At 42.6% G+C, this 284,056-nt stretch overlaps 9 protein-coding genes and 1 long non-coding RNA gene across 36 annotated transcripts in view; 5 read left to right on the plus strand and 5 right to left on the minus strand.

Moving 5' to 3' along the window:
- The first annotated feature begins 1,276 nt into the window (after positions 1–1,276).
- On the plus strand, positions 1,277–92,694 carry MAP4K3 (mitogen-activated protein kinase kinase kinase kinase 3). 15 transcript variants are annotated; one of them, XM_071805778.1, is made up of 35 exons: positions 1,706–2,006; positions 10,744–10,801; positions 13,841–13,931; positions 19,312–19,376; positions 21,864–21,919; positions 25,527–25,574; positions 27,408–27,450; positions 28,097–28,169; positions 30,482–30,613; positions 30,877–30,939; positions 31,072–31,153; positions 31,254–31,364; positions 35,943–36,018; positions 37,018–37,076; positions 39,730–39,792; positions 49,853–49,911; positions 51,082–51,120; positions 51,429–51,482; positions 53,303–53,386; positions 55,228–55,270; positions 56,280–56,442; positions 56,850–56,959; positions 59,396–59,437; positions 67,366–67,450; positions 68,856–68,935; positions 71,612–71,672; positions 71,759–71,876; positions 74,490–74,548; positions 76,883–76,986; positions 77,730–77,901; positions 80,514–80,582; positions 80,701–80,793; positions 85,896–85,966; positions 88,457–88,512; positions 91,193–92,694. In XM_071805778.1, the coding sequence occupies exons 1-35, from the start codon at positions 1,893–1,895 to the stop codon at positions 91,278–91,280; spliced, it is 2,784 nt and encodes a 927-aa protein (XP_071661879.1). In that variant the 5' UTR covers positions 1,706–1,892; the 3' UTR covers positions 91,281–92,694. The 15 variants fall into 15 exon arrangements, 14 of the variants coding, with proteins under 14 accessions (XP_065691074.2, XP_065691075.2, XP_065691076.2 ...); XM_065835002.2 differs by lacking the exons at positions 1,706–2,006; positions 53,303–53,386 and adding an exon at positions 1,277–1,393; XM_065835006.2 differs by lacking the exon at positions 53,303–53,386 and having other exon boundaries at positions 1,708–2,006.
- Positions 92,695–97,963: 5,269 nt separating this feature from the next.
- On the plus strand, positions 97,964–148,780 carry SOS1 (SOS Ras/Rac guanine nucleotide exchange factor 1). Of its 5 annotated transcripts, none has more exons than XM_071805781.1 (23): positions 98,487–99,864; positions 101,278–102,364; positions 107,819–107,944; positions 110,243–110,374; positions 110,917–111,081; positions 114,997–115,206; positions 115,679–115,822; positions 119,522–119,632; positions 119,742–119,840; positions 131,313–131,440; positions 132,410–133,065; positions 137,841–137,922; positions 138,466–138,588; positions 139,102–139,256; positions 140,405–140,627; positions 141,291–141,410; positions 141,715–141,877; positions 142,231–142,348; positions 142,990–143,162; positions 144,107–144,223; positions 144,382–144,646; positions 145,718–145,836; positions 147,212–148,780. In XM_071805781.1, exons 3-23 carry the CDS (start codon positions 107,903–107,905, stop codon positions 147,704–147,706), a joined length of 3,840 nt encoding a protein of 1,279 aa, XP_071661882.1. In that variant the 5' UTR covers positions 98,487–99,864; positions 101,278–102,364; positions 107,819–107,902; the 3' UTR covers positions 147,707–148,780. The 5 variants fall into 5 exon arrangements, with proteins under 5 accessions (XP_071661880.1, XP_065689940.1, XP_071661882.1 ...); XM_071805782.1 differs by having other exon boundaries at positions 101,278–101,432; XM_071805779.1 differs by lacking the exons at positions 98,487–99,864; positions 101,278–102,364 and adding an exon at positions 97,964–98,385.
- A 7,805-nt stretch (positions 148,781–156,585) lies between these two features.
- ARHGEF33 (Rho guanine nucleotide exchange factor 33) lies at positions 156,586–172,489 on the minus strand. Its single transcript, XM_065835323.1, has 13 exons — positions 172,355–172,489; positions 170,659–170,780; positions 169,609–169,751; positions 168,251–168,307; positions 166,848–167,063; positions 166,112–166,241; positions 164,718–164,850; positions 163,795–163,878; positions 162,133–162,216; positions 161,196–161,344; positions 160,167–160,325; positions 158,386–159,139; positions 156,586–156,723 (listed from the first exon to the last, which is right to left on the minus strand). The coding sequence occupies exons 1-13, from the start codon at positions 172,472–172,474 to the stop codon at positions 156,586–156,588; spliced, it is 2,289 nt and encodes a 762-aa protein (XP_065691395.1). The 5' UTR covers positions 172,475–172,489.
- Positions 172,490–192,537: 20,048 nt separating this feature from the next.
- DHX57 (DExH-box helicase 57) lies at positions 192,538–220,493 on the plus strand. 3 transcript variants are annotated; one of them, XM_065835508.2, is made up of 24 exons: positions 192,538–192,588; positions 194,780–194,994; positions 195,624–195,776; positions 196,054–196,224; positions 197,524–198,332; positions 199,728–199,915; positions 200,052–200,173; positions 200,421–200,616; positions 201,388–201,512; positions 202,650–202,783; positions 203,452–203,506; positions 204,265–204,467; positions 205,964–206,080; positions 206,438–206,534; positions 207,819–207,992; positions 208,431–208,631; positions 209,446–209,722; positions 210,807–210,902; positions 211,002–211,085; positions 211,234–211,371; positions 212,195–212,269; positions 216,334–216,468; positions 217,444–217,644; positions 217,764–220,493. In XM_065835508.2, the coding sequence occupies exons 2-24, from the start codon at positions 194,789–194,791 to the stop codon at positions 217,905–217,907; spliced, it is 4,101 nt and encodes a 1,366-aa protein (XP_065691580.1). In that variant the 5' UTR covers positions 192,538–192,588; positions 194,780–194,788; the 3' UTR covers positions 217,908–220,493. The 3 variants fall into 3 exon arrangements, with proteins under 3 accessions (XP_065691580.1, XP_065691581.1, XP_071661885.1); XM_065835509.2 differs by having other exon boundaries at positions 192,586–192,615; XM_071805784.1 differs by lacking the exons at positions 192,538–192,588; positions 194,780–194,994 and having other exon boundaries at positions 195,691–195,776; positions 196,059–196,224.
- A 1,294-nt stretch (positions 220,494–221,787) lies between these two features.
- LOC136099511 (serine/arginine-rich splicing factor 7-like) lies at positions 221,788–228,822 on the minus strand. 2 transcript variants are annotated; one of them, XM_065833800.2, is made up of 9 exons: positions 228,679–228,822; positions 228,065–228,245; positions 227,742–227,918; positions 226,679–226,753; positions 226,444–226,545; positions 225,937–225,990; positions 223,687–223,731; positions 222,979–223,014; positions 221,788–222,097 (listed from the first exon to the last, which is right to left on the minus strand). In XM_065833800.2, exons 1-9 carry the CDS (start codon positions 228,698–228,700, stop codon positions 222,073–222,075), a joined length of 717 nt encoding a protein of 238 aa, XP_065689872.1. In that variant the 5' UTR covers positions 228,701–228,822; the 3' UTR covers positions 221,788–222,072. The 2 variants fall into 2 exon arrangements, with proteins under 2 accessions (XP_065689872.1, XP_065689873.1); XM_065833801.2 differs by lacking the exon at positions 223,687–223,731.
- A 1,030-nt stretch (positions 228,823–229,852) lies between these two features.
- On the minus strand, positions 229,853–236,057 carry GEMIN6 (gem nuclear organelle associated protein 6). 4 transcript variants are annotated; one of them, XM_065833803.2, is made up of 3 exons: positions 235,964–236,057; positions 232,768–232,913; positions 229,853–231,118 (listed from the first exon to the last, which is right to left on the minus strand). In XM_065833803.2, the coding sequence occupies exons 2-3, from the start codon at positions 232,893–232,895 to the stop codon at positions 230,743–230,745; spliced, it is 504 nt and encodes a 167-aa protein (XP_065689875.1). In that variant the 5' UTR covers positions 232,896–232,913; positions 235,964–236,057; the 3' UTR covers positions 229,853–230,742. The 4 variants fall into 4 exon arrangements, with proteins under 4 accessions (XP_065689875.1, XP_065689874.1, XP_065689876.1 ...); XM_065833802.2 differs by lacking the exon at positions 235,964–236,057 and adding an exon at positions 235,695–235,904; XM_065833804.2 differs by lacking the exon at positions 235,964–236,057 and adding an exon at positions 235,612–235,676.
- On the plus strand, positions 235,746–242,043 carry LOC136099510 (serine/arginine-rich splicing factor 7). Its single transcript, XM_065833798.2, has 9 exons — positions 235,746–235,883; positions 236,203–236,383; positions 236,526–236,702; positions 237,588–237,662; positions 237,743–237,844; positions 238,172–238,225; positions 240,281–240,325; positions 240,906–240,941; positions 241,730–242,043. Exons 1-9 carry the CDS (start codon positions 235,856–235,858, stop codon positions 241,782–241,784), a joined length of 753 nt encoding a protein of 250 aa, XP_065689870.1. The 5' UTR covers positions 235,746–235,855; the 3' UTR covers positions 241,785–242,043.
- On the minus strand, positions 237,664–256,939 carry GALM (galactose mutarotase). 2 transcript variants are annotated; one of them, XM_065833796.2, is made up of 8 exons: positions 256,593–256,939; positions 256,007–256,161; positions 252,350–252,556; positions 250,839–250,920; positions 246,845–246,986; positions 246,572–246,746; positions 245,980–246,091; positions 237,664–237,829 (listed from the first exon to the last, which is right to left on the minus strand). In XM_065833796.2, the coding sequence occupies exons 1-7, from the start codon at positions 256,786–256,788 to the stop codon at positions 246,014–246,016; spliced, it is 1,035 nt and encodes a 344-aa protein (XP_065689868.1). In that variant the 5' UTR covers positions 256,789–256,939; the 3' UTR covers positions 237,664–237,829; positions 245,980–246,013. The 2 variants fall into 2 exon arrangements, with proteins under 2 accessions (XP_065689868.1, XP_065689869.1); XM_065833797.2 differs by having other exon boundaries at positions 237,664–241,767.
- Positions 256,940–266,303: 9,364 nt separating this feature from the next.
- On the minus strand, positions 266,304–268,112 carry LOC139827693 (uncharacterized). Its single transcript, XR_011738610.1, has 3 exons — positions 267,859–268,112; positions 267,368–267,574; positions 266,304–266,525 (listed from the first exon to the last, which is right to left on the minus strand). It is a non-coding gene; the product is annotated as an uncharacterized lncRNA (long non-coding RNA).
- Positions 268,113–273,420: 5,308 nt separating this feature from the next.
- HNRNPLL (heterogeneous nuclear ribonucleoprotein L like) overlaps positions 273,421–284,056 on the plus strand; it is a 28,871-nt gene continuing 18,235 nt past the window's right edge. The window contains exons 1-2 of one of the 2 annotated variants that reach the window (XM_071805786.1): positions 273,421–273,804; positions 283,433–283,551. In XM_071805786.1, coding sequence (XP_071661887.1) covers positions 273,610–273,804; positions 283,433–283,551 — 314 coding nt within the window. In that variant the 5' untranslated portion in view covers positions 273,421–273,609. The remainder of the gene's footprint in view (positions 273,805–283,432; positions 283,552–284,056) is intronic. The other variant, XM_065833146.2, reaches the window with a different exon arrangement.

Consider the following 284,056-nt stretch of genomic DNA (forward strand, 5'->3'; position numbering starts at 1 on the left):
TTTGAGACTGTTTTACTTGTGAGAGCAAAAATCATAAAAATGAAGGACAGGGATGCATGGCCCAGGGCGGCTGGAGGGACAAATGTACCGACAGACACTATGCAATTTCACAGCCATCGCTGATACACCTGCGAGAGCTCAATTGCCTCAGCTCCTTCTCTGCTCTGACAATCACACATATTGAAATAGGGCCATGCCCAGCTCCCTCTCCCCACACACCTTCTCAGTGGAGAGCCCCCATGCCAACATCCTTGGCAAGGTGGGCAGGGGCAGTGAGCGAATGCTGCATCCTTGTGTCCAAAGCCCCCCTTGTCCCAATCTTTTTATCTCACCTATTAGTCTGGTGGGAAAAGCCTTGCCTGTTCCACTGGCACAGAGCCCAAGAGGTGCCCAAGGACCCACACTCCAGGGGTTGCACATCTGGGAGGAGGGTTCCTACAGACATCTGGTGCTTGCAACCCACAGAGAGAGGGTGGGGAGAACAGCCAAGGATGGAGGGCATGCACAACACTCCAAAAAGTCACAAAATAAGGGGAAACAGTCCCATGGATGAGGGGGAAGAAGTTGCCCAGACAGGGTGCATTGAACGGGCACACACACAGATGCTGCAGGTGCACAGCATGGTGCAGATGTGTGGATACCCATAACGTGTGGTGGGGAAGGACGGACACCCCACAGGAACTGGCAAGGGCTCCAGGAGCTCCTGTGGGAGCTGGCACCAGAGGCTGTGGGTGACTGGGCAAGGCCGGGGTCCCAGCAGGTTCCAGTTTCGAGTGCTGCATTTCCACGCACCAACGTGAGGGGAAGTGCCCTGTCTCAATCTACAGACCAGGGGCTGGGCGCTAGAGGAGCGGAGGGTGGCTCCCAGTGCACGGAGACAGCATGGGGGGGCCCTTGGGCTCCGGGTTCTGCAAGGGCCCCCGGCTGCACGCCCGGAGGGGCTGGCTCTAAGGAGGGGTCCCCAGCTGCATGCATAGGGCTCGTGGATTTGCAGATCCTCGGCTGCATCCGCGGGCACGGGGATGGATCGCGGTTCCCGTGCCAAGGGGCTGTCTCTGCGGGGTCCTGGCTGCATGCTCGGGTGCTGTCTCTCGCGGGGAGGTCCCGGTGACCGCGCATGCGGATAGCTTTTTGGGTCTCCGGCTCCACCCACAGGGGGCAAACCGGGGGGAGTTCTGAGCCGGCAGCACCGCTCACCCCTGCGGACGAGGGTGTCGAAGCAGGAGCCGATGTCCACGGAGCGGCAGGTCCCCCACAGCCTGGCGTGCATGGCGAAGAGTGGTCGGGCGCAGCTCGGAGGTGGCGGCGGTGGAAGCGACGGAGCGGCAGGGGCGGCCGCAGGGTGCCCTCGCAAGCGCTGCCGGTGCCACCGCGGGTCGGTCTCGAACCACAGGTCAGCGAGGGCGCTGCCGCCAGCAGCCCCGGCGCACACAAGGCCAGGCACGCACCGGCTGCTCGCAGCACCGTGCGGGACGCGGGCAGAGGGAGCTGCCCAGGGGGCGGGTCTGGGAGCTCTGGGGGGTGGGGCAGTGAGCCGGGGGGCAGGGAGACCGGGCGGGACTCACCGCCCCGCCCCGCCCCGCCCCGCCCCGCCCCGCCCCGCCCCGCCCCGCCCCGCCCCGCCCCGCCCCGCTCCGCTGTAGCGCGGCGGGCGCATGCGGAGGGAGACTGCCCAGCCGGCGGCGGACTGCGCAGGTCTAAGTCCCGCCGCGGGGGAGATGGGCCGGGCGGCGCCCGTTGCGCCTGCGCGGTACGGCGGTGTGCCGCCATGTTGCGGGAGTGGGTAGGGGGCAGGCGGTGAGCGCTCCGGTGTTGGGTTCCCTCACCCTCTCCTTCATCCTCCCCTCCCCCGGCCCGGGCGGCCGCGGCCGATCGGGACCTCCCCCGGCACTATGAGCGGCGGTGGAGGTGGCGGGCGGGTGTGCGACCTGTCCCGGCGCAACCCCCAGGAGGACTTCGAGCTCATCCAGCGCATCGGCAGCGGCACCTACGGCGACGTCTACAAGGTAGACGCAGCCCCGCCAGCCGGGGAACAGGAGGTGGTGTCGTGTCTTTCCTCCTCCCACGGTGGTGGGTTCCGTTACCAAGCAACGGGCCGCCCCCCCCCCCTCCCCCGCTCCGTCCATCTGAGGGGCCTCCGTTGTCAAGCGACGACCCCGCCCCGGCCATGAACGTCCTCCGCCGCTGCGGGCAGCGAGGTCGTCCTCCGTTCCCCTCTCGAGCGGGGTCTGCCCCGTCGCACCGACCCCGGTCCTGGTGGGGGCGGTGGGCGCCTGGCATGGCCGACCGCGGCTCCCCTCCGGAGGGGCCCGGCCCCTCACGCCTCTCCTGCCGCCGGCCTGGCAGCGTCCCGGCTCGGCTGGCCCATGCAAGGGGGGCGACCCCCGCGGGCAGCTGAGGCGTTCGGGCCCTGCTGCTGGCGCGGGGCTGACGGTGCGAGGCCGCGGCGCTCTCCGGGCTTTCTACGGCCGCAGAGCCGCCCCGGGAGCCGGGTTTGCCGCTGCTGGGGGCCGACTTGGGTGTCTGTGTCACGGGCGGGGCCTCGGGGTCGGTTCCCCTCCAGAGCGGGCCGGGAGCGGTGGGGATGCGCGAAGCGCACGCTTGTTCTCTCGTTTCCAGCCCAAATATCCCTTTAAATTGTGTGCCTGAAGGCGAGCAGGGCTGCGCATCGTGGCTACTGCTCCCATCGCTGTCTTGAGTGGAAATACCAGTGTTTTGTGGTTGGGTCTCTGTCACACGCAAGGCTGACCAGGCAAAGGGCAGGCTGGGGTGTCGTTAGGATCAGACTCTTTCACGATCCTGTCGTAACTTCAGAAACAGGAAAAGCAAAGCAAAAGCAGCCGAATGTAAGTTTGGCTTTTTGGGCTGTATAGCATGCTTTGACATTTTTCTCTGCTCTGCAGCATATGTTGTTATTTGTGTATCCAGCTGAACTCTTGCCTGATGGGACGTGTCAGCCTGTCCCTCAGGTAGGATGACACTGCTCCTGTTTGCTGGGGAGCAGAGGGCAGCGCTTAAGTTTGTCATGTTGCTTCCTGTCGGAAGCATCGCTTTAACTGTGTGCTTTCCAAGTGTCTTCTGGTTTCTTTTTGTCATCGCTGAGTGGGTGCATGTGTTTTAAGAAAACTTGTATTGGTAGGCAGGACTGTAAGGAAACACTTAGAGCCATTCCACAATTTGAGGTGGGCAAAACTGGTGCTGTTGCAGCCTTGGATTCTAAGTGAATGCGCCAAGAATGAAATCTTGTTTGGGTTGGGGTGGTTTTGGTTTAATCTCAGCTTGCTTAAATGTTATGAAAGTTTCAGGATCTAAATCTTCTTGTTACTGTGCTCTTAGTGTGCTAAATCCCTGCTTTATTAATTAAATGAAAGAGGTTTTTTTTGTGGTGTTTTCCTCACCTTGCCAGATTTGAGTATTTGTGTACTATGCCAATGTTTTAATTATCGAAGTATACTTGCCTTATGCTCTAATTTTTTGGTTGTGTTTTTTTTTTTTTTTTTTCCTGCAAACTGTTATCTTGATGTGCTTTGCTCTATTTCTTTTGCGGTTTTTAACTGGCATATTGACTCTGTGATATCAGTTGGATTTTTCTGTGCTTTGTAAATGATTTTGGTGTATGTGAATTAGCAAGTCATCCATGTCTATGGTTTAATTTTAAAGATGTTATCTCCAACCATAGAGTGAATATTTACATTTGCAATACCACTGTGCGTCTGAAACCTGTTAAGTTTCATTGGAATTGTCAAGGTTTTCTCCATGATTATCATGCTTATGTTGCAGTATCCTTCGGTTTGGTGCTCTGTGAGTGGCCAGTGTTTGGCACTGCCTGAGACTTTTTTATTTTTTTGAGGCACAGGAAGTTCCCTTCTTCCTCAGAGTGGATTTGTGATAGAAGACGATACATCAGGAACAGGTTACATTAGGCTGGTATTATAATTCTCTCTTCTAGATGAGAGGTAAGTGCTTTCTGATTAGGTTCTGGACAGTGTAGGGAAAATGAGACCTGCTTTTGTCCTGGGTGGATTATTTTCTGTTTCATTTTGAGGAAAGGTCTTGTCCAAGGTGCCTTTAAAGTGGCATGTTTTAAATTTGTGAGGGGTTTCATGAAGCCTCTTTCATTTGCTTCATCTGTAGGTGAGCTTTGTGCCTGATGAAATAATTGTGTGAAGTTGAGATTCATCATGTGACGATGGTGCTCGTCAGTGGTGGGATTTCAGCAGAGTGGATGCAAGCACTGGATGTACTTGGGCAGCTTCAAACTGTTCTTTGTAAATTGTGGTTTCCCCCCATTAGCAGGGAAAGTCACGTAGGGAGGTATTGCTGCTGTTAGTAGGTAGGGATTATTACCTTAATAAGATGACAATCTTGTTATGTTGACATTCTTGCTAACTGCTGACCTTTCTGTAACGTGCTTTCCTGACAAAGCGTTGAGGATCTGAAAGCAAAGCAGACGGGCATTTACTTCCTTGCTCCATTTCAGTTGAACTGAGGTACAACAGGGCGTGGGTTAAATGTATGATTTATTAAAAAAAAATATATATATATTTAAAAAAAAGCAGAATGTCTACTCAGAAGATTTTTGAATTTGAAGTAGGAGCCCATGGTGTGGACTGAAGTACAGAGGTGCAACAGGAATGAGAATATGGGTCAGATTGATGTGGTCCTGCTGCTATGAGTCCTGCTATTTAGCTGGTACCTGGAAGTGTGCTAGTGCACCATGAATATGGATTTTTTGCTTCAACCAATATTTTAATTATCTGCCCTCCCACACAAGTTCAGCTTTCAAAGAGGGCTTGGAGAAGAGGATATCTGCAGGAAAGGTAACGGTTAGCTAACTTGTTCATGCCCTTAGCTCTCTATCAAGTATTCACAGTCAACAATAAGGTGTCTCTTCTAACTGACACCAGTGCAAGTTCACTATAGGAGATGAAGCTTCATCTGCTCCAAGGCCAAGACCTGCCCAAGCAACCTACAGACCTTCTATGATGGAGTGACTACATCAGTGGACAAGGGAGGAGCTATGGATCTCGTCTATCTGGACTTCTGTAAAGTCTTTGACATGGTGCCTGACAACATCCTTCTCTCTAAATTGGAGAGATATGGATTTGATGGGTAGACTGTTCAGTGGATGAGGAATTGACTGGATGTCCACATCCAGAGGGTAGTGGTCAGTGGCTCAATGTCTGGATGGACACCAGTGACAAGTGGTGTCCCTCAGGGGTCCGTACTGGGACCAGTACTATTTAATATGCTCATCAATGACATAATGGGATCAAGAGCGCCCTTAGTAAGCTTGCAGAAGGCACCCAGCTGAGTGGTGCTGTTGACATGTCTGAGTGATGGGATGCCATCCAGAGGAACCTGTACAAGCTTGAGAAGTGGAGCCATGGAAACCCCGTGAGGTTCAACAAGACCAAGTGCAAGGTCCTGCACCTGGGTCAGGGCAACCCCTGGTATCAGTACAGGCAGGGGGATAAAGGGATTGAGAGCAGCCCTGTGGAAAAGGACTTGGGGGTACTGGTGGATGAAAGATTGGACGTGAGCCAGCGATGTGCACTTGCAGCCCAGAAGGCAAATCTTGTCTTGGGCTGCATCAAAAGGAGCGTGGTCAGCAGGTCGAGGGAGGTGATTCTGCCTCTCTGCTCTGCTCTGGTGAGACCCCACCTGAAGTCCTGTGTCCAGCTCTGGAGCCCTCAGTAGAGGAAAGACATGGACCTGTTGGAGAGGGTACAGAGGAGGCCACCAAGATGATCAGAGGGCTGGAACAGCTCTGCTGTGAGGACAGGCTGAGACAGTTGGGGTTGTTGAGCCTGGAGAAGAGAAGGCTCAAGGGAGACCTTATTGTGGCCTTTCAGTACTTAAAAGGGGCCTATAAGAAAGATGAGGACAGACCTTGTAGCAGAGCCTGTTGTGATAGGACAAGGGTTAGTGGTTTTAAACTGAAAGAGGGGAGATTTAGACTAGATACAAGGAAGACATTTTTTCCCATGAGGATGGTGAAACACTGGCCCAGGTTGCCCAGCGAGGTGGTAGATGCCCCATCCATGGGGACATTCAAGGCCAGGCTGGATGGGGCTCTGAGCAACCTGATCTAGGTGAAGGTGTCCCTGCTCATGGCAGGGGTTTGGACCTTGAAAAGTCCTTTCCAACCATTCTGTGATCTGGATTGCTTAGTTCTTGATGTATCCCAGGGGCATAAACACTGGACTTAAGACTGTTGCCAGTGAGGATCTGAAAGAGAGATGATGTTTGAGGTTTTTGTGGGTTGGGTTGTTTGTTTGTTTTAAAATTTAGTGAAATTATATTGCCACACCAGATGGCTAAAATGTTAATATTACAAAGTTCTCGTTAGAAGTTTAAGTAAAACACAGACTTAAACCTCTGGACAAGGAAACAGATTTTCTCCTTTCAAAACTGCTAAAGTTAATGGTGAAACTGAGTTACTACTTTGTCTGATAGTTGATGTGTCTGTAACAAAATACAGACAGATGATCTGCTAGTAATGCTGTTGTGGAGTTGAGTATTCTTGAGTGTTGCATATTACATTTTCATTTGTGTGGTTTTGTTTTCTCTGTCTCAGTAAACTTGTCAAGTAATTTAGCTTCGTTTAAAGTCTAGTTTAGAGACTGACAGCAAAATTGCTTTTTTGATTGCAGTTACGTGTCAGGAAAATTATTGAAATTTACCTTCTGTTTCTATCAAATATTCTTGTTCAAAATGACACTTGCTAGAGAGGGTAAAAACTATAGTAGTTTCTGTCTTTTGTATTTCAGTGTTTCACTGTTGTGAAAAATAGAATTGTGTAGGGTGGCCAGCAAAATATAAAAGAGGAGTTATGGTTTTTTTTGGTTGTGGAAGAGAGACAGTGTCCTTTCCTGCTTAGTTTCAGGAAATATTCTTAGAGTTAAATGGGGTGGCTGATTAATTTAGTTTGCTTTATGTTTACTTCATGTCTTATTTAGAATGACTTCTCTGTGTCTTGGTATGAAATTGCAATTCTAATCGTCCCTGTTCCCAGGCCCTCTGTAATTTATGCCATTTTGTGGGGCTTTGGGTTACAAGTGCTGCATGTGGTATTCTGACAGAGATAATAATAATAATAATGATAATAATAATAATAATACAGTTGTTTTCCTGCTTGCCCCCATCCTAATACCTTTGGTTTTGGTAGTAACTACACATAGATTTGAAGTGTATGCTGATGCAATTATAGGTCCATTTATTTTGTTCAATTTTGTACAATTAATTTATATCACAGTATATCTTGGAAAAAAATAATTGGTTTAGGTTGGTAAAGGTTGAACTTCATTTGTCATCTGACAGGTCATGCATCTAGTGTGAGTGAAGCCTTCCAAAGATTTTCAGCATCTTACTAAAAGAAAGGCCCTTGTTTTACTTTCCCCTTTACCGAATTTCAGATAGTTGTGATAATTAGTGAGATTATTGTTCTTGCAGAGGTATCTGTTATACCATCTCTGCCTTATTTCAGTTTTTGATGTCATTTATTGCTTCAGCAAGTTCACAAATAAAGATACAGAACTCCGTAGGGTGCGCTTTGCTAGAGTTCTCATTTTAAAAAAGAAAAAGCCTTATTTTCTGCCCCTCAGCCCTTTGGCATAGGTGCTGGTTTTGATGAGGGAAGTTATGTATCTACCAGCTCAGCTGCTTCACGCTGAAACTCTCAGATTCTGTGGGTGTCTCTGGGGAACACTTAATGACCGTTGCTGGTTTCTGCCATCAACTATGTTTCAGAGTCTCTGGTTTCTGGTAGCACTCCTGGAAGAGAATGTGTCCAGAACAGATGAACCTGAGGAGTCTCCCACTTTGCAGTTCTCAGATCTCTCTGCGTGTGTGCCTTTGCTCCTTCCTCCTGGAGTGGTCTAGTAAGGCATCAATTCTTCTACAGCTTTGCTGCTCTTCAAGTAATTGAAACTTGCCCTTTCAGTTGTGTGCTTTTTGATTGACCTTACAGCTGTTGAAGCTCCTTTTGGTGTTGCTAGGAATAAATATCTATGTTTTGAAGGCTCTATTTCAGCTTGAATCGCCTTTTGAAGGTTGTCAGGCAGGCGGAAAAGGAGTGGATGTTCTGCCATCCTGTATTTACTGTACTAAGTACCGCAGGGCTTAGTTTCTGTGACTGTGGTTTCTTTAACTATGAATCCCTGCCTCACGTAGGGATTTTTGCCTTCGTTTCAGATCATTTGTTTAACATCACCTTTATCAGAGCATTGCTGTCTAAAATTGTAGCTGTTGTGTTTTGGTATCACACCTCCTACCAGAATGTGGAACCTAATTATTTTCAGCATAACTCTTAGTAATTCAGTTCCTGTTAATTACAACTGTGACTTCATAGGATGGGCTGAAGTGATAAAGCAGCTAGCTGTTGCTCAAGAGGGGTGATTCCCTACCCTGCTTCTGGCTGTCTTGCTGCTTACATTGAGTTAGCTCTGGTGCTCAGGGCAATGCCTGAGCCAGCACAGTTGCTAGCCTGGCAGTAAATGAACCATAAAAAGAGAGGCAGGTGGGTTTCTGCTGGGTTGGAAACTTAAATCAGCTCCTGGGGCAGTTATGTGGGTTTGGGAGAGTCTGGAGGGCTAGAAGTGAGGGGCCTGGGAAGCTGTTTGGGCGCATTTTCCTGAAGAGAAGAGCTAATCCAGGTCAGGAAACATGTCTGTGTGCTGGGACCAGTTATCCTGTGAAGTAGAGACTTGCTTAGGGATTGCTTGTCTGCATTTTGTTCAACCATTCGCGTAGGAAGAAGTCAAAACCGAAGGTGCCCTGTTGTTACTGTCTTCAGCTTTGCTTTTTGGCTTGGTTTTTGTTGCAGCATGATACAGTTTATATTACCAGCTTCCATTTGAAGGACGAATATAAACTAGGAAAGATGTTTACCTCCTTGGACCCTGGATTTTGTGTTTATACTGGTTCAGCTGCACAGACCTCTCCTGAATCTGCTGGTGTGGCATATCTACACACTAGCCTTCCTTCTTCTTTTCTTTCCCCTCCTTTTCAGACACACACCATGCAGCTGGGATTTCCTACTAGAGCCCATCCGTATACTGACCTACCATTGCTCTTTCCTTTTCTATTTCAGAGTAATTAGATTTTTCCAATCATGAGTTTTTTTGGTTAATAAATTTTTGTATAATGCGATAACAACAAAATCTGAATTTTCCCAGCTCTTGTTTCTGGTGAGTGGCAGTTTTTTATGTAGCATTTTGTTCTGATGTCCTATTGTTGTCACAGAGACACTAGTAATTATTTCCCTTTTGATTAGGTAGTGCTTCTCCAGTTTGATGTAGCAGTTGGTGGTTTTTTTTTTTAAACTCCTTCCGAGATATGTCAATCTGTGTAATTCTTAGCCACTGTTAGAATGGTTTTCCATGGCAAACGTTTTATAAATGCTGTATGTGTTCAGTAAAGCAACTGTGTATGATGCAGGCATTGTAGGCCAATCTTTGCTTCTGGAAAACCTGTGTAATGCTTTCACATTGACACAGTGAAATCTGCACGAGAAGGAGTTAGTTCCTGGCTCCTGCTCATGGAAACAGGGATGGGAGGTAAAACTTTTGGCTTTTGCTGTTAACCTCATCATCTGCAAGGCTGGGAGAAAGAGCACTTACAGGGCAAGTGGAAACAAAAAGAAGAATGTGTGGTTTTTTTATGTGAGCCTCTTTGAAATTTTAGGTTGCATTTGCCAATTTGAAAATAGGGCCAAGAGGCATACAGTGAGATAAACGTCTTGCGGGAGGCTTGGCCACGGTCATGTGCTGCCAGGTACAGCGCCAGGTGCTCCCTGAGCCCTGCTTGTCTGCACTGACATCTGTGTGCCTTACAGCTGCTTGACCGTCAGTTGCAGGGGTTGGCTTGCTTATGGATTTTAATACAGAAGGACGGCATGGTTAAGGACTGGTGTAATTTAGGACTGTTGTATGGCAGTGCAAGGTTTCTTGAGCATAATTAAAGCTAGCTTCTTATCTCACTACAAATTAGTGTTGTGATGCAGTGGTGTTTGGTTGTGTATTTTGGTTTCTGTGTGTGGTGTTGTGTTGGTTTTGGTTTTTTTGGTTGTTTGGTTTTTTGTTTTGTTGTTGTTTGTTGGTTTTGTTTATTTGTTTGTTTGTATTTATAACTTGCTTTGTTAGAAGATGAATCAAGGCAAGAACTTTTGTTGGAAGAGTGCTTCCTACAAATTTGTGCTAGAGAGGAGCATACTAGAGAATTCTTACTGTTTTGTTCACTGTCATTAAGCCCAGACGTGGATTATTTAAAATAAGTGTTTTGGATCTAGCAGTACTCAGTGATGCTTATTTAATGAAAACATATGCTGTAAGCCCCCAAAATAAATGCATGGTGTATTTGGAAAAAAAAATTCTAACCTTGCATGGAACATAAATACAGGCTGCCCAGGGGAGTTGTGGAGTCTCCTTCTCTGGAGACATTCAAGACCCACCTGGACACATTCCTGTGTAACCTCATCTGGGTGTACCTGCTCTGACGGGGGAAGGGAGGGATTGGACTGAATGATCTTTTGAGGTCCCTTCCACTCCTGTGATTCTGTGAAGATGTTTTAATTTATTGGCTCCTCCTGAGGTTGTTTTTGCCTTTTTTTTTAAAGTGGTTTCACTGTTGTAGACCCTTGTATCTCAGTTGCTCATTGTATTGTCAGAGAATGGTGAGTGGAGAATGCAGGGCTAATTGCTGTGTTCTGCTAATACTTTTTTTTTTTTTTTTTCTTCTTAGGCTAGAAACGTCAACACGGGTGAGCTAGCAGCAATTAAAGTAATAAAACTAGAACCAGGTAAGTGTTTCTTCACTGAAACAGGCTGCAGAAACTAAATGTTTTCATGCTTAATATACAATTACACAAAATCAATTGAATCCACTTATTGAAGGAAGGGATAATTGTTGACTTTTAGTGTAGGACAAAATATGCTTTTCGAAAAAAAAATAGCAAGCATGACAAACAAGATGTGAGAGGAAAACATGTAACTGGAGAAGAGTTAAAAGAAAGCTGATTAAAATGTAAGTGAGAGTTGTGTTTTTTTGTCTTAAGTACTGTGTTTTCAACCTGTGTTATACAAAAAACTGTGTAGAAGAAAAGAAATGAGGAAGCCAGCAAGGCAGAAAACAACTCAACCTGGTAGAAGTGTAGAGGGAGAAATAAAAAGAAGCAATGGTGTAATAATAGGTGAGCATTAGTATCCAGGAAATTAGTACATTTCCTGAAATTCTGTTGGAGATTCTGATTAAGACATTGTTGTATGCTAGATTTCTGTTGTGATTTCATGAAGTACATACACCCTACAGATCAGTTATCAGTCTGCAAATGGTGTTCTCTTAATATGGCTAGACTTGTTGGACAAGAGTACAGTAATCTGGGAGGCAAAATTTCCAGACTTTTTGTTTAATTTTTAACTGTTGATGTTTCATTTCTGGATTTAATGTCAGGGGGAATATTTTAAGTACTACCTGGTTTGATCCTTAAGGTCTATGTGGGCAAGAAGAGAAAGAAGTTTCCGGTTTCTTCCATTTTTTTCTCTTAAAATTCTGGAAGTGATTAGAAGTTTTGTGTTTATATAATGCCTGCACATTTAAAATTCAAGACAGGACAGTATGTTACTATGCAGTTCCAGAAGTGTCTGTTCATCACACTTGTTTTATTCACACTGAGAGTTGTGGTCTCAGATTATCTTGTCCGGTTCTGCTGTTTTGGCTTTTTCTGTCAGTTCCCATTGCTGGAGCACTTGGCTGTGCGTGGTGGGGATCACCAGTCCAGCCAAGATGAGCAGCCATGATGTGTCTCCCTATGAAACTGTAAAGATAAAACAGCAAAGGAGACTTGTGCAGTGGGGCAAAAACCATAGGACTCAGCAGACTCAGATGATATCAGCCTTTAAAATAGGTAGTCTTTTAGTAGGACTCGGAGAATTGTTCTATGTGCGTTCTCTGAGCTGTGGACAGAGCCTGGGGGTTTGCTGCCCTCAGGGTGTTCTGATGGGTGAACAACTGGCATCTCGTGGCTGAATCAAGTGTTTCTGGCAGCCTTTGGATACCCGATTGGTGCATGAAGCATACTTTAGCTTTCCTCTGCTCAGCAAGCTCAGTTTCTCTGTGCAATTGTCGCTTCCAGTTGTTGTAGAGGCTTTGCTCAGAGCTTCAGATCGACAATGTCCACATCCCAGGACCACAGCACTGACATTCTTTGCAAGTTTTGCAGATTAGGGGAAAGTGTGCAGACTGAGGGTTAATAATGTTTAGACGCTTACTCTAAAGCTTATGCTGTTATACTTTAACACCTGTCTGTATGTGAAAATAATTTCTTGCTTGCTCTTCAGCGTTTGCATGTTTAAAGGTCTGGCCAGGATATGGAAAGCCATCAGCAACATACGATGGATAGCAGACAGTCTGTTGTGATGTTAACTTGCAGCTTGTGGTTTGAAGTTTGCTTTCAGTTAAATAAAATACATGTGGTTTGAAAAGTACCAAATGATTAGGTCACCAGTATGTCGATGTATTAGGAGAAACTTAAAACGTATTTTTTGTAGGTAATAGCCTGGCCAGTTCTATTGGAATTTGTTGTGTTACATTTGAAATTTATTAACAGCCATATTTGAGAAGTGATTTTGGGTTGCAACAATTGACAAATACAAGCTTAGTGTCTATATTAAACTTTTTAGACAATAGCTTTGGCTTCTGATTTAAAAGCTCTTGAAGAAGTGTGCTATGGCAGTACAGTGAAAGGAGAATTTTGACATACTTTGAATTTTCCTGGTTTTTCAACTTGCTTATACAGTCTCCTAAGAATTCATGAAGTTAACTGGTTATTTTAGGCCTTCAGGCATCTCTTACCTATGAAGTCCTTGAAGTTAGTGAGATTGAGGTTTTTTGTGAACTCTGTATCTCTAGTAAACAAACTTCAGAAGAGTTTCTTTAGAAATAACCTACCACACTACCTATAATTTGCCCTTATGACTTAAGAAATTTCAGAGGAGCCCCAGTGTAAGATACTGAACTGCAAAAGAGCGTTTGACATATATTTCATACAAAAAAAAAAAAAATAAAAAGAAAATTAAAAGGCTGTTGAATATCTGTTACCAACATTCTCTTACATATTTGTGTCTTTCTTGCCTTCCCTCTTTAACTTACCTACAAAATTCCTGCACAACACCCCAAACCAAAAATGTCTCTGTTTGGTTTTCAATTTTTTGTGTGTGGTGTTTTGTTTTGTTTTGTTTTTCAATGTTCCCATCTGGTAAGAACCTTTTCTAGAAAGAGAGGGACAATTCATGTACCAAACAGTAAGACTCGGAGAGATGCCACGTCTATGTCAGTGTTTTATCTGGATGTAAGTTTTGCACAGTCCATAAATTTATGTGCTTACCGAGTTTACTGAAAAGTTGCAGCAGCAGTGTACTAGTGAATGTGTTTTTTTTTTTTTCCCTCAGGAAAATGATCAAATGGGTGTTGTACATGTGGCCAAAAATAGCAAAGTTTTGTCATGGTTTTAAGAACCTGGACTATTGGCAGGGCATATGCAGATGGACACAGCAGGGTATTGGTGAAAATAGACTTTAGAAAGACCTATGACCAATATCATAATAGTTATCAGCAGATGTGAGGTCCATCTGGTCCAGAATGAAACTTCTTAAGGATATAGTTACTTATTGCTAAATCCTGCTAATAGATATTGATTTACAGCTGTTTTATATGTCTTTGAAACTGGCAGATAATTAGCTTAATTACGCAAAATGTTTATTTTATAAACATGTACTGAAAGTCTAGTTGAGATCCAAGTATTAGCCAGGCCAGTGAAAATATTCATTCCTCTGCTTTTCAGGAGAAGATTTTGCTGTTGTGCAGCAGGAAATCATTATGATGAAAGACTGTAAACATCCAAACATTGTTGCTTATTTTGGCAGCTATCTCAGGTACAGTTTGTTTCTTTTACTCACTTCAAAATACCTCTCTATACCCTTGTAAAGAACAGGTATATAAGGTGGCTTAGACAAAACATAATTTATCGAATAAGTGTCATCCACTAATATATTATTTTTTCACATTTACCTTAAAATCTGTTCTGTTTACTACAGTGTCTCTCTCTAAATAATGTTTCTTCTAGCAAAATGTCTCAGTGAACATGTAGTCATGTTTCTTTGGAACTGAGTTGTCCTTTAAAAGCTTTGAATTTAATACATAAATGGAAAATGAAGAAGAATGACAAGTATAACGCAAGAGTGTGTGTATATAGAATCTCTTAAATCTGTTTCAGTAAAATGTCTCTTAAATTTGCAAAACTTTGAGAACTATAAATATTGCATAATACAGATAGAGTTCTCAGAAATGTTCAGATTTAACTGGTGTTGGCATGTAAAATTGTCTGAGAACTCAAAATTTAATGTTATGAGGAAATAAGGAGGAAAAATGTTGTGGTTTTTTTTCTTTCTTAAGAGTAGTAGTGCTATGTTAAACTTTGACAATTTCATACTGAAGTACCTGAGAGTGTAAACCGTGCAGCCTTTAAAAAGCCTGCTGGTGATTTGTGGTTCGGGTTTGCTTTGAAATCTGAAAAATGATCAATATTTTAGTACTTTTAATCTTTGCTTTTTGTTGTTTAGGACACTTAATGAGTATATGTAAATTATTCTGTCTGATTATTTTTTTGTGTAATTCCTTTTGTAAGGTATTATGCTTGCTTGTTACAAGTAAACTCGTACTCCATACAAAGTCTCAGTATTGAGAAAATTGATGGCAAGTTTCTAATAAATTTTGCTATTATTCTTTTTAATACATTGTCACGGAGGCACCCCAAAGTTAGTCTAGGCGAACAACAAGGTCCAAAACAAACTTTTATTCTGGTCAAAAAGGTGCAGCAAATTATCCGGTAAAGAACCATCTTTGAAGCAGGAATATATGACAGAATGTGGTTCTTATATTTGGAGTGCATAGTTTTCTTTTAAAAATTCTTTCAAATTTGACCAAGTTATCTTGTGTAATACTGCATTTCTTTCATTCTAGATCAGCTAGAGCTTTGGAAATCCTAGTTACTGTTTCTTTTCTAGCCAGCAGTGTCTGGTTTGGTGCACATCAGCAGTATTACAGGAGAGCTAACATGCTCCCTGGCTTGCTTGGCCATTGTTGAGCATTCCTTGTCTTGCTCTGGGTGAGCTGGGGCAGGATGTTGAAATGGCAAGTATGGGCTGCTTTCAGGTGCTCCTAGTGACCTTGATGCTGAATGTCTGCGTAGTTGGAGCACACTGAAATTAAATGAGTTGAGTGTGCCAGAACTTGGAGGTAGTGCTGTGGGAGAGAAAAAGTCCTGGCAATAAATGCTAGAGAAGAAGAGGTCTCATGCAGAAGTTCAGCTGGCTAATGCTGTCCTAAGGAGTTTCCTCTCCCTCCCTCTTTTATCCAGTGTCCTGAGTAGCTCTGGATGCTTGATGAAACCATGTTTTATCACTGGTGGGGTTCACTGTATCTTTCTGAGTATGAGTACCTTGTTAGCTTTTGTCTGATGAGTGAAAGTATTGCATGAAAGTCAATAGAATCTGTGCTTTGAATTATGTTTGCTTTATAGTAATTTCAAAGGTCTGGAGTGGAAAAGCTAGTCACAATAGTATTTCACAGACATATTTTAGCATGGAGCATGAAGGAAGAGCAAAGACTCCAAGAGCAAATATATTTTAAGAGTAAGATTAAGTGGAGATGCACTGAGAGTATAAGAACGAAGAGGAAAGGAAGCGGTTGACTATCCCATCAGACAAACACCATCTGCATGCTGCACTGAGCAAAGCAGGAGTGTGTGACTGTGTGCTGCTTGCATTATTGTGGATACATGTCCAGGAAGGTATCAAATCCTGAAGATAAAATCAACAAGCCATGCTGTTCTGGCATCCCATGTCTTGAAGGGCACTTGGTAGCCTGAATGCTTTTTTTAACACCATACTGGTCTGTAAGCTGCATTATGCACAAGAGTGTGTGTGTGTGTACATGTATGGGCTTGGTTCTCCAAACCAAGAGTGTCTACACTTTGGTTTTGAATGTTTAAGGTTAATTTGAAAGTTAACCTAAATTGTGCGTTACTTCTACTCTGTGTAGTACTGGCAAGCTTCTTCTGGTGCATGAACAGTCAATTCTTAACGCTACTGCATACCTCGAAGTCATGTTAAACTTTTTTTGAGAATTTGTGGAATTACTAGTCTGACAGGAGCTTACAGATTTTTCTGGTGGTAAAGTTGGCAAGGGATCTTGTGATCTCCTAAAAGGCAGTATTTGGAGGCTCCATGTTATGGTGACTAAGCTGCTTAAATAGATGTTGCATATTCTGAAAGTTGTGTGTCAGGAACCACATCGTGTCCTACCTTAATCTTCCTCCCAACCTCAAAGCCTGCCTTTGTTTGGGAAGAGAGCACCTTTTTGTATGTTGAGGTGTCCTTGGCTGCATGCAATTACTTCGTTTGTACCTGTCTGCAGTATTGGGAAGGAGGCTGTGATGATGTTTTTCTTGGTGTGTGACATTGTCTGGTGTGCTCCACAAACCTGGAAGTCATTGTTATAAACCTTTTCAGAAGACAGATTTAGAGGAAAGAAGTGCAGAATGGCAGAGGGGACGGCTGGGTCTCTGCTGTGCTGTTGTAGTTATCTCAAGCTGTTTCTCTAGCATATGAACTTGTGACCAGAATGTGATGGTTCCAGTTGTGTTTGTTTCTGGAGGTGAGATGATTTGTGTTGTAGAAGTGCTGATAAATATATGCAGTTGTCTTACCAGCTGCTGCTTTGAACTAGTCATAGTAGGAACAGATTGTTCAGTATAACTAATAAAAAGCTGTTTCTGATGAGTTTTTAAGATTTCATGTGGAAACACTGAACAAATCTAGTGTTGCATTCAACATTCTTGAAATGTTGTAGAGTGAAATGGTGCCTCTTCTCGTGATGCTGTATTAAGGCTGAGGGTGCTTTTTCTTTAAAAAACAAACAGTTTTCCTCTTGTCTCAGGGTATCAATATACACCTTTGTAGACCTAGAATTAAATTTTGGCACGTGTAGTATATAATCTGCCACTCTGTTGTGCTCTTGCTTGGTCCCTCCCCTCTCTTTGGTGTAGGGCTTCTCTTTTATCTGGGCAATTGAATGGCTGTCTTTGAGGCCTCTCATTGTCTGAGCTTTTGTTTTCTATAGTGTCTTTCAGTGCTAAGAACAATAAGAAAAATACCATTAACCTAAATTTGGCACTTATCAGCATATTGTTCCCCATGCTTTTCTTCTGTTTACCTATGGATTTTTCAGAGAGTCACGTTTCTGCCTTGCTGTTACCTTAGGTGTTAAGTTGCAGACAGTAAATGGTTCTGTTGATCCTGGCTGTTTTGTTTGCTGTGCTTGCCATATGCTCTGCAGACTAACACAACTGTGTACCCTGTTCCTGTTGATGACATGGATCTTCACTTAGCTCAGAGCACTTAGGCACAGTAATAAAAGGCTAGATAGTGAATTAGAAATGGAATCTCCTCTTCTGATCCTCTTTTGTTTTGTGTTTTTTGTTTTTTTTTTTTTTCCTTTTTTGTGGGATTTTTCCACACTAGGAAGTTAATACCCAGGAGGGAAAGGTATGAGTTGTTTTTTTTTTTTACAGCACTTATCTACTTCGTGTCTCTTTGCAGGTGCTCTGCTGCTGTCCAAAGGCTGCTGGGGTTGTCCTGGCTTTTTCCCACTTCCACACTGCTGCTGCTGTTGGCATCAAACGGGATGCAGCCACATGGGAAAGAGTAGCTTTCATGAGCCCGGTGCCCCCAAAAGTGTCTCTGAGTCCTGCATCATTGTGGGGAATAAACAAGGCACTTGCAGATGTCTGTCTCCTCAGTGTTTCTTTCTCACTCACATTCCCCTGCTGCCATTGCTAACTCTGGTTTCTGTCACTGGCAGTCATGTTGCTTCTGTGTCTGACTTTCAATGGAAAGCTTTCACATTATTTCAAGCAATGCTTTAATTAACCCCTAGGAATGTATGGAGTTAACAGCCAGGGACTCCTGTTTCTTTAAGCCTCTGTAATGCCTCAGCAATACCTTTCCCACCACTAGAGGAAGCAGCCAGGGCGTAGCTTTGAGAACCATGTGGATTATGGACACTAAAAGGGAGGAGATCCAAGAAAGAAGTTCTTCCTTGGAAGAGTAGCTATTCTAGCTTTTATCTACTGGTGAGAAATACTTGCAATTTTTGGTTTGGGGGATGAGCTCAGCACTTACACTGTTGCCTTGCAAAACATGTCCATGAATGTTGGCATTGCACACAGGAGTGACTCAGCTATTCTTTCTGATAGGGATTTATGAATGCAAGAAACCCAAGACCAGGGCGTCATGGGCGAACTGGAGAACAATCATCCGTCTTTCCTTTGGTTGTTCTGTGTTCCAATCTACCATAAGGTGGTTGTATGTGATTTTTCTTTCCTGCGTGTTTTGATGGCCAGGAATGACCAGGGCAGTCCCAGATTTTGTGCTCTCCACAATGTCTTTCTGTGGCCTCACATGGTACATCTGTCTTACCAGTGAAGATTACTAAGTGAAAACAGAATTTAGTGTCCGTAACAGAAGATACCTTTGAATCCTTCAGTCCACTGTCTATTCTTGGAAAGCACCTTTTATGAAGGTATAGTGAGTCAAACTGAATTGATTCTTGTAGTAAGAGACATCTAAAGAACGTCCCTCGGACCCCTGACACAAAAAATATCCATAGGTATTTTTGAGGAAAAGGGCTTATTTGAGAAGGTGCTTACCCACAGCATGGACTCCACTCTGCCTATCTTTCATTAAAGCACTAGAGTTTCACTGCATTTTTTGTGAAAGAAATTGAGAGATATCCCTAGGGCTTTTGCTTTGAGGGTTTGTGTGTGTGTGTGTGTTAATTCCTCTGCTCTGAAAAAGAAGTGGAGAAGAAGTGAAAATGAGGAAGAAATAAAAACCTACATCTGTTTTCTCTCTACTCTCAGTAAAAGTATACTTCATTTTTTCTACTTTTCTCTATTTTTTCTACTTTCAATAAAAATATATTTTCATAGTAGATCTTGGACAAAAATCAGTGTGCATGTTTCATTAATGCTGTTTCTATTCCTCCAATAAACCCTGGAATAATTTGGGTTTTTCATTAGTTACTATTTTGACAGTGTAGTATCACATAGAGAGTAAATCGTATTCTTTATTTGACTTGTACTTTTCATAATACAGAGCATGTTATATTGTGCTTTATAGTGTTTGAGTCCTGACTTTTCTAGGTGCTCTTTTCGAATCTTACAGCTAATGAACGGTTTTGTTCACTTTTTAGACGAGACAAGCTATGGATTTGTATGGAGTTTTGTGGAGGTGGCTCTCTACAGGATATTTATCATGGTATGTCAAGACTGAAATTCCTTAAAATCTAAGTAAAGCTTATTTTCAAAAATTGAGATTATAGTGTTTTAGAATCAGAAGAGGAACCCTAAATTTAGTATCCATGATAACCCAATGAAAGTAAATTTTAGCTTATGTGTTTACATAATTGGTTGGGATTTGGTTTGGGTTTTTTAAGCAAAATTGTCTATACTGGGTTTTTTTGGGCAGCAGAAGTTATTTCCTTCCTTCAGTAGCTCATACACCCATCACTACTTTTCCAAGGGTATAGCATTATCTGATGTTGCATTGTAAAAAATGAAATATGTATATACTTATGTGCTGTCTTACTTCATTGCCATTTTGTTTCTGAGCTTTTGAACTTTGCTGTAGTGTAATCTATACCACTGCATACAGATACCAAGATAAATGCATTGATTAGTATGGGTGCCCTTGTCCTTTGTGTTCTTTTGTATGTTTGTGTTCTTTTGCATGTTTGTATAGCACCAGTGGTACAAGGGTCTTTTTTTTAATGCTGAATTCATGACATGAAAAGCAAAGGTGGCCTATATATTTGCTTTAGGCTTAGGTACAATGAGTGATCAAAGAAATGAGGGATGTGTGTGAATCTGTTGCATAAAGAGAGGATCAGTCAAGTGACCGCTAGTTTTCAAGAGACAAAATTAGTTTTGAAGGATTTCACTGCTCTGGAATTAAGACTTCCTTAGGAAAAGATAACGCCGTTGGTGAGTAATGGCTCTGTGGTTCTCAAGGGAAGTTTTTCAGACAGGAAATCCATCCATATTCTAAATTCTGAAGATTTTATATGTTAAAATCTTCACATTCTTCTCTTATGTGTAAACAGTGTGTATACCTTTTTACATTTACCTTGGGTGCAGATCAAACATGTCACCAATTCACAAATTTGCACTCTGCTTATGGGGTGATTATTTGAGCATGGCCTGATCCTTTACGCCTTTGCTCATGTTGATAAAAACTTTGTGTCTAGTAGGCTTTGTTATGTGGAACACCTGTAGAGTAGGAAATGAGCTCATGCCACGCAAATACCTGAACAGATGTAGAGAAGTTTCCTGTTGCAGCTGATTTTTGGCTTTTCTGCCAGTAGTTGCAGGGAACGGTTCTGTTGTGATCTTAATTACATTCCAAAGGGTCTTACTGTGGCTGAACTATAGGTCTCTGTAATCTTAAGTCATTTAATTTAATCAGAGTTAAAATTCTCAAAATAAACATACCTGCCTAGAAATATGTACTGTGAGTGGTAAAACATTTAGTTTTATGTGGGTTTGGAGCTTTTCTTTCAGTAGAGGGAAGGTGGATTTAGACCTCTTTCGAAGACATATATTGCATGATACTCATTTATATTATGGTGTGAGTTTTGTAGAAGCTAAGCAGTTAGGTGCTTAAATCTTGTTTCATTTTTAACTCCCTACTCCTTCAGTTTCCTTTGGGAAACATCATCCAACTTTTCTGTTTGTTTTCTCTGCAAAACCTGAGAAGCTTGCAGGGAGGTCTGCATTTCCCGATCTGAAAACCCTTTAATTTTATGGTCAAAGTCCAGTGACTGGGGTACAACTCACAGGCCATTCCTTGCTTGCTCTTCAGTGTTTGATTTATGTATTTATTGAGAATTTAATTGCTTTCCTTTAAGAGATGTGGGTGAAGTGGGACCCTGGAGGGAGAGGAAGACAACTCCTTCCCTTGGGAATCTGCTCAGCCTGCTTAAAGGGAGAGCTTGAGAAGGTGCATGGTGTGGCAGGCCCAGAAACAACAGTGCTGGTAGCTCATGCAGGAAAGAGTTGAGAAGCTGCAGAGAGAGATGGAATGGCTGCAGAAAACGGGACAGTGGGAAGGATGGAAGGAGAGAGCAGGCTGCAAAATGAGGCTCAAAGGGGACAGAGCAGAGGTTGCTGCAGCTTTGAGTCACTGAGTTGGAAGTCCAGCCCTGCATAGGACACAATGCATTGGTGCAGGGAAAAGAGTTGTGCTTAAGTCACTGTTTCTGCTTCTTTTTCTTCTTCCTGTTAATTACTTTGAGATGTATTTATGGAGGGATTTACCCTGTTTCCCTGAAAATAAGCCCTAGCATGATTTTTCAGGATTTTTGAGGATGCTCAAGATAATAAGCCCTACTCCAAAAATAAGCCCTAATTATGGTTCATTAGAAAAGTCAATTTAAATAGTGTCCAGGCAGCTATACATGTAAAAAAGTAATAAGTTTTAGAGAAAAAAAATAGTATAAGACCCTGTCTTATTTTTAGGGAAAGTAAGTAGTAGTAGTAGTTTCCATTCCAATGGCACTAGACATTTTTGAGTTTAAAAAATGTTTGGTGGTCTTTGGGCTGCTGGGGGAAAGTCTAAGCACGTTTACTTTGAGACTTCTAGTGTAAGATCCTGTCAGTGTGAATGGAAGTGATTGAGATATGTGTTAGGAGTGTTAGGTATCTTACCTGATTTTGAGTATTTTATTTTTTTTTCCTTCCATTTCAGTGACTGGACCACTATCAGAACACCAGATTGCCTATGTTAGCAGAGAAACACTACAGGTAGTGTGTTCTCAGGTTCTTGTGGTTGACTTTTACATTAAAAGTATTAAAAGCTAAAAATGAAAGCTACAAATAAATGTGATGCCATGGAAGTACAGTGTTCGGATGGGTTAGCATTTTTTCAGACTTTTGGGGAGGTCCTGTATTATAGCCTTGAACTGATTTGTGTAATTGCATAATTTAAAATCATCTTTAATCATTTTAAGAAAACTTTCATCATCTTTCCGTTGTTAATTTTTTTAAGGGGGGAAGCAACATATTTATTAATCTGTATTTGTGAAACAAATTAGTTATTTCAAGTTTGAAGGAAAATGTAAAGACTTTTGCATATCTGATAGTTGATCTGTGCCAATAAGAAAAAATTGTCTGTGAGCTTGAGATGTTCAAGTTAAGGTCACCAGCCTCTTGTGAGTATAATAGCTTCCATTTTTCTTGCCTAAATGAAAGGTTTAGTTCACCAATAAAACTGCTTTTTTGGTGGATGGCTTGCTTCCATGTGAGAGAGCAGTTCTTGGCTTCTAGTGAATGCATATCTGTTGAATGCCATCAGTTGAGAGCTGCTTCCTCTCACTCTCTCAAGATAGCTTAGTCCCTGAGCCAGCTCCCTTGTGTGCTACTTACCATCTCCCTGTGCTGTGCCAAAGATTGCTGACTTCTGCCTTGGAGAACATGGCTTTTTTTTTCTTTACAGTGAAGTCTTGTGTGACATCTGGGAGTGTTTTGGTTTTTGAACCTTTAAACCCTTTTGTTCTTATAGAATCATAGAATGGTTTGGGTTGGAAGGAACCCTCAAAGCTCATCTAGTCCACCCCCCCCTGCAATGAGCAGGGACATCTTCAACCAGATCAGGTTGCTCAGAGCCCTGTGCAGCCAAGCCTTGAATGTCCTCATGGATGGGGCATCCACCACCTCTCTGGGCAACCTGGGCCAGTGTTTCACCACCGTCATTGGAAAAAATGTCTTCCTTGTATCTAGTCTAAATCTCCCCTCAGTTTAAACCTTCAGTTTAAAACTGTTACCCCTTGTCCTATCACAACAGGCCCTGCTAGAAAGTCTGTCCTCATCTTTCCTATAGGCCCCTTTTAAGTACTGAAAGGCCACAATAAGATCTCCCTGGAGCCTCCTCTTCTCCAGGCTCAACAACCCCAACTCTCTCAGCCTCTTCTCACAGCAGAACTGTTCCAGCCCTCTGATCATCTTGGTGGCCTCCTCTGGCCCCTCTCCAACAGGTCCATGTCTTTCCTCTACTGAGGGCTCCAGAGCTGGACACAGGACTCCAGGTGGGGTCTCACCAGAGTGGAGTATATGGGCAGACCTGCAGGGTTCCCTCAACCTGCTGGCCACGCTCCTTTTTATGCATCCCAAGATACGACTGACCTTCTGACCTGCAAGTGCACATTGCTGGCTCATGTCCAAGTTTTCATCCACCAGTACCCCCAAGTCCTCTTCAGGGCTGCTCTCAATCAATCCTTTTATCCCCCAGCCTGTATTGATACTGGGGGTTGCCCTGAGCCAGGTGCAGGACCTTGCACTTGGCCTCATGAGATTCATGTGGCCCCACTTCTCAAGCCTGTCCAGGTCCCTCTGGATGGCATCCCATCCCTCAGACATGTCAGCTGCCCCACTCACCTGGGTATCATCTGCAAACTTGCTGAGGGTGCACTTGATCCCACTGTCATGGCATTGATGAAGATAATAAATAGTACACAGTATGGACCCCTGAGGGACACCACTTGTCACTGGTGTCCATCCAGGCACTGGGCCATTGACCACTACCCTCTGGATATGAACATCCAGCTACTTTCTTATCCACCAAACAGTCCATCCATTAAATCCATAATCTTGGAGCATGGAGAAGTGTTTCAATAGTCTCGAATGGAATTTATGAAATCCTTGTTTATTGTGTAGGAAGATTTCTTGGTTAATACATATGAATTCCTTGTGAGAAGGAAGCTTACTACTCTGTAGATGTTTTCCAAGTATTATCCATACACTCATTTTCTGTATATTTTAAAGTTGTCTGTAAATACACGCTTATAACACTCTGACCAAATATTATGTATATAGTTTCTGATATCTTGCTGTAGCTTATAATGCAGCAGTTACTCTTCCTAGTAAAAATTCTGTGAATGTAGGCCATCTGTCCATCCATAAAAGTAATTTGGCCAATGTTAATTTTACCATCAATCTGGAGTTTCACTTGAGTACCTAAAGTTAGTGTTTGACCTCCATATTTAGAAGACCATTAAATGATGTGTTTTCAAAAAACATTCTCAGTTCTGATTGGAATCAGTGAGTCTGATCCCAAAAATATAGGTCCTTCAAATATGACCTTCAAAGTACCTGCCTCCAGTCATTCAGTTTCAGAAATAGTGACCTCAGGTTCTTCCAGGACTGTGGTAAAAATTAGTGAGTTGTTGAGCTTTCTGCGCCAGTAACATTCAGAGATTTAAATGTGAAGAGCGTACATAAGACTCTTCCAGCTAATGCCAGTTGTTGCAGCAGTTGGGTAGATGCTTTGGTTAATTACGCTCTGTACCAAAAGCAAATCAAGTCCAGTTTTTGGGTCTGCATGCATGCCTACGGTGAGGACTCTGAAAAGCCATTGGAACAACTGGGTATTATTAATCGTTTCCCCCAGAGAAACAGGTTAAGATGTCTGTGAGTAGGGTTCTTTTTCTTTTTTAGTTTATTTAAAGGAGTTAAATTTTGTATCTGATTAGCACTTCAGCTACATTGCATGCAGGTTTTCATGAACTGGCAAAAAAGTACCCCAAAACTGTATCTTCAGTGGTACTGTTGTCTATCTGTACAATGTTGTTCACTTGAAAATCTCTAGTACCAGGTCATGTAAGTTGTTGCTTCCTTGATTTTCCAGTTGTTATATTTAGGACCATCCATGAAAAAGCAGATAATTGAACACAATACGAATTTATTGTTGTGATAAACTCCATACTGTCTTGCATGAACTCGCAAAAAGAAAAAATTCTGTCCTGACTTGGGTATCTCCCATGCTAATGTCTTTATGGAGGTTCATGACTACAGAGCAGGGAAGATGTTTACGTGGCTTTTTACCCCTGGAAGAGAATTTTAGTCAAAAGCTTTGATACTTTTGTTGAGACCCAGAAAGACAACCTAATGCTTCTGCAGAAAAACATTAATTAAAGTTGAACTGCTGTGTTAGAGCCAAAGTGCTGCCTGCTAGCGTGCTTCTGAACTTAATTGTGTAATGAGCTAGGAGATAACTGCACTAGGTATCCAGTCATCTGACTGCTGAATAAAAGACTGTTAGGCAATTTAAATGTAATTAACTTGGTCTAAAAAGTGACGATTACCATGTCCAGAGGAAAACCTGATCGGGGGATGCTTTTCTTGGAATACATATGGTAACTGATTTTTTTTCCATCAGTCCTGTGTTTTAGGTATTATGATACCACATATATTGAATTTGCAAATGCAGTTTGGATACAGTTAAGTATAAGAATGTTCTTCAGTCAGTGGGTCATGTAGATGATTGGATTGGATGCTAAATATGTCTTGTAATTAAATAAGAAACATATATAATGAAAAAATATTGAACTTAATTATTATCTAAATATTTTTACAGGGACTATATTATCTTCACAGTAAAGGAAAAATGCACAGAGATATAAAGGTAAGCAAAAACTGGAGGCAATTTTTTGTTTTTATAACAGGCTACATCATCTCTGATGGGTCTTTACTGTTTTGTATCAATTTTGGGGATATTTTTAAATATGTAAGCTCTTTATTAGAATAAATTAAAATTTTATGCAAAGGAAAGAGAAAAATCTTTCTTTTAAATGCATGCATGAAAATAGTTTGTCCTTTTAATTGGAGGCAAACATAGTATTTATATAGACCAGTGCTGTAAACTCCAGGCATCAGCTAATGTCCAGAGCAACATGTGTTCAGATGACTGTAAGGATGTGTCTGTGCAAAAGGAGAGGTTTGGTTTTTCACACACTTTTTCAAGGAGCTTGTTGTGCCCTTCTCTTTGAACCAGTTAGTGGGCAGAGGTGTTGCTTTGGCTTCTTTTTTCTTGGTAAACAGGTTGCAGGGCAGTGGCTGTTGTTCTACGTGGTTCTTGGAGACTATTTCTGCCCCCTTCCTCACATGTTAAAATTAGAGAGGATACCGCAAATCAGGCTCTTCACATTGAGTTATTTAAACCATAATCTCAACAAATCTGTATCAAAGGTTGCTTGTTCAGTCTCTTACACTCTCTGTTATAGTTTCCTTCTAGTGCTTCCTGTTGACTTTTTGTCCCTGAAATTTTACTACCTACTTTTTGATTTTTCGAAACTCTTCCTTGTTCAGACTGCAGCTTAAACTTGGCAGGCTTCCTCCTGGAAATTTGACAGTAAATGATCATATTCCTTTGTGTCTTGTAGTGGATTGGTTTTGTTTGGTGGTTTTGTGTTTCCTTTTTCAGACAAGGAATGCGATGTACATAGTAACTTCAACTATAGATGCCTTAACACAGCCTGATTCCAGGCTGTTCGTGTAGACTGCAGAATAATATTTGGGTTTTGAGCAATCGTAAAAGTAATTTCTGAAAGAGAGATTACCTTGGACACAAAAATTAAACGTTTTTCGTTATACTTTGTAGAATGCAAAATGATGCTTGTAAGGACTCTGTGCATAGATACTTGTTTCTGAACAGAACTGTGCTGATAAGAAAAGCTTACAGTGCTTATGGAGATAATTTTATTGTTTTTAAAGTCATTCTCATGAGCATGGAAAAATAGTATGTTAGTCTCCTGGTTGTTGACCTGTGTTTAGCCAGCTCCAACCTTCACTCTACACAACCTTTACCTGGTTTCAGTCTTCAGATCAAGTTCTCTTTTATGCCATGATTTTATGGTACTGACTACCACGTCGGGTTAGTTTTGATTGTTGAACTGGAGTGAGTGGTACATACAGCCACACAACAGGGAACTCTTCAAATTGAGCTCTAACAGAATCTCATTTGCGTAAGGACAGAAATAGTTTTGCTAAACACTTGAATATCAAGGCAGGTCCTTGAGGGTATAATTATTGTGGTTCCCAAACAGGACAAAACCTCCACATGAAAAGAAAATCAAATTACTTCCGCTTTGACCTTTGGAGTTCCTGTTTCCATTCAGTCAGTGGAACTAGAAAAAAGAATTAATCAGCATAGACAAATCATCGTATTCTGCTTTTTGAGATGGTTTTGTATACAGTGGAAACTCAGTAGTACCATAGGCTGAGAAATGCTAAACTAAAAATGAATGAGAAACCTTATATATCCAAGTTTCTTTATATAACAGAATAGTGAGTTTCTAATTTCACACACGTTTCCTTGGTAAAGTTGCAGATTTCTTGATCACACAGTCCTTGGTTTGTCTAAGGCCCCTAGTTTGCCATAAGATCTGACTTTTGTTTTTTTTTAATGTGGTATTGGAGGAATCTGCGTGGATTAATTCGAGTATGCTTACTTTTTAAGGGAGCAAACATTCTTTTAACGGATAATGGACATGTAAAATTAGGTGAGTTAATGCAATTTAGTTTTATTAACAGTTTTTCATGTGCCCTAAAAAGCAATCTTCTGTATCTTGTTTAATGATATAATGGCTCATGTAAGGAATTAGTGAATGTCAGAATTCTTTTTCTTGTACTGGTAATATCTAACTGCACCATCCAATTAGTGTCTGAAGAGTAATTGGCGTAGTTTTGAAACACTAAGGTAAAAGGCTTTCTGATGTGGTAAGGGGGAAGTGAAAGTCAAATCAAACTTTTTTATAAATTTTTAATAAAATTTCCCATCCAGGGTGTTTAAATGTGAAAAGGACCTTTTAAAGTTATCTGAAAGAATCTCTTGGATAATACTAAATGATGTATTTAATCATCTTGGAACACTGTTAGGACTTGTGTGCTGCGTTGTTTTTTCTTGTGTTGATGGAGGCATGTTTGTGTGTAGCCTGTGTATTTGGCAGGCGACTGATAGGAGCTGAACCTATGGTATCTGTGATACACCAAGTTCCCTTTATTTGCTTTTGTTATTTATTTTTTGTTAAATATTTCCAGTATGTTTAAGAAACTCTTACAGTGGGGAGACCAGACTTGTGTTCATTAACAATTAATTCCATCAAATAAGTTATTAACTGCTGTTTTCATTTGTTTGGTTTTTAATAGCTGATTTTGGAGTATCTGCACAGATAACGGCTACAATTGCCAAAAGGAAATCATTCATTGGCACCCCATATTGGTAACAATGTTTTGTTATTAATATAATAATAATAAAAATACTGTTGAAAAACTTTGATAACAGCATGCCATGTTGCTTTCTGGGTAGACTAATCACCAAAGGCTTTGTTACTGATTAGTGATTGTCTGTGTTACTTATACTAAATCCCAAATGAACTGAGTATCAGAGAAAATGCTCTAATGCTCTGTAAAATTGGAAAGCTTTCTGTGCTGCTATCACTGTTGACTAATGTACCTCAATTTAGTCAAACTTAGAAACTATCAACAATTCTACTTGTTATTAAATCTGATCTTAAGTATTTTTTTTCTTCCGGGATTATTCCATTTTGGTATTTCATGTTTATTTCCCTCCACCCTAGATAAGTCTTTTTTGCAACTCCTCAGCTGATAATGAGTTTCATTTGTTTGTCTCCACAGATTCTTTTGCTGCTTCTGAAATGTTTCCTCTAAGCTATTTTTTTTTTTTTTTTGTTCCTTGTTTGCCTAAACTGATGGAATTCAAAGAAACATTTCTATTATATCTGTACTGTTTCTTTATTCTTCCCTCAGTAGACTAGTTTGCATAATTTATCTTTTCTGAAGTTAAGCCATTTTATTTTCTTCTCTTTGTACTGGAAGTGGTTGTTCCCTTTCACTTTGGGGTAAATCACACACGGTCTTCGCTATAAAATAGCACATTTGTTGTATGTTTTCCCAGAAAAATATTCAAAATTCTCTTGTCTGACAGCTTAGTAGCAACACGTTTAAAATGTGTACAATGGAAAAAACCCTCTACTTTCAAGTATTCAGCCTTGAAATAGTCAGGCACAGCATTTGTAGCATTCTTCTGCAGTGTAAATCATGGATTCAGTTCCCTTTCAGAATAACATAAACACCCATCAGTCATGATTGTGTAATTGGTTTGTGTCTCTTTCCTAAGATGTCTGGGTGACTTCAGTCCTGGCCTGTATCACTGTAACTTCCCATTTGTGCCAGGCTTCTCAAATGACATGTCATAACTTTAAACAATAACTTTGAAAGCATTACATAGGTTAAATGCTGATGAAAAGCATCAGTTTTTCTTTGTAAAGCTTCTCAGAGATTTGAGAGGAAAAGCAAGGAAGCAAAATTGTTGAGGTGGTGGAGAAGAAAATTTAGCTGGAGACAGGCGGTGTGAAGATTTTAGTGATTATTAGGAGTATCTGGGCAGGTGATGCTTGGATGGGAAAGAAATGAAGGGCAAAACTGCTGTGCACCATCTTTAGCTCTAGTAACCCTGCTCTTTGCTCTTGTGCTCCTCCCCGTGTCTTTCTGAAATTCATCTGTGTTCCCCTTCTACCTTGATAACTCCCTCCTTTTTAATTTGAAGCAATTGGGCTTTTTTAATTAATTCCTGAAGAAATTTATGTAAATATAATTTAACTATGCAAACATCGAAATAACTTTTACCACCAAACCTGATGATGTTTTCAGATCTACAGATAAGGATGTCTGAATTTAAATTGTGCATCATTAGAGATGCCACCTGCTGCTTTACTGCAGCACTCATGTGGTGACATTCATCTATCTTGCCTATACTGAGTTAAATCTCTAGTTCCACTGCTACTTTCCAAGTTGTTTGGACTGATAAAGTTCAAAGCTAAAACATACTAACTTGTTTGCCATCTGATATGACTATGTAGGACAATCAAATTAATACCTTTGGCCATTCAAAACCTGTGACAGTTCATAGCAAATAATTTTCTTGAGGTATTCCTATTTATGTGTCGGTTATGTCTGTTAATTTTTGTCACCTGAGGATGAGAAACTATTTTGTTAACTTAGATGGGGTCTTCTGACATTAGTGAGGCAGACTGCGAACAAGGAGTGCAGAAGTGACAACATACCTTCAGGTCTCCTGCTTTCAGGATACAAGAAAGCTGACATTTTGTTACCTTTTTTTGTTAGAATTATTCTATTCAAAGTCAGTTGATCACTTTTGAGGGCAATGTGTGAACTTGGATTTTACTGTAGTTGAGTAATGATACCTTTAGGTACTTCGTTGGTTGAGTTGGTAGGTCATTGTGTGCCTGCAGAGAAGTCTAAAACAGATTGATTTCATCCACTGACTGCTGAATAGCTGTTTGGGACACTACCTGTTAGTTACTAGATGATGATTGAGTGAAACTTCTTGTATATATTAGCTTTTTACACACACATATCTATGTGTATATATGTATATGTTGTGATCTTATAGACAGAGAGCTTTCGGGAAAAGAGTAGAAAACTGCTGTATACAGAACAATGTTTGATTTGTGATGAGAATTTTATCTCAAAATGTCTTTTATCCTTTAGGATGGCACCAGAAGTTGCTGCAGTAGAAAGAAAAGGTGGCTATAACCAGCTCTGTGATCTGTGGGCAGTTGGAATAACTGCTATAGAGCTTGCTGAACTTCAGCCTCCAATGTTTGACCTGCATCCAATGAGGTTGGTAAGAGGTTAAAGCTCAGTATGTAAATAATCCACTTGGAGCAGTGGCTACGTGTACTTTTTTGTGGTGTTTGGGGGTACTGCAAAGATATTGGGTTGTAAGTGTTCTGAATGTACACAATAGAAATTCCACCAACTCTTTTTGGTGCATAAATGTGTAATGATGGAATTCTTCCTGCCAACTAAATAATGTATTTAATAATTAATCTAATGCATGCATTGCAATGTAAACCACAGAAATACTGTTGTTTTTTTTGCAGAGCGCTTTTTCTAATGACGAAAAGCAACTTCCAACCTCCTAAATTAAAGGACAAAATGAAATGGTAAGTACTCTTCTGTTTCAGTGGGTAATGCTCACGTATTTCACTGGGCAATTGATTCTAATGTTTAATTTTAATGTTTAATTCTAATTCTAATTCTAATTCTAATTGATTCTAATTCACTTCCTTTTACAGGTCAAATAGTTTCCATCATTTTGTGAAAATGGCACTTACAAAAAATCCTAAAAAAAGACCTACAGCTGAAAAATTACTACAGGTATAAATTTATGTATGGGATTTTTGTAAGTTATAAAATTAAAATATACTTAATATGAGTGGTTGCAATTTTAATATATGTTTTTCCTTCTGTCTTTCAGCATCCTTTTGTTACCCAGCCATTAAATCGAAGTCTTGCTATTGAACTTTTGGATAAAATGAATAATCCTGATCATTCCACTTACCATGATTTTGATGACGACGATCCTGAGGTAGGAATATGTTTTAATTGTAGAATGAGATTAAGTTTTCATTTGCTGACAAAACTAAATTGTTATGATTTATTGATCCATAGAATGTTTTGTGATCTGGGAATAGTTTCAAGGGTTACTTTTACTTCTGGTTGTGCTACTCTGTCACATGTACAATCACTTACCAAAATTCACTGCATTTGAGGGAGAGAAGCTCGAAGAAAAAGAGGTGTAAACACTTTTTTTTTTATTGTCATCGTTCAATAATTTTGCAACAGTAAACGTGAACTGCTCTCCAGTCCTGAGTTTTGTCACGCATTTTGCTTTCTGTTTCTTTGTGGAATTATGTTTCCATTCATCTGCAAAGACAGGATTCATAAAAATGTTTTTATACCTCTGTAGAACTTGTTCTTTTGTTCCTGATTTACTTGCTTATGAGGAGAATGACCCTGTAGTTGTTTTGTCAAACGGTTTGCTGTGTGTTTCTTGCAGATTATGTTTTCTATCTTAGAATTCTTTCTCTGAAACTTGATTTCACTTACAGTTTTGTCAAAGACAAAGTTTCTACTATTCTGCTTTATCAACTGGGAAAAAAATATCATGCTTATGTAAGATGATAAACAGCACAGGACTGAAGTATTTCACAAATAAGAGCAAACAGATGTTCTGTTACTGCATCCTGTTTTTGCACTTAATGTATGCTAGTGAAGACTTACCGAATGTTTACAGTTCCCTAACTGATGATCTCTTTTAGGGGGAAAAAATTAGTCCTTTCAACACACATACCATTGGTTAATTGATTGCATACTTACGTGATGTTTGTGTTTTGTTTTGGTTGGTTTGTTTGTTTGTTTTAATGGATAAACTGCTCTTAAAGTGCCTTCAAAGGAAAATGAGCTTAAAAGAAGCAACTGCTTTAAGATGCTAATTTTCAGATTTTTGCAAGTTAAATGAGTTTTTACCTTCTGGAACAGCAAAGATGGGTTGACATGCACCTAGTTTGTCTTCCATAGAAGTTGAAATAAAGAAATGTGGAATGAAGCCAAAGTGAAACAGATCTTTTTTTGTTTTTTTTTGTATTGTGGAGTGCAGTATTTACATATTTCCTAAATGGGAGGGAAAGAGAAGAAGGCATAAGGATTGAATAGTCAATACTTTTACAAGCAATTGCAAGTAGTGGAGCACACTTAGTAAATTTTTCTGTTTGAAAAAAAAAAAAAATATCCTTTCAGTAAGAATTTTGACCTTCGTTTTGGGCCACTTACGTGGTGAATCTCTCTTCCTCTATGGAGTCACTTCAGTGCGTGGTTTTTTTTGACAGTTACTTGTAGCTTTCAAAATAGTGTTCATTCTCTTCTGTCCCTTCTGATTTAGCATTAAGAAGGCTCTTCTGTTGTCTAGTGTATTACTTAACAGTTATCTCATAATGAAGTGTGTTATCAGGGGAAAAAGCTGTGCCTTGTCTATGGAGAAAATGAAAACATCCTCACAGCGGTGATCAGAGAAAATGCGTATTTTCATCATTTATAAAGGAACTGACTGACTGACAGTATGGAGGACAGTCAAGCAGCTTGCATGTCTTTTGACAGGCATTCTTTCAGATGCTGGTTCATTTGTTGTTTATCTTATATATGCTGCTCCATTTGTGTGCTAGACATAATGATAATTCTTTATTATTGTTCATTGCATGGGCTTGAACTCTCTCCACTGAGCTTCAAACACAGCTGTGGTGCTGGATCATTTTCATTGGATAGGCAACTTAGATGTATCTTCTCATTTCTCCCCTAACCATGTTGACAGCTAACTTTCCATTGAGACATTTAATCCACCTGCAAAATGAGATTGACAGTGACACTTGGGAAAACATTGTGTTTTGTAATAAGCAAACCTGGAACCCACTTCTGTGAATAAAACAGGTGATAATGAATTATCTGATGCATCTTAAGCAAAGGTCTGTGTTTCAGGGGAAGAATCCTGCCACAGGCAAAGCAGTTGTTGGCATTGTGATCTTTCTTACAATTAGTTGAAGAGAATAGTAAGTGTACACGTTCCTTTTATACATGGTTGAACTTGCTCCAATACCTGCCTGCTCACAGAGGTAGCTGGAGATGTTAATCTGAACCTGGGGATTGATCATACCTGTACTTGTGGCAATCACCTGAATGCATCCATCAAAAATTGAAAGAAGCCATATAACATGGTACAAACAACACTGGTGAGAATTTTGGACTTCAGACCTGCTCCATAGTTCCTTTGGAATTTTGGTTGTTGGGGTGGTGGTGGTGTTTGTGTTTTGGGGTTTTTGTAGTGTTTGAAGTCAAGTCTGCCCACCGCAATGACAGCTCTTCACCTGGCCAGTGTGGCTTTTATGGGGATGCTATCTGTTACTGCTTGGGTAGTCTGCAGAGCTGTATGGTGAGGTAGAGATTAAGATGTGAATTTGCCACTTCTTTGAGGAGTTCTGTACTACATGTTCAAATCATTCTAAACCTGGGCAAAGCTGAAATGTTTAATGTGTGAAAACATAGCTAAAACCACACAGGCTTTTTGGATATAAACAGAAAGGTCTCCTCTAGACACAGTTGTTATTTGTTTGGCAACAATATTGTAGCTGACATTTTAAGTGTTTTCTCTACGCTGATTCCTGGAGGACCTCATTTGGTTTTCCAGTCAGTCAAAGATGGGATTTCCATTGGGGAATCTGCTTTCTCTCTTAAGAATAAACCTTTGGAGATGTTAGCACCTACCTGTTCAACAGATTTCTGTGACAGTGATTCTCATGGTGGATGTGATATTAGCTAAAAAGTTTGCAAAGAGGGAAGTGCCTATGGTTTATCCTTAGCACACTGTAAGTTTTGGGCGAGAATGTTGCTCTTGAGGTCTGTACTGTGATTAAAGTTGTACCCAAATAGCATTTGTGCAGGAGAGTTAACCTGTGTTCCTTTGTCCTCTTGCACAGCTCAGATGTCAGCTGTTTTTATTGGTTTGTTGGTCATGGAGAAAGAGCTGTGAGGGCAGGCTCTGGCCTGTTGTGTAGTACAAACATCTGGCAGGATGCAAGGAAGTAGCACAATATCACTGCAATGGCAAAAATACCTCCCAACCCTACTACAGGCCGGTTCCTGGTGCTGCAATTACTTTTAGGGCTCAGATTGTTTGAAATACTGAAGTAGAAAACCAGAATAAACCTTGAAATGTGTCCTGAGCTGTAGCAAACTGTTTTTAAAGCTCAGAAGAATGCACAGTAGACAGATCGGAACTGAGGAAGGGGAAGATTGGCCTGCATTACAAGAAACAAAACACTATCTGTGAGATATGTGGGAGAAAATACACACCCACAATTTGTCTCTCCAATTTCAAAAAAGACCAAAGTCAACATAAATGGGAGATGAAACATTATGTAGGTGTGTGTTGGATCCTAATATAAAGCAAAGAAATAGTGTATGATGAAAAGGGGAGAAGGGAATAATGCTTTTAGATAATATTTCGGGGACAAACAGAGTTGCTGAGCTATTTGTAACTCATGATAGTACAGAGGTTGAAGTTAAGTCTGTAATCACTTCAGAGTCAAAAGTTGCCAAGTGAAGATTATATGTATAAAAGCAAAGCTAACATACCAGCACATCAAATCTCTGACACTATTGTGTCATATTCCTTTAATTAAAAATTGTTTTGCTGCTATATATTCAACACAGAAACTTCGCAAACATACACTTTTCAAGATTACTTGGTGATGATGAATGAACTTTTTTTCTGACGGGTAAGATTTCATTGCAGAGGATGTACTGAGAGCACGCTGGTTAGATTTATGTTGCTAATTTTGGTGCCTAATTGTATACAGCAGTCAACTGGTCTTGTACTCTTGTTAAGAAACCTTCAGTTATAGTTTCTAAGAGAACCTGCAGTAGTGGATGTAGAAAGAAGAGAGTACATCTGACAGGGGCACTGGAAAGAAAGCTGTCTCTTAAAGCTCGTGACACTTCGTTCTGTAGAGAAGTAACTGAAAATCTGAGGAAAAGATAGAAGTGGAACATAACTGTGGAGGTTTATTTGTAGAAATGATGGCATTGCTCTTGCCACAGAGCGCAAGAGTACCAGGAATACTCTCTTCTATTTAGCTTTGAAAACCTTAGGTTAACTTCTCATCTACTCAAAGGAACTAAATGATGACTTCTTAGGAATCAGTTTAAGATAGAAGCTGAGAAAATGATTGGAGTATCTAAACAAAGGAAATGCTACCCATAAGTCAGATGTAGTCTTACTGCTTATTATGGAAACTACCAATACCCTTAAGCTGAAAAGTGGAAAAAGGAAATGTTATCTGAGCAAAAACAAGTGCTGGCCAACCTTGTTTTTATTTCCTAAAACTCAGTGTTTTAGAAATCCTTATCCTGCAGTTGAAGACACTTTACAGATAAAATGTCTCCGAATAATTCTAACTTTAGTGTGCAAAACCGTGCATGCAATCTTTATCTTTATCTTCTGCTTGAGTTATTTCTTTCTTTTTTGATATTATGCTAAAAAAAACTGCTGAAAACTAGGTACACAATACTGGGTGTCAATATTTTGTTGTTGAAGTATTTTGTTTTTCTCTTCTAGCCTCTTGAAGTGCCTCATAGAATTCATTCAACAAGTAGAAATGTGAGAGAAGAAAAGACACGCTCTGAAATAAACTGTAAGCATGTGTATTATGACAACATTAAATTATTAAAATAATTATTGTTATTCACATATTTCAACTGGTATTCTGGGTGTCTGACATATAGAAACATTTTTAGTGATCTATAGAAAAATTAAAACTTATACTGTTTTACTTCTAGATACAAATTCTAGATGACTATGCAAAAGAAATACTAGTGTAACATATTTGAATATGCCCTTTGTCAGCACTTCAACAAATCTCACCATTGCTGCTTCTTAACTGAATAGGCTGCAACCTGAGCTCTTCTGCAAGCTGATTGGTATAGCTCCATATACCAGAGCAGCAAGGATATTCAGAGTGATGCCAGGTTCTGCAGGGTAGCAGAATGACAGAGGAAGATTCTTCTTTCTCAATGTAGTATCTCGTTGTAGTTCTTGCTTTTGAATTGAAACAGTCATGCAGAAATCGGGAAGGGAGGAGTTTTATCACTGGCCACTAAAAGTAGGCTCCATCCCCCAAATTGTAATCACTCTTGCTTTAATAAAGTTAGAGCAATACTTGGAGCCTTACTTGTCTTAAGCTAAAACTGAGAGGAGTTAGAGTATGTGCCAAAGAACCGTCCTAGAAGACATGATTAGCTCTCTCCATACTTCCTTCAAGGCTCCTTAGTGCTAATGAATCTCCCAGAAGAACAGATCCCAGAGTGAATTCACACAATGGATGCATTTTTTTCTATGAATTACAGCTATATTGCTCCTCTAAAGAGGGCACTTCACTGCTAATGCTGAATGGTTTTCTTCATCCTTCTGATGAGTAGGTGGGGCAAATGGTGATTGTACTACCTTTGTGTCACTTTCTGTGCCAATTGGTTTCTGGCAGGCACAAGCTCCGTATGTGCCTGTATCAGAAGTTTCCATCAGTGGGGATATGATACGCTCATTAAACTGAACTTTTTTTTTGCTAGCCTTTAGAGCTAGATTTTGTCTAATTAGAGTCAAACTTAAATTCTTGTTTTCCCTTTCTCTTCTTCAGTTGGTCAAGTAAAATTTGATCCACCCTTGAGGAAAGAGACAGAGCCACATCATGAATTTGTGAGTAAGATGCAGTGTGGGCTATGCTCTGCACGATATTGCCTGTTAATATCTCTGGAGGAGGAGAAATCCAAAATGTGTAGCATACTTCCTTAGTGCTATTAAACTTGGTAGCAAATTTTCTAACAAGTTGTAATGTATTGGTCCTAAATTTTTTGCTAGCATTACACTATACAGCAAGACCCTGTATTTGTGGGCTCTGCCAGGTGTGCTCTATGTGCTAAGCAACAGCCCTTTGTCTTATGGGTTTTGTCTGTCCTTTATACCTCATTGCCTAGTATATCGTTCCCTTAATTATTTTCTTAATTGTGGAATTACTGTGCGTACTGAAATGTTTCTCTCCCCTGTTGCTTGTATTGACAAGAATTGATAATGGAAATAATAAAATTTGGAGCCTGGGAAAGAAGTATGATGCATGTTAAGAAACTGGTTTTTTCTGGAGTTGTTACTTTCCCATGCAGTCCTTCTGTGGCCCTGTATCACACCTGAGCCACACTGGGTCTGGCAGTCCGCATATTCTGTAAAGGTGTATTATCCATGTTTTCTTCTTACGGACCCATCAGTACAAGGGATATGAGAACTCAAGCAATGAGGAAAAAGGTGTCTGTGCTGTCTCACACGCATGATTGTAGTAGCTTCCTCTCTTCTGTGCAGACTGTTGCTTTCCACATTTGTGCACTTGGGCAGTTTGTTCACATTCCTGGATAAAAGACACTCCTTTGCTTCCTTACTGCAGCTTTCTGTGTTCTCTTTGTTTTTCTAAGGGAGGTGTTAATGTGAAAAAGTTGGCTTAGTACATAGATGGGAGGGACATTGGCCTTGCTCTGAGTTGCTTTTGCGCAGGGTGTGTACCTAGGAATGTACTTCCTCTTCTATAGTGTATAAGCCACATGTGAGTGGAAATTCTGACCTGTAGTTGTACTAAAATCTCCTTCCTGGTGCCTTGTCCTTTGGTAGTGGGTCAGCTGGTTCTGGGTGGATGAGGTTGTAATATAACCCTGCTCTTCCTCAGCAACTGGCTGGACAGGTAGTCTGCAGTTTCTGGTGCCTGTTTGAAATGGGGGAGAATAGCTTACGAAATCACACGTAAGACTTAAGTGATTATTTCAGACATGTTATTTAGGCCTTGACTTAACTGCGCAACAACATCATTTAGGAGCCCTGGTTGTAGAATGGTTTATTAAATATGGTAATGAAGTCAGTGTTTCTACCATAAACTCATCAGTTAACTTAAAATTATTTTTAACTGATTCCAAGTTATGCTGACTTTGCTTCTCTGTTGCATTGTCTGGATTATAAAGAAAATTAAATGGATAGCATCATATAGTTCAAGTTATAATGCTTTTGCTCCTTTAGAATTGTTCTGATTTGTACACATGCAGAATCATAATTGCAAAAATACGTTCATGGAGAAGCTGAAGTTTTAAAAATACTTTTCCAGTTTTTCTTGTTTTATCGATCACTGGCTATACATACCAGTTAGTGGACAAATTCATGGGGCAGAGAGGTGTTTTCATTGCAGTTCAGGAACCTGAGTTGCTAAACTGGGGAGGGAAATTTGTGTAGGAATTACAGCACAACTTTTGAGAGCACTTCTTTGGCAGGTGTTGTCAGAAGGGAGGAATCAAGCCTTTTCCTGTCTTGCATTTTAGCAATCAGGACCTTTGCACTTTGGAATCTCAGAAGCTCTTGCTGCACCAAGAAGGGACTTGAATGATCCAGATTGATTCTGCTGATAAGGAAATCTCTTAGTATTGCCTATTCCTGTCAGAGTTTGCGTATTTGAAACCGGTCCAAAGAACTTGCCTCACCTTCCTTTCTATAAGGAAGGTTGTTTGGATCTTCATGAGGAAGGACATGTTCCACTGCTTGTATCAGAATGAAGCATGCAGACCTGAAATGTCCTTCCCAGATAAAACAGAACCTTGGTTTTGAAAATGATGATATTGGGTCTAGAGACCAAAGCAAAACTGTATTTTGTCATTAGATATAGAACCAATGGACAGTTTAAATTGGCATGTCAAATGCAAATAAGGTCTAATCAAAGAACAGATGCTCTAGCAAAGAGCTTTAGCAGCCTGAGCGGGAAGGTTTTAACAATCTGCACACTTCGGGAGAGAGTGTCTTTTAAATGGAAGCGGGAGCAAGCGATGCCTGTCTCTTCCTCCAGTGATGACAGTGTGGATCCCTTTTCATTAAAACAGTTCTGCTTACCCTTTTGCTTCTGCGTCACTAAAGTGTGCTCAGACTTTACTTACTGATGGGTATGAGTGCACAAGCCAAAGACTGGACAATTGCAGCATGCTGAGTTATTGGTGGTGCACGGAGATGTTGCACTGGTGCACACTTGGCTCTCACTGGGGCAGTTTGTTGCCCATTTCCAGGTGGTGAGCTCATTAGTACATGGGTGGGAGCTCATTGCTCAGGTGGTGCACAATAACTCAGTATGTTGATGTGATTCAGTAGTGTTTGGTAATGTGACCATACCCGTAGCTGTGTTTTACCCCCATCCCCAGAACAGTCTTAAGATGGTTTGAGTTTCAACTAACAACATTTTTTTTTTTTTTAAGCAAGAAAATTTCCCCTTATGTATACCTGGCTTTCAGTCTCGATGTAAATAACTTGAGTTTCTTGATCTCTACCTAATGAACAGCCTGACAGTAGCGATTTTTTGGACAATTCAGAAGAAATATACTACACTGCAAGATCTAACCTGGTATTTTTCATCTTATGCCTTTCTTTCCCAGTGTTAGTTTTGTCTTTGTTTTCCCAGTGTTAGTTATGTCTTTGTTTTCCTTTCTCAAAACTTGTGGTTTGTCCTGTTGTTGTACTGGTGTTTTCATCTGTGTAAAAGCTATTCAATGTTAGTATTAGTCTATATGTGTATTTCTGTAATGTTGGAGGGAATTCATAGTATGTGCAATATTGCAAGTATTTAACCTGTATTCATGTTTACTTGAATCACTTTTATAGAAGGGGCTCAGTGTTATGTACTCTTTCTAGTTACTTTATTTAACTGCCTCACAATGCATAACTTTCAATTTCTTGGTGGGTGATTAAAAATAGAAGAGACATTATCTTCATTTTTTGTCTGGTAGTTCCTTTAAATAGTGCTATGAAAGACTGTAAAATTATATAAATAGAAGTCTTTGAATTCTCCAGATGGGAATTATGTTACAGCATGAATATACACTCAATATGATATCACAAAGTGGAGTCAAAAGTGTTCTCAATGGCATTTGGCATCATTTATAGTCTGATACATTTTCCAGATTTTCTCTTACTGCACTGCTAAAAAACTTGGTTGTTAGCATTACAGTGTAGAAATTACCCTAGGAAGTGAGTTTTCTAATTTCTCTGCTCTTTAGGTACTATGTAGTTAGAAAAGTAATGCTTTTAAATCTTGGACATTTTCACATACTGTTAAAAAAATGAAGAAACATTCTGTACTAGATGAAGAGCATTATTCTGCTAACTTTATTTGATTGGTGAGATGTTTAATGTAAGTGCTCTGAGGAGAAAAATGGAGAAGTGCAGTGATTGGGAATGTCTGGTTTTGAGGTTTTTGTGATGCTTTTTGTTTTGGATTTGTTTGTTCTGACATCAGTTGGCTTAGTGTGACTTGAATCTGCCAGTACCATAGTTCCTGAGAGCTTGGACTGTCTTCCCCATTCTGGGAAGGAACTTCCTGTATTACTTGATTATAAACATGTTTCACGAATTATTTTGAGATCAGTAGCTTAGATTTCTTTGTATGTGATGGGAACACCTCCATCCTGTGCAATTGCTGTGTGGTTTGGTTTTCTTTCAGTTTGATTTCCTTTTGGTTTCACGTTTTCAGTTTGACACTTTTTAAAACCCATCTTTTTCAGGTTACTTTCAATAATGTTGCATATCTTGGTAGCCTGGTATCTGTGGGTCTAAGAGATGAATGAGAACATGTCTGAGAGTTGGACTGTCGTTTCCCATCCTTCTTTTGCCCCATGCTGTTCAGTACAGTCTTCAGAAATTATTACTATGATAGAACTTACAAGGTACTACTGTTGAAGGGGTTTTAAAGTCAATTGACATCACTTTCTGTGTTTCAGTGTTTTCTTCACAACCTCCTGTGGTCATTGTGAATCAAAGAGGGGAATTCTAATTTTGTTGTAGTGCTTCACCCATTTGTGAGGTTTTTCCAGTAAGACCTAATCCTTCTGGAACTGGAAAGAAATATTTACTAGTTGGCTCATTCATTAGGGACCGGGAGATACTAATCAGACTTTGTTTCTCTCATTCCCTCAGTCCCTGCTCCTACTTTGGCAGTATTGGCTTCAGATACATTCAGTGAGAAGCAATATGTGGATTTTTAAAATGTCATCAAGAGTAAAAGAGGGCTTTTTCACAAGCATAATAACCTACTACTGTTGGGCTCTTTCCCTTGCTGTTCTGCTGGTTTTATAAAATACCTTAGGAGCAACAACTCTTTTGCAAAGTTATGTGTCTCTAAGGTCCTAGAAAAATTTTTGGAAATTGAGGCATATTTTGGGTAGCCTGAGTCATAAAAGGTATGCAGCCGAGGTGCAAAGCAAATACAGGGAGTGAGAGAGAGTATTTTTACCTGTCACCTAAAATTTTGCACAGCTGGGTGGATTGTATGGCCACTTACGTAGTCACCATGCATATTACCTTTTGACTCCTACAATGTGTTTACCCTTAAAAATCACTTCTCTCCATTTCCCCCTCCCACCACCTCTGTGCTTCTGAAACAGCTACCTGGATCTGCCAGAAGAATGGAAAAATTCACTACAGGTCTTGTTTGCAGGGAAAAATGCTGTGTCCAAACCCCAGTATCCGTTCATGGAAATGGCAAACAGACAAGGACCAGATAGTACTACCCTTTGATCTTTTACAAATTCATTCCTATCTAAATAAATAACACAATATTTTGCTCTAGGTACAATGCTCTTCTCTTTTTCAGGATAGATATTTTTTACTTTTTCTGCAACTAGACAACAGATTCCTCAAGAACTTCCTTGGGTGCTTTCCATCGTTTGAGATTTTCTTGCACATGCTCTTTCTTGTTATTTCGAGTTTCTCATGTTCTTCATCTGGTTATTGTGCTGTGCTTTGGCAGCTGTTTTCTGACAGTCTCCTTTGCCTCAGGAGCAGCAGAGGTATGCTGAAGACTTTAAAAAAAGAACAAAAAAAGTAATTTGTGCACATTAGACTTTACATAGAGTAGACCTCAAACAAATGCTTCTCCCATATTTTTCACTGTCTCTGCACTTTAAAAGCAGTTGTTTGGATACAGACTCAAGTGGGCAAGCTGAGCATTGCATTTGCACTCAGCTCCATAAATGATTTAAATCAAAGTTATAATCTCTAAAAATACATACAGCTTTGTTCTAGAACCATTTTTGAGTTTTATACTATTGATCTGGGAGAAGCACCTGAAAACCCAGTGGCGAACTAAATGTATGACTGTTCATCTTTTATTGCGGCAGCCACCATGGTGACAATCTCAGGAATCTACATGAGTTGACATAGCAGGAACAAATTTTTGTCAGTTGAAATGTTTTTTCTATAATTAGCCATATGTGCAGAAATAGTCTCAAGTATATAAGATCCTGAGGAAAAAATGTGCAACTTCTTTCAGGTTATTTTTTGCAGCAAATGAGTCCCCTGTTTGGGTTCCCTGTGTGGCGTTGTGAATGGCTGTGTCCTTCTAATGAAAGGAGGTGTATGGGGTAGAGAGAAGCTGGGAGTAAGGGCTGTTAAACCCAGTTGCTGCAAAGCTGTTGCTGTATGTTTAACTGCATCCACCTCTCAGAGGTGACGTGTTGTACTTAATGACTGGTGGGATCTGTCAAGGGGACTCTGTAGAAGAATTTGGTAGTTTGTCCCAAAAAGCACTATTTCTGAGAAACAAAGCTTACGGTTGTTCTCATTCAAAATAAAAGGTCATGTTATTCAAATAAAAATATTTTCATTCAGGTTATCCTGATCTGCAATGAAATACTGTGGCTAAAAAATCTTCCTTGCCTTTCATAGCAAGCTTAGAAATAATTCCAGTTCACATATGGTAGACTGAGCTGGATACCTTTTTAGTTATAAATACCATCAGAGAATATCCAAAAAAAGATGAGGTGGGAAGGAACCCCTGGAGATGTCAAGCCTACTCCTGCTTAAAACAGGGACAGCTTCTAAGCTTGATATGGAAATTACTTTGGCCCTGTCCAGCTGAAGTTTGAATGTATCTCAGCATGGAGACAACTGAGTATCTCTAGGGTTGCACTGCTCCCATGAGGAGTTGGGTCCTTGTAGCCTCCATTTGCATTGCTGGCATATTTGCCTGTTGCCTCTTGTCTTTCCACTGCGCATCTGAGAATAGTCTATCTCTGTCTTCTCTATATGCCCTGTAGGATAGCTGGAGGCAGTAGACACTTTCTCCAGGCTACAAAAGCTCTGATCTTTCAGCTTCTTCTATTGTGCCATTTGCTTAATCACTTGAACAATCTTGGTGGCCTTCTGCTGGCTCCCCTCCAGTGTGTCAATGTCTTTGTTCTGTGAAGCCCAAAACTGGACACCACATGCAGATGTGGCCTTCCAAGTGCCGAAATAGAGGGGGTAACATCCTTTTGTTTCACTGTGGTTTGTCACCTATACCACAAGTGTGTGCTGGTAATGCGGCCTCCTCCTCATCTGCTGGGACCTCCAAACCCTTTTCTGCAGCGTTGCCCTTTCTGTCCCCAGTTAGCTTGTCCTCAGCATCTGTATGTGTATGTCGTTGGTCTGTCCTACCTGCAGGACTCTGCAGTTGGCCATGTTAAGCCCCATAGGGTTTTGTTGCCTACGCCTCCAGCTTGTTGAAGTTCCTCTGACTAACAGCTCACGCTTTTTTGTTGTTGTTAGATGTTAAGAGAGTGGCCTCATGATAATGTTGGCCAGCTACCTCAGCACCTTAGATGCATTCTACCTGGTTCTGGTGTACATCATACTAATTTGTAACACTATAGCTAGTGATTTTTTTTTTCTTTGTATTAGGGAAAAAATTTAATGTTTCTGCGATGGACTTTATTTAATTTATCCTGGAGTATTCAACACATAGTGAAAAGTTTTGAATTCTACCATTTAAGAAAGTGACAGAGGAGTTGAACAGAACTTGGATTTGATATCTCAGGTTCCAGCCTATAGTTGTTTTCAGTTGTTATGAACTTAGCATTCATTTTAGATTTCTTTAGCAAAGAATTCAGTAAGAGGGTTGCAGTTACCATGCAGTCTGCACTGTTGTATTTGCCAAATGCATTTATATGTTTGGTCCTGTTTAAGTAATTTAGTCACAGTTGTTTTTAGTTTTGGTTTGTCTTACAAATATATTCTGGGTTTAATAATTTGTAATAGTTGTTGGCAACGCTTAATTTCAGAAATGCGATGTCTCAGCATAGCTATTCTGTGTTAGTTAATTACTTGTGGCAGAAAAACTAAAATATTGGTAGGAAAAGACTGAATGAAAGAGATTGACAAAGATAGTAGAGAACTTTGCCCAGAAGCCCTTTTCTTTAGTTTAAATCATTTTTCTCCTTACTACACATGTATGCATATGCTTTTTCTTTATTACAAGCCGTGAAGACTCATGTCCTTCTTAGTTGCAATACATTTTTAGAGTTATGCTAGCTATCAATTCTGAATTTCAGAGCAAGTCTTCAAACTTTAGTCAGCTTTAGGTAAGGAAATGATGAGTAGTCCTTATGATCAGAAGCAAATAAATGGGAATGGGGGAGAAGTGCCTAAGGGCTTGGGATGTGGTTTTTGCTTCCTTGTATGTTTTGGGTATCTTCTGCCTTAGCAAAAGTAATTGAGAAAATGAGGTGTTCAGTTTTACTGCTAGGAGGCAGTTTAAAAATGCTGTGTACAATTGTCTGTTGCATCTAGGCCTTAACATAGCTAGTCAGGGTAGCGATGTCCCATTATATTGGTATGAAATGGTGGTGTTTGTGCTAAATAGGCATTCACTGACAAAATGCATAGAAAGCTGTAATACAAGGGAGAGTGGAGCAGTGGTTGTGGATCAGTAATGCACAGTAAAACCTCAGTCAGTCACCGGGGAAAAATTATAGTCAGCGTGTTTAAAAAAATATACAAATAACTTGCTGTTTCTGGTGTGTTAAGCTATCCAAAGAAATTCAAGAATGGACTTCTTAATGAAATAAAGGCCTTGAAAATATCGCATATGCATTAGGTAATATTAGGCTCTTTAAAAAAATGATCATACTCTTTTATGAAGCGATGTGATGGGAATTACTTAGTTTACTAAGAAATGGAGATGTATATGTGCCTTCTTGTTTGATATGTTAGTAGTCCAAAGGTATTATTTGAAATTCAGAGTTACTTCCCCAACACTTTGTGTATTTTAAGTCTGAATTTTGTCACTTCAAATGATTTTACTTCTCACTAGATTACAGGAACAGCAAATGTGGGAAGTAACTGTGAATCACTGGTTCACTGTATACATTCAGTTTTGGTTTTTGAAAGAATAAACACCTAAAACCAGATTTCCAGTACAGCTCAGCCCCACAGAACAAATAGCTGTGTTGCTTCAGGAATGGGTTGTTGGTAACCTGAGGCTGAATGCAGAATAATCGGGGATTGCATCTTTGATTTAACATAGAGGTATTTGACCTCTTCTCATTCCTACAGGCTGTAGATATTCTGATTCTCTTAGGAAATATCTGCCTAGCCACTCAGATTTACTCTGTGGGAATGTTGTCTGATCTAGAAAGAAGTTTAATTAACAAATTGGCATTGTATGTATGTTAAATGAAAATATTAATGTAGATTCATAAAGTCATTGGGTTACTTCAGGGATGCAGGAGAGGTACCAGATTTTTGTTTTGTTGAAAAATACCTTTATGTTTGGCTTTTTTAAAAAAAAAAAAAAAAGTCTAGTTATATACTGGTGGCTCACTCACCCACCTCTATACCCCCAAATAGGGGAGAGAATCTAAAGGATGGGAAAAGGCTGAACTAAATGTCTCGAACATAAGTCGGCCAAACAGGTCTCCAAGAGCGAAGAGAACACGAGAGTGATTGGAAGGTCCCGAGTCTCCTTAAATAGTTAGCATGACACTAATGGGATGGAATACTCTTATTGATCAGTCTGGATGTCAGTCAAACTCTGCCCCATCTATGTCCCCCTTCCTCGCTGCCTCACACCTGTGGGCAGAGCTCAGAACATCCTTGGCTCTCAGACCAGGGCAATTAAAAACATCAGCTCTGTCCCAGAGTCTTATCTTCTTGTTCTCAAACTAAGTCCAAATAATGACTGTGCTCGCTATGGAAAAGAAAGGTTTCTAACTGCATGAAGAAGATTAACTGATTTTCAGTCAAACCAGCACAACTGGTTGTTCTGATAAAGTATAACAGCTCACTGATGGCTTTGCAGGATATATGCAGTATTTAGTGTTGTTTTGTATCAAATATGTAGCTAAAAGGTTTATAAAATTATAACTTCTGGATATATTCGGAATAGAGTGTACAAGCAGAAATGTGTTGCACTGTTTTAAAGCTTTCTAGGTCTTGGTATTTATCTGTCAAGAGTGCCAAAGGAGAAATTTCCCTAGCAATGGATTAGTTCTCCCCATGTTTGTAGTGAAAACCAGCCATATTTAAAGGTCTTAGAAGAACGCTAACAACCTAGTTAAGGCAAAAAAACCCAAATATATCCAATTAAGATCATAGCCAAATAAATGCTAATAGGTAGCACAACAGTAAACTGAATCAAAACCAAGCTTTTGTCCTTTAAAAACATTTAATCATAAGTAATTCTGGCAGATGTCATTTTTCATAAAGAAAATTCCGGTAAGGTTTAAAAAGTCTGGTGATAGATGAAGGCTCCTTAGGTTTTATAGGGGTGTGCTTATTTTCTCTTATTAATTTTCCTGTCATTGCTGTACAATATACACAGCCACACACTGCACAGTTTGTAAAGTAAAATGGACAGATTTTTTGTCTCTGCCCACCATAAGATCTTTGTTTCATACTTTTGAGTAGTGTGATTTTGCAACATGTAGACAAAACGCATGTCACTTCAAGATGAAAATCTCAGATTTCATTGTACTGATCTGGGCTTATTTTTTTCAACAGCTCCCCAGTCTTTGTTCTGGTGTCCTCTTACATGGACTCACACTACCTGTTTAACCTTCTTGTTTGTGAGTCTAATGACATCTTATTTTCCACCCTAGAGCCTGAATCCTCAAAATACCTGTGCTTATATATGGAAGTTTTTGAGATTGAGAAGTATATAAGTACTCGCAGTAAAGAAAGTTAAATTTGTGTTTCTTTGTGGTGGATTGGAGTGCATCAAATGGTGATGAGGGCCAGCAGAAGATAATTGCCTAGATGAGGTGACAGATGTTAGGAGTGATGAAGATACTGCAGTTGCAGAAGGCGTAGGGTGGCCTTTCTTGAGGGAAGAATCATAGAGTCATTTCAGTTGGAAGAGACCCTCAGGATCAAGTCCAACCATAACCTAACTCTAGCACTAAACATGTCCCTAACAACCTCGTCTAAACGCCTTTTAAACACCTCCAGGGATGGTGACTCCACCACTTCCCTGGGCAGCCTGTTCCATTGCCTGACAACCCTTTCCATGAAGAATTTTTTCCTAATATCCAATCTAAACCTCCCCTGGCGCAACTTGGTCCTTTCCTCTCATCCTATCACTTGCTGCTTGGGAGAAGAGACCAACACCTTCCATGCTACAACCTCCTTTCAGGTACTTGTAGAGAGTGATAAGGTCCCCCCACAGTCCCAGTTCCCTCAACCGCACTTCATCAGACTTGTGATCCGGTCCCTTCACCAGCTTTGTTGCCTCCTCTACACTCTCTAGTACCTCAATGTCCTTCTTATGATGAGGGGAAGGATACTTGCTGAGCTTCTTTGGGGCAAGGAGCAGGAGGAATTGAGGCTGGGGTGCAGGAGGAGCCGAGATTGGGGCATGGGAGGAGGCTGAAACTGTTAAGAGGGAAGACAAGGATAGTGGGAGGGATCAAAGACACCTGGGACCTCTTCCACCTGCTGCCTCACAGAGCCCAGGACATGTTCCCAAGACCAGCGAGCCTTCCTCCCTGCCGCCACCGCCACTTGTGAGCCCTTGTTTTCTGTCACCTCGCTTTCCAGCTTCACTGAGAGATGCCTAGGGGAAAGTTGAGTGGCCCTTGTCAGTCAGATCCATAGAAGTGGATGGGGTTTGGTGGTTTTGGGGTTTCTTCGTTTAATTCTAGAAAACAGATGTGTAGTAAAGTTGGTACAAAGATTGAAAAGTCAGTCTCTCCATAGTTCAGGAGATGCTATTAATAGCATCAGGCTTGTCTTTGCAGTTTTTATTCAACCCTCAGATGTATGCATTCTTTTATATCAAGTAATCATAAGTTACATACTGTTTTTACCACAATATCTCACTTGTCTTGGGAAAATACAGGGAAGTCACTGAAGCAATGTAATGCTGCTAAGAGCTGTGGTAGAAACACCCATGTGGAAACTACTACTTAACTTTACAGAGCGCAATTGAAGGTGCAGTAAACAACCTGGAACTCCTTGCTGAGCACAGAACAGTATACATAGCTTTGCATTAAAGTGATTACTCTTCAGTCTGGAACTGAAAGCTGCAGTAGCTTCTGCTTTGTCAATTTGGACAACTGGCAAATCTAGTGTGAGAGTTTTCCTCTGGTTTTTAAAAATGCCCTTTTGAGAGATCAGCCCCATGAGTTGTCACCTGATCCAAGTTTGTCACTCTTATAGCTTGGATATCTGGGCATTTTTCTGAAGGATGGCATGCTTTTGATACAGGCTGCAGCTGAAAGAGGCACATTTAACAGAAGATGTTGGGAGACCTTCTTCCTGGAAAGGAGCAATGTTGCTCCACTTATCACTGGCTTCGATGATCAGTAACTCATTTGTCCTGGTGAATACACTCAGTATTTTGGGAGCAAATTTATGCTCAGATTTTACCTGTTATGATCCACCTGAAGAAAAAAATACCTTGTAATTAGAGCAGTATCCTCCTGGCAGATGCTGATTTGATGATGCTTCAATATGGTGCCTGTACTCCCATTAATGCATTAAATTTGTATGCCTCATGGCGTCTAGTGAATAATAGTGCTGGAGGCCTGTTGGCACTTTTTCTAAGTGGCTCATGCTGCATGATTGCTTGAGTGCTTGGCTTTGCTATTAATATTGTATTTTTTTTTAATACAAAAGGTGATCTTAAAGTAAACATGTATTGTTACCCTTAAAATGCATATTTCTATAAGCAGAACTATAAAAATGTGTTTACTGTCCTCTCTGCTTCTTTAATGTTCTCATGTGCTGAAGAACTACCTCTCAATCTGAAATGAATACTGTAATGTACCATTGAGGGATGGCTGGGTTCTCTACAGGGTCCGGTAGAGGACAAGGTCCTTTATTTCTCCCCCCCGGCTTTTAAAAAAAAAATATTATATTTTTGTTGTTGTTTTGTTTCCTTTTCTTCAGCTGACTTTATTTGAGCAAAGGATCCATATGTCCAAGGAAGGTGTTAAGGTCACAATTGTAAAATGAATTAGAGATACAGCAAACTGGCAGAGAGGAGATTTTTGGGTGCAGTGGGCCTGAGAGTGGTGTTAGGGGACAAGGAGACCAGAGGAGTGAGCCTGGTTGGTAGATCAGATGTGGCAGAGGGGATAACAGCAGCATGACAGAAGGTATGTTTGATGCTTACCTGTTCATCTTAAAGATTCATTCTCTTATATTTGTAGGATCTACAGCTGGAATATGGTCATGGTCCTCAGTGTGGCTACTTCTTGGGTGCAAATAAGTGAGTAAGCAGTGACATTTTCTGTTTTGAATTCATTCAGTGCTGCTTTAATATAAAAATCACCAATGCGTGTTAAACACATTAGCTGAAATGGATGTAGTAACATATGTCAGGTTTGTTTTATCACTTACAATTCCCAAATCACTATTTATTTCTAAAATAATAGTAATTCTAATGGTACAGAATTACAGCACTTCTCAGTATTTGAAACTGTGCTGACCATATTGTCTCTATAGTGCTGTAAACTTCCTTTTAAAACCTGTTATCTTGGTCTGCTTGTTAACAAAATGTTCTGCATGGATAGGTCCCACACACCACAATTTTACCCCATCTAGGAGCCAGCAGTGCTGCTCCTTGACATTGCTTTATGCCCTTTTTCATGTTATAAGGTGCTAGAAACATTCAATTATAGATGCTTTAAAAAAATAAAACTTGCCTGTCTCAGCAAAGTCCTTTGACTTCATATATTAAATAATTTTGTTGTATTGTGAAGGAGTGTTCCATGTAATTCTTCCTTTCCAGCCAGTTTCCTAATTTAAATTTATGCATGTCAGAACTAGAGTGCTAGCTTTGCTTTGCTAAATTAAATAATATTTTAAAAATGCAGAAAATCTAGTCATAGAATGTGATCTTTTTACTCAGTCTTTTAGTTGGGGAAACTCGGAATACTGATACCTTCTGAAATCTTGTTGTTTCTCATGCTTATGGTTTGCCTGCTATTTCTCCCTGTCTGTGTTTTCAGACAAAGACACAAAAATGGAGAAAGTTCAGATTGTTACAAAAATTAACTAGGGAAGAATGAATTTATTTCAATAGTAGTTTAGTCCTCTTGGCAGTCTGACTTTTTAAAATGTAACCTTGTTGGATAATATGGATTTGTTTTAAATTGGATGAAACTAAGACAGTCCTTGTTTTACAGTACAAGGAACAAGGACCACTGCACTTAACAGCAATACATTAATAAGCACATAAGAAAGTGTGTTGTGTGGAAACAAAGGCAGCTATGTTAATTTGTTATGTGGATGCTTAATGTATGCTTTTAAGGCCAGCTGAAATAACATGCTCTGGATAATTCACTGATAGAATCATAGGAGCATTTGTCCTGGCTTTTGATAATTAAGTTTGTGTGCCACAATTAAACTGTGTTCTTGTTCTTATTTAATGCTGAAGGAGTCTCTTAAAATCAGTTGAAGAAGAACTGCATCAGCGGTAATTCTATTCTTTTTTTTTTTTTTTTGTCTTGTGTGTTTCAAAGTCATTTGTGTTTTGATTTCTTATGTTTGCCACAGCTAGTTCTTGTTTGTCCCTGTACTTGCTGAGAGGATATGGGAGAGGCTTAGTTGTCTGGATCGCAGCTGTGCTTTCAAGAGTAATAATGATAATAATAGTGATAAAAAGCTAAAAGACAGCAAAATTGTGTAAAAGAGGTAGCAACCCTTGAGCTCAGACTTTTTCTCAGTAGCCAAGGTGATTTTAATACAACTCACTCAGCCATAGTACCTTGTTCATTTTCTTAGGGGACATGTGGCACATTTAGAAGATGATGATGATGCAGATGATGATGCCAAACAGTAAGTTCTTTCTTCTTGTAAAAATAAATATATATATGTATAAGCTAAATTTTGAATGGATGAAATAAAAAAAAAAAGGAATAATGTTCTAGCCTTAATAGCTCAGCATTCTTTTTCTTCTATAGCAGTTTTAAAGGTAGACATTTAATGTTGTTCCTGTATGACATTACTATAAGTTTTCTTATTCTGCTGATAAACTTGTGATAAATTAGGGGGAAAAAAATCTTATTCCTCACTTGATGCAGTTGTCATTTTATCTTCTATTCTTGAACAAAATCTTGGCATAGATACATTGAGCCAGTAATTCGTCTGATCACAGTCCTGCTGTCTTCTTTAGAACCTATGAATATATATTAAAAGAAAACTCATTAAAATACATAAATATATCCATAACTATCTTCTCTAGTTGACTTTGTTCAGCCCACATTGTTAGCTAGGAGGATGCTTGTCTGGGTCCTTGATTTTTTGAAACAGAGCTGGCTCCCTTGCCACAGAGAAAGCAAGAATATGTAACTGCAAAGGCCATATCCGTAGGCATGTGTTTAATTATGCTCATATTAAATTCTACTGGTATAAGTATTCTAGGACTATTTTCGATTGACAGATGAGAGCTGAAACAATTTAAAATGCATAGGCAGCATGTGGAAATTTACATTCCTGAATAAATCTGATGTAAAGACCAGAAAGAAAAATGTGATTGAGACTGAATTCTTGTTTACTTTCTGTTAATGAATAATTTTTAAAGATATTGCTTCATACTAGAAACCTGTAAAATGTGCATTATCTATTACTGGCATCTGTCTCTTATAGAGAACCAAGTATCTCTTTCTTTTTTTTTCACTTGGGTTATTTTACTGCTGCTCTTTTATAAAAGGGCAGTGGTTTTATCACTGTACTGAACAGGATGGTAGAGCTACTGATAGCATCTGACATTAGTTAGATTAGTTAGGTGACAACTACATTGAACTTGCATCGTTTAATGATTAACTTCTCAAAACACAAGTAAGTTTGCTGTTTAGCACAAGTCATGTTTATAGAAGAAAAATGATGGTTAGTCAGTTTTTAGCAGGCTTTATTCCCTTGCTCATTGCTTAAGAAGTTCCTCATATTTCATTATTAGGCAGTTGTTTCAAGGCGTGATTGGTTAAGCAGTTCATCAATAATATCTTTGAGAGGAAGAGGTTGATAATGCTCCTCCTTGATCTGCTCCCCTGCATTTGGCCCAAGCTGAGAACCCACTTTGCTCCCAGCTGGAAAGACCTTGGTAAAGATAACTCAGGTTTCCTGCACTGTAGGATGCAATGGTCCCTGTAGCTCCATACTGCCAGCCCCACTCTGGCCATCAGTGAAGATGCTCTGGACATCTGTGCTGCTACAAGCCAGCTCACCTTGGTTCCTCCATCCATACTGATCTCTGCACGTTTTTTATATATAACTCTGAGTCTGTTCAGTTTTGCTTAATCTTGTTTTTTCTTCCTCTGCTTCTCACTCTGTTTGCAGCCAGTATCATCAACTTTGGTAATGTTCCAGGGCTTGGAACCTCTTGATCTCTGCTGTCTTGAAGTGCTTGTGCTGATCTTTTTTGTCCAATGTTTTGAGATCCTAGTTGCTTGTGCAAACTCCGTGAAGACTTTCAAACAGTGTTGGCTTTAGCTGCTTCTGTCACTGTCGTGTTTCTGTGGATTTTCTTTTTCAGGTTAAGCAAGAAAGAACCTGATAGCTTCCAGGGAGGTTCCAGTTCATTTGACCCTAAGGACAGTCACCAATAGTCTTCTAAAAAAGTCTTGATGTTCTTTGCTTCTTCCTGTATTCCATACTAGGTATTCTTGCCCTACAGAGAGGGCCTGGCGATTTCCTATAAGCACAGGAATTAGCCTTGAATGCCTCAACCTTGGATCAGATAGGTTGTGTATCTGTGCCTTTCCTCTTAGTATCTGCTTGAGCCCAAAGCTCTGCTGCAGTATGTTGGTTCATCAGCTTGGTCTTGGATATCTTTTTCTGGACCCCCCTGAAGATTCAAGGCTTTCATTTGGTTTATATTCTGAGCAGTGAAGCTGCAATTGAAGAGCACATGTGACATCAGTCACTTCTCCCTTCAGATCCAAAACGAAAACAATGAAGCCACTGTGTGCCTTCCAGTCCACATTGATGCTACTGCATGACTCTGAAGCTGGGTGATTAATAGGAGAGAATCCACACACTTCAGGGAACGATATAAAATTATCTCTCTTCATTTAACAATTTTAATTGTTTTGATATTTATTTTTCTTTCCTTTGCAGCAAAGCTGACAATACTTGAACTTTGTAGTTATGGAACCTGGGCAAGCAGAAATTATTGGGGCACTGCCCCATGCAATCAGCGATGACAAACTGCACATAAACCTTGCTCTTAAAACCAGAGCAAACAGTCCTTTGTACAAACATTGTCCGATTTATGCCAAATACTGTGGTGTGGGTTTTTTGTGGTATTTGTTTTGTTTTGCTTTGTGTTTTTTTGTTGGTTTTTTTTGGTTTGGTTTGATTTTTGCTTTTGGCTGCTCAATAACACTGTGATGTCTGAGATACAGGGAAGAATATGAAAGAAAATACCAATGGAGCTTGGACATACGTGACTGAGGACTTAAGCTTGGTCCCATGTTATAAAAAGAATGTTATTTCCACCATCATGATAGCTGAAGTGCATTACATGGAGTAACCTGTTCTCAGAAGTTCCCTTCCAGCTTCTCTGAAGTAAAAGCAACTGAAAAGATGCCAGGACAGTAACTCCTGAAAAGAATGAAGCAGAGCAGATAAGTTGTTGATCTGTAAACAAGCAAGCAAACATCTTAATACTTGGATATTTTCCCAAAACTTTGTAACATAATTTAGAAATAAGGAAAATACTGTGCAAGAATGTCAAATTTTCACAGCTGTATTCCTCATTTATTTAATGGAAATAATTTTCTGTTCCAAAAGATTAGGAAACAGGACACTGTAAGACTTTTAAAAGCATAAAAAATGTAGGAATTTAGGATTTTTTTTTAAAACCAGCAGAGAAGGAATGTTCCTAATGCTTCAGCTTTCTTGTTTCCTGATGATATCTTGCACTATTGGGCCAAGCTGTTGAATTGCTTTTGTGTTAAAACATTGTATTTACCAAGATTTCTGTGAAAAAATGAAACTTATGAAAGAAACAAAAACCGCCAACAACAAGAAAAACAAACAAACACCAACACAAGCCAACCCAGACAGTAGACTAGCTGTCCGTTGCAGGTGGATTTTGCTTTCATGAATAAGGCTGTTCTGAAAAAGTCAGTGGTAAATTTATCAAGGAATGGTTTTCTGCAGTTTTCTTGTAACTCCCCTTTGCCCTGTATAGCTACAGATGGCCCTCCAGAAAAGTTCGCTGATATCCTAAACCTTCCTCCTCTCAACAGAACATATCAGGCCTGCTCTGCATCTCCCTGCTTTTTTTTTTTCCTGCGCAAATATGTGTATCTTCAACAAATCAGTTCTTGTCATTTTGTGCTCTCTAGGGAGGATCTGTGATACTCGAGTTTTCGGGTGATATCTATGTTATGCACAGCAATAACAAAATGTTTGAAAGTATTAGTGATGCAATTATGTGGATATAATAGTGCTGTTGACAAGTTAATGCTGTTTATTTGCATGGCATTTATAAAATCCTATATTCTCATGGATAGCGCAATATGAGTTTCTAAGAACTACACTGAATAACAATCTGTTTTGTCTCTTTCCTTTCTAGTGCTACTATGAAACCTAAAGTGCCACCTCCTTTACCACCAAAGGTAAGTGGGGGGAAATTTTTTGCCCAGAATAAAAGGGCACTTTAAATAAATAAGCAGGTGCAGAAGTGTCTAAATGACTATACTGATGGTTTTCTCTCTTGAGCCGTGACTTGAAGACTTGAGGCAAGTTTTAAGGGGTATAACCAGGGGGTTGATCTTTATGTTTGTAGCCTTTAGTTGCAAATCTGCATAAAATCTTGCACTGTAGGGTATTTGTCAGTGTGAAAGTGCTGTTGCTGACTAATTGCACTTCTGATACTTCAGAAGAAATAAATTGGGTAGTTAAAAAATGTAGTGCCACAGGTAGTTTTTAATAAAAAACTGCCAAATAAAGCACTTGCTGCTTAACTTCTGGTGTCTGAATGGTGATCTTCAGAGGCGTGCCTGGGTCAGATTAGGTTTTGCATGCTGCCACTTGAAAAGTAAATCTTTTCACATTGAAGTTATCTTAATATGAGTAAAAATAAAAATTAAAAAAGCTTGCATCTTTTTGTCCAGCTGTCAGTTCCGCACACAAAAACTGCACGTTTCTTTACTTACCCTCCTGCACTATCTTTACGTAACTGAGAAGAACTTTACAAGCAGCATCAGTGCAGCCAGTGTCTAAACAATGTTGCCCTCTGTGGTTAAATCCCCTATTTGGGATTCTTTACACAAAGTTCTGACTGTATCATCAAATGTTCCCTAGTTCCTACTAAAATGCCTGATTTGGTTATCTGCAGTCATAAACAGTAACACTTCCGCATGCCCAATAATTGTTTAATGCATGAGTTAAATAGAATGATACTGAATTTGTCCTTTGTCAATAACAAGGTTTTCCTTGTTGCTCTGCGTTTCCTTCTAGTTTGTTTTCGAAAGAAATCTGCATGGCAGTACACGTTCCTTTCTCAATTTACATGTGAAATTCCAGGATCCAAATATTACTTGTATTTTTTTTCTCATTGAGAAATAGCATGGATGCTTTGAGTCTTTTTTTATTATGTTTTTATTATTACTATGTCTTTTTCAGCCTAAATCCATCTTTATGCCCCAAGAAACTCCTTCTTCTGAAAATGATAATCAAGGGACAATCAAGAGATGCCCAACATCAGAGAGTCCAGCAAAATCTGCATCTCAGGTTCCACCCAGACCACCACCTCCTCGGTTACCTCCACAGAAATGTAATGCTTTAGGTAATAAGAATTAATCCAAGAAGTATACAAATATTTCTTAAATAATGTAATGTGATTTTATTTCTACATCTTCACCTATGCCTAAAGTCTATTTGAATTTAATCGATAATTGAACTGTAGCAAAGTTTTTTCTTTAGAAATGCGAAGTACATTTTTCCTCATAACTCTGATTGCATCCCTTGCTATGCCCACAATAGATTACCAAAAGCCATGGACTGAGATTGAAAGTGGCTCTATAGATGGTTGTAAGTGCTCGTGTAGGAACATGTATGCTTTAGAAATAAATTAGAGTATCGGAACATGATCTGACATAAGTGGAAATTTTGGCCTTTCAAAACTGTTTTTAGGATAGACTACTTTTTGAGTTGAAGGTAGAAAAACACATTTCTAAATATGAATCTTCTTAGGTAATGGAGTCACTTCTGTACAGTTAAATGGCGAAAGAGAGGGCTCACCACATCAGCAGAATGAAGCTAGAGACACTAATTTTTCAAGGAGAGAAAAGAAGGAAATACTGGTAGGTATTTAAGCTTCTAAGTGTTATTTTAAAGTTGTCTCAGCTGTTCTACACGCGCAATGAAACGGAGCAGGCATGTTCTTTAGTACAGAAATAATGCTGCATGGCATCTTGTTTCCTTTGAATCAAAGCAGTTTTGCTAGATCATCTAGTTGTGATACAGTCTGAAGTTTGAGTCTGTATTTAATTCTCATTAGAAACTACCATAATCACAGATATACAAGATTTACTTACTTGTGTTCGCATATTGAGAAGCACTTAATGAGAGCCAGATCCTTGTGAAATAGATGTATTATAATGTGTTGTGCTGAGCAATTAAGGAGAATGCTGCCATCTGATGGCCTGCTGGAGGATTTGACTGGCCCTGGGAAAGGAGTTGAGTCAGGGCTGCTCCCAAATGAGTCCTTCTTCTATCCCGATGTAGGCATACAGGCTTTTTGGTGTTCTGGGGGGGAAAAAAAGAGAAATATAGATTGAGGGTCCAGATATGCCAGCTGTTTGCCTGCTGGCCTCTGGAGCTCTGGGTTTCAGGGTTTAGCAGCTTGGATTTAGTGTGAGACTTGAGCTACGTGTACTTACATGAAGTTGTACTTATGGAAAGAAGAGTTTTACACTGTGTCGTGGAGGCATCCCAAACTTAGTTTAGGAAGACAACAAGGTCCAAAACCAAGCTTTTACTCTGGTGAAAAAGGTGCAGCAAATTAACTGGTAAAGAATGGGGTTTTAGCACTCCAGTAACATAAATACAGGTTCGAATATCAGTTGAGGAAATTATTGAGGTGCAGCAAATAATAACAATGGAGGTCCATAGTGTGCATACACGTGGCTCACAAAAACAATGTCAGAGCCACCCCTGACTTCAGAAAACAAATACACGTACTCATATTTAGGCACGGAATACCCTCACTTTGTCTAGTGAGGAAAAACACCCGCAGATTTTGCGAGGAAATATTAAGTAGGTTATCACTCACCCGACGATGCGGTGAGGCAGTTGCAGTCGCGGGAGATTAATTTAGGCAGCGATCCTACCTAAGGGGAGGGCTCTCGATGGCAGCATTTGGCCCACTGCTCCAAGAGAACATGCCAAGCGCATGCCTCGGCAGGGGTCCCATTTATATAGCCATGTCAGGTCTGACTGTAGGCATTCCAGAAGCTTCTCTGCACCCCCACTCTGGCTGTGGGGTGCCCTGAAACTTCTCAGCTCCTTGGCACCTCTGCGCCCCCTCCTTCTCTCTTTTACCAACCCTGGCCAACGGGCTCTGGGGTCAAACAAAAAAAGCTGTTACCCCATTGCAGGAGAGGTGGGGGGATGTGTCTGCACCATCCATATCGAAGGAAGGGAGGCGGAGTGGGGGTAGAGAGGGAGACATGCAACTGCCACACACCACGTTCAGTCTGATCTAGCTGTGAGCTGAGGAAAGGGAATGTTCCTGCATCCCTTTCTCCTCTTTAGTGAGTTTTTCTATCAAAGCAGCAAAAGGCTTCCAGAGTGGTTGCTCTGTTATTATGATTCAAAAGCAAAAGTGAGAATGTGAGATAGGAGAGAGAAGGTGGGACATCTGTAGTTAGATCAGATTAAATGTAACATGAAGCTCCACTCTTTGGGGGCTTCTTCTAAGGAAGAGGTTGGAAATGTCACTCTTTTGAGTGAAGTGAAGAGGAAATACAGCAGAAACGTGTGTGTTTTTTGTTTTGTTTTAAGGAAGTGCCAGTAATACTGGCAGTACTTTGGAAAGTATGATTTCCTGAACTGCTTTGAACTTGGCATTTGAAATTGTGTGTTTGAAGTTTCCTATGTTACTTGTAAAATACTCAGAGAAATTGATACTGATACAGGAAAGTGAGTCTAGTAAAGATTGATAGAGTTTAATACTGCTTGTAATATTGAACAACTTAACAATTGCTACAACATTGCTTAAACTTTGCATTGCTGGATATTACATGCTTTCAGGCATCATCGTAATGTGAAAATGTTGTGCAATAGACCACGCAGACATACAAAGAGGAAATATTAGGGAACCATATTAACAGTAGATATTTCAGTGGAAGAAAGATACTGGTAGTCTGTGGTAAGCAAACTTAGAATTATGGAATTGTCAGTTGGAAGGGAAGTCTCTAGCCTAATCTCATGCTTAAAAATAGGGTGGTAGCAAAAGCTCAGCCATGGCTTTCAAATCTAGTACATGTGACATTAGACACAACAGAGTGTCCCAATAGGTACCTAGTGCCTTCCATTTAGCATAGCATAGAAATATTCAAGTATTGGCTCTTTGTCTCCTCATACAATTATGCTCAGTTATTTATTAAGTGCTTTTAACAGCAGTCTAAAAAAATTTTTTAGACTTGTATTTTGGTTATGTTGTAGTATGGGGGAGTGTATATGCATATTTATGCATATATGTGCATGTGAGTATAAACATACTTTTTATTTTCTAGAAACCAATTAGTAATGGCCTTCCTCCCACGCCTAAAGTACACGTGAGTATCACCGAGTCGTACAAGTGAATGTTGGAAGCAGGACATTTCCTTGCTAAAGCTGAAGAGAATACATTTTTTGAATGTTTGTAGTATTTTTTTAAACTATAAAAGCTGGTATCTCTTAAAAATGTTAAGCCACAGATATGGGATTTCAGAAATCACCATTGATTTTGTGCTCTTGAAGTAAATTTTGAAAGGTTACCTGTTTGCTTCCTTCATTAAAAACTGAATGAGAGTTCTGTGACTACTGTGACAGAAGTACTTTCAGTGCTGAAGTCTCTCAGGAACTGCAAGTAGCTCAAACTTCATATTATGCAGCCTTAGGGCTGGAAGTAACTGTTACAGACATCTATATGCCCCTTCATAACATAAAGCAAACTAGAATTTCATTATAATTTCTGTGTGGACTTATCACTATGCTTTTAGCCAGCACTGTGATCAAAAGAAGCAGTTTTCCCTTTTTGACCATTTGTTTCTGCGCTCACCCCTCTCCTTGTTGTGTGGGCGGTGCTGGAATGTGCATTCATGTAGTTATGCTGTGCACCAAATGGGGGATTAATCTGATTTTAAACTAACCTTTTTGCTATGTTACTCCTAAGCCAGATCACTTTCTTGTCTTTCAATAAGAAAATAAAATTGCTACAAGGATATGTAAGTGCAAATGATATTATATTTTGCTTCCTACCGATTTTAGAGAAGCAGGACAGGTTAAGGCAGATGTCATGCTTCTCTTCCTTAGAACTGTAATCTCTTGGTTATATGCACAGGATTGTCCCAGAGCTTTGGATTCTTGATATGTTTAGCATCGTTTATTGAGGCCAATGCTGTTGTAATAAACTAAATATTAAATTAAATGCATTGCCTAGGAGCATGCACTTTCAGCTAGTAAATGACAGAAATTTGGAAGCACTCCTAGCTTTGAAAATAACTGAATCCTCATAGGGAGGGAGAAACATGATAGATTCAGTGACTGGAACAAGAAAAAGGGGTAGAAAATAGAGCAGCTCAAAATGAAGTCATATGTATTGAACCTCGGCCACAAACTTCGGTGACAGGCCATCAGACGATGACGGTGAGTTGCTAATACAATGAAGCTGTTAAAAGAGACGTATTAAAATAGGAAAACTTCTGAAACTGATCAAATGAGTCTCTGGGTGTTGAACAGCTCTATGCATATTCGTGCATTTTTGTAGCGCACCGATTCTCTGGTTCTGCTGGTCTTCAGGTTAGAAACTCTTTCCATAGTCCTCTTCTTCCCTCATCACACCTCACCTTTTATGCATAACAAACTTTGTAACCTTCCTGTTAAGTGTTGAAGACTTGATTTGGCACTTACATGTTCCTCTCTGCTTGCTGTCTCTCCATCAAATGCCAAATAACAAAAATTTGGGTAAGGAAGTGGGGTTTTTTCTCCTAAGACATTGGGGTTACTAGACTTTGTACTTTTCTCTATTGTGGAGCATGGTTTGCATCCTGACATCATCTAGGAGTCTTATAACAAATACCCTGCTACTGCAAGTGAAATTTTGACAATATTTCAATCTCTTCTTTTTCTGTGGTATATCATTGTTCTGATTCTTGTTTGTTTGGGTTTGATTTGTGGTTCTTAAGTATGTTGCTGAGCGTTAAGAACTGTTTTGTGTTCTCGTTGTTCTCTGAAATAGTTAGATGTTCTAGTGTTCTGTTCAAAGTGATATCTATGCGTGGTTGCCTGTGACAGTAGAGATTTTGTTCAACTTTCTTAATAATCCAGTTTGGTAGTGTTTTTCCCTGCTATCTCAGGTAGCTTGCAGCACACAGAGATCTGTTAGATCCTCCCAATGAGGAAATGCCCTGCCTGCTGAAATTCCCCTGAGACTTAAATGCATCCATGGCAGTAGCCATGCTTCAACCATTTGTTCCATGTTTGTGGACTTTTTTCCACACTAGCAACTCAGTTTGATTTCTCTGATTCTCGGCTGGGTCCTTGAGATTCTTTTGGTATTTAGAGATTATACCCTCAAGCTCTGTTTACCCTTCTGAGGCATTTGCAAGCAGCATCTTGACTCTATAGGCTTCCCGGAGATTAGGGCTGAGAATGGCCAGAGGAAAAAAACATTAGTCTCTTCTGATTTCTATCTTGTCCTTCTTTCTTATCCAACTTAGCACTGCAGCTCAACTAGGTTGCAGCAGTGAGCACAGCTTTCCTCCTCATCTCTCTTCAGTGCTTGGAAAGCATCAAGGAGAATTGCGTAACTGGTTACAGGAGCAGCAGAAACACCAGTATTCTAGGAGATAAGTGCTTCCAGTGTCCTCCAGTGTGTTTTCTGTTGAGTGCCTTCCAGTGCCTTGCACACGTGGAAAGAGGCCATGAAAAGCCTGCCTAAAAAACCTTTATTGTTTTTCTTTATGTCATCCCTCCTTCAAACTCCTTGCTGCCAAGGGATTTGACAACATTGAAGCTGTCAGTACCTCGAGGTGACTCTGTGTCAGTGTCTTCTCGTATTCCTGCCTCATGTATATCTTATTTTTCTTATGCTTGGAGACAGTACATCTCATGGTCTAGCAAGCAGCCAGCTCCCTGCCTTGGTACTCAGATACCTGCAGTTCTACTGGCAGTGCTGGAGTCTTTGGAGTTGTTTTTCTTGTCTTATTAAAGTAAACTATGTTCATAAGAAACTGAAATGCGTGCAGACTTTCTCATTCAGCAGCAGGTTAACAAAAAAAAATTGTCCAAATAACCGACATGAGAGCTACTTGGTTAATTCAGCTTATAGATTGATAGTCGTTTACAAAGTATTAATATGAAGTGAAAACATTGCCATTCTGTACCTGTATCACAGGGTGTGTTGCTTTGCGTAAAGGTGATACCTACTTGTATTCCAAATGACAGCTGTTAGCTATAACTGGTTCTTATGTTTGACCGTCATTTGATAAATGATAACGTGTCACTTTACTAACTGTTGTTTACTACTGCATCGTTCCTTTTCATCTACAGTACTATTGATCAGCTCTGTTTCTTAGCAAACAGGATGGGTAATTATTATGTTGGCATTTGACAGGAAAGACGGAAACCCTGGCTTTTGCTTTTCTGTCATCTTGAAGCAAATTTACTAAGTATTCCTATAAATGCCTATAAATGTTGCACTTCACTAGGAGGAAGGTGGAGAGATTGATTATATTACACTACGTCAGACGCTTAATAAGCAATCTAAGTTTATTAAGGTTATGCTGAACAAGGAGTGGCATCTTTTACGAGAGGTTTCGCTTTGGGAAGCAATCAATACTGAAAATAACTTGAAACAACACAGAGAATCTGACACTAAGATTTTTATCGTTGCATGACCTAGAGTTTGATTTTAAATGTGTGAAGTGGGGCAAGGATAAAGTTTCTCTGAGACTTAAAGTCACGTTATTCAGGAACCTTTTTAGGTTTGTCACCTTTGTAGTAAGCATGTGCTTAGACTGTTAATTTAAGAGCTGTTGCTTTATCCATGCGAGCCACGGAACCTGACACACCAATATGATGTTCACAGAGTTCGCTTTATTGTCGGACCGGGCTAGCTTTATAGCAAAGCTGCCCTGTCCACGCGCCTTACAACAACGTGATTGGTTGTAACTCGTGTTATACAATAACATGATAGGCTGCATGTGCTGTCCACGCGCTCTGCACGCATGTGTCCGCCGATTGCTCACTCATTATTACCTTTAATGGTGCTCCTTTAGTCTCTTTTGTCTCTGGCTTCACCTCTCAGCCAGGCTGGCGACAACCCCATCCCCCTGGGGCGGGGGGGGGCTCTGCCACTACATCTCCCCCTCTTTTATTTAATATTAACAATACGCCATATCATGCTTTAAATACAGTGTGAAATACAGGGTAAGAACATTAAGGCTAATACAATTACAATTAACAAGAACAAACCTGTTTTCAATATTCCTTTTAACCAAACAAGGCATTCACCCCAAAAAACCCAGTATCTTCTGTTATTTTCTTGTTCTGCAAATCTTCTATCTTTTTAACTTTTAAGTTCAAACAACACATACAATCAAACTCTTCATAACTGTGAACATGTCCAATAACAAAAAATTAATTGCTGCTCTGTTTTACAAAGTGGTATTCTCAACATTGGCTACATTCGTTGCTTAAAGCGATAACATGTCTGAGGTTAAGGGTTGTCATCACTGCAATCGGTTTCTTCTCTGTTAGCTAGCCAAGGTCTCACCCACTTTGCTGGGATCCATGAATTTTTGTGGTTACCTGTAGAAACACAAGCATATCCCCTTCCCCAGGTTATTAGTGACATAGGACCTTCCCATTGTTGTGTTGTCGGATTAAACACACTAACCTTAGGCACATTTTCGGAAAAATCTTTGACATTTTTGATATGGTGCATATCAACCGGTTCCATTTCAGTTTCACTTTTAGGATTAAGCCAGTTCAGCACATACAATGCCTTCATCAATACCTCTTCTGGGCTCACACCAATTCCCCCTTGTTTTTTCAAAACAGACAAAAGATTTTTTAATGTACGGTGTGCACGCTCAATAATTGCTTGGCCAGTAGAATTATAAGGGATTCCAAACAGGTGCTGTACCTTCCACTGGGTGAGGAAGGCTGCAAGTCTGTCAGAGTGGTATGCAGGACCATTATCTGTTTTGATTTGTGTAGGGACACCCATGACAGCAAAAGCTTGTAGTAAATGACGTTTTACTGCCTTTGCATTTGCTGAGGTCAAGGCTGTAGCCCACAGCAGTCCTGAACAGGTATCTATGGAGACATGAATGTACTTTTGTCTGCCAAATGGTGCAAATTCAGTAATATCAGTTTGCCATAACTGACCTGGCTGCAAGCCCCGAGGATTTACTCCCTTTTGTTGGAGAGGGACTATGCGGGCACAATCAGGACAAGCTGCAATAATGGCTCGAGCTTGTTCCTTTGTAATTGTAAACTGCTTTCGGAGTGCTGCTGAGGATTGATGAAAGAATTCGTGAGCTTGTCTGGCTTGTTCAAAAGGGGATATATCTGCTACTGCCACAAGTTTGTCTATGATGCTGTTTCCCTCTACTAGACCACCTGGTATGTTAGTATGGCTTTTTATATGCATGATAAATACTGGTGCTGTCCTATAATCTAATACGTTCCACAAATCTAACAATGCTTCAAACAACAAGGAATTGGAAACTCGCTGCAAAAGCGCTCTATGTATTCTTTGTACAATTCCCACAACATAAAGAGAATCTGTTACCAGATTAACTGGAGAGTTATGCCATTTTTGCAATGCTGCTAAGCATATTGAGGGCAGTTTCTTTTAATATGTCCTGTCTGTTTGCAAGTAAAACATGCAAGAACAAGAAGAAGGGCTTCCACCTTTCATTGCAGGCTTACGTGCTGCAGCCAAGGCCGCAGCGTGGGCTTGAGCATGTATTTTTGCTTTTTCTACCTCCTGTTGCATAATTGGTACCTGTGTGCAAGCTTCCACCATCTCTGCTAAAGAAGCAGTTTTTCCCAAACCGGCTAATATCTGTTGGCATTGGGTGTTTGCATTCATCATAGCCAAATCTTTCCCCACAGCAGCTTTTGCCTCTGGAGTCAAGTTAGGAGAGGCATCTATCACTTCTTTTAAACGATCCACAAATGTCATATATGATTCCCCAGGATCCCACTCTATTGTAGAATAGGGTGGCACAGGGTTACCTATATTTGGCAATTCTTTCACTGCCGCCAAGGCAAGCCCTTGCGTTTGCTGCAAAATCCTTGGATGAAGTGCTGCCTGAGTAGCACCATCCGCATATTGCCCACGACCCAGTAACTGGTCCATGCTAGCTAACCGCAACGGATCATCAGCTGGTAAACGAACATTTTCTAATACTGCCAATTCCACTTTCCCCTGCCACTTGTCCAAGAACAGCAAATACCCCGTTGGAGGAAGCAATAACTCCATCAATGCCCTAATATCTGTTTGAGTTAGTACTTGCCCCTTGAAAAATGAATTGATTAGCTGCATCACATGCTTATTATCCATACCATATTGCATAACTGCACTTTGCAACTGCTTAACCGTTTTCCAATCAAAAGGCGACCACTGCCTTTGTCCTCTATTATCTATGTGCACTGGCATTGCTGTAATACTACCAGGTAACATGATCCCTTCAATAGTTGCATCTCTGATTACCCCTTGCCAACGTTGCCCTGCATTATAAGAATGATCTCGAGGAATATCTCTACCCTGATGCACAGGGGCAGCACCCAAATTATCATTATTATCACTGCTATACAATTCCCTTGTGTTTCCCTGTGGATCAGTAAGTCGGCGCATATTTGCAAACCGATCTGCTAACCCAGTCTCCAGCCCTTTTCCATATCGCGCTCTCAAATATTCATCTGCTTCTCTTACAGACCACATCCCATCTTCAACACATTGTCTAGCCCATTTTTGTATTCGCTCCCTTTTAATACGGACCTCCTCGGGAGTGAGGTCTAATTCCACCCCCTCCCTTTCCTGTTTTCCCCGTTTTTCACATTCCCTGCCAATTGCCTCCAGCCCGTCCTTAATTGCATCTGACGCCTTTTTATATGCTATTAACCGCAAAGTTTTACTGTTACCGCCATCTAGTCGTTTCATAGCTTCTAGAACTTCTTGCATCTGGCTCTCCTGCCGTCTCAGTAAGTCCTTCAGGCTCTGCACGTGGGTCTCCTCCTGGAAGTCAGGGCGATTCTGCGGTGCTCCGTCGTGGTGTTCCATCGGGTCCTCCGGCAAAGGCACGTCGGCTGCATTAACTTGTCCTGGCTTGTTGAAACTTGCCGGTTGCTGCCATTCGTTGTCGGAGCCAGGCAATGGCTCAACGGGCGCAGAGGGTATAATTTGCTCTCCGCCCCAGAACTCCAGATCTGATACGGGACATACCAGCGGTGTTGATTCTTCGGAGTTCTCGGAGGGTGGGCAGCTTGCGGCGGGCGGCTCCGAGGGGACGGCACACAGCTCCGGCTCCTCTGAGACTTCCTGCATTAGCTGCCTGACCTCCCGCCAGGGTCCAGCGAGATCGCAAGCCTCGCGGCTCCCCCTTGTAACCGCTTCCCATAGTTCGGTCCCTATGTCCTCCCATGTACCGGGAGAAAAAAATTCGTCCGTCGAACGAACACAGCCCTTACGCTGGGCGAATAGTAAAAGGCGCTCCACCGCGTCTTTTTCCAAAATTCTTCCTGTTCTTGCAGCCAGCTGCAGAATACTTCTCACTATTATTTTTTCTTCCACGGATGCCGTGTTTCCCATGCCACCTGCTTCTTCATAGGCCTACTTTTCGCTATGATTGAGAGCTGGGCTGGTGTCGCCCCCAGGTGGCGTCCTCGCGTCTTCACTTCCGGCGATCTTGCTTCGATACGAAGTATCACGTCGGGGTCACCAAAGTGTTGCTTTATCCATGCGAGCCACGGAACCTGACACACCAATATGATGTTCACAGAGTTCGCTTTATTGTCGGACCGGGCTAGCTTTATAGCAAAGCTGCCCTGTCCACGCGCCTTACAACAACGTGATTGGTTGTAACTCGTGTTATACAATAACATGATAGGCTGCATGTGCTGTCCACGCGCTCTGCACGCATGTGTCCGCCGATTGCTCACTCATTATTACCTTTAATGGTGCTCCTTTAGTCTCTTTTGTCTCTGGCTTCACCTCTCAGCCAGGCTGGCGACAACCCCATCCCCCTGGGGCGGGGGGGTGCTCTGCCACTACAAAGAGCCAATTCCAAAATGCTAATTCTTGCGTACAAAGGAAAAATCACTTAAAGAAAAAATCCTGTTGTCAACTTGTCTGGATGAGCTTGTTTTCCACATGGCAAATGAAGCTAATCATAACCTTTTGTTATTACTTTAAGTAAAAAGAATCTTACTGGAAATGTCACATGTTAATTTTTCATAAGTATATTTTAAATTGTTTTTACTTCTACAGATGGGTGCTTGCTTTTCAAAAGTTTTCAATGGCTGCCCATTAAAAATTCATTGTGCAACGTCATGGATAAATCCAGATACAAGAGGTAGTGTATTACCTATATTTTACTCATTTTGTCCTCTCTTCGGATTTCAGGAGTTGTAAAATAGGTTTATTTATGTAAGCTTGAGTTCTTCTTTAATTATACCACTGCTGTCTGAAGTTCGATGTTTTTATTTTTAATTATGTTAAGATATGTGGGGTGCAGTTTTCAGCTTTGATTAAGAAGAATAAATTGCATATCAAAGGTACAAAACAAAACACATTTTTTTTGTTTTATTCAAGATTCTTCTCAAAATGTTAGTGCAAAAGATACCAATCCTAATTTGTTTTTAAAAAGTCTGACTTCTGGATGTCCTAGTTGAGATTTATCTTTATCATTCTTTATCATTTATAATGATTCTCTATCATTCACTTGATTCCTTCCTCCCCACCCCCAATCCCCTAAACCTTTCTGGTCCCACAGGTTTCTGCAGCTTTCTTTATTTTCACATCCATTGTAGTGCTTTATTAAGTAATCTGATGAAAGGGATAATTGGTAACATTGTACTCACATTGCCTGCAATTTCACCTTTTGATTATAGGCTCTGTAGACATGCTGCTGAGCCAGTAAACAAGAAAACACTTAGGGTTTTTTTAGAAACTGAAATTACAGGAGTCAGGCTTTTGCAGTTGACAACTTCTCAATATGAGATGTCTGTTTTGTTCACGTGCCTAGATACAATCCAGGGTATTAATTATGTTCTAGAAGTGAGGCACCTGCAAAGTACTGAGAAAGTGTTCCAGTCAGCACTGCTGTTGAAGTACTCCAAAAGAACAGCACTACTGTTGAAGTACTCCAAAAGAAGGCTATGAATATGACACCAAATATCTGAAAATATTGAAGTAGGAGGCCCTACCTTGAATACTGTGTTCAGTTTTGGGCCCCTTGTTTTAAGAAGGACATTGAAATACTGGAGAGAGTTCAGAGGAGGGTGACAAAGCAGGTGAGGGTCTGGAACACAAGTCTTAAGAGGAGCAGCTGAGGGCGCTGGGGCTGTTCAGCCTGGAGAAAAGGAGGCTGAGGGGAGACCTTATCACTGGCTACAACTACCTGAAAGGAGGTTGTAGCATGGAGGGTGTTGGTCTCTTCTCCCAAATAGCAAGTGACAGGATGAGAGAAAATGGCCTCAAGTTGCACCAGGAGAGGTTTAGATTGGATATTAGGAAAAAATTCTTCCTGCGGAGAGTTGTCAGGCATTGGAACAGGCTGCCCAGGGAAGTGGTGGAGTCACCATCTCTGGAGAGGTTTAAAAGGCATTTAGATGAGTTTCTTAGGGACATGTTCAGTGCTAGAGTTAGGTTAGGTTATGGTTGAACTCGATGATCCCAAGGGTCTCTTCCAACCAAAATTATTCTATAAAACATACCTTCCTTAAATCAAGATTTCAGGATTTTTTTTGTGTTTGCAGATCAGTACTTGATATTTGGTGCAGAGGAAGGTATTTACACACTGAACCTCAATGAACTTCATGAAACATCGATGGAGCAGGTATATTTCTATTTTCATATTTTGGAAAAAACCATATCTTTGGCACTTTTTTTAGCCCTTCAGATTAATGTTGTATAATCCTTGTAAAATTATCTTTACTACAGTTACTTTGGCACTAGCTACACTTTAATGTTTACTACTAAAGATACTTTTCAGTCATGTTTAAGCTTTTTGTAGGCTGACCCAGGTCAGCATATATCAGTGTGTTGAACTTCATCGTAGTGCATTGTCCTGCAGTTAAATGATTTGTTAAATAATATGGAATTTCCCTGATATATTTTGGATAAAGGATTCTATTTCCTTTAAAGCTTTGTTACAAGATAAAATGTTTGCAACAAATGTGTTTCAGCTACAGGGAAGCAAGGAGTTCCTTTATACAATAGATTCCATTCTTTTAGTTTTAAAAGCAGCTTTGGCGTTGAGACTCAGCTTACTGAATCCCAACTAAAACTCTTTCTTCTTACAGAATCTTATAAACAGTGAATTTTTTTTAAAGGATAGTGGGGACAGGGAAAGGCCAGTTCAGGCTTTGCTGTATGGTGTCTTCTCCAGCTCTTTTGTTAATCTCGAAGAGACCTGTTCTTTTCCTGCCTTCTCCCTAACTTAGGGAGCTATGCATCTGCCACCAAGATGGAGAAGTTTGCAAGGACAGCCTTCATACTGTAAGCTGAAGGCACTGGTGTTTGCTCATCATCCGTGATCCAGACATTGTAGATGTATCTGTTTTGTTGAGAAAGCAGACTAGCTTGTACTGAGCTCCACGTAGCCTGTAATCTTACTGGTGCTTGAGTTAATTAGTTTAAACGTAGTTCAGGTAACTCTCTGCTGTTACAATGGAGTTGTAAAATCTCTGAGAAATATCACTAATACAATAATTCCTGTAGGCCAGGTAGACCGAAGAAAGTTTTGTTTGATTTTGTCTCTTGGTTTGTTTTGTGGCTTTTTAAAAAAAAAAATTGGGAAGGAGAGTAAGTGTAATGAAACTCCTGCTCTCATATCCAACCTTGTTTTCTCTGAGCACCGTGTTCTGTACTGCATTGTCCAGTGAGCTTTTAGGGAAATGTAATAAGCACTTAGAGATGAGAAGAGTTGCTTGTAAAAACAGCCAGTCATGTGTGGAACAGAAGGGATCAGTGGCAGCCCAATCAGCCTGCAGATTTGAAGTATTGTTGTTCTTCTCTAATCCTCAGGTACTAAATCACAATATGCGTATGCAGCCACAGAAGATCAATCAAACTTGCACATTACATTTGAATACAGACAGGCTGGTAGATTACGTTAGGTTTTTCTTACAGTGTGCTTAGGTTATAAGGACGCTTCAGGAATAGTAGTGCACCCTCTGTGCCAAACATTTATTACAGTATTATTTATAATAGGCAATTTGGCTTCAATAGCATTTTCAAGTTCAGTGTTTCACTTCATTGTTTGCTCTCCAGGTCTGATACAATTCAGCATAAAAGCAAAGGTAGTATCCTTGGTAATTTTTCACTACATTCCACTTTGCTAATGGACAAAGCAGAAATAACATACCTTTCCAGGGGTTAGTGCGGTGTCAAGATGAATCTCTTGCTCTTTGACAGAAAAATATTTCCATATTTACAGATCTCTTAAAATCTTTCTAATAAATCATCAGTGACATTTTTTTGTTGTTGTAGATTGGTGGGATTTTTTTGTTTGGGATTTTCTTTTTTTAGGGAGGGAGGGGGTGAGGTGGTTCTTTTTTTGTGTGTTTTGTTTTTTTTTTTTAAGAGCCAAAGAAATGTCCTCCTGAGTGGTCCATCTACCCAATAGTCTGTTTTGTAAAGTGGCAGCAGGAAATGCCTGTGAACTTGGCAGCTGTCTGCTATCCGTTCTCCTCAGACTCCACTGCACTCTGAATCCAGGATGTTGGAGGATCCCTGCCTTTTGGCTCCTTGTGTCCATTTACAGACCTGTTGGACATGAGTGTGTCTAATCCCTCAGTTATGCTGTTGATACTTTATACTTCCATGACCTCTTGTGGCAGCAAATTCTAGAAGTTACGTGAGCGGGGAAAAAAGTACCAACTTTTTTAAAATATCTTTTTTTTTTTTTTTTTTTTTTTTAAAGGATGTCTTGTTAGTTTCAGTGTCATCTTTCTACTAATTGTGGGATCTGACGAATAACAATTCAGCTTTGACCATTTGTTGCATTGCTTGGTCACTTACGTGAAATGTGTAATCATACGCAGATGAAGAGTCCCTTCTAGTGCCAGATTTAATAGTTTCAAGAGATATGGACTGTCATAGGCTTTAGAATGGTGATGGTTTAACCATGCCTTGTTTACTGAAGTTTACATTGTTAAGCTTTTTTCCTTTGAAGGAGGGAGTTTGGTTTTCAAAATTTTTGAAAAGGGATGGATTGATTTTTATAATGATGTCTTGTGGGCTCATTATATTACTTGAAGACATGAATATAAAATGTGCTAATTGTCTAAACGTTAATGTGTGTGTTAAATATAGTGTGTTTGTCTCTGAATTAACTCTGGAATCCAGATAAATATTACTTGGCTTAAGCTAATTTCTACTAAAAAAGTAAGTCAGTATTAGTTTTGTCCTGTTGTCTATACAGGTATTAATTGATCAACTTAATGTGCTCACATTTTGTGTATATCAAGTTGAATGCTTTTTGTTCTTTGTTCTTCCTTCCTTTTATCAGCTATTTCCTCGAAGGTGTACGTGGCTATATGTCATGAACAATTGCTTGTTATCAATATCTGGTAAGTTACTGTGCTATCTTTGAGTGGTAGTGCTGGTAAACATTTGGTTTTGTATTCGAAGTGTGGTTTTGTTTTCTAATTTCCAGGTAAAGCTTCTCAGCTTTATTCCCATAATCTACCAGGACTCTTCGATTATGCAAGACAAATGCAAAAGTTACCTGTTGCTATTCCAGCACATAAACTCCCTGACCGAATACTTCCCAGGTAAACACATGTCATCAGATATATCAGAATATCTTAATTCTGGGAGTTCTAGGAATACCAAATAATGTGGAATACCAAATAATATGGAGTTCTGTTCACAGATTGCCATGAATAACACTATGAGTCTACCCTCTGATTAATGCCCATATAATATACACTAATCAAGATGTGAATATCTTCTTCTTATTAAAGAAATGGGTTTTGGTACATCGTACTTTCTTGTCATGAAGCCTTTTGTTTCTGGGTGTGACTCTTTTCAGGTATCATCCAGTGTGGTAAATCCTGGTTGTACTTGACGCTAAAAAAAATCTAGGGTCAGTATTGTACCTGTAGTATTTCAGGCAAGTAGAAACAGTGATCTTGCATCAGTAACTCTGGGCACTCTCTTTCCGTTCTATGAAAAAAAAAAATGGGGGTGTGTAATCTCTTACTGCAGAGGGAATGGGTTGTTTTGGAAGCTGGGAAGAGTAGAACTGGGTTACAGATCTGACATTCATCATTGTATTGCCATTTTTCACGGGCCAGTTTAGAGGGTACTTTTGTCTCCAGATGCCTACAGTATGTTGTGCAGCCCCTCCAGTTTTATTTACTAACAAGCGCATACAAAATCCCAGAGACTGGGTACAGTGCTGGCTGCCAAACAAGCATTAGGAACCCATTCAAATCCAAGAGGAGGAGGTAATAACACTAATCTAGTTTGAAGAGGAACCTTTAATTCTTAAAGTGCATAGTGAATCAGTTTTTTCTCATATAATAGGCTTTCTGTTAGGAAATTGTACTGTGGAAGATCTGATTCTCTGCTACCTTTGGTTCTGCTAACAGCCTATTAACATTTAATTCTGGGGGTTCAGGAAAAGCTTTTTCAGTCACCTGCAAACATAATGGTGCAGTGCTTGTCTGAAAATTGTGTTATTCCTAGAGGCTAAATTCTAATTACCCAAGAGATAATATGTACTTTTCTCTGTGCCTGTACCACTGTTCTGTTCCTCTCTCTTCCAAACTAACTTTGACTGGATGACTTTGGCTTGAGGACTGCATCAGCAGTGGACTAATAGCCATAATTACAAGGATCATGTGAAGAAGGCCTTCTGACTACATTTGTAATGGAATGACAGCTCACCTAAGTTGTAAAGGGCTCAGAAAATTTCTTGTCCAGTCATGTCACTTCCCAAGAAAAATGCAGCACAACCTGAATGTGTGAGCGACAAACCAGACACTCAAAGGCAGGAGAGATTCATTTAGATAATCTGTTTTGCTGTTTTATCCCTTGCTGTTAGGCATCAGGGTAGTAACATTTAGCTAGGCAGAAGTAGTATGTTTGAAGTATGTAGAAGAGCATAATTTTTTTCCTACTGGGCAACAAAGTGTGTTCTTCAGCAAGTTCCTGGATACCATGATGATGAGTGCTTCATGAAAAATGTAGGTATGTTAAAAGCAAAGGTTTTGGTAGGCAACATGCAAAGCAAAATAGAATTTAAAGTAATTTGTGAGGTTCATATATTCGCCTGCAAAATGGTCGAAGCTCAACTTATGATGCTTGGTAGGCAAATATTCAGTAGCAGAAAATATGTCCATGATGAGTCTCCTTTTCCAGCTTCTTTCTTTTGAATGTCCTTGAGCAGTTCTTTTCAAAACTTCCATGACTTCTTCCAACCAAAACTGGTGGCCAGTCCTCAGTTCTCATGCTGCTCAGTTCTGCTGCATTATTGCTCACTTCTGGACAGCTTCATTTGAAAAGCTATACAAGTATCTTCCCAGTTCATAGCTTTGACTGCAGCATCTATCATCCCACTTATTCCCATCTTTTCTATAGCATCAAGTTAGTTATTTTTACTGTCCAGGCTGCTGTGGTCAATCTCAATACTGTCTGTCATTGTCTAGTCTCTACAGAAACACTAATTCCCACTACCAGCAAATAACAACATCTTCTCTGGCTTATCTAATAAATTTTCAAGTAATTGTTTTCATGATTTCTCAAGTTGTGTCCTTTGCACATGAGAACAGATCTTGCAAAGCTGCAGGTCTAAAGTCCTCCTTCAGACCTCTTGAAATACATGTTGTGCTGCCTGTGAAAAGTTTTGTAAAACTTAAGCTGTTAGTTTGCAAGGACTTTGGCCCAGCAAGCTATCCAGTATGGCATCGTTTCCCACACCCCTTGGGTCCCTGTGCCTTTTGTCTCTGAACTATAATGACCTTGGAATAAGAGTGAACTTTGTTGTCTGTGTAGTAACCAGCATAAGATGCAATAAGTTACAGCATTACAGAGAATGATCATGAGAGTACCAGGAGGCAATCCAGGCATGTGCATAAATACATATAATTAAATAGCAACAGATAGTGTTAAATGATGCTTGAAGGTACTGAGGTACCTATTGCTCTCTGTTTCCGACTTTTATAATAACTGCATTGATAATGCTGCATAACTGAGAAGCACTTCCTTGCTAACAAAGAAATGACCATGTATGTTCTAGGGATACCATTTTGCGAATAAATATAAAACCATATTTTTAGTTTTTCTGGGGGGCAAATATAATTTTCCCACCACAACTCTCTAAAAAGCAAATTAAATAAATTGTTTTAGTTGATCAATACTTCTGTATTTATATCTTGCAGAAAGTTTGCAGTGTCTACAAAAATTCCTGACACTAAATGGTGTCAGAAGTGCTGTGTTGGTAAGTAAAGGTCTGCAGAATAAATGCCAAGAAACAGTACAAATGGTAGCAGCATTAAAATTACTGAGTCAGGTTTAGGAGGTAAAAGGAGAAGAGACTTATGTCATTATTGTGAAACTATGCATTTGCAGACAGCAAGCCCGTTCAGGTTGGTCCTTGTGTTTAAGCAGTGAAAACTTTCCCATTTTGCTCTTTAAATATGGAGGCAATTCTCAAACGCAAAGATGCATATCAGATTTAAACCAGCAGAATACATGTCAAATTTAAACCAGCCCTCAGGAAGAACCTGATCTCCGTGGAGGGACTGACTTAAGGAAGTTGCCATCAGGCTAAAGTAGCCTGACTTCTTAGCACAAGTTGCAGTTATCAATATTGGATGATAAAAAGCAAGGAGTATTTTCACTTCTTCGAGGACAGTGTTGCCTCTGAGGCCTTTATAGTGTGAGACTTGGTAAGCAAGCATCTGTCAGTTATTCTGACAAAAATCTCCCTGATATTGCTACAACATCTGATGTTTATGATCACTTATTTGTCCAACTCACCTGTTAAAACTTGACTTTTTCTGGGATACAAGTTCTCTAGGGTGCGGTAGGGTAGCAAATTAAATAAATTGTTTGCTATGTACATCCAGGCCTTGCCCTAATTTAGGCATCTTGTCAAACTGTGAATGTTAATGGATGCTGAAGGGAACACCCAAAGGGGTGGACTGACAGGGATCGGAGTATGAAGGCTGGCTTTGTGACATGAAAGTTAATTTGCAAGTCCGTATGTTTTCAGATCTCCGTTTATGACATGAGGATCCAGATGTTGTGCTCCTCTGTGATCTGTTTCTGCACCAAAAGGCACAGAATTTACTGAGAGTGCCGTGGGACATGGAGGCTGCTGTCCTGGTGTTTGGAGATAGCTTAGCCTGATGAGCCAGGAGTCTTCCTTGCATTATAGGTCTAAGTGATAATTTGTGATAGCAAGAAGGCAGCTGCAAAAGGCAGGTCCAAGGGGAGAGATGATAGATTCCCCCCTCCTGCCCTACTTACTACATGGAGCCTTGGCCTCCATTCATGCTGGCACCATCAGTGTCCCTTCGCCTGCGGGAAGGAGCAGTGCCACAGGAGGCAGGAAAGGACAAGAACTTCTGTTCTTGTTTCTCCGCCTTACAGGTGTTGGTAATCGCACATTTTGTGGTTTCTGCTACTGAGTTCAGCCTTCCTAAGGGTCACGCCAAGCATTATTTGCTGCAGTTTGCAGTTGCTTGGACTGATATTGAGTGAGAATTTGAGATTAATGAAATTGAGCTTTGATGTTTAAGGTGCCAAGGGATTGCTTAGTGGATTTCCTTTGCAGCAAGGTAGTATGAGTGCATTTCAATTGTGTAGATGGTGTTGGATTGTAGAAGCTTGTTATCTGAACTGTGTTTTTAATTACCTGATGGCTCACAGTCACTTCACTGTGCTTTAAAGTTTGGTCTTTAGATGTAGTTATACAAAGTGTAAAGTAACACTTGTTCATCTTAATGGATATGCTGGCACAGTGCTTAAGCAGTGACATTTTGTCAATGCTGTAGAGTTAAAGTTGTGAAACTTCATATTTCACAGTGCCCGATTTTGCAACTTTATTGTTCTCTTCCAATTTTTGAGTTCTGACAAACAATATGAGAAGAGCAGTTGAGTGGAAAAAGATTATGACACTTCAAAGAAAAAAAAACCCACTGGATTTCCTGCTGATCTAGGAGAGTTAATCAAGAATATAGACCTCCCAGATTTCAGACTTGCTGTGACAGTGCTTGACAGGTAGCTAAGCAGTTCTTAAGTGACAGTGAGTGTTCAGTGCCTGCTGGATAACTGTCTGTGTGTCATAGAAAAAGCCATTCTTGAAATAGCTTTCCGTGATGAATTAGGAGATAGCTTAGGCAAACCAATGTGGTGGGGCAAGATACTTCAAAGGTGTATGCAGTCAACTGTTTTGTTTAAGACTACATAAAATAGTAAATCCCACCTACTAGTCTTAAAAAAACAAAATCAAAAACCACTTTATTTTGAGTTGGAGAGGTGAAATGTACCACAGTGCTCTTGTTGGAGTCCTGTTTATTATGGCTTATTTGGCACCAGCTGTTCATGCCCAGTGGAAGGACAGCCCCTGCTCCAGCATGATTACTGTCACCATTTTCATAGTGTGGATGTTGACTTTTCAGCAGCTTTTTTTAAAAAAAAAAAAAAAAAAGATTAGAGTGGTGGTGGGTATATTCCAAAAGTGTATGGACTGTTATTTACTTTGAAATTGTTTATAATTTGTATTTGCTAAGTACACTAATGTATTTTACCTTTCCTTTTTTGGCAGTGAGGAATCCCTACACGGGTCATAAGTACCTTTGTGGAGCACTGCAGTCTAGCATTGTTTTGTTAGAATGGGTTGAACCAATGCAAAAATTTATGTTAATCAAGGTAATGTTATGATAAGGTGAAATACTCTCATGTTCAGTTCTATTTATCTTAAAATTACTTTATTAAGTAGTATTAGCCATTTTTTGATTTACTAGACTTTACTATTTGGTTCTGTTAAACTACTTTGAAAATAGCTGTTTAAATGTGTAATATGTATTAACTGACTCAAAATATTTACAGGAATGTTCTTGTTTTTGCGGTACACTTCAGTACAAAAAACTCTGGCTGACAGACTGAGATGAGACATGGTGGAGTGATAACATGGGTTAACAGCAGGCTTGCTCCCGTACCAGAGAGAAGGTGGCCACTTATGTGTTGTAACACTGGAGGTGCCCAGAAATGCTTGTTATCTTCCCATGTGACACCACCTGAAGAGACGGAGACAGGGCGGACTGATGCTTGTAGAGAGGCAGCTGCTATAACTTGATCAGCCTGGGAAACAAGGTTTAGAGACTCCATAGCCAGGGAGACCAGTGGCAGGTATAGCACTTTTGGCATCTGTGGGTAGCTGCACAGCACACACACATGATGAAAGACATCCTATTGTATTCTGAGTCAGGATGAAGCTTCTCTAAAACTCCTTAACTCACACTTTTTGTATCTATCAATTACTGTTACCTGGAGAAGTAAAGTTAATATTACAAAATGTATGACCTAAAATTTATCATAGAGTTTAAATAGCTAATAACAACTCAGACTAAACTTGTTTCCTTTCTAATATCTGTTTTTGTTTCTTAATCTAGCACATAGATTTTCCTGTACCTTGTCCGCTGAGATTGTTTGAAATGCTGGTAGTCCCTGAGCAGGAATTCCCTTTAGTTTGTGTTGGTGTCAGTAGAGGAAGAGACTTCAACCAGGTGGTGAAGTTTGAGACTGTCAACCCAAATTCTACCTCTTCATGGTTTACAGAAACAGGTTTGTGTGCTGTTGTAATTGCATTCAGAAATGGTCCTTGCTCTTGTAATATAGCTGAAGCACTAGAAAGGTAGTTTCCTCTGAGGAAACTAATGGCTAAACCATTAAGTCTAAGTGATAATTTTAAGTTCTCCATTTAAAGAGGTATCTGGTTGTACCTGCTTGCACATGCACTTTTTTTTATGTTTCTGCTTTTTGAACTGACTGGGTTTCTTGACATGTTGCATATAGCAGAGGATGGAGTTGTGGCTTCTTGCATTTCCATAAATCAGGCTGTACACAGCTGTTACGCGCTGTGCTGTTCTGTGCTCTAGCCTGGCACCATGATTTCTCTTTATTTAATAGATTTTAATCAAATTACACTCTGAGCATTTCAACATTGCTGGAGGTGTGGTTTGACTCTGCGATAAGCCAGTGTGGTTAGAAGTGGTGTTATAAGCCCCCTGCAGAGAGACAGCATATTTCTATTCTTCCGATGTTTATGGAAGGCGGAAGGGATTAGGACCACTGGTAGCAGGAAATGAAGTACCTGTCTGTCACCGGTCCTGGTGCTGTGTGTGAGGAGGCCACTATCTGAGCAACAGTAGAAATTCTCTAACGAAGGAAGCATGCTAAGAATTACTTTTTGAGAGTTGCAAGGTTTCCCCTAAACCTAGATGCAGTAGTGAGCTGACCCCAGTCATAGCTTGCAGATTTAGAAGCATAGAGCCCTTGTTGATCCATGATGAATTTACGCATAGCCCTGTGCTGGCATATATGTGTGTATGAGTCTAGCTGATGGTTATACTGTGGAATTCCCTAAGAGGTACAGTTTCCACTAGGAGGATGCCTGTTGCCTTTCTTGCTGCTGAAAAGTGGATCAAATTTGATCCAGTTTAAAGCATAGCTACAAAAACCAAAGTGATCAGTGGATGGTAAATTAATGCACTTAACTGCTTCAGAGTTAATGCATTTTATATGCAAACTCATACATCTGTTTACGTAACTTTGTGACTTAGTAGAGTCCATAGAAGTAGCAAGCTGAAGAGAAATTCTTTGACCCATGAAGTTTTGTCATTTTTCTCTCAGTATTGTCCTCATTAGTGTGTAAATAAAAGAATAATTATCACTTCCCAGTTCTTTTTTTTGTTTGTTTGTTTTTAATATGGAAGATTTAACATTGCATTGTGCCTTCCAAAAATACTACTTTAGCTTCCTTGAATCATTTTTATGTTCTCTGTGGCTGTGTTGTTGTTTTCTCCTATTTGTTTGACCACTCTAATTTGAACTCTTGTGGTTTGGGGTTTTTTTGTTTGTGTTTTTGTTTTCCTGTCCGCTGCTGACAGGAAAGTGATCATGCAGTGAAACAGATTTTTTCAGTGTTCTTTAAATGAGGGAAGTGTGTACCATATGGTCACAAATAACTTCCATTTCATTGTTTGACATTTGACTTTTTTTGTATGTGTCCGATAAAGATGTTTTACAAAAATTAGCTGGCAGAAACTTACTGCAGGGGGTTTCTCCCCTTGCCATGCTTCTGCTGTCAACTTCAGCCAGCGCCATGCATGTTTCCACATCACATAATGTGGTTGCACAGATGTTTATTTCTCCAGTCCTTTTGTCGCATGCTTTCATCGCGACTGTATCCACCTTTGGTTAAGATGATGCATTAGAAATTGGTTAAGATCATAAATGTATACCTTTGAAGACAAACAGCAAAAAATAAATGGAGGCACCATCTCAAGGAGCACATTTCTGCCATCATCCTTGAGGAGTTTTTTGCTTCTCAGCAGGACCATGGATTTTATTATTTAACTGAAAGCTGCTTTTGTGTTTTAGGTAACATGCTTTAATTTCTTATCTCTAACAGATTTAATGAGTTTCTCTTTTCTGTGTGAAAGAATGCCTACAGAATCACTGGCAGTAATACTGAATTAGTAAGAGCCGCTTTTTGTGAATTTTAATGTTATAACAAACAAATGGACCAAAATTATACATCTCTTGAGTTGATATGTCCACTAATCACTTGTGGGTCAGATTCTGCTGTTTGCTGTGATGGAGAATACTGCAGCTGTAACCCTGAAGAGATGAAGGTAACCCTTCTTTTAAGAGTTTGGACAAGGAAATAATCTCCTACTTCGGAGAAGAAAATAATCCCCTATTTTTGGAAGGTCTGAAAATAGCAGCAAGAATTAAGTACTAATAAAAACATCCATAGCAAGATTTAGAAATAAAGGCAGAATTAAAATTGAATGAAACAGCATTCAGGTTTAGTGTGGACGGTCTCATATGTCCGCCCTTTTCTGGCAACAGCACTATTAAGTGACACCAACAGAGAATAAAAGGAGAACAATGTACACATGAGTTTGCTTTTTGAACCATGGCTCATGGTTCAGGGTCAGGATGCTGGATTAAGTACCTACTTAAATATTACAGCTTCAGTTTTCCTGACACAGTCAACATGTTGGATAAGTGGACAGGCCTCTCTAAGGGAAGAGAAATGTCACTGGTAAGGTGATCATTTTAAGTAGATAAAAACGCACTAACCCATTAAATTGCCTCAATCTCTAGAACTTCCATTTCAAATTTCATGGTAGTTTATGCTACGAACTAACAGTGTCATTTTTTTATAGACACTACAGAGACAAGTGTTGTACATGTAACACAGCTGGAGAGAGATACCATTTTGGTGTGTTTGGATTGTAAGTTTTAGTATCAACTAAATATATACTTATGCATGTACTTGCATACTGTCTGTCTTCAAATTAGATCACATATTGAAGTTTAATTCTTGGTTGACGTATCATATTTATTGTCTAGGCTGCATAAAAATAGTGAATCTGCAAGGCAGGTTAAAATCCAGCCGCAAACTGTCATCGGAGCTCACATTTGACTTTCAGATTGAATCAATAGGTAAGTTGGATTCATTATTAATATTGAATATTGGGATAGTCTAGAGAGCTGGGCAGTCACCAGCCATATGATATTTAACAAGAGCAAGAGCCAGATTCTGCACCTGGGATGAGTTATCCTGTCGGGAGATTATGATCTGGTGGCAATTACAGAAACGTGGTGGGACAGTTCACATGACTGGAATGTGGTCATGGATGGCTATGCCCTTTTCAGGAAAGACAGGCCAGCCAGGCGTGGTGGTGGAGTTGCTCTCTATGTGAGAGAGCAACTGCAATGTACTAAATTCTGTACTAAATTCTGCCCACGAGCGGATGAGGAACGAGTTGAGAGTGTATGGGTCAGGATCAAGGGACAGGCTGGTAGGGGTGATACTGTTGTAGGTGTCTATTACAGGCCACCAGATCAGACTGAGGAAGTTGATGAGGCCTTCTATGCGCAGCTGAGAGTGGCCTCACAGTCACAGGCCCTGGTTGTTGTGGGTGATTTTAACTTCCCTGATGTTTGCTGGAAGGACCATTCAGCCAGCCAGCCACAGTCCAGGAGGTTCCTCCAGTGCATTGATGATAACTTCTTCATGCAGATGGTGGAGGAGCCGACCAGGAGAGGTGCACTGCTGGATCTCATCCTCACTAACAAAGAGGGTCTGGTCAAAGCAGTAAAGGTTGAGGGCTGCCTGGGTTGCAGTGACCACGAGATGGTGGAGTTCAGCATCTCGTGTGGCAGGAACAGAATAGCAAGTAGAATTGCAACCCTGGACTTTGGCAGGGCTAATTTCGGCTTTTTCAAGCAATTGCTGGGGGAAATCCCATGGGCAAGACTGCTTGAAGGAAAAGGGGCCCAAGAGAGCTGGATTGCATTCAGAGATTGCTTCTTCCATGCTCAGGATCAGAGCATCCCCACACGTAGGAAGTCCAGGAAGGGAGCCAGGAGACCTGCGTGGTTGAATAGGGATCTGTTGGGTATGCTCAAGCAGAAGAGGCGAGTTTACAGGTCATGGAAGCAGGGGCTGGCCACTTGGGAGGAATATAAGGCTGCTGTTAGAGGATGCAGGAGGGCAGCTAGGGTAGCCAAGGCCTCCTTAGAATTACAGCTGGCGAGAGGGGTCAAGGACAGCAAGAAGAACTTTTTCAAATACATAGCAGATAAAACTAGTACCAGAGGCAATGTAGGCCCACTGATGAATGAGGTGGGTGCCCTGGTGGCAGAAGACACAGAGAAGGCAGAATTGCTGAATGCCTTCTTTGTCTCTGTCTACTCCGCTGGAGGCTGTCCTGGGGAACCCTGTACCCCTGAGACCCCGGATGAAGCCAGGTTAATGGAGGAGTTTGCTTTAGTCGATGAGGACTGGGTTAGGGAACAATTAAGTAGTCTGGACGTCCATAAATCCATGGGTCCAGATGGGATGCATCCGCGGGTGCTGAGGGAGCTGGCTGAAGTCATTGCTAGACCGCTATCCATCATTTTTGCCAAGTCTTGGGAAACAGGAGAGGTGCCCAAGGATTGGAGGAAAGCAAATGTCACTCCAGTCTTTAAAAAGGGCAAGAAGGAGGACCCGGGTAATTATAGACCGGTCAGCCTCACCTCTGTCCCTGGGAAAGTAATGGAACAGCTTATCCTTGGTGCCATCTCAAGGCACATCAGGGATAAGAGGGTCATTAGGGGCAGTCAGCATGGCTTTACCAAGGGTAAGTCATGCTTGACCAACCTCATAGCCTTTTATGAGAATGTAACAAGGTGGATGGATGATGGCAGAGCGGTGGATGTGGTCTACCTTGACTTCAGTAAAGCCTTTGACACAGTCCCTCACAGCATCCTCACAGCTAAATTGAGGAGGTGTGGTCTCGACAATAGAGTAGTGAGGTGGGTTGCAAACTGGCTTAAAGAGAGAAGCCAGAGAGTGGTGGTCAATGGTGCAGAGTCCAGTTGGAGGCCAGTATCTAGTGGAGTGCCTCAGGGGTCAGTACTGGGGCCAATATTATTCAATATATTCATTAATGATTTAGACGAGAGAATTGAGTGTACCATCAGCAAGTTTGCTGATGACACTAAGCTGGGAGGAGTGGCTGACACGCCAGAAGGCTGTGCCGCCATCCAGCGGGACCTGGACAGGCTGGAGAGTTGGGCGGGGGATAATCTGATGGAATTTAACAAGGGAAAGTGTAGAGTCCTGCATCTGGGCAGGAACAATCCCAAGTTCCAGTATAGGTTGGGGCATGACCTATTAGAGAGCAGTGTAGGGGAAAGGGACCTGGGGGTCCTGGTGGACAACAGGATGACCATGAGCCAGCACTGTGCCCTTGTGGCCAAGAAGGCTAATGGCATCCTTGGGTGTATTACAAGGGGGATGGTCAGTAGATCGAGAGAGGTCCTCCTTCCCCTCTACTCCGCCCTGGTGAGACCCCGTCTGGAATATTGTGTCCAGTTCTGGGCCCCTCAGTTCAAGAAGGACAGTGAACTGCTGGAGAGGGTCCAGCGTAGGGCAACAAAGATGATTAAGGGAGTGGAGCATCTCCCTTATGAAGAAAGGCTGAGGGAGCTGGGGCTCTTTAGTTTGGAGAAGAGACTGAGGGGTGACCTTATTAATGTTTATAAATATATAAAGGGTGAGTGCCACGAGGACGGAGTCAGGCTCTTCTCAGTGGCAAACAATGATAGGACAAGGGGCAATGGGATCAAGCTGGAACACAAGAGGTTCCACTTAAATTTGAGAAAGAACTTCTTCTCAATGAGGGTAACAGAGCACTGGAACAGGCTACCCAGGGAGGTTGTGGAGTCTCCTTCCCTGGAGACATTCAAAGCCCGCCTGGACACATTCCTGTGCGACCTCACCTAGGCGTTCCTGCTCCAGCAGGGGGATTGGACTAGATGATCTTTTGAGGTCCCTTCCAATCCCAAACATACTGTGATACTGTGATACTGTGATACTGTGATACATATAAACTGGGTAACAAGAGACTGAAGAGTAGCCTCACGGAAAGAGATAATGGGGTTGGGGTTGATGGCAAGCTAAAGATGAGTCAGCAGTGTGCCCTGGCAGCCAAGAGGGCCAGTCGTGTCCTGGGGTGCATCAAGCACAGCATTGTCAGCCAGTTGAAGGAGGTGATTGTCCCACTTGACACCACACAGGTGCAGCCCCACCTCAAGTGCTTGTGTGCAGTTTTGGGTGCCTCATTGTAAGAAGGGCATCAAACTATTAGAGTGTGTCCAGAGGAGGGAGTGGGATTAAGATCGTGAAAGGTCTCAAGGACAAGACTTATGAGGAGCGGCTGAGGTCACTTGGTTTGTTCAGCTTGGAGAAGAGAAGGCTGAGGAGTACCCTTATTGTAGTCTACAACCTTCCTCAAGAGGGGCAGCAGGGGAGGAGGTACTGATTTCTCTGTGGTGACCACTGATAGGACATGAGGAAATTGGATGAAGCTGCGTCAGGGGAAGTTCAGATTGGACATTAAGAAAAGGTTCCTTACTCAGAGGGTGCTCAGTCACTGGAACAGGCTACCCATAGAAGTGGTTGTAGCACCAAGCCTGTCAGAGTTCAAGGAGCATCTTGACAATGCTTGGTCATATGATTTAGTTTTAGATAGTCCTGTGAGGAGCCGGGAGCTGGACTCTGATCCTTATGGGTCCCTCCTTCCAACTCTAGATAATTTACGATTCACTCATTTACTGTGACAGTCCAGAATTACACATGCAAACTATCAAGTCTTTGGCATTTGAAACACTATCTCATGCATTTAACTTTGTGTGAGAAGACTCAGTGAAAGGTTTAACCCACTGTGTAATGGGCTTCCCTTTGAGCAGTTGGAATGGAGTAATAACCCTGGAGTCTTCTCTGATAAAGCTGAATGTCTTGAGTATATGACAGCCTCTAAAGGAATATGTTAACCTACATAAACCCTGTGAAACCCTCATGGCTAGCTCAATCTACATGTGTGAACATGCAGTCCATTTTTATAAAGCAGCTTAAAGACTAAATCATGATATGTCACACTTTACATAAATTTTATTTTCTTGTGAAGAGTCTGGATAATTTAGATTTGTGAAACAAAGACAGAATACACTTATTTTAACAGTTCTCCAGTTACATACCTGGATTGCATCACATGCTTTTGAAAGAGGGATGAGGAAGGATGTGTGCACAGATGGAAGGTAGCACCAGAAGAGGAGGAACACTAGGAATAAAAATAAGGGGTTGGAGGGAATTGACTTCTGAGGAGAAGCTTTAAAGTTTCAGGTGCTTCAAACATGGTGTCCCACAGAGAAGGGGACAAAAAGTCATTGTCATGGAAAACATTACTTTTATGGCTGCTCTTGGTAAGGAAGAAGGAGTACATGCACTTGAAGCTGCTCACTGTGGGGCCTCTGCACATGCTGCAGTCTCCTCTCTGCTTGTCACAAACAGACTGCTAGTGTCCTGTTCTGACCTGGTTGTGTCTCCAAAGAACTCTGCTCTCTTTCCTGCATACCTGCCCAGAGTCAGTATGTTGGATGCAGGTGGGACAGATTCTTCCTGGTGACTTACACACTTGCCCTCTCTCTCTGAGGAAGGCCGTGGACCAATTTCCTTTCACAGGGTTCAAATGCAGGTGTCTGTCACCACCTTTGTGACACCGGGAAGGGTTGGGAAATAGACGACTCTGTAAATCTTTGCATTGCTGTTGCAGAAGCAATATTACCCAACAGTTGCTGGGAAAGTGAAGAATGTCACTGCAGTATCCCTGTAACTTTTCAGCTAAAATTCAATGTATACTTTCTGCTAGTATTAGAATGAGGAGGGGGTTCCTGTTTAAAGGAAAAGAGATGTTTAGGACTAGAGAGAAGGACCATTTTAGAACTTTTTTTGGTTGGGTGGGAATATTTTTAAACCCTGTTCATTAAACAAACAAACAAAAATATATAAATGTGGCTACTTTTGAGACAGGTTCAGTGATTCCTGAGACATTTTGCAGTCTGTATCTCATACATACAATAAAACAATACATACATGATATGATACAATAAAACATACATGCTCAGATTTCAAAATTGCAGTCATATACTTTTGACCTTAAAAGCATGAGTGGGCATTATGCCTCAAAACTGATTCCAATGTTCTTTGTTACCAGTCTGTCTACAAGACAGCGTGTTAGCGTTCTGGAAACACGGCATGCAAGGAAGGAGCTTTAGATCGAATGAGGTAAGTACTGTACTGCATTTCGTTTCAAATTCTAGCTTCTATTAGAAACCAAAGCGAGGATAAATCCATAGTTTTGTGGTCTGAAAGAGTAAAACATATCAGTAACTTCCTAGATTAGACCTGGAAGGTGGACTTGCGTTTTAAGTCTGTTTCATAAGCTACAAACTAATTAGTGAAGCTATACAAGAGGCCCTGTCAAGTCCAGCATGAGAAGCAGAAAACAACAAGAGACCAGGACATGATGCCACAGAAAATATCCAAGCCTAATTTTGGTAACGCTAATTTTCTTCACCTGCAGTTGCTTTGAAGAACAGTGTCAGTCCTTTAGCCTCTTGCGTGTGCATACCAAAATTTGGGGGTTGCCAGTGGTTGCACAATGCACTGCAGAGCTTAGGTTTTTTGTCACGGTGTCAAATGAGTTGCCTGTTTTTTAGTTTATTCCATGTTCCCTTGGTTTATGAGTACTTCAACAATTTTAGTGCCCAGCTTTCACAAGAAGTATTTTTCATTTTCAGGAGAAAAATGTCACATGGACCTGAAGGTTTTTTTCTAAAATTTCTATGTAGTCCCTTTTTTTCAGCCAGTTTGATGTGATCTTTAGACATTGTTAAACCATTATAAGTACCTTCCGAGCTCTTTTTTTTTTCTTGCTGCAAATATGCTTTGTGGGATTTTAATGAGTCTTTTAATCTGGTTATTAAAGAATGTTTACAAACTTCACCAGTTGTTTCATCAGCTGAGAAATTGAGGTCATTATGACTGACTGTATTTTAAGGTACATGTACAGTCACACCATACCAAGCTTAGATATTCCACATTGTTATACAACTACATTTATTTGCACAAAGCCACATCTGACCTAATCTGTATTGACAGTAAGGCTGCTCTTTGTGGGAAGCTAGACCAAAGACTAGAGTCAAACTCATTTCCAAGTCTGAATATGGTTCTTGTGGCATCTGTGCACGTTTGATCCCCAGGCACGATTGTCCTTGTCCCAAGAACTCATAATGGTGAACAGCAGCACCCTGCCGTTAGCACAGGCCAAGAGGATGAGATGACACTGCCAGGCACTTCTCCAGCTCCGGACTCCTGCTGGCAGCGTTCTGCAGGGCTCAGACGGTTCCTCCACCCATTGGCACTTGGTAGCTCTGGTCCAGTTGTTAGAGGACAGGACCTAAAGTGCTGCAGCACAAGTGGATGCTGTGATTTATTTATGTAAAGCACAAGAAATGCTGTCTTTGCTGTCTTCTTGCTTTGTTGTTGTCAAGCCAAAGCCAGTGCCTAAAGGAAGAACAAAAGGCAGAACTGAGTTGCTGTCAGGAAACAAGCCAACCCTAAACTTTTTATCTGTAGAACGTATCTAGGGTAAGCTCTTGGGCCTTCTCTCTCTTGGCTGTCCTTACTAGCCACAGCTATGATGAAGAAGAAGAAAAAACAAAAACCAGTCATTTTAATCTGTAATATGAAAAGTTTGCATTATGAGGCTCAAATCTCTACCATATTAATTACTTTTGAGGAATTCTATGCTATGTAATATGTAGGAAGCTGCTACATGGGACAAAAACCTGATCAACCTAACTTTGCAGTCTGTCTGTCTTTGAAGACATTATTAGTTCAGATTCCCTAATCTTGTATCAGTTGGTCTAATTTGGGAGGATTTGAGCTGCTTGCAAAGTTATTTTCTTCCACAACCGTGACCTTCCACAGTGGTTTGATTGAGTGGGAAGAATGAAACAGGGAACTGTGTGAATTCTGAGAAAGGAAGCTTGAAATTTGCACCAAGATTATGCAGACTCAGCCCCACAGCAAGCAGGAAGTCCTTTTCTTAACAAAGTGGGGAACTTTGTTGTGAATTAAAATTCTCTTGCAAGTTCTCTGTGGCATAAGTGAATTCACTAAGTCAGATAATGCTACTAGGATCTGGGAAGGAGTGAAGAATCTCTTCTCAAGAATGTGCTTCAGTTGATTAACATGATGTTTTCTTCAGTGCTTTGGTGTTCATGTGATCATAAAGATGTATCACAGAAGTACAATTCACCTGTGGTAAACAGAGTCTGAAATGTCAAAGTCCTGTTCTTTCTTTCCACAATGTACATGAGCATCACAAATTAGATTGTTTCTCTCTTAAGGTTTTCAGAATATGAAGCTCGTGTATCAATGCTGTGATTCAGAATTTCAACAAAATGTGTTGTATGTGTGATTTACTTGACTCATTTTTGATACCTACTCCAGAGTGAGACAAATTGCACTCTGCAGCTGCCTATTTCAGTCATGGCTGTACAGAGAGTTGCAGTAGTAGCCTGGATGCTGTGCAGTGCTGAGCATGGCTGTTGTGCTTGCAGTTGCTACCAGAGGAATTCACATAATGTGGCAGAAATTACATAAAACTTTGAGATCTCATTTGAAAGTGACAGTTGCATTAAATTCTCTAGCTGACTTAAATGAGAAGTAAATTGGTAACATAATCACTTATTTTCTCTTTTTGTCTAGATCACACAAGAAATTTCTGATAACACAAGGATATTCAGGCTTCTGGGATCTGACAGGTATGAAGAGAAGTGAACATGGCATGCTATGTGTGTTCCTCCTACCTTGTAAAAGTTCTTTTTGCTTGTTTCTTGTGATTACTTTTTTAGCCATATTACTCACTCCTTTGTGCACATCTGCCTTTCAGCCTTTCAAGTTTACTTCTCTTTCTTTAAAAAAAATAAATCTAAAAGTGTTTGTGGGCTTCCAGAAGTACTCAGCCATGCTAGCAAGCTCCTGCTTGGCTGCAATCACAATCTCCAGGAGTGTCTCCCTTTTTGTGCTGTAACTCTTTTGTTTAACTTGGTGAAATCTTTAATGTCAGATGCTGCGGTAGCTCATCAAGATCTACTTATTGAGACAAATGCAAAAAATACTTTAAAATGTAAATATCTCACTTTCACCCCCAGAAGGGAACTCTATCATTGTCCTCTCAACATGACAGCTTAGGATTTAACCTCCTCCAGCCTAGATCTGAAATGGGGTTTCATTTCCTGAAGATCACAGAATCATAAAACAGTCTGGGTTGGAAGGGACCTTCAAAGGTCATCTAGTCCAACCCCCCTGCAATGAGCAGGGACATTTTGGATTAAGAGGTCTATAGCCAAATTTTGTTGATACCAAAGGGATCTTGGTGCACCAAGGGGATCTAGATGCCAGCTGGCGCAGAGCTTTTGTAATGACCAAGTCTGTTGAACCCAATGGGACATGGACACCAAACTAGAAGAGTAAGAGCTCTTGGTAATTCCCAGCATAGCTGGGTTTTGGTGTCTGCTTTGCAGGACGTTAACACCGTGTCTGTCTGACCCGTCAGATACCAGCTTGCTGAATCAGTAACTGCTATTTCAGGAGTGTCATTGACTTCCTCAACTTTCTCTGCCCTGCTGTCGAACTTTGTACTTCTGTAACAGCCACAAAAACATCAGATATTGTATCTTCTGGGGAGTACGTGCTGACAACACAGTTTCATCAGTACTGTATTCCTATGAAGTGCAAGGACAGGCTTTAGTTTTTCTTCTGAGAATTGCCTCTGTCTTATGCCACTTGTAATAAACTCTCTCTCTTGTTGCATCTTAGAACTATCAGAAAAGCCTCTCATCAACCCAAGTTTTTCCACGTTTTCTGCTTCTCCAGGCTTGATACGCAGCCCATAACATCAACAGCAGTGAATGGTGCTGTGGCTATATTGGCTCGTTACCAGCAATTATTGCAGGCTGGGGCCTGAGGGTTCTGCCCTATGTGCAATATGTGGTAGCTTTTTGGTAATGGGTAGTTTTAAGTAATACTCATCTGTGACCTGAGGGTTTTACTTTCTCTGTTCCAATGAGGTATGTGTGGAGCTCAGCTTTATGTCATTTCTCTTAGTTGTTGAGAGACAGCAGCAGAGCTCCATTTAAAAAGGAGTCTGACTTCTCAATGGACATGACATTGCAAATCACTGCCTTGGAAAAATGTCCTCTTCCCCAAATACAGTTAATCTGTTTCTGGCTTGCACTAATAATCTCCCAAGGCTGAGTCAATGTTTAAATACTTTGCACTGCAATAAACTTGCAGCTCTGTCATATTTTGTGCTTGAGCTGTGAAAACTTTTTCCAGTAACATATGTAATTTCCTAGACAGTTCATAGGAACTGGGGTTCTGAGAAGCCGAAAAACTGATATCAGTCTGAGAAGAGCTTGCATGTCACTTTCTCCTGGTGAGCAGGAATTGCCTTGTGGTGTGAGGTGCCATTCCCTTTGTGGAGCACATTGAGCAGAGGGTAGGTTTTCTGAGTGACAGTTTTGAAGGAAACAGCCTCTCCTTGGGTGAATGCACAATATATGGATTTGAATTTCCCACATTCTTCCTTCACTGTGGAGGAGAAATCAATTGTGAACATCCTGGTCCATTTAGCAGTTTTAGCCGTTCTTGCCTGAGGACAAAAACAAACAAACAAAATCACACACATACAAAAAGCCCTCAAATAGTTTGTGAAACAGAATTGTGACTGCCAATTTCTCCACTTTGAGAGAGGTCTGATCTAGGACATGTCTTCTGGTCTTTGCAGTTGTAGTGTAGATCGAGCTAAACCAGTCTCCTGTCTCCAATGCTGGTCAAAAGTGGACACTGAGAAAAGAATAAGAGACAAGATTCTACATATAGCAGTCTTTTCCTTGAGGCCTCTCTAAGCCTGAAAGCCTTTGTCTCCGGGACTTTCGGAACTGGAGGGAAGTTTCTGTGGATTTAGGTTACATGGGCTCAGGGAGAGACTAGAAATGCTCACAGAAGAGTCAGCTTTGGTCATCTCTCAGTGGCAAAGAGCAGACTAACGACTTCCAGAACTGGAGCCTGATGAATGGGTTAGCTTTGCAAAGCTCTGGGAAGCACAAGCTCAGGCAATGGAGGAATGATGGACCCTCTTCAGAAGCCCCCACTGAAAGGGCGAGAGGCAACAGGCTTACATTATGGCATTGAAAATTACAGCTGATAAAAAGGGGGAAAACATCATGGTGAGCATGGTTAAACGCTGCCCAGAGAGGCAATGGGAGATCCTTGGACACCTTGCCTGGACAAGACCCTGAACAAGGGTAGAGGCATCCAGGGGGAAGAGAAGTGACCTCCAGTCAGATGGATCCTGGGAAATAATATTTACAGTTATATCCAGGGATGTTTTTAAACAAAGGCTTACTTGATGTTGTGGCTTTTTTATTTTCATTTTAGGGTCGTGGTGTTGGAGAGCAGGCCGACAGATAACCCAACAGCCAACAGCAACTTATATATCCTGGCAGGGCATGAGAACAGTTACTGAGAAGAGCAGAGGGCAGGCAGCTCACCTGACCAGAGAACACTCCTGCTCCAGCAGCATGCACGGCTGGCTGAAATTGCACAAAAGCTGCAGTAACCCGACTTCAGTTACTTTATAATTTATTGTGGCATGAGAGGAAGATGAGAATTGTTTGTGGTATAGACACATAAGCATTATGATACCACGGAAGTGCTTAATTTACTGTTATGTAATCTTTGTACATATGCAGTATTTTTCAGTGAAACTTCTTGCTGAAGACCTACACTGACTTTCTGTAGATAGCGATCCTCCTGTGAAGTACAAGAGTCTTACCTGTACAGATGTAAAAGTCACTGAGGATGCAAAAAAGAAATCCGGGTACTATTTTAAGGACTTCTCATGTGTTTATTATAAAGTGGGATGCTAGCAACAAATATAGTACATTTAACTATGCTATTGTATTTTATTATATGTAATTTACTAATACAAGTAAATCTTAACTTTTAGAAATTGTAACCAAGGCTGTAATCGGATTACAATCTTGTTTTAATTTTGATGCAACACACTGGTGTTCATGTTTGCACAACGCATTGAGATGTGATGTATTTAGTCACAAAAGTAAGCTGTGACTTCGTGGTTATGACTTGGGCTTCGAAGTTCTCTTTTTTTTTTTTAGTTTACTTGGGTAGTTTTCATTGTGAAACAAACCAGTTAAACACCTGTATTTTTATATTTAATTAAAACTGTCCTTACAATTACTTCTCTATGCTTAAAACAATACCTTCTGGATGGGTGTCAGTCCCAGACTAGTGGTACCTGGCTGTAACACTCAATAGGTGTTTGAATTATTAGTGTATGCAGTAATAAAAATGAGTATTACTGTTCATGTTACTACATAGTTTCACATCACAATGAAAAGGAGCAACATTCCACGTTGTGGAAATGGCTCAGATACGTTGTCATTTGACTTTTTTTGGCCTTATAACCATTTTCACACTTTTATTGATTTTAGGATGTTAACACATGGCCAAAATAATTTAGTTACTACCTCATTCAAACAATACAATGGTTACTACACATCACAGGAGCTTAGTTTTGATCAGAAGTATTTTTGATTGCTGTTTTCCAATGGAGTATGTAAATGCCAAGTTTTAGCAAAATGCACACGTTTGACTCCTTTTTTGTATATGTTCTTTATATTTTATTGTGATAATATACACTAAAACCAAACTAAATTTAAAGTGATTTATGGCCTGCATTATTGTTGTGATTGGTAATGCTTTGAAATATGTTCTCTAATGTATATAATGTAAAATAAACTTTTTTAACATGTTGTTGTACAATTAGATTACCACCTGCACTAATTTTCCACGTAAGACTAAAATGGAACATACCGAGCTTTGACTTCTGCTATTAAATGTTTGTGCCAAACACAGAAGCTGGGCATTTCTGAATGAATGAATGAATGGTCAGACCACTGGAGTTCAACCCAGTTTAGGTGAGCACTTGAGGGCAGATGTTCTTACCCTTTTGGCCTTTAGGCAGTGGATATACGTATCTGAGATCAGCCCAGGTTCCAGCTTGTTTGATTTCTTCCCTCTGTCACCTACTTTTCTACCTCTGACTGCAAAACTGTTGTGTTTGGGGTTTTTTTGTTTGTTTTTGTGGGTGTTTTGGTTTGATGTTTTGTGTGGTTTTTTGTTCTGTTTTGTTCTTTTGGGGTGGGGGGGGGGGTGTTTGGGTTGGGTTTTGGTGGGTTTTTTTCTGCTTATGGGACACAAGCTCACTGCCTCCGCTGGCCCCATCTCTTCTGTTCCCTTACACTGAACCTCAGATCCGCCCTGTGGTGGTAACTCAACCCTGAGAAGTTGAGTTCTCAGAAAAAGGCGAAAACTTGTGTGTGTTTCACAGCATGTTCGTGTTGCCACCCAAGGGGAATTTCCATCCTGCCTCCCATGGACTATGCTTGAGGTGCAAAAGTAGCTAAATTGTAACCAAGTACAGTATAGCTGATGTGCTATAAACACGCTTTCTCCCATGGGGTTTCTGCAATAGCTGTGTCTTGGTGTTTGGGGCTGTTGCTGAATTACAGGCAACAGGAGCTATGGGATTATTGGGTTTTATTGTGGTTGAGCGTTTTTGGTACAAGAATGCATGCTGGGATGCAGCTAGAAGAGCTAAAAATAAAGAGGACAGGGTAACGGCATGTGGAAAAAGAGGGGCATTGTGCTAGGGAAGGCTTGTCTCAAATCTGTCTGTATAACCAGGACAGCTTTGCTTTCCACGTCTTGCTCCCTAGCTTGAAAGATGAGAAGGAAGTGAAGGATTCCTGCTTGTTGAGGAATTGTCCTGTTGCAGGATTTGGGGTCTGTGCTATGAAACGGCCTCTCCCCCACGTGGAGTTGCTGAGCTCCTTGGCTGGTAGCTGCCCTCAGCTGAGCCCAGGAGCTTGGATGTCTGGTAGAGCAAAAAGGTCTCTTTTGCCAGACCTGCAGTCGCCATAAACTGAAAGTTTCCTTGAGCCATGCTTGGTGGGAGCTTCCACCACCCCCATCCTGATGTAAGATGGTGATCGGTGTGTGGCTCACTGACAGGAGTCACAGACACCATGAGGTTAGAGCAAGACGTTTGCCTACAGCTTGTTGATGCAGTTTCTCTAACAACCTGTGTAGTGTCCCTTTTTCTCTCTCCTCCGAGCTAGAGGTCCTTGCTGCTAAGAGGCAGAAGCGTGTCATGATGGGGCATCCACCAACCTGCCAGCAAAGTATGGTTGGTGCAGGGGATGAGCTTGGGTCTCAGTTCACACTGAGGTTTCTTAGAGAAAAAAGAAGCCTGGGTTTTTGGGTCCACTGCAGAAGTGCTTCTGGAAGCTGGGAGGATGGGAATGACCACTGCTCTTATCTTGTTCTTGCACATTTCTCCATACAGTGCTGCCTGCCCCTGTCAGAAACAGGATCTGGTGACCTGAGAAAGGCAGGGTTCAGGTTCAAGTTCTGCAGCCCTTGACTGAAACCAAGAGCTGTGCAAGGTGAAGCACATGTTGCTGGCTGCCCATTCTTGTAGCTTTGTCACTGGGACCTTGCGATGGGGCTGGAGGAACCCAGCAATGCTGTGAGCAGTGATGGGGATGGATGTGTCCCCCAGGTGGGGGGGGTTTCTTATGCTCCATGGGGTTCAGCTTTACCAAGAGCACTACTGGTTTTTGAAGGAATCTACAGGAAAAGGTGGGTAAAAAACCTGGTAAAACTAGTGAACATGGCAAAACCACTCCAGGTAGATCTAAAATATGGGTTACAGGGAGTCATTTTCCAGGCCTGTGTCATCTGTTGATGGGTGCAGAAGGAGGTGGGGGAATGCATCTGGTGACATGAACCTCAGTGGGCTGTCAGATCCTCATTGTGGACAGCAATGCTGGGTTTGCTGTCTGCTCAGTGTCATCCTCCACAACACAGCTGCATCACTGTTGCTGGAGGTCATCTTCTCTCCTTGGGCAGCATCTCATTGGGTGCAGATTTTCCCTTTAGAGCTAATTTAAGTTCAACACATTCAAGTTCCCTTTGCATCACTCTGATAGGCAGCTCCTGCTAGCAGTGTCTTGCAGGCTGAATGGAGGACTACCACACCAGCTCCTGGCAGTCCCTCCTGGTGGTGCCTCCTCACATTCTACATTGCAGCCGCTGGGGGTAAAAGGTTGCTGTCACTTGTTGTAAGCCCCTGTTGCTTGGCCAGCCCTCGGAACAGTATGGCAAAGGGCTGCCGTGACCCTCTACCTCATCCTCCTCTCCCTCCTCCAGCAGCACTCAGGGGTCTCAAGTGTTCCTGTGCCACCCACAGACATTGTACACCCCTGTAAACCCACCACTACACTGGCTGTGGCCTTTGGTTTCTACTCCTTCTGACAGCAATGGCAGCAAGTCTCATCTTCACTTGTTGACATCAAGGCAGGTCATCCTGCTGCCTGCCACCCTGCACCTCCCCATGCCACTGAGCTGCTTCTATCTCCTCATGACTCAACTCGTCTGTCACTCCACCCCTACTAAAGCAGCCCCCAGTTTTCAACTCTGTGCTCTTCCCTGCAAAAGCTTGCACCGTAACAAGCACCCAGGTTGCTGCAGTCCTTCCTCCAGGTCCTCAGACACTCTCAGCTTGGAGATGTGCAGTTGCAGATGTGGTCACCACCGGCACCTGTGTCTGACTACACTTCCCCTGCCTGTGCTCACCATCATGGATGGGGCACAAAGCCTGGGCTGGGAAGTTTTGGGTGGACAGCGTCTCTCAGGTGTGCTCTGCCCTTCAGTGGACTCGGGACTTTTCTCACTGTGCTATACGAGCTGGTTTATTTCCCACAAGCAGTGAAGCAACAGCTCCTCAGACAGCACTGGAGATAGTTCTGTCTTGTTCAGTTGCTTTCCAAGCAAAACCACACCCTCCCATATGGCAAAAGTGAGTGTGATCAGGTAGAGGCCAGTGAGGAGCTCACTGCCCTGTCAGCAGCAGTAAACCCAGGATGACTCCAGGCATGGGGCACTGAAAGAGCACTGAAGGCCAGCAGAGGAAGGCCATCAGCTCAGGCTCAGACTGTCCAGTGGCCTTACCCGAAGTTTGAACTGGCTGAACACAGTGCCTGCAATCTCACATTACCCAACACTGTTTTGTTTGAAGGAAAGAGATGCTGCAGAGCCCCAGCACCTTCACCTCCAAATGGAGGCGCTGCAAAGCAGAGCACAGCACTGGTGCAGTTTTACACCCAGTGTTGAACATGCTTGAGAGCAGCTGAAGATTTAAACTTCAACAGACTGATTTTTCCATCATAAGGCAGCATGTGCAACAGCTCCACAGTCTACGAGAGGCTGTGATGGTGTCCCTGAACACACAGGCAGGCTGCTAGACCAAGCAAATACCTCTGAGACGTGAATATTCCTGCCTTTCATCCTTGTTCCAGTACTCTCAAAGCAGAAATCTGACTTCTTCAGACAGCAGTTCTGTCTGGAAGAAAAATATCTGAGGCAGAGCTGCAGGGTTAAGACAGCTTTTTCTGAGAGGCTCCATCCATTACCTGCTAAAGTATCGCTCAGTGTCTCAAGAACATCTTCTGTCCTCAGAGCACTTCATAAACACTAATTAAGTGAATCTCTCAACATGAATACCATTTCAAACAAGTGTCTGCATGACCAGTCCTTGAGATGGAGAGAGACTCAGCAGTCTCTGGCCAAGTAATCTGCACAGGTACTTCGCTCTCCTCCCAGATGGTAAACTGGTCCTATAACTTCCTTCCAGTGGCCAGTGAAGGCTTTCACACATCTATCTCCCTCCCTGTACTCCTCAACAGCAGCTCAGTATTTCCCTTTCTAGCCCTTGGGCTCTTCCTCACCCCTTGCCTTGCAAAGCAGAGCACAAAGATCGGCTTTTCATCTCCAGCATCGTTCTCCTCCCTCTATCCTGCCAGGCCCTGGAGACCACCATGGACTTCGTCCTGTTCAAAGTTGTGGGCTTTATTTGCATTGTGTTTTTTTTTTTTTTCTGGCCTTTTCCAATAATCAAGCTTCCTTTCACGCTTGAGGCTGCTCTTGTGCTGCTTGAATGGGGTGTTTATTTATAATCTCTGATCTTGGTCCCCATGTGAGATGATGGTGTCTTTCAAACCGGGAGTGACAGCTCTCCAGGAAACAGCAACACCACCCTGTGCCTCCAGCTCCCAGCAGACAGTTGTCACAGGCAGACAACATCTCTGTGCCCCAGGCCACCCTGGCTAGTGCGAAGCTGCCAGCGGGATCAGTCGCTGAGCACAGCCCTGGGGCATCGTCCACAGAGGCACCAGCTGGGAGAGGGGCTGTGGGGCTGCGCCTGCCCCTGAAACGGAGAAATAAACTTAAGAGCAGAGTCAATTACACTGTTAAGTGGCATTCTTTATTTTATCAGTGCTGGGGATTGTCCTCCCTAAGTGCTCCCAAGACTGGACACTCTTGTGTTGCTTATATTCACATAGTTACCACATATGAGTTACAATTTTTGAAAATTTTGACATACATCGATACTGAAAAATAACTGATAATGTTAGTTATAATTATTTAGTTTTTTACTTGCAATGCATCTATTACTTAGTTAAAACTAAGCACTGTGCTTCTAAACAATGTATCACTTGATCTTCTGCCTCCCTCTTGTCATGCAGAAGGGTCTAAAACTTGGAAAATATCCCCTCATTTTGCAGGTGGTCCGAAAGCATTTGTCATGTCAATGGGTTAATGATGGGTACGTCCTCTGTAACTCAGTCACAATATACATTAATCTAGCAGCTTCTCTTCACGCCAGCACAGCTCCTCGGGGTCTGCTGTGGACCCAAAGCCCCTCTGCTCCCCACGCCTCCGCAGGGCTGTGCGGGGCCACCGCCCCTCCGCTGCCGGTCCCTCCCGGGCGCGCGGGGCCCGCGGTCTGGCGCGTGCGGCGCGCGCGTGCCAAGGGCGCGCAGCCCGGCCCGCACTCCGCAGGGCGGCTCAGCGGCTGTCGCGAACGGCGCGGCACCTCCCACCGGCAGGGGGCGCGGGGGCGGTGCGTCCTCGTGACGCCCCTTCCGGCGGAGTGGGCGGGGGCGGAAGGCCTCTAGCAGACGCCGGCGCAGGCGCAGCCGGCACGGCACGGAGCGGCGCGGGGCGGGGCGGGAGCCGCTGAGCCGCGCGTGCGCCGCGGCCGCCAGCTGTGCGCGCGAGGGCCGGCGCCGGGGAGAGCGGGGAGGTGGTGGCGCTCGCGCTCCGGGCGTCCGACCCCGCCCCTCGCGGCCCGCGCGCCGCACCGCGTGACCCCGCTCTTGCCGCCCCCTCCCGCCGCCCACCGCCGCCCCTCGGGGCGACCACCGAGCGCCGGGGGCGGGGAATGCGGCAGCCGCCGCCTTCTCCCGCCGCTGCGGGCCTGCCGCCGGCGGCGGCGGGGGACCGCCGGGCCTCCTGCTGAGGGGCGCCCAGCGCTCCCGCGGCGGCCTCCTCGCGGCGTCCGGCCCTGCCCGGCCCGCCCCGCCCGCCTCCCCGAGCGGGCCGGGCTCGGCGGCACCATGCAGGCGCAGCCGCTTCTCTACGAGTTTTTCAGCGAGGAGAACGCGCCCAAGTGGCGGGGGCTGCTGGTGCCCGCCCTCAAGAAGGTGAGGGGGAGCGGGGTCCGCCACCCCGGCGGGCGAGGGCCGCGGGGGCTCGGCCCGGGGCCCGGCGCGGCGGTCCGGCCTCGGCGCGGGATGGGCCTCGGCCCAGCCGAGGCAGCGGGGCGGCCGACGCTCCCCGCGCTCCGGAAGCCGCTGTAGGCCTCGCTGGGGATCGGTCGCTGCCATGCTGCCTGCCGGGTGCTTGCCTCGGTGGGTGCCGCGGAGGGGAGGCCCGACGGCCCTGCGCAGCGCTCGGAGCCGCACTGGAGCGATGCTCTGACAGGCGGAGCGGGGTGGATAAAAGCTGGTTAATGGACGGGCAGGTCCTGGCCCCCCCTTCGACGAGAAGGAAGCAAGTGGTGCTGCTGTGGTTTTCTGCTGGGCTGCCTTAGTGCCCAGCATTGACACGGCTCGGGGGGGATCGTTATGAGGACCTTCTGAGAGAGTTTTGGTTAAGTAGTGTTTCGGCTTAATGACTTTTAGTTAGGCCTCTTTTAGCTTAAGTGCCTTTCTGCTTGGAAAGGCTTCGTTAGGACAAACCAGCAAGTATTACTCCCTTATAATGGTGAAGCTTGTGCCTGTGGTGTGAAAAGAACTTATTTGCAAGAGAGAAAAAAATGGTGAGGGCTTCTCTTCAACTTCTGCAGCCAGAGCCCAGAAAGTAGAAGGCTTAAGAAACAAGAGGTTTCTGACACCGTTGCTCGAACTGGCTTCAAATTGCAGAACTTGATGCTGGTACACAGCAACGCTTCATGAGTCCATCTAGTTACAATGATTAACTGCAACTTTTGTGTAAAAAAAACTTGCTCCTGGGGCTAGTTGAACTATTGCGTTCTCCACTATGGATTTTAAGTGTCAAGTGTTGCAGTTGTACTGGTTCAGTGTTCTTCTTGATTTCCTCTTGCAATGTATTGCTTCGCTTTCCTGGGTGTGCTCCTTGAGGCCTCCAACACTGTGCTGTTTCATCCAGTCCTTGGAAATCTTCTTGCTTGTTTCATCCGTGCTGTTAATGTCTTATCCCTGATCAGTAGTCACCTCTTTGAAACTTCTGCACTAACTGTACAACTTACTGCTTCTTGTGGTGCTTGGAAGCACTTGGACGACCATCTGACTGGAACCTGCTTGGAAACTAGATCTACCCAAGATCTCAGCCAGGGAGAACCCATTCCTTTGGAGCATGGTTTATTCCATGATGTAGCAGAGGCTTGTCAAATTCTGAGTGAGGCTCAGTGCTAACTGCTGGAGGACGTAGAGTGAGGATTCAAGGCAAGTGTGAGCTAAAACTTTGGAATTACTCGCTACATCTGAAGAGCAAGATTTCTCCCCAATGGAGAAGCTATTTGTGGAGTCATCCTGCATTAGAGATGCTTACTGAAGGAGTTGGCTAAGTTCCTTGGGGGGAAAAAGGAATTTTGGAGTCTGAAGTCAACAGAGAAAACCGACGATGACAAGCTACCCAGGATGACAAACTGGCCCTGCAAGGTATAGTTGTCTTGGTTTTATTGTGCTGTGCTGTATTTCTTACTGTGGGTAGAGGGGTGGCAGGAGTGAGGTGTAGCTAGTTCTGAAGGCTTCACACTCAAACTTGCAACTGTCTGGCAGGTGTTAAGTCTCTCAAGCTCAGTTCTTCATGAAATCACCACATTTTTCTTCTCCCAGGCTATTGCCTCCTGTGCTCCAGAAGCATAGTCTTCTGCTGCTTACTATTGCTGTCCCTGTAAAGGTGGAAGTGAAAAATCCATCCATATTGTCATCTGCTTTACTGAACAACCAAATGCTTGAGCTACAGGAAAACTAAATAGCAGATGAAAATATTAAATTATTATCTTAATGGCTTTTTCATGTACGGAGAAACCAAACTGGGTGTTTCACTAACTTACACAGGTACAGGTAGTGTTGGCTAGGGTATTTAGCCCTGATAAAGTTCCCCTAAAGTAATGAACCTGTCATAGGTGGGAGATAAACCCATGAACATTGCAGTGTACCGGCTTTGACAATCGTCTGTCCTTGTTCACAAGGCAGATGTGCTACTGCAGCTTTGCAGTCAGTGGGTTTGAGACACCCACCCCTCGCTCTGTTCTCCAAGGACTTGAGCTGTACCTGCAGGCCAGCATGTGGAACTAGTAGAGATTTGGCAGCATAGTGAGACTAGTGCCTTGTGGCTTTGTCTGCTGAATTGCTAGAGCATCTTATCTCAGTAGGAGTCAGATTATTTGAAGCTCATGTATGTCCTGTTGTTACTAGAGAACCTGTCCTTCATTTTCCCCCATTAGCTGACCAGATGCTGACACTCATTCTCAGGTAGTGACAGCAAGCTGCTTTCTGAACTCCACTTTGAAACCAGGTAGATGCACAAACAGGACTGTAGTGATTTCCTGCATAGCTGTAAATGAGACTTAATAGTTCAGGAAGAACTATGTTGAATTAATATATCTGACGAGGACAGTGGTATTTAATATTGTTAAAGCATATATACCAGGATGGAGTAATCGCAGCTATTGGGGAAAGCTCCCACATGTGGACTGAATAATTAAAATGCTGTTGCCCTTTTGTAACTGTGAGTTGGCTTGTAATGCAGAGCTCAAACTACAGCCTTAGAATCACTTTCTTAAAAAATGCCTGTTGTTCAATCATCGTAAATAGCTTTTTTTTCCCCAATGAGTTATTTTCTTTCAGTTTTTTGTTGTTTTTTAATCAAGCAACGAACCAAGAATATGTAGTAAGAATAAATCTATTCCTACATCAACAGAGTCTTAGGAGAGCATGCCTTGTATTTCATTAGACGTGAACCTTAACAATGGAACTGTATTTGCATTGAACAGCTGCATTTGCAAAAAGCAGCTCTTATACCATTCAGATCATAATGTAATCTCTTTTCTTCCGATTCTCTTTCAGATGCTGTCAAGATAGACTCCAGTGCACTCAATTAGGAAGAGGATAATGTGTGCTGAGATGCTTCTCTGCCTGGTTACTGTTATTTTGAAGCAGCAAAAGAGGAATGTTGCAAAGATCGTTGGTTGCTGTTGAAAGGCAGTAATTGTGATGATGAGGTACAAGAAAAGGAAGTAAGAATAACAGCTGGTGTCTGAAATTGTAGTTGCAGAGATGGACAGAAGTTTTGATGCTGGGGCTGAAAATGAAGGATTCAAGACACATGAACACCAGAGCTCTTGGGTGGCTGGAGATGGAGATACGTGGCTTTTAATGCACCTTGAAAAACAGTCTCAGAAAGGACACTTGCAAAGTGACGCCTCTTCCAACATTGGTGTTCCTTCACTAGTGAATTTATACGCTTTGTTCTTGTCATGACCTTTTGGATAGTTTTTCCTAAACATCTTGCTTGTGTAACTCTTGCTTATGCAGTCAGAATTTCTCTGCATGCCTATGACTTTCTTCTTCCCTGATATGTTGTTTTTTACAGTAGAAAGTGTGTCATTCTTACTGATTGATACCTTAAGCGATTCAATGATTAAGAAAAATGAAAGAACTTTCTTACCTATGTATATTCCTCTGTTTCCATACTACAAGTTGTTGTGAATCAGTTGAGCAATTAACAAGGGGTGATGTTGAAATCTGTTGTGATCAAAATGATTGGACTGATGTGGCTTGACAGTTGAGGGGGATTTGCTTCCTGAGTTAAAGAAAGTGTTCCAGACATCGTGCTTCCAGGTACTCCATGTGTCATATAGTCAGTCTTCTGTACCTCTCAGAGAGCAAAAGAGACAGGAAAAGCTGCTTCAGTGACTTACAGAGTGCCCAGGAAGCTGTGGCTGACAAAGATACTTCTACCTGACTTTTAATTACCTAGTTCTTCAAATTGATGGCAGTCGAGTTACCGCTTGCTACTCAGAATGGCACTACTTATTCTTGACATTGCTTCACTGCAGATGTAGAACATCCTGAGCTGATCGCTTGGGTTCTCTATCCTTCTGATGACTGTGGAGGATGAAGTTAAGGTCCTTCTGTGGTTCAAAACTTTACTGTAAGTTTTTTCATTTTCTCACTGGTAGAGTGTAGTACCACTCCCTTGATACATCAAGGGACATGTTAGCAAAAACCTGAGTCTTGTGGCCTTGGTGAATTGTTGCTGAAGTATGGATCCAAGACATCTGTGTTGGGTTTAATTTACTGGATTTTTAATTGATCAAGACAACAAAACATGGGCAGGGTTGCCACATATCAGCAGAGATGTGCAAGAATAAAAGAAAAAAGCTTTTTATGGAGTAGTTGCACTATGAGAACACTCATATATATATATAAGCTGTACATAATTTTTTTTCATCTTGAAGTGTTTTAGTGATAAGCAGTTGCCTGTCAGTAGTTTGATAGTTATTGAAGGAAGATTAACGAAAGATATGTTGAGTAAAAATAAGCGTTATAACACTAGTGAAGACTTTCAAAGTTACTGAAGTGAAGAAAATTCTTCACTGCCCCACCGAGAAGAACCTGCTCTGTTGTCAAGTCATTTCTACTAGTAATCTGTTGAATAAACCGCGAAGCTTTAGAGAATTTTAGATTTAGACAAGGCTTAGAAAAACGCTTCTAATCAGTGACATTTCACCCTCTCTTGTTAGCGCTTTGGAAAACAGCTTGACCTGTTGTCTTATTTCAACTTCTTCCATTTTATTATCAGAGTGCTGTGGTAAATATGACGGGATTTTTCCTTTAGACACTTTCTTACAGGCACTTCAGCTGCCACCAAGGAAGACTGGCAGCATGGCGGTACCAGTACTCAGCAGTGAAGCACAGTTGTTCTTTAGCAGGTTTGGGTTCATACTGTGACTTTTTGCCAGAATACCAGTAAGTGCGTAGTCTTGCCCACATGTGAAAAAAATTATCTCTAACCAACAGTAGATGCTTTGTTTTTATTTCAGTTTATTTTGTAGCTTTAGAATGATTTCCTTCTGTTACGCGCTTTTCTGAAGCTGCTGAAGCTTTTGCTGCTCCTGATGGGACTTAGTTCAGTATTGTTCTCTCTGCAGCCTTTCACACATAGGCTTTTTCTGGTGTGTTCTTTATTTAGAGAACTGCGAACCTGGTTGCATTGATTGTTAATGATGATTTTAGAGCACTATGCTGGTGGTTTTTTGTAATATGCTTTAAGAAGTCCTTGAGAGGTTTTTCTTTGTTGTAAGTTGGAATTTTTCAACTTGACAACAGAAATTAGGCTTTTCCTCATGGCTGTTTGAGGAAAAGGTAACTAAAAACTCATGCTGAGAAAGTGTGGCTTAGTGTCAGTCATACTGTGAAATTCGCTGTATGAGTTTTCTTATCTCTTTCTAGTGCAGAATATGCTGCTGTCAGTCTAGACTCTGTTTTGGGTCACCTTGTGACCAGCCTGGACCCGTAGGAAACCAAGCCTCGGTGTAAGCTGGAGCTGTTCATTATAATATAATATATAATTATATATTAAATTATATTATAATTTATTGTGTAGAGTTTGAAAGGAATGGCTTGAGAAAGCTTTATGTGAAATAAGTCGCTAGGATTTATGAAGTAAGATCAGATGTATTTATCTTGGTATTATTCATTAAGCACTTTTTAAAAATTGGTTTCATTGACATTTTCTGGTCATTTAGATTTATGGTGGTTGCCTAAGTTTTAAGCTATTTCTATTTCTGATAAAAATTCCTTGCTCTTGTGAAGAAAAAAAAAAAAGAAAAAAAAAGCCAAGTGGTCATATCATAGCATTTTTCTGAAGTGCTATGAATTTTCTTGAGCAGACACTGCTTGTCTCTGCTTGTATTCTTAAACAGAGCATGAAAAACTGTTTAAGAAATGCTGGCTCTGCTTATCTTCAAATAAAGAGAATCTTGGTTGTTTCTATTCTGGGAATTAAAAAAGATTGAATAATCAAAAAAGTCGTGAAATGAGTTGAGTGAAAACAGAGCCATGGAGGCAGGAATTTGTAGCTTATGTAGATTGTATTTGCCCGTTAGAATTTGCTGGGGTATTTTGAAGAATCGAAGATTTACTGAAAGAGCGGCTTAAGATCTTTTCACAAATTTCCCTTATCTTAGGATGGACATTTTTTTTGTGTGTAGGAGGGAAGGGATGGGTTCTGTCATTATAAATGAGAGGTTAAATGTTTAGATAAGAATCTTATCTAAACATCGCTGCACTTCAGAAGTTGTTAAGTCTGTTTTTATCATGGATATTTCTAACATAGGACTGTGAAGAATCTGGTGGGATTAAAGCCATACTCCTCCTTTTCATGGGTGATAAGGCAGGGTGGCCCAGTTTTTTTTAACTTAAAATCTGAGCTGACTTTATGAGAAATATGGAAACCCCCTAGTAACTTTTTTGAAACTGGTCATGTGACAGTGTACGCTAACAGCCGTTCTCATTTCTTGTCTTCTCTTACTAAGTCTTGCATCTTACCCAGTCTTGTGTCAAGATAATGGACTGCCTGGGACTTGCTTTGAGTACCCTAAAATAACACTGTTTCATTCTCCATCCGAGCTTTTAGGTACTATAGTAATACAGATAATAAAATTACACATTTCTATGATAATTGTACGCCAAGCTATCCTGTAGTTTTCCTTGTTAAGTCTAGTTGTTTTCTTTTGCTTGTATGTCTTTGAACCGTAATTGATACTTGTTGAGGTTTTGATTGCGGGGTGACAGTAAAACCATGGCAGATGTATTGTTAACCACCACCCCCCCTTCCCACTAAGGACAGGCGATTGGGAGGAAAAGAAGGACAGAGAAGAGAGTTGGGAAAATTAAAAATGTTTTACTAATGCTATTAATAAGAATAGAGAAAATAATACAAAATATACAAAACCAATCTTGAAAGTCTCAGCAACTGCAGAGCCGGCACCCGGGGTCCTGGATTGGACTCTGAAGCCAGCCGGAGCTGGATTCAGTCTGTCACTAGGCCTCAATTTGCAGGGATGACTGGCAAGGTCCTCTCCTAATGTCAGCCATAAGGAAAAGGGATGAGATCCTCGTGATCTCCCACTTTTATATGAAGTATTCACATGAATGGGATGTTATACTCAGTTGGTCAGTTTCTTGGTCACCTGTTTCTCGTTGCCCCTCTCAGGAGAGGTGCATCCATACTTATCAATAAGTTTGCATTCCATTGCTGTGTTTACCAAAACATGTATCTGGTTCTCCAGGAAAATGCAGCCAATATGAAGGCTTTAGCTGACAGGCAAATTCACTAAAAGAGAAACTTGTTTTTAACAAAACCAGGACAGTACTAAATCTCACTTAAGTAGCAATGAAGCTTGTTTACTACCAACCTAATATATATAAACTACACTGTCAAGCCAATAGTACCTCATGATGTTTTCCTCTGCTGAGGTGGATATTCCACTAAAGTAGAGCTTAATAGTGCCAGAAGATGATGGCCTTGGAGAAGAATGATGTAATTGCTGCCCAGACATAAATGCTTAGGAGCAATGTTTGGAACTTTATCTCCTGAACTAGGAGGTTATCGTTGTTGACTCTGCTTTGGCTGGCTATGGATAATGTTTCAGGTCATGGCCTGATGTGGTATTTTTGTGTGTTTGTTTTTTCTTACTCCTATAGATTCTGTGTTACAGACCAGAAAAGTTGTGTTAAGGCTGTTTCAGTCTGCAGTCTGTTTTCTAAGTGAAGAACAAAATAGAGCTGCTCTTCATCACTGTGATTTATCATGCTCTGTATTTTTTACCATTGGATTGACTTATTTGTTTAACACTTCTGGAAATACAAAGTGCTAGAGCATAATGTAGGGAGAATGAAGTACGTATTTGTTCAGTTTGGCTTCCTGACAGCTCAGATCAGCTCTGATCTTCAAGAGAATATTTCTGCAAGTCTGTAATTTCTGGTGTTAAGATGTTCCAAGCTTGTACAGTATTTCAGCTGTTAGTGCTTGAATTGTAAATAATGGTTGGGACTTCTGGGCATGCTGTTACTCAGGTACATCCACAAACACACTTCTGTAGCTGTGCACAGTCAAGTTCTTAGGAAAAATGAAACTGTTGGCATAATCAAAATAGTAGCGTTAGCTAGTCAAATGTAGAGAAGTTCTAATTTTTGCTGGAGTGCTTTTAAGTTAAAAAAGCAATAACTTCTGCACTTGCTGCATAAGGGTAGGCAATCTGCAAGAAACTAAACACATGTTCTAGCATATTTAAATCTGAACAGCATTTAAATGAGCACCATTTATGCCCAGACCTTAAGTTTTCGAACCCTGTACCTTAGCAGGCGAGTTGATTTCTATTTAAGGCTGTCGTGCGTTTGAACTTCATAACATTTAATTCTCGCTATAAATGTGAAGAGGAATGAAATTAAATAATTATGGCACTGTTATTTGAATGTAGACATAGGTTTTAATGTTTGGATGACACAGATTGTTGGGTTTTGGTTTAAAGTGGTTCAGCTCTTGTGTTGGTGACAGAGAAAACTGGAGGCATTTTGAGTTGTGTGCAGTGGAATGGTAAAATGATGAAATTGGGACTTGAAAGATATATTGCAAAAGTTTACAGTCATCTTGCTCTGGCATAGTATTTGCCATGGGTGTAGGACTGAGATTAAACTGCCTGTCTCTTTAAGCTCTGAAGCACCTGAAATTTGCATATCTGAAATTTAAACTGGTTAAAACTGTGCTGTTTTGTGAACTACAGGTGTGCAAAGAAAAGCTATACTAGAGGCTTGTTTCAGAAGTTAAATGACTGTCTGCAAAAATAATGGGAGGAGCAAGGAGGATCGTGCCTCAGTGGATTCACACCAGTGAGAATTTACAGACATATAACATACAAGTATAGGGACCAAACTCTAAAAACCTCTGAACTGCCACTTAGTGCCGGGACAACGTTGTAACCTTTTTTGAAGTGGTTTTTATTCCAGAGACTGACATATTTTTTAAAACAGCATGGAAACAAACTTCTAAACCAATTTTATCTTAGTGACAGCTAACTAAGAATGGGTTAAATAATTTGAAGGCTACATACTGCTGAAGTCATTGCTGTTTCTTTAGTGCTGCCTCTGTGAAAAATGGTCTGTATTTAATTATTATAGATTGAGTGATCAACAATGAGTTGTAAAAGGGAGAAAACCCCATGTCTAAAAAGCCTTGTACAAACAATGATCGAAGAGCTAGGGGAGAAAGATAAACATATGCAGGGTTTTTAGACTGTTTTCCTAATTGCATTGCTAAGCACAGTTATTAATTAGCTGTTTTCTTGACATTAAATGTCACAGTGATTTGAGTATCTTTAACATTCGAGATTAATGTTTCTATCAGGTATAGATGAGTGTTTCACTCACGTTCATCTGGTGTGCCGTAACAGAACTGTGTTTTTGGGTTGGATTTTTCTGAGCTGTTTGACTCGTTCTTTTATCATGTTGGGTTTTTTGTTGTTGTTGGGGTTTTTTTTGCAAGTAAAGCATGTGGTTTAGGGAAGAGCAAAACTCAAAGCTTGAATTCTTCTGTTTCCTATAGGTTCAGGTGCAAGTCCATCCTAAACTTTCCTCTACTGAAGATGCGTTACAGTATGTGGAGGAGTTAATTCTCCAGTTGTTAAATATGTTGTGTCAAGCCCAACCAAGAAGTTTTCTGGATGTAGAGGTATAGAGAATAGTTATTATAAATCTGTAATAATTTGAACTGTTATATGAAAAGTTTAATATATTAATCATTTCATTATGTAAAAAGGAAAGCAATAATTAATATGTCTTTATGTAGCAGAACCTTCTGCATAAAGCCTGCTGAGTTATCTAATAGCTGATTTTCCTATCAATTGATTTTCTTGTTCAATGTGCAGTAAAACTACCTCTGAACTGTTGTAGTGTATAACAGATGGTGACTGTAACTTGTGTATGTAAAGCTGACTAGTTCCTTTCAGAAGACCTTTTTTCCCCACTGATATTTCATGCAAACCGTAGCTGCTTAGTCTGAGGCTCTTGTGCTGCTTCCTCAGCATAGTGATTTAGGCTGATACATCCCCTGTCCTCCCAGGAGTTTGAACAAAAATAGTTCAGTCATTTTCTCAGACTGAGTTGAGGAAACACCTCTTTCCTCTATATAGAAACCTCTTCTCTTACAATTGCCTTGTCAAAGATCTGCAACATCTACTCAGAAAAGCAGCTTGATGTTTGAGAAGAGGGCTTGATCAGAGTTTCTCCATCTGAGAAACAAATTAGCTAAGCTTCTAAGCCCATGAATATCTTAGTAATCCTTTCGTGCTTAACTGTGATTTGAAGACTTTGGTGCCAAGTCACAGACGTGGTGTGCAGTGTGCCTGTTGTTTTCCAGTATTCAGGACTGCCTGTGCTGGGTTAGGTAACAAAACAGGTGCAACTTCCTCATGTTCTGAAGAAAGTGGACTAATGGGGAAAAAAAACAAACAACAAAACAATGAAGCCAACAAACAACACACACCAAACAAAAAAACATACACAAAAACCCCAAAGCAAAACCCCTTAAAGAAAAAAAGAAAGCTGTCTCTGAGCTCAGGATTTGTGAGTTTCATCCTTCCTCTTCTCTTTTGAACACTGTTGACAACTCTGATAGTGTTCCAGTGTCCTCTTTAGTGACTGCCCGGTTTTGCAACGGCATTCTGGTCTGGCAACTCAAGAGACAGGAGGTTTGTAGAAGGTTGTTTGATGCTGTGTTTTAAACAGTGCTAACAAAAAACTTGACATGCAGCATTGCTTTATGAGTCTTACAGCTGTGGAGTCAGGATGAGAAGTGCAAGAATTTGAGATGATACAAGCAACCTCAGTTTACCCCATTTGTGTTTATGCATAATGACGCTCTCTTGAATTATGTGGTCATATGCATTTATTTTTTTTCCCAGGACATCTCTGTTGTTCAGTCAGCAGGCTGGACTATGTTAGGGAAGTGAATTGGTATTAGATAGTGAGGGAGGTTTGGTTTGGGTGGTTCGGTTTTTGTTTGTTTGGTTTCTTGTTTGTTTTGGTTTGGGTTGTTGTTGTTTTTGTTTGGTTGGTTTTGTTCTTTGTGCTTTTTTTGTAGGACCTCTGCTTTATAGAATCATATTCTGTCCCATTTTTTTGTCAGAAGGTTTTTATTTAGGTACCTTGTCCTGTACCAGGTCTTTGTAAGTTGTCATTAATGTCATCTTCCTCATTTTGCGATTGCTCAAATGGGGCTCATATTTACGTAAGTGAGCACTTGCAACCAAAACAGTCAGTGGGAACTATGATCTGAAAAAATGTGAAGTTATGTGAAAAATTAAGATTTCTTGCATCTGTGAACACCAAGACTACCGAAAATGGTGAAGCTTTCAAACTCCCATAGACCTGTGTGTGAGTTCCAGCAGGAGGGTTGTTCAGTGCATGGGAGAATGTACATGTCTTCAAGCACCCTGACTGTTGGAATGAGTGAATAAACTGGGGCATAGATGGTCCAGCTATAGACTCTTTCACTGTTTTAAAACACATGGGTGCTGTTTGACATTCTCACTAGTTGTATGTATACAGTCTGGGCCATATGCTGATCAGTAAAGGTGGAACAGAAGACTCAATCTCATTCAGTGACCATTCTGTACAGGAAGTAAAGTGCAAGGATAAAATGTAGTCATGTGTTTAAATGCTGAATTACCAGGCATGTGCACAAGGGGATCAAATTGTGCCTGCAATGACAACTTAATTCTGGCTTTTCTCAAATTTTGAGCACTAGATTGTTCTGTGATAATGATATTCTCATACAGCCCTATGAACGTAGTGAGCAGCATGTACCAAAATGATAAAATGTACGCATGTTGTACAAGCTTTTATAGTTGAAGTACTGAAGTTAGCTAACATTCTTTTGTTCAATAATGACAAGTGATTTGATAACCTAGCAGTATTGCTAAGCTCATTCAGATTGTGCATTTACCCTTTAGTCTTTTTTATTTTTAAGGATCGTGTTCAAAAAAGTTTTCCCCACCCTATTGATAAGTGGGCAATAGCTGATGCTCAGTCTGCTATTGAGAAGAGAAAACGAAGAAATCCATTATCTCTCCCAGTAGAAAAAATCCATCCCTTATTAAAGGTAAGCAGTGATGTAATCTTGCTTTTAGAATGCAATTAGAAGTTGACACCTGTTTTTGGTATTATGTCTGTATGCTACCCAAAATGTAAACAAAAAAGAATATCTATGTTTGTTACCTAGTTTGAAGTGTTCCAGTTTAGTTAATTGCACATATTTCTTTTTCACTTAGAAAACTGTTTATTCTCTGATGGATAAACAAAGCCAAGAACTCATTTGCTATTAATTTGTTTGTTCTTGTTTCATTTTGCATAACTAAGAAAATGCTCTTGAAACTTCTTGAGATAGCCCTAAATGTTTAGTGAGAGGTTTTGGGGATGGTTGTTGGCTGTTGTCGCTTCCACAGTTAATAGAGCAGCATTTGCAATGACACTGTGTCTTCTCTAGGCCTACAAACTATTGCGTGTCTGTTATTAAAATATACTGTGGGTATGTGGTCAATGTTTATTGAGCAGGGTCTTAAACCTTCTGGTTTTAGTTGTAACCTGTGGTCTGTGTTTCATAGACTGAGTAACAGGTGAATGCTTATTTTTGTTTCTTTTCAGGAAGTTCTAGGCTACAAAATTGACCACCAAGTGTCTGTTTACATAGTGGCAGTATTAGAATACATTTCTGCAGACATCTTAAAATTGGTTGGGAATTACGTGCGGAATATAAGACATTATGAGATTACAAAACAAGATATTAAAGTGGCAATGTGTGCCGATAAGGTAAGTTTAACTCTTGTTTCTCATGTCAATGGAAGTTTTAGTTAAGTTTTGAGAGGACAATGTCTGTTGCTTATTAAATACATGGAGTGTTGAACCTTTGAAAGAAGAAATTGCTGCCATAAAATATGGTTCCAATAATAGAGTAAAACTACCAAAAAGCTAATTAAGCTTACAGAGCTGTTGCTTGTGCTTATTAGTAATCAAGTCTCTCTTCTTTTTGATATCACTTGTCTAATCTCAGCAAAGTGTGAATACTTTAAAATTTGTGGAGCAGCATTAACTTGAGAATTCAACATTCCTGAGCTGTAACAGTGGAACCTCATGTTGTAGCTTTAAAAGAGAAGGCTGAAATTGCAATTGCTTCAGTGTTCTCTCAAAATAAATACAACTGTATTGCATGTAAAAAGTAGTGTTTTGATGGTCCTGCATTAGCATCTCAGCCTAATTCTTCTAGCAGTCCGTATTTTTATCTGCAGGTAGTCTTTCTTGTAGCTTCAGAAGATTAATTAGGTTCAGACAGAAACCGCCTCTTCCCAACAGGGACAGAGCAAGGTCCTGTCTGTCTTGCAGGTTCCTTTGCACTCTAGCTTCTGTGGCTACTTCAGTAGCGTCTCCATTGTTTAGAAAACAAAGCTTGAAATTAATCCTTCAAGGGATGAGATTTAAAAATCTTGAATCTTGCTGAAGTCTAGGAATTTTCAGATTTATCACCTCTTTTCAGTATTTGTCTCAGTCTATGTTAATATCTTCAGTTAGGATCATCTCTGTGTTTCAGTGAATGCCTCTGTATCATTCCTGCTTTTTTTTTAATCCTACTTTCTTGTGTGGTCTTGAAGAGTCAAACACTTCTCAGTCAGAACAGTAGTCTTGGTCACTCTTGCTTTTGGGCATATCTGTCTAGGTTATTAGGGCAGGGTTTGGAGGTGTATGTTTGAATATTTGTCATAGAATAGTATCAGGAACAAGTGCTGTTGCTGCATACTTCTATCCTGGGAAAGGTGGTGAGCAGAAAAGCCATGAGGAAGTTGATTTAGGAACTTCCATTAGATTACATTGGAGGAACTCTCTGTGTACACTGAAGGAGCTTTGCAAAGACTCTGAAGAAGGCCTGTTGGTTTACAGCCTCAGCAGAACAAGCCATTGAAAAGTGCTCCTAAGCTGGTTTCTTTCCAGTTGCATCGAAAAACTTCATAGGATATTATGTTCCTACCCATAACATGTGTTCTGCTTGTTTTTATCTTTTGAAACAAAACAACCAGAAGAGTTTCTTGGCCCTGTGTGCCATTTTTTTGTCTAGCACTTTCACATTTGCTTTTGTACCATCCAGCTCTCTGGAAAACTTTGCCTTGTTTGCAGAAACCAAACTCCATTAAAATGCAAGCTGGTTTTCTTCTGTCTGCTCATGCTTCTGACTGCTCTAAATTCAATATCTGGGGTATAGTTACTTTGTTTCTGTGTATTTGATAGTAGTGATAAACACACCTCCTGAGTACAGCCTGGAATCCTCTAGCTCAGGCATGTGCTAGAACTGTGTCCGTGAAGCAGTTAGAAATGTTGAGGCCTCCTTGAATACCTGCATTTATTCCATGTAATTTCCTACAGTAATGACCCTATATAATGTCCTGTTCCCCAGAATTAGTTGGGATTCTTCTTATAACCTGAGTTCCATGCACATTCGCTGCCTTTAAAGGATTAATCACCTTCTTAGAGATTCAGAAGTCAGTCGTAATGCAAAATGTCCATTGTTCTGCTTTTTGAGGGGCTTAAGACCAGGCTGTGTTGCAGGGACATTTGACTCACTAGGAGAAAGAACGTGCTGCGTGCCCATCTCTCTCCTAACCAGACCTGTATATTTTCAAATATAGTGTTAGAACAAGACCTTTGTGAAGAACTACTGCTCTGTGTAGGTGTGTGTGTTCCATTATTCAAGCCTGATGAACCTACTAGACCATCTAGGGCAACAAAGGTGATTAAGGGAGTGAAGCATCTTCCTTATAAAAAAGGCTGAGGGAGCTGGGTCTCTTTAGTTTGGAGAAAAGAGACTAAGAGGGGACCTTGTTAATGTCTATAAGTATATAAGAGGTGAGTGCCATGAGGATGGAGCCAGGCTCTTCTCGGTGGCAAACAATGATAGGACAAGGGGTAATGGGATCAAGCTGGAACACAAGAGGTTCCACTTAAATTTGAGAAGAAACTTCTTCTCAGTGAGGGTGACAGAGCACTGGACCAGGCTGCCCAGGGAGGTTGTGGAGTCTCCTTCCCTGGAGACATTCAAAACCTACCTGGATGTCTTCCTGTGTAACCTCATTTGGGTGTTCCTGCTCTGGCAGAGGGATTGGACTGGATGGTCTTCTGAGGTCCCTTCCAATCCCAAACATACTGTGATACTGTGATCTCTCGAGCTTACAGATCCCCAGGTATTCTCTTGCAGAATAGTTCATTTGTCTAGTATCATTAGTCAACAGCTTGGTTAACTGACATGTCTTCTGGAGAAGTGCCTGTAACATACTTTAAAGAAAGAAGACTTGTGCTGTAAATACCAGAGTAAATGTCATCTTGTTTATGGCTCATTCAAAAGTTTAATTCTTGATCTCCAGTTTTATAACTACTTTGAAAAACACCTTTTCATTCTGTTTTCTGCCATTTAAAAAAACTCTAGTTCACATTTAATGTGTTAGCCTTCCTGCCTGTGGTTCTCCGAGGAATATTTTACAACTTTGATCCTGTGGTCTTTCACTGATTGACAGCAGTCATGTCAGTCTCTGCAGTAACAGGTGTAGGTTGCCATGGCTTCACCTCCAGCTGTTTGGAAGAGAGGCTGGCAAGCAGCGCTTAAGTTCTCATTTATTTTGAAGTTCACGTGTATTGTTTGATACATGCGTGACTTCCTGGAAGGGGTGTAGCTCTGGGCAGCAGGTGTGTTTATAAATACAGTCCCATCTATCTGAGGACAAAGTCATCTTGTATCTTGAGCTACATCTTATCCCAGTTTGTTGTTAAGATTTGCTGCATCATTGTAGATTGTTTGTAGACCCTCTTTAGTTTTTGTTTCTGCTAAAGTTAGTTCAAATTAGGATGCCTTTTACTAATTTTCAGTCAACTTATTTAGTTTGCCTTTAAGATGTTCTTTGAGTATCGTGGAAACAATCCAAAATGTGATTTCTGTTCACAACTTGCTAAGTCATTGTAATGACTCCTGGCTCAGATACCATGTTTGGAAGAAGTGTTGAGTGATCAGCTTCTCTTGAAGTTTGAATTATGAATTGCTGGTGTTGCTAAGCCTTGCCTGGGTATGAATTGGAACCTCTGATTGTCTGTCATAGTTTTGTGACTACCACCTTTCCCAAAGCTGATGCCCTTCCTCAAGGGTCTGTTTTAACAGGAGAGCTTGGGAGTTATTAATGACAGAAACCAGGCTGTGCAGAGTGTGTGGGCAGGCCAGTATTCATTGCAGGTAGATTATAGGTTTCTGAGCATGATCATGTGTGACTTCCTGTTAAAGCTAAAACTGAAAAGCCAAAGCGCACATGCTTTTCAACTTCAGATAATATAATGGCTTCAGAAACTTAGATTATGTACGGCTAATTCAGAGTGATAGAATACAGCTAAATGGTAAATGTGTCTTGTCTACTCCATAGGCCTCCTAAGATTGTAATTGATTTTAGAACCATGTTCTTGGAGATATGCCTGGATTTTGGCCTAAATGACTGGGAATTCTTCAGATATTGCCACTGCAAATAATGACTTGCAATGACTGTTACTTTTGTAATGCTCAGCCAGATGATAATATGTAAATCTTACTGCTGATCAGTCTGATTTCATGGGAATAATAGATTTCCTTTACTGGTAACTTACTGGAAGGTCTTGAAAAGAAGTTGTTCTCACTTTGTGGATTTCCTCTCCTTTACTACCTAGGTATTAATGGATATGTTCAATCAAGATGTAGAAGATTTAAGTGCACTAACTTTATCTGATGAGGAACCCTCCACCTCAGGGGAGCAAACCTATTATGACCTAGTAAAGTCATTTATGGCAGAGGTTCGACAATATATAAGGGAACTAAATCTCATTATCAGAGTTTTTAGAGAGCCGTATGCCTCCAACTCCAAACTGTTTTCATCTCATGTAAGTATTATATAAACCACAAACAAAAAAATCCGCTACTGGAATATCCGAAAATCTAGATGAACACTTCTAGACTTTAACTGTTATCCAGTTTAATGTATCACTAGTAGAGGAAGCATTTGTGGGGAAGTACTGGTTTTGTAGAACTGTGGAAGAAGCCACCAAATTCACTATATTGAATTGCTGACCTGTAATTTAAGATTTGTCACTTCTCTTTACTATAACTGAGTAATTGTAATTTTTTATATATTTATGCATATATGTAGTAATTATTTTAAAAATGAAGTGTGATCTTGTATAAATTATACAGGAACTATGTAATAAGATATATTACAGAATCTTGTTCTACTTAAGGAAGTGCTTGACTTTAGTATTGTAACAGAGTAGCTTTGCACATAGCATTCTTCCTCTTAGAAATTGTGTCAAATTCTGTGTTGATTTTTTTTTTTTCTGGTTCTGTTGCTATTTGCAGGATGTGGAAAATATATTTAGTCGTATATCGGACATTCATGAACTTAGTGTGAAGTTACTGGGTCATATAGAAGACACTGTTGAAATGACAGATGAAGGTAGTCCTCATCCGCTCGTAGGCAGCTGTTTTGAAGACATGGCGGAGGTAAGAGAATACTTGAGGGTTCTTTTCCTGTTCATATGTATTTTAATGATGCACTTGCACTTAGATGCACTTGCACCATTCTTTTCTAGCTGCCTTTGCTTAGGCTGAGATCTCTTCTTTCAGCTCCACCATGATGAATAGACTGTCCATTTTTGGTAGTATTTTTACCTTTTTAGTCTGTAAACCGCAGTTTTTGTAAGGCTGTTTAAACTTCAGAGAGCACAGGAGAAAAAAAAATAAAAGCACAAAACAACAACAAAACACCTGTGACTAGACTTTGACAGAAATGGAGGTATTCTGTAACTCAGCTGTAGATCAGGATTCCTATGGAAAGACAAAGTGGAACAAGGACTTCTTTGCCAAGAGGCTTGCTAAGCTGGTGAGGAAGGCTTTTGAACTAGGCTCGTTAGTGGAAGGAGACCAAAGCTTGCAGACTGAAGAACTGAGAGAAGGACATGCATAGCAGAAAGCATGACAACAAAGGCTCTTGCACCATCTTCCTGAGAAGGTGGGGTGACCAAAGGCTCGTTGGAAGTGTCTGTTTCCCCTGTTCTGGACTGTATGAACGAATATAGGCACGCAGGAAGGACAGGTAGGAAAGATGAGGCCAGGAGGCTTGAAAGATCAGCTCAAATACATGGAGCTCTGTTACAGAATGAATAATAAGCTGATTGAATGCTTAAGGACTGAGATTGAGGAGGAGGCCACCAAAGGGCATGTTGTGGTCAAGCTGCTTCTGCAAAGAGGGTCTAATTGACAAGTGGCCAAAACTTTCTCTAAACAAGTAGGAGTCATCTCATTATCATGGGCCCTGGTTCTTTTGGGAGAATAATCTTCCTGACATCTACTGGGTGGACAACTTAGTGTGGTTCAAGTAATCTGGAAGATTTCTGGAAGGCACTGGGGACAGCTTTTTGTGGCACAAGCTGATGGACCAACTAAGAAAGGTGCTGTGCTTGACCTCTTAACAAGGAAGAACTGACAGGAACATTGTAGCTGATTGCAGGCTTGGCCACAGGTGGTAGAGGTGGTAGAATTTAAGCTCCTGAGAAATGTGAAGTTGGTAAGACTGAAGACCCTGGGCTCTGGGAGAGCAGATTTAGCTTATTCATGGAACTGGGAGACAGGATTGCATTGATGGCTGCCTTGAGAGTAGGAAGGGCTCAGGAGAGCTGTGTGGGTGGTATGTTTGAAACACAAGGAATATGCATTCCTAGCCCATGAGAAAAAGAGCAGGTGCAGCAGGAGGCAAGGACAAGTGCAGTTTGGAGTTTCTTGTTCACCAGACTCAAGCCTTTCACTACAAGAAAGACATCAAGATGCTGGAGCACGTGCAAAGAAGAGCAGCAAAGCTGGTAAAGGTTCTAGAGAATGAGTCCTGTGAGGATTGGCTGAGGGAACTGGGGCTGTTCAGTCTGGAGAAAAGGAGACTCGGGGGAGACCTTATTGCTGTCTACAACTACTTGAAAGGACGTTGTAGCATGGAGGGTGTTGGTCCCTTCTTCCAAATAGCTAGTGATGGGATGAAAGGAGATTGCTTCAAGTTGCACCAAGGGATGGTTTAGATTTGATATTGGGAAAAATTTCTTCACAGAAGGGGTTGTGAAGCACTGGAACAGACTGCCTTGGGAGATGGTTGAGTAGCCATCTCTGGAGGTGTTTAAAATACATGTGACTGTGGTGCTTAGGGACATGGTTTAGTGGTAGACTTGGTAGTGTTAGGTTAATGGTTGGACTTGATCATTTTAAGGGTCTTTTCCAATCTAAATGATACTGTGATTCAGAAAGAAACAGAGGCTTCCCAGGAAAAATGTAGAAACATTGTCTAGGTAGGTGGAAATGATATTAAGAGGGCTGCAGCTCAGCTGGAATTAAGCTTGGTGAGGAATGTGGAGGGGAGCAAGAAAAGCTTGTATAGGTGTTATAAAATAGCACAAAAAAGATGGTAGAAAACGCAGGTATCTTGCTCATGGGGTGAGAGAGAACCTGTACTGGAGAACATGAAATGGGCTGAGGTGTACTCAGTCTCCTTTTCTAAGATTTTGCTGGCAAGGTGTGCTTCTAGGTCTCCACGTTAGGCCTGCTACCAAAGATTGGGGGAGAGAAGTGAAAGTTAAAGCACAAGTTAGGAGTTGTTGGTCTAAGGTGGATATATGTAAGTCAATGGGGCAGGACAGCTGGCTAAGGTCATTGCAAGGTCACTGTCTAGAATTCTTAACATTTAGTGGTGAGCTGTGAAGGTCTCCAGTGACGGGAGATCAAATATAAATGTCTGATCTCAAAAAGACTGAGGAGGATCCTGGAAACTAGAAGCTAGTCAGCCCCTCCTCAGTCCCTGAGCAGACTCGCAAATTTTTCTGGAATTCACATCCAGCCATGAAAGACTAGAAGGTGATTGGCAACAGTCAGCACAGATTTCTGAAGGACAAGCTGTACCTGACCAGCTTGATCTAAGAGGAGATGGCTACCTCCATGGACAAAGGGAAGAGCAGTTGATGTCCCGTATCTGAACTTAAGCAAGGCCTTCAGCACAGACTCTCGTATCCTTAAGTCAGTTTGGTGAGATGTAAACTAGCTTGTATAGTTACAGAGTGGGTGGGAAGTTGGCTGGACTGGCAAGCTTTGAAGGACTATTATTAGCAATACAGAATCTATCTGGTGGCCAGTGGTTAGCGCCATTCCTCAGGGTCTGATACTGTTTAATGTCTGTGTTAGTGTTGTGGGAGAAGGTCTGCCTCATCAAGTTGGTAGTTGATGTCACTTTGTGGGGACACACATGGGAGGGCAGGGCTACTTCTTGGGGCACATGACAGGCTGGGGAAATGGAGTAGAGGCAGATATATAATTCTGCACTTGAGACAAAAAACCCACGTGCAGTGGTGCAGCTGCGTGGCTGAGGACCAGTACTGATTGACAGGGCTTGGAGATCCTCAGGAATCATCAGTGAAGGCTGACTGCCCACTGGGTGATATTAGGAAAAGTGCAGCTGTCAGACTGAGGGTTCATTGCTGGCTAGCACTTGAGACCATATCTGACATACTGTGTCTGGCTTTGGTCTTCCTGGTATGAGAGATGCTTATACGTGAGGGTTGTCGTGATGATGAAGGAGTTGAGGCCCGTGACGTACCAAGAAGGTTTAGTGCTGCGTTTATTCCATCTTAAAAAGTCTGAGGATATATCATTGCTGCCTTCAGTTACTTGAAGGGAAGGTGTAGAAAAGACTGAGGCAGGCTCTTATTGGGGGTTCACAGCAGAGAACTGTGAGGTGAGAGAGAGCATGCAAATGGTAAAAAGAGTAATGCAGATATATACTGGGGAGGGGGAGATCTGCAGTGAGGACCATTGAATATTGGAATAGGCTACCCAGAGAGGTTTTGGTGTCTCTGTTCTTGAAGGTGCTCGAAACTTAACTGGATGAGGTGCTGAGCAACCTCAGCTAGCTTTGATGCTGTATGTGGGTTTGGCCCTCAGGTGGACCCTGCTTTGAACAGGGAATTGGAGCATTTGACCTCCAGAGATCTCTTCCAGACCAAATTACTCCATGAGTCTGTGCATGTAAAGCTATTGATTGTTCTCTATGGGTGTTTTGGAAAAAGTATTCAGAAAAGTCTCTGCTATGTAGCATAGGTGTTTAATATCTAAACTTCTTACTTCTTGCAGAATAATTTTACAAAAGTGATTTTCTTTATTTCTTCCTAGGAACTAGCATTTGATCCATATGAATCATATGCACAAGATATTTTGCGGCCTGGTTTTCATGATCACTTTCTAAGTCAATTATCAAAGCCAGGAGCAGCATTTTATTTACAGGTAACTTTCCTTTAAGTAAACCATATAATTGATATTAATACATTAACTGCATTGTATTGTTACTTCAATACATTTATGGTTTGAAGACTGAAACTTATTTTGTTTCTAGTCAATAGGTGAAGGCTTTAAAGAAGCTGTTCAGTATGTTCTACCCCGGCTGCTCCTTGCCCCTGTTTACCACTGTCTTCATTATTTTGAGCTGCTAAAAGTAAGAATGTTGTGTCATTCTGATGTTTTTTCGTAATTCTTGGTGTTGAATACCAGAGCTTTGTGTGCTTAGTGAAGTATAAAACCTTTTATTGGAATAAAACTTCTATGGTGAAAGTAAAGCAAGTTAAATGCTCTGGTGCGTGCTATAACTATCTGAACATCAGTTTGTAGTTTAGAAAACAATAGAGATCTAGGTACTCGTATTCTTGGAATGATTATTTCAACAGTGGCAAGAGGTAATGGCAGATGACCTTTTTACAGAAAATGTCCAAGGCTTTCTCAAGCTGTTACTTTGTAAATTTAAAATCACAGTAAGATTTCCCTTCAGACTTCATTTTATTTTCATAAAAGCTTTGGTGTTCTTGCATGGGGTTGTAAAAGTGATACCTTTCATTCAAAGGGAAGGCTTGGTTGATATATATACGCTTCTTGGGCTTTTTGTAGTGGGACCTCGCATCAGCAGGGTAACAGTAAAGGCTCTGTAACATACACGCGGAAAGAAAACAGCTGCAGAATGTTTTGTTTATCAATTAGCATTGAATAATAATCTTTAAGAAGTATAGAGCATTTTGAGGAAAACTTTCAAGTACAATCTTCATTTGGGCTTAATGGAAATGCATAAGGGACCCGGAGTTCCAAACTTAATTACTTGAGGAAATTTTGATCAGAAGTAAAAAATAAATAAATAAATCTCTGCTCTTTTGAAGAAATCTGAGTGTGTTTGTCTTGAATGTTTGTTTGGTTGTCTTGGGATAACCTAGTAGTTAGGGCATCTTTGAGTCTGTGTCTACATTTGTAACACCATTTTTAGTGATGTAGATCTACACATACAGTTTTGGCGCATAGCTTATCTTGTGTAATGTGCTTTTTTTTCATTTTGGAATATATACTTGATCTGTTTGTCTCGCTCATTGGTTTGCTCTGACTTTTTAGACGTTTTTAACATATAAGCATTTCCTTTCATGACAATCCATTTGAGGGGAGGTATGATACTGCTTGTCTGCCTTTTGTATGGTAGAGGTCTGCAGGGGCATAAGGTTTCTATGCCCATACTTTTACACACAGTTTCAAAATGGAGTACCTAGTGTCTTTGCATACTCCCATGTGCACAAGGTATTGTGTTACTTAATAGACAAAGCATGAAGGATTAATGCCTGATACACAGGCATCCCATGTTGCTTCTTACCATTGGTAATTTTAGAGGGGGTAAGAGGGCATATGTTCTTATAGAAACAGGGAACAGCTCATGTTTTCCTTTTTTAGGGCTAAGCCCACCTCCAGAAGGGTATTGGTCTTTTTGCAACTCCTGACCTAATGCTTTATGTAACAAAATTCTTGTCCTTTTTCTCGTTTGTGCTTTATACACATACCCCCCACCCTATGTAAATCTGATATTGTTGGGTTGGATTTTGTTCTGTATATGGTAATTGAGTTTAAAATGCTGTGAAAAAGAGACAAAATCTTGGTAAAGTAGTATGTGGAAAAAAAACTATTTCTTTTCTTGAATATAGATACATTTAAGGATAAAGGGGTTGGCGTTTTTCTTTGAGCTATGTTGTGTAAACTTGCATACTTTGAAGTTACTTCTTTAAAATGCATCTCAAAGTTACCTTCTAACTATACAAACTACAAAAAAGTAAATTTCTGTCGGCTGATGGTTATCCTCTTTAGAAACTAAAGACCTCCTGAAGTTTGGCTGGGCACCAGGAACACACAAATATATATACTGTTTTTAGCTGAAGCTCCATGCTGTAACTTTGCTGGAAAATTAGCATGTGACTAAGGGCCGTGTTTTCCTTCAACCAGGCTGAAAGTCCCCAAAATTTTGTAGAAGAAAGTAACTATATAAAATAGAAGCTTCATGTGAAACTGTGCTTTTCTGCAAGTTTTCAGATAATGTGAATTGGCTTTTCTAAATTTAGACTTTTAAGTGAAAGTGCAAATAGTGCAGTTTTTTATGACCATGAGTTATTGAAGAAAGAAGTTAAACTTTAATTGAACTGAGCGGTATTTCAGATGCTGCGAATTTGTGTCCATGTTTGATATGATTTCCTTTCTTTGGGTAAATAGAAGATTACTTCAAAAATCTTTTTTTCAACTAGAAATAGATAAACCATAATGTGTTCTGGAAAACAGGAGAGCTAGATAGATGATTCTTTTTTTTTTAAAGTGCAGATTTGGTTGGCATGATTTACAAATGGAAACTTATTGTCTCTTTGCGAATATTTTTGAGTTGGAATTCTACCTATAGTGATCTTAAATTCTCAGGATGCTTTCATTTCACAATAGCACCTAGGGTGTTTTTTTATTTTTGTTTCAAACTTTGTTAGTAGATGATAAACTTGCCAGCCTGATTGGCAATTCAGAAATACTCCTCAATTCAATTTTTTTTCTTCCTCTTTCACTGTGCTAATGTGACTTGGGAAAAAATAATCTGGTTTGACAAGGTCTTCCAAGATAAGAAACAACCCTGTTCCAAACCTGATGGTATTAAATGTGTTACATGTTGCTGGAGAAGGCACTGGGTGGTGAAATGTTAGTAGCTTAGGACTAAGAGTATTTTTAGGTTGCTCCTGTAGGTCTCTTGCTGTGTGTTGTGTTGGGCAACACATCCCAAATGATTTTGGCCTTTGTCTTCACTTTCTCCGCCTTGTTTCAGCCAGGCTCACAATCCAGAGTGTAATAAATTAAATGAAGTTGGTTTGTAATCCCATCTGTAACCAGTGCAACCCAGCCCAGGGTGGAGAATCGCCCAGTCTTAATTAGTTGAACTTTTGCAAAGTTTTTACAGTATCTGCAATTATAAATCACTGTCTCAAAATGTTGTGTTGCTTGTATTTAGTACAGGCACTGTAATTAACAGGTTCTCCAGCTTTAGTTGATTCTTAATCTCCTTCAATTAATATTAAAACCAGAAAATCACAGATCCAGACTAGCTATGAATTAAAGAAAGTATTTTTTTAGTGTCAACAAAGGATTTTAGTTTGTCAGATCACTTTGTATGGTGTGCTTCTTTCCAAACACAGCAACTTATAGGTACAATACTGTTTCGAAATAAAAGCAGAAGTATTAATGTTTGACATGTATTTGTATATGTAACTGCAGTTGAGGATGACTTATTTTACATCCACTGGAGATAATGTGCAATTTTGTCTCTATGACAGGTGAAAGCCTATCTGCTGGAGGAATTGTAGCTTGACCAAACTGTTGCTAGTGTGTGATAAGCACTGCAAAGTGTGTGTTTGAGTGTTTCTTGGGGAAAAAAAAAAATGCCTGGGTGATGTAAAAATTTGTCTCAGGTCTAAGAGGATATTTCCTAGAATATGACAGTAGGTGAAAAATTTAAGGAACTTTGTATGGTTAAGCTGTGAGGACTTATATTACATCTGCAATGTCGTAAAGGTACAGAACATATGCATTATGGTAATACAGCCAGGTAAATGAGGTTCTGTATTGTTTTTCCTTCTTGCTTTTCTCCTTTAAATGCTAGTGGGTTTACACTTTAAGTCAGCTGCATGTTTGGCAGCCAAACGGAAGATGATAGGGGAGAATAAAACTTTGTCACATGTGTGTTTGTGTGTACTTTTTCCACAAACTTGCTTATTGTTAATCCAAGTAATTGGACTCTGAGATAACTCTTGAATTGGAAAAGTTACTCAGAATGTATTTAATTTTTTCTTTTTAGCTGTGGTACTCGATGGATTTGCGGTGTGTTTGTATCAGAGATACATCTATGCACATGTGTATCACTTCAGTTGTCAATGACTTATGTAATTTGCTATGGAGTTGTGATGGGGCTGTATGTTCTGTGGCATAGCGCTTTTTTTTTTTTTTTTATACACAGGATTTGTCTGGGCTTTTGAGAAGCAGATGTCTCTTTCCAGGGAATTTTCTAATGAAAAGTAATTACCTTGGAGAATATATTTTTCCCACTAGAATTGCTTTTCTGCAAAAGCTGGATAAAAATCTAACAAAAGTAAAAGTAAAGAAATTCCTCCTACTTTGCGTATTGTCCACGGTGACACTTGAGCTGTGTTACTGTCAATCTGCTGCCAGACCAGCAAGTGCTGTACTTTGATCCTGTGAAGAAGGGAGCAGGATGGCACAGGCCCAGACTGATCTTATATACATGATGCCTTCTTTGGGGAGTCACATGAAGCACTAACTGAACTCCGAATTCTGACTTGACTTACATGTTTAACTGCAGGGTTCCAGAGTCCTGTTTGCTGATCGGTTTTCTAGGAATACCTGCAAGGCAAATTCTCTCCACCACTGTGGGAGTGAGGAGAGCTGTCCTGGGGCAAACTGTTCTCTGGGGCTGGTGATCTGTTCCCTGTTTTCAGTGACTGCTGCTGGTGATGCTAGATACCCTTCCAGCTTACATGGCAGCAGCTAATGCTGAACACACGTGGCCAAGCTCTCATGCAAACAGATGCATGTTACAGGAACTTGGACAAATTTTGATCCTTTTAAATAAAAATTTTGACACAAGTAGTCCATCAAGGATTTAATGTTAAGAAGCTTATCATAGCTGGGATTTTTGACTCCTATAGGATGATGTTAGTTTTTGTGACTGTGATAGTCATGATGAGTCCCTGATACACTTGTGTTGCTGTAAAGTCTTTTAGTAGCAGTAATGTATTTCCCTGTCCTCTCCTCCTGCCTCCATTCCTGTCACCTTCTGTACAAAAGGCAGATCCTCGGAGAGAGGTAGCACTATGGTTGAGACTTTCATATACTTGATATCTTCAGTGGAAATGTTTCTGGATGTGGAGTTGTTGATTTTATCCCACTACCCGCACGCTTTCTATGTCTGCTCTTGTAGCAGTAGAGGTTTGCATTTTCTGTCAATACTTCGAGATCTTCAGTGGAAGTCTATGGAAGGATGTAGGAAATAAAGACAAGTAAAGCAACAAGCTGCATTCATGGTTTCTGTAGACCAAGTCTACAGATGGGATTCTGCTTGTCATCCCTCATTTCCTCTGCTTATTTTTTCCTTAACAGGGTTCTACTATTGCTTCCCAGAGTGATCTCTGAAATTGTGAATGCATCTTATGTAGCATTCAAAAATTTATACATTTCTATCCAAACATAGAGGTACCATCCAGTTATGCTGAAGGCCTTGTGAACTTGGCTGGCAAAGATCGGATTTGAATTGTATTGTAGCAGTGAAAGTGGATTTTAATCCACTTTGGAATTGCAAAAGAGAAAGGGAAGATGTTTTCAAATGGAATTGTCTTGACTATGATGGAAAATCTAGGGGAAGAAAATGGAAGATCTCAGTTACAAGTGTGGAAGCACTTAGGTAAATATTTTGTGATATTTCAAATACTGATCTAACTAAATGTTATCTATTTATGAATTCTAAATTTCTAATGTGTTCTGCAGGTCTGCTAATAATGATGAGACAAACCAAAGTGACAGTAAGAAAGAAGAGAATTTCAGAGCATGAAGGCTCTGGAAGGATCTGTGTGAACTTGTACGTTTATTGCAGAAAGGTAATGAATCTGCTGTGGAGGAGACATCAGCATATGCAAAAAAAACCCACCTGTATTTTTGAAGAATGCAGACCAAATGGGTTTTCTGTACTCTGAGAAGACAAGACCTCCTGTAAACCAAGTAACCATTTCCCTAGTAATGGAATCTGGGCATATAAAATATGGCAGCTAGTAGCCTAAAAAAGTCTGAATGTTTAGGAAATGGTTTTATGAGAACATCAAGGTACTTATTTAAAAACAAGGCTTTGGGTTTGTATCTGTTCCTTGATGAAGAAAATGTTGGTTTTGTAAGCTCAGTGAGAATTGCTCACATGCATTAATCACTTCCCAGTTGCAGAAACTAAAAGGAAAAATAGACTCTTTCATGCTGGGCAGCTACTCGTTGAGATTTGTAGCAGGCTAGAGTAGCACTTGAGCAGACCTAATCTGAAATATGGTCCTGACAGGCTATACACGTTTGTAGGAATGCTAGTGGCAAATTTGCCATGTAAGAAACCTGTTATGGAAAACTTTGAGCTATTGAATTGGTGAAACATCAATGGATAGATTTCTTTGTGGTATATATTTCTGAGTAGCTCTTCCTGACTTTTCCTCAGTGTACATCCTGATTTGAAAAGTAGTACTTACTTCAGAGTAGTGTTATTTATTTCTGAAACAGATTTATTTTAATTTCATTTTACCCCCTCCCCAAACAAGAGCATCCACATCAAGTAATCAAAGTATCAATTCCTTAAATTCACTTGTTTCTTTAGTCTAAATCGTTTCACCTTTTTGGGCTCAGGTGAATTTTGATGTACTTAAATTTTACCTGTATCTTTGAGATCTATGTTAAGTCACATCTTCAAGCCATGAAAGAACTGGGAAGCTTGCACTAAAAGTTGAAATGCTTCTTATTTTCCTCTGTTTTAATGCTTTACTTCTACAATATGCTTCCCAATGGGCTGACCATTTTTTGTATTATGCAAGTTAAAACTTCATGTGAATTAAAAGATGAGGGCTTTTTAGCTCATATCTCTTTTTACAATATGCTGGAGGCTTTTTGTAACTAATTATCTGATACCTGAATTTTGGTATTTCACATGTTTGTGTAAGAATGTGTGATTAAATGCAACTTTTAAAAATAAAACTGAGAAAGCAGAGTTAAACTTGAAAGTGTTCACCATTACTTCAATAATATATTAATTTCTGTTCAACTCTCAATGCAAACACTTCTGCTGTAATATATATAAATAAACAATTACAAATGTATGCACATTTTTACTGCACTGTGCTCAAAATTTTCTGAGTTGATGTTGAAAACAAAGTGACTTTTGAAATTCCAGTGCATTAAAGCTATGTGTGTACGTCTCGAAATATGGCATGGAGTTTCCTTTAAGCTTCAAGTTTGAAGTGCCTTTTAATTTTTCAGAAATGTGTAGTGTTCCCTGCAGTTGACCCCAATTACTATTGCAGATGATTCCTGACGCTTTCTGAAAATTAAAGTTTCTGCATATGAGAGCACTTTTTTCCCCAGCATACTGCTGTTTTGGACTGAGTTTTTTGTTATTTGGAGGAATTGCAGGAAGTCAAAAAAAGCCCTTGGGCAAGTCAATGCTATTGAGCCATCTTCCAGGATTCTTTTATGTCAGAGTGCCAGCAAACCTGCCTGTCTGCGTTTGTCAGAGGAGAAACCATGTTCATTTCTATTCTAGCCTGTTTAAGGATTGCATTTGGGTAGGTACCCCGTTCTCAGAAACACGTTGAAGAAAATGGTGAGGCATTAGAATAGAAGCTGAAGTCCCTGCTGTCAGTGCACTGCAAGATCTTGTGAACGAGAGCAGGTAGCCAGTTACCCTGCAGATCAGGCTTGCTTTGCCAGCTATACGAGCATTTTGTTGCCTCGCCATGGCCTTCAGAATGTCTGAGAAAATTAGACAGTGGATTTTGAAGAGGTTTCCCTGAACCAATACTACTTCAAGTTCATTCTGAGTACTGCTGTGTGCAGCCTCCACCTGTAATGTGGAACAGTTATGCACTGAACTACTTGGATTAATGTTTTGAGGGACAGTCAGTATTGTTAGCACTGGCAATCAAGTGATCTTGAGTTAAGCCTAAGCAAATTCAGTCGTAGTTTCCCTGCCTCCCATATGCTGGTATGTCTTTTGTGCATAGGAGCTGGTTTGCAATCTCCTCCCAGATGAACTGGGGAACCTGCAGTTAAGAGATTTCAGTGGTTACATTTAGAATAATCTTCTAGGAAGAAAGAAGTCTAGATTGTGATGTAAGCCTTTAAGTACAAGATTTTATATCCATCGTGACACTTACCAGCATTATCTGCGTATTCTCGTCATAAGTATAAACATATTTTCTGTCATTGCCTTTCTAGATAGATGCTTTCCTGACAGTGTAAGAGAAGGACTACCATAGTTTAATTTTGTACCGCATGAGGAGGATTTATTTTCTATCTGTTTGGAATTTCCTGGTTTTATAAATATCTAATTTTTGTGTAATGCAACAGGTAGAACAAAATACCTTGTTTTCTATTTCTTGATAACTCTTCAGAGCTTGCGACCTAGAATGTAGAGTACTTCTTATTAATACTTTCCTTAGCAGTCTATTTTCCAAGTTTGTTTTCCTTGAATGGCCAGGATACTATGCCTATAGTATTGTGAATCATTATAATAATTATAAACCATTTTTTTTTTCTCATCAGATTATTAAAACCCACAATGACTATAATAGTATTGGTAATCAGAAATCTGCATCTCCTTCCTGTAATAAGATAGGATTTTTCACAGGGCACTTTATCTTTTTTTTTTTTTTTTTTTTTTTAAAAAGTCACACTTATTTAGCATGTACCTGATTGTTTCATTAGGGGGCACTGCACAGCTATAGAAGAATCTCTGGGATTTGCAGAGAAACTTGGATGCATTTCCAGTGATGCCATTTCTCTTGCCCTAACCTCCTCTTCCGAACTGTCTGGGGACAGTGTAAGATAAAAGTCACTGCTGTAATTTAAGCTCAGTTCTGACTAGGACTGATTTTGATAGCAGTTTATGGTAATTATGCAGTGCTAGAATATAAACTTTCAGATTCCTTTTCTGTGTGCAGAGAAGTGTCTTCGTAATTCACAGCACTGTCTGATTTGCCATTAGTGTTGTTCTAATGCTTAAGAAGGTGCATACTTGTAAACACTGCTTTCTAACTGTTAAAGCTGGAGCATAATTACACTCACTAGGCTTTGATTTAGTTTGTATATACAGTTGGAAATGTGAGTTACATCCAATGGATCCTGATGGAGAAATGTTAGTTTTAAACAATTGCTTTCTCTCCAGCACAGTATAGAAACATTTAATTTGCTTTTGGACATGGAATATTCTGTGAATACCAAAGTTTTTGCAACTGAACAGAAACTGCTGTAAAAAGCATTTTATAAACTCGCCACAGGAGCAGAATGCATTGCAGTAAGATGTGTTAATCTGTACCAAAATGTTTCTGAATAGAACGTACAGTGAGTCTTTTTTTTTCAAGGTACTTGAGTTGTTAAGTAATCAGAAGTTTTCCCAATGCAGCACCTTTATAGGGTTTCATTTTTCTGTTTCTTTGATTAGTGCTCCCCTTATACACATTAGCCTACATTTGCACAGGTTTTTTTGTGAGATTTTTCCAGATTTCAAAAACTTTCTTCTTTTGGCCTATGGGCCATTTTTCTTCTGCCTTATGCATCTGTGTCAGTTTGACTGGAGCATTTAGGTTGTAGAGATAGTATTAAAAATAAGGAAATCATTTAATAGGCTTTGTTACATATTAAGTCTAGTTTTCATTGATTTTTGTCCTGTGTTTTGTATGCCTTTTGCTCCTTACTCAGTCTCCTGTGGTACCCTTACAAGCAAATGGTAGAATATTGTAGGATCTAATAGGGCCTGTTTTCAAGGAGTCTTGGCTAAAATAATTTTATCCATTGTTGAAAGGTAGCTACTCAGAGATGATAGGAAATCCAGCCAAACCCTCTTGATGGAAGTTGGCAAAGAGGCAGTGCACAAGGTAAAGAGCCTCCTTTGAACTCCTGTGCAGGAACGATGCAGAATTTTAGAGGTAGTTCCACATTTTTCTTGCTTTCAGGACTTCTGCCAGCAGTGCTGCCTCATCTGAAGCCATCGCTAAACCTAGATGATCTGCACAACGGAAGCAAAGGGAAGATGATACTTTTGTGTTAAATCTAGAGAGTAGAGGAATATGATAAGGGTAGTCTGTTTTTTCTTGGGGTGATGTGTTCTCCCCGAGACCTTTTGCGAAATAATGTCTGTTGTGGCGCGTTGCCAGCCCTATTTCAGTGGTTGTCGCATGAATAGGCGCTCATGCCTCATGCCGCTTAGGTCGAGAGTATGCCAGATTACGCTACATGAACTAGAGCTGCCTTGAATAAACCTTGTGGTCATCCTTACGGCTGAAAACACAAATAATGTAGTCTGTGGCACTGACAGCTGTTGCACTGAGTGATTATCTCTGATGAGGGGAAAAAATTAATGCTATTCTGTGACCTTTTCAAATGCAAGTATGTTGTATTCAATTGTCTTGTGGAGGACAATACACTTCACACTGGAAGCAAAGAGTGTGATTGTGCTGTTTCCAAGAGTGTGTGTTATTGTGGTGCATGCAACCCTGTCGCTTTGCTTTTAAAAACCATATCTGTCAAACAATCTTTCAATTGTGTAGAGCCAGTTCTTGGTGTGTAACCTTGTATATAATTGTTATCTCTGTTTTATCTGTAAGCCACAGCTGTAGTCAGCATTTTTTTCACTGACTGTAATGTGAAACATGTCAATGCTTAAATGAAGATTTAAGATTAAAAAACACAGCAGAGCTCATTTTATAAAATGGTGATAGTTAGACACAAAATAGTAGTATTAACCCTTCTTATACAGTTTTAGTTTATAACTTTGTCATTTTTTCTTCATAGTTTAAGAAAAGTTTGGTTACTATATGAATTGCTTAATGTAGCTGTGTGCTCAGATAAGGACTTATGTACCATGGTTTTACAAGGTGGCTGTGGTTAGATGCCCTTGTGTTTTCTGATGAACAAACAACCCCTCCATGGAGAAGAGCACTTGCATGGAGCACGTGATGAAGGAGAAGCTGGGGCAGTGGGATTTATTTGTTCTGGAGAAAAGGAGGCTCAGTTGGAGGGGAAAACTTCCTGATGTCTTTGTGTGATGGGACAGGGAAGACAGAGGAATACTTCTCACACTACATAATAGTGCTTCCAAGTATTCCACTGTGAGAGGTCGATAAGGGAAATTCACCATGAGGGATTTCAGACATTGGAACAGATTGTCCAGAAAGGTCGTGGATTCTCTATCCTGAGAGCAATTCAAAACTCACTATGGCCCCAGACAACCTGATCTCTATGTTGGCTCTGCAGTTGAGCAGGGGGTTGGCTAAGATAATCTCCAAGATCCCTTCCAGCCTGAAATATTGATTAGACTGTTGTTAGTGAGGTAAGAGCCCTTGTAATCTTTTGTTTATTAATGCAATAAAGGGGTTTTGCTGAACTTTAGGTTCAGCTTGCCTGTTCCCGGAGTGTTTGTGCATGTTGCAAATGTACAGACATCCCACAGGTTTGATCTTGTGCTGTAGAACACTGTGTATGGGGATCTCTTTCCTCTATTGTTTCTCTTAAGATTTAACACCTCTGGTGGGTTTTTGTTTTTGAGATGTAAGGTAGAGTTTGGAGGTAAAGTGTGCCTGAGCATGTCTGTGTCTGGGGGAATATTGACTTCTGGTCTTGTTTTACTGCGATGAAGCTTCTAGCAGATAGTTGTCTCTCTTGCCTGTGTCAGTAATGCACCTGGTCACTCCATTAACTTCAATAACAAGCAGGAGCATGCAAAATCAGCAGATGGTTGGATTTCTTCTTCCTAGGTCAAACTTCTGGATTTGCGCATACCAAAATGCTTGTAACAGTTTTTGTATTTGACTTTCAACATTCACAGCAATTGGAAGAAAAAAGTGAGGATGAAGAGGATAAAGAGTGCTTAAAGCAAGCAATAACTGCCCTGCTAAATCTTCAAAGCAGTATGGAACGGATATGCTCCAAAAGTCTTGCAAAACGAAGGCTTAGGTAAACACGTTTCCATTTTTCCTGCTTTCTGCTCTTAATGCTTTGCTATAAATCCAGGGCTCCCCATTTCCTCTTTTAGTAAACAATGAACAAAATAGTTTGTGACAACCCTGCTTTTTCAGAGGAAGTGACATTGAAGCCAAGATAGTTTGTTATTGTTTTAAAACCATTCTAGTTTCTATGTGTCCTTGCATACTGGTAGTCGGGACTTCTGAGAACTCGCTGGTACGTAGAAAATTATGGCATTTGTGGGCTAATTATGCTCAGATAATAGATATGCACTTTAAAATATTGTAAAAGTACATTTCTCTGTAATTAGAAGGGAATGTTCTTGAAATTGAAACTACTTAATCTGCAGAGTTTTTTGTGCAACGGCTGGTTAGAATTACCAATGGATAGTAGAAATAGATACATAGATAACTAGTACATGCACTTTGTAGCAAATTCTTGGATTATACCGTCTACTGTTCGATTTAATGCTGATATTTGTGCAGTTATTTAAACATTAAAACTTTGCTTTTGCTCTTAAAATTGTTTCAGTTTTTCTTTGCCAAACAAGTTCTGTGCTGCAAAGCATAATCTTTAGGCTTGGATGTGAATACATTTAACAGCTTATTTTCTCTGAATGTGTTTTTTTTCAAATTAATGCAGTCTAAAATTGTTTGTTGGCTATGGAAATCAGTGGTTTGTTAGGTTAAGAAGCTCTAACGGCTTGCCTGCTTCTGGTTGCATGTGCTTATGCAAAACATTTATTGCATAGAAGATAAGTAGAAAATTTATCAGATGAGGTATTTAAGAGCAACATTAGTCTAGACTTGCAGTGCCACTGATACTGAGCGCTGAAATTGCATTCTCAGTGAAATTCTCACTACTCAGGAAGATGATCTTATGTTTTTGCTGTTAGTGGTAATTGTGGTTTTTAAATACGTGTATACTAATAGGCTCCCTTTCTCCCATCCTTCACTGAAGTGAATCTGCATGCCGATTCTATACTCAGCAGATGAAGGGGAAACAGCTAGCAATTAAGAAAATGAATGAAATCCAGAAAAATATAGATGGTTGGGAGGGTAAGGACATTGGACAATGCTGTAACGAGTTCATCATGGAAGGAACACTCACGCGTGTAGGAGCAAAGCACGAGAGACACATATTTCTGTTTGATGGCTTGATGATTTGCTGTAAGTCAAATCATTGCCAACCAAGACTTCCTGGTGCTAGCAATGCAGAATATCGTCTAAAAGAAAAGTTCTTCATGCGAAAGGTACAGATCAATGATAAAGACGACACTAATGAATACAGGCATGCTTTTGAAATCATCCTAAAAGATGAGAACAGTGTTATTTTTGCTGCTAAATCAGCTGAAGAGAAAAACAACTGGATGGCAGCATTGATATCTTTGCAATATAGAAGCACACTGGAAAGGATGTTGGATGTAACAATGTTGCAGGAAGAAAAAGAGGAGCAGATGAGATTTCCAAATTCTGAGCTTTATAGATTTGCAGAACCCGACTCTGAAGAGAATATTGTGTTTGAAGAAAACATGCAACCCAAATCTGGAATCCCCATCATCAAGGCAGGAACTGTTGTGAAGCTCATTGAGAGGCTGACTTACCACATGTATGCAGGTGAGGCGCTTCATTTATTTTGGCCAAAACTTAAGGTAGTGACTAGTTTATGTTTATCTTTCTATGTTAAATGTATGCAGCAAAATATATAAAGCGTCTAGAAAGTCAATGTGCTTTGCAGTGCGCAGATTCTAACATGCTTTTTGAGTTCAGGTTTTGAGATCTAAATATGCACCTCTGTAGCTGTAGCAATTAAAAATATGAATTCTGTTTGGCTGAAAGTAGCGGAATATGCATGTGCATAAGGTTATTCTTATGCAAGGGGTGAGGGGGTGGGAGCCTGCAGAAGTTGAGCTCTAGACAAAACGTTTTGCTCAGTGCACCAGGCTGCAAGATTTACCTTCCCTCGAGACTTGCAACGCTGGTGGCACATGGAGCACTGTGGGGGAGAGTTGTGTTTTCACTTACAGGTTGTACTTCATCAGCTGTTACCTCTGTCCGTGCCGGTGTGTAATGAAAAGGCCAAATATCAGCTTGCTAGAAGCAGTCACGTGCATAATTTGGCCTTAGAACTTTGCCTTAATTGTAATTTCCATGGGAATTTGATTTCAGGTTTCTGTTTGTGTTGAAGATACATCAAAGGCATTTATGTGATCACCCAGTGCAACCTCAGTGTGTGGAGTTTTTCTCTATTATTTCCCAGGTTTTTCATAAGCTGTGCTGAAAAGCATGGGTTTGGGTCTTGGTTTTTTTTCCTTTATTTTTTTTTTTATTCTACCTGTATGTCAGTTATTCTAAAACTTCGTTCATCTTCATATGAGCGCTTCTCATATTCAACTGTAGATTCTTCTTTTTTTCCTTCCCCCCTTTATTCTTTACACTGATTATCCTAAACTGTTCTTCTGCAGCACAGTCCTGGATACCCTTCATAGACCAGGAATTTTTGGAAGAAGTGGGGAGTAAGCAGAAGATAATTAATGTAGTTTACTACTTTTGTTTATTTTTAAAATGCTTTTAAATACATTTGTTTACTCCATTGCTTTTATTGCTCTTCTCCACGTTTTCTTCAGTTGAGCTTTCCTAACATTTATCAGAAACCCAAATGCAATATCGTGCTGGCAGTTTTGTGCCTGTTTTGGTTTTCTTGTAACTTTTTAAACTTTTAGCTCTTGGCTTTGGATTTTACAGGCGTGATTTATGATGTAATTTTATGGTTTGGGAAGTTAAAATAAAACAATTCAGCCTTTGAGAAAGGAAGACGCCTTTTTTTTTTTTGAATGCTAGTATTGTATTTGGCAGAGAATTAGCAAAAATAGTGCCCTTGTGAACATTAGCTTTGTTTCGGCTAACTTGTGCACCACTGGAAATCGCCCTTTCCATACACACTGGGACTTAAGCATTGCTGCAGGTGCTCTTCACGTGTTGTTTCTATCCGGCGAGCTGCAAACTACATTTTCCAGCTCTGTAAAACAGAGAAAAGCCTGGTTTTAAGGAACATATGGCTTGTTGAAATGTCTCCTGTATATTTTATATATGTTTTTTTTTGTTTTTTTGTTTTTTTTTTTTTTTTTTTTACATCTGCATCTCTTTTTGGCCCTTCTAGCATGTGGGACTTCGATGAAGAATTCAGATCGATTTATTAGATTCACGTTCATCTACAGTCATTTGAATCTCTGCTTGTAACAGCCCCTTTTTAATGAAACTTTAAGTAGGTTGCTTGAAGCCTGACATTGTAGGCATGTGTGACATTGACCAAACTATTGAGTGACAAAACTGAGAACATGGATCCTGCGAGACAGGCTGAAAGACTTTGACCAGAAAAATAGAAATGGTTGTCTTGTGATGTATTTAGCCTGTCTTTGTAGCCTTAAAAATCTTAGTGCAACATACATGTACCTGATGCTGAATTGCTAGGTTGCATGTCATTTCCCAACACCCTTATCTTTCATTCTGTACCTTCTGTTTTATAATTGCTTTTCTGGAAGGAAAAATGTCATCATGCTAACCATTCAGTGCTGTCTTTTCCAGGGGAACAAAGAAATAGAGATATAGTGACTCGGCCAAAAATGCTCTGTTGTACAGGAAATGAGGTCCATTTACTATGTAAATCATTCAGTGTTTTGATGCATTTTATGAGGTGCAGTGAGTAGGGCAACAACTTTCCATAGTAACCCTTTAGTTCTTTCGTACACCTGTCAATTTTGTTCAAGGCTTCTGTTTTGCTTGGAGATGTGGGAAGATGAGTACTCCGCTGTTACCTAGACAAACAGCTACAAACTATAGAAATGCTTTTCTTGACCTACATGGGATTGTATATGCATAACTGTAATCTTAAAATAATTTATTGACTTTAATTCATAATCCAGAATAGCAAGCCCTTACTTTTCGAGGCAACTTTTCTCAAATGTAATGTGACTGGTTATGGCAGCCCTTCATCTGACAGTCTGAAAACAGCGTTTACCATAGCTGTGACTCTTCCCTAGGTTTTTATCTTTGTCAGTCAAATACTAAAAGGAATAATTACAGATATAATTGTAGAGGTGGTCCCAATTTGTTTTAAGTAGCTGAAGAGCAATTTAGTTAGTTGCTTATGCACAAACCAGCTTGTCCTTTGCTTTGCTGTGGAACAGGAGCAGCCCAGTGTAGCCCAGCTCTAGCGAAGGGGCGCTGCCAAGGGTAGGAGGCATCCAGGACAGAGGGACAGCTCCGGTGGCCACCCAGCTGCAAGGTGCAGCAGACTGTCCAAACCATCCTGTCCGTGCTGGAGCAGCAAAATAGGCAGAAATCTCCTCTGCATCTTTCCATATATTTTTACATGAGAGAAACTGCCCTTTGATTAGAAATTGAGGTTCTGGCCCTATTTGCATATTCTTGTGGGTTTTACTTGTTTCAATGTGTTTCTGCATTCATTATCTCCTCCTTTGCTTGATTCCTGTTTAAGAGCAGCTGGGTTAGGTGGTACCAAGATTTGAAAGTCGTGGCAACTTTTTTTTTTTCTCTGTAAGGCAGTGCTCTTCTATTTTTAAAGCTTTGATATGTTAAAAGTGCTTGTGCGTCATCGTAGTGTCCGTTTCCTTTCTTGAGGAATTCAAGGGTGATTATTTATAAATTCTTGTAGAGCAAGTTATTGTTCTGTTTTAGCTTTCAAATTGGCTGTGTTGAAGAGAGAATTATCACATGAGCAGACATCCTGACTGACCCGTGTTGTCTGCGGGGGTTTTTTTGTACTCTATTTTGAGTTACAGATTTTGCTAGTAAGATAACAAGATTAGGTTCTATTTTCTTATCTACTTCGTTTGAATTTCAATATGTATTGTGGATTTAAACACAGACCCTACCTGTAAATAACAATAGCTATGACTCAGAGTTTGCCCTGATCTGAAAATGTTAATTGGTATGGAGGCTTTCTTTTCCATGTAGACAAAATCTATTTACGGTGGATGCGGTGTACAGAATGCAAGCTGTGGAAACATTAAATACTGCGCTTACTTATGTAGTTGTTTTTTAGGACAATAAAAATTGTGTGTTTTCATGATGAGGATGATGGGGACAGGGATGACATTGTTCTTGCAGAAGGATTTAGAGCATTGACTTTGAAAACAATTCTAGGCTGTACAGTTTCAAGGAGAATTGGGAGAGGTGTTACGATAAGAAAAATGGCATAATGAAGGCCAAAGAAATGGTAAAGCAGAATAACAATTGTTTTAGAAATCGGAACTAGCGTACAACAGAAATGCAAGGAAATGCTGTGTTATACAATACACGGTCCATCTGTGCAACGCACCACAATAAACTGCTGCCAAAGTGAGGAGCTTAGTAGGATCTAAGGTAGAATGTTCTTTCAAATGGACAAGATGCTGTTAAGGAGGATTTTTTAAAATCTCCTAAAAAGCCATGTTGCAGGAAATATATCTACGGGCTTAATATAGTGTTAGGTCAAATAACGCAGGCATTTTTTACTTCATTGCAGTCTGTAGGAATTCCTGCTTCAAGTCTTTTGTGCTCCTCTTCAGCTACTCTGTGTTAGATAAATTACCAACTGGGGCTTGTTTTTAAAATCTGTATATGGATGTAATATGCAAAGCCATTGCAACCCACTCATTAATTTTGTCCAGTGATAACAGTGTTAACCTTGTTTCTGGCCAGCACTGTGCAGTGCCAGTGCTGTCACTGCATTTCCTCAGACCTGAAAACAAAGGGACTTGCTTTCGTACTTAAGGGAGACACTTTGGTTTTCTGTTTTGAAAATCCATTTGAATACTTAAATGAACTCATATGTAATTAGTCAATTTAAATAAAATCTGTTGCTTTTCCTGAAGTGAAATAAGTTTAACCTCTAAAGTATAACTGCCAGTTAACTGCAAAAATGTCTAGCCTGCTGTAACCACGACTGGTTATCAGGAGCACCAGTTTAGGGAAAACATTCTCTCCTTGAAGAGGTCCTTTCTATCCAATGCAAAGTCACTTGCTGTGTCTTTTAAGTTATCTTGTCCTGGTCATTGTCAAAACCAAAGTTGTTTGCTAGATGGCTTATAAATAAAATCATCTACTTATTATTTTCAAAGTTGTTGAAAAAGAATGCAGTATTTTAATAACTGAATGGAAAGAAAAAAATGTTTTGCATTTTCAACAGAATAAAATTTGGTATTGAGTTCTGCTTTGCATTGCTATTTTAAGAGGTTCAAAATTGTTACCAAAGCAACTTGGTTGACATTATCTTCTATATAAATTGATAGGCTGACATCCTTAATTTTAAAGGATACTTAAAGTTATTTTAAAGTATAGAAGAAATTAGGTAATTGCTGACATGAACATAACATTATTCTTTGTCTTAGATCCCAACTTTGTTCGGACTTTTCTCACAACATATAGATCTTTCTGTAAACCTCAAGAGTTGCTGAGTCTGCTAATAGAAAGGTATGCCACTGTTCAAAATATTGTTCATATGAAGTGTAAGTTAAAAAAAAACATACTTGGAGTAGAGCTTGTAAAATTACTGTTTTCCAGTTGGTTTTTATTCACTCCAAACACTTTTTAAAAAGTTGTCAGATTCAAGGATTGCAAGGAAAATGTGTAAGCTATATCCCAATGTGTAAGCTTTAGGATTGTTCAGGTAGCTCCAGTAACTTGTAGCATCCCACTGTTTTGTCTTTGAAATCTGTATAATTATTGAATTTAGCAAGTCTTCTGATGTGCTTACCAAGCTGTGGAAACATTAAATACTGCGCTTACTTATGTAGTTGTTTTTTAGGACAATAAAAATTGTGTGTTTTCATGATGAGGATGATGGGGACAGGGATGACATTGTTCTTGCAGAAGGATTTAGAGCATTGACTTTGATTCTGATGTGTGGAAACGTTCTGAACTTGAAGTTATCTTTAATTAACATTTTATTCTTACATGCTGTGAGCAAGATTAGCGTAATAGGAGCCTAGTCCTTATACCCATCTTCTATGCTAGATTTGAAATTCCAGAGCCCGAACCAACAGAAGCTGATCGTATTGCTATGGAGAACGGAGACCAGCCTATTAGTGCTGAGTTAAAAAGATTTAGGAAAGAGTACATTCAGCCTGTGCAGCTACGGTGAGTACTGCATCAATTTGGGCCAAACTAGCTTCCTTTAAGTCTTCTGAAGTACCATCTTTTGGATGCAGTGGCTCTTGGTGTTACCGGTAGCCTTTCTTGCAGGTGCTTTGATAGAGAGCGTGCCTGGGCAGTCAGGCATTTTGACTTTGCTATTGAAAACCTGGTGGGAATTTGAATTAACTGCACGAAAAGCCTTAGCAAAGGCTTGTGCCAAGTTTTAGACTATTAATGTGGAAATTCGTTTCTTACACTCACCTTTTTTTTTAATCTGTGTTTCTTTACAGATGTAGGCAGAGAATATTTTAGATAATGTTATTTTTATGAACAATAGTATTACTCTGACTTGTTTAAATTTAAAGTAGAATAATGCTTACAGCTGGTTGCTGGTGAAATGCAGACAGTAGAATAATTGCATTTGGTCTGTTGATTCTGATATTCCTGTGAGTCCTCACGTACTTAAAGCTTTGAAATCCTAGACCTAGAGTGCTTACTTACCCTTTACTTTTGCAGAGTATTGAATGTATGTCGACACTGGGTAGAACACCACTTCTATGACTTTGAAAGAGATGCTGATCTTCTGCATCGTTTGGAGGAATTCATTGGGACAGTAAGAGGTACTTATGGTTTAAGTGTTGGCATTTATCAGAAAGCCTCCCTTTTCAAAGGTATGGAATGGGATCACTTTTCCTTTCACTGAGCAGATAAAAAAACCCAGGACTGACTGCTTACTAAATACTTCACAAAGATCATAACCCTAAATTATAAATAAATAAATAAGAACACAACAAACCACCAAGCAAACAAAACGAAATAATGATGACAACAACAAAAAAAACACAAAAAACCCCACACACGACCCCAAGCACTATTATTCCAAGTCTGGCCCCCGTTCAGAAGAATGAATGTTATTTACATCCTGATAAATAAGTGTTGGCATTGTTATAAAGGGACTGAAATAATGCAAAATAATAAGAACTAAGTAATGAACAGGACAATAATTGTTGGACTGCCCTCTAAAACTATACACAGGGGTAATTTTTGTAAATGTTTGATGGTGGAAACTACCATTTCTTTGAAGCAAGGGTTTTCCAGCTATTTCTCAGTGCGTATTAGACCTGTAGAACACTTCCAGTTGTGATTGTACAGATCTTTCCTGTTACCTTGGAATAAAAACTAAGACAGCTACAGGAGCAGATTGTAGGAAAATATTCTGTTAGAGAAGTATTTAATGGTTATTTAGCAATTAAAAAGAAGGGGGAAAATGAGCCAGCTAGTTTAATGTGGATTACTGGTAAATTTTCAATGGACTTGCCATCTCATGTGTGAAATTCTTTAGGTGTAGAGTTAAACAGGGGTTTGGCCTTTGGGTTTTCTGAGCTTTGATGCTAAATTCAGTAAAGGAAGAAGCTTCTTCGTGTTTATTTTTTTGCCCTCATATGTTATCTTGCCCAAAGTATAAAGTTTGGGGGTTTTACAGAAGTGCATTTTGGGCAAAAGAAGGTTAGTTCCCATTGTAACCTCACAAGAGAAAGAAAAACACTTGATTTGGAGCAGGAGCCTAATTTGGGTGTTCTGAATTGTGCTTTGGCAAACTCGGTGTGCTCAGCATTGCCTGTTGGGGAACTCCTCTTTATATGTTTGAATGTTTTGAGACTTGTGTGAGAATACCTCTTAACATACTTCTAAAGAATATACGGTTGCTTTAATTTAGTAGGTTTTGGGTTTAAATCCAAAGATTTCTAAATTATACTGACCTCTTTGGTGGAAAAACAGTATTAAGAGTAACTAAATAGTAATTTTCTCTCTATGCCAGGGAAAGCCATGAAGAAATGGGTTGAATCGATCACAAAGATAATAAACAGGAAAAAGCAGGCACAAGCCATTGGGCCAAGTCACAACATTACTTTTGAGAGCCCACCTCCGGCGATTGAATGGCACATAAGCAAACCAGGACACACAGAGACTTTTGACTTGCTCACTTTGCATCCAATAGAAATTGCTCGGCAGCTCACTTTACTTGAGTCAGATTTTTACAGGTAACTTTCTTCCATTGAAAAACACATGACACAAACAAAAATATTCTCCAGCATGAAATTGTTTCTGCGGGCCCCTGCTGTGAACCCCCACAGTAGGTCAAGGGACTTTACCAATGCTGTATATTAATTGCTATTAAAAAAAAATCTGAAAAACAGTATTTGTCTTATTCTCTCCAAGTTAATGTGCAGTACCCGTGATTGATGCATACTGTTAACTGCATTGTTCTGCAGGTTTCTCTTCATGTTTTCTGAATAGATCAACTTTTGAGAAGTAGAAACATTAATTAAATCAGTTTTCTTCATATCCTAGTTTGTGAAGCAAATTATGGACCATATCAGATCTCACCAGCTGTCTGTGAGAGGTTCTCCAGGCGTTGGAAGCTCGCATGTTATGGTGAATGAGATGTAGACTTCATTCTTCATTTAGATGGACTGAGACAGTTAATAGTTACATAAATTAAGAAATATTTAAACACTGAACAAGAAGCATAGAAATAACAGTCACTTAGTCATGTTGGGATCCTAGCATTTTAGAAGAGAAGTGATACCTTAAGAGTTTATTTCCAAATATTAATTCCAAATTCACTGGAAATAAAGAGTTTTGGGAAAATAATGTCTTCTTTCATGCTTTTAGTTATATTTTTTATGCATGTACTTTTCTAGAGCTGTGCAGCCATCTGAACTAGTTGGAAGTGTGTGGACAAAGGAAGATAAAGAAATTAATTCTCCCAACCTTCTCAAAATGATAAGGCATACAACTAATCTCACTTTGTGGTTTGAAAAGTAAGTGACTTTCCTGAATCTGCACCTACTCCGTTTCTGGACATTTACAGTCCATTCAGAAGTATATTGTGTAAAATTCTGTTGTGGGAGAATTCCAGTTTTAAGTTATGACTAGATGCTACAACTGGTCCTTGCAAGAATTTTACCAGCTTTTTATTCTCAGAATATTTTCAAATATTTTTTTCTCTGAATGTTTTCAAAACTTTGATAAATTTTGCATATTTGTTTTTGCTACAACTTAATATTTGAATTTGGAAAACTCGTCAGTGCTTTAATACAAAATCAAATTTTCTTGTGTATTTAGATGCATTGTAGAAACAGAAAACCTAGAGGAAAGAGTAATTGTAGTGAGCCGGATAATTGAGATCCTGCAAGTTTTTCAAGAGCTAAACAACTTTAATGGTGTCCTTGAAATTGTCAGTGCTATGAACTCTGCAGCAGTGTATAGGTTGGATCACACATTTGAGGTACAGTGAAATGTTTTCAATTTTCGGTATGGAAGTGTAATGCAGTGCACCTTATCTACACTAGAAGCCTGTCTTTTCAGTGAACGTGTCTTTCAAAGAAGAAGCAAGGAAAGTAAATCCCCCAACAAATAAATCAATTGGGGTGGATAATAGAGAGGGTTTTTCTCTTGGTTTCAGAAGCAAGAAATCAATCCTCACTTAGGCAGAAAAAAGCAGCAACATCCTGAGATGGTGGTACACTGTCCTCATGGTCACTGACTTTAATATTAGTGGGAGACCTTTACTCTCAGTATTGTTTCTGGGCTGCACCTTTACCTGTCCTTCCAAACAACCTGCTTTATCTCTCTTTTTAGCAAATTCCAAGTCGCCAGAAGAAGATTTTAGAAGAAGCTTATGAGCTAAGTGAGGATCATTACAAGAAATACTTGGCAAAGCTCAGGTCCATAAATCCCCCTTGTGTGCCTTTTTTTGGTAAGTACAGTTGGTTTGAATGAGCTATATCATGCATAAAAACTTGGAAAATATTGAGCTAGGGCACTAAACAGAGTATGAACAATAGTGAGAAACCAGTTTCAATAGGACAGTTGGGTTTGAATTTCAGGTGCCCAGATATTAATTGTATATATGTGAAAAGAAAATTGAAGTGATTAATTGCAGTAAAATAAATATGTCTGTGATTTCTTGTTTACGTATTTACTCATTTTTATATTGAATGTGATTTAAACTGTGTTGTGACTATAAATGCCTTAAATGGAACTTAGCTGGAGTAGAGCTGAATTGAGGCAGAACAGTTGAGAAAAAGAGTTCAGTGTATTCTTGTCTTGCAAAATGCTGATAGTGTTCAGTTGTGTGAGCTTCATGAACAATAGAAAGATGCATAGAGTTTGAGATTTTGATGCAAAAAAGATACCTTTCTGGAAAATGCATATTAAAATGTTTAAATTGTTCCCTTATTTGAAAATTAGGTGTGATCATTTTATTGAGCCTAAGGAAGACTTTTTCTAAATAATTATAGAGTACATAAATTATGTAAGATTTCTTTATATTCCAGTCATGTGACTTCTTCCTTGCTTTGTACTATATGTTAAAAATCTCTTCTGTGTGCTTTTTAGGAATTTACTTAACTAACATTTTGAAAACAGAAGAAGGCAACCCTGAATTTCTAAAGCGACATGGGAAAGAACTTATAAACTTCAGCAAGAGAAGAAAGGTAGCTGAAATAACAGGAGAGATTCAGCAGTACCAGAACCAGCCATATTGTTTAAGAGTGGAATTTGACATCAGGGTAAGTGGCATTATTTCCTGAGTCCATCCACTGAGCTACTTTTGTGGTGATTCTGTCAGCTGATAGACCATAAGGATAGACTGAATTAATGTAGATTTCAATAAGGCTCAATGAGAGACAGCAGAAGGCCTGTCATAAAATCCCTCTCAAGTCTCACTGTAAGGAAGGGCAGAAAACTCAGTACTTGCAATTTGATGGGTTTTGGTTTGTTTTCCCCAGTTCTTGGGATGTTGGTAGATAAATCATCTTACTGATCAGTGTTAAACAGAAATAGAAACTACCAGATTCTCCATGTCCTTCACTGAGTTGTGTTTGTTTGTCCAGTGAGCCCAGTTGTCTTTTTCCTCCTTCGTTACACTGCCTTTGTTTCCAGGTTTACCTGATAGCTCTGCATTTACATCATGTGTTGACAGCGATGATGCTCATATTTTTCTTTTGCCTGGCACTTGTTCTCCTTGCTCTGTGGCGTTTTCTAGGCAGCCCTTTCTCTGTTTTCCTTTTTTTTTTTAATATCTTTTGAGCTACATGATTTTAGAGAGTCATAGGACAGTTTATTTTAAGAGATTCTGCAAGATTTTCTTTTGTTATTTGTTCTCAGGGTTTGGCAGAATGCCTTGTGAGAGCAGTCTTCCCTGCATCAGTGTAAAGATGGAGTACATAAAGCTTCTTCTGAGGGTGTTTGAATTAACCTGCTCTGGTTTTTGCACTGCAGAAAGTATTTAGGATACTGGCATCATTGGTTTTCAGGCCAAGCATAGCAGTAGCAATGCCCAGCCAAGGGCTGGCAACAAACAGATTTAATAACCTAAAAATCTATATTTACTTCTGACTCCAGCATTTTCTCTCTTCTCTGGAACAGCTGGAATAATTTCTGTAGTAGAAACAAACATTACTAAACTACTAAGAAACTTTGCTGACAAGTTTTCTGCATTCTTGTATTTCAGAGATTTTTTGAAAACCTGAATCCAATGGGAAACAGCATGGAGACAGAATTTACAGATTATCTGTTCAACAAGTCACTAGAGATAGAACCACGAAATGTCAAGCCTCCACCAAGATTTGTTAGTATTCAATGTTTTTATTTTTCAAAACATGCTTACATTTGTTTTTCACAGATAGCAAAAGTAATTTTAAATCTCTAACTTCGTAAATACAAAGCTACATTTAGCTGATCTTGTGACCTTTTGATTTTGTTTGACATTATCTGTTGTCATTTCAGCCCAAAAAATACAGCTATCCTCTCAAGTCCCCAGGTGTTCGTCCCTCTAATCCAAGGCCAGGTACAATGAGACATCCTACACCCCTGCAACAAGAGCCAAGGAAAATTAGTTACAGCCGTATCCCAGAGAGTGAGACTGAAACTACAGCATCTGCACCAAACTCTCCCCGAACACCTCTGACCCCTCCCCCTGCTTCCGCCACCTCAAGTACTACAGATGCCTGCAGTGTGTTTGACTCGGATCCTTCAAGTCCTTTTCATGCAAGTAGGTGCTAATAGACAGTCCACCAAGAACGTGCGTATTAGATTTTGTGGTGTTAAAGAGGTGAAATCATGTTTGGTTTTCTAAGGTGACTATAGAAATAGTTGCATTTGTCTCCTTGTGGCAACAAAAACTTTCTAAGTTTTATTCCTTCTCTTTTGATAATTTTTTATCATAGAGGGAGAAACTGAACAGAGTTAGGTGTGTTACAGAGAATCCTTGGAGAAACATTGAAACAGGAGGCAGAGATATCTCTACTGCTCATGTGTCCCAGACAAACATGTATGGGATTTGCAGCCATATGGTGGATGTATCAGTGCCTAACTTTCTGATGGTGAATGATGAGAATAAAAATTAATGTTTTGTGGGTGCCTCATTCTGCTGTCTGCCATTCCGAATTGGTTTCAGTGCACATGCATGGTTTTCTCGCGGAACTTAAGATCAGTGTGTCCCTGCTTTAAATCCATCAGGACCCATCCACACCTATTTTGCTTCAGTCTTCACCAGCATACAAGGAAGCTCATATTTTATGGTGTGCTTTTAGGAGTTTATAGTGCACATAGCCTACTGTCATGGATGAGGGCTTTCAAAGGAAATACAAAGTTAGTCCTGTGTTCAGCTGGTTGCCATAAGGAGGTGAAATGACATGCTAAAAGCAGAAGTTGCTTAGCAGAGCAGTGACATTGCTGAGTGTCCAAGCCAGGTCTCTGGAAGAGAATACCTTCAGAAGAACATATTTCTTCATTGGTGGATTGGCCCATCAAGTGCAGGTTCAGGATATTGTTTTAGCGTTGTTGTGATACAAGAGCAACTTTGTATTGTGGTTTTGTTCTCAAGGATTACTTAATGTGTGGGAACTGATAGCCACAGAGACGACTGCAGCTCAGAAAAGCATCAACTGCAAGTTAGAGGGTTGTTTTATTGTCTTTCTTTAACACCTTCGTAATTCATCATGCTTCTTTTTATGAGCAATTACTTTATTATTTATGACAGCTTTGCTGGCAGCAATAAAGGAAATACACCAAGTCAAACAAAAGTTCATCATTGTCATTTTTTTTTGTTCATGTCCACCAGGATCTGCTTCTGTGTCATCCATAAACTTTACTAAAAATTCAGATGAAACTCATGTTCCCCCTCCAGTTCCTCCACGAAGACGACCAGAATCTGCCCCAGCTGAATCCTCCCCATCAAAAGTAAGTAAGGCGTAAAGAGGGCATTTTTTCTGGGAGCAAGGGGCAAGGTATGGTAGGAAAGTAACTCGTAAAGATAGTACATGTATTTTTGAAGCAGCGTATGTGAAAGAGTAAAGACCCATGTATTTCAAGCCATCACAGCTCTGTCTCATTATGTCCTGATCCCAAACAAATGAAAATTAACAGATGTGACCTAAATTTAGGGTTAGAAATGTCTCTTGTCTACTGATGCACTACGCTCAGGCCCTCGCATTGCTTGTGAGAACTTGAGGCTTCAGGCAGATGTTTCTATCTGTGATAACTGTCCCAGCATATCATTTTTGGGGTCTATGAGTGAGGGTAAAAAACTGAAGAATAGTCATAACGGAAAGTGATGCACACAGCTCAGTCCTCCACATTCATTGGCATATTTGACTCTGATGCTGTAGTGTTCAGTGCCGTCTTTCCCTTCTTGATTACCTGTTCTGCCTGCCTGCTTGAGCCATTACTACATTTTCCTTTTGCATTTGTCTGGCATTTGGGATCTGACCCAGCCTTTGTTGCAGACAGTGTCACGTGTCTCTTTCAGTGGGAGTTGGTTTGTGACTTCAGAGAATTGGGTGTATTTGAAAATGCCACTCAAAATTACTTTGGAGCTTGTATGTCTTTGAAGAGGGCTAGTATATGGCTCTTCAGCAAGTTGTTTTCACACTACAGGTGACTGTGCTGTCAGCCAGCAGAGTTTAACATGTCTGTTCCTACCAAAACATAATTGTAAATATTACGTACATGATAGGGTGTTGGAGATCAATTACCCTGTCACTGCGGTCTGTGGCTTGGGAACTGTTCAATACTTGTGACCATTTAATTCCATCTTCTGAGCACAGTTTTCCCCCCTCGCCCCCGGCCCTGTTCAGCACCATCTACCTTTCCCTTTTCCTCATTCTCTTGGAGAAATATCTCGTGTTATTACCCACCCCAAGTGCTTGTTACTGGTGAGGTGGTGGAAGATATCCAGACCTACCCAGCAAGCAGACCTAGAACTAGCATGGAAATTGTTGCTTTGGCCATTCTTTGCCTTGCCTTTGTCCCTCTCTGTGCATCTTCATTCCTTCCGTCTTTGGCTGTTAACTCATGTATTGATGTACCCCTGCTTTCCGCCTGCACATCCAGTCTCTGTCTTTTCTGTCTGCATCACTCTGAGAAGCATGTTTTTCAGGCATTGCTACTTCATTTTGCTTCCTTCCTTCCCATCTTCATTCTGCGCCTGCTTGCTGTCCCTCTTCTTTAACTGGATGAGAGCAATCTGCAGGGCAGGAGCTCTGCTTCCATTTCACAGCAGAGTTCTTTACTGCCACTCTAAAATTCTATTGAATGAAATGTTTGTTTACCTCAGATTACTTCTGTGCACCTGGACAGCCCACCAGCCATCCCTCCTAGGCAACCGACCTCTAAAGTGTATTCACCAAGGTACTCAGTGCCTGACCGGACCTGCATCTCTGACCCCCCTGAAAGTCCTCCTGTGTTACCACCACGAGAACCTGTGCGAACTCCAGATGTTTTCTCTAGCTCACCACTACACCTCCAGCCTCCACCACTGGGAAGAAAAAGCGAACTTGGTAACACCTTTTTCCCAAACAGTCCGTCTCCGTTTACTCCCCCTCCTCCTCAAATACCTTCACCACACGTAGCACGGAAGCATCTTCCATCACCACCTCTGATACCACAAGATGTGGACCTCCATTCTGTTGCTGGACCACCTGTTCCTCCACGACAAAGCACTTCACAGCATATCCCAAAGCTTCCTCCAAAAACTTACAAAAGGGAGCACACACACCCATCGATGCATCGAGACGGACCACCGTTGCTGGAGAATGCCCACTCCTCCTGAACTGTCTCATGCGTTGGGAGTCGCGTTTTCCTGGTGCTGCATCTGTTGCTGGCAATGGATGCATTGAACCTGGTGGTGCCAAGGAGTTGTGATGTGTATGCCAAACACTAAAAACTCTCCAATAGATTGGAAATGCAGTGTACAGAAACGGAATTGCAAAAACAGACGTTCTATTGGAAACACTGGTTAACTTTCTATTCTTGTTATAGTATGCAGGACATTGTTCTAAAGTAATTAGACAACTGATTGTACCAGAAAATAGACTTGAGGGACTACTTTGGACAGTTAGCAGAGACTGTGTTTGTGTAATGATCAATAATGTCCAGTACAGGAAGGAAAACAGTCTTGTATCCATCAGTTCCATACAGTGGCACAGTTTTTGGAATGAAAACATTATGCACTTTTTTTAAATCTCGAACAGGGAACTTTGTATCCTTCTTAATTTTCCTTTGCTTTACTCCCTGCTTTAAAATACCTTCCTAAAATTATGAGAAGGACTGTGAGGAAGATCTGTGGTACCTAACCAAGCTAGAATTAAGGCAAAGCACTGTATTGTGGTCCTGTTTACAAGTTGTTACAATGAGTAGTGGGGGGTACCAAGGCTTCACCAAAGAGGTACTTTATTATTATTTTCTGAAATATTATGGTGCCAGTTCAAAAATAAATTTTTGCCAGGAAGCATGATGTCTAATTATTGCTTTCTTTAGATAGAGCAGATGAAAGTCTTACATCATTAAGATTACAGCAATTCTTATTTTAAAAAGCAGCACTATCATCTGAAGACTGTTAATCTCTGCTAGGTTATGTCACATTCTTTTTAAGGTTTACTGGTAATCCATTTCATGGCTAGTAGCTATTTTTCAGTCATGCCATGAAAACAGTCACTTGTGAAAAGGAGCACTCACTGGTCAACTTCCATAATTATTGTCGTGTTTTACTAACAGTAGATTAATCAGCATACATAGAATTGCCTCGCAGTTGCATAAATCATGTGTATATAGTGAATGTTGCATAAATATACTTGCAGATTGTTTTTAATTTAATTGAAATAAAGATACAGATATGTTTGGCTGACATATGCTAAATTATTATATGGACAAATGTACAACTCAGTTTTTCAGTTAAGTACTAAAGGAGATAAAAGCACATATTGTGGTACATATTTTTCCTAGTTCAGTGTATGTATTTTAGTAATAAGAGTCTAAAGAGAAGTTGGGTTTGGTATGTGTTAGAGTAATAATTTATTAATATTTGAGAAGCTGGATTACTCCCAAATTGAATTATTATATGTTATAAAAAACTTCTCACACCTCCTGTATGACACTTGTTAGAAAAACTCAAACTTATTAATCTTTACAGTAGCTTTCTATGTCCAAAATACACATGACAGAACATGTACTGGTATAAGTATCATGACATGGTTTATTCATAGACCTGCGTACTACTCTTCAACTCTAGACAATGACAGTAATACTTGGCAGTTATTGAAGAAATGAAGCTCTGTGATCTCCACTACACCATGTATGTGAAGTGTAAAGTATCTCGTCTTCAGGTAATATGGCTCATGGGTCAAAGTAAAATTCTACCACATTTTCTCTTTGGAAGAAGAATATGTTTCAGCATCTTGGAAAGCTCTGTCATTAGAGATGGTGTTAGTTGAATGATAATGGAAATCACCTTTTTTTAATGCTTTCTGCAATGCTGTTTGTCAGTGACCCTTCATCCTTTAGTGTGGTCATTACATTTCAGAGAGTGTTCTGATTTCATTAACAAGAATGACAATTTTCGTCATAGTCAAATGTTGGAATTTGTCAGTTGTTTATCTTTTTGATGTCTTTGCAATGTTGTTTTGAAATATTTTCCTGGCAAAAGAAGGAAAAGTGAAGATCTCTAAACCTTGTTTCAGCAGAGAATATGATGTGGGAGCTTTGTAAAAACCCTCAAGCTACAGGAGGCGTGGTTTAGATTATCAGGTCTTTGGATATCAATACCATGATGGGCATGCTGTTGGCAATGTCATCTAAATTATTAGCTCATTGGTGGATTATCAGGGAAAACTCCTTGAATTGAGACCTGGTGTGTCTTCTGTATACTCTTGTCTGTGCTATTTGGCAGCCAAGACAGACCATGCAGAAGGAATGATCCAGTGGTTAAGTTGCTCAGCCAGAAGGAGAGATCTCACATGGATCCTGCTAATCAACAGGTTTCTTGAATTGTCAGCAGGTCTGTTTCCCTTTCTGAGATGGGGAAAGCTGTTTTGTGTCTTTGTGGTTGAGGATAAAAGTCCTTTACTGGTGAGGTACTTGGAAAATAGGTGATAATGGTCACCATGCAAGAACATAACCTGAACGTGCTTTGGAGCCCAGCAGAATGGGTCAGTCGGACAGCGCACAAATCATCGTGTTGACTCAGCTGCAAACAGGGAAGACAGGGTGAAAATCAAACCTGTTAAGTTTAGAATAGGAGTTTTGACTACAACTGCTAAAACACTGACTGGTCAAAGGACAACTTTGTTTACGTTAAAAATTATTTAATCTGGAATGACTTCTTATTTTGACCATGTTTACATTTGTGACACTGTTTTTCACACAGAAGGTCTCCTTGGTAAAATGACCCTGGAGGGTCTGGTGTGTCCTGCGATGATGATGTGGCCAGGACAATGGAACATGCTAGTGTGGAGGTTAGGTGAGTTGCTGTATTACTCTGGAGTCCTGATGTATGGCTGAAAGTCATACTAAACAACTGCAGACTCTGTAGGCAGGTTTATAGAGGTCAGCAGAACTTAATATGTGGAGTACTTAATAGCTGTTTCAGTTTAAGATTTCTACTTTATGTATAGTCTAGTGCAACAGTGAAGCATCACCTGGGTTGGTTAATTTTCTTCTAGACTGTTGTGGTTGTGTGTTAGCTCAGAAAAGCCCCCTGGGATTTTTTAAGTGCTGGCATCCCCAAGTGCAAGGTCCTGCACTTGAATCAGGACAAACCCTGCTATCAATACAGGCTGGGGAATGAAAGGATTGAGAGCAGCAGAGAAGGACTTGGGGGTACTGGTGGATGAAAGATTGGGCATGAGCTGGCAATGTGCCCTTGCAGCCCAGAAGGCCAGTCGTATTTTGGGCTGCATCAAAAGGAGTGTGGCCAGCAGGTGAGGGAGGTGATTCTGCCCCTCTGCTCTGCTCTGGTGAGACCCCACCTGGAGTCCTGTGTCCAGCTCTGGAGCCCTCAGTGCAGGAAAGACATGGCCCTGTTGGAGAGGGGCCAGAGGAGGCCACCAAGATGATCAGAGGGCTGGAACAGCTCTGCTGTGAGGACAGGCTGAGAGAGCTGGGGTTGTTCAGCCTGGAGAAGAGAAGGCTCAAGGGAGACCTTATTCTGGCCTTTCAGTATTTAAAAAGGACAGACTTCTTAGTAGGACTTGGAGTGATAGGACAAGGGGTAATGGTGTTAAACTAAAGGAGAGGAGATTTAGACTAGATACAAGGAAGACACTTTTTCCAATGAGGGTGGTGAAACACTGGTGCAAGTTGCCCAGAGAGGTGGTAGATGCCCCATCCATGGGGACATTCAAGGCCAGGCTGGACGGGGCTCTGAGCAACCTGATCTGGTTGAAGATGTCCCTGCTCATGGCAGAGGGGTTGGACTGGATGAGCTTTGAGGGTCACTTCCAACCCAAACCATTCTATGATTTTGCAAGTGGTGTGCATTTGCTCCTGTTCAGTGTGCTGTATGGAGTCAGATATTGTGCTGCCTGGTGACCTCAACATGCTGTTGTCATGACATTCAGCAGCTCAGGCAGATTTTCTGTAACTGTCTGCTGATGACGAATATTATCCTGCTGCAGGTTCGATACTGTGGAAGCATTTGAGTGCTCCTGAAGAAGCCATCTCCAGTGTGGGCTAACCTGTTTCTCTAATATGCCCCTCTCTTAAATCAGGGAGGGACAGGTCTGTGTCGGTAAGAGTATGTTTATGCTGATGCACTGGATTTAGATCCTTAAAGATTTAGATTGGCAACTTTGTGGGACATTTAATTATTTTTCTTTTGTGTGTATCTTAAATTAGACTTTCTGTTTAATTGGGTCTGATTCAAGCTTGGTGTTGTCACTGTAGGTACCACTGTTGAAGGCAGCAAGTTATTGTGCTTCAGGGAGGTTTATTTTGTTACATACTTGGAAGTTTCTTTTCACTCTGAAAAGGTGCTGGAACAAATTTTCGTCACAGCAGGCTGTGCGGCAACACCAGTGCATTATAATAAGCATCAGTTCCTTTCTTTGCGGCTGTTGTCTCGGCCTAATGTGGCATTTTACAGAGGCAGCCACTAGTACTGGTATTTCTAGCATTGCTGCAATTTCAGCTCAGCTGGAAAGAGCCCCTCATTTGTTAACGTTTGTCTTACAGGTTGTATGAAAGTTAAACAAAATGTTTCTTAATGCAGTATGCAAAAGTCTCTGGTTGACTTTGTCCTTGCCTTCTTTGCCAGCCAGCAAGGAGGGACTTGTTCCAAAGGGCTGCTTTAAGAGGATGTTAAGAAGTTTGTAACTTCTTATGGGTTGCCCTGCCCCACCCCGAAAACCCACTCTTAGTCATTGAATTACTGTTTCAAAACCTAGATTATTAATGGGCTGAAGCCTTTTTTAAAAATTATTCATTAAAGAGAGAAACCTGTGGCCCAGTATAGTTGTAAAACCAAAAGCATTTTAAACTAATTTTGTAAATGCCATGCCTTATTTTCCATTTAAAAAACACCCTTAAGTGCATTTTTCTGTCAACTTTGAGCAAATTTCCCTTTTGCCTTCAGTGAAAAATAGTGCATTAAGTAGCCAACTGCTGCAGCATTATGAAGCAAACAAAGTAAAAAAATGAGTCGCTTTTTAAACTTTCTAGCCAGCAAATGTGAAATTCTGTATCAGGTGGCTGAAAAATTGAAAAGGAAAAATAAATGAAAACACCATATGTCAGGTGCACGACAATTTTGGTAGCTGTCAAACATGCCTTTTATGAAAGAATAGAATACCTTTAAAAAGAAGGGTAGATGATCAGGGGTCCACGTTGCTGGAATTGTAAGTGTAATTGTAAGAGTAATTGTAAGTGTAAGAGTAGCTGTTACCTTTTGGCATTAAAAGATATGTCCTAAAAATATTTTTTTAAAAAAAAACCCTTGTGTATCCCAGAAGTTTACACTTTGAATTTGTAAGGTACACTGGAAGTCCTTGTAGTTTGAGACTGGTTACCTTAAGCTTAAATACTGTGTGCTTTACATTAAGGACAAGCAGGAGTCTGCTACAGATGTCGGTTTTACTCAGGATAGTAAAATACTAAAAGACAAACTGACTTTGAGCAACTACGTGAAGACAGGTAAGCAAGGTGTATATACGGTAGGGGACACAAAATGGCCCTTCAACTGTGTTGTTCTCTTGCACAAGTTTATTAATTGGAGGTGTTACTCCAGCTCTGCAGCTTTCTATCACAACCTAATGCATCAAAGGATCTGCAGTCTATGGGTAAATACTGTCTCTTGAATTCTACTGTATGAATTTTTGGGGTAGGTAATTTCATATAAGAGCCTACATCTCATTGAATCAGGTTGCAGTAAATGAAGGGACATTGTATTTATGATCTATTATCTGGCAATAGGCAAAACATCTGCTTTCAAATAAGAGAAAATAAATGAAAACTACTCGCAAGTAGAAGCTGCTTAATATTCACGGTAGCCTGCTCCATTGAATCCACCCTACCAAACCAAAGTGGCCAAAGACAGTATTACACACACCCCAGCTCCTCTCCTGTTCAGGCACGACCAAGGGACCCAAACAACTTTGTGTAGCATTTGGAAAAAGCAACTGGATTCCTTGCACTTACCAAAGAATATTTGTTCTTGTACATTACTTGTACTGAGGTGAAAATATTCTTAAGAACTTGTGGAGGAAGCCAGGATACATTGCAACTCTTGGGGAAAAAAGGAGGAGAAAGAGCCTGTGTTATATAAATTTAGTAGACTTAGAGATGCACTAGCAGGATCTTGACCAGAAGCCTAGAGAGTGAGTCAGCTGAGTGCTGGGGGAGAGTCTTGGAACCAGGTGTATGGAAAGTCTTTTCACATGACTCTGTGTACAGAGGATCAGTATTTTGTAAGTAATGTTGCCTCAGAAAAATATGTTTCTTCTTTTATTAGGTGCAGCTTTATGGTTGATTGAGTGCAAAAGAGGCAACCGTGTTATTTAAAAGCAACGTTTATTTGGCACAGGAAGAAAAATAATCTAGAGCACACACATACACTAAAGGTGAAGTTCGATAGGATCCTGCAAGAGGTTGTGTTTCTATGTGGTGCTGAGCATCGTTCATTCATTTTATTTACATTTGCAGATTCTGAGCAGGTACAAGGACATCTCAAATGATAAGTATAGGCCCGGAAGCAATAACTCATACAGAACTAGAAAGAAATAACCATCAATTCCGACCATGCCTTAAATCACTAAAACAAGCTAAAATCCACATGCGTTTTACAAGCAAGGGTCTGCCACTTTGGAAGGATTTCCTCACCCAGGAGATGTTAGCAGGTAGGTTTTCCCTTTTGTCCTGTTTCTGTCCTGGCATCTGCCTGGCAAGCCTAAGTTTGTTCTCCGAAGGACAGAAGTGTTATATATGAAACCAAAGACAAAAGCATCAGAGCCCTTGGCAACATCAGTCTGTTACAGTGGAAACTTGTCCATATTAAATATAATTCTGGTTCCACAGACAATCAAATAGGTCTGTCTATGGGCAATTCCTTTGCAGAACAAACAGGCTTTGCTTGATGCTTCAGTTACAAGTCTCTGGCTCTTCTTACGTATTTCTACCTGGCCCTGTGCTGTCTGACTTAAAGCTGCAGAGTCCTAGGAAGTGTCTTTGTGATGCAGTGGCTGGTCAGTGTAGAGCGGCCCTGACTGGGGGGAGCCAGGGAATTTGTAACAAGGATGTGAGGGAGAGAGAAAGAAATGGGAAGGCTTTTTGTCATTAAAGACCTTCTATTAAAAAAAATCTTCCCCAGAATAGTTTCTAAAAGACAGGGGGGCAGGGGGGAAGGCAGCGGTTAGGATGACATATCTTTTTCCTCCTTGTAAGGAAGAGAAGTGGATTTTGGGGATCTCTTTTGGGTCCAGTAAAACCTATGGGGCAGGCATCAGCTAAAATATTTTAATCTCTGGGCTTTTGCTTGGTCACTTTTTTGAACCGTTGAGAAAACTTTGAAATAAAGGACAGGTTTTTCTGTCTTGGGTGGATAACCCTTTTCTCACACACCTCTTTGTTTACAACAAAGGAGGAAGAAAAGCAGATGGTAGGCGCAGGTCGATTGACACTGTGTCTGCAGCAGGGGTTTGTCACTGCAGCTGAATACACCTGCTCTGTGCTCTCGCTGCACCGCTGCCACGAGAGCCATGCAGCATGGCGGGTGCTCTTCTCTTGGTACCAGATTGTCACCCTTGTGCTGGTGTTGGAGTCCCAAGCCCGTAATCTCACAGCCTTGCATATTTCCCCAAAAATGTTGCTGTTGTCCCCGCCCCCCGCCCCGAGACAGTTCACAACCTCTTCAGGTGAAGCTGTTCTTTATGACAGACCAGTGTCTCAATGCTGCCGAAGTAAGGTGGTAAAACCACACTTCCTCTAGAAACCGCCCTCAGCATGCCCCAGCTTCAAGCTGACACCACAGCCCTGTGCCAGTGGTGCTCTTGCTGCTGCAGTGCGACATGGATGTCACATGAGTGGGCTGAGTTTCTCTCCATGCTAACTTTTTAGGAAAAGCTATAGTCTTCTGCAGAGAGCGGCGTTACTGAGGATTTGCCATGTCGAGATGTAAGGAGGGTGGCATGAATGTGTCCTTGTGGGAGGAAGAGTACCGAGGGCTTGTGGCTTTCAACATGGGCCACCAATCAAGTTCTCGGCCCTAGTGCCTCAATTTTAGCTGGAAGAACTGTTCCAAAGCAGGGTGCTGCACATGATGGGGCTTGCAAGGTGGTGTCAGGCCAAAGTGAGATAGCAAAGAGTATTTCAGGTGTATTACAGACCAGGAGCCAGGACACTCGTTGGCTGTGTCAGTGTCTGCATCTATCCATGGTGAGGACAGGGTGGAGAAGAGTCTTTGTCTCTGGTGACAGGCCCTGGGCTCAGCCTGAGTCACATAGCTGGATACACAGGAAATTTCGGCAGCGGGAGCAGAGATCCATACGGCAGGCGGTGAATCGAGAAACAGCAGGCCGCATAAAAGGTGAAGGAGGATTTTGGGGAGTGATGAAAGTCCAAAAGAAAGGATGCTGCTGATTAAGCAGTATAAAGCCCATGTGCTTCAGTTGATGATTATTAGACCTTCTCAAACCAGCAGGGTAATGCGAGTTGGCCTCCTGGAAGACATCTTTGATGGTGTTTATTGTTTGGAAAGTGGAGGAAAGAGGAGGATTCCATACTTCTGGACAGGATGCCAAAGCTGCAGAGGTAACCCCTTTGTTGTGGGTGAGCCCAAATTAGACCTGGCTTGAATTTGGGACAGCAAAGATGTATGGCAAATCAAGCAGCGTAGGGAGATGAGGGGGAGGAGAAGATAGCAGGATTCAGCCAAAGCTTTCCAAAACTCTAAGGAAGTGAAGTCAGGCAGGGGTGAAAGCTAGCAAGTTCCTGTGCTTATTGGACCTGCTGGCTGAGCTCCACTTCAACCCATAGCCTGGCCCTGCCCTGCACTAGGAAGAGCAGGATGCATTTGTAAGGCAGTTGTGACAGTCTCCTCTCCCCCACCCCTCCCCTACTGTGTTAGTCAGGGGGGATCCTGGGGCCTCGCTGTCTGTCTCCACCCTCAGGGGCCTGTGAAAGCCCTGTCGCGCTTAGGCTGTGGCCTGCCTTTCTTGGGGCTGCTTATTTCTTTTTGAAGAGCTTGCGGAAGGAGCTCCGGAAACCCCCTTTGGGCTCGTGCCGTGGGTTGTGGTCGCTGAAGGATGTTTGCTCATTGTCATCCTTCTGGCAGAACCTGGTGTTGTCTTCTGCATGGAGCTCCTAAAAGGGAAAAGACAATTTAACCAGCATTTGCAACCTCACATACTTGTCCCCTTCTCTCTTTCTCTGCTAGGAGGGACCTGGTGGTTGAGGAGGTGCTGGCAAGGCTGGGAGACAACAGGTCACTCATGCCTTGGCAGCACTGGCACCTCTGCAGACAGCTTGTTGCTGGCTCTGAGGCAGAGGAGTGAAGAGATAAGTGTTGTTAGAGGGACTTGGAGCCTTCCTTGCTAGCTTAGGGAGACCTTACTAGCCCCTTTTGTTAACAAGGGAGCAAGCCAGCATGGGAAGCTGAAGGAACTTCCTGCTCTCCCCTTGCTCATGAGCTCTGTTTACCCTAGGGCAAGGAGGCTTCGGGCTTCTTGAGTTGATAGGGCGTGAAAGACTCTTCTGTTGTCTCTGCTGGTGCCTGGTTTTATATCTGTGGGGCAGAAGGCTTCATTAGCGCACACACCTTGAGGTAAATATGCCACTAAAAGATCTCTTCCCCTTTCAGGAGAGTGCCACGTTCCTCTCAGCAAGGGTCTGGACGAGTCCCTTTTCTCCAGTTCTTCCCACCACTGCCATGGTGGTCTCCTTTGCTCTGTGGAAAAGAACGTGTCCTGCAGTTCTTGACTAGCTTGACATCTGCACCCTGCTGTGGGCCATAGCTCTGTGCAGGTGAGTGTGAAAGAGCTCACAGGTGCCTGTTTCGCTCTTCTCCCTCTTTCTCACCTCCCCTGCTCAGCTGTCCACCACCTCAATCACTCACTAGGCTTTTTTCATCCTGTTTTTCTTTTGAGGTTTCCCTGCTGCCTTTTCAGTTGTTGAAGCCTTCCTCCTATTATCATCTGCATCTTGCCTCATTTTAACAGGAGGGTAAGCACTAGGATAACTAGTTGAGCACCTCACAGCACCCTCAGCCTCTTTCCCAGAAGTGTGAAGAGCATCTCCCTCCCTGGCTGCAGCAGCTCAAAGCTGATTCCAAACAGGTGCTGCAGGCTATACAAACGTTCCTACGAGACCTGGTGTCCCTGAAGGGCTAGAGTGCCATCTGTCGTGCCAGTGGTTGTCTGAGGAACGTGGTGGCAGGTCTCTGTTTTCACACAGACTTCAGCATGGGTCTGTGATCAATGCAACAAACACAGGTGAAACAAAACCCATTGACCAGATCCTTGCTGGTGTAAACGGGTTGAGTTCAGCTGAGTCATGCTGGTTTACAGTAGCTGAGGCTCTGATACTAAATCCATTGGTTTTTCTTAACCCAGCACTCTTCACAGCCAGCGGAGGGCACCTTTTTAACTGGGTGCAACCCTATAGCACTAATTTCAAACAGCTTTGTGCATACTTAGTGACCCTGATCAGATCCAACAGTTACTTGCGGGGGAAGCTCAGTGGCAGCTGAGACACGCGTCAGGGTAGCTTGTCTCCAGGGTGTTCTAGCTGTCACTCAGCCAGCTGTGTGCCTCGAACCACCGCTTATCCCTGGGAAGATGTGTGTGAAAAGGAGCTGCCTTGTCCCTCCCTTGGGCATGTACATGCAAATGAGGACTTAGAATGTGTGGACTTGGGAGCTATTTTGGCATGTTCTGCCCTAACTGATCTTTCTCCTGCTGCTGCTGCTTCTGCACCACCACGTCTTTTTTTTTTTTCTTTTTCCTCATCCTATTTAAGCCTCCTTACTTCCAAAAAGCTGGGTTTTTCACCCACTCCTCTCTGTGGGGGGAAGTAGCTCCTTTGGGAGCTTCGAGATGAGGCTGAGATCATGTGAGGCTGGACATTCCTCTCCTGCTTCTGCTGCAGCCGGCTCCCACTGCTGCTCCGTGTGCTGTAGAGTCTGGTGCTCACACCCTCAGCACTCCTCGGCAGCTCCTTCAGAGACCTGCTCAGCTGCTTGCCTTTGCTGTGGAACATCTCGCGCTTGTACGTACTGCTGCTTACGGGAGTGCAGCTCTTAGGCAATGGCTGTAAGGCATGATCTGTCCTCTCTGGTTCTGATGTGAAGTTAACAGGCCTAAGGAAGCAAATGTCTAAGCTGGACTCAGAAGAGGCTGGGGAGCAATTCTCAAAGAGAGCGAGGTTTTGGAAGGTGTCATCTTCATAGGGGCCTGGCGTGGTGAAAACCTCCCCAGGGTAGTCGAACTCTTCATAGTTTGGTGCAAAGTTCCTTGCATCCTGCAGCAGCTCCACAGAGCTCCTGATGCCTCTCTCAGTATTTCCCACTGCATCAATTGGTGGTGCTTCATATTCCATTTCAGGGATAGATTGTAAGGGGGCTGTCAGAGCCTTGAGTTCCTGCTCTGTGAGCTGAGAAGATGAAAGGATGTTCTCTGGCCTCTCATGTTTTCTACTTTCCATTTCCCAGTCAGGGGTCTTTACAGCCTGGATGTTCTCCATCATGGTTGGTTGGGGTTTCTTCATCTGGGGCATCAAATGCCTTAAAAATAAGAAACAAAACAAACAGAAGAAAGTGTAATACTAAAGCATGACTGAGAGTATGACAAACCCCCTACCCCGCCACCTCCCCAGCCCCATTCTCTTGTTTTTGAGTCCAAAACGTAACAGAGCTGCTGCTAATAGAAATTGCTTGGCTGGGTTAGCAGGCACAAACTTGCAAAGGTAGAACTGCTTATCCAGTAGCTCCGGCTGACTTTGGTTCTCTACACCATGAAATTAATAGAAACTGAGATGAGAAGCCAACTGCTCCATCTCTGTCATGTTTTCCTGCATTTTGGATTGCTACTTTCCTTCTCTTTCTGTAATGTAGGGGTTGTGTCTTACTTTCTTGTGTTCTGTTTGTGGACAAGGTTCCTCTCTTGGGGAAGGTGACTTTGTCCCCACAATTGTGTCAGGAGTACTTAGAGGGCTCCGACCTTCCGTGTGTTCCAGGTAAGTGAGCAGAGAGTACTGCATTGGATGAGGTATCAGGTGCAGGATGTGCACCTCCATGGACCTTAATGAACACTAGTTAGGAAAGTCCGACTGCCATCTTCTGGGGACATAATGTCTTTCTTGAATTAGTCGTGTGTTTTGGACCCATTTGTACTCGCATCTTGTGATAGTGAGTCCCATCATTCAATGACGTGCTGTGTGGAAAAGTACTTTTTTCGCTAGTTGGACACATTGGTCATGTTTCCTAGCTCTTGTAATGTTGGCAGTGAATGTTGGCAGAGTGTTACTGTGCACACTGCTGTTAGGCCTGCACAAATACATATTTTTCCCTGGTACACTGATAAGACAACTAGCAAGAGCATTGACAGCCCTGGGCAAAGCCCTGAAATGTTTCCTGCTTGTAAACCACATGGTAGTGCATAGCAGGAAGGTGCCAGCCCTCCATCTCTCTGTGCATACATAGGAAGAAGTCTTGGAAACAACAGTCTATAACTGCTTGGAGTCACTGGCATAGTATGGGTGAGGAGTTTTCAGCCTACTTTGAAAGCCTTCTACCAGGACAACAGGCTTACGGGGTTGTCGCGCCAGAGGAAGGTCCTGGTGGGAAGGGCTGTATTGTCTCTTCAGAGTGGATCCCACTGTCCCGGATAGATGCCGCACTGGGTGTTGGAGAAACTTCTTGGCTCGTACACTGGGAGGTGAGACCTTTGTACAGCTTCACCAGGGATGACCTGAGGGAGGAGAAATCCATCGTCGTGCTAAGAAATAAGGCAGGGTATGAGCACGAGCATGTAGAATCACAGAAAACAGGGCTGGGAGGGGACCTTAGTATTCCCATTCACCTCTGCCCGCCCCATGGAGAACCTCTTCCACCTAATCTGTCCCAGTTAGCCAGAAGTCCTGTTCTTAATGCCTCTCCTGATAGCAATCCCTCCCCAGCAGTCTGCTCCAGCCCTTTAACACCCACCACATTTGAAAGCTTCCCTTGAAGTTGGATCTTGTCCTCAGTAAATCATCACCAGGAGGAACGGCAAACAGATTTTTATTTTAGTAAAGTCTTGATTTCAAGGAACAATTCTGAACCACAACTTGAGAATCTACAATTTAGGGTCATTTCTATCACAGCTCATCTCAGTTTATGGGAGGCTTCTGTTTCTCCCACTCCACTCCCGCAGTAAAGTAAGATGGCACTATTCTTTCTTCATCTTAACCTGTGAGGGCTTCAGGCAACAGTTTTGACATTCACCAGGGCTCCAAGCAGCGAAGTCCCCATGTATTCTCCCACTGGGGACTTTGCCATCAGATGCTTAAGGAATCAAATGTTCCCATAAAACATGTGGCTGCTGTGTTTAGAATTATTAAAGTCGTTTTCCTTTTGCTCTCAGAGTTAGACAGAAGGGCCCAACGCGAATCTGACCTCAGTATGGAAGACAAATGCTAATAGTGGGTCTTATCCAGCATCCATATGGAAAGGGCTTTGTTTAAGTTCAACAGAGCAATGTGCCTGTTAACCTTGCCCAGACCTAAACCCCCTGTTTCTAGGCTTCCCCCACACCTCCCTTTCCCTGGTGATAGAGAGAATGAGCTGATGTTGTGCTTACTTCTTCAGCTTTTTCCTCTTCTGTATAAGCAGGTCTTCATTGCATTGGAAGAGGAGGCTATAGTGTGAGATGAAAACCCGGAGGCGCTGCACACACACCAGCAGCAGGTAATAGTCAGGATGCTCTTGGTCAGTGAACTTCAGGACATTCTAAGGCACAGAGGAGAGGAGGTTGTCTGGAGGGTATCCGAACCCTTTTTGGGGAGAAGGTGCTATTGGGAACATGGATTAGTGCTCTGGAATGCCCATGACGCTGCCCTGTGGGAGCATGGGAGCTCTTCTAGGCAGCACCGGTTTCTGAGGGACTTGAATGGGGCCTGCCTCCTACTACTCCAGTGCAAATACACAAGTTACCACTGTAAATGTAATAATGGGATACATGGGTGATGCATTGGATGCATAAACCAGTCTCTTGGTTTTATAAGGCTTCCTTTCTGTGTGATTTTTCTTATCTGAAAATTTTTAGTACAATTCAGATAACCCTCCTGTGAACTAGAACTCTTTATCAGCAGGCTCTGTGTAGGAAAGGTGATTGGGCCCTAGGAGCCTCTGGCATTCTCAGTCTCTTGGCTAACAGGCAGCTAACACTCAGCAAATAGGCCAGCTCTGTTAAAGGAGATAGGTCAGAGTTCACAGTAGATTTCTGGCATCCTGTTCTCCCAGAGCAGCAGGCAGCAGAGCTTCCAGCTTCCCAGGGGAGAAAAGTTGGTTCTGTCAGACCAAATGGAAAAACGGGCAAATAGAAGCATGCTTCAGGTGAAAATGATGAAGATTAAGATATTCTCAGCTGGCTTTGCCTTTCAAAAGTTTTTTTTTCAGAGAACCCACTGTGTTAGCCAGAAACCTTGTACCTGTATAGACCTGAATGCCAGCTCTGAGTTAAAAGTCACATGTTAAAATAAGAGTTCAATAAGACAGTTTCCATCCTGGGGGCCTACCTGTAGATGAATAAGGTATTCAGGGATTCGCTGGACTATATGGAAGAACAGAATGTAGAGATCAGACTTGATTTCTTCTTCTACCTGAAACAGAGAAAGCAATTTCAGAGTGCCACCCATAAAACATGTCTAATTACAGGTGGTTCTGGAGTTTAATGAGTAGTTATGCTGTAAGTAGTTATAACAGACTGCAGGAGCATGACAGTCCAGTGACAGTTGTGTGTGACAATACACCAGTCTTCATCTTACTTCTGGAAGGGATATTTGCAACACCTTCTACCAGCAATACTAAGGATGAATTTCCTTAGGTTGGAGGCCACCAATGAGGGATACTCAGCCTAAATAATTAGGGGGGGTGTATGTTTCAAGTGTGTGAGTTAAGCTTCATTGAAACCCCATGTAGATACTATTCAGAATTAAGTTCTTAGTTTAGGCCCAATTGAATTGAATGAGATTGACTTCTAAATTAAGATTTCTTGGAAGCAAACTAGTGTGGTCTAGTACTTTAAAACTACCTTTATGTTTAACTTTCCTGATTTAAGACAAGAATCAAGGATGTGACACCAAATAGCTGAAGCTGAGAAGCAGAGACTGTTTTTTCTCTAAAGCATTTAAAGCTCTCGCTCTTGGTCTGTTGGGATGAGTCCCCCATTTTCCAGGAGACACCATTTGCCTGGGACAGGTCTGGACAGCATGTGCATATACAAGCTTTTTGGGAGGTTTGATCTGAGACACTATTTCATATGTCACAGCAGAAATGTAGCTCTGGTTACACACAGTGATGAACATGTTAAAGCTGCCTTTTATAGGTTCATGTCTGAACATCAGCCATGGCAATGTTCAGGAAACTGGCATTTGGTAACAGAACAAGTGGAGTGGTAAAAGAGTTCTATCATGGGCAGACATTGAGAGCAGCCCTGTTGGAGGAGGGCTTGGGGGTACTGGTGGATGAAAGATTGGACATGAGCTGGCAATGTGCACTTACAGCCCAGAAGGCCAGTTGTATTTTGGGCTGCATCAAAAGGAGTGTGGCCAGCAGGTGAGGGAGGTGATTCTGCCCCTCTGCTCTGCTCTGGTGAGACCCCACCTGGAGTCCTGTGTCCAGCTCTGGAGCCCTCAGTGCAGGAAAGACATGGCCCTGTTGGAGAGGGGCCAGAGGAGGCCACCAAGATGATCAGAGGGCTGGAACACCTCTGCTGTGAGGACAGGCTGAGAGAGCTGGGGTTGTTCAGCCTGGAGAAGAGAAGGCTCAAGGGAGACCTTATTCTGGCCTTTCAGTATTTAAAAAGGACAGACTTCTTAGTAGGACTTGGAGTGATAGGACAAGGGGTAATGGTGTTAAACTAAAGGAGAGGAGATTTAGACTAGATACAAGGAAGACACTTTTTCCAATGAGGGTGGTGAAACACTGGTGCAAGTTGCCCAGAGAGGTGGTAGATGCCCCATCCATGGGGACATTCAAGGCCAGACTGGACAGGGCTCTGAGTCACCTTATCTGGTTGAAGATGTCCCTGCTCATTGCAGGGGGGTTGGACTAGATGACCTTTGAAGGTTCCTTCCAGCACAAACTATTCTATTATTCCATTCTATGATTCTATAACATGAAGAGATCCAGGCTTGCATGTTGTCATTACGTGTCTGTGAAGCAGACAGGAAGTTTACCTCCTTCAGGATCACCACGTGGATCAGAGAGATGCATTCTGGCAGGTCCCTCAGGTAAGCAACATAGTAGTCCAGGAAATTATTCTTAGAAAAGAAGAAAAGAACAAAGAAACTTCAGAGAAATTTCTGGTCATAGAGCCAGCGAGAATGAAAAATTGTTGATTCCCCATGATCACTCCTGGGAGCTCGTTAGTGCAGCAGAGCTGCACACTGTGTGAAGCTTTCAGGGCTTGGGACTTCTCAAGAAATGCTGTTTAATAAAATGTGTTCAGCTGTTGAGCAGGGTGTATACAGCTTTATAGCAGATGGGAAGGGTAGAAAGGCTGGAGAGCATGAAACTTTTCTTATTTACGACTCTTCAAAATCATAAAGCATCAGATGACTTTTTACACATCCTTCCAGGAGAGGTCCCAGTGGTCAGCAGGGGCTGGGCAGACCTTTCCCCCGAGAAGGAAGTGCTGTTTTACTTGGAGCTAGAAACCATACAGGATAAGAGGCCTTTCCTCGTGCTTGTCGTAACTCCAAGCAAAGTATGTTGGGGAAGAGGAACATAAGAAACACACTCTTTTCACACTCTGGCTGTGAATACAAACATCCAAGCTGTCAAGGCTTATGTGTGGCTCCTGCAACCAAGTCTAGGTCTCTTGCATTTATTATAGGGCTGTGCTATGTGGCTGCATGCCCCCAAAGTGGGTCTGGCATGTGGGCTTCCTGACCAAACAAGTACTACAGCAAAGAGGCTACCATGCACTCTGCTCTACCATGCACTGGGACTCTTCTCCAAGGGGGCTGGCTGAAAGGCCTTACTCAGTCACAGCTTCACAGCACAGCTCCTCTGCTGCAAGGTATCTCGGCCCACCTGTAAGCCATCAGCACATCATCATGAATCACAGCAGAAGAGGCCAGAGAGGTCCTTAACATACCTCATCATTTGTTAATTTCAGGAAGATGTCTCCTAGGATCCCTTGTCGTGGCCAGCTCAGGACTCTCTCCTGTAGAGCGTGAAGTAAATCGACATGCTGCTGCACCAGGTACCGCAAAGAGCTGGGGAAGAAACTGAAGGGAGATGATGTCAGACTGGTTACACAGAGCATGTACTGATGAAACATGCTTTTGTGGGTGGTCAGCACAGGCTTGCTTCAAACACAGGTATTATTAACTACTTTTATTGGAGTCCTGACTGCACCAGCAGGCCCTGTTTTGGCTGCTATGTACATATGCAGATACCCTCTCCAGTAGGTTGTTTTTATGGTGTTCTGAAGGTTTCTTAGGCTGACTCCCTAGTGCATTGTGTAGCTGACCAGAATTTGCAGAATTAAAAAGCCCAAGGCAATACTGCTGTGGCCAGTGAAGCAGGACCATGGTCCTGAGCCATCCTGTAGAGTGCTTGGAGGAGAGCTCCCTGTTTGATGCAGAGCTACTGCCTTTTTGTCATTTTATGCTGATTCAGAATCAGAATGAATATGTCAAATAACAAAATATTTTGCCTGATGGAAATTTCCCAGGGAAGAAGAGTAAAAATAAAAACTCACTTCGGACTGTCAAGCTTCAGTTTGAACTGTATATGTCATGTAAGTGCTTAAATGAGTCCACATCAACCCATGTAGCATATGTCCCACAGTGGGCTTCTGTCAGATGACTCCTTGGATGTGGGACTCCTAGGGATGGTGGAAAGAACCATATAAAAGAGAGAGCTAGCAAGGAGTGGGCTCTCCAAATGCATTTAAGAGCTGGGAACTCCCAGGCCAAAGCTGAGTGAATGGGGAGAGCTTTTAGGAGCTATCTCATCCTGAGGACTAAGACAACTTGCCACAGGGGATGGCCTTTGCAAAGAGCTGGGTTTAACTGCTAGGCTGGCTCAGTCCCACTGGTCTTGTCTCTGTGTGTAAATACTTGTGTACGTTTGTACATATTGATACCTGATGGATGGCAGCCACTAGCCAGGAGCTTATGCCTGCAGCAGCTTCCAGAGCTGGAGCTGTGGACTGGGCAAAGCAGGCAGTGAAGGCACAAAGCTCTGTTCCCTCCCAGGCAGGACACATGCCAAAGAGTAAGACACTGATGGGGCTCAGAAAGAGACTGAAATGAAGTAGTAGTGAAATGATTTGGGATGCAAGGTGGACAAAATGCAAGGACAGGCAGGAAAGTCTTTAATCACTGCAACAACTTTCCACTGCTTCCAATATTCAACTAGAAATAAGCTCTAAAAGTTCAAAGATCTCTGTGTGGATGAAAGAAAAGTGTGAGAGAGGATGATGCAGAAAGAATATTGACTGAAGAAAACTCCATAAAAAAGAGAGCACACTAAATCAAATACCTTCTCTCTTTGGTGCTCCTTTTCACATCTGGCCCTTGCAATGTAGCCTTGATCTTCAGGATTAGGGAAAGGTTGATGACATATTTCCTTTCTGACTCCAGCAGCTCCAAAGCAATGTTCTGTCTTTTGGCTTCCAGAAGATAATGATTAAGTTAAACAAATAAGGAAATGCTGACCCCAAGGACAGCCTTGTGTTATACTGGTGACATTAAATCATGAAAGGAGAAACTGTTGAAAAGTGACACCAATAACTTGTAGTTGCACATCTACTTTCCCCAAATTAGCATGCCCCAGACATGACCAGAGACACAGTTTGCTAAGAAAACTCAAAAGCAAGTGTGTTTTCCACTATGAATACCATTTTTTTCTAAGAATAAGAAAACAAGCAATCAAAGGCAAAACAATTCATACCAGGGATTCACACCCAGTTTCCTGCAGAATGAGAAGTTTTATTTTTTACCCACTTAGGCAACCACACTGTCACAATCCCATCAGTACTCTGAACCTGCCAGTTCTTGGAATGGAAAATGGGTGTCCTGGGTGCAGAGCAATTCTGTCGATGGCACAGACCAGCAAATGCAAAGTCTTAGAGACTGAGGCCCTGAGATATTACCCCCCTAGCAGGAGAAACTGGCTTGTGTGTTTCCCTCTGCAGAAGCTGGTTCCTGACCAGCGCACACCAGATATGAGTGCAGCTTTAAGCATCTCTGGCCAGAGTTTTCCACTCTGTCCTTACCAGCCAAAGAGGGTTCACATATAATATTGTCTGCTGAGCTGTATCTGATTTGGCCCTTGTCCTTCCCTCTCTCCGGTTGCTCTTTGGAAATGTATTCATCTCCCCAGTCCTTGGTGTCCTTGGGCTGTTTCCACACGGTTGAGGGCAGATGCACTTTTGACTGCCCCTCTGTTGCCAATGAAGGTTTGAGGCTATCATCTGTGTCTGTGGTTGCTCCTGCAATGACAAACAGCTGTGTGGATCTTGATATCTCAGTTGGCAGGTAATGCTACAGCAGGCAGCCAACCTGTGTTATCATCCGTTTAAAGTACTGGAAGGAGAGTTTGAAGCGTTCTCTGTGCTTCACAAGGGCTGTAGCCTTGTAGTGTTAATTTACAAAATGAAATGCATTTGGTGAGCTCTTTGGCAGAACAATACACTCTTCTAGCCTTTATTTTCAGGCCAAATAATGTCCAAAATTAGACACAAGCTAGAAAAAAACCCCCCGTATATTCCAAGTATGCTTGCACTTCAGGGTTTTAGGACACTTCAGGACTTTGTAGTATGACACTAATTGGCAGGTATTGTAGAAACAGAAAATATTATTATAATTTGGATTAAAATGTCATTTTCAATAGATGTAAACTGTCATGGCTCTTAATATTTTTGTTAGTTTGATGTAATTATACAGCAGCAGTACTGATAGTCCAAGGCTATTAAATCACAGAGAATGTAGGGAAGGGTGCTGGTATTGGGCTGGAATTGCTTTAATGCAAATACTTTGAATTTGGGTTGCAATGAACCATTTTCCTTAGCTTTCACTCTTTTTTTTTTTTCTAGTGGATTCAAGCAAATGAGCCATCCAGAACAGTGAGTGCTGCTAGTGAACAGTGCAAACATCTAATGGTTGTTCTCATGTGTCCTTTTACAGGCCAGGATCCTTAGTGTCCCCTTACTCTACCCTTCTTTTACTTCAGGCCAATTTTTATTCTTGCCAGAAAAACTACTCCGCTACTAATCAGACATGTCTACAAGGAATCTGGAAGCTTACAGATGAACAAACAGCTCACCAGTTCTACTGGTGCGTAGTCACTGCAAAGACCATCTCTTCCCAAGTGGCAAAATGGTGCTCTCATTATTCTTTGCTGTATCAGTAAGCCTCATTTCTCCCTTTCTGCAAAGGCAGCAGCAGAAAGGCTTTCTCTGCAAAATATCAATCTTTTACATTGTCTGTCAGGTGTTTGGCACTTCAGGGGATGCAGGTTTGCCCTCATATCTCAACTGCAAGTATGAAAATGAAGGTACATGGCAAAGTGAAATACATTCCTGTAAAATGCATTCCCTGAAAGCACTTCTTCAGTGTAGTAAAGCAAGCACTCGAATCATTGTCCTACTGTTTTTTTGACACTTTTATATTTTCCTACCTGGACCTGCTACGACTTTCACACCTTCTCCGATTGGCATGATCCTCGTGTCAGACACTGTTGAAGAACAAAGAGAAACTTTACAAGAGGAGACAGCTGCTGAGCAGGCTTCCTCCTGCCAAGCCCAGTTAGTATGGTTAGATTCTCCAGTCTTTCCCATTTTTGCTATGGAAACACCCCTGTCAGATCCTCCACTAAGGAGGATCTTTACTGTTGTGGTCTTTGTTAGCAGCTGCAGGTGAGCTAATGTGGAGGTCCCTGTTGTGCTTGGTACTGTGAGGAATGTGAGCAGTCTTGGCTTGTCCTTGCTCAGTAGGCGCACATTGGGTACAAGGCATCAAGCAGGCAGAACAAGAGGATGGAGCCTTGATGCAGACACAGGGCTGCAGTTTTGGGTGGAAACGAGCTTATTGAAGAGTGGAGGGGTGAGACGACTGGAATGAAAGGGACAGTGGGAGAAGTGGGTGAGAGAGGTGGATGTGCAAGAGGGATGTAAGGGAGAGTGCTAACATAGCACCTCAGAGTGGGGTAGAGGGGGCCCATGACTGGCCAGATTCTGAGCAGAGCAGAAAACTGCACATGGTTTTCATCCAATCTCTGCCTTTGTTCGCATTTTAAATGTATCTGGTTTTAATGTCTTCTTATCTGAACAGCATGAGAGTGATAGACAAGTTTAGACCCCCAAATTTAATTATAGAAAAAAAGGCTCTGGTCTATCACCTTTTCTTTGATTCCAGCCTTCACAGTGTTTTCCTGGTCAAGGTGTAACCCTAACAGCATGGACTAGCAGCTTCCGTAGCTAACAAGGGGCAGTAATTCTCCTAGCAGCGTGTATACGCAAGGAGCAGTGACACCAGCAGCCTAGTGTTCTTATGTTCCAACTCCCATGTCCCCTTGTCAAATCAGCCACTGGTTGACCTCTGAAAGGCACCAGGTGTTCTCTGTCAGCCCGGTCTCTGTGATCCTTTCCATGCCTTGCTCCCTTACATGGAAACAAATCCACAGGTTGTAGCATTTTTATCAGGGACTCCTATGTGGCTCTTTCTGTGCCACTAGTGTTACATGGAAGAAGATCCAGCCTGCTTCCCTTTCCTTGGAGGAGGTAAGGAATGGCTTTTGGGACAGTGTTCACAGAGCAGCATCTACTGAATCCAGACCAGTACCGAGGTTGCTACCCTGAGACACTGTGTCAAGGTGCGTGCACAGACCCAGAAGCAGTGCTGTCGAGGGGAGAAACCCTGTTCTCTTTTTGTGCTGCTGGCACCTGAGGAAAATTTGGTTTCCTCTTACCCTAGTGACCTTTTTCCGGAATTTTTTTCCTGAGGGAAGCCACTGTATTTGCATACTCTGTTTCCTACCTTTTTCATAAGTCACGTTGTGTAAAAGACTTGTAAAATCTTCATTGATCAGCACAGGTTCTGGGAGGTTAATAGATCGAAACGGGCTGCCCTGGAGAGGTGTAGGCACTGTCTGTGACCCATGATCATCCTTCTGTGCTCTTCTGTACAAATACAAAGAATTGAGACAGTCGGAAAGTATGAATGCTACAGGTGAAAATCCTACACTACAGTTGCGGCAGACACCAGGGTAAGTACAAGCACAGAGTCAGAAGTAGGACAACTCTGGCGGAGATCAGGAAAGGAGTTGGCTTTGACGGAGTTCATGTACTATGTTCTGGAAGAAACTTCCACTGGTTATAGGAGAGGATTATTTCTGGTCTGTTCTTTTTTTCAGAGCATATTTTATCTAATTAAATGGCTTAATTAGCTAAGGGGCTAGCCTAGATTTGCAAAGCGTTTGCATCAAGGCAGCTGTATACCCATCATCAAAACTCTGTTTTCAGAAGGAGGCTAATCAGGGCCAAGGTGGACGAGTTGTCTGCTTCATCACAGCAACAGTGTGGCCCAGTGGTGTGCAAACATGCTCCTGCATGACCCTGCTCAGAGGAAGGGAGGCTGGCGAGAGGAAAGCAGAATATGACTGCACCATCCAGAGCCTGATGAGTCCTGCAGGCTTGGAAGGGGAAAATGCAGTGCTGTTGTCTGGATCGGTGTGCATTAGCAATAGCTTGTGATAGTGAAGGTTCCTGACTTTCTAACAACGATCCTGCCCCAACATGTCTCTAGCAGGTCTGTGTGTTTCACCAGGCCCTGATTTCTCTTAGAGCTGCTGGGGCCATTTTGCTGTTGGAATCCCAGGGAAGTGTTGGTGTTTTTCTGCTTTGTTTGCTCTGTGGGGTGTTTGTCTAAAAGCCTGGGGGGAACTGAAGGTTAGAGCTTCCAGTAATAATCAGGGTTGATACACATGTCCAGCCAGGAAAATATTAAGAATTTAAGCTATAAAGAAATGAACAAAATGGAGACCACTGCTAATTAGCATTTCCAGAGCCCTGGAGTTCAAGCCCTTACTTAGCTTTCATTTTCCGTGATTCCCGCCGCTTCTCTTGCTGCAGCTGCTCAATTTTCTGCTGCATTTCCTCCTGCTTGGCACTGATTTCTTCAATCATTGACTTTGCATCGCTGAGCTCCTCCTGAGAAACAGGCAAAAGCACAGCATTCCCAGGGTGCCCATCAGCCTTACATAGCACACCTTTGAATGCTGGCTGGTATGCACTAGGGTTGCTTCAGGGTGCTGCAGAGAGTGGCTTTGTGATTAGACACTCTTCCTTTGTGTGTGTAATCCTTAATTCAACTACAGGCAACTCACTCAAGCAAGCCAAATGTCACATGGGTAAGGCACTGGTGGGACACTGGTGGCTTCATCCACCACCAGTTGAAAGCACTGGGAGGACTCCTGCCTCTAATGACATTTGGATGTGGGCCTGAGGAAGCACATTTCTCTGCAGTTCTCCAGCATGTGCATTCACATGTTGCGCCTGGTTGAGGTTGCAGACTGATCACACACATGTATAAGCTTTCGCCAATCAGGCCTTGGAGCTGCCTTTTTAGCCTGGTTTCCTAAGGAAATGAGGCCCTCTGTAACCTCCTTGTCAGCACGTCCTCCCTCAGGCAGTTCCAAATAAGCTTTACTCAGATGTAGAGCTCTCTGATGCATGAATTTCCTGCAGGTTTCATCAACACGAGCAGGAGGATGGAGGAGAGGGGAGAGACTCAAGAGTTTCTTGTAAATCAAACTAGAGGGATTTTCCCCAAGTGAGGAGGTGGCTTTGCTGGGAGTTCAACATTTGGACAGACAATATGGGCATGAAGCAGAGGGAGAGCAGTCTTTGCCTTCCTGTTGCTTGCATAATTCTTTGTATCTGGATTTTAAAACCCCCTTTTCCCCTATAACAATGCCCTGGATAACCCTGCCTCTGACTGCTTTGAGACCTCTGCCATGTGTCCTTACATTTCTTGGTGTCTCCCTTGCTTATCTGGGACCACATGGCACCTTTTGCCCCATGCCATCTGTCTCTCCCTATCACAGGGTCAGTAACGGGCTTTTCCAGTAAGCAACCCTCTTTAACTTCACAAGGTATTATTGACTCAGCAAAACCCCATGGGGAAAATTTACCATGAAAACAATAAAAGAGTTCCTCTGCCTGCCTCCTCACAGGCAGTCATCCACTTTCTGGATGGAGGTGCTGGCTGGTTTAAAGTGTACATCAAGCCTTCTTGCTAGGCTCTCTCTCTAGTCCTTTGTCTTTATTCTCTTGGGCCAGATCAAACCAGGCACCACTTCCTCCCAGCCGTGTGGGAATGCAACTTCAAAAGGTTTTAGGGTTTTGTGCTAGTTCCCTGCTCCACAGCAGCTCTGGTTCCTGCAGGAAATGCAGGAGACCTGACCCGGGGAGAGGCATGACCCAGTGGCAGCCTGTGAGCAGCCCATATGCTCATTGCACCTGCAGCCCAAACCAAGGGTTGCCTGTGCCCAGGGTAGCTCACAGCGCTGCCCTGCGGCCCATCAGGAAGGCTAAACTGGCCAGGGCATGAGTTACATTTGGGGTGGAGTAGTCGGGGGAGACACAAAGCCAAAAGAAGTGCAGCAGGTACATCTGAAACAATTGCCAGCTCATTTCCTTTGCAAGGAGGAAGGATTGATGCAGGCAGAGGACTGCCCCATGCCACCCAAGATATGCAGCCCTCCCACAGGTCATGCTCCTACCTTGAAAGTATTGAGGGAATTCTTCATCTCAGCCACTTTTTCTTCCATGGCACAGCGGCAGCTCTTGACCTTCTCCTCCAGGGCATACTCACCATGCTGGATTCGCGACAGCTCCTGCATCGCTTCTGTGAAACCCGCCTTCAACTCAGAGGCTAATGCCTGCAACTAGAGGAACCACAAACATGGTGGGTTCAGTCCCTCCTCCCAGATACAGGTGCCTGTGTGATCAAGGGTCACCCATGGTTCAGAGTGGCATGAAAACTCAGTGTAACCCATCCTGTAAAGTGTTGACCCCTTTCTCCTCTTCCTGTCATGGCTGCGAGACATGGGGATAGGTTCAGCCCTGTGCTGCAGCCTCAATACAGGGCAAGAGGTATTTGTCTTGGACAGTCAATGTTGCCCTTTTTAGACTCAAGGTTTTTCCAGGCTCCCTGGCATTTTGCAGCCTGTCAGTCTGTAGAAGGAGAGGACAGCCTGAAACATGCCGAGAAGGTTTACAATAACAGTAGCCAGATTATAAACCCCCAAAGCAGCTGAACTATCAAGAACATGTCTGGTTTTGAGCAAATCCTCCTCTGCATATGGTCCTGGGGCCAGTGCTCTCCTCAGGCAGGTCTATCATCTCCTTGCTCTCCAAGGGCTGTGGAGAAGCTCTGTTCTTGGTCAGTAGGCCACTTCCAGGGAAGGAGGCAGTTCTTTAACTCATGGTGGGGAGGGAGTGGGAGGTTTTCCATTGGCATACAGCAACCCTACACCCACTTTGCCTGTTTTCTGTCCCTAGAGGCCCTGGCACTGCCGGAAGAGCTCACAGCCTGAGCTGGAGGCAGCTGGTTGAGAGCCAGGTGAAGCACGAGACAGACCGGGGTGAGCCAGGCTGGCATTGTGAGCAGACAAGGCAGGTGTGGAGGTGGGCATGGAGGGGAGTCAGGAAGCTTGCAGAGAGCTAGGTGGGGTCACCCTCTTTGGGGACAGCTTGGGCCAGTGACCCTGAACTCTGTCTCCACAGTTTTGAGCAAGATGCTCTTTCTGCCTGCGCACAGCCCACGGTGAGGTCATGGCCCAAGGTGCTTCGGTACCAGTGGTTTTTACCTTTACAACAGAAATTCGGCCTAACATCTGGTTATAAACTGAGTCCAAAACTGGAGCACTGATGGTAAGAGGACAGCCACCCCGGGGAACTCAGGCGCTTGAGTCCTGTAAATGGAGCAGAGATGGCTTCCGATACCTCAGGGCAATGGCATGCACCATTCTCCTCTGATCAAGACTGGCAGTGTCTTTACAGAGGACATCTGTCTGACATCCCCACTTCTACCCAAGTGCCTACCCCGCAGTCCCCGGTCTGGTCTGGCTGGACACAGGTTCCCAGGGCTGCCTGGGCAGGAGGAGCAGGACTGACAGGAGCTGTGACAGGGCAGAGGGGAGCAGGAGGCTGAGGACATCTCCCCTCCTCAGGCAGTCAACCCTGACTCTCCAAGCCAGCTGGAGCTCCACAACCCCCTGATTCAACCCCTTCACCCACCCTTCCTCACCACAGCACACACCTTCCTATGACACTCCTGTGTCACAGGAATTGTCACCCTGTGACCTCTGAGTGTAGCCTGAAGGGTTAGAGGGGCTGCTTGGAGCCATGGCTGCTAGGGGAGGCAATGACCATACTATTTCTGATATCTCAGCCTAGAGAGGGTGAGCCAGATGGTCTTAGCATCATCAGACATGCTAACATCCATGCCTGGAGAAGTAGGGGGATATAAAGTACTGCACCTGTGCAAAATGTTAATATTCCCATGCCTGCTCACAGGTTCTTGCCACACTTCCACACTGAGCTGACATTGTCAAAGCACTTTCCTCCAAGTGAAAACAGGTGATTCATTAGATCTGTCCCTTGAACTGAAATATGCTACTCTATTCTACCCTAGACTACCCAGTGCTATCCATTTTAGAGATCTGCTTTAGGATGGGCATGTCACAGCCTCAAGTCTTGTTAGCAGTGCTGCAGTCTGGAAGCTGGCCCTGGGGATAACGTCTGGGGAGAAAAAGCCCGAAATGAAATGTTTCCACCAACAAGCCTGGCCGTATCCTCCTGGGATGCTTCCAGAAAGAGGTAAACTAGACAGATCCTTTGTGAAGGGCACAGGGATGGGAATCATGCGTCATTGTTGATCTAAAGTTTTCAGAGTCAAAAACTGCTAGATGTCAGCAAAAAGGGACCACTGCAGAGACCTTGGTGTCCATGTGCACTGAAATGCTCTGCGAAAGCAGAGTTCAGGCAGCTGAAAGAAAGATCTGAACTGAAATATCCTCTGCATCTAAAAGCAGACAGCCACTTGTTATTTTGGGGTTCACTGATGGCCAATCTCTTCTTTTGCAGTCACACTGCTAGCTTGTTTTTGTTGTGTATCCTTCCCAGGGCTCCAGGCTCCAGCGTGGGTGTGTCCTGCCCAGTACATCCTTCCTCTGCCCCATGCAGTTTGCAGTGGCTATTTCAGACACTGAAATGCATCTTACACTCTCATTTCCCTTTGTTGCTGCTTGGTCGATGAAAGCAGCCAGCAACACCAGTCAGCCACATCAAGCCAGGACTTGTGTGGCTGGACCTGAAGTGCTGAAGGCCCTAGAACTCCCTTCTCTGCTGCCCTCTGTTCTCAGAGCATAGAAAGGAACACAAACAGCCTTGTGACATTGAATGCAAGTTTGATCCAAAATTGAGTGGAGTGGTACGGGAACAACACATTATCTTTGAAATCCTGCTAAGCACAGTGTAGTGCTTGGTTTAATTTGAGCTCATGTCTAACAACAAGCTGTAGAAAACCATCCTTTAAATCCCATGGGCTGTTACAATAAATGGAAGCCATTGAAACATCAGCTCATGCTTACATCTTGCCCAAGTGATCATGCCTACAGAACCAGAGAGACATTTCACAGATTTGTGAACCCCTGGAAAGTCAAACCAATTCAGTATTTCTAAAGTTTCTGAAGTGCAACACATACCAAAAGAGACAGATTTTATACTATCATGGAAACCTGGCAAAAGTTTAACTGTTATGTGTTGTCCTGGCTCACAGATTCATGGGAATAAATGCAGTTGAAGAGGAACACACCTGACAACTGAAGTTGAACTACCTAATGCCTAGAGGATAAATGAATCTGCATGATCACAGACAGTCCTTAGAACCTGTCCAAGACCTGTTCAAAAAAAACCTTTAAGGCATCTAAATAATTTAGTATGAGGTACACATTTCAGCCTCCACCTGCCTTTGGAGTGTGGCCCTCAACTCCAACAAAGCAATGCAATGAGAAAACCAGCACCATGCATCTGTAACAGATTGCATCTTTCCTGGGGGCCATGGCTCCCATTTTACCTGCTGTCCTGATGTTTTTCAGCTCTATGTCGAAAAACCATACAAGTAAAATCTCTAACAAGACCAAGTAACTGCAATGTGCTCTGTGGGTAGCTGCCCATGGGGAAATGAAAGATTCTCTTCCCCATTTTTCATGACTAATTAACAGGACACTGAGAAGCAGTCACTTGTGACTCTCTCTTGTCCTCCAGACCAATGGGAATAAGAACTCTCTGTCAAGGTCTGCCTGAAGAGGGGAGCGAGTGTTTCCCATCATGGAGGGGGGAACTGTGACCACATAGAGGAAGTAATGGTGGCTAGAGGGGAGGAGAAGGGTGAGATCAGAAGACATAAAAGGAGCATTTCTCAGCCTGGTTTTGACTTTACTTTGCACAAGTTGAGCTGTTTAAAAATATATATATAAAACAGCTGTGAAATCACCTTCACTGAGCTATTCACTATTTTCTCATCTTCTGTACTGTCCCCAAAGGGTGGACAGGACTGATGCTGCTTCCAGGACCAGAAGCAGCAAAACTGCAAAGCCTCCCTGTCCTCTCTCAGTGGGTGCCAGGAATTTGAGCCCTGCAACCTAAAGCTTTGTTCAGACTTTAAGGCAGCCCAGGAAGATGGTCGTGGCCAGGACACAGGGATGGCTTATGGAAGCTTATGCAAGGAAGGGCTGTGATGGAAAGCAGAGGGAAGAGCCTTGGTGAGCCAAGTTTACTGCCATGACTGCCACTGGATGAGAAGGAACCCTTGCTTCCATGAGTAGCTGTGTCCCCATGTATGTCCCCAGGCACTAGCCAGGCTGTCCAGGGCTCTGTGTGTCCAAAGAGTTAGCTATTTGCATCTACTGCCCTTGGCAGCTGCTTAAGGTACTTACACCAGAACAGGCCCTGCTCTCAGGAACACTGAGCTGAAGCCTGTCAAAACCAGTACAAAACAGACTCGTGATGAAGAAATACTGCACAGGAAGAATTCTGCTCTTATAAATAAAACCTAGAAAAGAGCAAAACCTTCTGTGGCCACAAAGGAGTGCTGTGTTACTTCCTCCAGCTTAACTACTGTCCATTACTTTGCACATATTCTCATGTGGCTGATCTGAAGAAGCAAATAAACGTTGTCACCCAAAACAGGGCTGCTTGAAACCGGTCTGTCACAGAGTCCAGTACTTGCTACTAAGCCTGAATATGATCTTTTTGAGCTGCATGATGTATATTTTTACCACAGGACAACTGATTTCTAGCACAGCTACCGGCTCCCATGTTTAAGGGCAGCACTTCTACAGCCAAATATTAGGAAGGCTTGCAATGCCACACAGCAGGAAAGAAGCAGACTTGTGCTGATTTACAGTGGTAGAGAACCTAGCCCTAGGAGTATATCCAGTATTTATATTCCTAGGCACAGATGGCAGGAATAAAGGCAGAGCAGCAGGATAAGGACAGAAGAGAAGGATGGAGATAGATAGATACTTAAAGGGGGCTGCAAGCAATTATCAGCTCTTGTTTCACATCTGTGCTGTCTTTTTTGCTACGTGGGGGGTCTGTAGGGCCCTCACTGAAGCAGAAGAGGACAGCCAGCTGGTAACTTTAATTTAAAGGATTCATTAGGGTATCCACATCTCGGCTGTGGTTTTCTGGGAAGAAACGTGTGCGTGGTGCTCCCAGCACACTGTCCCAACAGTGCATTTAGCTTTCCATGCATGTTGGATCCACTGGGCTGAGTTCTCCATCAATCCAGTCCACAGCTTCTGCTTGGATCTGTCTGGATGGGAAATGGGGACGAGACAAGATAAGCACTGACTGGTTAATGGAAAGTAATATCTTCTCCGTTTGCCATGGTGCGCTTACAAGCAATTATGGGTGTCAATGTTGCAAGGTAGCTCAAATAGTCAGGGTTTCCAGTTCAGGGATATGTTTCTCCTTCAGAGTATGGTTCCATATTGAACCAGACCAAGGTTTAAAGAGATCAAAACTCTGTTGCGTTTCCTGCCGATTGGAAATGTGTAGGAAACATCTCTGTGGAAACACTGAAATGACATCTTACAGGAAGGATGGTCCTTGGACTGTGGTACAGACAATCTTGTTGCATCCCTGGTGGATAATTGCAGCAAGGATGTCAACTCAAAGAGTGGTGCAGAGCTCTAGAAGTCCTGATTACCTTGGGCCAATGTGGGCTCAAAGCCAGGGTTTCCAAGTTCCTGCCTGGGGAGCCACACAGAGACATGCAGCAAGACTCAGCACTCTGGCCATGCCAGCTGCTCTGGATTATCAGGCCAGAAGAACAACCCATGGTCCAAGGAGCTGCCAGGATAACCCAGAGCCCTCCAGGAGACTTGGACCCTGTTGGGGTATTCTGCCCTGTGTCAATCAACATGTCCTTGCTCCTGGGACAGTTCATCAGGTTTGCTGAAACCTCATCAGAGCTCAGCCAGTATATCTCCCTCTAGCCCAGCGAACTGACATTCTCTAATTGATGCTAATGATGCCAGCTAGTTAATTAGCTGAGCTCACAAATCACCTGTCTGAACACAACTGATTGTGAGCAGAGAAATTTTACTGAAGTGTCTTTTAAGATGAGGCCCAAGATGTGATATGTATGACATTTATTCATGCAGTGCACACATTTTAGTTGCTGTGTTCCTGGTAAGTGCCTACATTTTTCCTTCTACTTAATTTAGCTTTTAAATTACTGCTTATATACTAATAGCTATTTAAACTCTGCAGTTACTTAAGGCATTTTGCTTATCTTTACCTGGGAAATCTGTGTTGCAGGGGTACTCACAGGCACACTTTCTGTCTCTCCTGTGGGAACAAAGAACTTCAGTCAATTAAAATGACTTATTACAGTTTCTATAAATAACTGGAACAGAGGGTTGGAAATCCCTCTTGAGGTACAAATCAGTTTTAAAGGACTCAGGTCTCACTTTAGGAGGTATGAACACGATATCATTTGTAAAATAAACTGAAATTATAAAACAGGAATGTCTCACCTAAATCAGATGTTAAATTCACCTCACTTGCTGTCCTGTGTCTGTCCAAAGCTGATCCACGTGAAGAGGTGAGAAACCTTGTATGTGCAATAAGGACTAAATTCCTTCCAGAGAAATTCTGCTCTGTGTGCCAGCTTTAAGTAACAGAGTTTTTTCCCTAAAGCATTACTAATTCATCTCTCTTCTGGAATTGTGAATTTTACCATCTACCATACACATGTACATATTTCTCTTATCTCCACAAAAGGCTCATCTGATCTGTATATTTTAAGCCCTAAGTTATATTTTGTCACAGTGCATTCCAAGCATTAATCATGTCTTTTGTAACACCAAAAAAAAATGGGTCTTTCATCAGTTTTATATTCCTGGGGTTTTGCGGCGGCGTAATCACACCTGATCTTGTACAACAGAGCCAGACTTAACATTTCTGAAACAGACTTAGCTCATGGAGGAGCTTATATCTACTTTGCAGAAGTGTTTTGGACACTGCAGAGACATTACCTCTAAGCATTAATGGGTCCTTGATTGAAACCAAAAAGTCTATGTTTATTATTTCCTCTTCTGATATTGCCTCTACTGTGCAGAAACCTTCAATTATCCAACAGAAATGATCGCTGGTTGTGCTGCCATTGCACTTTGCGGAAATTGTAGTCCAGCGGCCATTGGTTCCCACGTTATTCCCTGTGCTGGGCTCCCTGTGATGTGAATGCTGGCCTGTCTTCACTCCTGGAAAACACCATGCCACCCACTTTCTCATCTGGATTGCCTCCCCTTGGCAATGTCACTTCATGAGGTGGGTTTGGCTTTTCTGTTGCCTCCAAGAATTTGCTTCACCCATTTCTGCTGTCAGTCACAGACATGACCAGTGACGCCATGCCCAATTCTAGGGGCAGCTAAGCTCCCTCTTTCCATTCTGGCTGCAGGTGTTCAGAGCCTTACCCACCTGGGCCTTTAAGACCACAGAAATTAAATCCTGCAGAGGCTTGAAAAGCATGGAGGGAGAACTCTACACAGCCAGCTAGTACATGAAGTGGGAAGCTGAAGCCTGGAAATGAGAGATTTCCAAGGCACAGCTATGTTCTGATTTCTTTACCCCTGAGGGGGAATATGGGTTACTGCCAAGGGCACCTATGAATTGGCCCTGTTCTGGTCTCAAGGATTTGTCCTGATTCAGAGGAATGTGAGCAAGTTCCCCAGTGAGTCGCAGAAGTGAGAGGCAGAGGAGGAGAGGCTGCTTACCCTTCTCTGCCCATGTGCCATTTTCTCCCCATGCTGGGCAGTCTCAGAGCCATGGGGTTGGCTAAAAGGGTCAGACACTGAAATATTCCTCAGGATTCCTCCTGGGGAAATCAAGGGGCAGCAGGCTGATTGGGAGAAGTAACCATGACCCCAAACAGCTGTCAGTTTGGGGTCAAAACTGATCAGTCAGCTCACTCCAAGTCCCAGGTTTCATCTTTTAAATGACAGGTTGTTTTAATTTTCAGCTTTGGCTTTTCTGAGTCTTTTTAAGGATTTTCTCTGCAATCCCATGAACTAGAACTTTTGGGTTGTAGTGAGTGATGAAGCTTTCTCAGGATGCCTGCAGTTAAGGCTTGAGAAGGCAGCCAGTGAGTACTGTGATCCTCCTGAATCAAGAAAACTGAGGTACATCAGGCAGATGAAATTGCTGTCCACTATCCATCATATTCAAGATATCATGGCAGTCTAGTGAAGTTCCCACTGACTAGAAAAAGGGAAATATAACCCCCATTTTTAAAAAGGCAAAAAAGGAAGACTCAGGGAATTACAGGCCAGTCACTCTCATCTCTGTGTGTAACAAGATCATGGAACAGATCCTCCTGGAAACTATGCGAAGGCACATGGAAAATAAGGGTGTCATTGGTGAAAGACAGCATGATTTCACTAAGGGAAAAGTGTGCCTGACAAATTTGGTGGCTTTCCATGATGGGGCTGCAGTGCTGGTGGATAAGGGAAGAGCAACTGATGTCATCTACGTGGACTTGTGCAAAGCATTTGACACTGGCTCACACAACATCCTTGTCTCTAAAATGAAGAGACATGGGTTTGACAGATGGACCACTCAGTGGATAAGGAATTGGCTGAATGGTCACAATCAAAGAGTTGCAATCAACAGCTCGATGTCCCAGTGGAGACCAGTGACAAGTGGTCTTCCTCAGGGGTCAGTACGGGGATTGGTGCTGTTTAATGCCTTTGTCAGTGACATGGACAGTGGGACCTAGTGCACCTCAGCAATTTTGCTGATGACACCAAGCTAAGTGGTGTGGCTGACATGCTGGAGGGATGGGATTCCGTCCAGAGGGACCCGGACAGGCTTGAGAGGTGGTCCTCATGAAGTTCAGCGAGGCCAGCTGCAGGGTCCTGCACATGGGTCAAGGCAATCCCAAGCACAAATGCAGGCTGAGTGGAGAATGGATTGAGAGCAGCCCTATGGAAAAGGACTTAGGGGTACTAGTGGATGAAAGGTTGGACATGTGCCGGCAACATGCGCTTGCAGCCCAGAAAGTCAACCATATCCTGGGCTGCACCAAAAGAAGTGTGGCCAGCAGGTCGAGGGAGCTGATTCTGCTCCTCCCCTCTCATGAGACCCCGCCTGAACTACTGTGTCCAGCTCTGGGACCCCCAACATAAGAAGGACAGAACCTGTTGGAGAGAGTCCAGAGGAGGGCCACAAAGATAATCACAGGGCTGGAGAACCTCTCCTGTGAAGAAAGGCTGAGAGAGCTGAGGTTGTTCAGCCTGGGGAAGAGAAGGCTCCAGGAAGAGCTTATAGCAGCCTTCCAGTACCTAAGCAGGACCTACAAGAAAGCTGGAGAGGGGCTTTTTACAAGAACATGTGGTGACAGGAAAAAGAGCAATGGCTTTAAATTGAAAGACAGTAGATTTAGATCAGATTTAAGGAAGAAATTCTTCCCTATGAGGATGGTGAGGCACTGGAACAGGCTTCCCAGAGAAGTTGTGCATGACCCATCCCTGGAAGCATTCAAGGCCAGGTTGGATGGGGCTTTGAGCAACATAATCTAGTGGAGGGTGTCCCTGCCCATGGCAGGGGTGGTGGACTAGATGATATTGAAGGTCCCTTCCAACCCAAATAATTTTATGATTCTATGTCTGTTCTGGTATAAAAGTTACTGCTGGACTCTTAGTGTGGAATGGAATGACTGACCTAAAAAGAGCAAGAGAACATGTTTCTTAATTAATAGCACAATACAAACCAGATGCTGGGAAGACAGGGAGATGCTGTTTTTGCAAAGTGGTGGACATACTGAGTGCTGAGCTTTGTAAAGGGCTATAGGGTTGTCAGGTAGAAGTGCAACACAGCAAGGAGAACCATGGTTTCTCCTCACATTTTCTTTGGGCATTTTTCAATCTGATGTATAAAAGAGGGCTTGACCCTGCAAAAGTCTGTAGGAATCTCCCATTTGGGTTTGGATATGAATCAGTCTGTAATGTCCTTGGACACACACAAAGCAAGGAACCAGACTTGAGCAAGACCAGAGGAGGGGAGAGGATCCCTGCTACTGTGATTTTTACCTCCCACCTTTCCCATGAGCATGAGCAGAAGCACTCTCTGCATGTACCCAGACAAAACCCAGAACAATTCTATAAAGTCATTGCTAAGAGATGGAGCAGAGGAGGCTCCTCACACCTGTACTGTGGGAAGTAAGGGGCTTTGTGGTTATCTCCCAATTTCTGCAGTGAACATCTGCAGCCCATGGGGCCATACCAATTAATTGGAAAAAAATCCCTGAGTTAATTTCCTTTTCAGCCTGCTGTAGTGCAGGGGCCTAGGTACACAGACCTAATTTAGTCAAATTAGAATAATAGAGAAATTAACTCTTATCACGTATGCCATGAATGAATGTTGGCACCACCAAGCACCTTTTAAGAGGGAAAGAGAAAGTCCAAAGTCTCTCCTGAGCTGACAGTTCTGGGCACTCCTAAAGCTGATCCCCCTGCTCCTCACAGGTTCAAGAGATCCTCAGCATATGGACACCGTCACCTCTGAGGTGGCAAGGCAAAGCACAATGATGCAAGGGGTTTGGGGTGAAAAGCCAGTACACCATTCCTCTACAAGAAGAATATCTGAAGTTGATAACCACTAAAACCCTGGACCTGAAACCCCTGAGCTTTGCAGACTTTCTAGAAGTGCTGCTGGCTGTAGCAGGACTGGATGTAGGAGAGCAGTGTGGCCTGGAATACATCTTGATGCTTGCAAGATTGGGACTGGTACAGAAGTCTGGGCTGTTGCACTGACATGAACAAGAACCGCTTGCAACAAAACATGGGGGAGACAAGCAGATCCTCATCACAGTGCCCTTATGCAAGACGTAGTTTTTGACAGAAGTCTCTGTATATCCCAAGGGAGACATGGGTCCGAGTCAAGAGAGGGGAATGATTTCCCATGTTGGACATAATGTATGCTGCAGGATTATTTTCCAGAGAAGAGAGTGAGGTGATTCTAAAATAAGAGGTAAAAACCTCAGACCCCAGCTTTTTCTATGAAAGTAAAAGATGGGAACATTTGCCCACAGCTGCTGTGGCTAAGAGGTGCTCTCAGCTGGCTGGTGGCTGCCAACAGACAGGTCATATGAGAGCAAGTTTCTTCCTCACTGTCTTTCATACTATCAAGAAGTTAAATAAGAGGATGCTTTACCTTCTTGTCTGTTTGAGTCCATGGCTGCTATAGCGTGTGCGTCCTTGCAGGGACTCCTGTCCTCACTCTGAAGGGTTCTGGCTGGTCACTGGGAACATCCCATGGCTTAGAGCTGCCCACATGTGAGCCCTGCGATGGGGTCAGCTGGTCTGAACCCTGAGTGCAGAAAGATGCAGAAATGGTTTATTGAGTGGATATGCTCAAAGTTCAGAAAACAGAGGGAGAAGGGGGGATTTGAGAAGGAATGAGGCATCCTAAAGGTTTGTTTGGGTTCACAGTACCTCCACAAGCAGAGTGGGTGCTGGTACGAACACTTCCCTCCCAGCCCAAGGCCATTTGTCCTTATGTGGGTGGGTGATTAAGAGGTACTATGTAATCCCACAGAAGACTATTTGCTCAGCAAGATGTTTCTTGCTCGAACACAGAGGCCAAATGAGATGTATTTTGAATGGCACATGAATATCTTGCATGGGTGCTCTGCATCAAAGAACCAGCTTTTTGCTATGCAGCTAATCACCCAGATTGTCCTCCAAACTGGTGTTTGGGCCACAAAACGATTGCCTTCACAATGTTGCTGGCAGTTTTGGAGGCACTAGTACTGCCATGCATGCTTTCTCTGTTAGTTAGTTGTCTCCCTGACTTTTGGAAGTACAGGAGTGCTGCAAGGCACCTCGATGTGTAGAGCTGCAGACTCTCTGGAAACCAGGGCCAACAGAGCATGACGCCACGCCCAAGTCACTCCCTTGGTAAAGCATCTTGTCAGTCCAGTAATGGGGTTAGGACCTTGGGAACAGTCTTAAGATAATGCTTGCCTAATGACTTAGGCGGAGCTCCAGAAAAATGGAAGCGCAAGCTTCTCTTATCAGCATGGGCACCGGTTCACATCCACACTTCCTCTCCCCAGGGTTTAATTCAAGTCTGCTTTTGTCCAACCTTACTAGGAAACTAGATGTGATTTAAGAGTCTAGAATAACCTCCCACCTCCATTCCTGTTTGACATAGATATGCCCAAGGCTGATGTGAGTTTTTGTTAGCTTTGCTGCTGGGGTTGGAGGGGCCAGTGTGATTATGGCACAGAGCTCTGCTGACACAGCTCTGCCAGGAGGGCTATGGTGGTTCAGAGAAACCCAGCTGTAGGACCATCCCATACTTCCTCAAACTGAACAACACCCAGCTCCCTCAGCCTCTCCTCCTGTGCTACACTAACTGCATAGCCCATCTTAAAGATGTTATAATTTTACTATCCACTTGCTGAATTATTCTGGGAATTCCTAAATCTCCAATGACAATTCATACCCTGGCTTTTGCAAGTCAGGGTGACCATACCGGTACCAAGAACATTTATTGTGGGAGCATGCGAAAATGAGAATCTCTAACCCATGCTGCTGCAGAGCATTAAATGAGGAAGTCAGGAGACTGTAATGCATGAGGAAACGCTGTATGAACATGTTGCAATGGCAGGTATCCAAGGCGAGGAAAAACCAGAATTGAAGAGTAATTCATTTCCACTAAGTGTTCTCTACTTCCACTCTTAGACCAGCTCCTCCCAGGCATCTGAGACCTCAAAATGCTTGTGTCTCTGCCTAAGTCACACTTCAGCAGGTCCCCCTGCCCAGCACATCACCAAGGCTATGCCATCAGTCTCACAGACTGTGATTCAGAATGAAGGATGCAACACAAAGAGCATCTGTGGCTACTTTACACTAACACATGGAAACATGCAGCTGTCACGAGGGGCAATGCACCTACCAGGAGAAGCTCACAGAAGGGCCTTCTCCCCTCTGCTGTGCTACAGATGGTGACATGAAACCTCTTGGGTCCAGTACAAAGAAAGAGGTTTGTCTCATATGGAGAAAAATTACCTACATGACGTTTTAATGAGAGAGGTAATAGATGTAGAATAAGGGCTCATATGAGGAGGTGTAATTGCTCCATAACCTATCCCCCGTTCTCATGTGCTTTCAACTCAGGGCCACATGGGGCTAGAAGGGAGCCCTTTGGCTTTGTGTCTTACCTCTTGGGTTGTAAAAATGCTGTGGGTTCCTGGTATCAGAAGTAATTTTTCCTTCTAGGAACTCAATACCTGTACGGCATGGAGATTTAACTGAGGAGCTTCCACATCACACTCATGCAGACGGGTAATGTTTGAGCACTGTCCCTGCAGAGCTCAAGACTGAGGCTTTGAAACTGGGACACCAGGGATGCCCCCATCCCCTCCTGCTCCAGGCACTGCCAGGAGCTCTGCAAAGTAGGTTGATGTTGGTTGAGTCTAGAAAGCCTTCCCTGTTTTACCACAGTAACTGTCTTTCTTGTGTCCTCTAGCTGTGGCCTTCAATTTCCTGAGTCACCCCTTGATTCTTTGTTACATTAAATAATTGCATTACACTGGCTACTTTCCAGCATTTAAGGGTCACTTCTGGACTCCATGAATATATAACAATGCCTGCCTGTCCCTGGTTCTTCTGAAATGCTGCAATTGAGCAGAAGTAGTCAGTCCTTCCCTATCACTAGAATAAACAAAACATGCACCTCACCATGGTTTGGAGCAAATGCTTGTCCTCTGTTTCCCTTGGTTGCTGGATGGGGAAGCTGTTAACACTGTCCTCACCAGGGGCAAGGGTTTCAGTCAGCCTGAGGTGGCTGAACAGTGTCTGACTTGCTCCTGAAAGGTGTAAAAAGGGATTGGAAAATAGGACTCACATTTGGCCCTAAGACCCTGGATGTGGGCTGCTTGGTCAAATCCTGTCTCTGCTGGCAGCAAACAAGCAAAACGTTCACAGCAGTCTATGTGAGTAGAAACCCTTGTATGGGCCTAGTCCAACTTTATGCTCAAATCAAGGCTAACTCCAAACTAGATTAAGTTCCTCAGGGCTGTGTCCAATGCAAGTCTGAGTATTTCCCACACTGAAGTTTGTGCAGCCTCTCTGGATCCCCCAATACCCTGGCGAAGAATATTTTTCCACACATCCACTCAGGGTTTGCCTTTGTTGCAGCCTGTGTTCATTGCCTTTCACTCTGTACCTCTGGGACAAACCTGAACTCCATCTGTTTTATAGTCCCCTTGAGACAGCTAAAACCTTCACCTTTTTTTCCTCAGTCCTGAGCAAGATCCACACCCTGAACCCCTTCCCATATGCACATACATGAATACATGTGCACTTTAGCAGGGAGGGCAGGCTCTTCGAGAGGCTGCTTTCCTAAACCACTGTCAGGCCTCCAGCCACTGCAAATCCAAGGTTTGCCTGATACGCCAGCCCACATGGTAGTTTTGTTATTGACAAGGAGATGTCATTGTTCCTCCCCACTGGCCAGGCTCAACACTCAGTCACATGAAGCCATCAGCAGACCATCCTGGACTGCAACTCAAGCCCATGACCCCTTTGCAAGGATGTGCTTGTCTCTTCAGAGCTGAACATTAAAAGTCATTTATTCTCCTGCAGCTCTCATCAAGCCAGAATGACAGCTCTGGAGTAAAGCCCAGGGAACAGTTTTAGGGTGTTAAAAGCCACCAGATCCCTCCATCATGGCAAAAGGAAGCATTTGTCCTTTTTGTCTCTATCTTCTGTTCAGCAGCTAAATCTGCCCAGCCTAAGAACCAAAGCTGAGTGCCACCTCTGCCATTAGAGATTGCAGTGATTCTGGCCACTGGTGTACAGCAGAGAATATTGGCCTGCTGCCTTGCATGAGCAGCTGGTCCTGCAGCCCCCCCAGAGCAGAGCAGGCAGCATATGAAAGTTAACAGAGGCTGAGTCAACACCTACCTCCCATGAGATCCTCAAGGGAGAAGGTGTGGATGGATGGATGGATGGATGGGTGGATGGGTAGATGACGAGGTCCTAGTGGGTTGCCTTCTTCAGCTATGCCCCAGGCACAGAGTCGAAGACCAGAGCAAGGTGCCAGCAAGGCAGCACAGGAATGGGATTCCTGCATGAAGCTGTGTGTTGCGAGGAAGGGAAAACAGGTCTATCAGCCTGCACTGCATTTATTGACTATCCTCAACCTTCCTGTGCTCCCCTGACACGGAATGGCACAACTGAGAGAAACAATCAGCTGTGCAGAGGATTGCTTGTTAAAAAGACCAACTGCATACCCTGAGTACCAGCATGCAAACAAAGTTCAGCAGAACATTTACAGCCCAGCCTTGATGGACAACAGTTATTATGCGGCTTTCTTTCCCATTCTGCTTCTGAAATAACAACACAGGTAACAGTGTAGGGGAATATCTATGCATTTTTGCTGTTTCAATTGTTAAATATCCACAGTTTTCCTAAATAAATGCTTGGGGTCTTCATGGTGACAGTTTCCATCCTGCCAGCTGAGATTGCTGTCTGTTTTTAAAAACCCACTTGAACAACAAACACTCAGTCCTCTAAAGAGAGAAAAAAAATCAGCACTCTCATGCTTTGTCTCCAGCTAACTCTAACACTGTTGTCATTCAGATACTCCAATTCAGCATGAGACCTCAATTTAGCTCTTAAACGGTAAGAGCAAAAAAGGTCTTTTTAACCTGTTATTTCAGAGATCATAAGCTAAATGCAACCTCACAGGATTCTCCAGCACACTAAGAAGCCAGATCTCCATACACCATCTTAGAAGAAATTAACTGAAAATAACTCTGGGCACTGAAGATGCAAAATACTTTAAATACCACTTTATGTGCTGTACATGCAACATTAAATAGCTACAGCTCTAGCTTTTTCCAGTAATATGAGAAATGGTGTTATTAATCCCAGCCTTCATCCTATGTCAAGTACATTTTAAACTTACCCCAGGCTAGTTGAAGATCCTCCAGGACTGGTGGTTGTCAGAGTTGGGAATTAGCAGTGTACAAGAAAGGAGAGAGAGGAGCACAATAGTGGCTTGACGTTTCCTAGGATGGGACTGTCACATGCTAATCACTGATGTGAAATGCAAGCATAACAAGTGCCTTCAAATTATGTAATCTTCAGGTCACATCCTTGCATCTCCATGCAAAAAATCAGGACTGTGATGTTGGAAGAAGACGATACAGACTTTTTTTCCTTTTTAATTATAATCGCACACTGCTGCAGGGAGGGTGAGAATCCTTGTGAAGTGACGGTAGAGGGGGCCGTGTGGTGAGAACTGGTGTAGTCTCTGCTACTTTGCCAAACTGTGAGGCTCTTAAATACCTCCTGTGGCACCCAAGAGAGGCAGGTTGCAGTTGGGGACAGGGAGATGCGACCAGCTCCTCCCCTCATTTCCCTGATATCCCCCAATCTCCTACTACGCATGGCTTCACTAGGAATGCCAGCGCCAAAAGGGCTCCCCTTCTTTCATTCAGGGGCCAAAAACAAAGTTGCCAAAGTAGCCAGGGCAGAGAAGCAGCAACCTCCAGCACTTGTGTACTTTCTGCTGCTTGTTAGATCATGAAAAATTTCCTTTGAGCAAAATTAAACAGGGCTTGGAGGGAGGTGGGAGAGTGCAAGGCAGCAGCTCTCCACACCTGCTCCGTTTCTTCACTAAGGTCCTGCAAGGCTTTTTGCTCCAGAGGGTGACAAGAAAGCATGGGGAGAATGAAGCTTACTAAGGCCAGGGGTGTCAGGAAAAGGTTTGAGCCAGTCCAGTAAATTACTCCGAAGTGTAAGAGCTGGGAGACATAAAGGTGGAGGAACAATAACAAAAGGCAGACTAGTTTCTCCCTGAAAGACAAAGATCTGCTCCAAAGACACCCTTCAGGCAGAAAACCTGAAATGTAAAACTGCACAGCCTAAATCAGTATAATTGCTGTGCAGCACTGATAAATGTGGTGATGTGGAGTTCTAACAAAGGAGCTGGTAGGACAAGCTCATAGATTAATAGAAGCTCTGTGGAAGATGCTGCTACCTCTGAAGTCAAGGACTAGGGACAGAGGACACTGGATTTCTTTTTTTGGACCTGGCTATTTCAGGAGCAAAACACAACAAAATTAAACAAAATTAAATTATAATTCTGAAGGAGTTTGTTGGAAAGTGCATTTTTGGTGAGTCAAAGATAACTGTGAATTCAACAAACAGCTCAAGCTAGGAAAGATTTTTTTTTTTTAATAAAGAAAGATATTTAGCTTCACAAATCCACAAACAAAACATTTCAAATAGAGATTTTCCTACAGGCACTTTTAAGAAAAAGAGCCGAAAGGCCTTATATTGCCAAATGATCCATGAGCTGCTTTGTTTCAGATGGCCCAGTGTGTTTCAGTCTGCTGACAATGAGCTGGTTTTTTCATTTTGATAAGAAACCACAGAGCCCAAGATTTTTCCAAATCCTAGCAAAATGAGCTGAGTATTTGAAGGCACATCTGAAGGAACAGCATTTGTACATTGCATCTGCAAACGGAGACAAGGACAGGTATTTACTAAAATGCCATTAAATATTTGGCAAGCAGACTCAACACGCATTTTTCATGACATCACTGGTATGTTATGTTGTCTTTGTTTAACTATAAATCAGCTTTTCTACTTTGTATGGCAAAGTATTTTGATTCAGAGTGCAGAGACCTTTGATGACCAAATGCAAACAAAAATATAAATTTTTCATTGCATTAGACTTTCTGATGGGACAATGGCAGTGAGCAGTCTTCCCTGTGCACTCTCCCGTCTACTTCCATTCCCAGAGAAAAGCATCTTTGCAGCATGGCAGAGGTCTGTCCTGGAGCAGTCTGGTATCAGAGCCTGGGGTTTATGGGCTTGACCTGTGAGGAGTCACTACCAAGTGACAGTTGCACTTGTTCTCTGCCCTGACCTCACTGTACAACACCTGGCTTAGAGTAAGCATCGGCATATGAACACCGTGTTTGCAAAAGTTTCTGTGCATCAGCATTTTAGTCAAGTTGAAATCACAAGTTCAAATCAGAACGAGCTGGTTTTCTCTACAGACCAGTGGCTAGTGATAAGCACCACAGTGGCCCCTTTGCAATGGGCTATATTTTCACAAGAGAGTGAAGGCAGCACCCCAACGTTTTTGAGAGAAAATGCCTGTAAAGCTACATAAGTGATCTACTGCTGAATGCCCTCACTAAAGTGATTAGTAGTCACAGGTTTAGACTTCATGCAGAATTCACGTCTGCCATTTAATATAACAAAAACCAGAAGCTATGTAGCAGATTTGAACATGCCACTGTAATAGAAGCTTAACTTAATTTGTTGTAAAGCATTGAGATAAACGCCTTTAATTTTTCCCTCAACATTGAGTTTGTCATACGGGTTTCCATTTTGTATCGGTAACATATATTTCATTTGGTGTCTGATAATTTCAAAATAGAATTGGTCATCATTCTAGTACTATTGCGCCTATTATTTTTGGTCAGCAGGGTAAGACAGAGTTGTTTGTTTTTTTTTTCCTTTTGAAAGACCACATATTAACTAACATAAATTTTAGATTTATTTCAGGTACTGGACTGGGGAGGTGCTTAAAAAGAAATAAACCTAAATTGAACCTTGCAAATTTGACAGATGCAATTTAAGGAGAATAAACATGAATGTTCTTATGTCATGTTTTACAGTTCATTTTATCATTAAATCCTGTTTGGATTATGAAGTGGGTATTGACTTCTTGTTTTAGGAGAAGATGGTATCCTAGCAATTGGAAACACACACCCTTATTCAAAAGAAATTAACTCAGCTGATGTTCATATAAGTGGGAGTAAAATATTTTATCCTGAGTGATGAAAATAAACCTCCACATTTTCCCATTTATCTGAAATTTGTACTTTACCTCAAATTAAGTAAACACAAACTTTACAAATTATCTGAGCAAATCAGCACTGTATTTCTGCATGCAACTGTAGGCAGACAGCTTGAAACAGCAGCTCTGAAAGGGGGCTAAACTGTTCTGTTTCTCTGAACTCTGGCTGAGCTCAGAGACCTGGTGACAAAAAGTGGGTGGAAACTTCTGGCAGGGAATGAACCACAGACTTCTGAGTGACCTTATACAACTGGGAGCAGCAGTCTCAGATACCAAGTGCAGGTTTCACTGGTACGAAAAGAAACCTGCTCCTATGCTCTGTGAATTTTTTTTGGACTTTACAGCTTACAAAATGAAAAATAGTAGAAAAGACTATACGACTCTTCCGTGTCAAACATACTTGTTTTCAATGAATGGTCCAATGTACTTCGTTACACTTGGAAATGTGTAGGTTTCAGCCCCATGAAACATGTCGCCTTTGAACTCGTCTTCCTAAACTGCCCCTGGAGGATGTTCTAGCCCTCCAGTACCATTCATCTGCATTTAATGAGAGATGAAGGATTAAAAAAAATTATTAATGTTTATGTTTACAGTATTATTTCCTTTCATTACAATATCCTTTCAGATTGCTGCCTTTGAGTCTGCTATCATACTTTGTTGCCTATGTATTTATAGAAATATTTTTTGTTCCCTTTTACTGCAGTATCCAGATCAGCTCTTGTTGGGCTTTGACTCTTCTAATTTTCTCCCAGCATAACATCCATGTAGTCCTCCTAAGTTGCCTTCCACTTCTTCCAAAGGTCATAAATTCTCTTTTTATTGCTGATTTCCAGCCAAAGCTCTCTGTTCAGCCAGGCTGGTCTTCTTTTGGCACACGGGGACAGCCTGCTCCTGCGACTCTAAGATCTCCTTCCTGAAGAGAAACCAACCTTCCTGGACTCCTTTGCTCTTCAGGACTACCTCCCAAGGGTCTCTGCCAACCAGCCTCCTGAACAGGTCGAAGTCTGCCCTTTGGAAGTCCAAGGTAGCAGTTCTGCTGAACCCTGTCATTAATTCACCAAAAATAGAAAACTTGATCATTCCCTGAGCACTATGTCCAAGGTCACTTATGTGACCCTCAACCTGAAAAAGGTACAGATTTCCTCCACGCTCACACACCGTTTTGCAAAAGAAATCAGCATCTAGCAAGGTTTTCATATCATACTTGTCTTTAGCTGGTAATAATGAAAGACACTTGAAAATCCGCAGCACCTGCGGAGAAAGAAACAACCGGTGTCACTGTTACCACTGAAATTCAAATATATATTCAAATACACAGCAGCTTGAAACCGCACACAAGTATCAGTGTGCCTCTTGAGTGTGCGATTCTTTACAGGGAATCCCTCAGCCCAGTCCGCGGGGCAGCGTGTGAGGAGAGCGGGGCAGCCGGCGAAAAAGTCGCTGTCGCCATGGTTGCCAGGCGGAAGTGTGCCCCCCGGTTGCTAGGGCGGCCAGCAGCCCGGAAGGGGAAGGCGGGCGCTTCCGGGTCAGGGCAGGTCGTGCCGGGCAGGTGCGGAATGGCGAGGCGGGAGCGGGGGTAGGAGGCGGGGGTGTCCCGCAGTGTGGCGAGGGGGCGGTCTGGTTCCCCACCGCCCCAGAGAGCGGGCGTGCAGAGCTTTGGGGTGCGCGGGGGGAGCCCGAGGGGAGGTGGGTGGGCAGGGCGTGGGATCCAGGGGACGGGGCAGGGCGAGGGGGATGCTGTGGTGAGGCGGGGGGGCAGGGCCAAGGGAGGAGGTTCGGGGCTCCCCGGGTGTGGGTGGCCGGACACCTCTGGGAGGTGTGTGAGGCGGGGCGGTGCTGGAGGAGTTGGCACGGGAGCGGCCGATGTGAGCGGAGCTGCTGTGTGCTGCTGGGGGGAAGAGACTGAGACTCGTGTGACAGCGGCCTCGGGGGTGGCCGCCGGCGTCTGTGTCCGGTGTTCATTGGCTGTGTGTCCCCAGTGTCTGTCTCCAGCCCCCAGTGTCAGTGTCAGGATGCCCTACTCATCCTCGCCGCCTCTCTCACGTAAACCGGGCTGCTTGGAGCGGGTCAGTTTGTCTGTTAAATCCTGCCCAGTTCTGGTGGAGCTCCAGTGGGGAAAACTGCCACAAAAAGGGCTGTTTGCATCTTTCCAAGCCTCAACCTGTTGCTGTTCTCCAGGCCCTTGTTCAGGCTGTTACTCAATGTGTGGCCAGATTAGTTCTTTTCCTGGTGCATCCATTCAGCTACTAAGCTCCTATCATGCTGTCCACAGCTGCTCACTTGCTCTTTCCACAGCCATCCGTTTGCAGGAGCATAATGCTGGGGCACGTGTTAATGTTGGGCCATTCTGTCACTGACAACAACTGTTTAATATTAGCAGTCTCATTGTGTCAGAGCTGGTGAAGATCCTGCTGTGAGAAGCAGAGGAGGGCTTCTGTTTTTGTGCTGGTTTGACTGAAAACGAGTTTATTTTCTTTATGCAGTTAGAAACCTTTATTTTCCATAGCTAGCACGCTCATTATTTGGACTTAGTTTGAGAACAAGAATATAACACCCTGGGACAGAGTTAATGTTTTTAATTGCCCTGGTCTGAGAGCCAAGGATGTTCTGAGCACTTTGCCCACAGGTGTGAGGCAGCGAGGAAGGGGGACATGGATGGGGCAGAGCTTGACTGACATCCAGACTGATCAGTAAGAGTATTCCATCCCATTAGTGTCATGCTTCACTTTTAAGGAGAGTTAGGAGTTGGGACCTTTCAGTTGGCTCTTCACTATCTTTCTGACTCTCTCTCTAGGGTGCTTTCTCTTGCACATGTTGTTTTTTTTAATTTACTCTTTTTTGTCGGAGCCAGGGGAGTTTTTGGTATGCGACATTTAGTTTGGCTTTTTGCTGTTTTGCAGAGGTCTCTGAGCCTTTCTGCCTTTTTCCTCTCTTTTCTCTCTCTGGGATCAGCTTTGGGACCAGGTGCCATTTCCTGGGAATGGCTGCTCAGCGTGTTCATGAGGAACTGCCCTGAGTATCTTTTGTTTCTATTTTATATATATATTTACTAGTAGCCTATTAGTATTTTGTTATTTAATTAAACTGTGTTTATCTCAATCCAAGTATCTCCCTTTTGATTCTCTCCCCTATTAGGGGGGGAGGAGGGTGAGTGAGTGGCTATCATGGTTGTATTGCCAGCTCAGTTTAAACCATGACAGTTTTCCAAGACAATCCCTCCCCCTGCCCAGGCTCCACATGGCACTCGGCCATCTGAGCTGCTTCCTGCAGAAGGGGATGGATCAGGAGAAGATAATTTTTCTCTCAGCCTCACAAACTCCCAAGTCAAAAAGTGGCAGGCCACAGGCTGCTTTCTGCTGAAGGTGCTCCTGAAGGTTTGTCCTTTGGGCTTCCTTGTCCAAGAAAATTCCATCAGAGTGACAGAACAGGAGCTCCCAGACTGGGTAACGCTGCTGGTAGGCTCATCATTTTGCCAGAAATCCTGTTGTTTTCGGTTGAATAGCTGTGAGGAATATTGCGTCTTTTTTCTAAAACCACAGATCTTGTTTAACAGTGCTCTAGAAGAATGTGCTTTGCCTTGGGTGTGTACAAATACAACAACATAGGGGTAATTATACTGTGGTTTGAGAGGGTATTTTCTCTTGTCACATGGAAAACCAAATAATGTAATATGTACCCAGACATTTGCAATGTGCTAAATCATCTTAATTACTAAGGGCTGTTTTTTCTCCCTTCTTCAGCAAGAGAACATGAGTTCAGCTGTGAGGAAAAGAGGAAAGCCCAACAGAGGAGGAGGGAGAGGGAGAGAAGGCAGTGGAAGAAGAGGAGGAAGAGGAGGAGGCATCAGTGGCCATTCAAACAAGTCTCAACTTGGTGGAAATAGGAAATGTTCAACCAAAATTTGGGATGATGGAGATGATTTCTGTCTCTTCGAGGAACCAAGGCTGGAATCAAGGTCTTTCTGTTAATTGGGGGTAGTATGGGATACTTTGGGGCTGTTGTTTGGACATCTTTGAGTATACAGAAGAGTGAAGGGCTGATGAAGCTGTTTCATTATGAAGCAGTTTTGACATGTCTTTTTTAATTAACATTTTTAACATTTAATAGCTAAGAAAAGTGGGTTTTTTAAAATGAGATTAGAACCTCTGATTTTTTTGTTTGGTCATAAAGTAATTTCAGAACATCTTTGATCAGAAAATACTAATAAACACAGGATGTTCATTTTTGTGCGTTGCATGGAAAAAAAGCAATTTAGAGTGAGTTTAGTATCCTGAATGTATCCTGATCAATCTAGCTTAGAAATACATGGTCGTACTGTAATCAGAGAATAGCTTTACCTAGCAAAGCATATATTAAATAACTTTGAATTTGACATAGGATAAAATATTCATGCATATGTGTGTGCAGATACAGACACACACACATCCTGGTCATGTAAGAGTGAACCCAACTGAATAATCCTTAGGTGGGCGGACTTGTGTTGTTTCGTTTTTTTCTGGTTTGAATTACAGGTCCTAATATATCCCAGTTCAGTACGATCATTTAAACCAGGCAAATAAGTCTTTGTTATGTTCTAATTTTTAGATCAAATGCCCCTGCTAGAAGAGGAGGGCAAAGGAAACAGAGACCTGAAGTGAGAATGCCTCTGCAGACCATACACATGACATCAGAGAATCAGAGAAGAGTGAAAGAACTGCTTCAAGAGCTTCAAGGGCAGGAGCTGGCTCCTGAATCAGAGTGAGTTTGAATGGAGGCACTACTTCTAGGTCTTTTAGATGGACATGCATTAACAGACACACTGTTAGACATCAAAAGAGTATTCTCTTTTCCCTTTTAATTTGATCTGAAATCCTGTGGGTTTGAGTCTGCTTTGTTCTTCTACAGTATCGACTCTGGGCAAGGGCTATCAGAACCCTCCGTTTAAATGGAGGACTTAAAACTGCAGAGGCAGAGTTTTGTGTCTACTCAACAGTAAAATCTTGTTTCATTTTAATTTGGTAACTCTTTTTATCAGAGTAGCTGGTTCTGGTGAAGACTATGATGAACCTGATTACCTTGATGATGAACAGTGCTGGTCAACAGATCAGGAAGTTTCTGACATAATACCAACGCTGTCAGTTGAGCCAGCTGAGCACAGAATTATGGAAAGTGAAGTGTCTTCATTTGCTGTGAACAAACTCTCCAGGTGATGCTTTTCAGTGAATTATTTGTATCTTCATGAGATAAATCACTGTTCTCAGTAATGTAAGCCCTCACTGCTTTGTCTTCCTCTTGATTCCAGGGAAGTACTGTGTGCAGAACTGATGAGTTTGTATCTCCTACAAATTTAATCCTCGATTTAAAATAATGGTTTTTTGAAAATAAATCACTCCACTCTTTTTTTCAGTGAAGTTTTCAATTCTTTCTCCAAGGCAATGAAACAGATATTGGGAAAGCTCAGGGAGAATTGCTGTTATATGTATGTTTCTTCCAGATAGATAATGTTTCAAAACCTTGTAGGTGTTCTTCATCATTTTGCTCAGATATTAACATTTATTAACTATTTTTGCTTAGCTTAAGAGTGTTTTATATGTGAAAAGACTCAGTTTTTTTCTGAAGAGTTTAAATTATATAGTTCAACTGGGAAATCTAATCTTGTAACTATTATGTGCTACATTCTGAGATGTGAGATAGTTGCCACATAAACTAATTTGTCACCTTGTAAACAACAGACTAGCATTCACAGACACCAAATTATTTCCTGCCACTGTCCTTTAAAGCAACATAAATATTTTGATCATATAATAATAGAATACCAGGTTGGAAGGGACCAGAGGATTGTCTGTTCCAACCTTTCTTGTCAAAAGCACAGTCTAGACAAGATGGCCCAGCACCCTGTCCAGCTGCATCTTGAAAGTGCCCAGTGCTGGGGAGTCCACCACTTATCTGTGGAGATTATTCCAGTGGTTTTTATTGTGAAAATTTCCCTCTTGTGTCCAATCAGAATCTCCGCAGGAGTGACTTGTACCCATTACTCCTCATCTTTTCGAGGTGACTCCTTGGGAAACGGGAATCTCCATCTTCTTTGTAGCCACCCTTTAAATACTGGAACATTGTGATGAGGTCTCCCCTAAGCCTTATTTTCTCAAGGCTTAACAAGCCCAGTTCTCTCAGACTTTCCTCATATGGCAGCTTCCCAGTCCTTGGATCATCTTTGTGGCCCTTCTTTGGACCGTGTCCAGATGTGTGTGGACACACATCTTTTGTGTATAGTGGGGACCAAAACTGAGCACAGCATTCCAGGTGTGGCCTGACAAGCACTGAGTGGGATAATGACTTCTTTGTCTCTGGTGACGATACCTTTGTAATGCAGCCCAGCATCCTGATGGCCTTCTTTGCCTTACTTGCTTCCTGTCTGTAAGCCTAATCAAGCAGTTTTGTGGTTATTTTTCTTCCTACAAGTCTCTGTCACTCACTTGTTGCCATGTTGTCTGTTTTGTTGCAGGTATGGTTTTGACAGTGAGCATTGTAGGACAGTACTGAGATCCTGCAATGGTAACATTGGGGCATCATTGGAGTATTTGCTATTGCAGTGCTTCAGTGAAAGATATGGAGAGAAGATGCAGGTTTCTGCAACAGCTGCTGAAGCCGGTCAAGAATATTTAGAACAGAGACAAGAAGAAGCTCTTGCCCTCCGGTCAATCTGTGGAGAAAAATTTGTAGAAAGAATTCAAAACCGAGTTTGGACTTTTAGTTTGGACTTGGAGTACCTAGCAAACAGTCTTACCAAATCTAAAGAAAAGGGTGGTTGTACTAAGGGCACAGCAAAGCAGACTTCAAAGGAAATATGTAAATTTTATCTCCAAGGAGGCTGCAGATTTGGTTCAAAATGCAGATTTACACATGAATTCCCTCCAAACCACTCACTAAAAGCAGCCAAGAACTCTGTAGATGATGCTCATCTCAGAGCTAACAGTGATGGTCCTGTATATGAACTTGAAGTAAGATTTCCTGAAGAAAACAAGTATCCACTCCAGGCACCTCTAGTGGCGTTTTATTCCACTGATGAGAATCTGCCTCTTGCTTGTCGTTTACACATTGCTGAATTCCTCTTTGGAAAGGCTTTGGTGGCTGCAGAGTCTAATGAACCAGTGGTATACACCTTGGTGACTTGTTTAGAAGATGAATCTGAAATAAGCACGTTACTTAAAAATACACACCACAAGTATAGTGTTCCTCCCGCGTCCCTGCTGGTTACTTCTTCCATAAAACTACAAGTGGAGAGTACATCTGGTTCAAATCGAATGTCCGAAGGTACACCAAATTTCCCTCCACAGTTTATGGGCTAAGAAAAGTCAAAAAGATTACCAAAGGAAAAAAAAAAAGGCAGAGGCCCCAATTCAGGCATCTGTTACAAATCTGTGTCCAGAGACTAAGGGCATATGGTGAGCCAGATCTGTCTGTGCCTCAGAAAGTCACTTCCATAATAAAGCTGCAGCAGAGGGGTTTTCTGCTGGCAAGAACTGAGTTAAAGGAGCAAAGAGCAAGTGATGTGTTGGCAGAGTGAACGATGCCTATTCCCACACAGTCAATTGCGAGGTGTGGTGTGAGCTTACCAAAACTGACCAGAGAATTGTGCTTGGAAGAGAATGGGGAAGGTTGTTTTCAAGCTTTGGTGCATCCGCTACTCATCAGTTCAGAAACATCTTAGGTTTTTAGATAGACTACTTAGAATTACTGACCCCTCCTCAAAATTAATTTTGTAAACATGAATTTAAGGCTAAGTAAATGTTGCAAGCAGTCCTACAATGTTGTTTATGACATCATCCTTTTTTTTGCAACTAGGTTGATTTCACAGGGGGAAAGTTGGGACTGTGTCACTTATGGCAGGGTGACAGCAACTCTGTGGCATAGATGACCTTCAAGCTCTCAATTGCAAAAGTGTTTTATCTAAGACAAATTTTCTTCAAGAGGGTTTTCAAGAGCAACTGCATGATGTTTTAGAGCACCTAAATAGTGACCGCCTATTTTTTTGATCATAGTAAAATAAATAATTCAATTTTTTTAACAGCTCCACAGGAAGACAACTTTGTTTCAGAAATTGAAATCAGAGATTCTAAATAGTCTTCCTTATGTTATAAAATACCTTGTTTAGATAAATGTAACCTTAAAACCTTAAAGGACTGGCTTACTGTCCAAGCAAGTTCCATTTCAGTTGATAGGCAGTAGGCACCAAAGTACGTGATCCAGTTTCAACCTTGGTTTAAAAGTATTTGGCAGTGGCTTAACACTTAATGTTAAAGTGTAGCTTTAATGAATTTAAGATGGTGCTGCCATCACAGTCTCATGTTCCATAGAAGTGGTCATGTGGTGAATTGGAAAGGGGAGCTGAGGCACATTAAAAATGTTCAGGAAGGTAAACCAGTTACCAGCCTGGTTCACCATATGGCCACCCAGACCATAGTAGAACTGGAACAGGGCTAGTGACAAGTGGGTTGGAGCTGGAGAGGTTGTGGTTTGTTTCCTGGCCTGAGAGGTTTGCTGGTAGTGAACTAAAGGCATGTCAAAAACAGTCCTGCAGACCCTCAACTCCAGTCTAACAAGGTTCTTTGTTGAAAATACTCTTGGAACATGTATCTTTTCTGTGGTACTGATGAGGTCCTGTTCCTCAGTAACAAGAATACCTAACTGTACATTCTCTGTCTCAAGCCCCAACAGTGTCAGAGCCTCAGGAAAAAGAGGAGGTGGCAAAACAGGAGGAGGAAGATGAACAAGTTGTTGTGGAGAATGAGAGTTATGTGAACCTCAAGAAAAAGCTTTCCAAAAAGTATGATGTGCAGGCAAAGTCTCTGTATAAAGAAAATGTTAAAATCTGCACGCAATTTCATCTGAAAAAGGTACAATGTACAGAACAGGATATCTGGTTTTGTGCTTACTTTAGAGAAATATATATTTAAGACACAGGCTGCTGTTTCACATGGTTCTGTTCCACTCCAGTGGTGTTCTGACTGCCATGCTGTTTTTCTACATCAGTCTTCTAGGCACTACCAGTCCCTGTTATATGAAAGACAGAAACTCCCTGCGTGGCAAGAGAGAGAAAACATTCTCGATTTGCTGAAGAACCACCAAGTTCTTGTTGTGAGCGGTATGACGGGGTAAGAGTGTGATTGCACATACAGACTTTATGTATCGAAGTATATGTGGAAAAATGTGAAATAACCTGAAAAGGTTAGGGTCCTGTTCCATATGTGACCGGTGACAGCAGTCCTTGGTGAACTTCTTGTGAAGGATGATGCTAATGAAACTAGGCTTGTTTCAAGTGGAATGCAGTAGTCTTAATTTATATGGATGGAAGGTGAGTTTTTTGTTTGTTTTTAATTAAGCCCTGATTTTGTCATGCAGGTGTGGGAAAACCACTCAGATTCCTCAGTTTATTTTGGATGCTTCATTGCAAGGATCTCCAAGCAATGTTGCAAACATCATCTGCACTCAGCCTCGCAGGATCTCTGCCATTTCTGTGGCTGAACGTGTAGCCAAAGAAAGAACAGAAAGGATTGGACTCACTGTTGGATACCAGATCCGTCTAGAAAGTGTAAAGGTATATATACGTTGCCTGTTGGTTTTCATTTAGTTCTGTTAAAATGTGCTTAGTGCTTCTCTAGCATACAGAATCTCTGCCCTATATCTGACATAAAGTGAGATAAGCAAATCTGTATCGCCTGTATCTTATAATATATTATGAAATATATTCTATGTTTTATTTCATCTCAAGTTGCACAGTCCACTTTACAGAACGAGAGTGCAGTCCTAGGTCTTGTCTTGTTGTTTTGATTTCTGTTGAGACAGGTGAAGGGATCTGAGAGTATGAGTAATACTTGGGTCCTCTGGAAGGCTACTGACTTCATTTCCACTTGTCTCAATTTCCATTTGTCTCCCAAGTGGAGACTGAAGGGTACAGCTTCAGTCAGTTGGAAGTGGGGATTGATTTCAAACTGCTATCCTGGAAGTGAAGTGTTGTCTACATTGTAGCTGATTGCTTTTTCCAAGAACAATGTTAAAAGAGAGATTAATCAAATCATTCTAGGTACAGATATGTGAGTTGTTTATCAGAAAGCAACTGCCAGGAAAAACAGTTCAGATTTTTTGTTTACACCTTATAATTAGCAATGCACCTTGGTAAGAAGCAGATGCTCTTAAGTTTTAATCACAAAAGAAAAATCATTCAGTCCATCTCTAGTGGGGATTGCTTGTTTCCCTTCTGTCAAACTTGGCATGTGGCTGAAACCAAATGCTTTACAGCAACATGTATTCTCTTTGCACTATGTTAAATTGCGCGAAGTAAACTGAATGCTCTTTATTACCATTCAAGTCCTCAGCTACCAGACTCTTGTACTGCACTACTGGTGTGCTGTTGAGAAGGCTGGAAGGAGATCTGACTTTGCAGGGAATTACACATGTTATTGTCGACGAAGTTCACGAAAGAACAGAAGAAAGGTAAATAATCTCTCATCCCATAAGTAAAATGAAGAAACATAGACTGGAGGATGAAGGTGACTAAGGTGCAAGTAACTGAAGTCAGACTTGCTGATCCTGTGGCAGTAACATGGGATGGTGGAAGGAGGCTGGTTTTAAGTTCTTGTCTTTGGGCAGTAGGAAGTTGTGTTGCAGCAGCTTGCAAAGAAAGCACCTGTCTCTTAAATTTCTATGCCTCCAGTCTGCCATCACTTCACAATGGTGTTGAAAGAGATTTTGGATGGGACTGGAGGGTTAAATATCTTTTTAACCACAGTTGTCTGTTTGTTAATCCCTTGTTCCAGCTTTTACCCAATATCCTGATTCTTCACGTGCCCTTTTGGGAATTATTTCTCCTGATGAAGGTTTCAGCAGAACACCTGCAAGAGACAAGTGCTCACATTTTCTTTTAGTCTATAGATTTTACTAGTTCTAGACAGTCTCATCCTAGCCTGCTCCAGCCTCCTGCAGTTTTGCTGATGCCAGGCAAAAGGTGTCTGTCAGTATCTCTGTAAACTAAGTGGCAAGGATCCTTTTCTTGGATGTTTTCTTTGTGAAACACTGCAATGCAGGGAGTTTCCAGGAGGCTTTGACTGTGGCCCATTATTCTGCAGCTCAGATTATGTTTTAGCCTTATAAAAGGGCTGGTATTTCTCAAGGATTCTTCTTATCTAAAATCACTTCTAGCCAGTCTTATAGACATGCCACAAAAGCTATAAATATGTAGGGAGAAGGGAAATGGGTGAATCTGAATGACTCTTCCAGTGAGGAAGAGGAGCAAAAAGGATTAATCTGTTACTTTGAGTTAATTTGTTATTTAATATTCTTGTGTTGTCATTATTATAATTAATTTGTGAGGTGGCTAGAGCTCTTTGTTGCTTAAATGAATTTGCCAAGTAATCCTGACACTTTAGTAAGGGACAACCAAAAAGTAAGCAGATTGCTTTCCATTAATTTATTGCACTCTTAACCTCCAGCCATTCTGAAAACCTCATGCATCTGTGATGGTGTCATCATGCTACTGAAAACACAAGGAAGGTGGACAGAATGGAGAGAAAAAAAAAACTCTGAAAGTTAACACTGAAGAAATTCAAATGTCCTTTTGCTTGTTTTCTTCAGTGACTTCTTGCTGCTGATTTTGAAGGATATAATGGTTCAGAGGCCAGACCTGCGCATTATACTAATGAGTGCCACCTTGAATGCGGAGCTTTTTTCTCAGTACTTTCACTCCTGCCCAATTATTAACATACCAGGTGAAAACCATTTATTTTTATTGTCTTGTCACTTTTGTTGTTTTAGGGGTTTGTTTTCAGTATTTCTGCTTGTGAAGCGTTACTCAATTCAAGAGCAAGGGGCTCATTTACCATGTGGCAATGTGGGGATTTATACAAGAAATATGATTCCAAGGGCTTAGAAGGAAAGACCAAGGAGATGTAGGTGAAAGAAGACTTGGAAATGGAGTCTCTTTTTTGTGCTGTTTCAATACCAGCAGAATTTCCTTTCCCAGAAGACGAGTGACATGGTGTACATGTTTTGCTTCCCTGAAGACTCTTCTCTGTTCTTGTGAAAAAGAAGCAGTGAGAGGATCCAGCTGGATGTGTACACATTTAGCCAAACGTGCCTTTTAAATTGCTAAGTTACTACATGGAGCGTGACACAAACATGTAGTCTCACGGCTATGTTTGTGTCAGTGTATCAACCCTTTTCTGATTGTGTAAGCACATGTTACCAAGCCATGCCTGGAAAACATCCACAGTTTGTCCTAGGCAGAAATTATGTTGAAGAGTGCAGTATAGATGAGAGCTGTGAAAGCAGTGTATGACATGGTAGCCTGTGTGAAATTGTAACCATCTTCTGTCTTTTTCCTCTTTTCTGCGTGTTGTGTGGCATGTAGATTTATTCTCTTTTTTTTTTTTTTTAGGTCGAACATTTCCCGTGGATCAGTTTTTTCTGGAAGATGTGATTGCAATGACAAGGTGTGAAATTGCCAAGCACTTTCAGATGTATTTGGCCTTTGAGGTTGCACTGTTGACCTTGAGACAGCAGTAGTTCTGAGCATAAATTTTAAAATTAAATGCTTCTCAAATCTACCCCATCACTTACAGTCTCAGAGTTCTACTAAAGCCTGACTTTAAACCATACTTCTTATACTACAGTGACGTCTAGGATCTCATGCCAAAACAAGCCTTTCTACATTAGATACTACATAAGTACTGAAGAAAAGGTGAACTTTGCTGTTAAGAGTTTGTCAGTGCTTGTATTTCACTTTTTTCAGTGATGGTTAGACATCGGCAAACAAAATAAATCTGAAGGTAGATTTCAGCACTGAAGGTGAGAAATGCAGGATACCAAACAATTCCTTTTTGTAAGCCCTACTTTGCGATTCAGATACCATATTCCTGTTACCATTTGCACTTACTGAAGAGTCACAGCAGCTCAGATATTCCAGATGATAAATTGATCAGCTATTCTAAATTACTTGCAGATTTTTGCTCTGAGCTGCCCACTCATGTTTGCAGTCGTAGTCTTTTGCATCACAGCTTTTAAAAGACTAACATCTGAATATGAGAGGACACCTTGACATTGATACTGTCCATGGTTTTGCAACCCACTTACACATATTTCCTCTCAGATTTATATACAAATACTTCTGATACCCTATCTCTGTAGCTAATTATTAGAAGGAGACTGTTAGACTTCTTTCCATGCCACTAAATGTTCTTCCGTTGTTCAGGTATGTTTTAGAGGACAATAGTCCTTACAGGCGCAAGACAAAGCAAGAAAACAAACAGAATGGAAGACACAAAAGAACGGCATTTGAAGAAGTAGAGGAGGACCTGAGACGTGCTGGCCTTCTGGAAGGCACTGACACAGTTGTCAGAGATTCAGACCCAGATCAAAAATTAACTCTGAAGCAGCTCCTTATACGATATAAAGGTGAGCTCGTTGTTAAATCCAATAAACTGGCATATAACATTTGCCAGCCAACATGGTATGTTAGCGTCGAGGGTTTAGATTGTGGGGTGACAATAAAACCCTGGCAGATGCATTGTTAACCCCTTCTCCCCGCCTTCTCCCTTCAACCCCCCCCCCTCCCCCTTTCCCACTAAGGACAGGCGATCGGGAGGGAAAGAAGGACAGAGAGAAGAGAGTTGGAAAAATGAACAATGTTTTACTAATGCTACTAATAAGAATACAGAAAATAATACAAAATATACAAAACCAATCTTGAAAGTCCCAGCAACTGCAGAGCTGGCACCTGAAATCCTGTATTGGACTCCGAAGCCAACCAGAGCTGGATTCAGTCTGTCACTAGGCCTCAGTTTGCAGGGACGACTGGCAAGGTCCTCTCCTAATGTCGGCCATAAGGAAAAAGGGACGAGATCCTCGTGATCTCCCACTTTTATATGAAGTATTCACGTGAATGGAATGTTAGTCAGTGTCTTGGTCACCTGTTTCTCGTTGCCCCTCTCGCGAGAGGTGCATCCATGCTTATCAATAACTTTGCATTCCATTGCTGTGTTTACCAAAACATGTATCTGGTTCTCCAGGAAAACGCAGCCAATATGAAGGCTTTAGCTGACAGGCAAATTCACTAAAAGAGAAACTTGTTTTTAACAAAACCAGGACAGTTAGCGTATAATAGTGTATGTTGAGTGCACGTATATAGTTTAGACATTTTACTTGTGAAGTGGGTCACTACTTCTAGATGAGATCAGAAATCTCCTGCCAGCTTTAAAGAAAAAAAGGACAGTTCTCAGCTACTATCTGTTTCCATGCTTTTTCAGATGTGTTCTTAATTCCACTTTCTCCTCTGTATCTGTTCTTGGAGCAGACCTCCTTCTTGGAGGAAGACCTTTCCATGAACTTCTGACTCTGTCATCATCAAAATCCTTCTTCTGCTTAGTCCTGAAAAATTCCTCCCTGCACACCCTTATGGTGAGCTCCACAGTGGTACTGAGTGATAGCCATTTCTTGAAAGCTTTGGAATCCTGCTAGACAGTTGTCATGTCAGAAGAGAGAGGGAATCTGGGTGTCTTTTTTTAGTGTAAGAAACATCAGAAAGGAGAAGAGAGAGTTGGAGAAGGTAGTCCTGGATGTACCTGTTAGTGGCCATATGAAGGCTTTTGGATCCTCTTACCACTAGTACGTGTGCGTGTAATTCTGCTAGTAGATGAATCCTGGTTTAGATTGTGCGCAGGGCAGGTGTGAGCCCCAGTAAGGCATGAGGAAGGAAGTACTGCTGAAACAGAGGAGGACGTGTAAGGGGAAATGTGACACATTGAGTCGCTTACGCAGCTACCTCTGGTCTAAGCCAGATGTTTAAACAAACCAAGGTGGTGTTGGTTGTGCAGTCACACTGATTCAATGCATCCAGCAGTTGCATTTTACAAAATATGGACTTACTGTGTGGTTTATTTCTTTTTCCCTAGGGGTTAACAAGACAGTGTTGAAAACAATGTCTGTCATGGACTTGGACAAAGTTAATCTGGAATTAATTGAGGCCTTGCTGGAGTGGATAGTTGCTGGCAGACATTCATACCCCCCAGGTAATTTCCTTGTTCTTGAGAGATAAAATATATTCATGGAAGCTGTGTGCTTATAGACAGCCCAGAGCTAATGTTTTGCATGTTTCTGTAGTTACTGACTGTTTCAGAAAAAAAAAAAAGTTCTAGCTGAGTAACAAAGCCTCTGATGTGCATGGAATGGAGAAGGTCAGACAGTTGTCTACTTCGGGAAGTCTTTGGTGAGCGACTGTTGCAGCCCGTGTATCTTTTTGTACAATAATTGCAAAACAGAGCTGGATTTTTGATTTGGGCCTTCTGCATATTGATGAAATGCCATGCTGTCCTACCTGTTGAGTGTTGGTTTTGTTGTGTTTTTTTTTTTTTAATCTACATATATAGGTGCTGTGTTGATATTTTTGCCTGGACTAGCAGAAATCAAGATGCTTTATGAGCAGCTACAGTCTAATGCTCTTTTTAATAACAGGCACAGCAAGAGGTAAGGCAGAAAAGCTCCGAAACGGCCGGTCTTTACCCATAAATAGAGAGTAGCTTCCTGCATGAACCCTACCTTTATCCAGGGATAAGCTAAGGTTATAGAATGTGTGAGATGGCTTGTGATATGAAGGTCTTGACTCCAGTCAGGGTAATACCTTTTCTACCATCTTGCTCTTTTTATTTTTTTGATCTCCTTAACTCAGGAAGATTAGTTGTTAAAGTTCTCAGAGAGCCTAGTGATGAGTGTTCTCCATCTTGTGCTCTGCATGATGCAGTGGACTGTTGAAAACCTCAGTCCTTGTTCTGTTTCAGAATGTTTGCTGACCCACATTCAGTTGTAGTTGCATTTGGCCTTAGATATTTACATGGAGATGTAATTGGATCTCCTTGACTAAACAGTTTTTACACAGGTGTCTGTGGCAAGGTTAGCTGGAGTGATTTCTTCCAGTCTGGAAGATTCTGGACTCTTCAAAAGAGGCAGAATTTTTCCTCGGCTGTATTCTGAGACCTCTCCCTTGTGCAAATGTCCCAACCTTCTGTTAGAACATGCACCAGAAATAGTGTGGCCAGCAGGGTTAGGAAAGTGATTGACCCCCTATGCTCTGCACTGGTGAGGCCACACCTTGAATCCTCTGTTCAGTTTTGTGCCCCTCACTACGAGAAAGATATTGAGGTGCTGGAGAGAGTTCAGAGAAGGGCAATGAAGCTGGTGAGGGACCTGAAGCACAAGTCTGATGAGGAGCAGCTGAGGGATCTGGGGCTGTTTAGCCTGGAGAAAAGGAGGCTGAGGGGAGACCTTATCACTGTCTAAAACTACCTGAAAGGAGGTTGTAGCATGGAGGGGGTTGGTCTCTTCTCTCAAGTAGCAAGTCATAGGACAAGAGGAAATGGCCTCAAGTTGCACCAGAGGAGGTTTAGATTGGATATTAGGACAATTTTTTTCACTGAAAAGGTTGTTGGGCATTGGAACAGGCTGCCCAGGGAAGTGGTGGAGTCACCATCCCTGGAGGTGTTTAGAAGTGTAGACGTGGCACTTGGGGACATGTTTTAGTGGCGGACTTGGCAGTGTTGAACTCAATGATCTTAAGGGTCTTTTCCAACCTAAATGATTCTATGAATGTGTCTTAAAGGTGATATGGCAGAGAGGTTTGCTGTTTTCATGTTGCTTTAAATGGCTGTGAGCAGTGTCTAATATTAAGAGGGGCAGAAGTGTGTGCAGGCAGATTGTTCTGAAGAGGGAAAAGGCTGGACATGCACTAAGCATGCTGTCATATTGTCCTTCCAGGTGTGTTGTTTATCCACTTCATTCTTCACTCTCTAGTGAAGAACAGCAGGCTGTGTTCCTCAGGCCTCCTGAAGGAGTTGTCAAAATTATCATCTCTACAAACATTGCAGAAACATCTGTCACCATTGATGATGTGGTCTATGTGATTGATTCTGGAAAAATGAAAGAGAAAAGGTACTGGGATTAATTGCTCAGAGCTTTGTGATCTGGGAAACTGCTGCATACTTAGCTTTCTGAAGAGCTGGGAAAAACTTGAAGATTCTTGACCTGCAGAAAGCTGCTGCAAGGTGGAGGAAACCAGTCTAGACTCACATCCAACTGCAGGGGTGGAAATTGTGTCCATATGGAAGTTAGCAACATCTGAGGGTGCCAGAGCATGGGAACAGGCTGCCCAGAGAGGTTGTGGAGTCTCCTTCTCTGGAGACATTCAAAACTCACCTGGATGCATTCCTGTGGAATCTGTTCTGGGTGAACCTGCTTTGGCAGGTGGGTTGGACTAGATGATCTCCAGAGGTCCCTTCCAACCCCAGCCGTTCTGTGATCTGCCTGCTTGACCTCCAGCCTGTCCACTCTGCACTTGTGCATATATGCCTCTTTCTTGCTCTTCTGTAGATACGACCCAAGCAAAGGAATGGAAAGTCTGGAAGACACATTTGTATCCAAGGCGAACGCTCTGCAAAGGAAAGGGCGAGCAGGTCGTGTAGCGTCAGGTGTCTGCTTTCATCTTTTCAGTAGCCATCACTTTAACCATCAGCTTATAAAACAGCAGTTACCGGAAATACAAAGAGTGCCCTTGGAGCAACTTTGTCTAAGGTGAGCTGCTGTTCTTGATAAAAGCCAGCATGCAGAATGTCCATCCTCCACTGCGGGGAGCACTTGGAATGTCATTACCAAGGCGTTTAATTTCCTCAGTGTTTTCTGACATCGTGAAACCAAGAAACTTGCTCTGGAGGTCTAAGGCTCTGTTGACTGGTTGCTTTGATCTTACTATCTTATTGCCTCTGCATCCAGAGCCCTCCCTAATCACACCCTCCACCAGTTCTCCCTGTCCTTCTTCACATTCCTTAGCTCTCATCTGATCCTAGAAAGAAGAACTATGTCTCTCAGATCTCTCATTACTGGAGAAGACAGTTGCATTCCTGTACTTCAGACCCATGGTAGATGTTTGTCCCTTCATGCTGTAAACTCCCCTGCAGTGCTTCTGTGCAGTGTAGTGCAGTTAAGCCACAATGTGGATCAAGCACCACCATCATGCAAATACTAAATGAATAGGACCTCCTATCCCTGCTGCACACTGTGCACCCCTTTGTACAAAAAAGTAACTAAACCATGCAAATTATTTTTTTGCAGTGAAAACTTTAAACCCTAGTGTGCTAAATAGGAATGTGTTCTTATGGACTCTGTGAAGTTGGGTGAAGTACATTGCTCCTCAACTATTATTTCACGTTCATTCCTGACTTGAAATATGTGTTATAGGCACTCTTCTTGCGAACATGTTCTTGGAAGCATGTTTTCTGTTGGTATTTTGTTTTGTTTTTAGAAAAGTTTGCTTTTTTTTTGTCCTGTGTATGGAACTTAGCTGCTTTCTTTTCTTTCTTTTTTCTTCTTTTTTTTTTTTTTTCTTAAGAATTAAGATTCTGGAGATGTTTACTGCACAGACTCTTCACTCTGTCTTATCACGACTAATTGAGCCCCCTAGAACTGAGTCTTTGCAAGCATCAAAGCTGCGGCTACAAGACTTAGGAGCATTAACTCCAGATGAAAAGCTCACCCCTTTGGGATATCACTTGGCTTCTCTGCCTGTTGATGTCAGGATTGGCAAGCTAATGCTGTTTGGCACCATCTTCCGCTGCCTGGATCCTGCACTGACTATAGCAGCCAGTCTGGCTTTTAAGTCGCCTTTTGTAAGTGTATCCTGCTTTGAAAGTGGTATGTTTTCATGCAGCAGCAAAACTTGCAGCATACAAAACCTGAGCAATTTTATTTCTCCTTTTTAGCCTACATTGTTGCAGTGCTCATTAAAAAAGTCTAGTTATAAGCAGAAGATCAAAACCATGCAGCAGCGATGAGAATGTTATTTATATTATGAGTGAGCAGTAGAAACAGAGTAGATATTAGTTTTAATCTGAACTAGGAAGTACAACCAGTCAATTTTGTCCAAATTTTGTGTAAAAATGGAAAATGAATGGTAGTAGAAGAAGCAGTTAGAAATATTGACAAAACAGTGATAATGATGAAGTCGACATGTCTCGGCTGTGAATCCAGAGTTCAGTTTGGATCTCGGTTTGTGTGGTTCTCACTTTCACTTTGGCTTTTTGAATTAGCTGCTGTACTTACAGATGCTCTTACTGTTGTTAATCTTCCACTGCAATGTACAAATTTGCAGGAAAAATCAGACTTTCTTGAAGTTTTTATTGCAATTGTTAGTAGTGCAAATAGTTTTAATTGAGAATAGTTGGGAGAGAATTAGAAATAGATTGTTCTAGTTATTTAATTGCATGTTGTTTTCCGTAGGCTTATTGGGCATTTTCTACAGCATAAGTTTCTATATGCTGATATCCTGAGTTATTATGGCGTTTTTTGTCTCTCAGACCCAGGTGGATTTTGGACTTGATGTGCTTTTCTCTATCATAGGCATTGTCATTTGACCTTCAGCTCAATTAACTTGCTAAGGTTTGTGAGACACTGTTTTTCGTGGATCTTGGCATTCTGCAACTGCAGAGACATCTGGCCAAAATGAAAAATTTTCTGTGATCTAGTCAGTCACAGATTTGCCTTTGGATCTCTTGTGGTTAAATAGGGCAATGGGCTTAGGTGCTCTGCTGTTGACTTGGCATTTTTGAATGCTTCATATTTTTTGTTATCCAAGGAAAAACTTTGCATTCTGACCTGTGAGGGGCTGTGAATATTATTTGTGATGCAGCTCTCACAATGGCTTGTCTAAGTTGTGAGACGAGGAACACGCTTAATCTGTTACTCCCTGTCTAGGTCTCACCATGGGATAAAAGGGAAGAAGCAAACAAAAAGAAGTTGGAATTTGCAGTGGGAAACAGTGACTACTTGGCTCTTCTCCAGGCCTATAAGGTGAGGTAAAATTTAGTAGCCTCTCTCACAGGTTTGTGATGTGCTTGAAATTCAGGCTGAAACCTTTTATTAAAGGTTTCCTCCCACGTTCTCAATTAGGGATGGCGTTTAAGTATCCAAAAGGGCTCTCAGGCAAGCTACAACTACTGCAGGGAGAATTTTCTGTCAGGAAGAGTTCTTCAGGTAAGTTAGTTTTTGTGATCTTGCATGGGGACTGGTTGAGAGAGAGAGTCCTAGTGGTGAAAGAGAGTCCTAGTGATGAAAATAAGCAACTGCTGAAGGCTCTCCTTGCTCTCTTTGGCACCCGTCACTGCCCTTTTTCTGTTTGTAGGAAATTGCCAGCCTGAAACGGCAATTCACAGAGCTGCTTTCTGACATCGGGTTTGTGAAGGAGGGGTTAAGAGCCAGGGACATTGAGAAGAAATGGTCCCAAGGAGGTGATGGCGTGTTGGATGCCACAGGAGAAGAGGTAATTCACAGCATTTCAGTATTCCAAAACAGTGCTGCAGTTTTTAATTTGACCTGGATGCCAGGTGGGCTCTAGACTAATGGGCTTCTTGCCACAGCCTGACTTTGTAATCTCACACTGGCAACACTCAGCTCCTGCCTGCTCTGTTCTTCCTCCGTGCACACTGGATATGCTGGTACCAGCCTTGATTGCATGAGGCTTTATGAGCCTGGGAGAAACAGGTCCAGATATGGAAGTGAACTGAAACTTACTCCTTTGAGACAGTGAAACACTGCTGACTGGACATATTTAAAGTCAGCAAGTGGTGGAAAGGTAGGGGTTTGACTCACAACCTGGCCTGAACGTTGGGATTAGTGCCAACCTTATTTTGGGAACAAGATTACATTATAGAGCAGGCAGTGAAATATTTCAGCATTGCAGATAGTCCTCAGAAAGCAGCACCTGCAGAGCTAGAGATCTCCTAGGGCTACATGATGAGGTGATAAGGGTTTGGTAGTTGTAGAGTATCACTGTGTATTGGGACAACTTGTGCTTGCTTTCTCTCAGGGGCAAAATGCTTTGTAGCCAGACATTAGGCAACAATTAGATTTGCCACTAACTGCATCAAGATAGTTGGTGGCCAATTTGCTCCATTAATAGTGGGTGGGGAACACAGCCCAAGTCTATCCTGAGACCTTAGGAGCAGTAGCTGGTCCTCTCCTGTAAAGCACAGCAGTGCAGCTGTGAAAATAAACCAGTTTCAGGAATTCAATTATTTCAGAAGCGGGGCTTTACATTTATAGACCTACCTGTAGAATACCTAATGCATGCATTAATTTCACAGGCAAATACGAATGCAGAGAACATCAAGCTCATCTCAGCTATGTTGTGTGCTGCACTGTATCCCAATGTTGTCCAGGTAAATGAATGCTTTTTCATCTTCTCTTCTGCTGTTTAGCATATCCACACAGCCTACTTTCAGTCTGGGCTGATTGTGGCAGCCTTGAGTCTGGCTTAGGCTGCCACAGCCTGCTGCTTATAGTATTAGAGCCATGCAGCTGAGCTCCAGTTTATATTACTGGAGACTGCTGCTGTTCCTGCAGGCTGATTTTAGTGTCACAAGAAGCCAGCAGCAAATGTTCTTAAGAAGCTTCTTAAAATTACAGCTTTTTAGAAGGCTGAGGTTACAAACGAACAGTCAGGCTTAGACAGCACCCAGAGTGTAATATCTGTCTCCAGTGACTTGATACATGGAAAAAGACCGTGATACGTGGGAAAGGTTTATCTCACAGGGGCAAAAGGATGCTGGGGCAGGAATTAGCAGGGCTTATTTGGGGAGCTTTAAACTAGATTCAAAGGACAATGGGGTTGTAGCTGGGCTTGCACGAGTTGAGCAGCACCCTAGAATAGATGAAGACTGGGAGGCCTCCCATGCCCCTCAGGTGAAATCAGTGTGCTCAGCTCACTCCCTGAAATGCCTGTACACCCATGCATTCAGCATGGGGAACAAGCAGGAGGAGTTAGAAACCTGTGTTCCGTCAGGGGATTATGATCTGGTGGCAATTACAGAGACATGGTGGGACAGCTCATGTGACTGGAATGTGGTCATGGATGGCTATGTCCTTCTCAGGAAAGACAGGCCAGCCAGGCATGGTGGTGGAGTTGCTCTTTACGTGAAAGAGCAACTACACTGTACTGAGTGTTGTCTAGGGGTGGATGAGGAGTGAATTGAGAGTCTGTGGGTGAGAATTAAGGGGCAGGCTGGCAGGGATAATACTGTTCTGGGTGTCTATTACAGGCCACCAGATCAGGGTGAGGAAGTTGATGAGGCCTTCTACAGGCAGCTGAGAGCAGCCTCACAGTCACAGGCCCTGGTTGTTATAGGGGATTTTAACTTCCCTGATGTTTGGTGGAAGGACTACTCAGCCCCAGCCACAGTCCAGGAGGTTCCTCCAGTGCCTTGATGATAACTTTCTGATGCAAATGGTGGATGAGCCAGCTAGGAGAGGAGCACTGCTTGACCTCATCCTCACTAAACAAGGAGGGTCTGGTTTAAGTGGTAAAGTTTGAGGGCTGCCTTAGCTGCAACGACCATGAGATGGTGGAGTTCAGGATCTATTGTGGCAGGAACAGAATACCTAGCAGAATCACAACCCTGGACTTCAGTAGGGCCAGCTTTGGCCTTTTCAAGCGATTGCTAGAGGAAATCCCATGGGAAAGGATACTTGAAGGTAAAGGGGCCCAAGATAGTTGGTTAGCATTCAGGGACTGCTTCTACCAAGCTCAAGATCAGAGCATCCCAAGATGTAGGAAATCAAGAAAGGGAGCCAGGAGACCTGCTTGGTTAAACAGGGAACTGCTGGGTAAGCTCAAGTGAAAGAAGAGAGTTTACAGATCACGGAAAGAGGGGCAGGCCCTTGGGAAAAATATAGGGCTGTTGTCAGAGGATGTACGGAGGCAACTAGGAAAGCTAAAACTTCCTTAGAATTAAACCTGGCGAGAGGGGTCAAGGACAACAGAAAGCGTTTCTTCAAATACATGGCAGATAAAACTAATTCTAGAGGCAATGTAGGCCCACTGATGAATGAGGTGGGTGCCCTGGTGACAGAAGATACAGAGAAGGCAGAGTTACTGAATGCCTTCTTTGTCTCTGTCTACTGTGTCGGAGGCTGTCCTGAGGAGCCCAGTACCCCTGAGACCCCAGAGGAAGTCAGGACAATGGAGGAGTCTGCCTTAGTTGATGAGGACTGGGTTAGGGACCAATTAAGCAATCTGGACATCCTGCGGGTGCTGAGGGAACTGGCTGAAGTCATTGCTAGGCCACTCTCCCCATCTAAGTCATGGGAAACGTGAGAGGTGCCTGAGGACTGTATGAAAGCAAATGTCACTCCAGTCTTCAAAAAGGACAAGAAGGAGGACTCGGGTAACTATAGACCGGTCAGCCTCACCTCCATCCCTGGGAAGGTGATGGAACAACTTATCCTTGGTGCCATCTCAAGGCATATCAAGGATAAGAGGGTCATTAGGGGCAGTCAACATGGTTTCACCAAGGGGAAGTCATGCTTAACCAGCCTCATAGCCTTTTATGAAGGCATAACGAGGTGGATAGATGATGGCAGAGCGGTGGATGTGGTCTGTCTTGACTTCAGTAAAGCATTTGACACAGTCTCCCACAGCATCCTTGCTGCTAAACTGAGGAGGTGTGGACTTGATGATCAGGTAGTGAGGTGGACTGGGAACTGGCTGAAGGAAAGAAACCAGAGAGTTGTCGTCAATGGGGCAGAGTCTGTATCTAGAGCAGTCCCTCAAGGGTCAGTATTCGACCAGTATTGTTCAATATATTCATCAGTGACTTGGATGAGGGAACAGAGTGCACTGTCACCAAGTTTGCTGGTGACACCAAGCTGGGAGGAGTGGCTGACACACCAGAGGCTGTGCTGCCATCCAGTGAGACCTGGACAGGCTGGAGAGTTGGACAAGGAAAAATTTAATGAAATATAACAAGGGCAAGTGTAGAGTCTTGCATCTGGGCAAGAACAACCCCAGGTTGGGGAATGACCTATGAGAGAGCAGTGTAAGGGAAAAGGAACCTGGGGGTCCTGGTGGACAGCAGGATGACCATGAGCCAGCACTGTGCCCTTGTGGCCAGGAAGGCCAATGGCATCCTGGGGTGGATTAGAAAGGGGGTGGTTAGTAGGTGGAGAGAGGTTCTCCTCCCCCTCTACTCTGCCCTGGTGAGACCACATCTGGAATATTGTGTCCAGTTCTGGGCCCCTCAGTTCCAGAAGGGCAGGGATCTGCTGCTGGGAGTCCAGCGCAGGGCAACAAAGATGATGAAGGGAGTGGAGCATCTCCCTTATGAGGAAAGGCTGAGGGAGCTGGGGCTCTTTAGCTTGGAGAAGAAGAGACTGAGGGGTGACCTGATTAATGTTTATAAATATGTAAAGGGTGAGTGTCATGAGGGTGGAGCCAGGCTCTTCTCAGTGACAACCAATGATAAGACAAGGGGCAATGGGTATAAACAGGAACACAAGAGGTTCCACTTGAATTTGAGAAGAAACTTCTTCACAGTGAGGGTGACAGAGGGTGACAGGCTGCCCAGGGAGACTGTGGAGTCTCCTACTCTGGAGACATTCAAACCCGCCTGAATGCCTTCCTGTGTAACCTCATCTAGGTGTTCCTGCTGTGGCGGAGGGATTGGACTGGATGATCTTTTGAGGTCCCTTCCAATCCCTAACATTCTGTGATTCTGTGATATGTTACTACTTGAGAATTTTTGATTTTGATAAAACATTTAATTGCAGGGCAACAATCTGTGGCAGATGCTGTCATCCCCCCTCCCTGCTCCCCAACCCCCCCTTCCCAGTAAGGAAAGGTGAGAGGAGGAAAAGAGAGACAGACTTGCTAGTTGGAAAAAAAAGTTAAAAATGCTTTACCAATGCTACTAATAAAATAGAGGAAATAATACAAAATATACCAAACCAATCTTGAATTAGCTCAGCACTGCTCTAGCAGCTGCAGGGCAGGCACCTGGAAGTCCTGGGTTGGACTCTGCAGCAAACTGGAACTGGATTCAAGGATGCAGGGTTTGTCACTAGGCCTCAGATCACAGGGACAGCAGGCAGGATTCTTCCCAGATGCCAGCCATAGTCAAAGAGAGTGAGACCCTCGTGGTCTCCCACTTTTTTATGATATATGACATGGATGGGATGGAATACTTAGTTGGTCAGTTTTAGTCACCTGTTCAGTTTGCTCGTCCTTGCAAATATGAGATGTGCATTCTTATCAGCCACTGCTGATATCTATTGCTATGTCTACCAAAATTTGTAGCCAAATTCAGAAAAGTGCAGTTACTTAGAAGAACTTAGGTGAAAGGAAAATTCACTAAAAGATAAACCGGTGTTGTTTTTAACAAAACCAGGACAATAAGTTAAAAAGGTTTTCTGGTACAGCAGATTTTTATAACTTTTAACTTACATACAGGTGAAAAAGCCAGAGGGCAAATACCAGAAGACCAGTGCAGGAGCGGTCAAAATGCAACCAAAAGCTGAAGAGCTGAAGTTTGTCACCAAAAATGATGGTTATGTTCACATTCACCCTTCATCTGTGAATTACCAGGTTGGGATTCTTTTTCTTTCTGCAAAGCATGCTCTTTTTGATAAAATAAATCACCTTTGCTTGATCACTTATGATTACAGTGAGGGTGATCTTCATCTTCATGATTGAACAGTCCCGTTAGAATTGTAAATAATGGTGTGTTCCTGAGTTAAGAGGGCACACAGTTAAACTCCAGCTTCTGGAGTGGAATTAGCAGATTCAGTAACCCCCCCAGCTGATGTTTTCTAGATGCTACATGCAAAAATGCTGCAGTTGCAATGTTCCCCTGGCTTACCCTTGTGATGAATGCATGTATATAGCACCTCCATACATGTAATTACTCTCCCCACTTCCCCTCCCCAGGCCTTATCTCTTCAGCTGAAATATTATTTATTGGTAAATAACTCAGGGACATACTCTGGTTTGTTTCTTCATGGCTCTTCAAACTCTGAAGTTAATTTCCTTTCCAGCTTAATAGCTAACACTTAGATAAGAGCTCTTCTTTTTCTACCATTGATATATAGTAGTATTTGTCTCATGAAGTTTGTCTCCATATTTGATGATTCATTGCTTTTCCAGGATATAAATTACTTGCTTTAAAAAAATGGGGGTTTAATCATTAACCACATATTTGGGTTATAAAGGCTTTGAAGTGTTCATCACTTTTGCTTTGAAAGAGCATAAGAAACATGCACATGAAAATGTCCTTGGCATGGAATGGAGAACTTGGGGCCTTGATGCAACATTGGTGAATTACCGAATTTCTCATGTGCTTGCTGCACAGCAGGAAGAAGCAATGGGTAACTGGCAAAGTTGCAGCTCTTATGGATCAGAGTCTGTTCGTCACGCTGGTGTATTTTTGGCACATTTGCTGTTTGTTGCAGTTGTAGAAGAGGCAGAGGAGGCCTTTGTGGAGGGGGCAGGCTGGCTCATATTTGCCTGAGCAGGTAGGAAGAGATGTGGCACTTCAATAAGGATGTCGTGTACATGTTTCAGACAAGGCACTTTGAGAGCCCCTACCTGGTGTATCACGAGAAAATCAAGACCAGCCGTGTGTTCATTCGGGACTGCAGTATGGTGTCGGTGTACCCCCTGGTCCTGCTTGGAGGTGGGCAGGTTCACATGCAGCTGAAGAAGGGAGAATTTGTCATTTCTCTTGATGATGGATGGATACAGTTTGTGGCTACCTCTCACCAGGTAAGGAAAAGGAGGGATAATGCTGGGAGTGCTGCCAAGTTGTGCTTGTGTTTAGAATGCAGGAGCCCCACACTTGTGAACGTTACACTCACCTCTGTGTTTCACCATGTGCATGTCAGGTGGCTGAGCTGGTGAAAGAGCTGCGCTGTGAACTAGACCAGCTGCTGCAGGATAAAATCAAGAATCCCAGCATGGATTTGTGCATGTGCCCCCGTGGATCTCGGATCATCAGTATGATTGTAAAGCTTGTGACCACACAGTGATGTGAGAACAGTTTTCTATAAAGACTCACTGTTTTCTGCTGCTTGAGAACAGACCAGCTAACATCAGTGTATTGATGTATTTGTTGTCCCAAAACATGGCACTAATCTCTGAAGCCCAAGTTGGTAACTGTACTATTCACAAGTTTTGGGTGGGTTGTTTTTTTTTTTTTTGGTGGTTGTTTTTTTTTGTTGTTGTTTTGGTGTTTTGTTTTTTTTTTTTCTCTTTTGTTTGCAGAGAGCTCACTTGTTCAAAGTAAGGTGGCTTACAGTACACTCTGGAAAATGGCAAAGCTTCAAGGAGGACTATAAACCTCCACATACAAAAGAAGAGTGCTTCTTTTTTTTTTCATGAGGCTGCAAACTGGCAATAGTGTTTTCTGGTCACAAAAATACCTGATACCTAGCTGCTTCTTGTAACGGTAATACCTGGAGGCAGCATGTGACATCATAAGCTGCTCCCAAATTGGTTTAAACTCACTTCTACATTTTGGCCAAGACTTCATTGAGGTACGCAGTGTTGGCTGACCAGGGATTGATTTGCTTACAGTTCAACCCAAAGCCCTTAAAAAGGTGAGCATGTCAGGGGAATTCTGAAACGGACTTTGAGTGTGTCCTCTGCTGTGAATGTACTGGATCAGTTGGAGTCACTTGTTGAATCAGTGTAGGCTGTTCTGGTTACAGTGTAAAACTGCACAAGTATGGATGGTGCCAAGCTGGGCTTTTCCAGCCCCCCTCCCCCATGCTGTGAAGAAAGTAAAACAGATGAGGGATTACTGTAATGCATTAAAAGTGGATCCTTGGGTGGATGGTATTGCTCTTAACTCCTTGGGTGACTGGTAGGCCTCCTGCCACCCTGCACAGCTGGCAGAAAGCCCTGCCTTTGGAAACCTGCTCTAGGAGGCAGACTGCTACAGAAGACTCTGTCAAGATGCCACAGTAATGAGCTATTACTTCTTCCCTTTGACATTGCTTAATTGCAATGCTGAGTGCTGCTATAGCTGAGCTGCTCGACGCACTAGCAATTGCAAATAATAGCAAGTGCCTTAAGTGAAATAACTTTGCTGTCACCTCTAATAGTAAATACTGCCTCTACCACCAGCCCTGTCTAGAAAGTTTTCAGGGTGAGGAATAATGAGCAGAGGGAGGCACACCATTTGGGGACTAGTTTGATTTTTTTCAAAAAACCGCACTTGAATATTTGTGGAAGCAGTTTCGCGGCAACACACCCTTGACTGAGGAAGAAGACAGGGGCACCAACACCAGTGCAGTAGAATGGTGGTCACGGGTATGTTGAACTGCAAGGCTAAACTGTTGCCATTACTTAGCACTGGCCAACAACAGCACTGTACTGCTGTAGCTGCACCCCTGGACCCTTGGGGTTTGTCTTGTGATTTTAGTGAAGAACTGTTAAGGCCAAGGAATCCTGAGGTGGGGTATTAAAGCACTGCAGTGGCAAACAGAGTGTGTTGTCAGTCATTCACTCTGTGTGAAGCAAGACTGTTAAATATGGTGTTGCTTCTTACTGTGTCAGTAAGGTTAAGCAAGTATCATTATGTTCAGGTGGGCTGCGGAATGAAATAAGAAGAGATTCCATTTTTCAGCTTGGACTTCCATGTACTGTCACAGTGGTATCTTCCTGAATGGCTTCTCAACCACCAGGGAGTGCTGTGTTTTGGATGGAAACTAATGTTCAAGCAGAGTCTGTAGGACTCTTCCCCCAAGTACCTGCTAAATTCTACCTCTAGAGTAAGGAGAGCTGGTGGTGTAGTAGGTACTAATTAGCAGCATCCACCCCACTGGAGGGAGGGCTTCTGAAACATCCTCATGCGTTACCTTGGTGGCAGAAGGAGCAAAGGACAAATCAATAGCTACAGTCAGAAGAGGACAGTGCATACTGGACTGTGCACACACCCCTCCTGCCTCAGTGCTTGAGCTGTCATGTCAGCTGTTACTTGAGGAGGGTTTTGACATAATAGTACCAGAACAGGCTGACTCCCCGGGAACTGCATATGCACCAACTGGGCACAGTGGGTTTATTACTTGTTTCCTTCAGCAGGTTCAGCCCCTGAAGCCAGTGTTAGTCCATGCAACAGCTCCCTTTCCCCACTTCCATTTAATTTATCCTTAAGAGTAACAGGGCAACAGCTGGACCCTGGCTGCTGTATTCCTCAGCAGCACTGTGAGCCCTCCATAGCAGAGCTGGGACTGCCTTTGAGACAGCAGGAGGATGAGACCCATATTAAGTATAGATAGCAAGTACCAAACACAGTGGCAGTGCCCATGGGCCTCCCTTTGAGCTACAAAAGCCACCTCCCACCTGCTGACCCAAGCTTGCCCCTAGTGCCCCTCCTTCCACCACCACCCCTCCTAAACACTGAGCAGAAAAGACCGAAAAAGAAAGGTAGCACTAGAAAAGTCTTAAGTCTACAGGTTTATTATGCAGTCAGCTTGCTTCAGCAGTACAGAGGGAAAAAAAAATGCTACTCCTCTTTAAAAGCACTTGTTGCATGGAGTAATTTTACCATTAATGCTGTAAACTGCAATGGTGCAAGGGAAAGGGAACCCAATAAATACTCCTCTCCAGCAGTGTTTAGCAGTGGCTTTTGAGTCACCCTAGCTGTTTCTTCCAGCTCTCTCTGTACCTTACAATGGACTACGGTTACAAGAAAATATCAATTGCAGCATCATCAGCAAGGAAAGCCCATTATCCTACTAAGCACCAATGCACTAAAATGTACAAACATGTGGGAGAGAAGACAGACAACACATGTTGTAGTACACAGGAAGAGTCTGTGACATCATCTACAGGGGCTCATTATAATTCTTTTAATACCTGGACAACTTGTTAAGCAATAATGATCAAAGTTCATGTGAACCCCTGGTGCTTGGAGCCCACACAGAGCTGCTGTGCTCTACTCTTAACAGCAGATACATTAGAAGCCCCAAGAGAACTGTTGTTCCTTGCACGCCTGTAAGACACAGCACTATAGGCCAGAACATACGATAAGGAAGACTTAAGTCAAACAGCATGTGGCACTCCAATTTCTTTACTAGTCTGATAGCAGCCACTATCAGCTGCAATGAGAAATCAAACTGGAAAGATACCTTGCACTAGTTTATCATACTTAATTAAAACCTTCAGTAACCTATCTGTGTACAGGCAGCTACAGTCCATTTTCCCAAAGCAACAACTGATCTCTTTTACGCTTTACTGCCGAAGATGTGACAGGTAGGAGAAGTGGAACATGAGCTCTCACTTTCCCAAATGTACTGCTACTTAAACATGACCTGCAGTGTGACCTTCAGTCTGTAAGAAAATCCTTAATTTCCAAAAAAGGAATCTCTACATGTATTATCTTCTGCCAATTTATCATAAGTATCACAAAGAAATAGTACAATTTGTACAACCAGGACATAAACAAGATTTCTAAAAATATTTGCCTCAATGGTTTACATTCCATGAGTATTCCAAGTATCTTCAGGTGAGAAGTTCACTGGTCCTTTGATCAAAAGGACAGACTGACCAGCATTCATGCATTCCTTATCTGTTAATGGCCTTTATAGACATTTTTGTAAGTCAAGTCATCAAGTGTACAAGCACCTCCAGACAAGTTTTCAGCTTCACTGAGCTTTGAGGAGGCGCAAATAAAAACACAAGGTACAGATAACTAACATTCAAGACCAAACAGTAAGAACAACAGCTGGTACTGGTAACTCTCTGCTCTAATCAGTACTCAGTAGCAATTAAGTTGTACACCAGGCACAAGCCTGCAGGGCAGCCCGTGCCAAACAGCCTGCTTCCTGCTTTTCAGCATGGTAACACATGACCTGCTTCAGCTACCCAACTATTCACAGAAACAAGAGGGTTATCACAAAATACTTCTTAGTTAGAAATGCACAGTTTATTTCTTTGCACCAATAAAAAAGCCCAACGTTTCCAGATCACAGAACATTAACACAACAGAAGAGTTTTGCATTAGTCTACCAGTAAGACTTTTAAAAGATGCAAATAGTTGCCAATTGTTAGTCAATAGAAACAGCCTTCTAGGACTAAGCCCTTATGTTTATAAAGACATCACAAAATCCCTTATAATAATGTAAACAAAATAAATTTTCTTCTTAAATTTTTTAAATTTGAATCCATTCTTTCAGGACTTGCACTCATTCAAGGGCTTCCTGATGGTGAGTGACTGAAAGGGAAAGAAAAAGATTGAGAGCAACTCCTACAGCAAAACCAACAGAAACTGTGCATGCTACCCCAGGTTTCTTCTGCTCAGGAGCCCTCCCCCACACCTCATTATGCCCCTCTCCACACTGTTTTCACTTACAGTTCATCAATAATGAGAAAAGTGTTGTATTTTACACTTTTGTAAGTAATGACTGCTTTAAACTCAAAAAGGACAGGCAAAGTGAGAAATGTCAGCTGTGACAGATAGGCAAAACATCAAGCATGCTCAGAAAGCACCTTGGAGCTTGCACTCCAACTGTGCAGAGAAATTTGAACTCTGCCATAAACCTACATGGTTCCAGTTTCTGGCCAGCCATGCGGCACTACCTCAGTATCTCAGACTACATAAATTCCAGCACATACTTCTCTGGGTTACATAGGAAAACTTGCTTCTTATATCACAGTGCATAGCAAAGCTTGGCAGCTGTGCAACTGAGTGACAGCCAGCTGTGAGGGAGCCACCAGCAGGAATTTCATCCTACCACGTATTCATGGTTTGGTCCGTACTTCACATTACTCCCATCTTCCCCGGATTCTAAATTCCCCAGGAACTTTGGGACAGCCAATTCTCATTTGCCCACATTTTCTGTTGTCCTTCAAAATTTCTTTCAAGTAGGTTAAAGTTACTATCACAAAGCTCTGACCACAAGTGGTAGGAAGCGCCCATAAAACATCTTTTTATAACAGGAACCACCCATAACAATTCACCTTTTCATAGTTCACAAATTAAAGACAAATAAAAAAACTTTCAAGCTTTTATCCTTGCACAAGTTAACTTCTACAGCAACTACTCCAGACACTAGTTCTATGTAACAGCACACTCCAGTTTTAGGATATTCCTACCTTCTCTTCGGAGATGGTGATCTGGACTTCGAGCAACTGTTAAAAAAAAACAACAAAACAAACAGTGTTGTAAACTTTATACATTCAGTAACCAATTTTGACCATTTAAAACCAGTAAGAATGGTTTGATGTTGTTAAATACATTAAAAGACACCAGCCTTAATGCTGCTGATAGCAAGTATACCCAATTACTTTACGCAACAAGCTGCAGTTGAGAAGGAAAACTGCTGAAAGCTGGAGCTCTCAGGCAAATATCAACACACAGCTTCAAAGCAGCTGTAAAATGCTCACAGTAATCCTGCAAAGCAGGAGCAGCAAATCAAGGAGATAAGAGTCAGGAAGACTGAGACCTACAAACAGTTGAGAACAATGATGGGGAAAGATATACCTCAAATCTTGTCCAAAATACTCTGTCATGATCATGGGTTAAACAAAAAACCTGTATCCTTCTAAAGAATTGCCTACTGTCCCACAAAAATAAGCTATTATAAAAAACAAAAAAAAAAAACAACAACAAAAAAGTATTAAAATATTCTAAAGTCAGCCATCCAAAAAGCCCAACCCACATACAAAAAAACCCCTCTTCCACATAAAACCAAAATACTGGTCCAAGCAGAAATTTTGAATTGCATGGACAAAAACAAAAAAAAAAAAATACCCCAACCACACAGAATCACACCTGAGTGCTACTCATATTTATACGCTCACCTTTTAGCAGGTAAGCCAGATTTAGATCTACCATGGGACCCAGACCTACAACAGGAGAAAAATAAAGCTCAGCAAAGCAGCCAGTGGCATGCACATACAATGAAAGTTGGCTAAACCAGCAACAGCAAATTCATACTCCATCGCATCATCAACCACAGAGGAAGACACGGGTGCTGAAGGATTCTCTCCTGACATTTCAGGATAATCCTTTAGCTCTTACTCCAGAGACTCTGCTTATCAGAAGACAACAGTACAAGAAGCTCCCAGCAAAGCTTCAGCTACCACTTTCACACAAGAGATTTTGTAGTAGGCTCCCAGACTTTTCTCCTCCACCTGCAAGTATCCCTTCCACAAAGGAAGGTATAGTTTCAAGTGTCATCTTAAAAAATCTTTTAATAGCATATTAAGAGCCTGGAATTAGCCACAAGTAAACACGTGTGTTGAAGAGCTGATTAATTCTTCATACCCGGTTCCCAGTACCACTTTTATTCAAGTATAAATGAAAGCAGCATTTTCGTTTTCTCTTTGATTCTTGGCAACTAATGCATAAACTATTCCTAATTTATCTTATTAATTAAAATCTACTCAAACATTGAGACTTTCTTCCCACATTTATCATGTTATTTTACTAACTCAAGTATTTGTTGTTACTTAGAAAAATATCTGTCCTTCTAGAGTGTCAGAATCCAGGCATGTAGTATTACTGAACATCAGAAATTGCAGTGTTTAAGATAGTCAGTTGTTTAACAGACCTGGCCAAAACAGAAAAACTGTTTTAGAGGGTAATCAAGATTCACCTTTACTTGGCCTATTAACTTATAGAATATAATACTACATTGGCACTGTTAGCATAAATTAAACAATGAGTTGACCTGCCACTGCTTTGAAACCTTCCTGGTTACCAAACTATGCTGAGCCATCATCTGTCACAGTTCCTAACACTCTAACCAGTAATTTCATTAGTATATCATAGTTACAGAGGACAGAGTTGCTCAAAACTACCCAGAACTTGTATTTTGTAGCACGAACCTGACTCGCCTTTGGAAAGAAATACAGTAAGGCAGCACAGAAGAGCACCATCTTACTACAATAACTGTTGGTAAATCCTCCTTTGGAAAGGTACAGCAAACAGGGACTGGCAGATCAAAAGCTTCAGAAGCAGCACCAGACCAGCACTGACTAATACAGACAAGAAGTCTTCATGATGCTTCTGTAACTCCAGTCCTGAACTAACACTTGTTACCACTGCAATTGCAGACCTGTGTAAAGTCAGCATTCCTCAGAAACTTCTGAGTATCCAGTCTTTCAGGCAGAAACATGACTGTCTCAGAACTAAAGTCACCAAGCAACATCATCAGCAGTACCCAGCATTTTCCAGCAGCAGCATGCAATTTGAACCTGGCTAGTCATCTCCTGCCTGACAGCCCTATGCGAGTAATAAGTCAGGACAGCTCTAGCAATAATAATCACCATCCCCTTTAAAGGCTCTATTTGCAAGTCCTAAAGTAGCAGACAGACACCCCCCCCCCCAAAAAAAATTTTTTTCTTCCCCTATTCTAATGCAAAACAAAAGACAACTTCTTCCAACTTATCAGCTCTCATATCCATTGCATTTTACCCTACTGTTTCAGGCTTCATCCAACTAAGAGTTACCACAAACTGTAGAGGAAAATATGGAGGAGCATTTACTCTATACCCATTTTCCTCAGCTTCCATTCTAACACAGAAAACATCCTTCAGAACATGACCCTGTAGCATTAGGACTCACGGGTCTGTTCAGTCAGCCCTCCAAGCCTCCAAAGTCAAGTGCCCTACACTATGTAACACAGCACTTGGCACTACAGCAATTTAATTCAATCTAACTCTCAGAACTGGAACTGACAAAGCTGAACAGCTTTAAGCAAGAGTTCAGTCAACAGTGGCAATCTTCTCACTGTGCCTTTTTTTCCTCCCAGTATTTGGGATTTACAAAAAACAAGAAAAACCTAAGCAGCATTTCCTGCAGGAAATGAGATGAAGCATTCTCTACAGGCATAAGCAATAACTAGTATTCAAAACTTCTCTCCACAGACATACACATGCTTTGTTTATGGCTACATATCAGCCTGCAAAAGGGCATGAGTTATTAAGTGCAAATATTGCTATGCTGCACTACCTTCTAAGCCGTTCCAGGCAAACTCCCTAGAGAAAACAAACAAAAACACAACACCAACGTCCAAACTATTATTGGTTTGAATTAAAATACCTTACCTGCTTCGAGGCCATACAACAGACCGGGACCTTGAGCGTGATCTGGACCTAGATCTAGAAAAAAAAGCAGCGAAAGCTCAGCTACTACTACACGATTCATACAGCTGAAAGTATTCTTTGACTTTTATGACTTTGATGACCTCAGAGAATTTTAACTACTGGTTTTGCAGAAATAACTTTTATTATTAAAAAATTGTAGCACATTCGGTCAGTACTACCAGTCACATAAGAAATTCCACTGCCCTAGACAACTAAGCATGATTACTGTATCCATAAAGCTGAAGTAGGAGCTTAAACATAGATCAAGGCTGTAACTTTGGTACAGTACAAAGAGGGCTCAGAAACAGCAGCTTTTAACTTCAAAGAACGCATTCAGATTAGCTCTCTAGGATGTAACACCTTGAAGGTTCCTGCAAACACATAGGACTGCAAAATATAAATTTAATATTAACTCCCAACAGTTATGTTGTGTTCAACAATGTTGTGATCTTAATAGAAAACACATACCTTGATCTCCTTAAAGAACCAGACCGAGATCTGCGGGGTGTAAATGACCTATACCTACGAGGAGACATTGACCTGGACCTGCGGTAGGAAGCTGACCTTGATCTATAAAACAAAGGGAAGAAAACAAATTACTGCAAGGTACTTTTCACAAAGACTACAAAAAGGGGTGGATCAGAGGGAGGAGTACAAAAAAACCAAACCAAACCAAAACACAACACAACAGCAGGAACCCCACCTCCTACCGCGACTCCAACTACGTGACCGAGAATACCTTCTGCCTCGGGACCTTGAACGGGATCTAGACCGGGACCTGGTTTTAGGTTAGAGAAAACAGGTATCAGGAAACAGCTGCAGAAATCGGTACACGTGAGGCCCTGCTGAAGTCAAAACTGATTCAGACACGGAAAAGAAAAAAAAAAGAAAAAAGAAAAAAGAAAGAAAACAGAAAAAAAAAAAAACTATCAACAAAAGAACCACACAAACCAAACCAACAAAAACCACACCACTAGCATCTGTCAGTTGGAAAAAAATCTCTGGGCCTACTTGTCTTGAGCATTTTACTACCTAGAAAAATGTTAAAAGCTGAATTACATTGCAGAATTACATTAGAATAGAAAACACTGTAATGCGTATTTAAAATAAACCTTGCAAGTCTGCAGGTCGACCCTCTTTGGCCCAAGGTCTAGTAGATCTAGACGATCTAGAAGTATCTATAGCCGATCGCTGCATCTAGGTGTTCTCTTCAATCTAACGACGATCAAACTGACAGCCCAATGAGCCAGGGTGAGGCTTGATTGACGCAAGAAGATTTTTCTAGGTGGGAAAGTGGTCAATCTGGTGTTCCTCTTTCTAAACCGGAGGGGGCCCCCAATTGAAAGCCAAATTTACTGTTACGGCGATCACCGTCTCAAATTTTCTGCCCTTAAAGAATAAGGTGAAGCTACGTGTAGATGGCTCGAGGGGATCTGGCCTCTTATGCTGATCACCTCAAGGTCTAGGAGGATCTTAAGTGTCGGATTTGCAAGGCGCCTCAGCATGAAATCTTAAGGCTCGTGACATTCTGAATCAAGGCGACTGACTCAAACGAAGAAACCTGAAAGGTTTTGACCAGGTTGATTATTAAGATATTAACATTTGATATGTATTAGCAAAAAAAAGAAAAAAATATGTGATATACACCTGTTGATTTACTACATTAAGAGTTAAAAAAAGCTGGTGTAACATTCTGTTCTTTGTTAACAAGAGCTACACAAAACTGAACTGGTGAAGCAACCCAGCCACCCTGGCCCCACACATACCTGCTCCTCCTTCGGCGACTATAGCGATGACAATCGTAAGCATAGTGGCCTTTCTCACCACACTCATAGCATCTGTCATTAGGGTCAAAGGGGCGCCGTGCAGGAGGCCTGTCGTAACGGGAGCGACGAGGCATCCCGGTCGACACTTCCACTCTAACCCTGGAGCCACATATTATCCTGCAAGATACAGTATGTTTTAATCTCAGGAATACTTTTTGCCCCTGTGCTCGTTGCACACAGAACAGATACTGATGATTGGTGTGGGCTAGGGACACAAGAATCTGCAGCCAGAGCAGTCAAGGACATTGAAGGCAAACACATACTTCCCATCAAGGCCAAGCACAGCATCTTCAGCATCCCTCGGGTCTTCAAACTCCACGAAGGCAAACCCTGGCGGGTTCCTCGCGATCCACACGGTTCTCAGGGGCCCGTAGTAGCTGAAGGCTCTCTCCAGCTCGCTTTTGCCCGCGCCCGTGCCCAGGTTCCCCACGTACACCTTGGTTTCTGTCGGGAACGACACGATGTCAGTGGCGGGGCCCGGCCGCGCACGCGCGGCGCCAGACACGAGGTCGCGCGCTCGGCGCGACCGCGACCGCCACCGCCCCTCCCCCCCCACCCCCTAAACGGCAGTGCCGCCATCTTTGACACCGCCTCCATTTTGGTGCGCTCCCGCCGGTGCCGCGCGTTTCCTCCTCCCCCCACTCCCTCATCAAGTCCCACTACTCGCCAGACCCGCGTCCTCCACCCCAGCAGCCCCACGGCTGCCGCCCACCCCCAGCGTCTCTCTCTTTGGCGCCATCTTCTCTCACAGCCGTCTGTCCGAAGCGACGGCCACCTTCTCCTCAGCAAACGACGCGACGCCGCGCCGCGGCCACCCCCCCCCCAACGGCAGCCTCCCCAATGTTCCCCGCTATCCCCGGCTATCGAGCCCCCCTACCGTAACGCCCATAGCGCGACATCTTCCCCGCTAACCGCCCAGCCCCGCGTGCGACCCTTGTATAAACGGATCCTCCGCCGCGACTGCGCGCCGCGCCCGGACCGCCGCACGGGGGGCGGGGCTCCGGTCGCTTGGCAACGCGGAACGGGTAGGTCTCGCGAGACTGGCGGTGGGCGGTTGCGCCTGCGTGTTGCGGCCCAGGGCTGAGCGCGGGCCAGGGGAGGGTGCGCGGTGGCGCGCATGGGCTGTCAGGGTGCGCGCGCCTCTGCCGGTGGTTCACGTGGTCGCTCTACAGGTCTCGCGTCTTGGGGTCATGGAGGCAGTGAGACCGCTCATAGGCACAACCACCGCCCAGCCCCACGCGACAGCTGGCGCCCGTAGCGCACTGGCTCTGAGGGAGGCGCGGGGGTGCAAACGGGGAGCAGAGAAGGGAACTGCTTGTAGTCACACCTCACACATGAATCCAGTTAACTCAGCTTCTGGCCCTGGTGAGCCTAGAAGTGAAGCACCTACCAGGCTCCTTATGCCCTGGTGTGGAGTTAGGAGGTGTTACCTTACTTGTAACGAGGCATTTGCAAGCAGTTCTTTAATCTCTTGAGTGGAATTTATTGTTCAGCCTGGAGAAGGCTGAAAAGAGATTTTATCAATGCTTATAAATGTCACAAGGATAGGTGTCAGGAGGATGGACCAGACCCTTTTCAGTGGTGTCCAACAATAGGATGTGGGGCAATGAGCACAGACTGAAATGCAGGAGGTTCCATCTGAATATGGGAAGAAACTACTTTGCTTCGAGGGTGACAGAGCCCTGGAACAGGTTGGCCAGAGAGGCTGTAAGTCTCCTTCTCTGGAGACATTCAAAACACACCTGGACACATTCCTGTGCGATTTCCTTTGGGTGAACCTGCTTAAGCAGGTGTGTTGGACTAGATGATCTCCAGAGGTCCCTTCCAACCCCAACCATTCTGTAATTCTGTGACTTTGACTTGATGCTAGCTCTCAGGCCAAATACATCCCGACTAGTCCTTGGTGCCCCAGAGTTGGGGCACTGATTGATCCCTTCATCCAGATGGGTAGTAGAGACATTCTTGCATTGGGATCTGATGACCTTTTCAGGGAGACACACACAATGGTGTAGGGCAGTAGAGGATCCAAAGTAATTGTAAATAAACTATAGTAGGAATGATGACAGCCTTTTATTAACAAGGGTTAGACAGACTTTTCAAATGCATATGAGCATGCTAACATGTTTTGGTGCTACCTCATAAAACAACAAATCAATACACTAAGAGAGAAATGGGGGCTGACTGGATTAATAATCTCAGGAATAATCACATAATGATTCTTGCTTTGTGTGTTGCCATAAGCTAAAATCCAAGCCGTAAGAAACACAAACTTATTGAATTGCAAGAAGTTTGTGGGATTTTTTTTTTTTTGCTACAGAATAAAAGTCTTCCAATCACTCTTGCTCTAAAATAACAAGTATAGATGAGAATGTGTTTAAAACCATCTATTTGCCTGCCCACTTTCCCTAATGATTTTACAAACTTGGATTTACGTTATAATTCATATTCTAAAGCAAGAAAATAGTTGGGGGAGGAGGAAGCTTTTTGAACAATTTTTCATCTGGTTTGTGAAGTCTAAGTGTCACATTTCTCTTTCTGAAAAACAAATTCTGGAAGCAGTTCAAATAAACTTGACCACATAATTAATTAAATAAAAAGGCAGAGGAAAACACAGTTTAAATTTATCATACATCACCTTTCACAATACTGTTACAAAAAATACTTATTAAACTGATTTATCAGCTTAATACTGATGAACTGATATATCAGTTTAATACGTCATCATTATCCAATGGATTACTTTTTAATAAAAAATGGTGCATGGAAAATGCTTTTTGCTTTAAATTTATACTACTTGCTTTATCCCTTTCTTAACATACAAAAATCAGACAAAAGTACCTAAACCCAGCATTTTTGCAGTCAGTGAATTTGATACCCAGGACAGTTCCTAAAATAAGGTGGGTACACCGCTCCTAAAGACAACTGCTTTAAACAACAGGCATCAATGTTGTTTTTCAAGATAGCCCTCTATCAAGCCTTGAACCCGAGACAGAATAATCTCATTGGAGCTGCTGCACTCTTCTGAACCATATGGTGGGTCAATAGTTAATAGCCCCGCCACGCACAGTGTTCTTCCTGATTCACCCTGCTCCGTTACGGGGATGTGGTTTGTTTCTAGCCAAGTCTTCAGGTTGTTCTTCCTCTTTTCAAGTTCCTCTGGGCTGTAGGCTTTGCTTTCTTCAGGAGCAAATATGCAAGAAAGTTGTTGCTTCATTTTGTCATCCCCTTCTTTCAGTATTTCGACCTCCTGCACAGCATGGCCCAAGACAACTGTTATGGACACTTTTTCATTCTCCAGGAATGCTGCAAGGATAATACTGCCAAGGAAAGAAGGATGTATGAGTCACTGTATTTACTGAAAACTGAGAAACACAAGCAGAGATTCTTGGTGATGAGTGCTCATTACCATCAGCATAACCCAGATATTTAGGCAGTATGGAATATCCAGCATTTTTCTTGAAAACATTCCGCTATACCCTTAAAATACTGAACATGAGGGGCTCTGCATGGAACTTGTGGCTTTGAATTGAAATGACTCTATATACCATCAGGCAGAACATTACTTCAGAAGAGCAAAGTGTACATTAAAATGAGGGCTGAGAATCTAACTATTTTTGTGCAGCATTCCCAACCTTGCTAAAGAACCTTAAGTCTTCCCGCATTCAAAACCAATAAACCTTCATACATTCAGCATTTTAAATGCTGAAGGCAATGGTGGCAGCTAACTATCAGAACCTTTTAATGACTAAATAATATTTAATAATTTATCATTACTAGAATAATAGGCATATTTTAAAATGAGTGTTGCTAGAATAATATACATATTTTTTTTAATGTGTGTTGCTAGTTTCTTAACTGAAAACTACAGCTTGAGTATTACAATGAGAACACAACACAGCACGTTTAGGCTCTTTTCCCAAGGGTACTTACATCCCAGAAGTCCTAAAATACAGGTAGGAAGGCAGCTTGTTATATTTCTAGGATCTCTTCCCCATATGGCAATGAAGACGATCAGAAACCATTTTCTCCCTCTTGTGAGAAGAAAAATTTCAGAATTTTATGCCAGAACTTTGCTAATCTACTGTCACCACCACTGGTGGAAGTAATGACTTTTTGGGAAACTTGCAATGAAATATGCCTTGATTTTAGCCTGGGCCATCCCCAGAATCACTCACAGCTGCAGGCACCTTTCCTACCAAAATTATAAGCAACTCCAAGAGAAGATTAGAGTATCAGAGCTACTCCAGTGTTGAAGCAACAACCAGTTCTTCTGAAACACATCAGAAGCTGGATGTTTTAGTTTCTAGCCTCCATCTTGTGCTGATGTGGGACAAGCTCACAACTAAAAAGGTATGAAAAAGCTCTGGCAGCAAGGAGCCAAATTTCTGCCTATTCCCTGGTGTGTTCTGGCTTTTAAACACTTTTTTCAAGTTACTTGAGATACTAGAGACCTGTGGTACCACTTTCTGTCCAATACCCTTACTGATTTTCTCTGCTTCCTCTCCAAAGCAGCCCCTACACTCTCATGGGTGCTCAGCAGGAGGGTAAAGCAAGGCATCGATGTGAGAACGCTGGAAAGAAGGTAAGGATTGCAACACCCAAAGCTTTAAGAACATTCCCGCCCTCTTTGTGAAGCAGCACTTGGTATATTATTAAAAGTAGTCCTAAACACATGGGTATCATTTAAAGTACTAACCTCAGGTCCACAATGAAGTCAGCATTAATCCAGATATTATCTATTCCCCAAATTTATCAGTCCTCTGAGTGAGATTAAAGTGGATTTAGGTGAACTGGCTTCATCAACTACAATCTTTCTTTCTCTAAGGCCTTGCCAGTCAAAAAAACCCACGACACACAGCCCCAACATGCAGTTTTTGCTCCAGGTAAGTTTGCTTCAGTCTTCGGATCCTTTCCTGAAACACTTTTGTTTTCTTAGCTTTACAAAAATAAAAGCTTTGGTACTTACCTGGCAGAAATTGGATCAACTGTTAAGACCCATCCTTCATATTCGTGTTTCTCAACTGCAGCAACTTTCACCATTTTGTTCACGTATGTTTCCCACTCTAGAGGGCTTTTCCTCTGCCAGTCATTCATATTTCCTACATCCAGAACCTAGACAATAACCAGAACAATTAGCAGAAGCAATGAATTGTCTTGCTTTGCCCTCCACACCAGAACTTAGTTTGCCTCCAGGTAAAAGATCTCCAATCTGTCTTAAGCACAATTTGGTTTTTTCCTAAAAGCAAACATTCACGCAAGTGGTTTGCATATTGGCTGCAGTTCTATAATTTCCCACCCAGTTCACTTGTTTTTAAAGACACACAATGAAGCCTCAAAAAATCACTGTTCTACAAACTTAATAATTTCCCGTTGCATCAAACATTCCATTAACTGTTCTGCCCTCTTGCAAAACCTTCAGGAGCACTGTCTCTTGAGGGCAGAAGTTTACCACCTTCGCTCTTTGTACTGGTGCACCTTGTGGGTCCAAGCCCTTCCACTGCCTGGGGATGAGCATTATCCACCCGGATCCCTGCTCTGCCCCCATCTCCTACAGTCAGGCAAGCAGTAAGCTACTGGTCATGACTGGTCAAGCACTACTGATCATGACAGCAAAGCCACCTCAGTCTCAGCTTGGGGCCATACAAGCACTTCTCTCTATCCCAGCATGCCTCCCCCAAGGGGCTGGAGAGAGATGGGGGCAGCGCATTCCAGGGAGGACAAAGGACTGGAGGCAGCTCCTCCTTTATCCCTCCGGAGTCTCTGGTGCTGCCATCCCCCTCCTATTGGTATATTTTCCTCCACAGGAAAACTCTGGCTTTCCCACGGCCCTGCAGCCGTATCCCCGCTCACTGGCTCGGTGTCTGCTGCTGCTTGGTTCCCGACGCTGGAGAGGGTGACTGGAAGTCAGGCCCTGCCGCTCCCCAGCGTGACCGCCGCTCCCCAGCGTGACCACCGCTTCCTGCTGACACTCAACACCCTCTCCCACCACACTTAAGGGCTTTTTAAAGCACAAAATTCGAGGCTTCTGAGCCTGGGAAATGCTCAGATCTGGAGAGAAGTTGACAAACTGACACGAGATAAATGTTTCCTGACCACCTGCAAAATGAGGGGATATTTTTCAAGTTTTAGATCCTTCTGTACGACAAGAGGGAGACAGAAGATTATGTGATACATTGTTTAGAAGCACAGTGCTTAGTTTATATTTATCCAATTCATAGATGTATTGTAAGTAAGAAACTAAACAATTATAACTAACATCATCAATTATTTCTTAGTATAGATGTATGTCAAAATTTTAAAAAATTGTAATGCATATGTAATAATTATGTGAATAAAAGCAACGCAAGAACATCCAGTCTTGGGAGCACTTATGAAGGATGATCGCCAGTGTTCCCCAGCACTGATAAAATAAAGAATGCCACTTAACAGTATAATTGACTCTGCTGTTAAGTTCATCTCTCTGTTTCAGGAGTGTTTTATAAATATGGGTGTGCATCTAAATTACTTATAGTCTTTATATATGAAGCCAGATTGCAAAACAAGGAGGTGGGGTGCATAACACTTAAATCCACCTGGTGTTCCGCCTCACTTGGTTTTGCCAATGCTCCTGGTAGTGCTGAGACTGCTAACTTGAGTACGCAAAACCTCAGCTCAAGCCTCCTCAAGCAATGTGTGCATAAACAGGTATAAACACACGCTGTGTGTATCTGGTCCATAAAAACAAAGAGGTTTTTGCTCTCTGGTTTTGTGTTGTCTTTACAAGTTTTCCTGTGCATCTGTGATGGCGACAAAATTGGTTTGCGCCCCATCCCCCAAAGCTGCTCTATTTTAACACTACTAATGAAGAGCTTCCTATGGATGAAGCAAACAAGCTGCCGTCATTTCAGTAATTTAGGTGAAAGCAAACATGCAATGAATTTGTGAGCATAACAGACAAAATATCAAGAATATAAAATTAGATAGCCTTATTTTGCAGGCTTAGGGAGATAATTTAATTTTTTTTGTGTATCTTTTCAATCCAACTTCCACAGTGCTATGGGCATTATTTATGAATAGTTTATCACACTGTATTTAGTTGTCTTCTTTCAGTTGATTAGAAAGCAGAGTTTAGCAAATCTAACTGTTTTCACTATAAGAGCAAAGAACACATCAGAAAGCTTCTGTTTGAAAAAAAAAAACCAACCGTAGCGGAAACAAGGAATGTGGCTTGGTTTATATATTTATATGCATAGCACATTTTACTTGTTTGCAGTCTAAACTGTTTCCTAAGGGGTTCCCTTTGTGGATCACAGACTGGAGAGTGGTGTATTCAAAGTCCCTTTCGAGCAAAATACTCCGAACTTCTTCAGTTTTCATTCTTGCTAGTCTCAGTATCTAATGGATTTTTTCCCCATTGTGGCCACTGTAGTTATTTAATTGCTCTGAACCACGAAGCCCTTAAGTATTTAATCCTGTGATCTAAGCCGTATCTGATAGATACAGCTCACTATTGTGGGGGTTACTGCAGCTCTCCCACCGTAAATTTAACCTCAGCCACAGTCACCCAGAGCTGCACCGCTCCCAACTCAAGGAAGTACACGAGTGGCAGCTCCTGGCACAGATCAAGTCGTAAATACAGCTCCGCTGGTATCGCTGCACCGCCTTCCCAAGCAGGAGGATCGGCACAAGCCTGAGGCGCTTCCCGCCGCCCCGGGGGAACGGTGCTTCTCAGGCGCTGCTGCCCTCCGCTGCGGGGGCTCCTTCCCGCCGCGATCCCGATCCCTCCCCACGGGCCGCTGCCGGGAGCTCCCTCCGCTGGCGCAGCCCTTACCGGGCGCCCCCGAGGCCACGATGGGCGCCGGGGCCCATCCCGCGCTCCCCCGCCCGCCTCAGGCGCCGCCGGCCGCACCCTACCGTCGCCGTGGCAACCGGCGCCCCACTGCCCGCGCTGTCTCCGGCGCGCGCCACCGCCCCGCGCGCATGCGCGCCGCTTAGGGGAGGAGAGAGCGGAGGGGACAGAGCAGGCGCGGGTGGTGGCGCGTGCGCGCGGGAAGGCGTTTGGTGGAGCCGTTAGGATGTCGCGTTACGGCCGCTATGGAGGTGGTGAGTTCCCGGGAGCGCCGCGAGTGGCGGGCGGCTGCGCGGAGGGCAGGTCGAGGGAGCTTTGCGGAAGGGATGATTACCGCGGGGAGCGGAACGGCCGGCCGTCGGTGAGGGGGAAGGACGGCGAGGCGACCGTTGCTGCCGCCGCCGCCATTTTGCGTCAGCGGCCGTGGGGAAGGGGGTGCGACCGCGCGTGCCGCTACTCGTGGTGAAGGCGGGGAGCAGGCCGCGCGGACAAGATGGCGGCCCCCGGGGTGGGCGGGGGCGCCGCTCCCGCGCGAGCCTGGCCTGGCGCTGACAGCGGCTTCGCTCCCGGCAGAGACCAAGGTGTACGTGGGGAACCTGGGCACAGGCGCGGGCAAAGGCGAGTTGGAGAGAGCCTTCAGCTACTACGGGCCCTTGAGAACCGTGTGGATCGCGAGGAACCCGCCAGGGTTTGCCTTCGTGGAGTTTGAAGACCCGAGGGATGCTGAGGATGCTGTCCGTGGACTTGATGGGAAGTATGTGCACATTTCACATGTTTGCTACAGCTGGTTATAAGAAAAGAGAGAGAATCGGGGTTTTGTCTCCGATTCTTCTCCTTTATGTGGTTCTGCCATGAGCAGTAGCAATTAACTTGGAGCCATCATGGACTTGTTGCAGGGTCATATGTGGCTCCAGGGTTAGAGTGGAAGTGTCGACCGGGATGCCTCGTCGCTCCCGTTACGACAGGCCTCCTGCACGGCGCCCCTTTGACCCTAATGACAGATGCTATGAGTGTGGTGAGAAAGGCCACTATGCTTACGATTGTCATCGCTATAGTCGCCGAAGGAGGAGCAGGTACGTGTGGGGCCAGGGTGGCTGGGTTGCTTCACCAGTTCAGTTTTGTGTAGCTCTTGTTAGCAAAGAACAGAATGTTACACCAGTTTTCTTTAAACTTTAACGCTAGAATAAATGTATAGGTTTATATTACAATTTGTTGCTATTTCTATCAAATGTTAATATCTTAATAATCAACCTGGTCAAAACCTTTCAGGTTTCTTCGTTTGAGTCAGTCGCCTTGATTCAGAATGTCACGAGCCTTAAGATTTCATGCTGAGGCGCCTTGCAAATCCGACACTTAAGATCCTCCTAGACCTTGAGGTGATCAGCATAAGAGGCCAGATCCCCTCGAGCCATCTACACGTAGCTTCACCTTATTCTTTAAGGGCAGAAAATTTGAGACGGTGATCGCCGTAACAGTAAATTTGGCTTTCAATTGGGGGCCCCCTCCGGTTTAGAAAGAGGAACACCAGATTGACCACTTTCCCACCTAGAAAAATCTTCTTGCGTCAATCAAGCCTCACCCTGGCTCATTGGGCTGTCAGTTTGATCGTCGTTAGATTGAAGAGAACACCTAGATGCAGCGATCGGCTATAGATACTTCTAGATCGTCTAGATCTACTAGACCTTGGGCCAAAGAGGGTCGACCTGCAGACTTGCAAGGTTTATTTTAAATACGCATTACAGTGTTTTCTATTCTAATGTAATTCTGCAATGTAATTCAGCTTTTAACATTTTTCTAGGTAGTAAAATGCTCAAGACAAGTAGGCCCAGAGATTTTTTTCCAACTGACAGATGCTAGTTCTTTAGTTGTCTGAAATCAGTTTTGACTTCAGCAGGGCCTCACGTGTACCGATTTCTGCAGCTGTTTCCTGATACCTGTTTTCTCTAACCTAAAACCAGGTCCCGGTCTAGATCCCGTTCAAGGTCCCGAGGCAGAAGGTATTCTCGGTCACGTAGTCGGAGTCGTGGTAGGAGGTGTGTTTAAGTTTGTGTTTTATTCCTTTTTGCTTAGAAAAAGCCACACCTGTGCAACTTTTTAACTGGCTGCTTTGCAGGTCTAGGTCAGCCTCCTACCGCAGGTCCCGGTCCGTTTCTCCTCGTAGATCTAGGTCTGTGTCTCCTCACCGGTCCCGATCGGGTTCCTTGAAGAGATCAAGGTAATTATTAGATTTTTTCAATAGGTTGTGTTGTTTTGTTGTTGTTTTCATTTTAGTTAAGGGATTCAAAAAGGTATTCGATAGCAGATTTCAAAAGTTGTCAACGTCTAGAAATTGACTGTAGTGTGCTTTAAAAAGTATCTGATAATCCTAGTTGGATTTACAGGCATGGTGATACAACTAGTTTGGATGAAATGTCTAATGATCATGTAGGTTTTAAGTTCAACATGTAGACATTAATCTAAGTAGTGCTGTAATTGTCATCACTTCTGGTTGAATTGACTTCTTTGATTTTGTTTTAATTTGTCTTAATTTTTTTAATTTCAGATCTAGATCAAGATCCAGATCTAGATCCAGATCTGTTACATGGCCCCGAAGCAGGTACAATCTCTTCCGTGATAGCTGTTTATATTTTCAGAAAAAGCTGTGTTTTCTCTCCACTAACTTAGGGTCTGTCATTTTAAAAAGCGGTGCAAAAGACTGTTCTTTCTCTCTTCATTGTTTTACATATCACTGATATCTAGGTCCCGATGGTCATGACAAGTACTGTTTTGATCAGGTTGCATTAACAGCTAATATAGCAAACAAATTTGGAATTAATCATAAAGAGTTGGGGTTTTTTTGTCTGTGTGTGTTTTTGTCTTTTGTCTTTGTTTTTTGTCTTTGTGACAGGCTTGCTTGGGCCACCAGTGTTACAGCTGTTTCCAGCTCTGCTGAGTAACATGGTGTCAGTCTGCAGAAACTGAATTAAATTTTAGATAAACACCTGTCAGAATTATTTTGTAGCAACAAATGTTCCATAAGAGTGACGATCACATTTTAAAAGAACACAACATGTCATTCATTAAGTTGTAGTTTAGTCCTTCCATAGTAAGTGAATGCAGCTTATGCTTTGTACAACCTTGGTAAAGCAGCATGGCTGACATAGGTTGATAGATGTTGTAGGAGAATGAGAGTAAATTGAAGTTCTGCTGTGAAGAAGATGGTACTCCTTTTGCTCCAGCCCATTCATGGGCCTACCATTCTGGTTTGATGGCTCGTCTTTGAAGTAAATAGCATAATACTCAACCATGAAAACACACAAATAAAGGAAAGCTTTAGCTGAAGGCAGCAAGTTGAAAAGCCTACAGCTGCAGATGGGAGATTCGGTGATGAAAGGTGGTGGTGGCATTTTCTGAGAGTGAAGCAGCAAGTAATGACAGGAGTTTTTAGGGAATGGTGAGATGGGAGACCAAAAGATGGCTTGGTTAAGAGCAGAAACTCACAGAAACCATCCAGAAGCTAGTAAAAAGAGAAGGGAAATTCCCTGTGTCAGCAGAGCAATGCCCTTGACTGATGCAGGTTCGCTCTTTCTACCTATTGCTAAAATATGTTGACTCTTAACACCAGTTGTTCCAATGTGACTTAATCATGGCTCATCACTGTTCACTATCAGTGAGGAGCAGAAAGCAGCTACAGTCAACAGGCTCTCAAAGAGAAAAACATCTTGATTTTACCACCATTGTTTTCTTTTTATAGTACCAGGAGCATTTCATCAGTGTAAAGGATGCTGTTAGTGAAATTTCTAGACTCTATTGTGTGACACCTTGCATTGTAAGTAGAGATTAACTGACTGAGGCAGAGGAAATTATAGACATACAAGTACGGAGAAGTGGCAGACTATTGGTACTTAACTCTAATGAAGTTACTGTTAAGCTTCCACATGAGGCAATTGAAAGATGATTTCTTTACAGAAGAATCAAAGGAATGCGTTTCACCCAGAGACAGGCTCTTGATTCGTAAGGAAGACAGACTGAAGAAGTATTACATGATGCTTGCTGGTTTGACAGTGTCAAAGTGTGCATCAGGAAGTTGTTGTGGAAAACCTTGGATGTGGAATGTAGAACACTTCCTTTGGGAACCTAAAAATTTAAGTTATTCTTTAGGCAGGATTAGTGTTCTTATGGTGCAGCAGTCTTAAAGACACATTTTAACAGTCTTTTCACAAGGGTTGAGACAGATTTTAAAAAATACTTTGAGCAAGTGCATATATAAGATGAAGTGCATTGAGGAGAAGATATTTGGAAGCACATGCTGCCTGCAGCCAGTTTCAACTATAGAGGTATCACTCAGGCCTAATAAAACTTTCAAGTTTAGAGCATGGCTTTTTACTAGCTTAGTGAAAATACTGGTAATGATTTGGATTGTTTATGTATTCCTGCCATCTGCATCCGCAAACACCAGTCATTAGCCAGGGACCAAAGTACAGAGCAACATGTGCAGCATCCATTTGAAAAGTTTTCTCCTAAAACTTCCCCAGAAAAGCCCTGGAAACTTGCAGTATTCTATCTAACATGAGAATTCTTACATACTTAGTGTGAATCTTGCTGTCTCAAATGTCAGAACATGCATGCTACCAGCTTTCCTGCTGAGCTGTGTTTTTATTTCTTGTTTTAGGTCTAGGTCTCATGGCAGATCAAAATCTGGCTCACCGGCTAAGAGGTAAGTATAGAGATAAACCTGCAGTAGTATCTGGAATTCACTATTGTGTTTGCATGATGAACAGAGCCTGGTATTTTAGAAAAAATCCCCCAAACATGAGTGCCCAGCTAATCTGTTTGCAATATGACTGAGATTATAAAATTTCCCCTGCAGCTATTTGGAATATGTTCCTTACCATCTCTTTGTTTTCATTAACTCTTTGTAGTGTCCAACATAGTACTGATTTTTTTGTGGTTTTGTGTTCAGTTCTGTTACATTTTTGTATCCATTATATAAAGGGCTTCAGCCTTATTATGTTGTTGATAAAACAGCAAGAATCTGTGATGTTTCTTTTCTTAAAGCCTCAGCTCAGTACCACCCCTTGTTTTCCTATTTACTGAAGACAGTTCCTTAAAATTAATCTCCACACTAAGTGAACTGAGAATCCATGTCAAAGTTGATTTGAAAACTTTGGTGTTTTAAAGAGCTTCTGGCTAGATTCCCTTAATAATTCCATTGCTGTCTAAGATGCTTATTTTATTTAATATCTGAAAGTTCCATGTGACCTTTAAGCTGCATTGATGATATTCTGTTTTGACAGTCGGTCAAAGTCCCGATCACCATCTCCAAAGAGAAGGTATGTTGATCTCCCTACTAATAACATAGACTCCATAGAGGTGCCATTTTAGTATCTGCAGTGATCTCTGCTGAGGAGTTTGACTGCTGCTTGTAGGAAAATACTGGAAAGGTATTTTGCCAAGATATCTTTGACAAAAATAATGTTGTGATTGTGGTTTTATATCTGGTAATGTATATGCGGTAATAATTCCTCAGGATACTGGTTATGTAGCAGTGTTACATTTTGCCTTTGTCTGCTCCTGTGTTCATTTTAGTTCACTAAAAGTTTTATTGCACAGAGCCTTTCTACTGGTGAGCTTAAAAGCACAGAATTAATATGAGAATTCGCTCTGAGTCTCATTAAAAACTACAGTAAGATTTGGGATGAATAGTGTGGAGTAACTTAGCATAGCGGTCAGGAATGGAAGATGGAGATTTATAATCCAAATAACAGCAGTAAATATTTTTTCCCCCAATAAATTGGTAAATATCTGTGTGTGTATGCATATAGGTGTGGTCACAGAATCGGCAGCATTTTTTTCCCTAGTTACAATGATCACATTTAAATTGTATTACAAAAAAATAACAGCAGAGAAATGCAAAAATGTGAAAGTAAAAATAAAATAAATGTATTATCTCTAAAAATAAATCATCGACCCATTAACTTTGTTAATAGTGATCGGTTATTTTATTAACAGCCAGTGCTTAAAGGGTGCCAGAGTGGTCTAGGTGTTTGTTGCTTTTTCCTCTTATTTGTGAATCGCAAATGACTACTGAAACATTAACTGTGGATTGTTTTCCTTTCAGTCGTTCACCATCAGGAAGCCCTCAAAGAAGTGCAAGTCCTGAAAGAATGGATTGAAGTTATGACGTTAATCTTTTAGGAAGAAAGTTATTTTGCTTACATTATTATAAGGGATTTTGTGGTGTCTTTGTAAATGTAAGAATGTAGATAGAAGAGTATATCAACTAAAATTTGGCATGATCTGGGTCTTCTGAGTTAGTCACACCAATAGACTAGCACAGGTCTCTTTTTATTGTATGAATTAACTTCCTGTGATATGAAAATGTGGGACTTTTTTATTGGCACATTGAAATAAAATGTGTATTTTTAACTAAAACTTCTCTGTAGTAACCCTGCTGCTTCTTGTTAGTATTTGGGTAAATTTAACTGTGCCATGTAACATGGATCAAAAATATCTAAAATGGGAATGACTGCTATCTGGGTCTTCTCAAACTAGTCACTTTTTGCATTTATTGTTTAATGGTCTTTTGTGAAGGATCAGTTTTTGCTTTCTTGGAAAAGGAATTTAAAATCCATCTCTGCCTGCAGATGTCTAAAAATATGCATATGCCCTTTTTATTCCTTTATGATATTTAGCGGGCATTCACTTTTCTCCTTAATTTGGCAAAGGTTACTCTCCGGTGTTTGACTAGTTGTGGTATCAGATGCCCAAAAATTTAAGGATGAGCTTTTATTCAAAACACTTGAGACCTTTAAATGAATAACATCTGCAGAAGCCTCTAAACGTAATAGAAGTCATTAATAACTTGATGATTGCTATGTTTGCTTGTTGCTTTTTTTAGTTCTTTAGTCTATTAATATATAAAAAACCTTCTTAAAATGTTTCAAGGCATGTTTTCCTTTTTTGGGGGAAGACATCAGGTCATCTGACCTACTTTCTGATGGACCTTAGGAAAATGTGTGAGAAGCAAGAGCAAGCTGTTGTTAGCCTTTCTGCAGCTCACTCACACTTTTCTTAAAGATTCTCACAGCCGACCTCAGGAATTCTAACCTGCTTCAGAAAAAATTGGTATGGTTTTAAATCAGCCCAGATCCTGGAGATGATTTTGTTGAGTTAGGCTAATTTCTTACGCACCTACAGGATTAATTATTTGTGTATAGGTATGTCAAACTCTGTGTTTGTCTTCATTCTGTACTCAAGAATTGCATGATAAGGTACTTCGTTGACACAGATCACAGCGAAGGACTGGAAACAATGTTAGACTGAGCAAACAAACTGGTAGGCAGAGGAGAAAAATACTTTAGTGCAATGGGATGTCTAGCAGAAATAAAGGCCAATTTTGGCATTAAACAAGCACTGAAAGGGAAAGTGAGGCCTGTTTTGGCTTCTTATGAAATCTGTCATGGCAGTTTTCTTCCAACATGTAAACCACAGCAGGGCATCTTAAATGAAAACAAAAATTACAAGGGGAACTTCAGTCACACCTTGGGTAACTAGTGATTTTCAAAAAACAGGTTTCTTGTTAATGACTTCATGGAGTTTTTTCATCGTATGAGTAAGCAGTCCAGATTCTGCACATACAGTCATGCTGCACCACTATTTGGCGAGGCTGACTCCCAACTGCTGTGGTGCTTGGGCTCTACCTCGACCTTAGTGTTTCATGTGTTGGGTGCAACAATCAGTATTCTGGCAGTATCCATTGAATTCCAGCGTCGCCACAGGGGGAGAGCAGAGCGTGACACACGTGGCCCTGCACTGATTTAGGAGAAATGCCAAATTCGTGTGACTTGTGTTTGGAACATTTACGGGTTGTGCATCACCTGCCCAGTTTCTAGCGTACCTGGTGAGAGGCACGCATAGTCGCTGCTCTGGCGTTTCATCTCCTTTTTTCTCTTCTGTACTCCTAAGGCAAACCTGTTCCACAATAAACCTGCAGACTAACATGACAGCTGTACTGGTACCTGTTTTTCAGTACCCAGGGACACTGTGGAACCTGGAGTGGAGGAGCCTGGGTTCCTCTAAACCAAGGCTTAGCAGTGAGAACCTGAGCCAGGAGGCAGGGCTGTGCCTGCCGGGTGGCCCTGCCTGTGGTGGGGGTGGCCATGCCCATGGCTGTGGCTACTGCAAAGGACCACCAGCACTTCTGAGGGGCAGAGGGGGAGCAGTGGCAAATCTGGTGTCTGCACTTCCACACAGCTGTGGTGACCAAAACAGAGGGTGGCTGTGTTGCAGGAGTCATCCTTGGAACAGGCTGCACAGCTCCAGCTCTCACCGGAGTTTGGTAGGATTTCACCAAAAATTCCACATGGGGTTTATGAGATTTTGATGCCCGGGCAAGGGTGTGCTTGTGTGACTGCTGCTGCTGTGCCCCTGGGCCCTGCACCTCTGGGCAGGGTGTATGTACCTGAGCAGCCTGGCTGAGGGTGGGGGGCAAGGGCCAAGGTCTCTAGAGCGATGGACAAAACTCACAGAGGTGACTGTGCATCCACCCAGGGTTTGCAACCCAGCACTTACCAAGCTTGGATAAGCCAGGCATTATTCTCCAAATGATACCAGCCCTTACACAGTATGAACTGCAGCTGCATAGTGTGTGACCACTGTGCATGTCCGTGCATTTGGGGCACCACAGGAGAGTAGCAGGGTGCTCGTTTAGGGGGACAAGGTGGTAGAACTGACTGTGATGGGTCTACCACATTTGCAAGCCCCATGGCCAGGCCTTTCCACCGGGGGCAAGAGAATTCCTGCAGCAATGCAGCCAAGGAAGCCAGGACTTGTGCAGCTCCTTCAGCAGTAGCATGGCAGGAGAAGGCAAGTCAGGCTGTGGCATTTCACACAGGGTGCCTGGCCCAAAGGCTGGCTACCCCTCTGTCCCTAAGGAGATGGGTCCTGTTACAAAGTTTTGGGGATGATACATATTTCATGTGGAAATACAACATTAAGATGATGGTTTTCCTCCTGCGGTTGTATATTCAGCACTACAGATGGATGCACTCACTTCAGCAACCAAGACATAGCATGGAAGACCATAGAATCATAGAATCACAGAATGGTTGGGGTTGGAAGGTACTTCTGGAGATCATCCAGTCCAACCCACCTGCTAAAGCAGGTTCACCAGAGCAGATCACACAGGAATGTGTCCAGGTGGGTTTGAATGTCTCCAGAGAAGGAGACTCCACAACCTCTCTGGGCAGCCTGTTCCAAGTGCTCTGTCACCCTCGAAGTTTCTCCCCATATTCAGATGGAACCTCCTGTGCTATCATTGGGCACCACTGAAAAGAGTCTTGTCCCACCCCTTGCAATATTATAAACATAAATAAGACACCTTTCAGCCTTCTCCAGGCTGAACAGACTCAGTTACCTCAGTCTTTCCTCATAAGAAAGATGCTCCAGATCCTTAAACATCTTTGTAGCTCTCTGCTGGACTCTCTCCAGTAATTCCTTGTTCTTCTTGAACTGGGGAGCCCAGAACTGGACACAGTACTGCAGACGGGCCTCACCAGGGCAGAGTAGAGGGGGAGGAGAAACTCCCCCGACCTGCTGGTCACACTCTTCCTAACACAGCCCAGGTACCATTGGCCGTCTTGGCCGCAAGGGCATGTTGCTGGTTTATGTTCACCCTGTTGTCCACCAGGACCCACAGGTCCTTCTCTGCTCCCGTGCAGCTCTCACTGCTGGCTTCAAAACAGGAGTTAAGCCAGAGGAACTAGGTCAGCCAGCTGCAATAATCCCAGCACACTGTCTTCCACAAAGCTATTCTGGGTGACCACTGCATACCTGTGTCATTGCAATGCTGCTGTCAAACCTTGTGGCTCTGGCCGCAAAGGCTGCCCTGTTGTCCAGCATGGGAAGGGCAGGGCACCCCTTGATGAGCTGACACTGAGCTGTGGGACAGGTCAGTGGCAGGGAGAGAGCAGCAGACAGTGCAACTCAGAGCATATTGCTGGGAATAGCTCATATTGTAATGAAAAACCACAACTTTATCAGCATTCCCCAAGATCCACATGAAGATTATCAATATTAGCCTGCTGTATTTTGAGCTGCAACATACCATGTCCCTAAACAAGGCATATTCAGTGCATTTTTGCTGCGAAACAAAACCTAATGCCCAGGGTGAGGCTGGACAGAGGGTGTGACCTTTACGCAGACCAGATAGTGGCCGAGGTGGTGACAGAAGTTAATGCGAGCAGAAGCCACAGGTGAAAATCACAGAGGAGGAAAAAAGTTCCCAAATACGATGCATCACCCAGGATGGTTTGAAAGTGCCATTAGGCACCCAGCAGGATTTCTGGCTAATGTGCTAGAGGTACTTACCCCTCTCAGTGGTAGGAGACAGCATGTCCTTTCCTTAAGTGGTGCTGAAGACGAACCATGTGGTGTGGTTGTACTCCTCGCCTGGCTGGAGCAGGGTGTTGGGGAACTGGGGCTGGGGAGAGGCAGCAGCACATCAGGGACTGCGAGCATACACCATGGGACCAGAAAGGGTCACTAGGGCACAGTCACATCCCCTCAGCCTTCCTGGGGCAGTCCCCTGCAGATCCCCTGGGTATTTCCTGCAGCAGTGCTTCAGCACCAGTTACTTGCCAGCTGGCTGAGTGCATGAGTCCTCCCCAGGTTGAGTTCAGCCCCCATGGGGAGGATGTGGCAAGGCCCTGGTGAGGCCTTCTGCTCTAGACTTGGCTCCTTGGGAAGCTGGGCTGTGTGGAACCAGTCCCCACTACACTGGTAAATCCCCGCCTAATGCTGCAGGATGCTGTGACCTGTGCCTGCCTCAGTTCTGGTGTCTACAAAGTGTCCCCTCACCAAACAGCTTCCATTCACATATTTAACACCCCAGAGACATGGGGAGGTGTGGTCCCATGCCACAGGACCCAAGCAGCTCCCACGGGCTGGGGGGACAGCTCACCTTGTTGACGGCATCAGGCCAGTTCTGGGTTTCCAGGCAGAAAGCTGAGTGCTTGGGGTACGTAACGGTGCCTTTGCCCCTCAGGGAGCCATCCAGGAAGTTCCCGGTGTAAAACTGGATGCCAGGCTGGGTGGTGTGAACCTCCATGGTCCTGCCAGTGGGCGGGTGGTGAGCCCTGTGGGGGGTAATGCTGCTGGAGTATGCCAAGGGGCTGGCCGAACAGGTGTCCTGTGGCTCCATGATTGGGAGACTCCTGCCAGGGTCCCAGCCTACCTGCCCGCAAGGTGTCGAGCCTGCACCTGCTGCAGGCAGAAGTTGTGGTCGAAGCCACCCAGGTGAAACTTCTGCAAGTGCTTCCCCAGGACCACAGGCTGCCGGAGGTCGAAGCCGGTGCCCTGCACCGCGGCGATTTCCCCTGGGCAAGGAGGACAGCAGTGTCAGCCACTCACCCACGTGCCAGCAAACACCTGTGGTGCTGGCCCCTGTGCAGGGTTCACAGAATCATAAAATAGTTTGGGTTGGAAGGGACCCTCAAAGGTCATCTAGTCCAACTCTCCTGCAATGAGCAGGGACATCTTCAACCAGATCAGGTTGCTCAGAGCCCCGTCCAGCCTGGCCTTGAATGTTTCCAGGGATGGGGCATCTACCACCTCTCTGGGCAACCTGGGCCAGTGTTCCACCACCCTCATTGGAAAAAATTTCTTCCTTATGTCTAGCCTGAATCTCCCCTCCTTTAGTTTAAAACCATTACTCCTTGTCCTGTCACAACACGCCCTGCTAAAAAGTCTGTCCCTTTTAAGTACTGAAAGGCTGCAACAAGGTCTCCCTGAAGTCTCCTCCAGGCTGAACAACCCCAACTCTCTCAGCCTGTCCTCACAGTAGAGCTGTTCCAGCCCTCTGATCATCTTGGTGGCCTCCTCTGTACCCTCTCCAACAGCTCCATGTCTTTCCTGTACTGAGGGCTCCAGAGCTGGACACAGGACTACAGGGGGGATCTCACCAGAGCAGAGCAGAGGGGCAGAATCACCTCCCTCAAGGGCTGACATCCCTCACTTTGGTGAGGTGAGGGGTTTAAGCATTTTTGTGATCCTTGTGTCATTGTGGTGCCCCACTTTGAGCAATCTGCCTTGTGGCCACTGTGACTTGGGCTGGGACATCACCACCTCGTCACCCAGCAGAGGTGGCCAGCCCCTGGCAACACTGCTGTGCTGAGCCAACACAAAGCAAAGTCAAGGAGCCAAAAAACAAAGGTGGGGTGTTGTATATGTAACTATAGAAGCCAATCAACATAAACTCAAAACTTATTAGTTATTAATATTTATATATGCATAAAATTTATATACATATATCCTCCCAGATCCCTGAAAAAACATCGATGAGATGGCCGTAGAGGTGGCCCACCTGCCAGAATAGTGAAAATGGGCTGTATACTGGGACTGGTCCCCTCCTGCCTCAAAGCATTGCTTCAGGAAAAAAAGGCTTAAGACCATAAAACCAGCATTTTGTCTCAAGTCTTTTTATAAGACCTGATGTGGGGACACAGCATCCTGTGATAAAAGTCTTGCAGTGAGAACAGCCTTAAGACATACTAAACACAGTGCAAAACACAGCCAGCACAATCCAAAGGCAAGGGGTGTTGCATGGAGGAGCTGAGAAAGGAAGAACAGGGAAGGGGATTTTTCCCTCAAGTCACATTTTTCTACCCCTCTCTAAAGGCGGAGGTTTCCAAGGGTCAGCAGGCAACTGCCAGTGTTGGGGACAGTGGCGCAGACATCCCGGCCCCGCTGCTGGCCCCGTGCGCTGCGCTCTGCTTGCTGCAGAGACCAGCTGGGCTGCAGCTCTGCACCAGTTCTGCTCTCCAAACCTCAAGAAACATCAGTCTCCACCTGACATCAGCACAGTTCTGTGGCTTCTGATCCTATCTAAAAGGAGGACGTTTACTGATTTCAGCTGTGGAGTGGAAAAACATCTTGAAAAATTATAAACCACTTCGACTTAGGCCCTCATGTAAAATACAGCAGCCATTGCACGCAAGGGCTCTGCCTTTGATAGTTACACAAATCTCATCTTCACTCCAGGGCTAAGAATAAAGAAAGCAGCTTTACCAGTTTCAACGGCTACATTTACCTAAAACATCAAGAGAGAACTGCAAAAAGCAGGGGCAGCAAGCCAGCCACAACTAAGATGTGAAACAGCTCTACAGTGAAAGCAGTGGGGAGAAGCAACGCAGAGGTTTGGTATGGCTTTAAGCTCTTCCCAGCCTGAGCCCGGGCATGACATCAAGCTGAGCAAAAGCCACCTGGACTGAGAGACCCACTCCTCCAGGCACAAGCCGATGCATGCATGCACAGCGGTTTTGGTCCATGAACACCGACTAGCTCTGGTTTTAGAAGACAGTTGAGCTATAAAGGTTTCTTGCTTGCTTTCTTTTTTTTTCCTTTTAAAGCCTCTTAAGCCTCTCTTCCTCTCCCTCCTGAAGTCAGAAGGTGCACTCAGCAAAGCAGCCCTGCAACAGCATCAGGGAAACACACCTGCCATTTCCAGCAGAGCTCAGTGAGCCCCTGCTTACCAGAACACATATCCCACCCCACAACCAGTTTCTCTCCTGTCGATGCTAGCTGCACTCAGGAGCACAGCCTTGATGCCCCAGACTGGCTGCACAGTGCTGCATCGCAGCTACTCTGTCTTCCCAACACCTCCAGCATGGCACCATGTCACCTCCCTCACCTGCCATGGTTCAGCATCGCACCCCAAAGGCCTCCATTCCTCTAAGCCTGTCCAGCTGGACAAAAAGTCATCACTTAGGAGCAAGTCTAGAAGCCTGCTTTTTTGACTGTTTTAATCTAGTTTAGATTTTTTCAAAACTTAAGCCAAACACAGATGCTTTTTTTTTAACAATGCCTTTCGTTCTTAGAAACAATAAAACTTGGTATCAGATTAATTTTGAAATTAGGTCAACTCTTACCGCACCTCAGCAGAGTTGCTTACGTGGTTGAAGTGTTGGATAAAGTCACCCAAAGCAAGGTGCCCCCTTGTCAGCAGTGGGACTGTTGTCAAGTGCATGCGGTTCAGTGCTTGCTCTCCTGTGTGTACAGGGAACAAGTCCTCTGTCCCAGCTTCTTCAGATTATTTAATTTAGTGGCTTGATCGTTTATGGGTAGGAACAGAGTGGAAGTGGTGGGGGGAAAAAAAACGAAACTAGAAAGCCTTGTTTCTGCTCTGCTTTTTATCCCCAGAATCAAGACTGGGTACAAGAGGCTGTCAACTTGCTTCTCCATACTGAGGCTGGAGACAGCAGCAATATCATCTTTGTTTAATTAACCTGCTTAGCATGCAAAACATGCTGTTTCCTTAACTGGCTTTTGTCATTTAGTCATGCAGAGCATTAAAGATAGGAAAGAAAAGTCTTGGTTTTATGTGGCCTCGCAGCCAGTAGTGCAAGCTTTCCCATCCTGATGAGGGGAAGGACAATGCTGGGCTCTCAAGCATCAGAGATTCCAGCAGTCCTAGAGGTCCATGCCGCCTGGCAGCTACCCTCCAGATCAGGGAGTCTGACCATGTCCTGGTGTACCACCTCTTTTATCAACAGCAGCCCTGTGCCTGGAGCATGCTGCTTGCATCTCCCACATTTTACTGAGGCTTAAATGAATTCTCCTGCTTTCTGTGGACTTTGGGCATCAGCTGATCTTATGGAAATAAGACTTGTAGAAGTAAGACCTTGACATCACATGGAAAATCCCAGTAGAGAAGTGTGATAAGGCCGAATACTGCTGAAAGAAACAAAGCAGACAAACCTCAGGCCAACCTCAGCTCTCAAAGTGCTGAGTGACCCTCTCTGGTTAGGAGCAACGGCCCTGGGAACAATGGATTGGCCTGCAGGGAAATGCTGGCCAAATGGACCCAGAGGCACATGCTTTGGTTCTGTGTTATAGGTAACTTGTCTCCTGGATGTGCCACTTGGACTCAAGTTGCAGCCTTGCATCCCACTTGCCTCTGGCCTCATCCCCTGCTGCTCCTGCCTGCGCTCCCTGGATGGATCTTGGTCTATGCCCTCTCCAGGTCTGGGGCTGGTGACGGACCCTGTTACCAGCATTCGGCTCTGCTCACTCTGCTCAGGTGCTGTGGGACTGTGCCCATGGGTGAGGGCCCTACTATGCCTGGGCTCCCCTGGGTCCTGGTGTGTCCCCTTGTTGGGCTGCACGGTTCCCTGCTACCCACAATCTGTAAAACTGTCTCCACCATGTGCCACAGGTCTTGTGCCACTCACCAGTAGGGATGTTGGTGTCGTCCACAGGCAGGTAGGAATCCGCTTCAATAGAGATCTCATGGTCGTAGATATCCTGTGAGCCCTGCAGGAGTATACAAAATACGGGCATTCCTGCTGCGGCTCTTCCACCATTCCAACAGCCCTAAGCACAACCGGGAAGCAACTGACCATGGCGGTGCTACAGCTGACCTGGTAGTGGCTGTGGAACCTCCTGGACATCATCCCACCTTGACCTTGGGCACAGGACAAAGGTACCAGCAGAAGCAAAAACCTGCATGGGACCTAGGAGCTGTAAATCCTGCAGGCCTGATACTATCAGTAGGAATTTGTACCTTGCCAAGCACTACCACCCTGCAGATCAACCAGTCACAACACACTGGTTGCTGAGCACAGAGATGAGCAAAAGAGGAAGGAAGCAAGTGTGGGGAAGTGCAGCCCATCCTCCTGGCTCATCTCCTGCAGTGTGGAGGGTTGCACTTCTCTTGCTCTCCCGCAGCCTCGGAGATGCTGTCAGGGAACCTGCTGGGCTGGAAGGGGAGCATGATCAAAACTGAGCCTGCATATCGCTGTCTAATCTGAGCAGCAATTTCATGCCCAAAGGTCTCCTGTTCCTCTGGAAACACGCCTGAGCTGCATACTGTAGGTGTTGGTATTACTGCACTACTGGGGGACAAACGGAGGGTAAAATAACTGCACAGCCATTCATGGGGCAGTAGCCTGAGCAGACCTGCTGCGTGGAGGGGTTGGGATGTTTCTCACTAACACTTCTAAATGTCTTAGTCTCACAGGCAAGTGTGACTGCAGCATCCCATCCTATTGCTCTGCCCAGCAACATTTTATTTCCCTGATTCTTTTCCTCCAAGCCCATTTATAGACAGGTTGAGACTAAAATGCAGCTGCAATACAGTGCCTGTCTAGTTGGCAGGACACTGAACTGGTGTGTGGGAGCCCTTTGCACCCTGCTACTGCCCCGCTCTGCAACCTTGGCTGCCTCACATCCCCTTTCCATGATGTTTCTCCTCCCCATTTTGACCTGGGTGTTTTAGAGCTGCACTGACTCTGGCTGGCACTACAGGCCCTGATCTCAGCTGCACGATCCATGCAAGAGTTCATTATGTTATCTCAGAAGCACCAACAGAAGACAGCTAAGAAATGCCAGTCCATTACTAGGGCACACCAGCTCTGCACCTCCTCTGTAATCTTCCCAAGGGAGTTGGAGAGATTGAAACTTCCCAGTTACACGCAAAAGGAGAGTTAATATTCATGATTGGCTTTGTTTATGATGCACTGGGATAATGCATCCTCAGTTGGGGTCTATGTGATTCAGCCCTGTCCCAGTTCATAGGCTGCTTGCAGTCCATGATGCACAGATGCAACCCCCATCGCTGTGTCCCCAGACCAGCATGTTGGTCCAAATGATCCCACAGGAAACCCACGGATCATCCCATGGGTCCCCAGGCTTCCCTCCCCTGCATAGTGTCCCTCCATGGGCTTCATCTCCCCATGCTTACCTGCCCTGCAAGGTTGAAGTACGCATGGTTTGTAAGGTTGATGGGTGTTGTCTTGCTGGTCTGGGCTCGATAGTTGATGGCCAGCTCCCCACCGCTCAGCATGTAGGTCACCCAGACTTTCAGGTCACCAGGGTAGCCTTCCTCACCATCGGGGCTGAGCCGGTAGAAGCAGACGCCATTTGGGAGGACCTCGGGGCTCCAGAGAACCTGCAAGGAGCGTGCCATGGATGGGATAGTAATGAGAAACATGGTGTCCTTCTCTCCTGACCCAAGGGACAAAAGGTACTCAAGGAACGATACACTAAACCAAAGAATTCTTCAACCATCTTTCCTGCCCTTACTCCTAGAAGAAAAAATAGTCCAAACCATCTTCTCCCTATGAAGGACTAAAAACCAATATACCCTTGTTGAAAAAGGGAAGCGTGAGAAAACACAAGCACTAGCCTGCTCTTTGTTCAGCGAGGGCCAGCAGCAGTAAACAAGTTTTCCACTGAGCAGCCAAACAAATGAGGCAGTTTGCTTTGATGGGAGTCTGTCCATGTCTAAGAAGGTCCATGTATTTGATTTTTGTCCTGCAGCCGGACTTACTCCCGTTCTCATAGATCTCCTGGTGTGCAACATCACCTCAGCAAGCTGCCAGCACACTGTAAATTTAGCTGCCCAGGCAGCCTGTTCGACCTTGGCCACGGATCTGATGCTAAGCAGACATGTCCCTCCTTGCAGGACAGATGTGTGACAAGAGGCGAGGTGCTCTGGCTCTGGAACTTTGCATCTACTTAAGGAATAGTCACCATCTAACCAAAGAGGACAGATCTAGGGGTACGGACTAGATAACACTTTTGAGATGGCCCCTTTATGTCCTACGCAGAGATCGCAAACAGAGGGCACTTGTCAAAAGCCAACATTTTCACCAAACTGAGGGTGCCAAATGTGATAACCAGGCTGCCGAGCAGGTCCTCCTGCACCAACTACAATTCGACTGCAGCTGCCACTGCTGTGGGGACACTGTGGTTTTGTATGTGCGTGTCTATTTAAGTTATTCAAAGGAAAAGGCTATTAAAGGCCAGTAAGCATACAGATACCACTATTTTTAAAACTAAGAGGGTTATTTTCTGAAGTCCCCTAGTTCCCCAGCAGCATGGCTGCAAGCTTCCATGTCATCAGATCATAGACTGACTGCAGCACCGAGGTCTCCAAGATCTAGAAAAACTCACAAGATGGCCAAGACAAGTCACGGACAAGCATCAGCGTGTCTTGTTTTTGTTAGAGCTGACCACAGGTCTCTGCACAGTGACCATCACCTGGCCGGAGGAGATCTTGAGCATGCTGAAGCATGTCCTGTGGCCAGAGGACAGAAAGCCCTGGTGGAGAGGTGTCGCTGCCTTGTCCCCACCAAGTTGGGGTGCCTTCAGCAAGCAAGGGGAAGAGGCAGAAGCAGAGATCACATCACCTACCTGCAGAAGACAGCCTTGAAGCCCTGGGTGCAAAGGAGTGCATGTTTTCAGCTCCAGCTCACAGGGAGTCAGGGTATATAAATAAATATTAAACCAAATTGTCCTCTTCAGGGCTACAACAGCCAAGTCATCCCAGCATTCCTTTCTTTTCCTGAGGCTGCTGAGGAGAGTTTGATCCTGATCTGAGGCCAGTTCACACTGCACTGCTCAGAAGTGAACTTTTTTCCAGACACTCTGAATTTTTCCCTGTCAGCCTGGATGTCCTTTCACAAAACAAAATATTAACCCAGGAATGCAGCTGCAGTAGCACACTCATATAAGTTCCTCTGGCAAAATGCTGAGAGAGCTGGGTCTCTTTAGTTTGGAGGAGACTGAGGGGTGACCTCATTAATGTTTATAAATATATAAAGGGTGAGTGTCACGAGGATGGAGCCAGGCTCTAAACAGGAACACAAGAGGTTCCACTTAAATTTGAGAAGAAACTTCTTCACAGTGAGGGTGACAGACACTGGAACAGGCTGCCCAGGGAGGTTGTGGAGTCTCCTTCTCTGCAGACATTCAAAACCCGCCTGGACACCTTCCTGTGTAACCTCATCTGGGTGTTCCTGCTCTGGCAGGGGGATTGGACTGGATGATCTTTTGAGGTCCCTTCCAATCCCTAACATTCTGTGATTCTCTGATCATCTACTTGCTGGTTAAAAATGCAACTGATCCGACAAGGTCCAAGGTTTCAGAGACTTGTGAACCTGCTATACAATCAGTAGGGTTACCAGTAAGGCTTTTGAGAGAGGAGATTCTCTGCTGCTCTTACCACTGTTAGCACATGGACGGTATCTGGACTTCAGCAGCAGCTCTTGGGTGAAGATAGGAAGAGTTGAGTGCCCTGGGGCAAAGGAAAGGTTATTTTGTCTCAGGAGGTGACAGGGAAGGGCTGGGGAGGGGACACAGTGATGCTGAGGCATTTTGCAGGCCTGATCTAGTCACCCACTGCTGTGAGTCAGAGCAAGAGCCCAGGCTAAGCTGTCACTGGGATGAAAGCACCATGGAAGGGGGTAACGCAATAACTGCACTGAACCCACAGCACCACCCTGTTCTCCCTGTGCTCAAGAGAACTGTCAAAAGCAAGCACATTGATATTGAGTTTCTGCAAACCCAGGGCCTTGTGACTCTGGGAGGAACCATGGGCAGATAACAGCCTTGAAACTGCAGGCGTGAAAGAGTCTGCATGGATCACTGGTCCCCAGGAAACTTTCCTTTGGCACTGGGGCAACTACATCACCCACTCCAGGTCAGTGCGGTTGGCACCTCGGGAGCCTCCATTGTGCATGAAGCTGCATCCTCACCATCACGTCCGGACCCAGGCCCTGCGGGAGCAGCACCTTGTCCCAGGACAACTCCATCAGAATTGGGCTCATGAGGCCTCAGGGCTCATAATGCAGAAGAAACACAGCAACCCTGGGTGGGTGTGTTGATCTGCTGGAGTGTATGAAGGTTCTACAGAGGGATCTGGACTGGCTGGATTGATGGGCTGAGGCCAGTTTTATGAGGTTCAACAAGGTCATCAATCCAGCCAGTCCAGATGCCTCTGCAGAGCCTTCTGGGTCCTGCACTTGGGTCAAAACAACCCCATGCAACGCTACAGGCTTGGGGAAGAATAGCTGGAAAAGGATCTGTGGTGTTGGTTGACAGCTGGCTGAATATGAGCCACCAGTGTGCCCAGGTGGCCAGGAAGGCCAATAACTTCCTGCTGTGTTTCAAGAACAGTGTGGCCAGCAGGACCGAGGCAGTGATTGTCCCCTTGTACTCAGCACTGGTGAGGCTGCACCTCGAATACTGTGTTCAGTTTGGGTCCCTTCACTACAACAAAGACACTGAGGTGCTGGAGGAGAGAGTTCAGAGAAGGGCAATGAAGCTGGTGAAGGGTCTGTAGCACAAGTCTGATGTGGAGCGGCTGAGGGAACTGGGGCTGTTCAGCCTGGAGAAAAGGAGGCTGAGGGGAGACCTTATCACTGTCTACAACTACCTGAAAGGAGGTTGTAGCACGGAGGGGGCTGATCTCCCAAGTAGCCAAGTGATAGGACAAGTGGAAATGGCCTCAAGTTGGATATTAGAAAAATTTCTTCCTGGAGACACAATATCCTCCACCATAACCCCACAGGCTGTATGCCAGAGAACACCGGGGACCCATCAGCCTGATTTTTACCTTGTCAAATCCCTTGGCTCCTCCATGCAGGCTGTTGGGCCCATTGTTGAGGAACAGCTGATACTCCTTCCCGTCCACAGTGAACCTCCCTTTCGCAATCCTGTTGGCAACACGTCCCACGACAGCACCGAAGTAGGGGTGCTTCCCCATGTAACCTGGCCAGACAAACAGCATGCAGTTAAATGGAAGGATTGCTCAAGGACCCAGAGGTGTCTCTCTCTGCTTTCCCCCACTACTAAATAGGTGACTGCAGTCCTGGCGTTTCACAGGACACACAACCCACTAGTCACGTGCATCTTTTATTAAAACAGCCTTATGGGATCTTTTATCCTCTGCAGATTTGCAGAAAAGGCCTCTCTCACTGCCGGTTAAAGCGTGACACAGAGCCACCCGATTAAAGCGGCAATCCAGAGCCACCAGTGCCCCAATTCCCTGCCCACCACAGGACAGGCAGCAGGAGTTGTATTTATTCAGCCCACGATTTGGAGGGACCCTTAGAAGCAGATCATGTGGCAATGAAACAGAAAATAATTTTTAAATTGCCTGACTTTTTTTTTTTTTTTTTAAGAAACAGATTTAGACCCACCTTGCAAAGTGTCAAAGCCTAGGACAACATCTGAAAACTCTCCATCCCTGCCTTTTGTCTCCAGAGCAGCGATTATGCACCCTAAGGACAGGATCTCCACTTTCACGCTGTCTGACTTTAACACGAACTTTTCCACCACTCCTCCTCCTTCCTCTCGGGGCATCTGCCCGAACACCTCCCGCTTAACTTCGGTCATTGCTCCCCAAAACCTGTCCCCCCGCACCGCCGGTAGCGAAGGACGCTGAGGAGGAAGCAACGGTGGCCGGGAGCAAAGACCAGTCCAGAGATCAGTCACCACAACCGCATGACGGCGGCCCCCGCCTCGGAAGAGTCACGCTGGACTAGAACCACCCCGGCCCGGCCCGGCCAGCGCAGCCGCGGAGGGAGGGGGCGGAGCCTGGGGAGGTGCTGCGGATGTCACAGTCACAGAATGGTTGGGGTTCGAAGGGATCTCTGGAGATCGTCTCGTCCCCCGAGAGCTGCGGAATGTCCCTGGAAGGCAGTGGCCATCAGGGCCTCCTGAGCTGGGGGTTATGGAGGAAGGAGGGAAGGTGCTGTGGGAGGACACCTGGGAGTTCTGGTGGGCAACAGGGTGACCATGAGCCAGCAACGTGCCCCTGTGACCAAAAAGGCCAATGGTACCTGGGGTGCATTAAGAAGAGTGTGGCCAGCAGGTCAAAGGATGTTCTCCTCCACTTCTCTCCACCTCTGCTCTGCCCTGGTGAGCTGCATCTGCAGTACTGTGGCCAGTTCTGGGCTGCCCAGTTTAAGAAGGATGCGGAATTATTGGAAAAACTCCAGTGGAGAGCTACAAAGATGATTAGGGGACTGGAGCATCTTTCTTATGAGGGAAGATTGAGAGAGCTGGGTCTGTTCAGCCTGGAGAAGAGAAGGCTGAGAGGGGATCTTATTTATGCTTATAAAAATCTCACGGGTGGGTGTCAAGGGGATGGGACCAGACTCTTTTCAGTGGTGCACAATGATAGGATTAGGGGTAATGGGTATTGACCGAAGGATAAGAGGTTCCGTCTGAACATGAGGAGAAACTTCTTTGAGGGTGAACGAGCCCTGGAACAGGCTGCCCAGAGAGGTTGTGGAGTCTCCTTCTCTGGAGACATTCTAGACCTGCCTGGATGCATTCCTGTGTGATCTGTTCTGGGTGAACGTGCTTTAGCAAACCCCCCTTCCAAACCCAACCATTCTGTGATTCTGTAACAGAGGACCACCACAAACAACCCTTCTCCCCCACTGCCATGACACCATCACAGATTTCATGACCCTTGCAAAGTATGTCATGACTAAATGCAGTTTTGTCCCTTTATGCCCCCCCACTTTTAGCCCCTCGAGAAGAGGCACAAGGCAGGTCTAGCTCCTTCTGACAAAACTGTAAATTTGGCTTAGGGCATTTGCTGGCCAGGTGTTTTTCTCAAAGTCACATTCACATGGCCCTGACCTGGACTCCATTAAAAAAATCATCATCTTTTAAAATATCACCGATTTTTGTCTGTGTCAGGTCTTTGCAGGCAATTTCAGGCTGTGGGAAAACCCTAGCAATGCTTAAGTAATGTATATGCACATTTTTGATGTCTCTTGGCAAGGCTCAAATGTGAGGTAAAAGAAATTCACTACAATGTGATATTGTTATATATTTGTAAGGGCCCATTTTCAGAATTTGTTAAAAAAAACAATAATCCCAGGAACCACCACCAAAAATCCTCAGTCAGCCAGTGATTGCTAAATATTAATTTCCAACACGGCAAATCAGCTTTAGACAAGACAAACTATGGATTCCGAGCTGACACAGAAACAAAACCTCCCATCCGGGGATGAGCAGAGGTGGTTTTGAAACCTGCACTTTGTTAACTACAGCCTCGTGTTTGCAGTGTAACGCAAATGCTGTTCCACTGTTTCCTTCTGCACCTTCACAACTAGTGCTCTCTGTCTGAAAACAGCATTGCAAGTAAACATGCCTGTTACAGCTCATCAATACCAGCTCCCATTTGAAACCTGCCACAGAGCAGCACAAACTCTGGAGCAAGGAAAGCTCCTGGCAGGTGGGAGAGAGGGAAGCGACATTTATAACCCATTCATTAAGTGTTTTCACATGGAAAACATTCCCAGAAGCTCAGTCCTTGGCTCCCTCAACATCTCTCTTAACTTGCTTCTCCAGACATAGGAAGCATTTCTGCTTCACAAAAACAGGTTTTCATTAAGGGCTTTTTTGGTTGGTTGGTGGTGGCTTGGGTTTTTTTTTGTTGTTGTTGTTTTGGTTTTTGTGTTTTGTGGTTTTGTTTGTTTGTTTGTTGTTGTGTTTGTTTGGTTTTTTAACCACAACAGGAATTACCATTTTTATTTACTTCTCTGATTCACACCAGAGAATATCCAGAACCAGCTCTTTGTCTGATACAGTAGTTATGCATACTCTTCCATTTTCTCATATAGCTTCACAGGTGCAAGATCACTCAAGCCCCAGTGACATCTAAGACTGTGCAGGTGCAAAAGCAATACCACAGACAAATCTGTTCATGTACCATCCACCCAGTTCTCAAGCTGACAAATCAGAAAAGAAACCAGCTTGTACAAGATGGACTCTTTGCACAATACAGTAAGGGCAGTGAAGCAACGTCAGCTTCAGGATCTGAACAAGGTATTTCAAGAGTCCTGCTTCATTACCTAGAGGATTTCTCATAGTTTGCCTTTGCATATATCTTACCTGTGTGCCTCTGGCGAATGGGGAAGGCAGACAAGGGGAAGAGGCAGAATACAAGCAAGTTGTGTTTGGCATCTCACTACACTGCATTTTCTTTTTGGTCATTCATTTTCCTAAGATAGAGTTTGTTTCAGGCCTTACTCACTGTGGCACTGAGTTTTTATTATGATGAGGGCCAAATGCAAGCTCCTTGGATTTTTCTTTTCTTCCCAGAAGAAAACTGCAGTACTGGGCCTGAATGTTCCTGACATTGGCATCAGGGCACTTCCACAGCCAGTGAGTGTTCAGAAACACTTGCTGCACATCTCCAGGAATTTCTTTTCACTTCTCTGCCTTGTGGCTCTGTACAAGTAGCGTATTCCCCTCCATATTCTCCTCGCTTTCACTGAAAAGGTACTGCATCAGCCTTTTGCAACCCATAGCCCAAAACATTTGTGAGGAGCAAGGATTTATCCACCCTGTCACAGCCAGTGACCCTGCAGGTATAGCAAAGGCATGGCATGAAGGCAGCTGCCCAGAAGCCTGGCCCTAGCTCTAAACCAGACAAGGAATTTCTGTTTAGTAGCAAAGGCGAACTGGGAAGTGAGCCTGTGAGTGAATGGTCCTGTCTTTCCCCCACCAAAAAGCTAGTAAAAAGGCACACTATAAAAAAGAACAGTTTGGCTTTTTTTTTTTTTTTTTTTAATTTGAGAGGGAGCCATTTAATGCACTGTCAACTGCCATCAGAAAATGAACTTGTTATGAGAAGAATTACAGAGGAGAATATTTCCCTGGGATCAGCAGCTTAGAAATTCCAGGTGTTACAGGGCAGCTATCGTTTTGCAAAGTAGAAGCAAGGCATAGGATTTTACATGTGCTTGTACTATTTTCTTATGGATGCTTTATTTTTATACTTTTTTCAGATGCTTTTCTTTAATCCAAAACAAAGTGACTTTGCTTAAAAGGCTAGAGACAACCAAAACTCTCTGTCATACAGTACCTACTATCACAAGCTACTTAAGCGATGGCCAATGACTACAGTTTGCTGTTGCCCAAGAAGCTTCCTTATTCACTGATCTCAACGGTAACATATCAGCACTGCAGCTGCAGATGGGGTTTGTCAGTGCTGGTTGCTGCACAGACACAGAAAAGAACGCAGACATCACTTGTTACACCCTCCAGCATTACGTGATTGTAATTAAATCCCCTTTTACCAGCAAACTTTGTGTAAGCCTGCAGGGATGAGCTGGTACTGAAGCCTGCAGAGAGTTTGCATCAGTACACGGAACAGTAGGGGAGACAATCCCCTCACCATTTCATTGTCTGTTTATTTAATGTATCTTCATCTGTGCCGGGTACTTCCCTGCACACAGGCTTAAAGTGGAGCCTGTGCCTTTTTTTTTTGCTTCATCTTTTCAGGGGCAAATATGCTGAGCCATTGATTAGGTTATTTTAGGATCATGGCACAGTACAATTGTTTGTGGTTCTGTCAGTCATTTATCAGGAGCCAGTTACACATGTTTTAAAAAGCTCTTAAAAAAACACAGCTACCCGAGAACACTTTACACAGTACATTTCACATGTGCCTTTGTGCGCAAATCGTTTGTGTGTCAGTAGCAGCCAGAAAGCTATTCGGATATGTTGGTTGCTATAGTAATTACTTTCATTGGGAACTAAAATAACAGTTTACAGCTCCTGCAGCTTGCTGTTGTGTAGGCTGCCTTGAAGCAGAGACACTTCCATTTTGTTTTGGAGGGGGTTGGGGACTGTAGCGAATGCTGAGAGACAGACTTTCCTTTCTGTGCTTGTGCAGCTAATTTTGAATTTAACCTTTGTAGAGGATGTGTCATGGGTCTAAGGGTTCAAAAATAAAAGCAGCATATGAAATGGTAGGACAGCCTTGTGACCAAGTTTTCTGATGGGGATGAAGACTTGGATGTGATTTCCATTTCTGTTACTGAAAACTGGTAGGAAGGGGACTGAGGGTCATTCTCTGAGACTGATTTTCAGTGCTGAGGGCCCTACAAAGCCGTGGGTGGAGGGCTTGCAGGAGTTTAAGTGCCTAAGCAAGTCAAGCAGGAACATGACAAGGAAGACAGCTCTGTGTCATTCAACATCTTTTTCACTGGTGATGGCACTGGTGAAGTAGCTACTGTACGGACCTGCAGCTCTGGAGAGGGTAAGGGGTCCCACTGTGGACAATGTTTTGCCTTTCAGAGCAATCTCACAGCTGGCACACACCAGCTTCTCCCTCCATCTGCACGCACAGAACATTTCTGAGTAACATGTTAAATTGTGGTCCTGTGGGCTGTGCGACTTTTGCTTGAAACAGTGCTGTGCAGAAGCATTTCCCAGCAGTAGAACAAGCTCTGTGCTCATGGCTGTCATGAAGGAGGTACCGAACAAACCTGGCCTGACGAGATGGCGATTTTTGTGCAGCTTTCAGCCAGGTAGGGTTGGCACTTGTATCTGTCAAAGAAGCAGAAGAGAGGCAGGGGCAAGTGTCACAAGAGATGATCAGACCAATTGCCTGCCTGCATCAAGAAGCAGCTGCAGGGCCACTGCAGCTCAGATTCGTGACTCACATGAGTTGACCTACATAGGGTCCCAGCACCAGCAGCAAGTACCAGTTTGGTTTTGCAGACGGAGACCGGAAAAGGGGGTGGATGATATAAAAAAGAGCTCAGAGAAGGGAGCAAGGTGAGCTAGGATGAAAGGAGACAAAAAAAACAAATAGGGAAAGTGTTTTGCCTCACAATGCTGTCCTAGAAAATTTGCTCTCAGATGTGTACCTGGCTGCATTGGCAACTGGCAGGGAGATGCCAAAGGGAGATAAAAGAACTGCATCGTCTGCTAAAGGCTGCAAACACGACAACAGTTCCTGTTTGAATAACAGCAACACACAAAGATGCAGGGAGGAAGGGTGTTTGGGGAAACCACAGGACAAAACTGGGCCTTCAGATGTGAGGGCGGTGTGCTTGCCTTGCAGGCAGCAGGTGATAATATCTTATGTGCAGATGCCCCAGATCCCCATCCCCTACAAATTTAGACATAGCATACACACAGGTTTTGTGCCTACGTATATTCTAGGGAGCACTTTGAAGAAATATCAGCTTTGCTAATTCCTTATTCCGAGCTATTTTTCTCTCTGCAATTTTATGCTCCTGAAGTGTAGTGCTTTACCAACAGAGTTAAAGCAGCCTCGCGGGAAGTTATATGAGCATCCCCCTTCTCCCCAGGCCATGCTGGATAAAGCACCCTTTGGCATGCCTGTGTATTCTTAAATGAGGCTTGTATCTAAAACCACTGGTACAACAGGCCCAGCTCTGGAGCCCTCAGTGCAGGAAAGACATGGAGCTGTTGGAGAGGGGCCAGAGGAGGCCACAAAAATGATCAGGGGGCTGGAACAGCTCTGCTGTGAGGACAGGCTGAGAGAGCTGGGTTTGTTCAGCCTGGAGAAGAGGAGGCTCTGGGGACACATTATTGTGGCCTTTCAGTACTTAAAAGGGACCTGTAAGAAAGATGAGGACAGACTTTTTAGCAGGGCCTGGAGTGATAGGACAAGAGGTTTGAAGACTGAAAGAAGGGAGATTCAGGCTAGACACGAGGAAGAAATTTTTTCCAGTGAGGGTGGTGGAACACTGTCCCAGGTTGCCCAGAGAGGTGGTAGATGCCCCATCCCTGGAAACATTCAAGGCCAGGCTGGATGTGGCTCTGATCAACCTGATCTGGTTGAAGATGTCCCTGCTCGCTGCAGGGGCAGTGGACTAGATGAGCTTTGAAGGTTCCTTCCAACCCAAACTATTCTATGATTCTATGCGCTAAAGCCAGATAACTTTTTATGGAGGGATAGCCATGGAAAGATGCTGACCTTGCAGTGAACGGCAGCTCAGGATTGCTCTGATGACCAAGCCATGGCCCATGTACTCGCACAGATGTCCTGGTGCCCTGTGGAGGCCAGGAGAGCCTGGCCACGCTGGGCATGGGGGACACAGGGACTCAGCCCACTTGCCTGTCCCTCCAGCCTGGGGCAGACACGTGTGCCCAGCCCACAGCTGACACCAGGTTGGTGGGAAGTCAAGAGAACATGGTTTTGGTGTTTCGCTACATCCTCTTCCCCTCACAGTGTGGATGTAGCCAAGATTACTTGTATAGTGCCTCTAAGGATAATGCCGAAAGATCACAGAAATCCCAGGGTAAAAGAAGGATTATGGACTTGGTCAAGGAAACTCCCCCAAAAAATGATACTGGAAATTTGGAAATACTTCATTGCAAGGACTCACAGCTCTTTTTTTTTTTTCTTTTAAAATGATCAGAGAGCCAAACTTTTAATTCACAACAGTCCAATTGTGCAGGTTTCAGCTATGAGAACATTTAAAGTGTCTGTTCTGTATTAAACTTGTGATGTTTCAGTTTATCTGATAATTTCCTATGGCCTTTTTATAAAGCTCTCGGGCTAAGTTTTCTGCTATTGTATCAGAAAATTTGGCTGCATTTTTAGTCCTCATAGATTGTGGGGTACCAAAATCTTTTAAAATTGTTTCTGAAGCACTCCAGTAGAAACACCATTTGAGATGAAAAATCCAAAATGCAAGGGGGGAAAAAATATTTATCTGCCAAGAGGCTTTAAGAAACAAAAATGTAAATGGAAAAGCATATGAAGATAAAATTTCACAATCAATCCAATGTATTACCTGATTCTATAGATTATTGCCCAAAAACTGCAGTTTTAGCAGAGTAAGAAAATTTGTTTCTTTACCCCAAATGGAGCCAGATGTGGCAGAATCATGGCTTTCCTTAAACAGGAAATCTGCAGCCATCATGATTACTTAAAATTATAATTAAAAACATGATCCAAGTATGAGATACAGTCTCAAGTTACCACAAGGCAAACAAAAAAATTTAGACTGTCTTTTTTCAACCACAAAAAAAAAGTCTGATTTTTAAGCCATGGTTTGGAGAGAGCAGGACAGGGCTAATTCATGACTTTTGATTTCTCGATGGGCAGTACAGGTCTAAAGAATGATTTATGAGACTGTGGCTGGACCACTAGATTTCTCTTTAGGTTGAGAGTAAATTTTTTTCTTCGTTATTTGGTATTTGACATGTGTAATGAGTTGCTCATGTGTGACAACCTTGAAGCACTCCCCACATCCCAATTAAAACAAAACATGATATTATGCCTTAAACATCTAGTTTTTTATACTTTGGGCAGAAAAGATAGATGGCAGACACCTTGTCTTTTCTTTCCCAAGGTTTTGCAAAAGATTTTTAAGATAGAGGCAATTAACAGTGTTGATGTTAAGGCCTCGTGGCCTAATTGGGGTGATAGAGATGAACCACCTGGCAGACAGCTAACTACCAGAAGAAACCACAAACCAACACCTACACCTGACAGCAGCTCACTTCTCGTCAGTACTGTGAACTTTCCCCTAGTTTGAAGACCCCAGACCCATTTCCAGAAGAGTCTTTCTAATTAGCATGAAGAGCGAACAGAGGGAGGAGACAAAACACCCTCTTCTATCTCACATGTAAACGAACTGGGTTATAAAACGACCTCATGCATGACATGAGGTGGTTGTGTGTACCAAAATCTTTAATGTGTCCATTTTCCTCCAGAGAATGTCACGGGATCGATCAACCTGTGGAGCAGTGATATCTTTCTCTCTTTGTCTCTCTGATCTCTTAGTTTTCCTTCTCTCTCTCTCTTTTCCTTCTTCTTGAACATATAAAGGCAACATCATTGTAAATTCTGCTGCTAAAATCTTGTTTTGTGCTATATTAATACACTTTTGCCAAGTCACTAATCACTGTAATTTATATTCCACCAAGTGCTTTTAGTAAATTCATAATTGAATTGGACCCCTCGAGTGATTCACTTTGCATTACTGTACAGAAATACCCAGAGTTAACTCACACCTGATCTCACCTGGTGAGACAGGGCGCATGTCACATTCAGAGTTAACTCATCCCTAATCCCACCTGGTGGGATGGGACATTGTGTCTCAGAACATGCACTTTAGGAAGCCTTGCCATATTAAAAGCAAAAGCTGCTACTATATTAAAAACTTGGTGGAGGCTCCAAAAAGTTTCCTGTAGTGGAGAACCACTTTATGCTAGATAAGTATTCTTGCTAGCATAATTATGATTTCTTCACAACAGCAACTCTTCTTCAGTACAGACATCATAAGATGAAAAAAAATCTTGAAAGTTTGCTCACACGTCATTAAAATGACTTACCTTACATCAATGTAAGCTAGGTAGCTTAAGCATGTGGCTGAGCTGGACAATGCATGAATGCTCCTGTGAAGTGGAGTGTGGAAAGATGAAGTGTGTCATCCAAGAAAGTGTCTCAAGGACACCCTAAGGACATGCTTCATCAAGTGCAACTTCCTCGCTGAGTAACTGGAGCTTAGTAACGATACTCCACAGACCTTGTTTGTATAAACAGAATTTCCTCAGGCAGGGAGAGCGTGCTAGCTGAAGGAGTAGTCATGGAGGAACTCAAGTGATAAATCATATTGCAATTGCATAAGAGAAAGCTGACTGAAGCTTGTATTACTGAGCCTGGTTCCTCCGCCTCCACCACAATGTTCTCATCTTTGGCTGCCAGTGGCAGCACCAGCCATTTAATTGACACAGGTTTACATACTGTCAGTTAAGGCAAAGTAGAACAGGGATTTTTTTTTTTCTTTTTCCTCTTTGTCAAACCAATTGAGGCAATACTTGGGAACTCACTTCCTATGTTGCAGTCAAAATCCTTGTGCTAGAGCTCTGCTTGGGAAGTCTAAGAAGGTGGCAAAAGTTATGCTATAAGGAAATCACAAAGGATTTATGTCAAAGCTATTGCAGCTAACTAGGTGAAATGATACAAACCATTTTATTTGGCTTTAGTCAGCAGAACATTCTTTGTAATGGGCAAAAACAAGCAGAGACAACATTATTGATGATAATAAAACTGAACCTCATGTACCACATACAGCACAAGAGCATCGGTAAGCAGAACTGCTTTGAGCTTACAAAGTGTTTGTGCTGTCCAATGTACATTAAACCACGCTGGGAGCACAAGAGAAGATATCTATAAGATGCTGGTTCATGCTTGGGGTAGGGCGCATCATCTCCAGCCAGCATGAAGGTGAAGAAACCTCTGCACCAGTCTCACCCTGCTGACATTCTTGCTTACCTGTCAGTTCAAAATCCATCACCAATTTGCAAGTAAAGTAGTCCAGTGATGCTGGTCCATCCTGGATGGGAAGAGGTGAAGGAGATCAAGATTACAAATAAAATACAATAGCATGTAGGAAAACACCTGGCTCTCAGACTCTCTCTCACTTAGACAATGAGCCTTATGCTCCAGTCAAGTTTTCACCATCCAAGAGCAAGGTGCAAACCACAGAACATCATCCAAATTTCTGTTTTAGAAATGCATATCTTTTCTGGTAGCTCTTCTTCATGGGTGCTTACCAAATGGTGATTCTGGGAAAAAACCTCACCTTCACAAATTGATCACTGCTCATTTTTAGGAACTGTTGCCTAATATAAATCCAGAACTGCGGCCCATTCCTCCCTGGGGGGGTGCAATGCTCAGAAGCAAACAAGAAAAACCACTTCCAAAAGCTGTCTTTAAAATGGAGCCACAATTTTAAGAGAGGACAGTCCTGGTGTCTGGATAACTATGCCCACTGATGGTAGTTCAGGTTGTAAGCAAGAGTCAGAACTGGCTAAGGGCGTGATTTGTGCCCACAGGACAGGAAAGCTATCTGCCTCCTCAGCCGGAGAAGCTGCCTGGGGATTATTTTGCGTGAGCAGCCCTGAGAGCATTATACCAACACGCAGCCAGGGCATGTTAACCTGGCAGGCCATGTCGGTCAGCCCCCCTTTCCCTTTGCACCCTAGGACACCCCAATCTCCTTCATGATTCTGTGCTCACATTTCCTGAGCCAGGCAGGATGAGGAAGGTGTCTGGGTTTCTTTTAGAGCACTTTACTATGCACAGGGCATAGCCAATGTGCATGCAAATGAACTGCGGGTACACTGCAAAGCGGTCGATTTAATGGGACCAGGAATGAGTGTAGCAGCTGCAGACCTGACTTCAGGCATGGGCAAAGGTAGTTTTCTAGGACAGCAAGGCAGCCATGGCTCATGTCACCCACACCAGAGCTCTGGAGAGAAAAGCTGCCAACAGGGGCTGTGGAATGGCTGCTTTGAGACCCAAACACAGCACCCCTGCATGGCACATCTGTATGGTCCTGAAGTTGTCCACCTCTTCTGGAATTGTCAACAGATCGGCAACCTGCAAAGAAAAGGAAGAAATTTCAGAACTGCAGTTATTTTATGCTGCGGCCCAGAAGACACAAAGCCAGCCCTGGATGGGGATGTGAAAGTGCCATTACAGTGTTTTGAAGAACAAATGGTGCCTAGTGTTTATGCAGAGAAAGGTGATTTGAACCAGATAGAGGAAGTATTGACTAGATAGATATGTTGTACTGTCCATCCAAGAGAGAATGCTGATAAACAAACAAATGATACAGGTAAAAAGCAAACACCACCACCCCCCACCATACAGTGGCCTTGTACCTGGGTAAAAGCTGTGACACCTGGACTTTTATCTCTGCTGTGGATGCACTAGTGCAAACAAGTATAGTGCCTCTGGCCTGCTGGTATACCTCTGTTATACTTGGATCTGAAAAATACCACAGGATGACCCATCAGGTTGCCTTTTTATCTTTTTAACAGAAGGAAAACACACATGCTGTAGATTACAAAGAAAAAGAATTAAACATGCAAAGTCAAAAACATACATACTGGAAAATGCCAAGATGAAAGTTGCAAACACAGGCTGATTTTGTTTCCTCATCCATAACTTGCTGTGATAAGGACTTCAGTTTTACAGCCATTGATTCATTCGTTTGTGGGGCCTCAGCCTCACTTGGTGCACTGGACAGGCTGTGCCCAGGTAGCAAGCAAGTGCACAGCCTTTGCTTTCCTCCCACTCACACAGGGAGCCCAGGCCGTGCCCAGAACATGCTCCTCAGCTCTTCCACTGCTAAAAGAATTACTTGTTTTCTTCTGAATATTTTTCACTAGTGTGGAGAAGAGTGTCACTGCCATGTGAGGTGAGCACGTGCTCTAGTCTGCTGCAGAGGCAGAGGACTGATGATACGTAGACAGCTTTTGGCCAGATGTATTCCTAATACTTTTCAAGGGATCATTTGAAATACTTAAGGCCTGATTCCACAAATAATGCAATTTTATTTTGCATTTGGTTCTAAAAATTAGTTCTGAGGTTGTCAGCTCAGGTGTAAGAAAACGAGGAAAAAACAGTGAGTGTTTTAAGTGACTTACTTAATATTACATCAGTCTGAAGAGAAGCAAAGCAATGTTGTTGCTTTTAAAGTCCATGAGTGTGTGCATGTGTGTGTGCATGCACTGACTCTCTATATACAAAAGAGCAGCCTTAATAAACACTTGAAAACTTTGTGACAGGACATCCAAAAGAAAGCCTGATATGTGCAGCAACACAAGAGCTGTTGCCCTCCCCCTCCAGTCACGACCGCATCCTTGGTCAGAACAGCCGAGTTTTGGCTGAGCAAGAACTGCAGAATGAAACCTGCAGCACCAGAGCCTCCCTCACCACCAACCCACACTCACATGAACCACCTCTCCTGGCAGTGCTCAGGATGTCATGCTCCTCCTATGCTGTCCTGCCAGTGTCCATTTGCAGCATGATGCCTCCTGTGTCATGCTGTGGCAGCAGAGAGTGCAGGGCGCTCCAGTTACACCAATCTAACCTGTGGTGAAATTACTTTTCCTTCAAAATGGTATTTTCTCGGTTTCAGTCCTTGACTGAAGCTCCTGCAGTTGCATGCCCGCAGCTGCAGTAGCTTGTGTCAGCAACAGGCACAACAGGCCAGAGGGGGAGAACAGTGGTAACAGCCCTCACGTCGATGTGCTGAGAAATGCGCTGACATTTTCCCCGCAAGATGCACGTCTACTTATGATTCTCCTCAAGCTCCAGGAAGATCCCTGGCACTAGTTTCCATCAAATGTGCATGCAAAAACATGCAACCCAGGTGTGAGACATAATGGCATCAGAGGACTGATTACTACAGGAGAACCTTTATGGAAGCAAAAAATATAAATAGGAAAAAGAAAAAAAGACTAGGCAAGAGCCAGCTTAAGGCTATTAAACAGAAAGCTATAGAAACAGCTTCTGATTCAGAGGATGCTTAAACTGATGACAGCTGGAAACTAGAAAGTATACCGGGGAACGCTCACTCTGTGCATGCCATGTTTTATGTGGTGCTATATGCACCCAGTACTGGCAGCTCTCCTGTATAGGATGCTCGGTATCTCTGATCTGACCCATTTTTATGTTGACTCAGCTGAAAGGGGTAGATCAGGTCTTAGTGTAATATCACCCCTAACACCCAGCACAGTAATGTGTGATGGCTAAGGGATGAACTAAAACCTTTACCCATTTGTATCCTAGCTGTTATTTGCATTCCCATGGTATCTAAATACACTGATCTTAGCACTGGAAGTGTAATCTGTTAGCATGGTAAGAAACATTCCTTGCTACAATGAGCTAATAGCTTAACGTAATATAAATTACAGTAAAGGATGTAAGAAGCACAAGGCAGAAAAGGAAGAGGAGAGAAAATTGAACTGGTAACAACATGTTGCTGTTGTGCATAATGAGGTAGTTTACATTTCTGACGGGCTTGGAAATTTTTCTTCATGTCATTGTTCTGCTCTTTATGTAATAATGTGGTTGTACTTGACTGCAGGGTAGTGAGTAAATACCACTAATTGCTTTTCTTATTGGAGAGTAGTGGACTGAAACCATGATTTCTGTTTATCAGCTCCAGGTAATAAAAAATGTATTAAAATAACTATTTCAGGCAGTATTAGCACCTTTCATCTCTCACTCTCTTTTATACAAAAGAAACAGGTCTGACAAACAATGTAACAGTGAAATCCTTCTCCTGAGTCAGATGTTCAGTTTCAAACTTACATAACTGGGATGTATTTCCATATTTCCTCACACCTTTCGTATGCACAAAACACAGACAGAAAGAATGAATGCTCCTAGGCTACTCACAGTAGCTTAGTGTGGAAGCCTCAATGTCACCACATGCATGTGAAAAATATTTTAACATCTCCACTGTGGAATAATTAAATAATGCATTAAATTAGCAAAGCAGGGTCTGCTACCAAGTGAGTCCATATGCTGCGCAGAAATATGCCAAAACTTTTCTGTTTGTTGGAACACTCAATAAATAAGAATTTGGTCAGACAGTAAGTCATTTCCTCATTTTCAGAAAAGTAATTTTAAATACATGGGGGGAAAGAAAATTTAATTATTGCAGCAGTTTAATGCCATTTTCTGACTGTAACTCTGGCATGTTTTGTGATTTCTCAGGCTGTTTTTTTTTTTTTCTTTTTTTGTAAAGGTATGGTGTAAATGTCTGCTAAAATGCCAGAGCTCTAACACATAAAAGTAATTTAGCAGAAGCTTAATGTAGCAAGTCAGCATTTATGTCCATAGCAGAAATATTGGTAGTGTATTTAGAAATAAGTGTCATGAAAAGGAAGTTTAATATTCACGGATGGGCTGTTCCTCATGGACTATTTCAGCCTACAACAGATATATGTACAGCTTCAGCCCTGTGGACGGTATGATCTCAAAGCTGTGAGGGATTTTTGTTAAAAATGAAAAATAGGTACAAGAAATACTGAAAGTAAAACATAATTTAAGAACCAAAGAGAAAACAAGAAGGTGAGAAACATGGCAAGCTAAGTTAATCAAATGTATGTATTTGTAGATGAGATGATTAGATAAGTTACCTGAGAGATGCAGATTCAAATAATGTCAGGCAGAACAGGAAACTGAATCTCCTCCCACTTCTTGAAGGATTGCCTTTACCACTGGGTTTCAGAGTAACTGAAAATGTTTAAACAGCAAACCATTTGCTTTCTTTTATAGCTTACAAGTATTATTTCAGGTTGAACAAGATATTTTGTTTGATACAAGTGTGGGGCTTCCCCCCCCTCACCAAAACAAGAAGAATTATGTTTATTTTGGCTTCTGACTTACTTCCCTTCCTCTTATTTGGCTGCTCAACTGAAAAAGCAATTGCACAATCCTGTATCCATTATCCATTGACCTACTTTCAGCAGGGTTCTATTACACATCCACCTGGGTTTGGCAGCCACAGCAGCAGAAACTAATTCAGCTAAGAAAGCCCTGTAAGCCACTTATAAAATTTAAAGTCTTCTTTCTGTGCCTCCATCCATGAGGAAGCCTTCTGCTGGACAAACTGGCAAAATACAGATTGGACAGGTAGTCTGCAAGATGGGTAGAAAACTGGCTAACAGGCTGCACTCAGAGGGTGGTGATCAATGTGTTTTACTGAGGCTGGCAGCCTGTCACAAATGGTGTCCTCCAAGGACTGACACTGGGCCCCATGCTGTTCATCTTCACAAATGATCTGAATGATGTGATTGAAAGCCCCTTGACAAAGATTGCTGATGACATTAAACTGAGTGGTGAGGTGGAGACACGAGGAGGCAGAGCTGTCATATGGAGAGAGCTGGATGGGCTGGGAGAGCGGGCTAGGAAGAACAATATAAAGTTTCACAAAGACAAGTCCTGCACGTGGGATAACATAAACAAAGAACGTAGTACAGGCTGGGACCTGTGTGGCTGGAGAGCAGCTTTGCTGGAAGGGACCTGGGGGTCTTGGTGGACAAGATGCTGAACATGAAACAGCAGCATGGTGCTGCAGCAACGAAGGCAGATCAGACCCTGGGCTGCATCTGCAGGGGCATTAATAGCAGGGATAGAGATCTGATCATCCCACTCTATTCAGCACTTGTCAGACCGCACCTAGAGTACTGTGTCCAGTTATGGACCACACATTTCGACAAAAACATGGTCAGACTGGAGAGAGTCCAAAGAAGGGCCATGAAGATTATCAAAGGGCAGGGCAACCTGCCCTATGAAGGGAGACGGAAGGACATAGGTTTTATCTCCCTGGAGGAGAGAAGACTCCTGGGGGCAGTGAGCCTCATCATGGTATTCCAGTACTTAAAAAGTGGCTACAAAGAGTATGGAGGCTTCCTTTTCACAAGGAGCCCCATGGAGAAGACAAAGGGCAATATGACTTTTTTGTTTTTACAGTGAGAACAACCCATCAGTGGAACCTGGGGATGTGGTAGAGGCTGGATCACAAGAGGTTTTAAAGATGTGACTGGACTGGGTTCTAGATAATCTCATCTAGGCTCCCTTCCATGAAAAGTTGGACGAGATCATCTTTCAAGCTTCCTGCCCGCCAGGGTTGTTTAATGATGCTATACAGACAGACATGGGCTCCCAAGAGCCTGAGGAGACCCACCTACTGTTTGCACCGCCAGCAATTGCCATTGCAGTGCAGCCCTATGACACACATCTACACCGTTAGTGCCAGTCACAGCGCCCTGGAGCACACAGCCAGCCACCCAGGCAGCAATCCGACCTGGCAGGGAGCACATCTGGTGCGGTCCTGTTTCTCATCCGTTGAACACCAAGACCCCAGGGCGCCCTTGAACAGGCGGACGTGCTGCCCCCCCGTGAGCCGGGGGCTCAGGGCGCGAAGCGAACGCCTGTGCGTGAGGAGATGCCGCGGCAGCGGTCTCAGGGCTCTGTGACCTTGGCAGCCCACGGCTGGGAGCTGGGACACACCGGTCGTGCCGCCAGTCCGTCCACTCCTGGCGGGTCCACAGCGCCGAGGTCCGCGCCTCCCGCCGCCTTTCTCGGCCGGCAGCACTGTCAAGGAGACAAAGGCGGCGCGGTCTGCGGCTGGAGGCCGAGGCCGCCACTCCGGGGAAGCTGGGCCAGGCGCCCACAGGCCCTCGGCGCCGCCTCCCTCAGGCGTGCGCCCCCGCCGGCCGCGTCGCGCGCGCTCCCGCCAGCTTCCCATTCCCGAGTCCTCAGACATCAAAGACCCGGGAGGGGGAAGAGGGGAAGGGGGGCGGTACCGAGTCAGCCTCGCGGCGCGGTGAAGAGCACGCTCGCCGGCCAGTCGCCGCGCGGGCGGCGCCCGATGGGCATGCCTGCTGGCCTATCGCCTCGGCGTCTTCGCCCCCTCCCCGTCTCGGAGCCAGTTGTGGTGTCGGTGGGCGGTGGAGAGGCGTGACCCGCTCCCGGCGCAGGCAGGGGTGTGTGCGGGGGAACGTAGCGCAGAGCATCTTTCGTGTTCGCCGGCGCCGCCAGGCTCCTTCCCCGCACCCGCTCGCCTCCCCCAGCCGGTAGCCGGGCCGTTCCTTCCCTCCCCTCTCGCGGCCATGTCGTCGCCGTCGTCTGGAGAGCGGTACGAAGAGGAAGAGGAGGAGGAGGACGGCGCTTACGAGAGCCAGGCCAAGCGGCTGAAGCCCAGCGCCGCTGCCGAGGAAGGCGAGATCGAGTACAGCGGCGCGGAGGAGAGCGAGAGCCGACGGGACCACCCCCCCCCGCCGCGTGGAGGGGCCTTCTCGGGCGGGGTGAGAGACGCGGTGGCCGCCAGTGTGGGGGCGAGGGGCAGGGGGCCTGCGAGTCGCTCGCCCCACCCCCTCCCGCGGGGCTAGATCGGGACCCTCCTCCTCCTGTCTTGACCTGGCGCGGGGGGCGGTAGCCCTGGCCTCGCGGCCTTCCCGCGGCTGGAGCCCGCTGACCCTCTCCCTCGAGCATGGTAGGGCTTCCGGTCCGGGGTGCGATCTCCCCCAGCCCCCGGGGTCAGGAAAGGCGGGGAGGGAGCCAGGCCGAGTCCTGTCCTTTCCCTGCTCCCCGCCGCGGGCTGCGCGGCTGGTTGTTTCTCATCGTGGTCGCCCGGGGAAAGGGACTGAGCTTGCAGCTGGCTGGGTATGCGTGATTTGGATTTTGCAGTTCCGAGGTTGTCTCTGTTCCGTGGGCAGCTTGTTGCCTTTTGAGATGTTGCCATTGCAAGTTTTGTGCTTGCCCTGTTGCTGAGTGTAGCTATAGAAACGTAGGGCGGGGGAAGAAAGCAAGGCAGAGGGTTTCTTTCATCCTTCTGTTCTGCCTTTGTGTCTGGCAGTGTAGGGTGATAAGGCTGATCATAAATGATTACTTCCTTTTTGAATTCACTTGTATTTCTGCTTTCTCCCTCACAAACAGTGCATGCTCGTTCACTAAATGTTTTAGTGCTTACCTTTTATTCTTCATTAATTTGTATCTAAGTGTCAGGGTAGCGCTTGACCCATAAATTTGGGTCAACAGTCCTTCGATGTCTGTTGTTTGATTTCTTAGCCAACTAATTGTTCAGCTGATTGTAACCATTTTTCTTCTTGATGGCTCTATTTTTTACTTGAAAAAGCAAGATCAAGAAAACACTGATTTAATAGCAGACCTTGAAATTTAGAATACCTCTGTTTCATGATTTGTTAAAATGAACTTGCTTAGCACTGGGTTAAGTTAATGAGAGAGCATTTGCTGTTACAATCTCTCCACCAGTTAAACCTCTTGATGGAGAGGATACCTGCTAAATTAGTACAAGCGTCCCCCATTAAACTGCAACAAAGATAGATCTCGGGAGAGAACTATTTTAATTCTATGGTTTCTTGTGACAGAGTATCATCTCTGTCACAGTCAAGGCTTAGCAATGTGCTTTGTCTTAAAGGCCAATTCTGAATGAAATCTGTATGCTTGTTTAAGTTATGTTGAAATTTTCTCGTGTAGGAGAGCTGGACATCATGCAGTGTTCCAAGTAGCAACAGAAAACTGCTTTTGTCTTTCCTCCTTTCTGCAGTATTTTATGAAATCAGCTAGTTCTTTTTTTCCTTCATTCTGACTCTGACAATCTTCATGTTGACCTCAGTATCTCAGTTTATCACAGTTAATGTGCAGGACACACCGCTCTGCCCCTTTAGGTAAGGAGAACCTGAAGTATATCTGTAACTTCACATTTTGGATTTCAAGAATGGCATGTGCTGAGTCTCCTGAGCCAAGAAACAAACAAAAGTGTAGCAAGTCAAAAATATGGAGTATCTAGGCAGCTTGTTGTGTCCAGTTCAGTGTGCCTCAAGGAGCTGCATAGTCACTGACTCCAATGATTTATTGGCAAAGCTGTAGTCACAGGTCTGCTATTGGAGAGGCAGAAGTTGTCTTGATAATAGAGATCAAGTTAGTTTCTTAAGAATAAGTTGTAACACCAAGTGGACATGTAAAAAAGGAACGACTGAGTGCTTTTGTTAGTAATTTTATGTGGGGCTTTTAATAGCAAAATGCCAGCATCTATTCATTAGACTTAGGTAATATGACTTTTTTTTTTTTTTTTAATCTCTAATAGATTAAAAAACTGTGCAGGAAAGTTATTTATTCTGTGGACGTATCTTAGAACATTTCCCTGGAGAGAAACAAGTCAACTTATGAAAGTTGTATGTGGTTCGGGGCAATGATGTATAAGAAGAAAGTGGGCGAAGAGGAGGGAAGAAGTTTAAGTGTCCTGGGTTGCTTAGAAAAGAGCAGGAAAAGAATAAGTGAGGATGAAGTAGGAGGAATTATGGGGAATTACACAGAGAAATGGGAAAATGATGGACTAGGGTAAAAAGAGTGGTAGGAGTCTGGTAGCCTCACTGTTGTGTTGTTGTTTGGTTTTGTTTTTTTATTTTCTTAACATGCATTCTAGAATATCTGTGAACTGTACTCTCCTATGGATTATATATATTCTCTTTGTGTAAAAGCTCTTTTGTGGTAGGACCCTGCAAGTGTGTTGGTGGGGTCTCTCTGCTGGGCTATATTTGTTGTGGCATTTTTCCCATTTCTCTGGAATTGTTTCATTTCATGCCTCTAAGTGTGGTGTTTGGTGGGTTGTTTTTTTTTTTTTTTTTGGTTTGTGTTCTGTGTTTTTTTTTTTTTTTTTTCCAAATGAGTGCCTAGGAGTCTGTATATGAGATCCAAATGGGGAAACCCAAAATTTATTTTGCTCTCTTTTTTCCTCTGTTTCCCACTCATGTGGACACTCCTCATAGCCCAGAGATGAACCGTCTTCCTCAAGGCTCATCTCAAGGCTGAGGAGCATGGAGAGCCAGGAACAGATCAGAATGTTGACCAGGGAAGAAGATGGAAGTTGTCTTGCAGAAGTTCAGGTGGGGAGTATGATTTAGAAGCAAGACTTTTACAGAAGAAGTGAAGCTTTGGCAAAGAAATCAGATTTGTGGTGTAGCAGAGAGTCAGGACAGTGGGAGAATGTGGGTTAAGAGCTGTGTTTGAGCATGTTTGGAGGGCCTTTTCAGCTGCATCTCCTCTCCATCCCTTAAATTTCAGTTTCATTAATTAATGTTGTATTTATACAACCTGTCTTTTCTGTAGCATCCACCTGCCTCACTGTCTCTGCCATACATATTCTTAAACATTCCTATGAAGTAAGGAAGATCGATTATCCCCGTTCTTACAGTTAGGGAAGTGAGATTTGATATCTAAATACACAAACGTAACTACAAGCTGCCACAAGGTAAGATAGGGATGTGAATTCGTAGCTTCTCAGCTACTCTGCTGTAACTTCCTATGTGCAGTGTTCTTGCTTTGTGGTAAATGGAAATCAGCTCACTGCGCAACGCAGTTGCTTCACGTCTTTACAGACAGTTGCAATTACAGTAGTGAGATGGCACTGAGTTCAGATCTTCACCTATTTTGCATTGACTTGTTCATATATCTGTTTCTTCAATGAAGTGCACCCTAGAAATGGGTTATGGTGTCAGTGTAAATCATCCTCCCTCCTTTACCCTTCCTCAGAAAAAGTAACTGTTACCTTCAGGCTAGTTCTTCCAGAATCTCAGATTGAATCTCCTGATAATGCTGTGTGTTGTGTGGGGTTTTGTTTTGGCATGTTGTTTTTTTGCTTGTTTATTTTTTTAAAGGATATTCAGATTGTGCTAAGCTGAGAGGAAAATAGAATAGACTAGTTCAGTTGCAATGATCATCTAGGCCAACTGCCTGACCGCTTCATTGCAGATTCAGAATTAGCAGAAGGGGCCAGAGTGAAGGTATTCTGTTCTGTAGCGGTTGTATTAATTGAAAAGACGCAGTGGTGGACAGTGCTAGGAAGAGGTATGTTTAAAAAGAGAAACAATAGCCCAAATTCTACATCCAAACCAAAACTAACTTGCCACGTAGCTTTCTAGAATATGGGGTGTGATTAACCTTAACCCCCTTCTCCTGCCTAGCCCTCTCTAGCTCCCCAAACCAGCCAACCAGTAAGAAAAAAACCCCAAGATATAGAAAACTGGCGTATTCTCGTACTGCTGTGTAACATTAACTTTGTCTTGTTTTCATGGTTCTGAGACACTGTCATACTTCACTGTGTACTGGAAGTAACTGTTGTCACTGCAAAGCTACAGGCATTCCAGGTGGCACGGAGAGGTGTCTCCTGTACCTCTGTGGGGAAGAGACAGGACTGCTCGAGTCAGGCAGGTATGATCAGCAAGGGTGATGTATGTCAGAGCAAACAGCTTTAGGTTAATGCCATCATCCTGTAGTACAACTAACAGTTGAAGAGTATGCAGGAGATGTGATATATCTGCTTATGAAAGACTTTACTTATCAGACCATGTCCATTGGGCAGAGCTGAGATAACTGGGGAATGTGTTGTGTACCTCCTCTTTGCCTTTACAGTGTGGTAATTTTAGCTACCCTTGACAATCATGCAGGGCAGTTGGATGCAGATCAGTCCATTGTTAGGCATAATGAAGTTTTGGGCACTTACATACCTAATAAGCAACCTTTTGGGGCTTCCTCCCCACCTCAGTTCTGTTGTATTTACGAAAGCAATTTCAGAGCATTTAAGAGGGATGCGGTGAGAGGAAAATTTGAGAGTGAATAAGATAATCTTGATGGTGAGAAATAACAGTGTATTTAGGTACCTAGTGGAGAGAATATGAAGGAAGAGTGCCATCCTTTTGCATAAGAAGCACAATGGAGGAAGTAAGCAGAGAAATGACAAAGGAGCAGGTGGTCCAAAAAAGGCAGTGCAAACTAATAGAACCAAGGTCTGGAAAGTGTCTGGAGAAAGGATAAAGGACACATTTATGTGCAAATGGTGACAAATTCTCCAATCTGGAATTGGTGAGCAAGAGAGACATTATCCTAGAGCCCATGATGACTTTTGTTCCTTTTCGGAATGGCAAATTGTAATTTGTTAGCAAGAGATCAGTGATATATTTAAAGTGTTGTCTAGGACTATGTAGGTCACCAAAGAACGAAAGTTAAAATGCTATAGCAGTTCTTTGAAGCTGCTTCTGGTGCTGTCTTATGTATATAAAGTAGCTTGTTTGCGTTTCATCTGCTTGGTTATGTCAACACTTGCCTTCATGCTTCAGCTCTCTACAGAAGCTTGTTCTCAATGTTAAATGTTTTTATGTTCCTAGCTTCTTTCTTGAGGGAGATCTTTCTGTCCTTGTTACTGGTCTTGAGCACTTAGAAAGTAAGTCCGTTTCCATTATCTATTTAATAATTGCATTTTCTGTCCAGCTAACGATTCTTCAAGAAATTGTTACTGAGCTTTCAAAAACTCTTCATTATAGTCATATATACTAATGGGTACAGCAGTAACGTCAGCTAGTCTGTTCTGGCTTTGGAAGAGTGCAAATGTTGTGTTGGAGTTTTGCATGTGGTTTTTGTGCCATAGTGGGAGTTGGAGTTACTGAAAGACTTCTCCATAAGCAGAGAAATACTGGTGGTGGTTAATCTGTATGTGAGTGGATGCTTTGATGTAACCTTTGTCTGTGTGTAGTTTTCAAGATACAGTGACCATGAGATCTTGGTCAAAACTCTATTTTTTTGTCTCTGGGAAGAATTTATGGCATCAGTGCAGTGGTTTGTATAAGTTCTGATGTTAGCTGTGAAGGTGCTTAACACTTACAGACACATTTGATTTTTCATGTGGTCTTGTGGTTTTATTTCTTTTAGAGGAAATCAAGGCTTCATACTGCAGCTTGGTAGCTGCAAAACTTGTTTGATGATAATATTTAAGTCTGCCCTTCGTGAAGACTTTTTTTGCACTCAAACATATGCCTGTGGCTGTCATGGAGGAGTGATTTTTAGGGTTCTGCTTGCTGCAGAACAATGTTTAGATTTCTTAAAGAGAAGCGTGACTTAAAAGAGTTTCGTGGCAGGTTCACTCTATTATTTACCGCATGGGGGAAATATGCCAAGCTGAGTGCTGCTTACCTTCTCTCCAGATGCCTGTACCCGTTCACGAAGCAAACTTTCAGGCATCTTCCCTCCCTGATAACTGTTTGCTCCAGGGGACTGTGTCTTGGAGCTCCGGAGACAAACTTTCAGGCGAGGCCAGTATCTGTCGCGGTACAAACTGTCAGGATTCCTCTTTCCCTGATAACTGTTCGCTCTGGAGTCTGTATTTTAGAACTCCAGCAGCAAACTTTCAGGTGAGGCCTTATAACCATATGCAGAGCAGACTTTCAGGAGACAAGATTCTCAAAAAATAAAAAATCAAATGGAGTAGAATAGCAGAAGAGGTGACTCAAGCTGGGTACCTGTGCAGAGGTCCACCCGAGCATAGAAAACTACAAACTTTTTTGTATCTTTACAGATCATTCACATCAAGGTCCAGTCCAATAGCAAAATTTTTACACCAGGTCCTTTGCTCCCCATTGGACCCTTTTTCCCTGACTCCATGTGAGCCTTTGTTTTGTTCAGTTGTAGACATTGGCTTTGGTCCATATCCTTGAAGGTGCCGTTTTGTCTGGGTAAATCCTTTCTTCTCAGCCAAGTGCAAAATAGACCTCACTTTGCAGATGTCTGTGATGTCGCTGTGTTAGCCTTGGATTGTTGTTCTCCCAGTCAGTTCCATTTTTCCTAGCAAAATGCAAGCTGGATTTTATCTTGCAGGCGTTTAGTGTAGTCTGCAGTTGCTTTTGGCAAATATGAGCTTAAAATTTTAGCAAATCTAGTCTACTAAGTAACATGAATCAAAGAGTATATTAAAAATCATGCAACCTTATATCTCTAAATAATCCATTACTTTTGGTGTGCATCTACCTAAGCTAAATGACTAACATTGAACTTGAATTTGACTTGTCCACTGACCTGTGAGTAGTAAAACCATTGCCATACAGCTCACTTATTTAGGGAGAGCTCGAAAGTGGGCTCATCCACGCTGTCATATTTATAGAATGAAGTGGTTGACACATAGTCAAATTGCATACAGTAGGAAAAGTATGCATGGGACTCCCTGTACCCACAAGCCACCGGCGTTCAGTGTGCCGTTCTGCTTCCCTGTGGGTGTCCTGGATGGAGTTCTTGGCCTGGCTGTGGCTCAGGCCCTTCCCTCCTCTGGAGCCTGGACCAAACTGCTGCTGGTATGGCTGGGGGGGTCGAGTGCACCCACCACAGTGGCACATGTTGATGTCTTCACCAATATGCTCTGTAATGTTAGTTTGTGGCTTCCTGACTCAGGACTGGCTTACGCTCGGTTCTTGTGCTGCTCTTTACTGTTGCTGGTTAGAAACTATTTTGAGTAAAGCAGAGGCCGTCTGCTTAATGGTTTTATCTGTATAAATTAGTTTCTGAAATGCTGTGTAGGTAAGTCCTTAATTTCATGGCAAGTGACTGAGATCTCACTCTTTGGGGGTTGTTTGTTTTGGGTTGGTGTTTTGGTTTTTTGTTTGTTTGTTTTGTTTATTTTTGGTTGTTTTTAATTCCATGCTGCTTGAGCTTCTGTGTAAGTTACTACAATAACAGAGGTATTATAACTTTTGATTCTTATTGAACCTCCTACTGTATGACACCCTACTAAAGGATGCTTTCTATAAGGTGTTATGGGAGAAGGAAATTTGGCTTGGAAAGCCAAGTGTTCCTTTAAGTACAAAACAGAGCAAAATTTGTATTTGCTGATGGATCTGAGAATAATTCCAGCTGCAGAAGTGCTGACACCTGTATATGTACATGTAAGTTGGGTGTAATGGATTTGAAGATGCAAGTATAAAAGTCTTAATTTTTGAGAGAGAAAGATTTAGATCTTCAGTAGACAAGCTTAAATGGATGGCTAATAAACATAAAAAGGAATATGCTTGACGAAGAAACATCAACTGAAACTGTAACAGAAGACTGAACTGGGAACGGAAAAATACTGTTCTGTTATGATCCACTCTCTGAAAAGCTTGACTTGCTAACTAAGTAAGGTAGCTCTTCGTAGTGAATCTTTGCTTCAGTGAGAAAATTGTTGCTTATATTTGACATCTGATGAGACAGAAATATTTTTAGGTGAGATTTCTGGAGTGCATTAAAGAAGAGAAAATGCATACCCGTCGCATTAACTCAGATCTTAATATAGTAACGTGTGCAGCACAGTGAATAATTGATTTAATAACTTCTGATTGTTCTGCAGACTGTAAAAAAAAAGTTGCATGCTATCTTAACACCTTAGAGTAGTAGACTTTGCAGGAAAAAAGCTAATTATTTTCAGTTTCCTTAGGTGCTTCTTTCAGCTTTGAAAAGTATGTATGTGGGTAAAGAAAATGAAAACCTCTGTGTAGTTCTGTTCCTTCTGCTATTGCCTAAGTATTTGCAGTTCAACATATTAATCTTTTATGACTACTTTGATCACTGCTACTGCTGTACACCTGATGTGATTAATTCAGGATATATGTTATTTTATGCAAATATCACTAGTGATGTTTTCTCACAATTCTCGCAGCTCTTATTCAAATAAGTGTGTTCCCACTTACCTTCATACTGCAAATGGATAAAATATAAGCTAAGCTTAAAAAAATTACACAGCAGAGTATTCTGATGTCTGATGGTATCTGGAGTGCTGGCCTTTAGTTCAAACAGAATGCTCAAATCCTCAGTTTAAAGAAAAATATACGTAATTGTTTTGGGAGAGCTTTGCATAGAACACAGGAATTACATGTGCAAGGCTCACTTAATAGTTATCTGGAATGTGTTTTTTACTTGAATCTGTAGTTAAACAGGGAAGAGCGGAATGTTCATAGCAGTAGTAGCAATCATTGTGGTTATTTGATTACTGGAGCTGAATACTCTTTTGTGCTGCAGATGAGAACCTCTCTCTGGTTCCAGAACATGCTATACTGCTTTTTACGAAAAAGTGAAAAATCAACAAGACTTGATCTTTTAGATCAAATACATTGATGTAGTTGCTAAATTTGAATACATCAACTTTACACTGCAGTTACATGTATGAAATTTGAGTGCTGATAATTACAGTATATTTTAGTATGTCCTTTGTTGTCTCTATGCTTTCTTTGGTTATTTCTCATTATCGGTTTAATATATTATTTTTATTTATTTATTTATTTAATTTACTTAACCTCCATGTTTTGGAATATATAATGTAAATTTCAGCCCTACTTTAGACTTTGCATTGAAAGATGAGCTGATTCCAGCTCAGATTCTTCAGTAACATAGAACTGAGACTGTCTGAAGTCTCAATACCTCTGAAAAATGCTCATGGTGGGAATTGTGTGTGTTAATGTATGACAGCTGAACCTCTTGATGGTAGTCGGCATTGGGGCGAGAAGAGAAAGTGTACCCATATGCACAGAAATTGTGAGTTTTTAAAAACGTGTACGAAGAGTGTTCAGAATTAGAAGGGAGGTTGGGTTTATTTCGTATATGGTACAGAGCTGGCATTTTCTTGCATTGTGGGGCACAGCTCTGCATGTGTTAGGAAAATAATACATTTTCATTCAGTTCACTGATGGCCTGTGTTTCTTCTTGCCTTTTTATCCCCCCAGCCTGTCTCAAACAAATATTGGCATAAACAAACAAGAAAAGTGTCAGAAATATTTTAGCTGTTGTGCATGTCCAGGGTTTTTTTTTTATGCTTTTAATGAATAGGGTGGAAGACCTCTTGCAATTCAATCAAGTGTTAAATAGACTTTATTTTATAGTAGAAAAATCTGGCCAGTTCCAATACATTAATTAAATCTGCAAAACATGTTGTTTTAAGTAGACTTCAACAACTGAACTTGACAATCTGGAAAGAAAAGTTAAATTACTTAAAATATGCTTGGATTGTACGTTTAAATGGCTGCTTCTGGACCCAGTGTAGTGTCTGCCAAATATTTAATTTTAGTTAGTGATAGCAATATTTATTGTTCTGTGTTGAATTTTAAAATGTCATTTCTTTGCTAGGATGCTGGGGGAAGTCATCACAAAGTCTCTGTTTCTCCTGTTGTCCATGTCCGAGGGCTGTGTGAATCAGTTGTGGAAGCAGATCTTGTGGAAGCTCTTGAAAAGTTTGGAACCATATGGTATGTCAAAGAGTGTAAAGTCAGATCTTTGGGCAAGTTGGGAGCATTATTTAAAAGTCCCTTGGACCTCTTTAAATACGTTATAATAGCCATTTGAAATCTGGAACTTAGTTAACAGAAAAACAAAGATTTTTCTAGCTGTGTGAAGATTCTGTGTTTCTGTATATGACAAGTCTGGTCAAGCAGAGTTACACTGTCTACATGCCTTGTTGTCTGCTGGCAGACTGCAGTAGCACAGCTAGTCCTGGTCTTAAGATGAGCTGTAGCTAGACTGAATTGCAGAAAAACACGAGGGTGGTTGTTTTGATAAAAGTGAATATAGCAAAAATAAGAATGGGCCACAGCACAGGTGATGCTTTTTCCTATGGTTTCTTGTGGGAAGAGTGCTTGTGATATGGCAGGACCTTCAGAATGAGGTGGTTATTCAGAGAAAGTCCCTTCAAATGTCATACAGCCTGAAGAGTCATCATTTGTGAACAAAATAGTAAAGGTGAATGGGTTGAGA

The sequence above is a fragment of the Patagioenas fasciata genome, chromosome 3 (assembly GCF_037038585.1).
Source record: "Patagioenas fasciata isolate bPatFas1 chromosome 3, bPatFas1.hap1, whole genome shotgun sequence".
Taxonomy (NCBI): domain Eukaryota; kingdom Metazoa; phylum Chordata; class Aves; order Columbiformes; family Columbidae; genus Patagioenas; species Patagioenas fasciata.

What these genes read in the sequence shown, in the direction of transcription:
- SOS1 (XM_071805779.1), top strand. Translation starts at nt 98,299, where the DNA reads ATGCAGGCGCAGCCGCTTCTCTACGAGTTTTTCAGCGAGGAGAACGCG. An exon ending in CTCACTTTGTGGTTTGAAAA is followed by an intron (nt 141,411 to 141,714) that starts GTAAGTGACTTT and finishes TTGTGTATTTAG; the next exon opens with ATGCATTGTAGAAACAGAAA. An exon ending in CTGAATCCTCCCCATCAAAA is followed by an intron (nt 145,837 to 147,211) that starts GTAAGTAAGGCG and finishes TGTTTACCTCAG; the next exon opens with ATTACTTCTGTGCACCTGGA.
- ARHGEF33 (XM_065835323.1), bottom strand. Translation starts at nt 172,474, where the DNA reads ATGCAGGAGCTGTCGCGAATCCAGCATGGTGAGTATGCCCTGGAGGAG. An exon ending in CAACGTGACTTATGAAAAAG is followed by an intron (nt 168,308 to 169,608) that starts GTAGGAAACAGA and finishes GTTCTTCAACAG; the next exon opens with TGTCTGACACGAGGATCATG. An exon ending in TCCTCTGGCGCGACAACCCC is followed by an intron (nt 159,140 to 160,166) that starts GTAAGCCTGTTG and finishes CTTATTTTTAAG; the next exon opens with GCATTTGATGCCCCAGATGA.
- LOC136099510 (XM_065833798.2), top strand. Translation starts at nt 235,856, where the DNA reads ATGTCGCGTTACGGCCGCTATGGAGGTG. An exon ending in AGTCGCCGAAGGAGGAGCAG is followed by an intron (nt 236,703 to 237,587) that starts GTACGTGTGGGG and finishes ACCTAAAACCAG; the next exon opens with GTCCCGGTCTAGATCCCGTT. An exon ending in TCACCATCTCCAAAGAGAAG is followed by an intron (nt 240,942 to 241,729) that starts GTATGTTGATCT and finishes TTTTCCTTTCAG; the next exon opens with TCGTTCACCATCAGGAAGCC.
- GALM (XM_065833796.2), bottom strand. Translation starts at nt 256,788, where the DNA reads ATGACCGAAGTTAAGCGGGAGGTGTTCGGGCAGATGCCCCGAGAGGAA. An exon ending in AGGCTTTGACACTTTGCAAG is followed by an intron (nt 256,162 to 256,592) that starts GTGGGTCTAAAT and finishes TTGTCTGGCCAG; the next exon opens with GTTACATGGGGAAGCACCCC. An exon ending in CGACACCAACATCCCTACTG is followed by an intron (nt 246,987 to 250,838) that starts GTGAGTGGCACA and finishes CTCCTTGCCCAG; the next exon opens with GGGAAATCGCCGCGGTGCAG.
- GEMIN6 (XM_065833803.2), bottom strand. Translation starts at nt 232,895, where the DNA reads ATGAATGACTGGCAGAGGAAAAGCCCTCTAGAGTGGGAAACATACGTG. An exon ending in GTTGATCCAATTTCTGCCAG is followed by an intron (nt 231,119 to 232,767) that starts GTAAGTACCAAA and finishes TTTCCTTGGCAG; the next exon opens with TATTATCCTTGCAGCATTCC.
- DHX57 (XM_065835508.2), top strand. Translation starts at nt 194,789, where the DNA reads ATGAGTTCAGCTGTGAGGAAAAGAGGAAAGCCCAACAGAGGAGGAGGG. An exon ending in GGAAAAATGAAAGAGAAAAG is followed by an intron (nt 207,993 to 208,430) that starts GTACTGGGATTA and finishes GCTCTTCTGTAG; the next exon opens with ATACGACCCAAGCAAAGGAA. An exon ending in TGGCTTTTAAGTCGCCTTTT is followed by an intron (nt 209,723 to 210,806) that starts GTAAGTGTATCC and finishes CTCCCTGTCTAG; the next exon opens with GTCTCACCATGGGATAAAAG.
- LOC136099511 (XM_065833800.2), bottom strand. Translation starts at nt 228,700, where the DNA reads ATGTCGCGCTATGGGCGTTACG. An exon ending in GTGCTTGGCCTTGATGGGAA is followed by an intron (nt 227,919 to 228,064) that starts GTATGTGTTTGC and finishes TGTATCTTGCAG; the next exon opens with GATAATATGTGGCTCCAGGG. An exon ending in TCTGGCTTACCTGCTAAAAG is followed by an intron (nt 223,015 to 223,686) that starts GTGAGCGTATAA and finishes TTTTTTTAACAG; the next exon opens with TTGCTCGAAGTCCAGATCAC.
- MAP4K3 (XM_071805778.1), top strand. Translation starts at nt 1,893, where the DNA reads ATGAGCGGCGGTGGAGGTGGCGGGCGGGTGTGCGACCTGTCCCGGCGC. An exon ending in AGTAATAAAACTAGAACCAG is followed by an intron (nt 10,802 to 13,840) that starts GTAAGTGTTTCT and finishes TCTGCTTTTCAG; the next exon opens with GAGAAGATTTTGCTGTTGTG. An exon ending in CTCCCACGCCTAAAGTACAC is followed by an intron (nt 59,438 to 67,365) that starts GTGAGTATCACC and finishes TTACTTCTACAG; the next exon opens with ATGGGTGCTTGCTTTTCAAA.